At 38.9% G+C, this 288,358-nt stretch overlaps 5 protein-coding genes across 14 annotated transcripts in view; 4 read left to right on the forward strand and 1 right to left on the reverse strand.

Annotated features, from left to right (window-relative positions):
* Nucleotides 1–258: 258 nt before the first annotated feature.
* Nucleotides 259–30,180, forward strand: FAM83F (family with sequence similarity 83 member F). Its single transcript, XM_032220589.1, has 5 exons — nucleotides 259–1,129; nucleotides 11,415–11,582; nucleotides 21,461–21,582; nucleotides 24,273–24,961; nucleotides 29,707–30,180. The coding sequence occupies exons 1-5, from the start codon at nucleotides 674–676 to the stop codon at nucleotides 29,769–29,771; spliced, it is 1,500 nt and encodes a 499-aa protein (XP_032076480.1). The 5' UTR covers nucleotides 259–673; the 3' UTR covers nucleotides 29,772–30,180.
* Nucleotides 30,181–40,164: 9,984 nt separating this feature from the next.
* On the forward strand, nucleotides 40,165–180,070 carry TNRC6B (trinucleotide repeat containing adaptor 6B). 5 transcript variants are annotated; one of them, XM_032221208.1, is made up of 26 exons: nucleotides 40,165–40,453; nucleotides 45,538–45,610; nucleotides 47,106–47,191; nucleotides 59,619–59,686; nucleotides 102,408–102,495; nucleotides 106,127–106,148; nucleotides 109,689–110,033; nucleotides 119,275–121,599; nucleotides 123,273–123,428; nucleotides 128,380–128,558; nucleotides 130,449–130,523; nucleotides 146,260–146,305; nucleotides 146,965–147,113; nucleotides 150,093–150,263; nucleotides 150,906–151,031; nucleotides 154,638–154,769; nucleotides 155,169–155,276; nucleotides 155,879–156,050; nucleotides 157,785–157,922; nucleotides 158,365–158,541; nucleotides 162,798–162,944; nucleotides 163,954–164,049; nucleotides 165,263–165,487; nucleotides 166,493–166,563; nucleotides 167,796–167,935; nucleotides 171,780–180,070. In XM_032221208.1, the coding sequence occupies exons 3-26, from the start codon at nucleotides 47,147–47,149 to the stop codon at nucleotides 172,165–172,167; spliced, it is 5,589 nt and encodes a 1,862-aa protein (XP_032077099.1). In that variant the 5' UTR covers nucleotides 40,165–40,453; nucleotides 45,538–45,610; nucleotides 47,106–47,146; the 3' UTR covers nucleotides 172,168–180,070. The 5 variants fall into 5 exon arrangements, with proteins under 5 accessions (XP_032077099.1, XP_032077100.1, XP_032077103.1 ...); XM_032221209.1 differs by having other exon boundaries at nucleotides 162,798–162,884; XM_032221212.1 differs by lacking the exon at nucleotides 150,093–150,263.
* A 10,091-nt stretch (nucleotides 180,071–190,161) lies between these two features.
* ADSL (adenylosuccinate lyase) lies at nucleotides 190,162–211,814 on the forward strand. The gene is made up of 13 exons (XM_032220873.1): nucleotides 190,162–190,406; nucleotides 197,642–197,845; nucleotides 199,228–199,272; nucleotides 200,722–200,801; nucleotides 202,433–202,604; nucleotides 203,615–203,661; nucleotides 204,159–204,249; nucleotides 204,810–204,879; nucleotides 206,269–206,416; nucleotides 207,688–207,778; nucleotides 209,505–209,594; nucleotides 210,044–210,220; nucleotides 211,669–211,814. Exons 1-13 carry the CDS (start codon nucleotides 190,245–190,247, stop codon nucleotides 211,753–211,755), a joined length of 1,464 nt encoding a protein of 487 aa, XP_032076764.1. The 5' UTR covers nucleotides 190,162–190,244; the 3' UTR covers nucleotides 211,756–211,814.
* A 1,898-nt stretch (nucleotides 211,815–213,712) lies between these two features.
* SGSM3 (small G protein signaling modulator 3) lies at nucleotides 213,713–239,712 on the forward strand. The gene is made up of 22 exons (XM_032220684.1): nucleotides 213,713–213,799; nucleotides 218,570–218,632; nucleotides 220,001–220,086; nucleotides 222,359–222,425; nucleotides 223,112–223,317; nucleotides 223,397–223,504; nucleotides 223,936–224,079; nucleotides 224,955–225,150; nucleotides 225,855–226,000; nucleotides 227,525–227,749; nucleotides 228,052–228,106; nucleotides 228,904–229,031; nucleotides 229,290–229,445; nucleotides 230,374–230,428; nucleotides 230,527–230,576; nucleotides 231,657–231,809; nucleotides 232,278–232,348; nucleotides 233,162–233,210; nucleotides 233,464–233,549; nucleotides 234,800–234,922; nucleotides 237,769–237,829; nucleotides 238,062–239,712. Exons 2-22 carry the CDS (start codon nucleotides 218,626–218,628, stop codon nucleotides 238,143–238,145), a joined length of 2,256 nt encoding a protein of 751 aa, XP_032076575.1. The 5' UTR covers nucleotides 213,713–213,799; nucleotides 218,570–218,625; the 3' UTR covers nucleotides 238,146–239,712.
* The window catches only part of MRTFA (myocardin related transcription factor A), an 80,879-nt gene continuing 21,910 nt past the window's right edge, over nucleotides 229,390–288,358 (reverse strand). For 3 of the 6 annotated variants that reach the window (XM_032220683.1, XM_032220678.1, XM_032220681.1), the window contains exons 3-16: nucleotides 271,486–271,551; nucleotides 263,727–263,782; nucleotides 262,369–262,444; nucleotides 254,136–254,297; nucleotides 253,722–253,897; nucleotides 252,263–252,403; nucleotides 251,021–251,265; nucleotides 250,147–250,315; nucleotides 248,157–249,269; nucleotides 247,673–247,768; nucleotides 247,381–247,545; nucleotides 243,685–243,867; nucleotides 243,378–243,438; nucleotides 239,208–242,619 (exon numbers count right to left, since the gene is read on the reverse strand). In XM_032220683.1, coding sequence (XP_032076574.1) covers nucleotides 242,120–242,619; nucleotides 243,378–243,438; nucleotides 243,685–243,867; nucleotides 247,381–247,545; nucleotides 247,673–247,768; nucleotides 248,157–249,269; nucleotides 250,147–250,315; nucleotides 251,021–251,265; nucleotides 252,263–252,403; nucleotides 253,722–253,897; nucleotides 254,136–254,297; nucleotides 262,369–262,444; nucleotides 263,727–263,782; nucleotides 271,486–271,492 — 3,150 coding nt within the window. In that variant the 5' untranslated portion in view covers nucleotides 271,493–271,551 and the 3' untranslated portion in view covers nucleotides 239,208–242,119. Of the gene's footprint in view, nucleotides 229,476–239,207; nucleotides 242,620–243,377; nucleotides 243,439–243,684; nucleotides 243,868–247,380; nucleotides 247,546–247,672; nucleotides 247,769–248,156; nucleotides 249,270–250,146; nucleotides 250,316–251,020; nucleotides 251,266–252,262; nucleotides 252,404–253,721; nucleotides 253,898–254,135; nucleotides 254,298–262,368; nucleotides 262,445–263,726; nucleotides 263,783–271,485; nucleotides 271,552–288,358 lie in introns of those variants that run through there. The other 3 variants (XM_032220680.1, XM_032220682.1, XM_032220679.1) reach the window with 2 other exon arrangements.

Genomic DNA, 288,358 nt, shown 5'->3' on the forward strand with positions numbered 1-288,358 from the left:
ATCAAGAGGCTTGAATTCTGGTTTATAATGACATTATAGAGCCAGACTACAAAAATCAGTCTTGATTAAAACCTTAAAAGACCAGAAGACTTAAATCTATGTATTAGTATTCAGTGGCATTAGGTGTCGATGAGAATATGTATTCTGAATTTCTGATATGGCTAATGCTCCTCCACACCCCATCCCAAGTTTATTTGGTTTTTTTTTTAAATTGAAACAATACAAATATTTTTTATTAAAAAAACAGATTCATTTTTAAATAAATTATGTGTTCCCTTTTCTTGTCTGTTTCCTTACTTATATTAAGTAAGCTGCAACGTTTTATAGCAGCGTTTTTCAAGAAAAGTTTTGTGACTGGGGGATTCTGGGAGTTGGAAGTTCACCGAAGTTTAAAGTTGCTGAGGTTGAGCAATGCTGACTTAAGAGTAATCTGCCTCCTCAAGTTTTAAATTTATTCTTGGGCAAATACCTTCGCATGAAAGAGGAGAACAGCAGTAACGTGGCAGCCTTTACTGACTTGGCAGATTCGAGAATAAGTTACGTAGGCCGAGTCAGTCTTCACCTTTCAAGGTATGGGGAGGCGGTTCACCAAAGCTCCTCCCGCCCTGCCCGGATCCCGGTACCGTTGGGCAGGCTGCAACTCCACAGTGAGTGAACCGCGCCGACCTGGAGCATGGCGGAGTCGCAGATTCTTTGCCTGGAGGATACTCACGTCAACGAACGGGTCGGTGAACAGAATCCGCGATACTACTACAGCGAGGAGCAACGGCGGGCACTGGAGGTCCTCGCGGGCGACGGAGAGAAAGCGTATAAGTCGCACCTGAAGAAACAGCAGCTGCCTGACTTCCTTTCCAGCAGAGAGTTGGAGGTCTTGCGGGGAGGCTGGCGTGCTTACGATGCCCACCTGGAGACTGGCAAAACGGTCACCGGACCTTCGGGAAAGCCTCTTTCGCTGTCTTACTGGCCCGAATGCTCCGACACCGAGATCCCTCCGCTGGACATGGGGTGGACTCATAACTATTTCTACCGGGGAACCTCGCGTCTAGCTCTGTACACGCACCCGCGCAAGGAAGACAAGGCGCCCCACGTCAAGCAAGTGGTGCGTGAAACGATTCAGCAAGCGAAGAAGGTGGGTAATTCGCCTTTGCGCCTTTCAGATCTGAGGGCAGCTCCCCAACAAGCCAGCCAAAGCCAGCGAAGTCCTCTGCCTTCTGACCTACCTCGACGTAAGAGCTAACTTGCCCCATAATTCCTCCAACTTGAGCGAGGGGTCTCTTCCTTCCCTTCACCGACGCGGACGTTACCTCTCAAAAAGGTAGCGTTTGCACCCTCGCCAGGAATCAAATCTTGTTTAATCAGTTTCAGCGTCTTGTGAAACCTGCTGCTGTAATTGATTCGGTGAATTATATACAGTAGCTGCATAAGCTACGGTGTGTACTGTGCAACAAGCATACTGGAACATCTCTGGAAAGTTTTGTTTAGATTGACAAAATCAGTTGAAGGAATGTTGTCCCAGGCCCTAAACATTTCCTGTCCACTAAAGTCCCTTCTCTAATAAACCAGCTTCTTTTTTCTGCTTACAGCTAACAAAGGTTCGGTTTTAAAGAAAGATTGCTTAATTTGCCTCTGGAAGGAGCTTTAGGATATATAGCTTATAGAATCTTATGAAAAACCAACTCTACAGAACAAGCTGTAACATGTTCTTTGAAGTAATCTGTTTTTTTTTAAATTTTCAACAGCATTTTTTTCATTATTCCATGCAAATTTCTCTGACTCAATATATATAGATCCTAAATTTACCTTTTAAAAAGTTAGGTGAATTATTTTAATTATTACAAAGTGCAACCATTTTCCTTATGCATTCAGCCAAAGTAAAATAAATGGTAATGACATTAAGAATTCATAGATTGTGTCAATATTTTTAAATTATTAAACCACACTTTCATCTCTTCTGAAAGCTCGTGTTTTATATATTGCCCATAATAATTTTACAAGATAGAAAAGATACCTCCCAAGAACATTTGAATGGGATTTATCCTACCAAGGGAGAGTATCTGGTTGATCTTGTCTGGGCTAAGGAAATAATTAGGGTCAGATATTAGTAAATACTTAAGAGACTTCTGGAAGAAAAATAAAAGTTCTCCTTGAATCTAGTACTCCAGTATTTTACCATTATCACTTTTAGGATTTGAGGGCAAGATCTTGGCAATATTTTAGAGCAACAAATGAAAATGTCACAAAATATTAAAACTGCTTTTAAGTTCATTAGGCTGCTTATTAACAAAGCAATGTTTATGTAGGAAATGTAAAGTCTTTAATGAATAGAGCTTCTAAAGGGATTGTGGGTTAGGCAATACCAGGTGTTATAGAAGTAGCAAGGACTGTGTTTGCATATGGCATCCACAAACTAGCCTAATGTATTTTGAGAACCTGGCAGTAAATACACACTCAGAGGTTGGATTACTGGTTATCAGTAGTCAGGAAAAGCAAATTTATGTTGAATGGAGTAACACTTAGAAATGTAAATACTCATATCTTGAATATGTGTTCAGGAAGGCCCAGGAAACCAGTTACCTTTTACAATTCTCACCTTCCTTTACTATTGGCCATGTGAGCTGCTATGAATATAGTCCAGCAACATTTGAAGGATCAAAATATGCCTAATCTTTATTCTAGAGCAGGGGTGTCAAACTCATGTCATTACAGTGGTGTCATGTGATGTAGCGGGACTTTTCCCCCCTTTGCTAAATGGCATGGGCGTGGCCAGCGTGTGACTCATCTGGCCCATGGGCCGGGAGTTTGACAGCCCTGTTCTAGAGGAAAGAGATGTCTTCTTTAAAAGATAGATGACAACTTTAAGAACATTTTGCAGACTAATCCAGCCCCTGCAGGTTTTTTTGTAAGTAGCTGTCCTAGATAATTTGTTCTTCAGAACTATCTAAAACAATATAATACGTAAATCCTAAAATCTTAAGGTAAGTTTTTTTTAAAAAGAATTCAATTTTAATTTTTTTCTACTTGGAAACCGCTTCTGGACTTTGCTTAAGGGTGGGGAAAAAATTGATTTTGGGTTTTACCAATTAGATCAGTGGTTCTCAACCTGTGGGTCGGGACCCCTTTGGGGTCAAACGACCCTTTCACAGGGGTCACCCAAGACCTTAGGAAAACACATATTTTTGAAAAAATACGGAAAACATAAAATAATTTTATGGTTGGGGGTCACCACAACATGAAAAGGTCGCGGCATTAGGAAAGTTGAGACCCACTGGATTAGATAGTCTTGTTATTATAGAAATGGCTAGTTTATATTATTATGTAAAAATAAAAAGTTAAGGTTTGATGCTGCTATTCTACTGCACCAAAAGGAGTCAGAAGTCATTGTCTTTTCTTTCTTTCTTTTTTTGCCCTACACTTTTCCCTTCCCTCCCCCTTCTTATTTTCTTACTATTTTTTTTGTATTTTTGTATTTTAAATTATAAATTAATAAATAAACAAAATATGCAAAAAGAATCTAAATAAGAATTTAGGTTTAATTCTTATGAATTCATTTTAAGTCAGTTGATTGGCATTATATTAATATGTTATAAGGAGATTAGAAGTACTACCGGTATGAGATTAGTAATGATAACAAATGGCTGTGAGGTTTGGGTCCTCTGGCTTTTACATTGGAAGTTTTCTATCTTTGATTCTGAGGAGATTGTGCTCCCCACTTAGAGCTAGTCTGCAATTTGTGCATTCACCTTTTCTGTTTGTGTTACTAACAAATGTGTTTTTATTTTCCATTTTCATTTTTGTACAGTCACATATATACTGTGCACAACCGGGGCCATATAACATTAAACAATAAACACAGCCATTCCTCTTGTCAATAATACCCCCAACATAGAAACCCAATGTACCTCTTCGACCCTCCATACACCCTTTCTTTCGCCCCCCTCCAACTTTCCATCTTCCCTCCATCATTCCCCTCTACCCTACTTCCCCTCCCCCTCTACCACTCCTCTCTCCCGATACACTCCCTCCCTTCCTTCTCACCCTCCCTCCAATCCTCTCTCCCACCCTCTCTACCCCTCTTTCTTCTATCCCTCTACTCCTCCCTTCGGTGTATTTCTACTATCTATTAATATATTCAGCTTGTCCTATTTTTACACTGGAATTAAAGAGCAACAGTATACAAGTGCAATCGCGTTACTTTGAAATCTGACACATACTATATACCCTCCCTCCCCCCCTAAGACCCCACCTCCCTTCCCCCCCCCCCCGACTTCCCAGAGCCCATACACGGTATAGATTTTTAACAAACACAGTCTAAAATATATTAAGACAAAGGAAGTAAAAAAAAAGGAAGTCAATAACACCTGCGTTGAACTCAGCTTCTTCCTGTTACACTAACTTTGAGCAATTTAGATTATTCCTAATCTTAAGAATAGGCTATCTGGAATTTCTTAGTCCTGTATTTGTTTTGTGTATAGTCAATCCATTTTTTCCAGTCTCGTTTATATCTCTCATTTGAATGGTCTTTAAGATATGCCGATATTTTAGCCATCTCGGCTAGGTTTGTAACGTTCAATGTCCATTCTTGAGTTGTAGGCAAGTCTTCCTTCTTCCAGTATTGCGCCACCAACAGTCTTGCTGCCGTTATTAGGTGCAGAACCAAGTTGGTCTCTACCGCTGTAAAGTCAGTACATATACCTAGTAAAAATAACTGAGGAGTAAACTTTATCCTTCTTTTAAAGATATTTTGCATGATCCACCACATTTTTATCCAAAATGCCTTAACCTTTTGACAAGTCCACCATCTATGAAAATATGTAGTATCGAGAGAACCACATCTCCAACATTTAGGCTGTACATTCGGATACATAGAAGCCAGCTTTTTAGGATCTAAATGCCGTCTATAAAACATCTTATAAAAATTTTCTCTCAGGTTTTGTGCTTGTGTAAATTTCACATTTCTTACCCATAATCTTTCCCACGTGTCCAACATTATTGGTTCTTCAATATTCTGAGCCCACTTTATCATACAATCTTTAACCAATTCCGTTTCCGAATCCATCTGTATTAGTACATTATATATCCTCTTTATATGCATTGAACTTTGATCTCTTACTTGTTTAAAAAATTATCCTCAACTTGGATACAACCATTTTTTTGGTCTATTTTCCACCTGGCCTGTAATTGGCCATACTGGAACCATGTTTGAACTACCTTCTCCTCTTTCAATACCTCTAAAGATTTTAGTTGTAGAACCCCCCTTTCCAAAATGAGAAGTTGTCTGTAAGTGGTTCTATCCTGTTTTTGTGCTATATTCATATTTTCAATTGCATGTCTAGGAATTGCCCACATGGGTAACTTATCATTTAATTTGTATTGATATTTTTTCCAGACCCACAGTAAAGCATTTCTTAAGATATGACTTTTAAAATTCTTATCCAATTTTTTGTTAAATAACAAGTAAGCATGCCAACCATATACCAGATCGTGTCCCTCGATATTCAGTATTCTATCGTTGGTTAAATGGGTCCAATCACTAATTGCAGATAGCGCGACTGCATCATAATATAATTTTAGGTTAGGTAATTTCAAGCCTCCTCTCTCGCGTACATCTTGCATTATTTTCATCTTTACCCTCGGCTTTTTTCCGGCCCATACAAATTTGTTGATACCCTTCTGCCATTCTAAAAGATTCGCATCTTTTTTAAGTATAGGTAGCATTTGAAACCTTTTCTGTTTGAAGAGCAGATGGCAGTGGTAGCCAGAAGGGCCTATGTACAGCTTCATCTTATGCACCAGTTGTGCCTGTCCCTGGATCTGCTTGCTATCACTTCTACTATCACTTTCCAATTGCATTACTGTAATGTACTTTATATGGGACTGCCCTAAAGGACAGAAGCCATAATTTCTCCAGAATGCATTGCCATACATAGTTATGCTCACACCCTGGTACAATAGCAACACTGTTTTGTGAGCTATACTGGTTCCCAATAGATTCTCAGGTCAATTCAAAGTGGTGGTTAACATTTTCACAATCCATTCCTCCACCGATAGAAGCAGGATCTGCTGTACCTGATGGCATTTGCCTATCCCACATGCTGTACTAGAATGGGCATGTTTCAGTTCTCTTCCCGAAGGCAATATCATGTGGCAGGACACAGGAAGCATGCCTTTTGTTGCTGTACCTGTCTTCTCTCCTCTCCCTCTCCCCCTCCCTCCCTCTCTCTCTCTCTCTCTCTCATATCTTGGTCATTTTCCTAAGCATTGGAGTGAAATTGATTTTACACTTTGAGGGACATAGGTAGAAATAAGGCTTCCAACCGCCTATTGGATTTTGCTAACGTTTTTAACTGCATTTGGGGCAGGGTTCTTTTTTGATTGTATATTGTCAAGAGTTGCAAGTTGGGTAATGATATAAGGTTACTAAATAAACATTACCTACATTTTGAACCTGATCTTCTTTAAGCTCACATGCACACAACTGCTTTATTGTGCTCTCCAACCACATAGTCAGGAGGGATTTAACTAATTCATTAATTAACGAATGTATACAGCCGCCCACCTCATTGACTAACAGTTAAAAATAATCTCACAACCATTAAAGCAAAAAAGAATAAAAGCAAGATTGCAGAAGAACACTATACTGCCCCATATTTTGCTGTCCCCACAGTGCACTTTCACTGCACATCCAGAAGAGATCCATGCTGTAAGTCTGTTTAGATAGTTTTAGCGTGCAACATTAAAAACGCTGTGATTGGTGATTTCCTCAACTAAAATCTCAGATTTGCCAACCATCCACTATATAAAAAGTTTCCTCTAATTATTATGCACAGTATTCTTACTTCATGCAGTATTTTTTCTTCTTTCCTATCATACCATTCATTGATCAAACATTTTTTAAAAATAATCTTTGGAATTGTGGGTTGATGATTGAGTGTTTCCTGTTAATCACCAGGTTGCATCAAAGTTGTATGTGTTTTTTTTTAATCGCTTGCTGGCATGTGGTAGTAATTTGGCTTTGTGCAGCCAGTGTGCAATTGCTAAATAAGTGTTAATGAAGACCTAAAGTTGGAAAAATATGTTCAATTGCAAGTACTGATAAGATATATAAACTTTTAGTTTTATGGTTTATGGTTGCATAGGTATTGGATTTCATTGTTGTGACGTGCCCTATAATGGAATGTGAGAAATACGTTAGCAAAGAGGGCAAAGAGCCATTGCTAAGGGAAATGTTCAATAAGAGACAGCATAACCCACAGATAGATAGTGCCCAGGGCAAGAGTCTCTTCAGAGCCCCTGCCTAGTTTCTTGGGTGATAAAGGAGATGGGACAGGAGAATTGACTTTCAGACTTGCAAGATTTTATCAGAAGAGCATTACACTAAAGTAGAATTAGCGTATCTGGTCACTAGAAAAGAAATGTGGTGGCATCACTTTCCAATCTGGAGCAGAAATTATGGTTGGGTTTTATAAGCATGCTGATTATACTTTACAGTGTATCAACCATACCCAGGACTTTATGTACATGTTAATAGGAAGCAGGGAGAGTATTGAGCTTTGAAGAACCCTACATAGCTGGGATCTTCGACTTGATCTCTTCCCCCACCCCCCACCCCCATCAACATGGTTGGGAACTGGTTTTGGAGAAAGAAGGAGATTCATTGCAACACTGGGTCTTCCATTTTCAATCCCCTAAAGTGGTCTAGTAGATTCCACGTCTGATAGTTTTAAATGCCAGTGAGAAATTTTGGAGGACACTACTCCTATCTCATAATTACCATCAGTCTAATTGCAAAAGATAATTTGCAATATCATTCTTATCATCCACTAGTGACACAAGACCTTTACATGGTGGTGAGGTTTGTGTGCTCTGAGGAAAATGAGAGCTACGCCAGAGATTCAACCATACCGGACAGGTCTCATCAGAAGGAGTCAGATAAAATTACATAAATCCATACTGGCACAGTTGTTGCCGGGGTTAAGAAGGACCACATAGAAGAGGATATTTGAAACAAGTTTTGGAAAGAACATCATCTAGAATCAGAAATAACAGCTGGAAAGAACATTATCTAGAATCAGAAATAACAGAACGGAGGCTAGCAGATCAACATTGATTTATAATATGAAATGAAGGCAGAGAGAGCCTTTCCAGAAGTAACTCAGACTGCAGAGACAAACCAGGGGAGGTTGGAAGCTGAGGAATTCAGCAGATGTATGGAATAGTTTTCATTTGGAAACCAGGCAACCTCTCCTCTGCCTCAAAAATAACAAAGCCCTCTAGCTAAAGAAATGAAAGAATTGAAACAAAAATTAGCTGATCATATAAAACCACAAACATTTCAGAATAAGGCTGCCTATGTTGAAACTTGTTCCAAATAAATAGCTAGCACAAACATTAAAAGGTGCCACAGTGCAATATCAAATATAAGGACCAGGAAACAAACCAATTAATCTACAGCACAGCTGCAGTTATAACTGAATACCTTGATGCAAAATCAACTAAGAAGAAACAAAGCCGGGCAATACACCACCAAAATGGAAGATAGGATCAGCAACCTGAGATCAGATGCAAAAAAGCTAGAACAGATGAAAGAAAAGAAACTGAAGAACAAGAAGACCAAAGAATACCTAATCAAGAAATACCACTTTGAAACAAAGAAGATCAAGGAAGCACTAGAAATAATAAGCAGCAAATGACAGCTGTAGCCAAGAAGATCAGCAGTTATGAAGCTTGAATTGCAAATTATAGGCAGAACCTCCAATTTTAATCAAATCACAAGTATTTCTACTAATCCATCAATGGAGAAACAGCAGTGAATCAGTTAGTACCTGACAAGGAAGAAACAGTAGATAACCCCAAAAAAATAAAATAAGGAGGTGAATAAGAATAAAAAAGGGCAGCTGTTCTTCAATATGCATATTAATTTCTGGCTGAAAAAGTAGGGAAATGCTTATCACATCTTTGGATGATACAAAACTAGATGTGTTACTTTAGAAGACAAAGTTTAAAACAGTTCTGATAGATTAATAGGCTGAAAATAACAAAATAAAATTTAATAGTTATATAGCTCAGAGGAAAACTAAATAAAATGTACTGATATAATGTGCAATAGTCCTTTTTTATAATATATGTGAAAATGTTTGTATAAATATACTAGATAGTAAACTATATGAGGAGCAGTATGGCATAGCTCCTAAAATAGCAGATGCAAATTTAAGCAGCATTAATAGAATCCTAATTATTAAATCATAGGAAATAATAGTTTTTCAGTATTCCACATTGGTCAAACCCTACATGTATCAGAAAGATCAAGAAGCTGAAACTTGTGCAAAGAAAGGAAACAAGAACAATTGTGTAACTGGAAACAAAGCCTAAGGATTGAATGAGGTAACCAAGTTCAGGATATTCAGCCTTGAGAAAAGACCTAAGAAAAAAAATTCCACACCTAAAAGTGTGGCAGAAAGAAAAACATCAAAATCTGTTTCCTTATTACCCGAGAATGCAAAACACAGAATAATGAACTATGGAACAAATAAACTAGAGAAAGGAATTTGGTTGAACAATAAGAGCCGATTGATAGTGGAGTTAATTACTGAGGAAAATAATGAGAATGTCTTTGTTGACTACATTGAATTAAAGACTGGATAGCCTTCTGACAAGGATGCTTTAATTTGGATTCCTGTAACAAACAGTGAATTGACTTGGTTATTACAATTGCCTCTTTCTTCTTCATAGTGCTAAGACAATGTTGTTACCTAGACATTTTAATATGTTTTTAAGAGGTAGCATAACCATAAACAACAGTTTATATTTCAATCGTTGAGTTCTTAGTTTATATGTGTTAATATGCTATTGTTAATTTTGTGCTGACTCAAATAATAGGAAATTCACCCAACAGTGTCTGAAGTGAGTCATCATCAGATGTCTTAATAATGAAATCCTTGGGCTGTTTATTCCTCAACCTCTTAAGCCACTTCTAGGTAGAATCATAACCAAAATTCAAAAGTAAGCCAAATGTCTATTATCGGTATATATTGAAAGAAAGAGAAAATGAAGAATGTTACATTCTCTGCCTAAAAAACCCATTGCCTTTATTATTATAATCTAATGGCAAGTGTTAGTTAAAATTCTAAGACACAAAGAGCCAGGCTTTTGGCTCCAGTGGTTAAGGTTCTAGGCTAAAAAACACAAGATCCTGAGTTCAAATCCTGTTTCAGTCTTGAAAGCTGGCTGGGTGACTTTGGGTACTCAATGCTTTCTTAGCTCAACCCATATCAAGTTTTTATTGTTGTAAGGAAAATAAGAGGAGAAAGGTGTGTCGAATACATTCACCACCTGGAGTTTTTTGTATAAATAATGAAGACGGGATAAAAATAAAAAGTAATAAAAGCTAATCCTACCATTCAACAGGTCAAGGAAGGAGCTTCCCTAGAAAATAGAACTTAGATAACTGTCTAACTTAAAAACATGTCACTTTTATTAAGTTATTTTTTATTTCACAACTGCTTATATTTCACATCATATCTCTATTGAGAAATATTTAACAAATGTTAACCTTTTGAAAATGAAGTTGATTTCTTGCAGGACTGGTGAAAAGCTATGTATGTTATGAGGAAGATTTCCAGATTTCCTATAGTTTTGTAGTTTACATTTTTTTTCTGGGCCTGTTTCACAAGGGGTGGGAAACCAATATTGTAGTAATGTATTAATCAGTATTCAACTATGGGGGGGGGGGAGATCTGGGAGGTGAAGTCCAGCCAAGGTGGCGCAGTGGTTAAATGCAGCACTGCAGGCTACTGCTAGATCAGCAGTTCAGCGGTTCAAATCTCACTGGCTCAGGGTTGACTCAGCCTTCCATCCTTCCGAGGTGGGTAAAATGAGGACCCAGATTGTTGGGGGCAATATGCTGACTCTCTGTAAACCGCTTAGAGAGGCCTGAAAGGCCTATGAAGCGGTATATAAGTCTACTGCTATTGCTATTGCTATCTAATAATTGCTAAGATTTAGAATCACGATACTAAAGACTGAACCTGCCATCTTCTGCATACAAAACATGTGCTCTACCATTATTAACTAACCTGTACCGTTTTATCTGAGGCCAAATAAGAGCCAAAATGACTATTTTTAAAATATATGCAGTAATTTTTTTAAACAAATATGATTATTATTTAGGTGTTCTTTAGATAGTATTTAACACAGGACAATCCATGCAAGCCCCAGGATGAACATTCTTAACAAGAATAAACTGATTTTTCAGGCAGGAAGACTTACGCTATGAAGTGATGGGTTCTTGAATAAGTTAAAACATTTGTTTCTCATTCACGGAGTGTGGGTATATATGATATGATATGCCTACATCAGTACCTTTTTCAACATTACTTTTTAAAGTAAATATGTGTTTTCTTCTTGTGCATGTTCAGATAATTGCAATAGTCATGGATCAGTTCACTGACAGGGACATCTTCCGAGATATAGTAGATGCAGCATTCAAACGTCGGATCCCAGTCTATATGATCTTAGATGAAGAGGGCTCCATACTCTTCCTGGAGATGTGCAAATGCATGGACCTAAATGATTTCCATATCAGGGTAAGGGTATATTTACTGTGCAATAATTAATATAATTCATAACTGATTAATACTGCAACATATTGTTCATGTTTATCTAGGACAGATTCAAGAACCATGTCCTTGACAGAGGGTTTGAATCTTCCATAAAATTTTGTAGATGGCATGATTACCAAATATGATAGTTTAATACAGATAAATACAACAGACTACAACTAATTTTTAAAATCACAATTCAACCAAATCTTTTATGTAGTTAGTACCTTTTTTTAAAAAAAAATCTCACTTTGACTTTCACATTTCTTCCTTTTGCCATCTCTTTTCTCTTTATTTTTTTTCTCTTATCTTTTTCCTAAAAAGTTTACTAAAAGAAAAAGAAAATTGTGATGGTGATAGTGATGTGAACTATAATATTTCAGTATGTAATGTATTTATAGGTGAACCACAAGGTGAAAGCAAATATAGAGGGAAAATATTAATTTTTTTGAAATCAAAGTTATTTCAAATTTCAGAACAAAGTTCAGGACACTGTTTTATTGGTTTGTGGGAATTCACAGCTGATTACTGTTAATGAAAGATTAGCTGTGATTTTAATTGCAAAAATCATCAGTTTTTCCCCTAAGTTAAATAAAAAGAAAATTAAATACATTTTTAAAATGTCAGTGGGATTTGTAAGCATCCAAATTGTTCTTTCATGTCAACATTTGATATAACTTTCAAGTATCAGTTGTATCAGCTTTCATGTTAACAGCATTTCATATATGGTACAAGTCAAGAAAGTTTCTACAGTTAAGTAATACTTAATCAGTTTGCTTTTTTATCATGTTTCATCAGACAGAAAAAATATTGCCCATGCAAAAGTCCCCAAAAAAAACCATTGATGATAGTCAGAAAGTCTTAAAGCATCTTGTCTCAGGAGAGTTTGAAAGAAATTGCATAAACCTTCTGAAATAATCTGTTTGATCATAAATCACTCTTTCTAAGTTTCTGATTCATCTTGCCCAGTCTCCAATAATTCATAGAATTTTATGCTGCAAAATCCTATAATTTGCTAAAAGGACACAGGTTTAATTTATGATATATTAAGTTAAAGATTTTATTCAGAAGGAAAATTTTGGGTAGAAGTGATGGATAGCTGGTCCCTGTGTGAGCAAACCTACTTGAATTCAGAAAGGGATGGAAATTGTAAACCATCTTGTAGGCAGTTTTGTAATAGATGACAATGATTAAATTGAATTTTAATCCTGATGTAACATAGAATTGTTAGAATTCATAGGAATTTGAGGATCTCACAATCGTAGGATTGTAGCTTGTTTTCACAAAGCAACAAAATAATATGATCTACTAGATTTTTAGAATGGGACAGTATGAGAATATCTTTTACTAATTCCCAGCATTTTTTTCTATAAATACAGCAGAACATAGTGCCATCGTAGTCACAAATAATTATGTACCTGGAATATATTTTATCTACTTTTTATCAAATCACCATGAGACTTGGAGAGAAATAAGAACCTTGGTAGCTCTTTTCTTACCTCCACTGCCTTTCTTAGGCAGAGAACCCCAGGTCAAAATACTTAAGGCTTCCTATGGCCTAAAAGAAGAACAAAATCTCTTCTTCCAGGAAGATGGGAGGAAGAAAGCTAGACTTTAAATCCTAGAGCACAGAACCATATATTTGACTGCAACATGTATGTATGGGGAGTGTATGGTATGACTGTGATTGACTGAATGTCCCACTTTTATTATAATATTGCTGTTTTTGTTTTTAACTTGTATTGTGGGGATTGACCGGTTGTATGCATGGGTGTGTTTGGTGGGCCGGGAGTTTAGCTGGGACCTCCTGCACTGAGTGCTTTGGCAGAAGTGCTAGGGGGCCCCGGGCCTGGTCCCAGCCCTTGGTTGTGTGTGTCGAAGGGCCTGCTGATGAACCCGGTAGCTGGGGGAGAGGGTGAAGGGACCACAGATGCGGGAGTGGGCCGGAACATTGGGGTCATAATGGGGAGGGGCACATATGGTGGGAACTTCAGGGCAAGCCATTACCGGGGAAGGAGGGTTCCCTATATTCAAGGGATCCCCCCTTCCAGCCCTGTGAGTTCCACTCCAAGGCCAGATGGTGTGAGTAATCAGAACCCTGGTCTCAGGTTGCTGTTGCTAAATGCCAGATCTGTGGTTCATAAGGCTCCCCTCGTCCAGGACCTAATTACAGACGAGGGGGCAGATCTGGCATGTATTACTGAAACCTGGCTGGGCCCGGAGGGAGGAGTCCCCCTCACAGAAATGTGCCCAGAGGATTTTCAGGTGCTTCATCAACCGCGACCCCAGGGAAGGGGCGGAGGAGTGGCCATTGTTATCCGACAGTCTTTAGTTCCTCGTAGGATCCCTGCTCCGGAGCTTGTCGGGTGTGAGTCCTTGCTGGTGAAGTTGGACCTTGCGGGTCAAGTGGGCTTGTTGTTGATGTACCTGCCTCCCAACAGCGTGACAACAGCCCTCCCCTTGCTCCTCGAGTCAGTAGCCGAGCTGGCGGTTGAGTTCCCCAGACTTATGATACTGGGGGACTTCAACTTGCCTTCGCTCGGCGAACACTCTGATGGAGCACAGGAGTTCATGGCTTCCATGACAGCCATGGGCTTGACCCAAGTAATCCAGGGTCCAATTCACTCAGCGGGTCACACACTCGACCTCGTATTTCTCTCGGAGCAGTGGAGTTGTGATCTTGATTTGAGGGGTAGTGAGATCTTGCCCCTGTCATGGTCAGACCACTTCCTACTGAGACTTGACTTTCGGAGACCAACCCCCCGCTGTAGGGAGGAGGAACCGATTAGGTGGTTCCACCCCAGGCGTCTTATGGATCCTCAGGGTTTCCAGACGACGCTTGGCGTTATGCCTGATACTCTCATCCGCAGTTCGGTGGAGACCTTAGTTGCTACTTGGAACTCGGTAGCATCTGAGGCTCTCCACAGAATTGTGCCTTTACGGCCGATCCGCAGCAGTGGATCCAGGAGGGCTCCTTGGTTTACCGAGGACCTCCGGGAGATGAAGCGCAAAAAGAGACGCTTAGAGCGCCGCTGGAGGGCCAGTAAATCCGAGTCAGACCGAGCACTTCTGAAAACCTGCATCGGAGCATATCTATCGGCAATACAGACAGCTAAGAACAATCACATTGCCGCTCTGATAGCGTCCGCTGAGTCTCGCCCTGCCGCCTTGTTTAGGGTGACCCGCTCCCTCCTAAATACGAGAGTTGCGGATAACCCTTTACAAGGTAGAGCAGAGGAATATGTCCAGTTCCTCGCGGACAAAGTTGCTCGGCTTCGGATGGACCTGGACTCCAATTGCGCAGAGCCAGCCGGGGTACCGGGGGAAGGTCTTGAACACCACCTCTGGACTGACTTTCAACCTGTTGCTCCTGATGAAGTGGACAAGGCCATGGGAGCGGTGAGTGCTGCCACGTGTGTACTGAACCCGTGCCCCTCCTGGCTGGTCGCGAACAGCAAGGAGGTGACGCGGAGCTGGGTCCAGGCGATGGTGGATGCTTCTCTTCGGGAGGGCTTCTTCTCACCGGCATTGAAGATAGCGGTGGTGGGACCCCTCCTGAAGAAGCCATCGTTGGACCCAGCTAGTTTGAACAACTACCGTCCAGTCTCCAACCTTCCCTTCATTGGGAAGGTTGTTGAGAAAGTGGTAGCCTCTCAACTCCGACGGTCCTTGGATGAAGCCGATTATCTGGACGCCTTTCAGTCTGGATTCAGGCCTGGCTACAGCACGGAAACCGCTTTGGTCGCACTGACCGATGATCTCTGGAGAGCCAGGGATGGAGGTCATTCCTCCATCCTGGTGCTCCTTGACCTCTCAGCGGCCTTCGATACCATCGACCATGGTATCCTTCTGCAACGGTTACGAGATGTGGGAGTGGGTGGCACCGTTTTTCGGTGGTTCTCCTCCTACCTCTCGGACAGGTCGCAGTCGGTGTTAGTTGGGGGAGAGAGGTCGACCCCTAGGCCCCTGAAATATAGGGTTCCTCAGGGTTCGGTCCTATCCCCCCTTCTGTTTAATATCTACATGAAGCCACTGGGTGAGATCATTCGACGGCACGGGATCAAATACCATCAATATGCGGACAATACTCAGCTGTATCTGTCCGCCCCGTGCCAACTCAGTGAGGCGGTTGACATGATGTGCCAGTGCCTGGAGGCTGCCGGGTCTGGATGGGGGTTAACAAGCTTGTACTCAATCCAGACAAGATCGAGTGGCTGTTGTGTTTTCCTCCCAAGAATTTGGTCAGTATTCCATCACTCAGGCTGGGGGGTGAAAATTTACGCCCCCTCAGACAGGGCACGCAACTTGGGAGTCCTCCTGGATCCACAGCTGACTTTAGAACATCACCTGTCGGCTGTGACCAGGGGGACATTTGCCCAGGTTCGTCTGGTGCACCAGTTGCGCCCCTACCTGAACCGGGAGGCACTCGCAACAGTCACTCACGCCCTCGTGACCTCAAGACTGGACTACTGCAATGCGCTCTACATGGGGCAGCCTTTGAAGAGTATTTGGAGACTTCAACTCGTCCAGAATGCAGCCGCGCGAGCGATTGTGAGTGCACCTCGGTACACCCATGTTACACCTATCCTCCGCGAGCTGCACTGGCTACCGATCGGTCTCCGGATACGCTTCAAAGTGCTAGTCGTAACTTATAAAGCCCTTCATGGTATTGGACCTGGGTACTTGAGAGACCGCCTGCTGCCAATTACCTCCCAAAGACCCGTCAGATCTCACAGGGTCGGCCTCCTCCGGGTTCCGTCCACCAGCCAATGCCATCTGGCTACTACCCGGGGGAGGGCCTTCTCTGTAGCAGCTCCGGCCCTTTGGAATGAACTCCCCGCGGAGATCCGGACCCTCACCTCTCTCCAGGCCTTCCAGAAAGCCGTCAAAACCTGGCTGTGCCGGCAGGCCTGGGGTTGATGAGTTCCCCTCCCCTCTCGACTGGTATGGCTGTGTGATTTTCGTGTATTTTAATTATTTGTACTGTTGTTTATGTTCCCTTTCCCCTTTGAGTTGTTCGCCGCCCTGAGTCCCTCCTGGAGAAGGGCGGCATACAAATAAACCAAATACAAATAGAAATACAATACATGCAATGTTTATAATATATGTGTTTTATAATAGTATGCAATAAAGTAATTAACTTTGCTGAGTCATATCTACGAACTTTCTGTTGAGAAACCAGTTCCTGAGTAAGTGGTCAGAGTTTAGAGCAGTGTTTCTCAATCTTGGCAACTCTAAGAAGGGGTTGAGGAATTCTGGGATCTGAAGTCCACACATTTTTAGAATTTAGAATTTCCAGAGCTGAGAAACACTACTCTAGAAAACCAAGATTTCCAACCCTGCCTAGATCTGGTGTTACTGCCATCATTACAGGAGAAGAACTTGCTCTAGTACACCAAGGATATACTGTAGTTATAGATTCTCTTGCAACTCCTGACATCTCTCCAAATTCTCAAGTTGCCAGTAACCAAACCAATAATGATCCAGATGGATTGGTCATTTCAGACAATGAACCAGTTAGCCAAACAAAAAAAACACAATCTAGCACACGGGTGTCAAACTCACCATGTCACGTTGCCTTCACGAGACATTTTGTGACATTTCCCCCATTCGCGAAGCTGGGGTGGGTGTGACGCATCAGGCCCACAGGCCGCCAGTTTGACACTCCTGATCTAGCACGGTTCTAGGCCCCACCCTGACCTAATAATGGAAACCATTACTGGAGCAGCGGCAGCCAAAGCTGCTCTTCAGTATTGCGAACCTGCCTCATATGTATTAGATTTAAAGCAAATTTAATACTTTCCTTGTTCAAAATAAACAACACACCTGTCAGATCTCTATAACAAATGACATTGGAAACAAGTGTAATATGTTCAAGGACATAAAGATGTCTGATAAGTAGATTTGTTGTAGAAAAGCTAATGAAGTCAGAAAAAAGAATTCCTCATTCCTCATACTATGAGGAATTCAAGATACTTCAAGTGTCTCAAAAGTAAGCTCTATTTATAGAGAAAGAAAGTAAGGGTTACCTTCTGTGCCTCTTTTCTTTCATCTGTCTTGCTTTCTTTCCTGGCATGAAGCCACTTTATTGTAAGAAAGCAAATCAACACCTGTCTTTTGTTCTAGTAATGGAATAGGCTGTTTTCTTATGATAATTAATCCCAGTGATCTTAGACCTGGGGGTTTCCACTGGCCAAGCCAATGGAAATCCCAAATAGAGCGTATAATTAATGATGCAGAAGATTCCTGAGAATACTGTAGGCAATCCAGAAAACAAATGGATCATTGAACACATCATCATAGAGTTACCACTAGAGCCACAAATGACCATTAATTTAAAAAAAATCAAATTACGGTATACACAGTTGTAATTCCGCAGAGAAGCCTCTAATGCTTCTCTCGAGGTGAAAGGAAAGGTAAAAGGAAAGAGAACAAGATGACCAGCAGCAAAGTGGATGGTCTCAGTTACAGTAGAAATAAGTGTACTGAAAAACCAGGTAAAGGAAGATCATAATGGAGAAAGTCTTTTTTGATTGCTAGGAATTGGCAACAACTTGATGGCACTTAATCAATCAAAAATGGAAGAAATTGTAAAAGGAGCAATCCCACCTTTTGATGTAGAACATACAACATTGAATCACTAGGTCTCCCTTGGCGCACCAAAGACTATCTTTTATTACCCAGTCAAAAAAGTGATTGCCATCCATTGCTTCTGACAGAATAAGCAATACAAGACTATGCGGCTGATTCCCAACTTTTAGTTCAGGATATGGGCTGACTGAAAATAGTGTCAACTTCAAAACAGATCAGGCCTGTCGCAGTCATCTTTCCTTTCACAGCTTCTCTCCCATACTGTGTGGCAAGCCAAAAAATGGAAAGATGGCTGCAGCAGGCCGGATTTGTTTCAGAGTTGACAGTAAGATCCCCCTAGAAAGTGAGAAGCACCTGGAAAACCTCAAGCACGCACACACGCACATTAATGAAAGCCAGGGTCACCTCTATTCCTAGGAAGGTCCTTTGGTTTCGGGGGGTACTTCTCATGAAACTTCCTGATCAATCGATCTGCCTTCATAACCTGTGCTTTTACCCATCTAGCTTCTGACATGAATATCCCTTTCCACTGGACTAGGTATTGGAGTCTTCCCTTCTACAGCCTGGAATCCAAGATCCTCTTTACCTTGTAATGCTTCTCCCCTTCTACTACGATTGGACCTGGAGCTATCCTTGCTACTGGCCTCAGCTCTGACCCAACCACTGATTTACGTAAACTGTAGTGGAACACCGGGTGCACTTTTCCCACTACCACACAGTATGGGAGTGGGGAAAGGTCTGGAATGTCAGGCTAGTGCCTCATGGTATGTCTCCCCCCACCCCCCATTTCATTGACAGGGACTAGCAGATGAAATATGAGGTGAATTAATTGATCAGAATTAATCCAGATCTACTATATAAATGATAATTTCTGGGGAAAAAATAAGTAAGAAAGACACCACAATTCTATTCTATTTGAGAAAAGTTATGCACAAGTTCTGCACAATTTAAGACACCGGACATTTTCAATATGAATGCTTGGCTTCATGCATCCTCAACCTCAAAGCAGCTACAAAGTTCATTTTGTGGGGGAAAGGGGGATATTTTGCAAACAGATTCCCCAAATGTTGTAAATCTTCTTTAGAAACAAGGCAATCTTGATCCTGAGATGCTCACCCAGTCAGTCTTACTCTACAGATTCAGACTAGCTCTGAAATGTAATCACAGTTCTTAGTAGAGACTGGCATGAGCAGTTAAATAAAAACCTCCCACATGTAGCTATAGTTTGCTACAGAACGATGCATTCTCTCAAACACACTGGGCAATTTTGGGCCCCCTGTAACACCAGTGCTCCACAACCTGCATTGGTTACCAGTCTGCTTTAAGATACAATTGAAGTTATTGGTGATTACCTTCATGGCATGAGTCTAGGTTGCTTGAGGGACCATCTCACCCCACTGGGATTGGCCTTCTCACTCACGCCTGCAGGGGAGGCATGCTGTGGATTCATCAGCCCAATTATTTCAGCTGACAGGGTCCAGCAGGAAGGCCTTCTCTGCTGTTGCTCCTGCCCTCAGGAACATCTTGCCCTTGTGAGTTTGGCTCAACCCTCCTATCTTTTGTAAAGGTCTAAAGATGTGGCTTGGAGTACTAGTGGGGGAACAGTACAATGGAGGTGGTTGATTGAATAATAACAGATCCCACGTCCTCTCATTCAGCCCCCCCTCCCCATGTGTTCTGATTTTAACTTTTTTTATGTTTTAACTGAATATGTAACTCTAAGCCATCCAGAGTTACCCTATGATAAGATGGGCAGCCAATAAATTTTATTTGAAGATAGCATCAACTACTTTTGATTTTGTTCAGAAATGAACCGCTAGCCACTGTGATGCTTTAAGCACAGGCATAATATGCTCTAGTTGATTTTTTTGTCAAAACCAACTTGACTACTGAGTTTTCTATCAACTGAACAACTCAGCCCCATGTAGAATATATTACCACACTTAAACCTGGAGAGTAGTTGCCTGCACCACAGGTTTAGGATCATTATCTTCCAGAAAAGGGTGTCATTGGCATATAAATTATAACTGTTGAAAGGTACTTTGGGCCTTTGCCTCGATCTGGGAAACCAAACAGAGGAATTCAGGTCTAGAAATACCTGAAATTGTAAACCTGCTTTCTATGAGAGGTTGGCATTTATTCAGGACAAGGAAATGTAGTACTTTTCTGCCTAATTGCTCTTCACATCCTTATTTCAGCTGGATTCAGTTTCAGATTATTCTCCCTCATTTACTGAGTGCTTTAGATATTCAGGGAAGCTTTACTGTTTCCTGAAGATATCACAGAAAAAAAGACATAGAGGCAGCAGCATATTGATAGCCCTTGGCTTCAAATCTCCTGATCATCTGGTTCTATGTAGATATTGAAAGACACTGCAAACAGAATGGAACCCTCAGGGACACCATATAATAGCTCCTGTTTTGACGAAGAATAGTTTTTGATACTATCTGAAATGTACCTGAGAGAGAGGAAGGGAAACACTTAGAAACTATGACTCCAGTTATCAAACCTACCTTGTGGAATTATTATAGCTGAAAGATGAATCAGAGCTAAGAGTGACTGTCTGACTCTGTCAGATCCCAGCCCATCCATTAGACTGGCATGACATTCTCCCCCTGTGCCCATCCTTGAGTCAGTTTCAGATGGGTAAAATAATTTAGTTTCTCCAGTACTCCCTGCAGTTGAGAAGCCACTATTCTCAATCATCTTACCAAATCATAGTTACCGTATTTTTTGGAGTATAAGGCGTACCTTTTTCCCTCAAAAAAGAGGCTGAAACTCTGGGTGTGTCTTATACACTGAATACAGCATCTTTTGCCTCCTGAAACCCTGCCCCCTTTACCAAAATGGTTGTGGATAGCCTTTAGGAGGCTTTCAGAGTGCTCCTGAGGGTTAGAGAGGGCAGAAATGAGTGAAAAACAGGCCCTTTTTTGCTAATTTCTGCCCCCCCCCCAAGCCTCCAGGCGCACTTTATAAGCCTCCTAAAGGCTGTGCATCCCCTTTTTTGCAAAAGTTATAACAGCACTGAAAAAAGTGATGTATGATCATTTTTCACTTGCAACCATTGCAGCATTCCAATGTTTATGTGGAGTGATTCCCTTAACAATCATGGCAAGAAAGCAGGATCATAAAATGGGACAAAACTCACTTAGCAACAGAAAATTTGTGCTCAATTGTGGTCATAAGTCGAGGACTAACTGTAAAGAGGAGCCCTTCTCTTAGACATTAACCTCCCTTTGTGCATTATTTAATGTGTCTTTTCTTTTTATCAGAACATTCGTGTACGTTGTGTGACTGGAGTCGGGTTCTACATGCCATCAGGGAAGATCCAAGGCAATTTGGCCAGTCGTTTCTTAATGGTAGATGGTGAAAAAGTCCTCACTGGATCTTATAGGTATACATGGCTTGCCTTCAGGAAACCAGAGCTTAAAACTAGATTTATGTTGAAACGTTCGAAACATGGCATATTCCATTTCCCCCTAAACATTTAGCATTTAAAATCAGACAATTATCCATTTACTGGGGCTCAAAATAATATTTTGTCAGTACTATCCCACCCTACTCTCTCTTTCTGAATTCTCCAGATTGCTTTGGGTTGCAACTATTATTTTTATCATTGGCGTTCTGGCTGATGCTGATTGGAGTTCAAATCCAATAACATTGGTAGGATTCCGGATTGGGTATCCTATGTCCACAACTTTATGAGTCCTTCTATCTGACATCTCTCAAATAGTTTCAGAATGGACATAATCTTTTTGCCTGCTTGTTTGTTTTATGATAGAGCTATTGAAGGCTAAACAGTAAGTTATGATAATTATATATTGTTTCCATTTTCCAAAGTAGAATTCTTCCAGGAACAGTTGTAGGGTGCAAATACATATGTATATGTACTGTTCTTAAGTTCTGACTGTGGGCTTCTTATAGGCTATTAGTGCTTGGAAGGATGTTATGTTTGCAATATTCATTTTACTATTCTACTGAAATATTTCGGGTGACGTTGCTTCTAAAAAACTGAACCTAATTAAAAAAAAACTCCACTATGTAAAAATGTAGGACAACATTTTAAAAAACCCACAAAATGTTAATATACTGTTTTTTTCTAAATTTGTAGATTTCATCATAAACAATAATTCAGCTTTCTTATGAGGAGAAAAGTAAACAGATATGTTTACATATCAGATTTCTCTATATATGTTAAACTGAGCACAATTTTTTCTAGAAAAAATCCTATTATGTACATTTGATATATATCAACCACAACACATAAAATCAAGTAAAATTATATATATATATATATATATATATATATATATATATGTATATGTATATGTATATGTATATGTATATGTATATGTATATGTATATGTATATGTATATGTATCCATTCACATAAATGGAAAAGGCTAAATAGATAGTATCTAGAAGAGCAGCAATCAATATTAAACATGCCCCAGATTACAAAACATAATTGAAAATTTGCAGCCAAATGTTTATTACAGAAGGCTGTAAAGCATTGATTATCTCAGATTTTGGAAGTTGATATTATTTGAACCCAAAAACCAAACTTTAGAGGAGAAAACAAGTTTGTGAATTCAACATCCCTAGATCCCTCCCTCGCTCTAAAACTACTTGGTGCACCATCTAGAGATCCTCTATGGAGATGGGCAGTTTTAACATTTCTTTTAAATTTTGAAAAATCAATAAAAATGTAAAAGAACTAAATAAAAGTTAACGTTAAAGAATTAATAAGTGGTAAAATTTCAGAATATTTTAATATTCTCAGTACATTGAAATCTCACAAAACTTAGCCATGATTTTAAATTTCTAGGTAGCCAAGATCAGCAGGGATGCTGGCTGCCTGAAAAAATGTCAATCCATGTAGAGCAGTTTCTCAACCTTCAACTTTAAGACATGTGGACTTCAATTCCTAGAATTACACAGGCAGAATGTTGCCAAGGTTAAGAAACACTGCTGTAGATAAAAACCTATTATCACACCTAGCATTATACTAAAGCTAATATTGCAAAAGATTAGGGCAGAGGTCCTCAACCCCTGGGCCTCAGCTCATTACTGGGCTGCAGCCTGATCAAAATCAGGCCCCAGGAGAGATAGGTAAGGACGCACATGTGAAGCTCCACTTGCACCAGCGGAGAGCACTTGTACAAGTAGAGCTTCGTGTGTGTGCACAAGCACTCTGCTCAAGTGCCCTCCGCTTGTGCAAGAGCAAGTGCTTGCCAGTAATGCGAGTGGAGCTTCATGCACGAGCGCACGCACCTTCCGCTCGTGTGCAAAGTTCCATTCGCACAAGTGGAGAGTGTGCATGCCACTCACACAAACAGAGCTGTGTGTGCGCGTGCACCTGCCACTCACACCCCAAGCTGGCTGCCAAGCTGGAAAGTTTGGAGACTGTTGGGTTAGGGCATTATCTGTGATGTATATCTTTATCAGCCTTACAGTTAAAAGCACAGAAGATGACATACAGTAAAAATCACAAAAATCTAAAATCACTGTTAAATAGCTGTTTAAAAGTAACAAAAACTAAAACTCAAGCAGGCATCACAAGAAGATACAAAAATGCAGCAAAAATGAATTACTGAAAAATACAGAATAACAGAAATGTAAAGACACCATACCTGTCTTCCTGTTATCATATTCAATATCAACTTTCTTCAGTACAGCCCCTTGTAAGGAACAAGGACTTAATGAGTGTCAAAGAAACAGGGAAGAAGGAAGCAAAGTACACCATAAAGGCATTCTATTTTTGCATTTCCTTCTTATAACAGGATTTGGGAGTGGGTGGGTGGGTGGGTGGGGGGCTTTTTGGTTCATGGATTATTCCTGGTAGCAAAGTTACATACACTAATTTGAATGCCATACATCTAGTCTTAGGAAATATTCCCTGTGATTCTTTTGATAAGAAATAAAAAATTATGTTTTTTCCTAAGTACTTGATTGGGTTAAATCAATTAAAATGTTATGTATTTCTGAATAGCAAGAGGTTAAAGTTTTAGAAAATAGTGATTTCTGATTGCAGGTTTTTTCCCCCTGGCAGCAAAAGTCTGACAGATTTTCCCTGTTTTACAGTTTCACGTGGGCCTCATCTCACATAAACAGAAATATTCTCTTGTGCCTGAGTGGACAGCACGTTGAAATGTTTGACACTGAATTCCGTGAGCTCTATGCCATTTCAGAGGAGGTCAATCTTTACAAGGAGTTGAACATTCCCTGTCCTTTCCGTCATGGTATTGGCAACCTTGGTTTTTCTTCCTCTACTGTAGCCCGGAAAGTTATCAACCCAAAATATGGACTGGTGATAGGTATTACTCCAGGTGAAATGTTGCGCCGTCAGAGGGACCAGTCACAAGAGAAACTTGAAGGAAGAGAAGACCAAAGTGAATCAAGTAAACGACTAGATAGTTTTCTTAATGACCTTATAACAGTCAAGCAGGTGCTGCCAGATATAGAACCTCCACTTGAGAATTTGAGCACACCAGAACCTCAAAAGTTATTTTCCCGATTCCACTTAGACCTCAAATCCAAATCCAAATCCAAAGAGTCTGTCTGTGACCATAGGAAGGATGAATTGGCTGATAGGGAAGTCAATTTCAAACAAGGCAAGAAGTTTAGCAGTGGATTTTTCAGAAAGGCCAAGCGACCTCCACCTTTGAATGTTGATGCCAATTCTGCTACTAGTGAGACTGCTGAAGACTTGATGGGTGTAAAGATACCAAAGGAATGCAACACCAGTTTTCATAGTACTGGAGACAATTCAGGTAAATTTTCCTGGAAAATATTCTCCCTTGTTTTATTTCTGTCAATGCACGTCACACAATCAGGCTTTCATTTTGAAAAGATATGCAATTTCCTTCCTTTCTCCCTCTCTTTTATTCTTTATTTTTCTAAAATTATCTTACTGAACAGTAGGAATTCAAAGGGAAGAGGGTGGCTATATGAAAGTATATTCTGTAAGCCTGGCACCATATGTGTGACCTCATTCAATAACATTGTTTTTAGGTGAGTAGGAGAAGAAGCTAAATACAATAACCATCCTTTTGGTTTTAAGAAGGAAATAGATTGTCATCTAGAGCAGGGGTGTCAAACTCAAGGCCCGCGACCTGCATCCAGCTCGCGGGGTGCTTAGATCTGGCCTGCGGGGCTACCCTGGAAACAGTGAAGGACCGGCCTGCAGTGCTTCTGCCAGCAAAAACAGAGCTCAAAAGGGCCTTGCGCAGCCCTCCCGAGCTCTGTTTTTTGTGGCAGAGTGCTTGGGCCACCACAGGTGCCCCAACATGAGTGACATCAAGCTGGCCAAACCTACCCCATTCCCCTGAGGTCAAACACAACCTGATGTGGCCTCCAATGAAATCGAGTTTGACACCCCTGATCTAGAGTTCTGTGAATAGGGAATCATGTAGTATATAGTATATGTTCTTAAACTGTTGTAAAGAACTTCAGTTAGAATTGCTGATGCAGATTTTGGAGTTATTGACATTCAGGAAGTGCCTTGAGGTACTGCAGCTGAATTTGAAATAGATTCATTTTCTCTTATTTAAGTTTTCTGCTTTTTTACACTCCAAAGTGTGCATAAGGTAATTTTGGCTTCTTTATCCATTATTAATGGTAAAAGGTTACATGGGATTAACAAGATAAACAAGATAAATCACGGCAGGTTCACCCCTGTGGAGACTGTAACTCTCATCCATTTTATCCTATGATGAATAGACTCCACAGAAAACCATTCCCCTTGTTGTTCTATATGTAGAGTATATGTATATTTGTTTGTATAATGGCTTGGGGAAGATAAAAATAATACTGGAAAAGATCCCATTTGTCTTTTTAGTTTTGCACAATCTAATACAAATGAGATAATTTCCTTCCTCACTGCCAAGGAGTTTGTGCGAGGGACTTGGGAGAAAACAAAAAGCAATGAAACCACAAATGAGCTACCTGTAATATCTAGCTAGTAATATATTAGCTTTTGCAAAAAATCTTTGAAGTGACCTATGGAACCCCTCACAACATTTAAATTCTAGAGTTACAAAAGAAGCAATTTAGCTAATCTCATAGCTGTAGTACTCCTTCAGCAAACTATGAGCACATTCTGCTGCTATATTTTAATTATTAATATTCAGAGACATCTGTCTCCACCATGGAAGGCAATAGTTAAAATTATCATGACTTAGCCATGGATATATTATCCTTCATTAAATATTTCTTTTTCCTTCTTAACAATGAGTTGTTAATTTTACAAGGGTGAACTAAAAATATACATTCACAAGGGTTTATGACTTGTAGTCCTTTACAGCAGCAATAAAACCATACATTTTACATAAGAGTTGCCTTAGCCAAAATGTAAATGCAAATATTTGTTTAAGATTCTCAACTCAGTTTAGATATGGTACTGAAGATATGAATGTCTTCAGTCTCATATGAATGAATGTACTTGGTGACATTCTATTTTTTTTCATTCTGAAGAGGGATTTTTGCCTATACAACTTTGTAATAAATACGAAATTAGATCTGATCAGTCTGTAGTGAACATATCTATATAGCCTACTTTGCAAAATATAATTCATGGAAATGCGAAGAATCGTTTTCTGATAATAAAAATTACAATGCTATGTATGGGACACAGCAGATTCAGATCATAAAAAAGCAGCCAAGGGGTTAAAGTTCTCTTTACATTTCACAGCTTATTCTTGTATGGAAAATATTATTAAAACTTCAGGTGCTGTTAAGGCCCCTTTTGGAGACTGACAGTCTACCTTGTTTGATTAGAAATCTTTATAGCACAAAGTGCACAGTTTTTTAAGTAAATGTGTTTTGTTTAATTGACCAGAGGGCAAGTAGCAACCCCTAGTGACAGAATTACAGAATAACAGGGCCTATGTCCCGATGTCTGCCTAGCTTTCCTAATTATTTTCATATTGTTGTCAGATAAAGTATATGGATATGTCCACCAAGTAACCAGTGGTCAGCTTGAATGAGCAATCCATAAACTGGCATTGAGTTTTTTTTCAATGGTGCTGTCTAGTGGCTAAGTTTGTATAATAGCACTGGTGATTAACAAAATATGTTGATATAAAAGTTAAAGATCAACGGTAGTTGCCCAGAATAGCTAAAAATATTGTAGGAGTCTAACAACTGAATACTAACACAGCAAGATATTTTTATTCATCTTTGATTACAATACTCAAAGACAAGGACTTTCTTTTAGAGGTCACAAGGTTGCTTGACCAGTAATTAAATTGGAATCTTAGATGAAAATACCTATACAGGTACTATACAGGTACTACAGTATTTTGTCTACAGGTAGTCCTCGACTTATGATCATTCACTTAGTGACTGTTTGAAGTTACAACAGTACTGAAAAGGAGACTTATGACTGTTTTTCACACTTACTATTATGGTAACATCCCTATGGTCACATAATCAAAATTCAGATGCTTGGCAATTGGCATGTATTTATGACAGTTGCAGTGTCCTATGGTCATGTGATCACCTTCTGCAACCTTCTGACAAGCAACATCAGTGGGGAAACCAGACTCACTTAACAACCATGTTACTAAGTTAACAACTGCCAGGATTCACTTTAACAACTGTGGCATTAAATGGGGTAAAACTCATTTAACAACTGTCTTGTTTAGCAATGGAAATTTTGGTCACAATTGTGATAGTAAGATGAGGATTGTACTGCTAGTTCAAGATTATGAGGGAAGCTGAAATTGCAAACATCTGAATATAATCAAATTAGCAGTGTTCTATTGTAACTGACAGATGCTGTGCAAAGCTCTTCAGCTAAGATATTCTCCATTAACAAATCCTTTTAAGTGGACATCCCAGGGAAGTGATTTAGCCACTCTGCTTGTTTAAACATGATCCTTCCCCATCACTGGAGTTCCAATAAGCCAAAAAAAAACTTAAGTAACTGTATATACTAGTGTGTAACAATATAAATCACAGACCGGATGCAGAATAATTTAAGATTTAGTATTTAGAGTATGAAATGGCAAACAAGGAAAACAGTAAGCATCTGTCTCTTCTCTACTTTTCTCTTTCTGAAATTAATCTTAAATTAATTTGTTTTTAGCATTTACCTAGTTAACCCCCAAAGACACCTCTGAAATGTAAAAAAAAAATGTTATTAAAAGAGCTGGCCCAATTTGCTATCTTTAGTGACCAAGAAAATTAAACTCCTCCTTACACAAACAAAAAACCTATTGGACTGGCAATTTAATCTTAAGTAGTTATAGCAAACCACCATTCTATATTGAGAATATAGACTAATTTGAATGTTACATACAGCTCTGTTCTCTGTTACCTTACAGTATCACTCTACAACTGTAGAGAGAGCCTTCACATAGGTTCACCTGGTGTGACCTTTCCTAGACTGGAAATATTTTATTGTCACAGTCATCTTGCGTATGGACTACTGCAATGGGCTTTTCATAGGGCTGGCCTTGAAGACCACTTGAAAGCTCTAGGTATCTAGAATGCAGCAGCAAAAGCAGTTGTGTGGCACTTTGGTATGGCTATATAGCATTTGCATCTAACAAGCTGCACTGGATATCTGGTACAATTCAAGGTGCTAGTTAAAACTTATAACGCTCCTTATGGCATAGGGCCTGATTATCTCAGTGACCACCTCACTCACATCATTTTTGCCTTTCCCATAAAATCTGAGAGAGGCTGTGCCCTTCATATCCCATCCATTAAGCATTGCACTTGATGGAACCCATGAAGTATGCCTTCTCTGTTGCAGCACCTATCCTCTGCCTCCCCCATATGTTCAAACTGCCCTGACTGGACCATTGTTTAAATGACCTGTGGAAGTCTTTAAAATAAGCCTTGTAAACTTGCCTTTTTCCTCAAGTCAGGGATAGGTTAGGCTCTGTCCACCCAGATCATATGATGACATTTTTATGGTGCATACGTATTTGTTCTTCATGTTGTGTTCATATGGTTTTAGTTTTGGTTGCAGAAATGATGGTTTTACTTATACAGTTCCCAGAGTCGGTGTCGAGTTAAGCAGCCTTACAAATCTACATTGTAAAGAAATAAACAAATCTGTCTTTAGGCTTTTCAAGGAAGTGCTGCAATGCAGCAGTTGTGGCATTAGTGTCACATGAACAGCTTGCTGAATATGTGGCTCAGGCTCTCTCTCTCTTCCTGCTTGCTCAGTTGGGGGCCTTTCCCAGCACCAATGCCTGTGACTTACTTGTAGGGAATAATTAGGCAAAATTGTTGGCAGCAATAAGCAAGCATCACAGTTGCTGGGGCAACAGTTCTAGAGGAAAGGAACAGCCTGGGGGTGATCTTAGGTGGAACTAATGTGGGTGGGCTGCTGCTGTCTTTCCTAGGTTTGTTCAGCTAGCATACCCAGGATGTCCAGCAAGAAACGAAAGGGGTTGTCAGAATCTTGCCTATATGATTTAGGATAGCAAAATATCAGTGTTTTCTTTTTTAAATATATGTATGTCTATTTTTATAAACCTTATTTGTATATTTTCTATTTCAGATAATATAAGTCCAAGTTCCCTCCCAGGGGGAAAAAATAAACAGTCACTCTGTATGGTCTCATGACTGAAGAAAAACTACTGGAAAATTAGAATTCAAAAGGCATCTACTGGAATATACGATAAGTGCATTCTTTCAAACTTTCAGTCTGACATCCTCACAATGCTGCATGTAACCACTGCAGTTTCCAAGACAGAGCTGGTATTGCCAGTTAAAGCACACCAACTGAGTAAAACTATGTTCTGGAAGATCCTTGAATAATGGTAGCAATATTTTTTTTTAAAGCACGACAACTGCATTTTGAATTTAACTCTATCGAAATGTAGCTGAGGAAGAGTTGGGTGGCCTTATAAATGTCTAAATAAATAACATGTCAAGGTGCTTTCCTTCTTTTAGTGATATTTTAGTTTGTCAGGCTTCAGATTTAAAAGAATGTGGTTGCATCATTGATAACTGCACTGAATTTTATTAACTTTCTGGGATAGAAAAAATGAAATTAGTTTGAATAAAATATTTTTTTAATGTATAAACATTTCTATTTCTATTTTCTTAAAATTTTATTAAAACGTCTGCCCTGTTTTTCAAAAATATTAATGTATGGATTGCCAGCCTTCCGAAGAATACCATGCTCAAAGTAGCAGAGTAGCAGATAGTATAGCCTTTATTGTCATTGTACATTATATATACAACGAAATTGATTTTAGCCTCACTGGTACAATCCATGACAACAAATACAAACAACATAAATAGTATAAAGAATAATCCCTATGCAAGTAATTAGGAAAAAGAAAAATTAGTCATATATTTCCGCTTGTGCGTGGAGTGATTGTGGTTGTGTTTAAGAGTCTGACAGCTCAAGGATAGAAACTATTTGTTTGGCTGCTTATGCTTTGATGTCTTCTGCCTGATGGTAGAAGTGCAAAGAGACACTGACCAGGGTGTGAATCATCTCGAGTATCGGGCCCTTGTGACCTCTAGGCTGGAATACTGCAACGTGCTCTACATGGGACTGCCCTTGAAGAGCATCCGGCGACTTCAGCTAGTCCAGAATGCGGCCGCGCGAGTGATTGTGGGCGCACCGCGGTTCGCCCACATAACACCTATCCTCCGCGAGCTGCGCTGGCTACCTGTTGATCTCCGGGTGCGCTTCAAGGTGCTACTTACCACCCATAAAGCCCTCCATGGTAGTGGATCTGAGTACTTGAGAGACCGCCTCCTGCCAATTACCTCCCTACGACCTATTAGATCACACAGATTAGGCCTCCTCCGAGTTCCATCCGCCAGTCAGTGTCGACTGGCAACTACGCGGAGGAGAGCCTTTTCAGTAGTAGCTCCGACCCTTTGGAACGATCTCCCCGTGGAGATTCGCACCCTCACCACCGTCCAGACCTTCTGCACAGCCCTCAAGGCCTGGCTATCCCGTCAGGCCTGGGGATAAAGATTCTAATCCGTCCCCACCCGAATGATGAATGAATGTTGTGTTCTATTTTTACTTATGTATTGTCTCATGTCTTGTCTTGTATTCCCCTCCCCACAAATTGTAAGCCGCCCTGAGTCCCCTCAGGGAAAAGGGCGGCCTATAAATAATAAACAAAAAAAAAACCAAAATCTTCTTTAATCTGCTAAAGCAGGGAGACCTGGCGATGTCATCCAGTGGTGTTAGAGGGCAACCAATGGTTTCTTGTGCCGAATTGATCACTCTCTTCCTGTCCATAGCATTTAAACCAGTGTACCATACTATAATGCAATATGTGAGGACACTTTCTATTATGGACCATAGAAAGAGGTCATCATCCATTGTTCCACCTGATTTTTTTCACAGGACTCTAAGGAAATGAAGTCTCTGTTGGGCCTTTCCAATAACCAGGGACGTGTTGTTTTTCCAGGTGAGATCTTGACTAATAAACACTCCCAAGAATTTAAAAGAGGAAACCCTCTCCACACAGCCCCCCTCGATATTCAGTGGGGCAGGTCCTCTCTGTGCTTCCAGAAATCTAGCACCATTTTCTTTATAGATAGACCTACATTCACAGGTTTGAGGACTATTAATGAGAGTGAAATGCAACAATGAAATTACTGTATAAATTCCTTTTGTTCTATGTAGAACAACTATTAAATGACCCTTAGGAACCAATAGTAATAAACATTACATTGCATTTTCTGCCATATCTCAGTGGTGAATTTTCCTTGAGTGCATCTTCTAACACCTGTGCTAATCAAGCCACAAGATGGATGGATAGATGATGGATGGATGGCTAGACAAGAGAGTCATTTATTGCTTTCTGCAGTAGTTTGATTTCAAATCATCTTTCCTACTCATATGAAAACTTTATATAACATATTGTAGATCTGGGGAGACATCATAGCTGTTCCTAAAGGTGCTTTTCAAATCATGACCTGGATGATTGAAAATCTTCATAGACATTCTACTTCCTAATATAACTGGCTAGGAAGATCTCAGGTTATCTTTTTAAGCAGCTTTTAATTAGAAAACTGTTATTGACAGTTTGTGCTAAGTAGACAAATACTCTGAACAGATATATTCCCACATATATGAATTTATTCTCTACTGTCTCCCTGAGATGTCTCAAAGCATTTATTACTGTATTTTTCAGAGTATAAGACGCACCTTTTTCCCTCAAAAAAGAGGGCGAAAATCGGGGTGCATTTTAGACACGGAATACAGCATTTTTGGCGTACCGAAACCCTGCCCCCTTTGCAAAAATGGACGTGCAGAGGGTTTGGGAGGCTTGCAAAGTGCTCCTGAGGGCTGGGGAGGGCAAAAACGAGCAAAAATTGCCATTTTTGCCCCCCATCCAGCCCCCAGGAGCACTTTTGCACTCTTGCCTACTTAACAGTAATGAAGAGAATTTTAGTAGCATATAAAAGATGTAACAGCTGGCCAATTTATTCTTCAGGCATTGTGAGAGCTATTGTGCTGTTACCTCAGAACATCAGATAACTAGGACTAGGACTGAATAGCATTCAAATCTTCACTCAGATGCCTAGCTCACTTGGTGGCTTTGAGCCAGCCTCTATCTTTCATTTGGATCTATGACTCAGAGTTGTTATGGCGACAGAAATGCACAAGGGAAATTCACATATTGCCTTAAGCTCCCTGGAAGGAAGGAAGGATTTAAATATGACAAATAAACTATATGGTGTTGTAAACTATATAAAAACAATCTGAGTAACCGAGATTAACAAAACAGTTTTCGTACAGAGGAAGGTTTATTTCCTCCTTTCACAGTATTATAAAACTTGGATCCCCAGCCTCTTTTGCTGGTGATGTTTGCGTAATCTATTGCTCTCATCTATTTCAAGATAGGCTAAACCACAAATTATTTGAAAATGTAGTAGTTACTATTCTATAGAACAATAGTGACACACAGTGGTTAAAGAAAAACCAGCATTTTTCCTTCCCATAAGGAAAAGCAATACAACAAATGAATCAAACTTATCGTATTTCAGTGAGAACAATCTTCAAGCTACTGGCAGTATAAAAATTTAAAACTACAAAAAAAAAACTATTCTCAAGGCATAGGCATATTACAATAGTGATATAAAATAAAAACTATTTTCCCAATAAGTTTCATTTAACCTGGAAATCAACTCTTACTAAGTTGATTTCTTCCAATTATAGGGAAGAATTCTAGAATTTTCAGCAGCGTTGTCAATATGTTAATTGGGAATTGTGGAAAAACTGATTAAACATCTCTTCACATAGTAGTCCTAATGAAAATCACACCTATTCTGCATATCCATGATAGCGTCCAATGCATACAATTAATGTAAAACGCAGCTACTGTAGGACCTTAGGTTAATAGTATCTCCTATTCTACAAAAAATCTCAGACAAGTCAACAAATTATTCTAACTGTATTAATAAAAATAGGTTCTATGTTTTGTCAACGCTCTGATTTAGCTTCCAAATTTCTTCAATAATGTCATGTTTATTATTTATCTACAGCAGTGGTTCCTAACCTTTTTGAAAGAATCTCCTCCTTGAGCCATTGAGGAAGTTATCATCGCCCCCCCCCCCCTCCCCTAACATAATCTCTCAATCACAACACAGGGAAATAATTGTTCAATTTATGCAAACACATTTTTTGTGTTCTTTAAAATTGTCATCAGGACATATTGATGCAAATACTTTATTTCAAGTCTTTTTCCCATATCTCAACTGTGTGAAAAATTTTGATGCCACCCATCACTTTACTCCCAAACTTCGTGATACATGTATTTCATTATTATCTTATTTATTCAAGACACTAAAATGCAACGACCACTGAAAACAAAATTCAATTGCAAGAAAATGAAATGCCCGAAAAAAGTAACATTTAATGATTTAATTACAAGTGAATTTTAAGACGCGAAAAGAAATATAAAAAGGGCATAAGAACAAACTGCAATGCAGGAACTAAGAATTTCAAGACAAAAACTCTGAAACTAAATTAAGATTCTAGGAAAATAGAGGGCTTCATTGCTTCATTTAAAAATGTTTTTTTACAAAGAAGACAAAATGGAAGCTGTACGTTGGAAGGAGATGGAATGAATCCCAATTTTAGGTATTCCATTGAATATTGGCGACACTTCCTCTTCTCGGCCATGTTGAAATGAAAGGCACTAACTGCAAATTAAATTTTCAACTGCATTGGAACAATATAAAACAAACGTGGACGTTGATAAACCTAGTTTCAACAGTTACGTTGACATTACAGCTGACATCACAGGAGACAGCCACTCAGCATGCGATGTTTCAAAAGAAGCGCTCACCCCTCCATCACTGTCCATTCTGGCCAATGGCGCGCCACTGTATGGGTAGAGTGATAGAGGCTGCTGTGCAAAGCGCATGAAGATGAGCGATGGGTATTCACATATGTACGGTGTTCTGTACTGAAGCTAGCTGGAGGAACATTTTAAAACACAGTTCAATCCACTAATAGCGAGTGATCTGATGTTTTTGTACAACAGATATACAGCAGTTCACTGTATGAAAAAAGTCTCAAGTGTCCCCAAAACTTCTCACTCCATCGCCCCCATATTGCCCCCCCTTCTGTTCCTTCGCCCCCGTGTCGCCCCTTTTTGCCCCCCCTCCCTGAAAAACGAAATCACCCCTTGGGGGGCGATATCGCCCAGGTTAAGAACCACTGATCTACAGTATTTGCTAATTTGTACTCTTATTCAATGCACTCCTGGTAGTTTTCATAAGGATCACAAGAAAGGAACCTCTAAAATAATAAAAAAATCAAATCAAATTAAAACAATTAAAATTAACATTAATTTTATTATAGTAAAATATTGGATTTTATAATATGCTATATACATTATATTACTATGGTAAATATTTAAAATTACTAAAAGATAATCAGCAAAGACATGATGATAAAGTACTGTTTTTACCAGGGACTGCTGGGCAAGCTATTTTTTAGAACTGGGGAAGCAACAAGAGAATTCCTGCCCCCAGATCTGGTCTTTCTCATCTATCAAAGAATAGGGATCCAAAGCATCCTTTCTGAGCCGCTTGCACATAAAAGATATATTCTGCACAAGAAGACTGTCCAATAGGTAATCTGAATCCAAGCCATACAAGAGTTTATAGGTCATAACCAGCACTTTAAATTGCATTCGTAAGTATAGATGCAGCCAATAGAACATACAATACATGTGTAATGTGATGGTTCTCACCCATAACCGGCTTTCTGCATTCTATACCAATTGAAATCTCCATGTCACCTTTAAAGGTAGCCCTAGAAGAAATGTGTTGTTGTTGCCAAACCTGGAAATAATGACTACTGTTACCAAAGTCATCAGATAAACTTGCCTCTATTGCTGGACCATGTGATTTAACATCACCGTGTTTTACTTATGCTGAAGGGACACTATTCATCTCTTATATTAAATAATAAATAACAATCTGAGCCTTATTGCCTTCTTTGATAAAGTGAATAAATTAGTGCATCAGAGAAATGCTGTGGCCATAATGTACTTGATTTCAGTAAGACATTTGACATGGCGTATGTCTTGGTAAGATAAAACAATGTGAGATAGACAATACCACCACCAGATGGTTCACAATTGTCTGACCAACTGCACTCAACTTGTAGTCCTGAATGGAACTACATCTACATTGAGAGAAGCACACAGGCAGGAGGGTTGGACTAAATCAATGAGCTAAATCATATGATGAACAGTTGAGGGAGCTAGGTATGTCAAGCCTATTGATGAAAAGAATTAGAGGGGACGTGATAACTGTCTTCCAGCACAGAACATGAAATTGACTTATTCTTCAAAGCACCAGAGGGCAGGAAAAGAAGTAATGGGTGGAAGCTTGTTAAAGAGAGATCCAACCTAGAAGTAAGGAGATATTTTCTGACAGTGGGAACAATTAATGGAATAGCTTGCCTCCCAGAGTTGTGGGTGCTCCATCACTGGAGATTAGACTGGACAACAATTTGACTGAGATGGTATAAGGTCTCCTGCCTTGAGCAGAGGGTTGGACTAGAAGACCATGTTCCCTTTCAGTCCTATGATTCTACGTTCTATATCAGTTAAAATCATGGTTAGAGCAGCTCCTTTTAGGAACATAATATCTCCATTTTAGGACTGGTAATCCTATACTAATTTTTTACCTCAGTCTATTGCCTTAGTGTCAAGGAATTTCTTGGTTACTTAAGTAAACTAGTATTGTTATTCTTCCAACCTGAATTCTCATCTTTCAATTTCTGCATCTGTTGTGCTTGCAAATAATTTACCTCTTTTTATGATGGAGTTTAAGAAATACAATTTAAACAATGATTGGCTAGAAAAATGGAATATAAATCAAGAAGATCCCATTGCCTGGAGTTCAGATTGTGCAACTTGTGAAGGAAAACAAATATGTCAACACCATTTCATTGAGAATTGAAAGTTGTAGGCCTTCTTGGTGATATAATGATTAAGGCCCAGGCCTAGGACTTGGGAGATTCAAGTTTAAGTTTATCAATCACCTGAGAAGTTCACTGGTTAATCAAGCCCAACACACCTGAACCAAATCATGAAAGCATGAAGTACAGATTTCAGTAAGCTATCTTTAATACTAATCTCTGATAAATATAGAATCTTGGAAGCTGTAAGAAGAATTTCCAAGCCTCCTTGATAGACAGTTCATTTAGATGGAATCTCTTTGAATGATCTCAAATGCTTTTTTCCACATATATTGCAACCTGGACTGAGTTGCTATTTATGAAATAAGCTGCCAACAGATTTGCCTTATATTATTTTAGTGTTTACTCCTACCTCTGTGCATTTCTACACTTCTCCAATATCTTACTCTCCCAGATCAATCTACTTTATAGGGAAAATATTGCAGGACATCTTCAGCTCCTAAAGGAAAGGTGGGCAATTACATTTTAGTTTTAACAAATAAAAGAAATGAAGCAGGAACTGAAGGAAAAAATATCAGAGATGAGCTCATCATGTCTGATTATGGTTTCTGGATGCAATGTCAGACTCTAGTAATGGGAGCTTCAATGACATTTGCTTAATTGCTTGCAAATAGATGAGATTTTAAGCAAATAATATAGTGTTTCAAATGTTTCACAATTCAATAATTTAAACATATCAGCCTCAATTAAGCCATAATAACAAAATGTAAGAATGTATACATTCAGGCTACAGTAAATAATTAACAGTACATTTAAATTAAATGATTGCCATCAAGAATGAAAAAATATTTTTGCAAGTAATGAAAATGTTCTTTAACAGACTATGTAAATATTTTGACCTACTTGCAAAAATTTAAAAAAAGGATTACAGCGGTAAACTTCACATCTCTTGTTATCTCTTCTGATGTTTGATAAGCATTATCTTATAGCAATATTCAAATCTAAATTGCTAATATTTCAAAGTAAAAGCAAATGTTATATAAACATAAGATTTATATATTTTGTTCCATCCTTAAATAAAAGGCACAAGGATTCTTTTGAGGAGAGGAAACATAAGTGTTAGGAAACTATATTCTTATGTCATGTACATTTTTTGTGCTGGTCTGTGACCATAATAAAGATTAGATATTGAATGAATGCCATGTACACACTTGAAACTTAACAATAAGAAACTATTAATCATGCTTATCATGCTAAAATGGAAACCGGTGCTTTATGTTCAATTTGGCCAGTGACAAATCAGGAGGCTCTATAAAGAATTATGTAGCATAGCCATTGCAACATGATGCCTGCTAGACACAGTACTCAATGGCTGCATCATTTTTATTTTGGTAGTAACAATTTATTTGGATTTCAACATATTGTATATAATAGAATACAACTGAAGCAAATTAAAGTTTAGTTATTAGCTGAAACAGGACTGATTTCAGGGGGTCTACTCTAAACAATTTTTTGGATCTGAGCTAATGGGCATGAATAAAAACATGCTTCAAAGCCTGGTAAAAACCTACCAGATGCATTTACATTGCATATTGAACATTGATCCTATTTATTTTTGAAAGACTAAACAGCACTTGGACAACCTTGGCTAATCCAGAAACATTTAAACAGAAAGCAACTTGACTAATAAATGAGAAACATCAGAAAGCCTAAAATCTATAAACTACAATGACAAAAGCCTTCCTGAAAGAAGGCATTGACAAATCACTTCCAGGCTGGCACCTATGAGAATTCTCACACCATGAAAAATAGACCAAAACTGGCAATTACAAAAACAAGGGACACATGGGAAAAAAAGACCAACTAACTCAAGTGGGGATTAAGCAATAAAACATTAGGGTGGGGAGGGAATATACAGTTCTATTTGAACATTGTTTCTATAAGCAAAAGTAAAAGTTCTTCTCGCACATCTCCGTGCTCATCTCCGTTTCAAAGCCGAAGAGGCTGTCCAAAGACGTCTCTGTGGTCATGTGGCCGGCATGACTAAACGCACGGAACCTATTACCTTCCCACCAAAGGTGGTCTCTATTTTTGCATTCTTACGTGCTTTCGAACATTGGCAGAAGCTGGGACAAGTAGCGGGAGCTCACTCCGTTATGCGGTGCTCACCATCGCCTTAGCCACTGAGCCACCACGTCCAACCGCGTTTCTATATATAAGGCTTATTTTTTTAAATGACAATTGGTAACATTCTTTTGGGTACTGGTTCCATAATTTTCATTTTGCTTAAATTCTTGGGATTTCATGGAACCTTCCTTGAACATAGCAGTTCCAATGCCGTCTCTTTGGGAATAATCACACCTGCCCAAGTCACTAGAAGCAGAGCTCAACTCCAGAAGGGTTTTACCTTTAATGCTACCTGAATGCATCCGCTGGGAGGAGTTTATGGTTTGAGTTGCTATCTCAGAACACGAAGCAGGGGAGACACTTAACTGTCCCTTGGCTTTTTTCCAAAGGAAACAAGCCAGCTTTGCTGCACTTGCGCTCCCCTCCTGTCTGTTCTGCTAACTGCCCCCCGCCCCTCACCTCTGCCCTACAACTTGCCACGGCGGCACCAACAGCCGTTCCCGACCTCACGAACTAAATCCAAACGAGGTGGGGGAACGAGAGGACTCCCGCCACTCAGGCTTACACCGAGAGCAGCGTCGCCCTGAAGGACTCCTGCTGTCATAGTCACGCGGAGGCTGTCCGAGGCCACGTGCCGGATCAGCAACAAACGCCCACGTGGTCCCACAGCTGCGCAGAGCGCTTGGCACTGCGCCTGCGCGAGACAGACTGGAAGGCGAAAGGAAGTATTGGAAGGCATCTTTTTTTTAATTAACAATTTGAGCGAAGAAAACGCGATACGGAATAATTGCCTGTTGCCTTTTACTGTGGATTCAGCGTAATTCCCATTAGGAACCAAGTGATAGCGCTACTGCTTTACGCCTAAAGAACGATGCCGTTCTAACCTTTGAACGCAGGAGCATCATGGTGGCATTTCCATTATCTTAACCATTTCATTATGCTAACCATTTTCAAGCGATTAATAGGTGGACGCATACAAGCCACGATACAAGCTATGATGTCTATGAACGCCATAGGGAATGCCAAAAGCCAAACAGTTCCAAATGTGTAAGCCATAAAAACACACGGCCTAGGCGCGCTTAATGTCCTTTTTCTCATTTTATAGCGGCTTCCATGAGTGCCGTGCATTAGTTGTGGTGACGAAATATATAACCAATCATTTCGGCTTAGGAATCAAATGGGTGGGACAATATGCAGTTTAACTTGACCGGCTGTAGTTTTAGCGAATTAGAGAAAAGCCAGGAGAAAAAAAGAAGAAAGGTTCAAGTTTAAAGCAGTATACGTAGTTGGCTTCGCCAATAAGACACCGGATGGTTTACACACCGTCCAATTATCATCACAAGCTTAGAGGGCGGAGTTAAGGTTGATAGACACAAACTTTTAACCATTGTATCGTGGGATAGTTAGGCAGTCAGCCAATGGAAAAGAGGGAAAGGCGGGAGAAAGGGGAAGGTCGTATTAAAGACAGCCAGAAAACGAAACCAATGGACTCGAGCGTTATTGCAGGGCTACCAATAGGCGGTTCGGAAGGCGGGCCTCTATGTGTTTGGGTTCGTGCTTCTCCAGGGAGTGAGACGGCGGCGACGAGGAAAGTTTATTTTTTGGAGGCGGTGTTTCCCTCCTCCCCCTGCCATTTGTTTGGATCTTAAGATAAGCGGGTAAAGCGGCTCCTGCAGACGCGCCGAGGAGGAGGCGGCGGAGGGCTTCGCGGCTGCACCGCGGCGAACGGAGAGGCGACGATCGTGGCTTCTTGTGGGTGAGTGGCGACGCAGGCCTCGGGGATGCGGGTCCGTGCTCGGTTTCAGTAGCCCGGGGCGTCTTGAGGTAACGCCGTAGAGCCTTCCCACGGCATCCTCGCCATTCCGCCGGGAACGATCATAAATCCTGAAGGGAAACCCAACGGCTGCCTCGCTTTCACCTCCCCTCCCTTCTATTCAGTCGCCAGTCGTATTTTTCAGCAGGGTTTCTCCCCCCCCCCTCATAACAGGAGTGGGGGTTGCCTTATTTAGCGTCTGTAAGCAGCAAAAAAGCTTCCCTCGATCGGAGCTATTTGGCTACTGCGGGGGGGGGGAGGTTAGAGGCGTTTCCGCAGCTGCGCCTGCGCACTGACGGCTGATCCGAGGGTATTCGTTGTAGATCGTCGAATACTTAAAGGAACGGTTCCCCCCCCCCCCCTTTCCTCAGCGACACCTTTTTTTGCGGGCTGAATTGAGTCTCAATCCCTGGAGGGAAAGTTTCCTCCAGAACCCACGAATGCGATGTCGGTAGCACATTGAATGACTTCCCTGCTTGGAGGAGGAGTGAAAGGAGCGAGAGATTTGCAAAATCGTCGGCGACCTACCGGCTCCTTTTCGGGTCTCGTCCGCTTCTTGGAGCCCAACTTTGCACGTATTTGCTCTCGGTGAAGTCCAGGAGCTGCTTCCGAAGCCAGCCGGACTACCCTGAACGTTGGTGTAAAGTCTTATTTATAGCAGCGTTGGTTGTAGCAGCTCCCGGTGCTTTAAATACAGCGTGAAAAACGATCCTAAAAGATATAAATAAGTGTCATCGCCTGGCTGGCTTTCTGTTTCCTACTTTCCCCCTCTTCCATCAACGGGACTCCCGCTGCCTCTAGTGTCGCTAGTTTTTAGAGCATTACCTTGCTCCGGCTAAGAAATATTGGAACTGAAGGGAGCATGTTTCTCTCAGTTATACTAACAAGACACGGAAGAGCCCAAATGAAAGTCATAAATTCATTTAAATATAACGCTGTAGAGTCACGCTGGATCAACATACAGAGAGGATGGGACGGTAAAAAAAAAAGGTGTAACAAACGAGTTCCTTCTGATGGTGTTAAATGTTTACTACCTGCCATGCAAGAAAAGTGCAGCTTTAGGTGCTCCTTTCCCTTTATGATCCATAGAATGGTGCTGCACCTTATCAATGTAATAATCAACTAGTATGAAGGTGTAATTAAGAAATTAGTGGTTGCATTGGCTAGCATTTAAAAAATTAAGGGGAAGATTCACCTCTGGTTGCGTTTGGAAGAACATTTAATATTAGCAAAGTTCCCTGCAAGCCAGAATGCAAACTAGTATTTGTATGCTAGCAAGGATTAAAATTGGTGTGAACTTTTAGGGATAATCATCCCTTAATTATTGCTAAATATGGAGTGAAAGATTGTAGAAATAATACACATTCACTAAATTGGATCCTGCTCTCCTGTGTTGCTTAGATAAGAATTTGTTCTGTAGTTGCATTCATGTTATCTCTTAGAGAAATTGAAAATTGTCTTTTAGTCATATAACAAATAATTTGAACCACTTGGCAGAGAATATCTTTTAAACTATTTCTGGAATGCAAACAATTGTTTTTTAAAAGATGGAAAAGTTTGATTAAAATGAGCAATTTGCTTATGAATCCAAGTAGAAATTAAGAAAGGTGTCTCAAAATACAAATACACTCCTTTGAAACTGTAGTTATTTCTCTTTATTTGGGATCATCTCTGTTCCCCTTGTTTTTAATTGGTTCACATTGAGGTTGCACAATTTTTCCTATATCAACTTGTTCTGTGCAACACTGCCTATCCAAATCCCATTTTTCTTATTCTTTGTGTGTCTGGTTATGTCATGCTGCTTCCGTCTACTGCATGCTTCCCAGCTGTCCCTAGTTGCCCTGATACCATCCCTATTTACCCTTATTCCCAACCAGCAACAAAAGTGTTTTTCTTTTTGTTGGAGGAAAGTGAGATTTTCACCAAAAATTGCTGATCTCCACAGATACCTGTCATTTTACTTTTTCAGCATCTATGTGGCTTTCCTGGATTTGGAGGCATTCTGTGGGGTGACAGGTTTCTGCAAAAAGCTCTTTAATTTGAACTATTATTAAATTACCCAATGATTAAAAACTAAAATGCTCATAAATATCACAATGGATTTCATGTACAAAGGAAACATTAGTTATCCCAGTCCTAAACTTTGTCTTGTAATGTGTAAATTATAAAATGTTTAGAGTAGCCTTCTCTGACTTAGAAAAGCTTATGAATCTGTAGTATAATATACTACAGATATATATATTATTTTGAATGTAAAGCAAAGACAAAAATGTGCTATCTAATATTGAATTTATAGTTAAACTTAAATGCTTTTTCGACTTAAACTGATTATATAAAATTTATAGATAATTAAAGCTGCTGTTGATGAGACCATCAGGATTTTAATGCAGGTAAACAATTTAGTTTAGATGATTGATTGATTCAAATTTGTTTTGCAGGAATATACCAAATTATGAAATTAATAGGGTTTTTTTTGAAAAAAAATCTTAGTTAAATTCCTGTTATACTAATTAAGAAACATATAGGATACATTTATTGTTATCTAATATGATTTTGTCAACATCTATAAGTACATGCATTTCCTATGCTGTGTTTACATATTCTCAGTTAGTTAGGAAAAGGAAATTTTGCAAATGCTTTTGGATAGATTTTAATTGATAGAATTAATCTCTCTAAGGAAAGTTTTACTGTGGCATTACTAGGATATAAGGATTTTTCCACAGAATTACTGGCTCTGTCTACATGTGGTAGCCTCTCAATTTTGCTTAATTCATGCTTGTGTTCCCTTGCTGTGCAAAGGGAGTGTGACTGCATTGGTGGCAAAATAGTTGTCTTTTGATTGATTTGCCAAGGATCTCTCATTCTCTATCCTCACTTCCTCCCCCCTCATACACATCAAATAGACAGTGGAAATTGTATTGGATTCAAATTAAATGTCAGATTAAATGAATGTGTTTAATTTGAACATTTTACTTGTATTAATAATCCTCCATTTCAAACCAAAGCCACAATTTGGCAGCAATGTTTAAAGATCCTTAATAGCTGCTTTTGGAGGGCTTTCTCTGGTTTTTGAATTGACACCTGTGCAGTAGTAAGCTATTGCAATTATATGATGTGTTTTACATTAAACAGTATATTGTAGACATGAAAGTACATACGATTAAATATCACGCTTGTTAAATCACGGTGCCCTCTAGTACAGCTGTGTTTTAACAGTAATGTTAACTATACAACAGTCTATACAACAGGCCTCAGCAAGGTGGGCAGCATAGAAATTAATAATAAAAGGTGTATCTGATTGAAAGAGTGGTCTAAGAAGGTTATTTCTGTATTCTGATTTCTGCTGTAATTGCTGAAATGGATCAGCTTTTTCTTTTATTTGTGGCTGATACTTAATTACTGATTGATTAGATTTTGATTTTGTTTAGATTAGGTTCTGCCCAACTGCAAACAGACTATGAGCAACTCGTAATATTATCAACAGTGAAAATGCAACACAAAAGAGATTGGGGATCTAGTCAAATTCACCCTAACCCGAGATGTGGGAAAACAAGTCTTTAGGGTATTAGGGAATGGCAATCACATGGATTTCAGTGGAGAATCTTGTTTCAAAGCATAAGCACTATGACAGATAAAGCATACTTCCTAGATGGCAATACTTGATCAAGGGTACTCTGAGCATGTCTTCTTCCACTACATTTTTTTTAAGCATATGGTACATGTTAGCCAGGGATCACTAAGGTAGTTGGCTGCCTCTGAAAGGAATTTTTTGGGCGGTGTTATCTCTACCCGCAGGATTCCTGAATGCCGGCAGGCAATCGGGGGAGGCTCATTTTTTGCCCCTACACAGTTTGTTTGCTCACCGGAATCGAGCCACCGACCTCTGCAGTGCGCAGGCCAGCATCTTACCACGTGAGCCACTGTGGCCCCTCTTCCACTACATGTTAACCAGAGACAAACTATGAAAATAGGCAGTCCCTCACATCACCTGGCTATATAATATGTAGGACTTTATAGTCTAGCACCTGGAGTATACTGGTAGTCTTTACTAGCTCGCAAAGTGGAGATGTTTCATGAACATACCCATCAGTTCCCGAGCCATTGTATTCTAGACTCCAAATGGTTTTCAGGGCTACCTTGAATAGTTCTAATCTTTGGAACAGGAACTTCAATTTAATCCTTATTAATGGCATTTTGCCAACTGCCATTCATAGTTAATATCATGGCTTGCTACTTGGCACCTTTACATTGTTTTGCTTATTCTTTCTTTTCTACTATGGGATATAGGTTCTCCAATATATGGAGCCGACTGCTTTTAATAGCCATTCTACCAGACTCTTTATTATTGTACAAGATAGCCCTCAACCTACGACCAGATGTTTCAAGATTATTCAAAGTTACCAGTGACTTAAAAAATGTTAGATATGACTTGCCTCAAAGTTATGACTGCTGTACTACCCAAGCAGTCACATGATTGCATTTCAGGCACTTGGCAACTTGTTTGAATTCACAATCGGTTGCAGTGCACAGCAGTTACGCGGTTGCTTTTTGCACGATTTGTGCCATTTTCTGGAGAAAAAATGCCACTGGATAAGCTGGATTCGCACGTACAGTCACATGATTCACTTAATTACCATCCTGACTCAATAACGGTTGTAAAAACAGTTGTAAAATTAAGTCCAATCAAATGGCGACTTGACTTGTGACCACAATGCCTTATGACCAAATATCTAGGCTCAATTACGGTTATAAGTCAAGGATTATCTGTATGGCAATTTATAAAATAGTAAAATAGTGCATAAATGTCTATGCTTATTTTTCCAAATCAACAATTGTGTTACTGTTACCTTTGAGATAAATGTATAGTATTTATCAAACTAAAAGTAATATGTTGCTTTGTTATTTCTAAGGCTTTTTTAGAGTTGAAGTGACATTATTAATGGTGAAGTGTCATTATAATATAATAATTGTTCCCTTGTTATGAACAATGGAAAAATGCTGGTTTCTTTTTGTTTTTCTTCCTACAGTAATTTGACTTTTGCACTGAATGTAGCCAGGACAGGTCCTAGTGGGCTTCAATAGCCCTAAGAAGCTGTCAAGGTAAATTATATAGAAATATATAACTACATAAACTTGTACATATGGAAAATATGTAGGCAACATTGATTTTTGTGTCATTTCAAATTTGATCTTTTCCTTTTCCTGAATATATTGATTATAATTTAAAAGAATTCCACAGCAAAGTTGTTTGTCAGTATAAAAATACTATTCCTTTAAAATTTGGCTATACTGAGTGAATAAAAAGGTTTTACTTAAGACAGATCTCCAGATCAGTATTAGCATACTAAAATGGCACAATAATTCTCCTAGTTATTTTGCTCAACAGCTGAAATGGTATAGTTAAAGTATGGCACAGTATTAACATATCTGGCATTAGAGAATCAGGTCCTCCTTTTTCTCAAGTAGCTCTTTTGCAACTTAAATATTTCCATATATTTCAGAATTTAATTTTTTCCAATTTTATCCAACACAATAAAAGATAGTGGGGGGGGGGGGACGGGACCAAAATCTAGGTTGGATATGCCTTTTTAGAGCGGTATGATTTCGTGCTGTTACTCTATCTTATAAATACCCCAAATCTGTTACCATATTATGCAGGTATTCCATATAGATTATCCAATGATAGCAATAGCATATAGTTTTTATAGGGTTCATGAGTTAAATTAGACATAATGGTGCTTTGGAGATAATATTGCTTATAATATGAAGGAAAGAGAAAAATATGGGATATACCTTCTTTATTTTGCTATGTTACATTTTCCTCTGCCTTGTTAAGGTCATTATGGTTGTTCAATTTGGCTTCCTTGGCCAACTTTTTTTTGTAAGAATACAGATTTAAAAATCATAGTGATGATTTATTAAATTTATAGTCTGCCTAGCTCCCAGGAACTCTGGGCCATTTACAGTTGTAAACATTTAAGAACAAAAAATACACACACAAAAACAAAAATATATTAAGGTGTATATTATGTCTGTTCACTAATCCATAGTGGAAGATCTGGATGTACTTCATTAGGAATAAAGTAAACGTGAATAAGCTAGATGTTTGTAGAAGGTCTTGAATAAAGGGACAGGATGTTTCTTGAATTTTATAATTTAACGTTCAGTACCTTTCAAGTCTCTTGGGTCTGATAACTTCATTTTTATCTCTAGAAATAGAGTTCAAAGTCCATAATCTATATGACAGAAATTAAAGTTTCCTACAAATTAGTTAAATTAATGACTAAATAAAATAGGTTCATGATTATTGTGACACATTTGTTAAGGAATTAATTTAATTAGAATATTTATAGTGTCCACCCCATTTCCAAATTTCTTGATAATATTTATGTATATGTGCATATTAACACTTTCCCCCTCTGAATGGCCTTTTATTTTGCTGTAAAGTGCTGGTATACACTGATTGTCCAACATATGAAAAGCCACATGTTGTGTGAATTTTTAATGGCATTTATGTCTTATAACATGCAGTACAACTCATAAATATATAATTTATTTTTTAATGTATTTTCCTTCCATTCTTTTTCTTTGGCAGAATTTCATATTTCAGCAGAATTTTGCACATATTCTGTTCCCATGCAAACCGATGAGGGAGAAATTTTGGAAGAAGGCAGTTCCAAGGTCAGTAAAATAGTAGAATGAGCTTGTGGCAACTTCATTATTTACTGTTTTTATATGAATTTGATTTCCAAATTGCAACTTGTTTCCAAATCATATTCCATGCACTGATGCAGATGAAATTTATACAATTGAATCTAACCTAGACTAGCCCAGTTATAGAAGAAGTTAGTATCCCATAATATTCTGATTAAATAATTAGTTATATGTGGACTGGGTTATATGCTTGTACATAACTGACAAATGAACCATCTATCCTCTCTTGCAGTCAATTTTCTCATCTTTAGATGCCAGCAATACATGAATTAAACAGTCATTTGCCTGACAGGTTTTCAGCCCTAGTACTACAAAATAAATGTTACTAAAAATAATCTTGCACTGGAATAGTAAAGACTGGTTTCAGGAGATTACCTATATTCCTTATTTTTGCCTGTATTATCCCTCTCCTCATGTAGTGGATGTTGAAAACTGAAACACAGAGGGAGTATATCTAGAGAAGCTCTATTGTTGAAAAAAACTTTTCTTAAAACATTGTTCCTTCTGGTGTTTATGATTAAGACAGTCAACTTTCTGGTAAGCAATATATATGTCGGGAGGCAATTAGTTTAGATGCAGTAAGTCCTGAGCAGGAACTCAGTTTTAAATTCACTCAGGATTGTTATATCTTCTGTTATAGGATATTTGAAAAGGCAAAAGATTACACAGATCATTGGAAAGGAGGACAGATGGGAGGAAAAGAGGATGCATAAACTTTAATGTTGACTGACAAGGGAAAGAAAGAAGCATATAATTTACAAGGACGCAATACACAATTGTCTGACATGTGATTTTTTTAAAAAAATATTTCAATTATTTTTAAAAATAAGATTTTAAAAGTTGGGCAATATTTGACTTTAAGGCTGTGTAAGGTTGTCAGTGATTCCTCATCACACTGGACCAACATGGGGCTTCATCCAGATATTCTTCAGTATTCTTCATTGTTTGGACAAAGTGATGGAAAAAACATACATCATTTTTTCAATTTACACATGAATTTCAAAATGATATGGGATAGATCAAACTCTAGAAAAGATACAGTTCAAAATGCTCTTGCTTGCAGGAATAGCTTGAAAATAATGAAATTGTATAAGATAAATTGACATTAGTCATGGGGGGGGATCTAATGTCTAGATAAAAAATAGGGCATATCTGACTCAAAGAGTTATGGGGAAAAGATCTTAGAATTATGGTTGATCACATGCTGTATTGTGATGTTGCTGTTAAAAATGCAAATTTAGTTTTAGAACACATTAACAGAAATATATGTTCCAAATACAAAAAAGCAATTCTTCCACTCTGTTTTCATTGATAATACCTGCTTTGACTATTCAGATAGCATAATATGAAAAATAAAAAGGGTAAACTGGAATAGAAGCAAAAAAAGGACAATAGGGAACTAGAAATTAAGTCTTGGGAAGAAAGACAAAAGAAATTAGGAATGTTCAATTTTAGGAATAACGTGAGGGATGTACTTATCAAGTATCTGAAATTGTGTTTTGATAATGAATAACTACTTTAAGGTGTTGCAGAAAAGTGCTGTGTTGAGATTCCAAACTTCGTTTTAGAGATTGAATAAAAAGGATTGCACAGTTCTTTATGGCATTAAGATTGCCTTATCTTAAAGTATAGAATGTTATATTTATGTACTCAATTGTTTATGGTCAATTGCTAATTTAAAGTATTTTATATTTCAGAACATTAATCCAATTGGGTTGATATTGTCTACTTGCATTAGCACAACATTGAAGTGAGATATTTTCCCATACAGGTAGTCCTCAGCTTACGATCACATTTGATCCCAAAATTTCTGTTGCTAAGCAACACAGTTATGAGTGAATTTATCCCATTTTTTCAGTACCATTATACCTTCAAACAGTCACTAAACAAATGGTTGTAAGTCAGTGGTGGGTTTTAAAAAAAATTTAGAACCTATTCTGTAGGTGTGGCCTGTTTTGTGGGAGTGGCTTGGTGATCATGTGACCATGTGGGAGTGGATTGGCGGTCATGTGACCAGGTGGGCGTGGCCAAGTTTGAAAAATGTGGTGAAACTCAACAATGCTCTTGCTTAGCAACCAAAATTTTGGGTTCAATTGTGATCATAAGTTCTCTCCTCCCCCCCCCCTCTCTCTCCCTCCCTTCCTTCTTTCTTGTGTGTTTATCCCCCACTTATTTTCTTTCTTTCCCTTCCTTCTTTCTTGTCTCTTTAACTTTCTTTCTCATTATTTCTCTCTCATTCACACACACACACACATACACCATTTCCCTCATGTCTGCCACTGACAGCTCTCAAAGAGAAGGAAGGACTCCTGCCTTCGGAAGGGGTTGGACTAGTTTACCTCCATGCTCCCTTGCATTCCTCTATGTTCTCTGTCCCATTTAGTCACAAACAGCCCCATTCACTTTAAAGTTTGTCGCAAACTCCACTCACTCTGCGCGCGCCCTGGTCCCACCCAAGGAAGCGAGCTGTGGGGCGTGGGAAAGAGAGGAGTCTGGCTCCACGTCTTTCTATCTTCTTCCCCGCCTCAGTTCTGCAGGCGGGAGGGTCTGCTGCAGAGGTGGCATAGCAGTGGCGTCGGGTCACTGCCCACTACCCACAGTGAGCCCAGGAGCTGTAGCCGCCGCTAGCCATCCCACACGGCCATCACTTGCTCCCCCCTCAGGCCATTGGCCGGGCATGCAGAGGGGGCATGGCAACAGCGGGGGCAGCGCTTTGGTGGGCGAAGAAGAGCCGAGCTGAGGGGGGGAAAGCTCTGCCAGGCGGGGCAGCGGGGTGGGTCGCTCCATGATGGGAGCCTTTTATTATTATTTTCTCTTCCCCTCATGAGAGTCGCGCCGAGAGCGGTGGTGGCAGGAGCAGCAACAGCTTGGTGTGCACTCCCAATCCGACCTGCCTGAAAAATAGGAGGGGATTTTGGCTGTTTAAAAATCCCTATGTGGAATTCCTCTCCTGTTGCTTCTTTTGCTGTTTGAACAGCCACGCGGGATGTGCTGCCTTGTCTTTCACAGCCCCCTCGTTTTCAATTGGGGCAGGGATCCATGGAGAGGGACAGAAAATATGGATTTCTTCTCCCACCCCAATTGGAAACGAGGCGGCCGTCAAAACAAGGGAGTGCACCCCGCGTGGCTTGTTCAAACAGAAGAATTAACAGGAGGGGAGCTTGGCTGTTTAAAAAGCCCCGCGTGGAATTCCTCTCCTGTTCATTCTTTTGCTGCTTAAATAACCACGTGGGGTGCACTGCCTTGCCTTTCACAACCCCCTTGTTTCCAATTGGGGGGGATCCATGAAGAGGGACAGAAAAGATGGATTTCTCCCTCCCCAATGGAAACGAGGCAACTGTCAAAGCAAGGGAGCGGCCCCGCGTGGCATGTTCAAATGAAGAGGGCTGCTTCATGGCACCCCAGCTGCAGGCTCCTCAGTGCGCAGCCCAGTTCCCAGCGCTGCCGGCATCCCGTGCCTGTCCTTGGCAGCGCGGTCCATTCCCCTAAGCACGGGAGGAGGCGGGGACCTGGGCGGAGGAAGGGGGAAACCCTAGTTTGGGTACTTCTGCCGCTCGTGCCATGCTTTGCAGCCGCCAGAGCCCTGCGCGGATCTCTTTGGGGTGCTGTTGGGCAACATAGTTCTGGGGTGGAGGGATTCCCAGAACAAGTCCTCGAACCCGTAGCTCCAGCAGTAGCAGCGCCGCTTCTTGCAGCAGCACATCGCCCTGATCAACCTGCGTTATGGCACCCTGTGCAGCCCTCTCTGCATGGAGTCAAGTTGGTGGCAGGCAGCCCTCTCTAGGGTTTCCCCCTTCCTCCGCCCAGCTCTCTACCTCCTCCTTTGCTTAGGCTCTCCGCTGGGTTTGGGAGCTTCTGCTCCTCGTGCCATGCTTTGCAAGCATGGTGAGGTGTGGAGAGAGAGAGAGAGAGAGAGAGAGATCGAGCAGTGAGCGAGGAGGGAGCATTCCGGTACTGCCGTACTGGTGTGAACCGGGAGAAATCCACCCCTGTTGTAAGTCGAGGACTACCTGTAACAATTTTCTAAATAGAAAGCATTGATCTTTCATTAAAATATTCCTTCCTATAGTCCACCAACTGGAGTAAATTGTATGTCAGATACTAAAGATCAAATTTATACCTAAGCCACAATAGATAGACCTTGCGTTATAACTGTTCATTTCACAATGGTTCAAAGTTATGAAAACCTCAGAAAAGTGATTTATGATCCATCATCGAAGTTACAACTGCAGCAACACACAATCACAATTTGGGTGCTTGACAGTTGCAGTGTCTTGTGGTCCTATGATCACAATTTGTGACCTTTCCAGCTGAAAAGCAAAATCAATTAAAGCTGGATTTGCTTAACAATCTTGTGATTTACTTAAGAAGCACAATAAAATGGTTGTAACATAGGGCCCAGTCATGTGATGACTTGATTGCATTCCTTGGCAACCAAAATTCTGGTCCCAATTGTGATCATAAGCTGAGGACTAGCTATACAGTTGATCTCAAAATGATACAAAATAGCCTTAATGGCAAAGGAAAACACCTTTTGTTGAGTCTGAAAAACTAACCATAGGTATATTTGTCTCAAGGTTCAGAACCTATTTCTTTCTCCTGCCATTTTGTCATAGCAAATTATTTGCAGCTCTTTTTTCAAATTGTCATATAACAGTTTTCTGTTTCCCAAACTCCTTGCTTCTTGACTTGTCCAGCCATCCCACTAAAGGAGTTGAAAGAAGACATGTACATCAGTACATCAAAATCTTTGCAAGTCTTTGGATATCTAAAAATTGATTTGTGTACTGTATTGCTAAGATATAGTTTCCTGTAATGGTTAAAGTGTCAGGCTAGAAACTGGGAGACCATGAGTTCTAATTATACCTTAGGCACAAAACCAGCTGACATTGGGCTATTTGTTTTCTCTCAGACTCTTGGAAGAAGGCAACAACATACCACTTCCAAAAATGTTGCTAAGAAAGCTGGAGGGAGTTGTCCAGGAAGTTCCCAGAAGTCAACATTGATTAGAAGATTCAATTCTCCCCCCTCCCCCATCTCCTAATTGGAGAGTATTACTAGCAACTGTCTGTTAAATAATTGCTATACGCTACACTATATGGGTTGCCATGCTTTGAAGTTCTTGGCAATTAACTGAATATCATTGGAATTAATTTGGTTAACTAAAGTCAGGCTTAAGCTATTAAGATGAACAAGGTAAGCACTTGGCAGACAGAGTAGTGTTATCTACTCTTTCATAAATCTTAGAACACTTCCACATATCTAAAGCCCTGCTGGCATAGTCAGAGTAAGGGAGGAATGATGACAACTAATTTAAAACAAGGCTAAGCAAACTTAAAGTGGAATAAAAGTATTTGAAATAATACTTTTCTCCCTGACATTATCATTTTTTGTGAGGACTGCATTTTGCAGATCCAAAACTTATCTGTTCTGTCTTTTGCAATTGGAGAGCCAATTCAGCAAAGTGGTTAAACTGCTCACCTCTAGAAATCAGGGACCCTTGAGTTCTAAGCACGAAAGCCATCTTGTTGGGCCAGCCTCTTTCTCCCAACCCAGCCTATCTCACAGGGCTGTTGTTGGGGGCAAAATAAGATTCATGTATATTAGGTATGATTGTTGCCTTAAGTTTACCATAGATAGATAGTTGGGGATTAAAACTATAACAGTAATAACAATAACTCTAATGTCGAGGAAGTTACTTTTGCAGCTTTCCTTCCGCCCTGAACCACTGATGAGACTGACCAGAAATGTATCGTTCATCTTGTCTACTTACTGATTGTAGAATTGCAGCAGCTTAAAAGTATAGAAATACTTTTCAAACTACTTTAGACATTCTTCTAGTTTAGAAAATTATGTATACATATATATACATACATACACACACACACACACACACATATATTGTGTTATATTTGTGCTGATAAATAAAGGGACACTAGTATAGATCTATTTCAAGCTATTTAGCTCTCATCAGCTAGCCATACCCTTACTGGGAATCGAGCCTGTGCTGTATTGCCTCTAAGGCAGATGTGTTAACGGGGGTTGTAAAATCTAAATAGATATAGATATAGATATATCTTGACATGCTAGAATTTATTTTCAAACTAGCCAGTTTAGTTTTAGAGCTTAATTTCTCTTGATAATCTGGAATGAATTTATTTATCTATATCTCTCATCTATAGTGCAAATATTATTTGTTTCAGTTAGCCTGGAAAAATAAAAGCAAACTAATTTGCATTGCCTAAATGCCATATTATAGCAGGAAGAGAAAAATAAAGTTCAAAATCTATTTTACCAATCAGTTCATTATATTCTTTAAAAATCTGTACAGAATAACTTGCTTTCTACATACTGCATATGATCCTTTCTCCAATCTATGAAATGTTGCCCTTCATTGCATATTTTTAATATTTTTGAAATATATTAATGGCTTAAAAACAATACTATTTATGTTTGTTGTTGATTTTAGATTACTTTGCTTTAAAAATCTAATACTTATACAAAGAACATTGTGTTAATTTTGTTTAAGGACTTTTCCCCATTTCCAGTAAAACTGGTATAAAAAATTACCTTCCCTCATCCCTATAACTCCTACAATGCCTCATGTTGGGGTTGACCATTTGTATCTCAGATAAAGAAGGGTCTGAAATCATAGTAAAAAAATATCCTCGAAGAAGGCAATAGAATGAATCATGCTGAGAAAAGTACTGAAATGTATCTATGCAAGTTAACAGGAATCCAACTCAACTGGAGAGAAACCAATAACATTTCCAGTTCGGAAGTCCAGATAGTGCAAGTTTTATATTTGATCTCAAAATAGATCAATGTATAATATAAAAATATTTAATAAACAACATTTAGATTCACATTTCATGATATTTAAGGCTAGAAAACCTGGAGAGGAATATTGGTTGGACACTGGATACTTGTATACGACTGTTTACATTTCACTACATATTGCTGTTCTTGACTGTAATAGAGTTAAAAATTCTGAAGGTATAGTTAATTGATCAGAGTTCATTATATTAGCTGAGTACAGTAAAGACTTCGAGTCATATAGCTCATACAATCAAATTGCAAAGGTGAACTTTTTCATTCTCATAAGGTCTTATTAAGGACTAATATACACAAATCTATTCTTTTTATTTCAAAAATAAAATACTATCGTGTTTTGAAATGTAGACATGAATAGATCATTTCTTAACTTGTGATAGGAAAGTCTTGGACATTTATACTAAAGAACAACACAAAGTATTTCCTGAAATGGGGGGGTGGGAAGATAACTAGCAGGGTCATTGAAGCATTTAATTAGCTTTTTAGTATAGGTTTTTTAAAATCATATTGACTAATCAAATTGCAGAGGCTTAATTTTTTGCTTCAGTTATACTTGATCTTATACATATCAAATATCATCATTGTATAGTTTAGTTGGTTTAGTAGTCTCTGTGTACTACGGTAGTTCTTTGTTCAAGTATGAGCTTCAAGAATAAAATTATAAAACCTTTAGCAACTTTAGTTTCCAATACTGTTTTTAATATTGCATTTCTTACACACCTGTCAGCATAACAATCCTCCTAAAACAACTTTAAAACATTGATAAACATTTGGGATTTAAAATATAATAAATATCATTTAAAATCAAACTAACCTAAAGGATATATAACATAGGTCAATTGATATTAATGGCTCTTTGGAGTTGGGAAAGGGAAGCATTTCTAGAGTGATCTTCACTGCATTCCTTCCTCTCCCTTCAGAAAATTGTCTTAAAATATGTATATAGTGACTTAGTATACTTTACTTGCATTTAAGGAGAAAAATATTAAAGGTTATGCTCATAAATATTCAGTTTTTAGAGACAGTTGCCTGAAATTAAATTTTGGATTTTGGATCTGAATAGAATCATACCTATTTTATTAAAGTATTTGTTAAAATGAAAACATTTCTACATTATTGAATTTGCTCTTTTGTGTCCTGTTTTCTTTATATTTCTTACTCTCCCTGAAGCAATTTACTCTGCAGGAGTCAGTCTTCTAATTAAGTTTCTTCTGCCTGTCTGCTCTCTTTCCTTGTGCCTCTCCTTCCTTCTCAAATGCTCTTACATATGATAGTCAGACTGTTTTGTTCTATTTATATTCAAATATTTTAATGCTATCTTCTTATCTTAATTTAATTGAATATTTCCTCTTGTCCTTCCCTTTTAACATTTTTCTTTCTATGTGTTGAATATATTATAAACCCCAGAAGATAAACTGTTGGAGTATATTTTGGTATGATTTATATGTAGTGTCTAGCAGTTTTAGCACTTCTATAATACTTGTCATAATAAGTACCAGACATATTTATGTTTTCTATGCACTTGCATATATACCAATTCCTTAAATTTTGCAATTTACTTTTAAAGTGAATTTAAATAGATTGGGTTTTAGTATTTGTAATCTTGTAACATTTTTAACTATTTTCCTATCTGTTCTGTAAGAGAGAAGTTTAAAATTAGCCATCTTATGTTACACAACCAAATAATGTTTGTCTGCTGGAGATAAAGGCTTATCACTAAGCCCAGTAACAACTTAGACTTCAAAGCATAGCTCTTTATGAGTCTTGAGAATTCTGTCAATACTTGGAGATGAAGAGGTGAGAGAAGTATTAGCCCAATTAACTGTGTGAAATTTTGTAAATGATAGCTAAGAATGGGACTATTTTTAAAGCCATTCATTGTTTAGAAATTGAAGAAATACTGTAATGTGTATTTGCTTTCTGGTTTCTAGTAATTCTCACACTTAATTGCACTTTCTTAAGCAGTCTACAACAGATCTGACTACTCTGACACTTACATGTATTTCTTAATTGTTTTATTTCCATTTATAGATTGTGTGTAATTTAAAAATTACATTGGCAAAATTAACTGGGAATTTATTTACATCATTTGACATTCATGAAAATGGATTGGAAAAACTTTGTGAATTTAGTTCTATATAGCGAGGGTTCAAGCCAGTTTTGTTCTATACAGCAAATGTTCATGGGGTTCCATGAATACCATCTGGATGATCGTATGTCCATCATGCCTGCAAATGCTGTTGGTGCCTGAAAAAAAGAAGATGGAAATTGTTATCATTTTTCCTTTATGCTGTTCCATCTCTTCAGAAATGTGTCAGTAACGACACTACTGCACTTTATTAAGAAACTGTCATAATCCATCTTTAGCATTGCACTTGCGCAATGCTTTGGGTCCATATTAGTTTGATTTAATTAGAAAAGTTCTGTTTCCCTTAAGAACTGTGTTTACATTTTGCTAAGATCTAGTTAAATGTGGAGTGGAGTAGATCTTCATTGAGGCAATTCCAGTTTCTTTGAGCAACATCGTATGGTATGTAAAAATATTTGGGCTTCACCAACAAAATGCTATTAAAAGATATTTCAATTTCTGTTACAAAATTGACTGTAAATGTCCAAGGTATAAGTAGGTTGTCCTCACTTACTATTTGTTCAGCAACTATTCAAAGTTATAATAATGCTGAAAAAATACATTTATGGCCCATTTATAACCACTTAAGTTTTCACAATCTGAAGTCATGATGGTAGTACTTAAGTCAGCCCTGTTGGTGCAACAGTTAGAATACAGTACTGCAGGCTAACTCTGCCCACTGCCTGGAGTTCGATCCTGACAGGGCTCAAGATTGTCTCCCTTCCATCCTTCCAAGGTTGGAAAAATAAGCATCCAGATTTTTGGGCAATTTGCTGACATTGTAAACCTCTCAGAGAGTGCTGTAAAACACTAAAGAGAGGTATATCAGTGTAAGTGGTATTACTATGATCTTCATTATAGTCAGTATATGTTGTCCTATGCCTGACCTATAGGTTTTTCTTCTTTTTTAATCCCTTTCAGGAGAGAGAGATTGGAGAGAAAGGGATTACAAATCAGTTGTTTGCTGTTCTATACATTGAAAGCAGCATGATTGCACCCACAGCTCAGGGCTTGGAAGCCATGGATGCGTTATTTCAACAGTTTTTCTCTTGAAATCTCTCGACTCTGGGGGAAAGGGAGGAAACAAGTGGGCAATTTCTCCTTTGCCTGATTTTTCCCCTCTGCTGATATGATCACATTGTTTTCAATATGTAAAAGAACAGTTTACTTTCTTAAAATGTCTTTTTCTCCAATCCCCACTTTATCAAGGAAAGGGGAAGAGAAAAAAATAATTTCTCTCTGCAGTCTCCTCCTCCTGATACCCTTCCCCTTGCAGAGTATTGTGGAATATTAAGAAAACATGTTTTCATAGTGGAACATCCATTTGGAGATGACTACAATAATCTGGATAAAGTGTATCTCACAAGTATAAGCGGAAGGATCTTTTCTTAGGTATTTTCAACTGTTCTACAGGTAGTCCCCAATTGTGGCTAGCAACTCCACCACTAAGCAAAGCAGTTACTAGGTGTAAATGGCATCAATTTTGCTTTTGGTTGGAAAGAAACAAGACTGACTATTCCCCACTGCTCTTTGGAATACTCAAGTGCCTGCTTGCAAGTAGATCTCAACTTACAACCAGTTGCTTAGCAACTGTGTAAGGTTCTGAATGCCTCCAAAGGTAATTATGACCCAGTTCCAAAGTTCTGACAGAGCCCTCCCCCCCCCCGTCACATGATTGCATTTCAGGCATTCGGCATCCAGCTCACATTTTCAGCCATTTCCAATATCCCACAGTTACAAGACTGCAATTTACAATGTTCTTGTTAAAAACTGTAATTTACTTCCAGGTTTTTTGGCAAAAGCACCCCAGAGCGAAACTGGGTCCATTTAATCACCGTTCCAAAAACAAAAAGACCTAAAAAAAATTTTATAATAAGTTTTTATTTTATTTTATAACTTACAAAAATTCCAATTTCAATCGAACAGTGTGTTGTCTGGGTACAAATCACTTTAGGAAATAATAATGTATTTGCAACAATATTCATTACATTAGTATCAATAATTATAATAATAACACTAACCATAATCTTTGTTTAACTAATTTAACATACCTTCTTTATATCACTAATCCATATATTTTTCCCTGTTTCTAGCTCCTGTTTTGTCAGCTAACCTTTGATAAAATAAGTCCCAAATCAAAAAATATTGTTTAAGTGTTAGCTTAAAATTTAAATAAAAAGTCATAAAATTTATGTCAGTCACATAATGATCTATTTTACAATCAACAACTTATCACTGTAGTGGACAGACTACGTTACGATTGTAAATTGAATCATGTACCTGTACATGTAGGAGCATGTAACAACCACGATTGTAAGGAATATAAATCCTTCCATTACCAGCATTCAGTTAGAACTGCTTCTTGGATGAGAAGCGAAACCTCTTCAAGAAAAAGAAAGAAAGTCCAGTTGCATTTTGAAAAAGCATCTTTGGGACAATCATGATCTGGATGATTGAGAATCTCCATAGATATGTACCTATACTATTTTGATACACATTGAAAGCAATGCAGTCATGTTGGCAATACAGGGCTGGGAGTTGCATGCAAATATCTTACAGTGTTCTCTTGAAAACTCTTCTCCAATCTTTCAGCTTGGGAGGTGGGGGAGAGGGGAAAAAAAGCAAGGATTTCAGTAGGCAATTTTGCTTTTGCCTGATTATTTCTTTCCTTCCTGGAGCAGAGAGTTTGGAGAGAAAGGGATTGCAAGAGAGAAATCTGTTAGCTTTTGTACACATCAAAAGCAATATGATTGCACAATATGAATACACTATAATTCATATTATATTCACTCCTGATGCATATTAATATCAGAGTAAAAGTTTGGTTGCTTCCTTTACATGATATTCCCTATGCCAAAGAATGTTCTATATAGACAATATTCAGAGTAGTCAATATTGGAACAAGTGAAGCTTGATCTACTAGAGTGGAACTTAATCACAGTAAACTTAAGTAGTATTTGCAAAGATTTTTAAAAAAATGTAAAGAAAATGATGGTTGTCACTTGTCACTTCTTTCTATAGCCTAACCCATTTCCATTATTTTTATAAATAGTAGCATCCCATCTTTTTTGTTTTTTTTTACCTTTTTCCAGACTTCTCCACTTAACTAATGGTTTGCCCTTAGTTTGCCCATACTCTTTCTCTACTGGGTATTGCTAAGGGAGGTTAATTGTTGCTGCAACAGCAACAAAAAGAACACCTTCCTTATAATAGAAAAAATAATAATTCTTGTCTTTATCATCTATCAGCATAACTAAAACCATGTATGATATTGGTATAATGACTGTTGGAGTGGATCTTATTAAACTGAATTAACAGTCTTTTGAATGAGATAACATGTATATGTGGTAATTGACTGACAAGAAAGAGGGGCACATAGGACAGCATGTACTTTGTTTCATCCGTGCTGACCTACAATGCTTGCCTTCGCAGATGGAACATGAGGATTTTGTAATGGAAGGGCATGGCAAGACTCCACCTCCTGGTGAAGAAAACAAACAGTGAGTCATGTTTATTTAAGCAGGGCCTTAATAGAATATGATACAAAGCACCCGTGAGTAAACGTGGATGAACTCGTAACTTCCTTTTTAAGGAATTCATTATTTAGTTATTTTAATGTTAAATGCTGGTATATGCAATTTTAAACAGACTACGAAGTAAGTATCATTGAACATGGTGGCTTCTGAGTGAGATTTGGAGCAAACCATTAAAAGGTATTTCGATGGATATAGTATGGTGTACAACACTGCCAACAGCATTGAAAAGCTGCCATCTCTTTGCAAATAGAATTGCAGTAGTATACAAACTAAGTTCTCTCTATTAATGTTCTATATTTATCTCAGGTGCATTTGTTATGAAATATGAGTCTTAGCATTTCAGTCCTCAACAAATCCAAGTAAGTACTATTATATGCACCATGAGCTGTAATTAAACTATAGTGTTACTCTGCAGCAGTATACTATAGTCTAATGAAAGTGCATAAAGATCATAGTAAATTACTTTTGATAATGCAGTTAAATTTAATTGTTTTGGGATGTTTTTCTTTTGACATATTCCGTAATCCAAGTGATATTGATTTATTTAAGAGATTCCCAGTACTGCATTTTGGAACAACTGTTTTTTAAGGTAGTTCACAGTAATTCTTCAGTACTTTTATTATCATTATCTAAAAATCGTAAGACTTGACTGAATGATTTTCAGATCACTGTGAGCTGTGGTGACATTCTCTCCTCAGTAGGCTCTTGCTTACCTCTCACAATCCAAAATCCACTTTCTTATATATTCCTTTTTCATCAATTACATTGGTCTCTTAGTTTCCCATAGGATATGGAGTGTTTTGTTCATTAAATTTATACCTTCTAGGCATCTTTACTACAAACTCTTTTTTTTATCAACCCACAATATTAGTACAGTGTTTCATGTGGACTAATTCACTGAATTAAAAACTGTTACGTGTAGTATGTTAAAATATATATTTGAATTACTGATAACATTACTGGGGAAAGAATTCTGTTACATTGTGACAAGATTATGTAGCATTAATACGAGTGTGTAAAGTTGTATGTACAACTTTAATAATTGCCTACATGTTTACTTCAATTGCTTTCTATTTGAAACAGAAAAATCATAAAACTTCTTGCAGTATATCAAATATAAACTTAATTTGTTTGGTTTATGTATCAAGAATGCAAAACTCATAAAAACAAGATCTGAAGACCATTCTTTGTACTTTGAGAACAAAATTATATTGAAAGAATATATATGTATGTATGTATGTATGCTATATATATATGTATGCTATGTATGTATGTATGTATTTAGTGTCACAACCCCTGGTATGCCCAAATATGGGAGGAAGCTTACTGCTTCCATTCTCTGTCTATTGGCTCGTCACAAGAGACCATCCAGACAGAAACCCAATATTTTTACTGTTGCCTTTATTACATTTGTGTTGTATTTGTGCTGATAAATAAATAAAGGGAGACTGGTATAGATCTACTTCAAGCTATTTAGCTCTCATCAGCTAGCCATACCCTTACTGGGATTTGAACCTGAGCTGCATTAATATTAGGCAGATGTGTTAACCACTAAGCCACAAGGTTCTCCTTCTTTATCAGCTGAGCCAGGGAAATAGGTATGTATTTAGTGTCACAACCCCTGGTATGCCCAAATATACCTATTTCCCTGGCTCAGCTGATAAAGGAGGAGAACCTTGTGGCTTAGTGGTTAACACATCTGGCTAATATGTAATACAGCCCAGATTCAAATCCCAGTAAGGGTATGGCTAGCTGATGAGAGCTAAATAGCTTGAAATAGATCTATACTAGTCTCCCTCTATTTATTTATCAATTCGTTTATCAATAAGGGCAGGCTTCCAAAAGGAGGTATCCCGCCTGCCAGCCATTTGGAAGGCTGCCCTTATTGATAAACGAGTCCCTAACATGAGGAATGATACCAGGCCTCCACCATTAGCCACTTTAAACCCCTCCTATCCTTACATGAAACACAAACCCCCAACCAATCAGAACACACCTCCACCCAATCAGAACACAGCCAAGCTCCCACCCAATCAGCTCAAACCCCCACTGGCAGTTAAAAGGAAGAAACAGCCGAGATCTCACATTGCTCCTGGAAGCACGAAGCCTTAAGATGACGAATGAGACTTCGTCGAAACGTCGCCAAGACACTTCCAATTTTACGCGGGAGAAAACCCGAATAACCAAAGACCTACATACATGTGTGTGTGTATGTATGTATGTAGGTCTTTTTTATTCGGGTTTTCTCCCACGTAAAATTGGAAGTGTCTTGGCGACGTTTCGACGAAGTCATATATACATACATACATACATACATACATACATATATATTTCAAGCTATTTAGCTCTCATCAGCTAGCCATACCCTTACTGGGATTCGAACCTGTGCTATATTACATCTTAGGCAAACGTCTTAGCCATTAAGCCACAAGTTCTCCTCCTTATCAGCTGAAGCCAGGGAAGAAGGTATATATTTAGTGTCACAACCCCTGGTAAGCCCCAATTATGGGAGGAAGCTAACAGCTTTCATTATGTGTCAATTGACTCGTCAGCTGATATATATATTGCATACTTACATTGCAGCCCTCTTACCTCAGGGTAGCAGACTTAAATTAAGTCACTTCCAAATGTGGTTAACAGAGAATAGTAGTCCTATGGTAATGGTCTGAATGGGGAAGATGAACCTTATTCTTTGATCAAAGATTCACATTGTAGACATTACAGAAAACTATTTCTCTGTTTTTCAGCCTAAAAGATCCTCTTTTGCAACAATGATTCATTTAAGCATTATAAGATCATTTCTCCTCCAATAATAATATAAATTATATCTTTTCTATACTTCCTACAAACAATTCTAATTACAAATGGGACAATTTCTGAGTTTTCTTTTTCAATATAATAAGGCTTGTTTTAGAAGCTTCATTGCTTCAAAGCGCATTTCGGAAACGTGTATCTTGCAAAAAATAATATGAAATTCTGAAATTCCATCTTTTTTTGTATTTTACAAAACTTTGTGTAAATATGTGTGCTACCACTCAAGCAAATAATCATTTTTTTCCAAACTCACTAATTAAGAAAAGTTGTCTGGATACTAGCACAACCTTTGATTCATGTCATTCCTGGCATAATTTTTTACTGAAGACATTCTGATTCTCAATATTTATTTTTTGAAAATACTATTTTCTCCTCTTCTCCTTCCAAAATGGCCTTCAAGTGAAGCGCAACTCCTTTTAACTGACATATCTACTCAATTTTTAAATGTAACTTATTAAGTTACTATTACCCTTTTATTGTATACAGCCCAAGGCAGCGTATATAATGTTCCTGTCTATTTTCCTCATAATGACAATCCTATAAATTGGAAGTGGTTTGCCATTAATTTCATAAAATAATCTATCATCTAGACTTTCCAGATAGTTCACCTCCATATACTAACCAGATCTGTTTCTGTTTGAGTTTCTAGATAATCTAAGAACAATTGAATCCTACCACATGCTGATGCTGTCTTCTGTTAATTAAAAGTGGTTGGAAGTTTTATTATGATTACATTATGCTTTCCTTGTTTTCTTTTCCTAAATCTACCAAATTTTGCCCATAGATCCAAATTACCTGCTTCAAGAGTTTGAGCCCCAGAAAATAGGCTACCTCATGTGGATCAAGGAGTCCAACTTAATCCCTAGTCCTAGAGCAGAATTAGATGAATGCTTCATTTTTCTTGTGAGAATTCTTGTAACATTAATCCTATTTATAGCTGTTTCTGTTTTTAATGACAAAAAAATTAGTACCTTGCTGTGCAATGCAACCCCCTACTCCCTTGTTTAAAAAAAATCCTCTCCCCTTTAGGCTTTCTGAAAATAAAGCAGATAGAGATGGGTTCTATGACTACATGTTTACAAGGAGATATATAGTGCCTCAGACTATCTGAAAGGGCAAAAATGATCGTATACTTAGGGAGGCATAGACTTTCCTCTCCTAAAACATCATTTTCACTTTCTTACTGAACATGGTGATGTTGGTATTTCCCAAGTCAAAATACGTATATCTGTCTGTCTTGTCTGTTTCTCCAGATGAAGGCTGTGTACTGGGTATTTTTTATTAGAAGAAAAATGAGTACACTATCTAGAAACAGGAATGTACTTCTCCATGGCTTGGGAGCAACGGGTATAGCCTTGAGGAAAAGTTTTAAGTGATCACTATACAAATCAAATTTTGATCACATATAGGAATCATAACCTAGGGCTCCAGTTTTTTGTAAATCATTTAAGGATATTAAGATTTTGTCTTAGCTCGTTATTGACTTGCTAATTGACTTACATACCTCAGCTTGCCAAAGGTCAGAGATAGCTCTCAGTCCAAGAAAAATGGCACACTCATGGTTTACTTGAAACAATAATTATGGTCAAATTCAAACATCCTTTTGAAATTGGCTGCATTGAATTGGATGGAGTAATGCAAGTTATCTGCTCTAGATATAGATTGTAAGAGTTACAAATAAGGCTAGAAGTCTTTTCAGCTGAAAACTGAAGTGTCCGGCAACAATAGCATCCTTAGGGATATTTTGTGACTCAGTATAATACAATAAAAATGAGAAAGGGGAGAAAAACCCAATGTTAGTTTAAAAATAAAGATATTTTATGTTCACCTGTTAAAAAGTAAGTATTCATTCCTTGTAGCTGCTAAACATTTACAATAGTAATATGTTTTTCATCAGCTTTTTTGATAGGATGGTGAACTGGATTTTTAGTTCAGTCATTTAGATAGAGACTGAATGAGGATTGAATCACAAACAAATATAGAGTGGGAGAATGAGATAAGAAGAAAGGAAGAATACTGTAAAGCTAAAATAGCATAGAGTTGATGAGCTCCTTAGAGACTTTAAAGAAGCAAAAACTGTGTATCAAGCAGGATGTAAATATGTTAGAAACCTAGTTAAATAAAAATGAAGAAGAGCAATATAGAGTATTGGTGTAAAAACTAGGCTGTACATATTTTTCCCTTGTATTTCTTTTGTTTACTATTCTTCTATTCTTTGTATAATATTTTCAATTGATGGGATTAGCCCAATAGTATATGTATCTCATGTGGCTTTTTAATATTTTTACTGCGTATGTTAAAAGGATTATACTGGTGTTTTTAAAAGAAGTTTGATATTACTTCAATATCCAATTGTAGTAGTTTAATCTGACTGCAAAGCTGTTGTTTGCCCTGATTAGCATTATTCAGACATCTATTTTTAGATGAACAAGCATAAATTGAAATAAATGTTTTATCTGCATTTGTAAGCCTCGTTCAAAGCTGCTGTCTTGTGGAAGCAAATGCTGGGGATACAATTTCTTTGGGCTTTGGCTAATGTGAATTATAGCATTTCATAACTGTGTTGCAATTCTAATATAAAATATATCCTTTCCTCCTAAAATGCAAGAGCACATGAGAGCAATCCACAGCACTGTCTTTGACGATACAGGGTGAAACAGATTTAATTTTAAAGGTCTGCATACTTTACTGTTTACGCATAAGCAGCTAGCTTGGCCCAGACAGTTATATTTCAAGCCAAAATCCATGGAAACTGGTTCATAGTGAAGCATACTGTTTTCATATGCTGCCCACACCAGCCAATAACCATTTATTTGCTTGCTTTCGGCTGCATTAAAACTTCCTCTGTTTTCTTCCCTTGGGGGGGAGGGGGGGCAGAAGAGACCAAAGTGAGTCCATTCTTAAATTTATTTTTCTATAATGGTGTTTAGATTATGGTAGATTGCTCAAGCAGAATTGTGCTTATTTTGTTTTATGTAAGGTAAAAACTTATTTTTGGAAGTTTCTCTTGCTTTCTGAAGTTTGTATTTTGTGGAACAAGCATTGTCTGGGGGGGAGACATCTATGTAACTTGAGCATTAATATAAGCTACTATAATTGGTAATTGTAGGTGACAATATTCCATTTGCATCTTTACCTACTGAAGAAACAGATTATGGCATTTATCATATGAATTTTTACATATAAAATACGTTTTATAACCTGATCCTTGAGTAATATATTTTTATATTATTTTGCTGCACATCCAAGTAAGTATCATGCTGCAGTAAATTACGTGTTAGAAGCAGATTAAAATGCTATTTAAAAGACATAGTAAAAGGACCCTAGGTCTTTTGAGAATCCCTTTTGCTCTTTACAAAAAATACAGAAACAAGTTTTCCTTCAAATGAGTGTTCATTATTATTGAGCACTTGCAATATTAGGTGTGATCTACATCAGTATTTTTCACTACTTTACAATGTGTGGATTTCAATCCTCAAAATTCTCTACCCTGTGCACTCACTGGGAAATTGAGTTGCAATCCACTTTAAAGTTGATGATCTACACTATGCCTCCAACTTCTACTCATTTACATTATCACTTTCCCAAACTGTAACTAAACCTTAACAACTAAAGGAAAGAGATACAGCTAGTTTTCAACTTATGACCATCATTGGGACTTTGACCATCATTATGGCCATACTTTTGGTTACTAAGTGATGCAGTCATTAAATGAATCATCACAGGCATTAAGCAAATCACCATTTACAATTCAGTTGCCTCCATTGATTTTGCTTGTTGGAAGCCATATGGAAATGCCACAAATCAGGATCATGTGATCACAAGACACTACAACCATTTTAAGTGTGAGCCAGCTAGCTGTAAGCATCCAAATTGCAATCAAGTGACTGCAGGGGTGGTGCAATTGTTGTAACTTTGAGGACCAGTCAAAAGTCACTTTTTGCACTATTGTAAATTCCAGTTGTTATTGAATAATTGTTAATTGAGAGCTACTGTAGCTTCACCTCCAAAGTCTGCTAAGACTCTTTTGTATTCTATTTCTGGGGGTAGATCTGTTGCCATCTAATGTGTGATATTGCCTCTTTTCCTTCCTTCCCATTAAGTAGTATGGCACACTAGGATAGTTCAGTACCAGGCAGTCAAAAGGACTCTTTCCTAATCCATTATATTTATTAAAGAATCCAGGAAAGAGGAATCAGAGATGATTAGTAACATGAAAGACAGAGTTTACCAAGTTGATTACTGTGTGTGCACCCACAAGGCAGATTTCCAATTCTGTGAAGTTGAGTTGGGGGGGGGGGGGGAGAGTTTGCGTTGGAGTGTGAAGGAATACTGTACACTCAGCATAGTACAAAATATATGTTTCAAACCAGTGATCAGCTTCCAGAAATAGCAACTATTTGTAAGTATTTGAAATGCACAGTATTGCTGAATGGGTGAGAAGAGAATTTTGAAACATAAAAACTATAATAACATTCCATACAGATGCACCCAACAAAAAAGACCAACAAATAGGCCTGAGCATTTCGAATATTAGCTACTATTTCTGTTGACTGAATATAGTTATCATATGTTAAATTTTATTGAGTATAATTGTAAATTTAGAACAAAAATATATCCTGTGAAAATTGATATTTCAAACATATTTATCCTTCCTCCACATTGTTACTGTACAGAATTTATGCAACTGTTTCTGGTAAGTTCCCCCTCCCCCTTTATGAAATGTCTTGGTAAAAGAACAGGTTAGGGACAGATCTTCATAGAGAGCATCCATGTAGTTGGTAATAATTGATAACAACTTGATGGCACATAATCAAAATCAATAAAATGTTTTGTAGTTGAATGCATGCTTTTAACAGTGGCTGGCCCATATTGCACCTCATGATAGATCAGGATCTGTGTTTTAAGGGAACTTGGTTTCAAAATTTTCATTTGCAAATTTTCTTGCAACTTAAGATTTCTTATTTCCCTAATTAAGGGGCACTTGTAATAACTATAAATATAGACACGAATACTTTGAAAATTAGCTGTAAAAGTAAAGTAATGGTGAGTGGGAGGAAAGGAAAGGAGTTGGTTAATTTAGCTGCTCAGTTAAATCTTCCAAAATGCGATTTACTGTAGGAAGATGAGAGTATTCCACTGGCTTGGAACATTGAGTGTGAAGGGAGCTAAACAGTTAATTTGGTTAAATAAATTATTAGGCTATGCTAGTAATGTTTCATCCTGTTTTTATGTATTCAACATGGATTGTGTAATTTCTATAATATTGCATGCTTTATTTTCAAATCGTTATAAGCTATTGTGACTACCAAATAAAACATTGATAGAGTATTACTCTATAAATCTTATTTACTTATTACATAAAATAAATTCTGTTCACTTAAACAGGAATTCATGTTTAAGTATTTCTGTTAAGGAGTTTGTAATTCCAAATTTGCAAATGTGCAGCTGGTTTTTTATCTAAATCAGTAGCACGGTATGCTTAAATTGCTTTTCCTTTTAATGGACAGGATGAGTAAGACTATGGATTGCAACAGTAACAAGTTGTAACTTTTCAGCATGTACAGATTTACATTTTGGCATTAAATGACAGGTAAATATTATTGTGCCTTGCCAGACATTTCTTACCTATTTACCTACATAGCTATAACCTGTATTTATCATCCATTTAAATTAAAAATAAAAATAGAAAAAGTGTGAGTTGATTATTAACTGTAAAATTAAAATAAAAGGTTTGAGTTGAGAGAAAATAATTTCAGCCTGTTGGCAATCTTTATTAAAACGTGGCGCTTTGTAGGGTATATTGCTGAGAAGTAGAAGAAAACGAAAGGTACTAGTTGCACTTTGCCCAAAGGAACGAAAGAAAAGTAAACTGCGTTCTCTTTAAGATTAGAATTTTCCTACCCTCTTCCTGATTGACAGTGTACGCTGGTCACATGATTCGTCTCTATTTGAAGGTCACAAAAAGCAGCAGCTTTACCGGGGGGGTGGGGGGGAGGCGCGAAGTGTGCGCGCAATTGCGCGCCTCTGTATGCGCGCGCGGGAGGACGCGCGCGGTCGCGATTGTGATCGAGTGAGCGAGTTCAACCCAAAATGGCCGACGGAGCTTGTGGTGGCTTTTGAACGTTTCAATTTGAGAAAATAGAAATATAAGAGAATCTTTTCCAGATCTCGTCACTTCCCTTTTTACCCCTGAATGCCTCAACTTGCTGGATTTAAGCACTGTTGCACTTTATGAGGTCAGTAGTTTATATATGATTTTTGTGCAGATTAGCGTGACTGCTTCATTTCATTTTGCAGCACGATGTTTGCTTCGCATAAGTGATTTGATCTTGTTCAAATGCAGTTGCCAGATCTTGGAGAAGATCGCCAAAAAGGTATACGTGGCAAATTTTGGAAAGCTTTTAACAGCCTTTAGAGTATAATTAGCTGAATGTGTTTGGCTATATTAGATCTTCTAAAGAATCTCATCCGAGACTTATCTTTTTCTTTACCTGCAAACATTCGTGCCTTTTGAAGCTTTTAACTGGTGCAAAAATTAGCATAAATTAAATGTGCTCATTCTTTCTTGCTGTTATAATTGGCCAAAGAAGGGGGATGTGCATATTTTTATAATGCTTTATATTCACAGAAAATAAAATAATGCAGCATTGCAGCTTTTAAGAGGGATTTGAAGTAATTAATGAAACAGCTTGTGGGTTTTTCTGGAAGAAGCTTATGTTTCAGAATCTATCAGGCAAAACGTACCTAAATATCTCTTGTGTCTGTGTGTCTCCTCATCCCCCAAAAATAATTATTTTACTTCTCTTAGTTTTGGATTGCAGTGGGAGGCAAATGCTTGTTCCTTATAAACATGACAGAGTTCAGAGGAAACTGTCTTGTTAGTGTGGTTGGTCTCTGCTAGGAAAGGTTAAGTTTAAAAGTAGGAAGGTGAAATACTAATGGAATTTAGACTATTTTAAGATACTATTTTAGGCAATGTTATTGCAAATGAAATTTATGTGAGAAAAATGAGGCTTTCCCCCTCCGAACAGGTGTTCTTTAAAAAGAAGCCTCATGTCTATATCTCTTATCAAAAGGATCAGAATAATAAGCACTATAAAATTTACTTTGTTTGGCATTGAGAGAGTGATACAATGTATCTCTGAGTGGAATTGAATAGAGCAATGTAAATTTTGATTGTCATACATTTCTCCCATTTTTCTGAAGGGTCTTGAATTTAATTTGTATTGTGAATATTGTAAGATATAGGTGGGGCTAATTATAATGATTCCACTGCAATTAATTATCAGATATTGCTTGAAATCTTACAATTTATACTAGTTCATGCAATGATATTAAATAACTATTTCTTATGTCGCAAAACAAGGATCTTACTAAATTTTAAGCTTATTTCATAATTGCTTAGGTTGTATTGTCTTGAGAAAATAAAATCTGGTTTTGAGTCTATTATGTTGAGAAGTGCTCTACATTATATTGAAAATGGATTTATTCTTTGAGATTGATATATTCTAATGTGGTGACATGCACACGTATGAGCGATTTACTCAAGACAAATAACCTTGGTTTGGTTTTGAGGGTTACCATGTTAAGTATGAAATTGCAGTTTGTGTGCTGCTAGTACATGCCATACAATTCTTTATCATTAACTCTAGTGATGAAAATGGAATAAACCATTTGAAAAACAATGTATGGAAACTGAACAAAGATAGAGTACTGTTTGAGCTAAACAATTTAATTGTGTCATTTATTTGGGAGAGATGCAGAAAACCTGATTTGAGCAGTTAAGAATTTAAAAATGATGTTCCTATATAATGATAACTTAAAGAAGACCATTTTGATAACCATGCATTTTGGTTATTTTAATATGTAAAATTGTGAATATTTAGATGCTCAATGAGTCTTTTCCAAATTGTAATCGGTAAATGTGTAGCAAAGTCTTTTAAATAGAGTAGGTCGACAGTCAAAAGACAGAAACAAATATGCATAATAATATTTCATTATAATTAAATAAAAACATTCCTAATGAGTGTGTTGTAAAAAGTGCATAGAGTAAAAAAAAGATTGGTGTCTGCTCTAGTGTCTTGATTATCAGTCATTCAGGGTCCTAAGAGCTTATAATAAAAATAAAATCTACCATAATTAGTTTTCTCTGACATAGTATCTTTGAACATTGAGGTTCCATTTGTTCAATAAATTACTGCTATGCAAAGTGTTACTTCCAAGATTCTAGCATTTGTGGAGACTTGATACCAGAAGTGGTTTGCTGCCAGTTTGGCCTAGATCGGGCGAACTGGTAGTAGTGGCGGTGGGAGGCTCCGCCCAGATGCTTATGTGCATGTGCAGAAGCATCACATGCACGGGAGCACGCCCAAATCAGTAGTAAAAAAATTGGCAACCCACCACTGCTTGATACCTGGGTTTAGCAGAATGCCTACAATAGATGTGTGATTTAGTATCTTTTCATTAATGATTGCATTTCATTTATGTTAATTATCGATAGCCCTCCATTTCAAACATACAATTTTCTCTTTTACAATTAAAAAAATTTTCAAGGAAGTATCAAGGATACTTTTCCATTGTTTTCAACATGGAAAAGTATCCTTGATGGTGGTAAATCAGTGGTGGGCGTACTGGTGCCTCCTGGGAGCAGCAGGCTCTGCACCACAATGGTGCTTTGGAGAGCTGACCTGCTTGCCTGCGTTCCTTACCTGTATTTGAGCCAACCGGGCAATTTGCACACACAGCGTACGGCGCCTGCACAATGCTCTGCTGAGCAGCTGGAGTGTTGCAGGGTGGTGGGTGTGCATGCAAGCGCAGCGCACAAGCACGTGGTGGACGCCCAGCCCTGTCGCAGTGTACCGGTTGCAACAGGATCCAGAACCCACCACTGTGGTAGATAGTAATTCTTTCTGAACAAGATGTGCTGTAAATCAGCAAAATTATTTTAGAACTAGTTGCAGACAAACTATCTAGATTCCCTTTTGTTTCATATTGTGTTAAAATATTTTGGTTTGAGTACATTATTTCTTCTTCATGCATAGATAATTCAAATTCTAATAAAACTAAGAACCTGTTCGTATTTAAAGGAGAATTTAATGTCTACAAAACCCAGAAACATTTCATTCTGGTATGTGAAGGAGCACATGAACAATATTTCATGTTAAGTAAGAATGCTGGTTATCTGAGTCAGTTTCAGTCTGGGTACAGGCCTGGTTTTGAGATGAAAATAATTGCTTACTTCCCACCTGTATCAGGGAACAGACATGGTATCCTTCTAGTTGTTCAAATCATCTCAATGCCATACAATAACCTTCCAAATTGGCTTTGGGTAACAGGATAGACCCTGTCTGACAGTTGAGCCTCAAAAGATGAATGTGGCAAGCTTTCTTTTTATGTTATGATCTTTGGATTGTGGTACTAAAAAATCCATTTTGTCACTTGCATGGCTCATCATATAGATGATGATGAACCATGTTGAAGAAGGGTTATGTGGGTGAGATCAGAGAATTGCACTACAATATTACTTGTAGATGGATTACAAATAGGGATATTTTTCATATAGATTAAAATGATTGACTCTTATGATGATGTGAACACATCCATGCAGTTTTATTGGCAACAAGGTGGAAATAATTATCTAATGTATCAAAATGTATTTAATTTTACCAAGTTCATTTCATAGAAAGGCGATATGGGACATTATAATATATTCTAAATGTGGTTTCATAATACAAACCATTAACTTACTTCTTAATGTTCCATATCTTGGTAGTATGAGCATTATCAAATTATTGCATGCATTTTGTTGACATTTAAAATTGTCCATACTATAACATGGGGCTGTTCTACAGCATTAAGGAGATCACTCTTAAAGTAGAGCTCATGGTTTTTGCAAATATTTTACCTTTGTCCCAACAAGGCTTCCTCGGCACAATGGTTCCAAAGTAGGCATTCATCATACACATAAAATCTATGCAGTGTTACTCAATCTCAGCGTTAAGATGTGTGAACTTCAACTTCCGATGCCAACCTCCACAAAGCCTTTTTTAATGTGGGCAAGGACATGGCTCGGGTGCTGTCGCAGCCCACCATCGACGCACCGGTCACAGCGCTGCATATGCCTACGAACCTGCCTGGAGAACCAGAGGACACACTGAAAGCGGAGGACAAGAAGGCAGAACTCACCTTGCAGAGGAGCCATCAGGCTGCAGCCTGGGCAGTAAAGGCAGCCACCACCGCCTCCTTCCTCAATCGGTCTTCTCTACTGTGGCTACAGGATCTCCAGCAGTGGATCCCGATAGCTGATGTCAGGGCTCACCAAGACATCAACAACTGGTGGCAGCCATCCAATTCTTTTTGGACGCCACCCTAGCAGCAGCCAGATTTGCATCCAGGACGATCGCCTCCTCTGTAGCATCCCACAGCTTGCTTTAGCTTCAGCAGTGGCAAGCGGACGTACGTCACAAGTGGCGCCTGGCGTCAGCACCCTTCACACGGGGTGGCCTCTTTGGCATAGCTGTGGACACTTTCCTGATAGAGAACAAGGACAAGCGGAAGGTGCTTCCCACTGAGCAGAGAAAGAACGGCTCCATAGCGACTTCCTACCCCAGACGAACCACCGGCCGTGGTCAGGACTATGGGTCTTCCTTCCGGGGTCAGTACTCGTTCACGGGGTTGGATTTTGGGTATTCAGGGTTTCGCCAGTACCAGGGAGGCTATCCCCCCAGGCAGAGAGGCAGCAGAGGGGTAGGCAGCAGAAGCGGCCCTCACAAGGGGACGGAGGAGGCGGTGGCGGGTGCTCCTTCCGCAAGAACTAACCCTAGGCCCAGCTCTCCTCCCATCGGGGGGCGCTTGGCGTATTTCGCTGTCTGCTGGGACCTGTCTACCTCCGATGCGTGGATCCAGTCCACCATCCATTCTTCTCTCTCTCTCTCGAGTTCCTCTCCAGCCTCCCGAGTTTCTTCCGGACATGCCCTATTTCAAATAACCTGATCCAGAGGCAACTGATGCAGGAAGCCCTTCAACACATATTGGACATCTGAGCTATCCAGCCGGTGCCTTTAGACCAACAGGGTCGGGGTTATTATTCCATTCTTTTCCCCCAAGGCCTCGGGCGGCTGGAGAGCAATCCTAGACCTGAAGAGGCTAAACCAGTTCATTCGCTACCGGAGGTTCAAAATGCACTCACTGCACTCCATTCTAGAAGGGATTAGACAGGGGGATTTCCTCAATTCCATAGACCTCACGGAGGCCTACTTCCATATACCCATAACCCCAGATCACCATAAATATCTCAGGTTCTGCTACCTAGGGCACCACTTCCAATATTGGGCCTTACCATTTGGGCTGTCTGCCCCCCGAGTTTTCACGAAGATAGTGGTGGCATTGGTGGCATTTCTAAGGTTACAGCCTATTCGTATCCAATGTTATCTAGGTGACCTGTTGTTACAATCATCATCCTTTAAAGGTGCCCTACTAGGTGATTTAGATATCACCATGTTAGCCCTAAGAGCACGGATTCTCGGTGAATCTGTCCAAAAGCCATCGCACCCCTCCACTAGGCTGATTTATTTAGGGGCCCTGATAGACACAGGGTCGGGTATGCTGTCCCTGTCAGCCGATAGGCAACGCAATCTCAAGGAGCTGCCTTCCCAGGTATACAGGGAGTGGAGGGTGTCCCTCGCTACGTTGTCCAGCCATCAGCATTGTCCCTTGGGCACACCTTCACACCAGAGACTTCCAATGGTTCCTTTTGCCATTCTAGCGAAGGCACATGAGCTGCTCCCTGACCAAGGTCCTCCTTCCAGCAGAGGTATCCCACTCCCTGATATGGTGGACGTTCCCAGCATTAACAAAAGGGGAAGTCTTCAGAAGAAGTGACGGTCACTATGGGCGCCAGTCTTTTTGGATGTGGGGCCCATCTGGGGTCCCAGATGGTGCAGGGGCAATGGAGCCGGGCGGAATTGGCTCACAACATAAACTGGTTGGAACTCAGGGCGGTCCGCCTAGCCCTCAGACAATTTCATAGCTCTGTCAAGGGGTGTCACATCCTAATACTCACAGACAATATAACTACCAAGGAAGGCACACATAAACAGACGGGGGACCAGGTCAATGTCCCTCATGCTGGAGGCCAAGAGACTGGGGCTTTGGGCTGAAAGACACCTGATCTCTGTAAGAGGTAGACAATTCAGAGTGGAAGCTGCCACTAGCAATCTTCGAAGCAGTGGTGGAACGTTTCGGCCGCCCGGAGGTCGACCTATTTGCCACCCCCCTCAATGCTCAGCTCCCGGGGTTTTATTCCAGGTACCCAGCTCTGAGAGCAGAGGGGGTGGATGCCCTCTGATGCCCGTGGCCTCGGATACTCCTGTGTGCCTTTTCACTGTTACTGCTGATCCCCAGGGTCATCCAGAAGATCTTGCGGGAGGGGGATGGATGTGGTCCTGATTGCCCCACATTGGCCCCGACAACCTTGGTTTTCTTTTATTTTTACCTTGTTCAAATTGATTTTGCTTCTGCCTTTTGTAACGCCTTTTATGCTGATCCATCTTAAGCTCATTTCCTTATAACTGTATATACTTGGGTATACTGATAGAAGAGAATATTGTAGCTCAGGAATGAACTGTGCTCTCTAAGTCCAGTTGTTTTCTTGCAGACGTTTCATTACCAAACTAGGTAATATCATCATGTTAGTAGGCAGTGTCATTTGTTCTCATTTTATATTGAAATAGCTTGTCTGTCAGTGTTGGTGGGAGTGGTTTTGGTTGTTCCTTGATTAGGCTGTTTATTATTAATTTGTTTGGCAGTTCTTTGATTGGACAATTGTTTGCTCTGTGATTATTTGTCTAGATCTTGGTATTAATCTGCTCATCTGGGTGCTGATTGCCAGTGAACAGAACTTTTTCATGAAGTTGTATGACTATCTATTTTGTTAGAAAATTTTGTGTAGCTGATGTGCTTCCTTTTTCTAATGCTGAAGGTTCCCATGGTGCATTTGTGCTTGTCTAAATAGTCCGTAGAGCTTCTCAGTCATCCAGGTCATGGTTGTCCCAAAGGTGCTTTTTCAGGAGGCAACTGGACTTTCTTGTTTTTTTCTTTTGAAGATATTTCCCTTCTCATCCAAGAAGCTTCTTCAGTTCTGACAGGATAGAGGGGAATGGAAGGATTTATATTCTTTGCACACAGCTTGTAATTAGCATCCTTTTAGGGGGTCCATGAAGCACTTGGAAGTTTATCTGTGTCCTCCGAGTCACTTGAGTAGTGCTCCTGGTTCCTGTGGTCTGCAATTTTTTCTCTGGAAATCCATTCCTACTCCCACACCATTCGAAGGGTGTTCATTCCAAATTGTATAGCTAAAAGTCTGTATAGTGTTCAGTCTAATAGTGTTCTTAAACAGCTTCTATTGTGGGAAGTTGGGCTTGTTACTTTGATGGAGCACCTGGTTGATGTGGGTAGATTTTGCTTTTAATTTGCCATCCTTACCTCTGCTGATAAGGATATCCAGGAAGAGTAGCATGTTATTGCTTTCTTTCCCCATAGTAAATTTTATTCCTTTGAAGATGTTGATGGTTTTCTAGTTGGTCCTTTATTATGACAAAAAGCAACTTCATCAAAAAGTGCCTGACCAACCATTCAACCCTACCATATCTATATAGCAATCAACACAAGCTGTGAAAAGGATAGCACTGCCATAACATCAAAAACATCCCAGAAACCACCAACAGATTATTACAATTATATGGCATAACTGTAACACAGAAACCAACTAAAACCCTACAAAACATTCTAAGTAAATCAAAAGACCTAGAGCTCCAGTAGAAAAAAAATCTATTGTTTATCTGTCAGGTCAATCCACCATCTACTTGCTTAAAAAAGTTAACAGGTAACCTCAAGTACAGAACTAGTCTTCAAAGCTCTGTAAATCGCTTTTTATTGTAGTTAACATTCAGAATGTCCACATACATCTTTTAATCTTATTTGAACTTAAACTAATCCATTGTCTCTAATCAATGCAATTAATTAAGCCATCTTTGCACTTCATTCAATGTTACCAACCATTCTTCAACAGTTGGCATTGTTTTTTCTTTCTAATACTTGGCATAAACAATCCTTGCTGTAGTCGCTGTATAACGAAAAAAGATCCCAACCTATTTCTATTGATTTGTCTATAATACCTAGGAGAAAGGATTCATGTTTCATTAGTATTTGTATTTTCAGTATTTTCTGCATTATTATGTTTATCCAGTATGATTATTCAATATGATATGAGTCACATATCATTAATACATCATTTTATTAAAAACTTTCAAATTGCAATTCAAAATAAATTTTAAACTATTAGTCCATACATTCTCCCATGGATATAACAATATCTTATAATCAAAGTTTAACATTTCAGAGTTTCTTTTGTCAGCGGTAGATGTTTTCACATTTTAAATTGATCATCTTTTAATAGCATAAAAAACCTGAAAACCTGTTTTGTCTTTGGTACATTTGATGGTTACCCTTTATCATAAATCAACACACTTTCTATGGAATTGCTAGCCTTATGCCTGGTGGCTTTCTTTTATATATGTGCAAAATTTTGTAAAGAGAGAGCACCTAAACTATATATAGGAAAATCTTGTCAAATTCAAGCTCATTTATATAATCCTTAGTTTAACGAAACAGAGGAGGATTACTATGGCATTTTCTTTTTAACAGCCATCCCTTTCTCCTCAGTCTCACAGACAAAATGGTGAGACATCCTATCTAAAGTAACTTCCTTTGATATTTTAAATCTTCTGCTATGCACAGATTTCAGAATAGCTAGTTAATTAGTAAAAACCTATAGAAAATTGGTTGCCTGCAATCTAATGACTGGAATTGCCCAGATGTTAATTGTCTCGATGATATTTCTTCCACTGAGTTTGGACTTTAGATCTTCACTCTCTTGTATTTACTTCTAACCCTTTTCTGAATTTTATTGTGCTTGATGTTGTTAGCTTAAAGGATGCCAAAGTATTTATAGTTACCATCTTCATCCAGACTCTTGGTGTTATTTCTGTAGGGCATCTTGATTCCTTCAGTTTTTACTATTTTTCCTGGTTTGATGATGAGCGTGGCACATTTGTCCTGTCTGAACATCATTGCAATATCTTTTGTGTAGATGTATATATGGACAGAGTTGAGCAGCAACTATTTCAGATGTTATTTTTTCGTACCACTTCAAATCAACCAAGTAAAAGTGATGGAATATCCTGGCAAATATTTTTGATGTTTGATAGCCATGAACTAGTTATTTAGTATAGGCGAATCAGTGCAATGACAAATAGTAGTAGTAATAGAGTCTCCTTGAATGATTTCTGTTTTGATACTAACTTGTCCCAATCTATCCTCATTGACCAGCAACTGGGTCCACTGTGCCATTGATCTTTACACAAAGCTTCTGATGTTTCTACTGACTCCTGTTAGTTCTAGGCACTTGATTAGCCATTCATGTGACAGGGAGTTGAATGCCTTCTTGTAATCAATCCATGTTGCATTCAAGTTAGTCTTTCTTCTCTTGCAGTTTTTTAGAAACATCTTCTCAGTTAGGACTTGATCTGTTGTTCTTCTACTGTTTGAGCCGTTTCCACTTTAGTGGAAAGAGCTTGTTTTCAACCAGATGCTTTTGGACTGCATCAGTTACTTTAGCAGTTAGCAGTTTGAAAGTTGTTGGTAAGCAGGTAATTGATCTGTAATTGCTTGGTGCTGCCCTTTTTCTGGATCTTTCATTATCAGATAGATTTTGCCAAATGTTAGCCACTCTTCAGTTTCATTTCCTTGCAGTATGTTGTTAAACTGCTTGGCAATGAGTGGGTGTAGATCAGTCAGATGTTTCAACCAAATAATATGCAGTTCATCTTCATTTGTTGCTGACCAATTCTTGATCATTTTTTTCTTCACCATTTCTGCTGCTCTTTCATTTCAGCTTCTTTTTTCTTCTTATCAACCTCTTTTAACCTAGTTGCATTCTTGTTGTATTTCTTTGAGTTATCTCTGCACCTTGAACTGCACTGTTTCTTCCTTGTTTCTGAGTGATATTTCTTGATTTAAGTATTCTTTGGTCTTGCTCTTCAGCTTTTTTTCTTTAATCTGTTCTAGCTTGCTTGCATCTGATCTTACCTTACTGATCTTACTTTCCTTTTTTTCCCTTTTTTATTTTGCATCCCAAGTATTCAGTTGTGTTCCAGGTCTGCAGCTGTGCTGTACATTAGTTGGTTAGATCTTGCACCGAACTTATATTTGATATGGCAGTATTAACATCTTTTAATGCTTGTGCTAGCTGTTTCTTTGGAACAAGCTTCAATGTGGGCAATTTTATTCAGTTTTTGTGCTGTTCTAGATGCTCAGTTACACTGTTTCAATTATTTTACTTTAAATAAAGGGCTTTGTTGTTTCTGAGGCAGAGGAGACAGTATCTGGTTTCAGAATGAAAACAGTTCAATAGCTGTACTGACCTCCTTTACTGCCAACTTCTCCTGGTTTGCCTCTACAGTCTGATTTACTTCTGGCAAGGCTTTGATTTCTTTGCCCTTAGGTAAATTTTTGCGATTCTTCCAGTTCTGCATCTGTGAATACTATTTTGTATTATAAATTGGCATTGATTTGCAAGTCTTCTTTCTGTTATTTCTGATTCTAGATGTTGTTCTTTCCAGAACTGGTTCATTCATTTCAAATGTCCTCTTCTTATTGGACCCGATCTGTAATAACAGATCATTATTTTTTTGTTTTCAATCTTTGTATATTTATGACAAATAATTTTCTTCTGATAGTTCTGCGGCTATTGGCCCTGGTTGCTCAGCCAACAGTCCTTTGGCCCACTTTTCATCAGATATCCCAGAACTCTAAGCACAGTCTTTGTTGACCTGAGAGACGACCGATCCTGTATGTTCTGTAAATTACATTTCACCATACTTTTTATGGGAGAGACACTGCCTGGCTCTTCCGAGACTATCCAGTTTGGTTGAATCTCTGATATAGCTTTCATCAGAGCATCCATAACCATATCAAGGCAGTGCCTCACCCGGGGGGGGGGGATTATGATGATAATGACTAAATGTATTTGCTGCACATCTTGCACTTCGATGCAACTCTGGTAATGTCCTTACTGAAATTTTCTCTCTCTCTGATGCTGTAGTTAAGCTTCTCCATCTCCTTTCAGCAATAATATCAAATTCATTTCTATATATTCTATCTAGTGATGTTCATGTATGGAGAATGGTTTTAGTTGTTTTCAGACTGTTAGTTATGAGGAAATTATTAATTTGATAAGTCAGTCTCCTGCTTTGTCTTAGTTTCCTAAGTCACCCAACTACATTTTCCTCTTTCATGTTTCCAATGTTTGTTTTCTTTCTCCAGTCACATTTGACTTAATATTCTGTCAATTTCAGATTGAATTTGATCATAACTCTTACTAGCCTCCTCTTCTGCTTTCTGTTGATTGATCATCATATTGAGCCAAGGTGGTGCAGTGGTTAGAATATAGTACTACAGACTACTTCTGCTGATTGCCCGCTGCCAGCAGTTTGGCAGTTCAATTCTCACCAGCTCAAGAATGATTCAGCTTTCCATCCTTCTGAGGTTGTTAAAATGAGGATCCAGATTGTCGGGGGAAACATGCTAACTCTCTAAACTACTTAGGGCTTTTAAAGTTCTATGGAGCAGTATATAAGTCTAAATTCTCTTGCTATTGCTATATTAAGGGTTGTCTACAAAATTTAATCACTATTATTCATTGATTGCATTCTAGCCAAGTTCTATTCTTGCTATAGCTTTCAAAACTACGAAAGCAGCATCATTCCTTGTTTGTTTTTCATGTCCTGAGTGTGGTTGTCTATCTAAAAATGTCTACTCTCAGTCCAACTCAGTTTACTTGTGACCAAGATGTCAATTTTTAATCATTTCCTCATTCAGTGGGTTGAGATTTACCATATTCATACTTCTTAGTGGTCCATGTTCCCCGAGGCTCTTATATTTTGTTTCCTCTCCTCCTCTGGCATGTCTATATGGAAAAGATAGGAAGCAGTCTATTTCTACTTTTATTTAATTTGTTTTTTAAAAATCTGTTTGCTTTGGATTATTCTTAAAACATGGGAGATTAGTAATGGAAATGCAGTCTTTGAAATGTCCTAATTCCTAATTATTTAAGGGTCTTCAGACAGTTGAATTTTCGGAATATTCACTTGATAAAACAATTTTTGAAATCAGTTTTATCACCTTGAATAATTTGGTATCCTGCAAACTTCACCAATTCACCCAAAAATTAAGACCATTATTACTAAATTAAGAGTCTTTGATGAGCAACTTAGTCAAAAGACTAGAATTTGAAAAGCCCCCCCCCCCCATCCATGAGTTCTAAAAATACTAAAAATGTGTTGAAGCAGGATTTACCTTTACAGAATTCATGCTGGTTTTTTCCAGCAATGTTGTTTCTAGGTATCAAGGTTTTTCCCCTTTCAATTGCCATTTCTACCATTTGTCTGGAAAAACATTAGGTTGAATGATTAAATAACTTGACCTTCCCTGGATTTCTGTTTTAAAAAATGGTATTCACATTTGGTATCTTCCAAGCTTTTTGACACTGACAAATTTTAGTGACAGAAGGATGAGCCAAGGTGGCGCAGTGGTTAAATGCAGCACTGCAGGCTACTGCTAGATCAGCAGGTCAGCGGTTCAAATCTCACTGGCTCAGGGTTGACTCAGCCTTCCATCCTTCCGAGGTGGGTAAAATGAGGACCCAGATTGTTGGGGGCAATATGCTGACTCTCTGTAAACCGCTTAGAGGCCTGAAAGGCCTATGAAGCGGTATATAAGTCTACTGCTATTGCTATTGCTATAAATTCAATTTTTTTTCTTTTTGCTACTAGAAGGGGTGGGTTTCAGCAGGTACGCCCCGGTACAGGCGAACCAGTTGGTGAAATTTAGCATGCCTTCCTGTACCTGATCTTCCAGAGGTCCCATACTGGAACGCTCCCTACCCTGGCCTACCCCCCTGCTCGCTCACCCCGCCCATCCACACCATGCTTGCCCTCCCCACCCACTTCCTTTGCCTGCCCAGCCGAGGCTGCAAGTGGCCAGGGAGGTGGGGGGAATTCTGCCCGTCTGCCTGCCCCCTCCAGAAGCAGCCCATGGGATGATCAGCAGCCCATGCACCACTGCCATGTGACTGCTCTGGGGGCACAGCACCTGCTCGACTGACTGCGGCCGGCAACAGGATGCGAAGAAGAGGCTGTCCAGCAGAGTGTTCTGAGGTCAGTGGGTTGGCAGGGAGGTTGTGCGGGGATGGAGGCGGCAGGGAGGCAGGACATAGAGGCCACCCTGGGTGCCTGCAACAGGACACGGCAACTGCTGGGCGACTGCTCCTTTGTGCCCCGTTGCCGGCAGCAGTTGGCTTTCTCCTGCCAATCCTTTCTCTCTGGCCATCCAGGCAGGCCCTGGGTCGGTCAGCAGGCCGCAGGCCGCCGCCATGTGATGCTCTGGGGGTGCAGCCAGGAAGGATCACTAGGAGAATGGCAATTGCATCCGGAAGTGAACCCAGGTTGGTGGGGTGGTGCAGAGATTGTGCTGGGCTGGACTGGAGGTAGCATAAAGGCAGGGGTCGAGGCTACATCCTCATACCGGCGAAAAAAGAATATCCCGCCGGGAGGTAAGGGAAGCAGGTGTTGGGAGAGACCTTACCTCCCCCTTCAGAGAGCCTGTGTGGGAAGAGAGGAGATAGCCTGATTTGAATGTGAGCGGGCAAGCGGCAGTGCCTTGTTCTCTTGATCAGGTGGGTGGAGAAAGAAAGGAGGCAAGCGATAGCTGAGGGTGAAGGTGCTCCTCTTCCCTCTTGGTGGCAGGGGTGCTTTATCACACACCACCTTTCTTTCTCTTCCTGCCCAAAAGAGCGAAGAAGGAGCTGGTCCCAAACTGCCCGCTTGCCCACATTCAAATCAGCCCGCCCCCTCCTCTCTCTCGGCATGGGCTCTCTGGAGGGGGAGGAAAGGTTTCCAAAGACCGGCTTCTTTCCTTCCCTCCTGCAGCTGCCAAAATAGACATTTTCACAGCGGTGGCTGCAGCACAATCCCGGGCAGTCAGTTCCAGCTCTCCCTTCCCTAAGCATGTCACCTTGCTGCTGGAGCCGATTCGCTGAATCCAACGTGGTGGCAATGGCAAGAAGCGGCTGCCAGCAAAGCTCTCAGCGATGGCAAGAGCCGCGTTGTGCCAGACTCTTCAAGACATACTAAAGGGCTCTTCCAGACATACTAAAGGTTGGAGCTTTTTACACAAAAAATCATCAGCTGCCTCTGATAGGGATTCTACCAGATGCTAAAGGCACTGGAAAAGCAATTTGCTAAGGCTCAAAAGGCCTCACTGAGGGAAGCAAGCTCCAGGCCTTTGCAATCTGACACCTCCCTGCAGCCTAGAGAGAGGCAAGATGTGTCCCCGGATGGGTTATCTGAGCCTCCATTATTACAGGTGGTTTGCTTTGAATAGAACTTTGCCCTATTTGATTGTCTTGGCAGACAATGGCAGGGGGAGACCTAACAGATGCCCCTGAAAGGTCAGTTCCCTCCGCAACTTTCACCCCAACAGCAGTGGGGCTTCACCCAGAGGAGAACCCCGGATCCAGCCTAACGCAAGAGGTCTGTGAGTTCATTTCAGAGGCCATTGTCCAAGGTGTAGAAACAGCACTCCAATGTCGTAGCCAGCTTCTCCCACTCATCCTGCCCTGGGGCCCCCATGCAATAGACAAATTCAAGTGGAGGAAGAACAAGGTATCTCTGCACGGGCATCATTCCCCTAGACTGTCGGTTGGCAGCGATGAATCTATATTAGAGGAAGGAGAAGTTGTCAGAGGATGACGGCCTAGCCCCAGACAAAGCGGCCTTCACTGGGTTATTCAGTACATCTCTTTTCAAGTCTCTTCTGTACAAGATCACAGCCACAACCAATTTGGGGGTGGAGAGCAGTTCCACAGACCCGCCCAAAGAACCTCAGGACCCAGGTGAATGACTGTTCACTGAACCTACAGCAGAACAGGATATAGTTTCGTCCCCCCAATTGTTCATTGACGTGATCCAATGTCAATGGGTTCAGCCAGACTCTGTCGCAGCTCCTAGTGGCAGCGATAGATGGCTTTACACAGTAGTTTGAGGAGCTACTCCAATACCCCCAGGTCAATGCTCCTGTAGCTGCTCTGACTTCTTCGGCTCTCATTCCCTCTGATTTCATGGAGGGTATGAAGGTGGAGGGAAGGCAGAGACATCCTTCCACAAAACTCATCAGGCCTTGGCATGGGCTATTAAGGCAGCTACCACTGCCTCTTTCTTTAATAGGGCCTCCCTCCTTTGGCTGTGTCATCTGTTAGCCAGGGTTCCCCCCCCCCCCTGAAGAGACTAGGCTGCGCCATGATATAAATAAATTGGCAGCAGCCACTGAATTTTCTGCAGACGTCATGCTTAATGTGGCCAAGTTCGATTCTAGAATCCAGGCATCGAACGTGACCTCTCATCATCTCTCCTGGCTTCATCATTGGCAGGCCAACATGAGTTCAAAATGGCATCTAGCAGCCCCCTTCAAGGGAGACAACCTTTTCGGGGAGGCTTTAGATCCTATCTTAGAAACAAAGGATAAAAAGATCTTACTTATAGGAGGGTTCACCGCAGATTCTCGCCCTACCCTCGTAGACAGCCATTTCGGACTGCTGACACTGGATTCTCTCTATCCCCCAATTCCAGCAGAATTGCTCCCAGGGAACCAACTGTCCCCAGGACAGACATTCCTTTCGAGACATGGGCAGGCAAACAGCCCTATTCCAGGAGACCTTTCCGAGGGTCAGGCAACAGACCTTTCCGTAAATCCAAAAGACTCACCACGCAATTCTTCTATTGATTGTCGTTTGCAGCTACTCACGACTCAGGGGGAAAACATCACCACAGAGGCATGGGTTCGGCAGACAGTGAGACTGGGTCTCATCCTAGAATTTGTATCCCTTCCTCCTCAATTCTTTATTTGATGCCCTGATCTCAGAAATCCTTCCAAGAAGGAACTCATGGAGACAAGAGATTTGTCACCTATTGGAAATCAGGGCTATTGAACCAATTCCAGGAGGTCACAAGAGTTTAGGATTCTACTCAATCCTCTTCCTTGTCCCAAAGACTTCGGGTGGGGGTCGGAGTGCAGAATGATCCTGAACCTAAAGAAGCTCAATGTACACATAATGTACAAATGCTGCAAAATGCAGTCTCTTCAATCCATCCTCAGTTGCATTCAAGAGGGAGATCTACTAACATTTATAGATCTCAAGGAGGCATACTTACATGTTCCCATGCGCCCATATCACAGAAAGTTTCTGAGGTTCTGTTATGCAGGTCCTCGCTATCAATACCTATCATCGGCTCCCAGAATCTTCACCAAGCTATTGGCAGCAATCGCAGCCCATCTCATATCATTTCCAATATTCATGCAATGTTACCTGGATGATATCCTTATTAAATTGTAGTCTATCCTCCACACACAGAAGGATGTACACATCACAATCCGGACATTGCAGGAACATGGATTTTCCATGAACGTAGAGAAAAGTCATCTGGTACCCAACACCAGGCTTCTTCATTTAGGGGTGGTGATAGACACCACTTCTTGCACTGTGTGTCCCTCTCCCAGGACTGTCTTGCCAGCATAAGAACACCAGGGGACCTAATCAAATCACAGCAGACGTGGCCACTAATTCTACTATCCCGACTGTTAGGGAAAATTATTTCCTGTATCGAAATCATCCCAGGGCACGTTTGCATGCCCGTCCGTTACAATGGCTTCTGCTATCACACCAAAGGTCAGGCACCAGCACCTCCAACTCACGGGTTCGTGTTCTCTAGAGAATACTTCAGTCCCTCCGCTGGTGGACTTCCTCGGCCATGCAGAAGGAGTGCCTCTTCAAAGAACCCAACCATGTGATGATCACCTTGGATGCCAGTCTTTTCATCTGGGGTGCCCATCTCCAGTCCAGATGACTCAGGGGTAGTGGTCGCAGGAAGAGTTGGAGAACAACATCAACTGGCTGGAACTTAGGGCAGCACATCTGGCCCTATGCCTGTTCCAGGAGAAAATATCTGGATGGCATGTTCTGCTGCTGACAGACAACATGGCCACCAAGGCACATGTAAACCATCAGGATGGCACTCATTCCAAGCCCCTGATGCACGAGGTGGAACAACTGGGTCTCTGGGCAGAGAATCCATCCTCTCCATATGGGTGGAACATATGTCCAGAACAGCCAACATTTGAGCGTACTGGCTGAACAGGGCCACAATCGACCACTTGGAATGGTGCCTGCATCCGGATCTGTTCCAGCACATCTTCCAGAGGTTCGGTTCACCGTCAGTGGACCTATTCACCACACTGGAGAATGCTCATCTCCCGAGATTCTTCTCCAGGTTCCAAACACCAGGAGCAGAAGTCACTGGCGCTCTTCACAGCCCTTGGCCGCAGGGCCTCCTCTATACTCCCCCCCTTCTTCCCCTCATCCCTAGGGTAGTCAGGAAGGTGATCACAGAGGGGGCGGAGGTTCTCCTTGTCATTGGTAGAGACGCCACAGGTTCACGGATTTGGTCAGCTTATCCTCGTCACGCCCTTGGAGAATACTCAAAGACAGGATCTCTCTCAGACAGGGAGTAGTGATCCTCAGGCCACCGGTGGTACATCAGTACACTTCATGGGACCTTTCCATCATTCTACAGGTTCTGACTTCTCCATTTGAGCCATTGAAAACAGCAAGTCTCAGGCTTCTGACCTTCAAAGTTACCTTCCTGGTGGCCGTTACCTCGGCCAGGAGGATTTCAGAGCTAGCAGAATTTTTGGTACCTGAGGACCTGTGTATTATTCGACCTGACAGGGTCATTCTGAGATTATACCCATTTATTCCTAAAGTGAACTCCTGGTTTCACAGGTCCCAGGAGGACATTTTACCAGATTTTTGCCCAGGAGCCAGCCATCCTACTAAAAAATGATGGCATAAATTTGACATCAGATGAGCGATTTGTCGATATATTAAAAGGACGGCTTCCTTCCGGAGGGCTGAAGCAGTCTTTGTTTCTTTCCAGCCCACATCTATGGGCAAGAAAGTAACGCCTTCCACAATTGGTTGATGGTTGAAGGCCTGCATAGCTATAGCCTATGAACAGCAAGCCAGGCAGGTACCGGGTCGTATCACGCTTCACTCCACTAGAAGTGCAGCCACAACTGCCATTTGGACTACACAGGAGTCAGTGGAGGAAATCTGCAGAGCTGTGACCTGGGTTTCACCATCGCTTTTTGTCAGGCATAACAAGCTGGACCCATTCGCCTCGGCCAAGGGGTCGTTTGGACGACGGGAGAGGACCCTGGACCAGCGGAGAGGACCCTGGACCAGCTTTTCCCCCGCCCTTAAGACTAAGCCTGTGTATATCTCACTCTTGGATTCTCCAAGCAGCACATAGGAAAAAGACTGTTGGTCTTACCTGAATGGTAATTCTCTGTGCGCTGCAGGAGAATCCAATCCCACCCGAAGGGCCTGGGTCAGGCGTCCACATAGGATAAATCTTCACGACCTCGATAGCACTTATTGTGGGCTATTCCTCCATTGAGAAACTGGAAGCAGTCAGGTCAAGGAAGTGTGTCCAAAGATTTCAAATTCAGTCTTTGGGCAGATAGACAGAAGTTATACCCACGCTTGGATTCTCCTGCAGCGCACAGAGAACTACCGTTCAGGTAATGCCAATTGTCTTTTCATGTTTAATATCTTTAGGAATTCTTGGATGGATGCCATTAGACCCAATTATTTATTACAAGTGTAGTTTCCCAAGATGTCTTAAAATATCGTATTACCTCAGTTTACTTTAGTTGTTCAAATTTCTTTAAGAAAATCAATATGGCTTCATGTTTGTATCTTCTATAGTAAAGATAGATGCAAACAATTACTATAGCCCATTTTCTTGCAATCCTTATATCATCCTCACTCAAATATATCTTTCATTCAGAAACCAATCGTGGAAACAGATTTTCTATAGTATTAAATGAAATATAGATCTGTCCCTTCACTGGTTGGTTTTCTCATTTAAATATTTTTAGAATTATTCATATTCTTCCCTGCCCCTTCTTTTTTGTCATGTATTTATTCTATTTTGTAATTTTTATTTTATACCTTATACTTTTTGCTAGTTTGTATTACTTTATATTCTTGTTAGTGTAGACTTTCTGTTTCCTGAAAGAACTTCTTTCTCTTTTAATACTTCATGTACACTGCTAGAAAGCATATGATTTCTTCCTATCCATTAAAGTACGCATATTGAAAGAAATCTAGAGAAAGGCATTACTATTTATTTTGTTGCCCTCCCTATAGTTATTCCAGTCTAAAAATATAATCAATGAATCAACTAATAAAAAAGAATATCATTTCTAACTTAGTATAGTAAAAAGAATCTCATAAATCTAGTCCTTGTCCTGAAAACAGATGTTCAAAGGATTAAATCTTCTCTACCCATCACCACACTGTTAGATGAGAGAAAGAGCTGTATTAGCATTTTTTTGTGAAGCCATGTACACTGTCAGCCAGTTTAGAACAATAGTAACAGACATTAGTTGATCAATTTTGATCTTCAAAATGCCTGTTACTCTGCACAGTGGTGCAGGTATCAGTAATGATTCCACAGCAATTTTGATCCATTTATAGAGCCTTATCAGCCACAAAAGATTTGTTTGACCATCAACTCTAACATTAAATGGACTAAGGTTTTTGAATATGACCAAATATAATTATAGGTTTCTGTTCTTATTCTATAATGTTAGAAATGCCACGAGATAGGGCAGGACCTATCTCGTGGCACTATGGGCGGCAAAATCTGTGCATTTTGCCGCTCTTATTGCATCCGCTGAATTGCACCCAGCCGCCTTGTTTAGAATAGCCCGCTCCCTCTTGAAAGGGAGGGATGCGGACGACCCTTTACAAGGTAGGGCTGAGGAATTTGTTCAGTTTCTAACGGATAAAGTCGCTCGGATTCAGACAGATCTGGACTCCCAATTGCACGGTACCAGCCGAGGTACCAGGGGAAGGTCTTGAGCAAATTTTATGGAGCGAGTTTCAACTTGTCGCCATGGGAACGGTGAGTGCCTCCACCTGTATACTGGACCCGTGTCCCTCCTGGCTGGTCTCAACCAGCAGGGAGGTGACACGTAGCTGGATCCAGACGATAGTTAACACCTCTCTCCAGGAGGGGTCCTTCCCGCACCTCCTAAAGGATGCGGTGGTGAGACCCCTCCTGAAGAAACCATCTCTGGACCCAGCCATTTTGAGCAACTATCGTCCAGTCTCCAACCTCCCCTTTGTTGGGAAGGTTGTTGAGAAAGTGGTGGCCTTTCAACTCCGACGGTCCTTGGATGAAACCGATTATCTGGATCCCTTTCAGTCTTTTTCAGGCCTGGTTACAGCATGGAAACTGCTTTGGTCACGCTGATCGATAATCTCTGGCGAGCCAAGGATAGGGGTCACTCCTCTATCCTTGTGCTTCTTGACCTCTCAGCGGCCTTCGATACCATCGACCATGGTATCCTTCTGCAATGGTTGCGGGAGTTGGGAGTGGGAGGCACCGTCCTACGGTGGTTCTCCTCCTACCTCTCAGACAGGTCGCAGTCGATGCTGGTTGGAGGGCAGAGGTCGACCCCTAGGCCCCCCAATTATGGGGTGCCTCTGGGTGAGATCATACGCCGGCACGGGATTAAATAGCATCAATATGCGGACGATACACAGTTATATCTGTCCACCCCGTGCCAACTCAGTGAAGTGGTAGAAGTGATGTGCCAGTGCCTGGAGGCTGTCAGGATCTGGATGGGAACGAACAAGCTGGCGCTCAATCCTGACAAGAACGAGTGGCTATTGATGCTCCCTCCCAAAGATCCAGCTATTCCATCTTTCAGCCTGGGGGGTGAAATTATACGCCCCTCAGAGAGGGACCGCAATTTGGGAGTCCTCCTGGATCCGCAGCTGACTTTAGAACATCATCTGTCTGACCAGGGGGACCTTTGGCCAGGTTCGCCTGGTGCACCAATTGCGGCCCTACCTGGACCGGGAGGCCCTTCGGATAGTCACTCATGCTCTCGTCACCTCAAGACTGGACTACTGTAACGCGCTCTACATGGGGCTGCCCTTGAAGAGTGTTCGAAGACTTCAGCTTGTCCAGAACGCAGCCGCGCAAGCGATTGTGGGTGCACCCAGGTACACCCACATCACACCTATCCTCCGCGAGCTGCACTGGCTGCCCATTGGTCTCCGGACACGCTTCAAGGTGCTAGTCGTTACTTTTAAAGCCCTACATGGTATCAGACCTGGGTACTTGAGAGACTGCCTCCTGCCAGTCACCTCCCAAAGACCTATTAGATCCCGCAGACTAGGCCTCCTCCGAATTCCATCTGCCGGCCAATGTCGGCTGGCGACTCCTCGGGGGAGGGCCTTCTCTGTGGCTGCTCCAGCCCTCTGGAACGATCTCCCCGTGGAGATCCGGACCCTGACTACCCTTCCGGCCTTCCGCAAAGCAGTTAAGACCTGGCTGTTCCGGCAGGCCCGGGGCTGTTGAACTATCCAGCCCCATTCGAGGTTACGGCTGTTGTAGAATTTTAAATTGTTGTTTTTTATTTTATTTTATTTTTTGTATTCCCTCCCTTTTTATTGTTAGCCGCCCTGAGTCTCTCGGAAACAGGGCGGCATACAAACTTAATAAAATCAATCTATCAATCAAATCAATCAAAATACTGAAGAAAATTTACTGTTGCCAATGGTTACTTATCGGTGTCATTTAGTCCGAACAGACAGACTTCTATATGCCTCTGGAATCCTCTAAAACATTGGTATTAAATTTTGATGGACCCTATTCTACAGTACCTACTCTTATTTCCTTCCCTCTCCTTTTTCTCATCCTGCCTATCTATTTTCTTACCTGCCAGCTGTACATCTATCCCCTCAGTACTTCCTGTTCTCATCTCTGCTTTGACCATTAGCCCACACAAAACCTGTTCTCTTTTGCTTGCCTGCTTACTTTTCTTCTTGTAAAGGACAAAGCAACCTCACTACTGCTGATTCAGATAACAGGACAAGACTCATATTGCCCCAGGGGTTCCAATGGCCCATGCAATTAGTTAATTAACAAAACATTAGAATTTCAATAGTTTCTTTTTGTGAAGGGAAGAATTTGTCTGAAAGCAAAATCAGGAATTGGCTGTCAGCTAATCTTAAATTAACTAGTAGATCTATGCACATTTTACAGATGGTCCTTGGTTAATGACAATAATTGGGATATGAATTTTTTGCTAAGTAATGCAGTCATAAAGCATGACATTGCATCACTGCATGGCTTAGCAACAGAAATTCTAGCACCTCTTCTTGCTGTTGTTAGGTTGTTAAGCAAATCCCAGGTATCTTACAGGTAGGCAATTAAGGTGCAGTAGGGCCTGAGGTGGCTGGTGCCAGCAGGGGAGAGTGCATCAGTAGCCATTCTGACAGGGGTGGGAGAAAGGTGTGCAGGCAGCCCCAGAGTGTGGTAGAGCTGGTGATGGCTGCTGCTGGGTGGTGGGTGCAAACAACTTACCAAAGAGACTTCCGATCTTTCCTGACTATTCATTGACTCTGCTTGTGGAAAGCTGGCAGCAAAGGTCATAAAAGGTGATCATGTGACTGCAGGAGACTGCAATCATTACAAAGTACAATCTGGTTGCCAAGCACCCAGATCACAATCACATGACCACAGACGAGACTGCTGAAACAGCTGGAACTTCAGTGACCAATTGTGAGTACCATTCATTCAATGCTGTTATAACTTTGGTTGCTGAATGAGTGGTAACTTTGGTTGCTTGATGAGTGGTCATTAAACAGAGACTACCTGTTAAATTAATTGAAATACATTCTTCGGAATTTTCAACTATTACTATAGTAATATACAACACTAGAAGGGGCAATATCACTATGGTTTGCAGCAATAGATCATCAGTTTGTAGAATTTGAACTTGATGTTCTTAATAAAAGAGAGGAATTATACTTTTAAGTAATCAAATTTTTCAGAGTCCTATTTATAGCTATTTTCTAGATGTTTCTGCGTCTCCATTTTTATTATATAAAAGTTGAGTTTGATACAGTTAACTTTGTGTATATGTACACTTTTTCTGGCATATAGCAAATCACATATCACATTTGTAGATGTGGCCATAATATATTTTAAAAACTTTCAGTATTCAAAAACAAGGAAGAGTGTGCCTTTAAATATTTTCCTGGTTTTAAAAGCCAGTTCTCCTAGATTAATCATAACAGCATTTTCTTTGAAATCCTGCAATTTAACTTCGTTCATACCATTTTATAGAAATCATTTTACACAGCAGCAATATATATCCTGTATCTGTTGATTATGCTGCATACAAGAAAGAAATATATGAACACATAGAACTGTTGTTGAAGTACATCCTGTATATCAACTAGAACTTGAAATATCTGTGGAGATCTAAAAGTAGTAGTGGAGGTTGTGGTTCTGGAATGCAGCTTGTATATACCAAGTACTGTTGTTACATATGTGAATGGGATAGCCATGCAAGAGAGTCATGTTAATAAGAAATAGCCACTTTGAAAAAATTGGTTTTAGGACTGAAAAAGTGGCACATTACCTATTGTTGACCCGACAAAGATATGTTTGCCCGTGCTTCACATATACTAGGACTGATGAAAAAGTGTATGTGATGACGAAGGAAGGTGAAGATTTTCATTTTTTGAGATGGATGTTTCCAAGGATAACTAATGCCAGGTTAAGGAAGGCATTTTTGTTGGCCCATCAGGCACAACTTTAATGACAAGCGGATTAAAGATCTGTTAGTGAGACCAGAAAAACTCATCTGGGAAGCATTCAAGGATATCATTGAATTTTCCTGGCAACTAAAATGTACCAAACTACATTTAGCTGGTTGACAAACTTCTTACAGTATACAAGGCCTTGAAGTGCAACATGTCACTAAAGATTCATTTTCTAAATACACACTTGGACTTCTTTCCAAAACTCAGTGATGAACATGCTGAAAGGTTTCACAAGAATATTACCAGAGTGGAAAAAATGGTATCAGGGCAACTGGAACCCCATCAGTGCTGGCTGACTATCATTGGACACTGCAGTGAGATGCATCAAACACTGATACAAACAAAAACCAGCAGCTTAACACTTTTAGCCCTATTGAACTCATGCACCATGTTAGAAACATGCAGTTAAATACATTATTATAACCATATTTATCAATATTATTTTATTTTCAAACATGTACAAGATAAGTATAGGTATAAACAAAGGAAGTAAATACAGATAAATGGGGACAGTAAGAGGGACAGTAGGCACGCAAGTGCGCTCGTATATGCCCCCTTTATGGACCTCTTAAGAATGGGGTGAGATCCATAGTAGACAGTTTGAGATTGAAGCTGTGAGGGTTTGAGGCTGTAACAACCGAGTCAGGTAGAGCATTCCAGGCGTTGACCACTCTGTTGCTGAAGTCATATTTTCTGCAATTGAGTTTGAAGAAGTTTACCTTGAGTGTATCGATTGTTTGCCCGTGTATTATTGTGGTTGAAGCTGAAGAAGTCGTTGAGAGGCAAGACGTTGTAGCAGAAAGACAATTTTGTGTACTATGCTTAGATCGGACTGCAGGCAACGCAGTTCCATATTGTCCAAGCCCAAAATTTCAAGCCTGGCGGCATAGAGAATTCTATTGTGAGTAGAAGAGTGGAGTACTCTTCTCGTGAAAGACCTCTAAACCAACTTAATCGTGTTAATGTCCGATATACAATGTGGGTTCCAGGCAGACGAGCTGTATTGAAAAATTAGTCTGGCAAAGATTTTGTATGCCCTAGTTAGTAATACATTGTTGCTGAAGAAGACGCTTCGCAAAATTAGGTTAACAACTCTTAATGCCTTTTTGGCAATGCTATTACAGTGAGCTCTGGGACTTAGATTATTTGAAATGAGTACTCCTAGGTCTTTGACAGAGTGAGGGTTGTCTAAGACAGTGTTTTTCAACCACGGTGCCACGGCACACTAGTGTGCCGTGACATAGTGTAAGGTGTGCCGTGGGAAAAACACTTTATATATAGTCAATATAGGCACAGAGTTAAAAATTTTTAACATTTTCTAATGGTGGTGTGCCTCGTGATTTTTTTTCATGAAAAAAGTGTGCCTTTGCACAAAAAGGTTGAAAAACACTGGTCTAAGATATTGTTTCCAACCAACTTGTGTTTGGTGTTCTGATTTTTATTTCCATTGTGTAGGACAGAGCATTTATTAGTTGAAATTTGGAGTTGCTAATTGTGCGACTATTCTGACACATAGTCAAGGTTGCTTTGTAGGGCAGCAGCATTGTCTGTGGTGTTAAATAATTTTATGTCATCGGTGAAGAGGATGCAGCTCTTTACTATGCAATACAATCATTCTGAAATTTGTGTTTTGTTTAAAAGGGATCTGCCATAATGGAATACTATAATGTGCTCTACATGGGGGCTACCTTTAAAGGGTAGTCAAGGTGTTATCACTTTTAAAGCCCTTCATGGCACAGATCCAGGCTATCTAAGAAACTGGCTCACCCCATAGGACTATCCCTCCACACCTGTGTTGGCAGACAGGGTATGCTGCAGACCCCATTGGTAAAGGGATTTTGGTTGGCAAGTCCAGAAAAAAAGTCTTTTCTGCCATGGCTCCCACTGTCTGAAGTATTGTGCCTCCTGAAGTGAGATCCACACTCACCCTTTTGGCCTCCCAGAAGGGGTTGAAGACATGACTGTGCCAACTGGCTTGGGATCCCAATCGGGGTGTGGCATTTTGGAAGTGGCTAATGGAATAAATAACATACACACTCTTCCCCTCATGTGCACATTGCTTTCTTCCTTTGCATCCTGGTCAAAACTGAATTTTAAATTTAAGATCCCTTTTATTATTTTAATGCTTTATATTGCATTTTAATTGAATGATTGTAAGTTGCCTGGAGTATCCTCTGGCGAGATGAGTGGCATATAAGCTTAGTAAGAAATAAATGAAAATAACTTTTTCAGGAAGCAAAACATTTGAAAAAAATGTCCAGTGTATTTGGCCCTGTTTATTGAACATGGATATGTGGTGGAACAGTGGTTAGAGTGCAGTACTGCAGGCTTCTTCTGCTGATAACCAGCTGCCAGCAGTTTGGCAAATCGAATCTCCCCAGGCTCAAGGTTGACTCAGCCTTCCATTCTTCCAAGGTGGGTAAAATGAGGAGCCAGATTATTGAGGGCAATATGCTGACTCTGTAAACGGTTTACAGAGGACTGTAAGGATTAAGTAAGCTCAGTGGTTATAGATGCTGATTAGAAATGGAAGAACAGACAACTATATTGAAAACTAAGTAAATGAAATATTATTGATAACAAATACATATAAAGCTTTGTAGTAATAAAGAGAGAAAAGGGTGAAATAACAATTTTTTGCCTCAATATGCAAAAGTTTAAAAAACCATAAAGATATGAGCTAAATTTACAAACAATGTTGGTACATAATTTTGGTCGGGTTGCTATTAATTATCCAATTAAGGTGTGGCTATGGATGAACAAACTGAGTCGAAGTTTCTATTAAAATATAGTAAGTTTAGTGTAAGCAGTATATCTTGTTTTAATTCTTGAAATATTAAGTGATCTTTAATGCTTATAACCATACTTATATTATGAATAAAATAGCAATTTTCCAGGGATTGCATTTAGACCTGTTCAATTTCTATAAAATACCATATCACATTAATGAGAAATTAGATAATGCTAAAATCTTTATTTCTGCACCTATATTTTTACAAGTACCTTGTTTCTATCTTCAGAATAGTTGCAACGATTCAACAGTGTTTATAGTGTGAAATTTACACATACATAAACACATGCCACATTGGTATAGTGCACTAGAATGTTTTGCTTTATTCCATTAGCTCAGATAATTTTTACAGTTTGTAAAGACATAAAAGGTTATTTGGTAAAACTATAGCTGTGACTAATTTAAAAAATACACAAATGTTAACTGGTTCAGAGAAATGATGAGTCTTCACTGACCTTATTGTGAACTGAAAATAAGTGAAATTCATTGTATGAATTATTGTGAGGAACTTGAGTGGGAACTGAAATATATTTCTATTCAGCTTGCTATGTTTGGAAAGATCTATGACAGAGACTTATAAGGAGGGATTAAGGAGAATTGAATTCAAGGATTGAAGAATTGAATTCATGACCACTACAGAATGAAAAGCTAGATTACAAGTATGGAATGAAGCAAAATATTTTTACATTTAATATTTTAAATAATTGAAGGATATTTTTGAACAGTAGATGAAGAAATTAATTTTAAAAGTGTCTTCCTCTATGGATAGAACAATTCTACCCAACAAGATTGATATTGATTTGAAAGTGAATTTAAAAAGACAGACTACAAAACTGACATGGAAAAATATACTGCACTGGATATGCAAAAAGAAAAGAAACTCCAGGTAGATGTCAATAATTAAAAAAGATATGCAAATAACAAGCCAAGAAAATGATCTGGATAATTTTTCAATTTTGGATTTACAAAAGAGGCTTGTTAAAGCTTTGAAGAATTTTGTGAGATGGGACAAAGAAAAATCAAAAATCAAAAACTAGGACATTATTGGAAGGCAATAAAGATAGAGATTGTTCAATAAAAGTAAGGGTACATAAAGTTGATTTATCTGATCAAGGTTAAAAGATGTGTTTTGTTTCCTCTAGTAACCCTTAATGGACTTTTTGTTTGCATCAGAACTGAAATGACAAGGTTTTATGAATTTGTTTATTTTGCTCTTTTTTTTTCTTTTTCAATTTTTAGTTTGCATTAGTTTTTACTGTAATTGTAATTTTTAATAAATTTATTATTAAGAAAAGAAAGATCTGTGATGGCGGATTTTAAAATACCCTATGGGAAAGATCAATACATAGTAATAAGCTGACAAATGTTGCTTCGTGTATTTCTGTCTCGCTAGTTGCAGCAAGCTTTGTAAATTTACGCTATTCCAATATGCTGTGGCTTCATCAAACTGGAACCTTCTTCATTTTAAGTGATTTCTTTACAAGTTGTGTTTGTGTACATTGTCTTTTCAACATGCCAGGTCTGTGAAATCCTTACTATATTCCTCAAGGATTCAGTAGACTCTGAATATTGAAATTTTCCTTTATTTCTAGCAGATTTTAAAGACAGTTTGTCACCTTTGTTAAACCTAGGGAAGAGACTTAAAGACATAATGATTTTGATTTTTTTTTTAAAAAACAATCATTTATTTTATCAGCACTTGTTAACTATTGTTAAAGAGGAATAGTTTTAATGCTTCTAAATTGCATTTACAATTAAGTTGTAAACAAATTGTACTGAAGAATTATAATGTAAATATGAACATCTACTGGACATGTGTATGAAAATTCTCAGTCATCCAAGTCATTGTTGTCCCAAAGGTGCTTTTTCAACTGTTTTGCAACTGGACTTTCGGGGGTGGGGGGGTGTTGAAGACTTTTTGCTTCTCATCCATTCTTGGAACCAGAAAGTCCAGTTGTCTCTTGAAAAAACACCTTTGGAACGTCCACTGGACATATGGCCATTCATTCAGTGACTGATTGAAGCTAGAACAGTACTGAACAAAGGAACCTACAACCCATGCCTGAAGTTACAGCTATTGCAGTGTCCTGTGATCACATGATCAAAAGTCAGGCCCACCTGCATGACTATGGAGACACCTCAACTCCCATTATCTGCCTACCATTCCTCATCTCTGCCATGCACTCTACCATATACCCCTGCTGTCCACCACCACTGCCCCTCATTGACCACATCTGACCTTTGTTGTCTTCTTCCTCCTCCTGGTGGCCTGGGATCCAAGCCCTTGGTGAGGGTGCATCCTTGGGATAAGGTGATGGCAGCAGTGCAACAAAGCCTTGCTTGTTGAAGGGAATTTGCCAGACCTAGCTAGGAAGGAGCAGTGGCATGGCAAGGTATGGTATGGTGCCCTCCATCAACGGCCAAGGCAGGAGAGTCAGCATTGGCTGTCTTGATGAAGGTGAAGCATTTATGAAAGGCATTGGGGTGGACAAAACGGGGGGAAGGGGTGGGACACAGAATTCTGGGAGACACTTTATGCACTTTGCAGCTTGTGTGGCAAGCACTCCTGGAAAACAGGCATTGGGTTGTAAAATCGGCACACCATACAACACGTCCCAAGGTGGCTCAACCTTCACCTGGGGAACCACTGCTGCCTTATCTGGTGACAGAGGGGGCAGCAGGAATATATGTAGATTGAGGGCACTCAAAAGGATAAAAATGGGAAAGATAAGCAAGTGGGAGGAGTTGAAGCGAAGACAAATGTGGTAGGACATGAGACGCCTGAGGTCCTCGCCTAACAACAGCAGTTTCTTAGGTTAGGTAGGGACAGACGTTCCAGTTCCAATTATAATCATAAGTTGAAGACTGCCCAATTTAAATTATGTTTAAATTTAAACTTAAAAATGAAAAATGGATATTTATAAACATGTGTTTAAAAGATAAGTAAAAGAGCCCATCTTTATATTGATTATTCCAAATATATTACTTAAAGATGAGATTAGGAGGATCCTTTGGATTTCTGCTAGGAAGCAACAACTGCAATATTATTAACTTTACAATACAATACAATACAATACAATAGCAGAGTTGGAAGGGACCTTGGAGGTCTTCTAGCCCAACCCAGGGCCTAGGCTTGGGGGTTGGACTAGAAGACCTTGACTGAGATCTACTTGTATAAGGTTTCCCTTCCCTTCTATATACTTTGTTTGTTTGTTTTTTCTAAAGAAAAAAGTAACTGCCTGACTCTCAGATGTGGAGCAGAATTCTAGGAAAAGATAGGGAATTTGTAGATAGAGAATAAGTATTGTTACTCTCAGGAATTTCTAATTCTGTATCACTCTCCTGCATAATTCCTTCCTTCCTTTCTCTCTTTCTGTTTAAATTAATGATAATATCAACATAGCACAGCACAGCAAGATAAAATAAATAACAGTAAAAATATTTTTCATGGATATACAGTATATATGTTTGTGTACATACATACACACACACACACACACACTCACACACACGGAATCCACTGAGCTATAATATATAGTACAAAGCTGCAGTTGCCCCAGGAGGAAGCCTCAGCCACCCTAACCAGGTCCAGCAGTACAGTGCAAGTCTCAGGAAGTCCCAGCCACACAATTTCAGGTACCCTCAACTCTGAGATCACTACCACCCTGCACTCTACATACCCCAGCTAACCTCTGTCTTCCTGCTCTCACTGCTGACAAGGCATGCCTGCACAGGGCCCTTTGCAAGGCAGCTGCTGGCCAAGTGAAACTCTGTTCTCCAGTTCCAGCAAAGAAACTGACCTTTGGAAGAAAGCCTTTTGCAATCAGCAACTACCTTGCAAGAGACCAGAGTGTGCGTGCTTGTCAATAACCAGAGTGAGAAGACAGCAAAGGTTAGCTAGGGTGACAGGGATCTTCAAATGCAGGTGACCAAAAAGGCATTGTTGGGAGGAGATAAGTGGGGGAGAGTTGAATCATCCCTGTAATTGTAAATGCAGGTCGACTGTCAAGCATTCAAATAGTTGACAATCGATAACATGACCAGAGGGTTTGCAAAGGCTGTAACTTTGGGGAGTGATTATAAATCCCTTCACTTAGCACCACCATAACCCAAACAATTGTTGAACAAATGATTGTAAATCAAGGATTACCGTGTCACCCTTTGGTCTCCACAATGTTCAAGGGAGCATCTGCTGTTTGAGCAACATATTGCAAAGTCCACATCAGTTCGAATAAGGAAAATCTCTAAGTATAGGATAAACATTCCCTAGCAGCCCTTTTTCTCTGGTATGCCTCTATAATATTGTCTTCATCTCAATCTCGGCCCATATTGGTGTTAACTTCCATAAGATAAGAACACTATCAATTTTAAGATGTGCAGACGCTGTTATGAGTTGCTATTTGTAACAGAACAAGGTGATAGTATGCAGTGGCATCAATTTTCTTGCATTCTGTTTTAAGAAAAGGGGGAGTTTTCACACTGAGCTCTTCCACTGTGCACCCTACCTACTGGACTCTGCAGATTAGATGTCTCTAGTTTCTGGAAGAGTAAGAACAGTAAACCCATACTAAAGGAAACTCACATGACAGACAATCAATCCATGGCGTGGAAGATCATTAAAGGAGGAAATGGGATTTTTTTCATTACTGGGGAGCTCCAAAGATCATCTGCTGGTTGAGCTTCTTTTGACTTAGTCTGTGCTAAATCAGCATATCCTTGAGAGAAATGTTGCCCAGTAAAATGATAGATAACATTCCACTTTACTCTTTGACCCCACCTCAGTTGGCTGTCTTGACGGGTGGAGTCACAGTGGATTTAGCTTGAAAAAAAGTCTGCCAGGAGCTGATTTTCCAAGAGGCTCACTAAGAAGTGATGATATTGGCAGACTGTTTCCACTGGTATTCAGAAAGGAGGATTGCATGCATCTCACACTTGAAATTAGAACTCAAGTCACTTGCTAATAACAAAAATAGAAGTAGGATATGAATTGACAGGAAATGTTATGCCTGCCAGCTCAAGGGTGGGTGAGTAGCACTTTAACTGATCCATAGAGAAGTGACAACATGAGGTAAATTTTCTCTGTGGAGATGCATACTTTAAAAAAGAGCTTCTCTTTTCTGTGTTATGTCATATTCGGTGCAGGCATATTTTTGTGGCTTCTCTACCACCAGCTGCTGCTATTTTGCTTTACTGACTTGTTCAGTTGTTTCATATCATTATATACAGTACTGTGCAAATGTTTTAGGCAGGTGTGAAAAAATGCTGTAAACAGAATGCTTTCAGAAATATAAAGATTGTTTATTTTTGTCCATTTTCAAAATGCAAAGTGAGCAAACAAAAGAAAAATCTAAATCAAATCAATATTTGGTGTGACCACCCTTTGCCTTCAAAACAGCAGCAATTCTTCTAGGTACACTTGCACACAGTTTTTGAAGGAACTTGGCTGGTAGATTGTTCCAAACATCTTGGAGAACTATCCACAGATCTTCTGTAGATGTTGGCTTTCTCGCATCCTTCTGCCTCTTCATGTAATCCCAGACACACTCGATGATGCTCTGTGGGGGGGGGCATGCCATCACTTCCAGTACTTCTTGTTCTTCTTTACGCTGAAGATAGTTCTTAATGACTTTGGCCATATGTTTGGGGTCATTGTCCTGCAGAATAAATTTGGGGCCAATTATATGTCTCCCTGATGGTATTGCATGATGGATAAATATCTGCCTGAATTTCTCACCATTGAGAACATTAATCCTGACCAAATTTCCAACTCCATTTGCAGAAATGCAACCCCAAAAGTTCAAGGAAACTCCACCATGCTTCACTGTTGCCTACAGACACTCATTATTGTACCGCTCTCCAGCCCTTCGACGAACAAACTGCCTTCTGCTACAGCCAAATATTTCAAATTTTGACTCATCAGTCCAGAGCACCTGCTGCCATTTTTCTGCACCCCAGTTCCTATGTTTTCGTGCATACTTTAGTTGCTTGGCCTTGTTCCCACGTCGGAGGTATGGCTTTTTGGCTGCAACTCTTCCATGAAGACCACTTCTGGCCAGATATCTCGGGACGGTAGATGAGTGTGCACCAACCACTGCGTCTATGATCCTCAATGTTGCCCGTTTCTTTGCTTCTTCAAAAGAGCTTGAACAGCACATCTTGAAACCCCAGTCTGCTTTGAAATCTTTGTCTGGGAGAGACCTTGTTGATGCAGTATAACTACCTTGTGTCGTGTTGCTGTGCTCAATCTTGCCATGACGTGAAACTGTCTTTCACAATCTCACCTTGGTAGCAGAGTTTGGCTGTTCCTCACCCAGTTTTAAGCTTCCTACACAGGTGTTTCTGTTTCAGTTCATGACTGGGATTCAACCTATGTGTGACATTGATGATCATTAGCACCTGTTTGGTATAATCGGTTGAGCATATACCTATATCATATAATCCTACAAAATCCCTGACTTCGTGCAAGTGTACCTATGGGAATTGATGCTGGTTTGAAGGCAAAGGGTGGTCACACCAAATATTGATTTGATTTAGATTTTTCTTTTGTTCGCTCACTTTACATTGGGAAACTTGACAAAAATAAACAATCATTATTTATATATCTGAAAGCATTCTTTGTTTACAGTATTTTTTCACACCTGCCTAACACTTTTATCACAGATTGTGTCTGTGTGTGTGTGTGTGTGTGTATACTACTATATATATATAGTAGGATATAGCAAAATTGAAGCAATATATACATAATTAAAAATAAATCACTTTATTTTTAGTGATGCCATTTAGACATTAGAGGAGAATCCTGGTGACATTCTGAGACCAAAAGTCATGTTAGGAGCATATTTCCTATTGGAGTATATTTGCCTGATGGTAGTAATATACATTGATGGAGAAGTGTCTCACAAAAATAAGTAGTAATTATGTTTCCAGTGTGAACTTCTGCCAATTGTAAAAATCAGTTTGAAATTAAAAAAATACAAACTGCATAAGTTATATTTTCTTCATGATTCTAATATACATGGAATGTAGGACAGGGTGCTGTAGAAATGAAGGGAATTAAGTAATTCTATCAAAGTTTTATTTTAGAGCAACTAACGTTATAATTGATTAAAACATTTCTATTTAAGTAATATAGAGTCAGTATTGCAATATATTAGATTCTTTTGGGGAATAGAGTACACACAGGAATAAGTTCTAATTTTAAACTTTAACAGAGAGAAGGAGCAAGAAAAGGAAGAACAGTTAATGGAAGACAAGAAAAGAAAAAAAGAGGATAAGAAAAAGAAGGAATCTACTCAGAAGGTAAGGGTATCTTTGTCATTCAGTATTCATTTTTTATAATAGGCAGTTCATTTAAAATAACTGCTTCTATGTCCTCTACCATGTTCTACTTTGTCCTGCCTTCATTCAGTTTTGTGCTCATAATAAAAACTCTTTGTACACAAGATACCTATTGAATTTTGCATACAGCCAGGTGATGGTTTGCTATGTATATTTTTCTGCTTGTGTGTTTATCTAAAAACATCTATTACTTATTCTTGTGAGTAGGTAAGTTGAAAAGGGAAGAATATTCCTTTAAGAAAACCAATCTAGAGAATTTGTTTTGGCTTTAAATACTTGAAGGGGGAGCCCTTTATATCTGTAAATTATATATTTTAATTAGTTATATAATAATTATAAAATATTAGTTATTATTTTCTTACTTTTCTTAGCGAAAGGTTATGAACTAATGCAGGTAGTCCTTAACTTAAAGCAGTTCATTTAGAGACTATTCAAAGTTACAACAACACTGAAAAGTTACTTAGGACCATTGCAATGTCCCCACGGTCAAAATCAAAATTCAGATGATTGACAACTAACTCATAGTTACGACAGTTGCAGTGTCCCATTCCAAGGTCATGTTATCTCCCTTTGTGACCTTCTGACTCTGGAAGTCAGAGTCACTTAACAAACAAATTACAAACTTAACTACTGCAGTGATTCACTTAACCACCATGGCAAGAAATGTCGTAAAATAGGGCAAAACTCACTTAACAAGTGTTAGTAGCAGAAATTTTGGGATCAATTGTGGTCATAAGTCAAGGACTACCTGTAATCCATCCTGAAATAACTATAAAAATGATTTATTAGCAGAAATATCCCCCCTTTTTAGTAATATTTCCAGAGCCCCAGAATGGGATTTTTTAAGAGGTAGTCTTATCAGTGTGTGATAACATTGATTTCAAAATATTACTTTAATATGTAATAATTGTTTCACAGACTGAGAACGATTCAAGAGTTGTTTTTGTAAACAAACACATACAGGCTTCTTTGTTTTTAGTAGAAAGAACCACATTTTCATTGGCTGATAGCTTTTATAGCTATCAATTGCTCTATCTATCTTAGCTACTTTGCATTTATAACAACTACTCACTGCATTCTTCTAATTTTTCAACTGTACCTGCATCAGCATTTGTATAAAATAGCTCCTACATGCTATCTAATCTGACACCTTCTGAGTCTAACCCTAGTTGTTATTTTCAGGCATTTTCCAACGTTTACTGTAACTCCTTATGTTATAAACCAAAGGTGTCAAACTCAAGGCCTGCAGGCCGCATCTGGCCCACAGGTGCTTAGGACCGGTTCGCGGTGCCTCTGCCAGCGAAAATGAAGCTCAGAACAGCTGTGCGCAGCAGCCCTACCCCCAGCTCTATTTTCGCTGGCAGAAGACTAGCAAAACACACTAAAAACAAAACAAAAGGACAAATGTGTCCCCATTTGAGCATGCAAAAGGGGACAGGAAAGGAGAAAGGGAAAGAGGAAAGAAAAAGAAAGGAAAAAGATGGGAAGGAAGAAGAAAGGAGAATGAAGAGGGAAGGAAAAAAGAAAAGAAGGGGGGAGGGAGAAAGGAAGGAGATTATAATGAGAGTAAGAGGGTCTGAGGGAAGTCCTACCTTAGCACATTTTCCATCTTTTTGCTTTAAGTCATCGTATAGAAGTTGAAAATGATTTAATAATTTGAGTATTTGTTTTATAGTTTTAGTTTTATCCCAAATGTATGTAGTCCTGGATTCAATGAACAGAAAAGGTGGATATCAATCAAATCAATTGCACAACCTTTGCCCCCACAGGATGAAAACATACAGCTTAGTTGTGAACAAATGTTGATTTCCTGGCCATTTCTTCAACAGAAACAAGTCAATAAACCTAATATAGATAGCCCTTGACATATGACCACAATTGAGCCCAAATTTCTCTTGCTAAGTTTGAAATTTTTAAAATGACCTTTGCCCCATTTTACGAGTTTTCTCACAACCTTCGTTAAGTGAATTACTGGGGTTATTAAGTTGGGAACACGGTTGTTATGTGAATTTGTCTTCCCCATTGACTTTGCTTGTCAGATGGTTGCAAAGGGGAATCACATGATCCTGGGACACTGCTACCATCATAAATACGAGTGTCTGAATTTTGATCATAGGGATGCTGCAATGGTCCTAACATTTTTCAATGTTGTCATAACTTTGAACAGCCATCAAATGAACTGTTGTAAGTCAAGTACTGCCTGTACAAAATTGAGGGATGGACTCATTGTTTTCTTTGGTTCTTTTACTTTTTTGTTCTTGGAAAAAACAGAGTTCTCAAGTCTTTAATTTGTATGATACATTAAACAAATCAAAAAATCCACTGTAAGTTCTCCCTGTACCCACTTATGGGAAGAGTAACATACTATGTGGTTAAATCATAATGAGATATGGTATAAATGACACTATCAGTGACTCAGTTTCTTGCCTTTTTCCCCAGTTTAATTACTACTACTCTCCAACCATAATTGGTAAACATACTATATCACAATTTTGAGGTTAATTATAGTTATAATTTTTCAATTGGGATTTTATGGCAAGTTATGGTAATTCAGAAATGAATGAAAAAGCAGACATCTGAACTAACAGTGCAGCCTGGCCTTTTTTTATTATGGTTTGGAAGAAAAGCAAGGATTAATAGTGTCTGCAAATAGTGGCTTATTTCAGTGAAATCTTTACAACAATTTGTATTAATTTACGGTAATGGAGTTAGAATTATAATGTTTCTGGTTAGCAGTTAAATTTGAAAATTAGTGTTTAGTTTAAGAGACAATCAATTGGCTTGTGATAAGATATGTACTACACTAGGAGGTGGATTGTGATTCAAGATACCGTATTGGGGATAGAGAGAAAGTAGCTATGGGTATACTGTGCTGGTAAATGTCTAAGTCAATAATTGTGACTTAGAACCTGTAGTCTGTGGACCCCTGGGCGACCATGATGTCATCATAGGGGGTTCATAAAGGCTTGAAGAAATGTTGTGATTCAAATATTGAGTTAAGTCTTGGTGGTCCATGGCACAAAAGGTATTTAAAGAGGGTCATGGTGAAGAAAAGGTTGAGAACCACTGCTCTAAGTGATTTATATAGCCTGTATATTTAACAATAGCAGTAACTAGATTGCATTTATATCTCCGCCCCCTCCTATTATTAAAATGAACAAAGTTTGGGATAAGCAAGATTGGATTTTTATATGGATGGTTTATGAACAGATTTCTCTTTTGGTATTAGTTCATATACATACATACACACACATATAATCACCACAACACCTCTGTGAGGTGGTTTGAGCTGAGATTAACTGGCCCAAAGTAACTAAATGAGTATTCATGGCTGATAGAATTGAATGTGGGATTCCCCAGTCCTAGCCCAGCATCATAATGGCTACATCACATTATTAAAAGATGAAAGTTTTTTAAAATGCATATATAGTACCAGTATCTCTACTGATAGAAATAATGAGTTGCCTGGTTGAAATTTTAATATTGGCAGGTACCACTGTATGTTTTAGTATTCCACATTTAGGTAATGATATTTAAAAACTATGATAACTTATGAAAACTGAATGACTTTTGTTTTTATTCTTTCCTATAGGTCACAGATCAAAAAACCAAAGGTAAGAAGCTTTAATTTTTCTAAAGCTATAGCTTTTCTTGCTATTTTGAGAAATCATTTATTTCTTACAAAAAATTCATATCCCACATTTATTATTTTTATATATATCTCAAAGCAATGAATATACCTAATACAACTTCCACCATCTATTTTACCTGCAAAAGCAACAGTGGGTTGAATTGAAAGAGGGTAACTGGCCCAAGGTCACCCAGTCAGGTTTATCCTTACAATAAAGCCCTTATTTTTATCTAAAGTACTATTGTATTAACTGAACGTAGAACATTTTTTTTTTCTACAATATAAAGGAGAAATGTTTTGTTCTTTCAGTCTTTGAAGAGTGCTACTTTATTTTCATTTGTTTTTCCATTCAGTCATGTTCAATTCTTGGGAGACTGCCTAGATAAGTCCTTGCAGTTTTTTTGGCAAGCTTTTTCAGAATAGTTTGTTATTGCTTCCTTCCTAATGCTGAGACAAAATGATTGGCCCAAGCTAGCTAGTTTTGTGTCTAAGGTGAGACTAGAACTCACAATCTCTCAATTTCTGGACCACAGTGCCTAAAAATAATTGTTTTTAATTGAATAATATAGTTGTAACTTAGAAAAGAGAGATTTAACTCTATTTTTTCTCAGGTTTAATAGCTCTTTAATTAACTGGAAATTAAGAATAGCTCTTTAATTTATTGGGAATCATTGCTGAATGGCTTGAAGAAAAATTCTAAATTAACCAAACTGAAAACTAGCTGATACTATATTCCACAGGGTAAGCACTGCCTATCTTTTGAAACATAAGTCCTATGGGAGTCATAGTTCCCATAAATATATTGACACATGGTGTTGGAGTGACTTAAATTAAAAAACTAAAATGTGATGGTCTTATTCAGACAAAACAATAATAAAGCAAAAGAGATGTTATTCAATAGAACAAGCCCAGAAATAAGACTCTAACCAATGCTGGAAAGAAAATAAATTCTTATAATTAAGCATAGTTCTATGTTCTAGAACAGTTTTTAACACCTGCCATGATGAAATGAAAATCATTTCAGTCTTGATTAAGACAAACTTGATTAAGTTTGTTTATTTGGTAGGTAGATCTTGAATTTGGTAACACCTGCCTTAGTTACAAAATGATTGAACTTCAAAGAGCTTTATGTGGGATTATCTGAAAAAATTCCAGATTGTTCATGGTGTGACAGTTAAGGATTTTACAGAATCAGATATCAAATTATAGAGGCTGTATAACAAGTCTACACACTTCTGTTAAAATGCCAGGTTTTTGAGATGTAAAAAAAGATAACTTCAGAATGTTTTCCACCTTCAATATAATATATAAGCTATACAATTTAATTGAAAAATAAGATCAAACATTTTAGGGTGGAAATAACAATAGGAAACATACAATAATGTGGTTTCATTAATGTGCACACCCTTAAACTAATACTGTGATAAAGCACCTTTTGATTTTATGACAGAATTCTGTCTTTTGGGGTAGGAGCCAATCGGTATCAATAATATTTTATCTGAGAAATCTTTTTTGATCCATCCATGAGTCAATTTCATAAATATATCATGAAGAACAACCAAATTAATTTCAGAAGCCATCCCTTCAAATATCAAAAGAAGTCCTTTCATGTTATCTAACAGACGTTGGCACTTTTTCTTAATGAAATCCAATTTGCTGTTTGATCCTGTGCTAGGATATTAAACTCAAGAGGTGCTTTTCATGAGAACTTGATGCTTCTTTTCCAACGTAATCATTTTAGCTCTCCTGCTTACAATCCATTTTTAACATTAAACCATTTAAAGCAGAAATAAATGCTTTAAATAACTAATTTATAACATGTAATTTGCATTTATTATAACTATTATTACAGTATAATGAATTATTAGAAATGTAAAAATAGCCTCTAGACAAGTTTCAGTTGCTAAGAGGTGGGTTAGAAACTATTACCTGCTGAGATATAATCATACCCAATGTGACTTAAAATGCTTCATACTTATACTGAAAAGAAATATATCCTATGTAAAAGCTGTACCTATAAGATACATCAATTTGCCTCTTTAAGCTCATTTATCACTTCATTTTTTATTTTACGAGACTGAAGAGATTCTCTGAGGCTTCTTCATGACTTGTCTAAATAATAATGTCATCTGACCATTTATGACCCGATCATTTCTAAACATGTTTTGTACTAATAATTAAAACTGTACAATTCTGTTTTCTCTGAATACTAACCTTCCCATTTTATTAAAAGCTATGTCTACTTAAATAGTATACCTTGGAAGATTTTGATAAAAGATTATCAAAGTTACTTCACGTTTTTGTATTTTTAAGATTGTGTCAAGATGTGTAAGCTTTTTTTTTTTAAAAAGTAAAGGTATGCATTTCTTATGTCTACTTTTTAGGCTTACTTCAGAAAAGGACATTTAGTCTTTCATTTAGTCTTTCACCACTTTAGCATATTAATTCATAAATCAGTGTCATAATTTTGTTTATTTAGATTCTGCTGCTGAATTAGGTATCCTAATTCTTTTCTAAATTTTCCTTAATTGAGGAATCCCCAAACCCATATCCAATTAATGAAGTTCCATGTGGATTTGGTTTCCTTACTATGCTCTAAGAGCCAAGGTGGCGCAGTGGTTAAATGCAGCACTGCAGGCTACTGCTAGATCAGCAGGTCAGCGGTTCAAATCTCACCGGCTCAGGGTTGACTCAGCCTTCCATCCTTCCGAGGTGGGTAAAATGAGGACCCAGATTGTTGGGGGCAATATGCTGACTCTCTGTAAACCGCTTAGAGAGGCCTGAAAGGCCTATGAAGCGGTATATAAGTCTACTGCTATTGCTATTGCTATTGCTAAGGCTTTGAAACTTGGATTTAGGTTCACATTCATATATGCACATGCACATACTAACATGTAGTCTGCTCTTAACTTAGTTACTTTAACACAAAAACTTACTTATTCATTGATGCTGAATACTCAGTGATATTCCTAAATTTGTTTTCTTTCTTTCATTCAATCTTCTCCAATAATGGAATACTGTGAATTAATACTCTAGTACTTGACCAGAAGGTTGAAAGTCTGAGATGGGGAGAGCTCCCATTCTTGCTCTAGTTTCTGCCAAGCTAACAGTTCAAAAGCATGCAAATCCAACTAGATAAATAGGTACCACTTTGGTAGGAAGGTAATGGCATTCTGTGTACTTTGTTGTATAGTCATGTTGGCTGCATGACCACGGAAGCCTCTTTGGACAATGCTGTCTCCCTTGGCTGAGTACTGCCCTCTAGAGTCAGACATGACAGGGGAAACCTTTACTTCCCCCCTCCCCCTTTGATAACCATAACTATAGCTGATGGACTGAAAAGCATTTAATGGATTCTTGGCAAACTTCTCTAATTTTGTTTTCCTTTGTGAATTCATGGTGATTCCTAATTTTCTTAGTGCTTAAAGTTAGCAATATTTTAATAGCTCTTATTTATTGTGATTTTATGACACCATTAAATTTGTAAACAATACTAAATACCACCCAATATTTTTCCTTATAGTGCCCGAAGCGACAAAAACAAGTTTAAGCCAACCAGTGACCGCCAGCCCAATTGGCAGCTCTCCATCGCCACCTATAAATGGTGGCAATAATGCCAAAAGGGTGGCAGTGCCGAATGGTCAACCGCCAAGCGCTGCCCGCTACATGCCTCGGGAGGTGCCGCCGCGATTTCGTTGCCAGCAGGACCACAAAGTGTTATTGAAACGTGGGCAGCCCCCTCCGCCATCTTGTATGCTCCTTGGAAGTGGAGTAGGGCCTACTTCCTCTCCAGCACCTGGAGTAAATCCAAACAACGCACAACCAGTAACAGGAGTGCTACTGCCATGTGACAGTGGGACTGCAACCGGTATGAAACCATTAGCATTCTGCTTATTATTTTGCTATCTATACTATGTCATATATTTGTGTATTTTGAATTTGGAAATTGATTTTTTATTTACTCATTTATGTTCTGAAATCTCTGTGGCAACCTTTAAAGAGAATCACAGTGATTGGGAATAAGGCAGAATACAAATTAAATAAATATTGCAATAAACATTTTTTAGAAAGTTTTTAATTATTCACATAAAACTAGATAAGTAGTTTTTTTATAAAAGCAGATTACATTTTTCCCCAGCATATTTCCTTAAGAGGGAAGTGAAAAAAACATTCTAATTTCAAACTATTCTGATTTCAGGTCTTGAAAATGTGAATATTAATTAATATGAATTCAAAAACAACCTGATACAGATAAGATTGTTACTAGAAACAATAAACATATTAAAGTTATCACATGCCCAGAAGAGATTTGTTTTGAACAGGAGAAAGAACCATAATGAAATTGCACATTCTATAATGAAATAAACTTGCATGTTGATACAGCGCAGTCACTAGAATTTGTAATGCTGTCATAGTTTTTAAGTCAAAACAAAGGAACATTTTTCTTTCCAGCATGAAACAAAATGTTTTTTTTTCAACATGTCTCACACAGTGCCTGAGGCATTGTATTTAAGTTGTTTTGCAACATGCTATTGGAAATAAAATAAGTAAATAAAATAAATCAGGTCAGACTTTTTTTCATCCAAATCTTTCCAGCCTAGCCAGAACAGCAGTGAGGTCCAATCTTCATTGCTGACGGCTAGGCCAGATGAGATGATGTGAATATTGAGAAGATACAAGCACTGAACATATCCAGATGGAATTTGATAGGTTGAAGTTGCATTAGCCTGCCTCCGAAATTATAGCTGTTTGTTGGTTTTTAATTATTGCTGTGAAGTTAAGATAGGTAAGTTTTATATACTATGTACCTGCTTCATTTTGCACGTAAGTCTTTGAAAGTGTGTGAGTTACTTTGGTCACATAACAGTATTAACTGTGTAAATATAAAGACCTTGAGACCCAACTTGTGAGACCTAAAAAACATATTTTTTCTGTGAGAAACTGCTTTAAATTCTTATAAATTTCTGGTTGTGCTATCAGTGATAGCATCTAATTACTTTATCTTTTGTCAGCCTTTACCATTAATTGCCTTTGATTTATTTTTAAGCAACAGTATCTTCTCCAATGACTCTTGCTTTCTCATGTGTCCAAACTAAATTTTAGCTGCACTATTAGGACTATTATGAGATCCAGTTTTACTTCATCTAGCATTGAATTATTTGCTTTTTTATGGTTCATGGGGCTCGCATCAATTTTCTTCCAACATTGAAATTCAAAGGCATCAGTTTTCTTGTTCAACCATTCTTATGGTCTCATTTTCATAGTTATATATTACGACTAAGATGTAACTAGTAACATTTGCCTCTATTTTATAGCTTCAGTCATGAATTTTGGAAGCTAGGAAAATAATCTACTACACTTATGTGTATTTGTTTGGATTGGCATTGCCTATTGTTTTAACCTTAGTTTCTGTTAATATTGAGCAATAGTATACTACTATTGTAATATCTTTTTCACCTTCCACAAGGGATTACTTAGATTTTCCTTGATTTCAGCTACCAAGGTGATATATTCTGCATATAAATCAACCTTGGCAACACCTGTCCCAATTTTGAACCATTGAATTATTCCATATTCTGTTCTAACTGTTGTTTACCTAGCCATCATACAACAGATACCTGAGTAATCTGGCATTTCCTTGTTTTAAAAGGGTAGGTCATGCAATAGTTAAAGGGCAGGTCATAGTCCACATAATCAGTAATTCTAGTATAATCAAGAAAAAAATAATTGCTATCTTTTGAAAGTAGGTGATACTTGTTCTTGTTTCTTGCTTTTAAAATTATAAAAACTCCTTTGTCCTTTCCATTATGCATCAGATGCTAGCAACGTAACCTTGGATACCATGCTTCTTCTGAGTCAGATTGTATATGTGTCAGTTCTTGTTCATTGTATTATTCAATTTTGGATTACATGGTTTTACTAGCATATGAGATACAATATATAATTCTATGTGTAGAAACATTGGAAAGTGATCATGTTAAACTGGGGAATGACCTCAAAACAGTATGTAAAATGAAATATATGTCCAGTGAAAATTATTTAATCTTCACTCATTCTGGCCAGCCTAAAAGATGAATTCAGAAGGGTGATGGGAGGAAGGGGACTTTAGAATATAGACTTAAGTCTGTTAGCTGTTTGAGCCAAACATAGTCCTGCGTAGTTTGGTTTACTATAAAGGCTTGCAAGAGGGAATGTGTCTTCTTTAGTTTGGTGGCAATAGTGATAGCATATGAAAATTATAAAACCTTTGGTATTTGGTATTAAAATAATAAGTTATTAACAGCATGAACATTGGAGAAGGTAGTTGGAAGTCCAAATATAAAGCTTTTCAGTTCATACCATAGTTTTATGACCTGAAATTTATATCGTGACGGAGTAGGCAGCTACTAATAGCATGTATGCTGCAATTTCTAAAACAGTCTGTCATAGCTATAGCAATTGCATAAAGGTGTAAAGGCTTCCTGGCATTAAACACAAACTGGTAGCAACTAAGGCATCCAGTACAACTTTGGGTCTACTACTTTTGGCATCAACATCTTGTACCCAGAGAATATGAGCTGAAGCCACTGATTATTAAAACTTTGGGTATCCAAACTTCTTAAAGCATTATGACATCTATAATGAGTTCTGCAAAAGGCTGATTTTACTATATACCGACCATTGGAATGTTACCGTATTTATCGGCGTATAACACGCAGTTTTAAAACTAAAATTGCAAGCTTAAACCCTGCCTGCGTGTTATACGCCGATACTGCGTGTTATACGCCGGGTCCACTGTTCCCTCTAAGGTGCGCGGCCGCGCGGCCGCGCACATGGCAAGAAACCCCCGCGCAGAGGTTTCTAACTCCCGCGCAGAGGTTTCTTTCAAAGCAAACGTGGGGAAGTCCTTTGCAGGCAGCTAGAACTGGCTGCCTGCAAAGGACCTCCCCAAACTTGTTTCAGCGGCAGCTCTCAGCCTGGCGGCAGCGTCACACAGACTGTGGAAGGAGGGGGAGGAGGAGGGAACCAAAGAGAGCTTTTACCGAGTCTGCGCCCCACAGCCAGGACCGTCCTGGCGCCTCCAGCCGCGTTTCTTCCTGCAAAGCCCTTCGGGCAACCCGAGAGTTCCGCTTGACGCCAGAAGGGCTTTGCAGGAAGAAACGCGGCGTTTCTTCCTGCAAAGCCCTTCTGGCGCCAAAAGGAACTCTCGGGTTGCCCGAAGGGCTTTGCGGGGAAGAAACGCGGCTTGAGGCGCAAGGACGGTCCTGGCTGTGGGGCGCAGACTCGGTAAAAGCCTCTCTTTGGTTCCCTCCTCCTCCTCCTCCTCCTTCTTTCTGGAGCCCCTTCCTCAAAGATTTGGTACCAAAGCAATGGCGGTGAGGAAGTTGTGTCTTTTGGATTTTGCACTGTTGTCTTTTCAATGGTTCTCAGACTGGTTGAACCTTTAGCAGCTGGGGTGATATTCTTTACTGTTAAGGTTACAATTGGATGTGTTGGACAAATCTTAAAAGATGAAACTTTTATTAAAACGTTTGACTTAACTAAAAACGTCTTCCTTTTTCTTCTTCTTCTTAAATATGATTTATTTATTTATTTTTACTTCAGAAGTTTGATGACCGTTGTACAAACTAATCCAACCTAAATGTAGAGGAGGAGAAGAAGGGGGGGGGATTTAAAAAGAGCAGAGGAAAAAGAAAAGAAAGCATGAAGAAAACATAAAGAAAGGGATGGGTGGGAGGGAAGGAAGGAAGGCACTTTATGTTGAGGAGTTAATGTTATAATTCATGTTCTAATGTTATAAATTTTAATCCAACATTAAGTTCCGAGCTTCCAAGTCATTTATTTTTAATGAAAAAAAATTTTACTCAAATTTTTGTGTTAAAATGGGGGATGCGTGTTATACGCCGGTGCGTGTTATACGCCGATAAATACGGTAATTTGTGTTTTATTAACAGGGTGATATAGTGGTTCCCAATGGTGTATTTTGAGTGATTGCTGCCACAGAATTAAGAGTACCCATCCTACATGCACACTGTTTATTTCCCCACATGAGTTATTTAGTATGCTAAGAATTATGTTTGGCTATCTGTATTCTTAATGAACAAATGATAAAAACATACTGAATACATATATGCTCTTCATGCTCTGATTTATATTAATGGATTATATAACAATATTTATATATTTCTTAGATTTATCTGCTGCCTGTCTCGCCATGAGGCTACTCTAGGCAGTTTACAACAGTGGTTCCCAACCTTTCTAGCTTTGCAAACCGATGGGGGGAGGGGATGGTTCTGTGCAAGCATTGTGTGAGCCGTTAGCTGTGTACACTGTTCCACCACTTGCGCATCCCAGGATTGGGGACCCCAGCTTACAATAAGAAAAATGAAAGAAGTTTAAACAGAACAGAAGTAAAATAATAAAACAATAATATAAACAAATGACAAAGCAACACAATGAGAATAATACATCAAAATGGTAACCAAAAAGATGGGGGAGGAGCTGGAGAGCAATAAGCAATATAATACAATGATCAAGAATTCTACATGTTTGGTAATAATCCTTATATCTAAAAATGTCCTAGAAGAGGATAGTACTCCATCAATCTCCTTTGTTCTCTTCTGTGTGCCGAAGCTTATTTTTTCTCAAAATTTCTCTATTGGTGTTTCATTTTTATAGGTGTGAGATCTGAGTAAACTAACCACAGCTAAACAACACTACTTTGCTGCCTTTTTTACTCATATTGCCTACATTGTCAGGTGTTCATAAGTCAAGTTTAGCACAAAAAAGATTTTTGTACCTCCAATAATTTATTTGACAATAGATCTTTTGTACTTCATATAAAGCAGCCCCAAGGAATCCAGAAAGCCATGATTTAGTCTGCTGCTCTTGAGTACTAACTTGAAGCCTACTGTGACTGTAAATTTAAAATCCTGCTATCTTCAATATTTCTAGTATAGAGCTTGAAATCTTAGGATTGTCTGATCAGCCACTAACTGGATGCCATGCTTATAAATATGAAAAGTCTTCAAAACACTCTGACCATGCCTGAGGAGAAGCAGTTCTGCAGTGACACTGGTAACTCAACATTGTCAGTTTTATCAGAACTAATAGCAGACTATTTTGCAGTATCACACTATATCTGCCTCAGTATAAAATATGTATTTTAAGGCTCCATTCCACACTCCTCTTCTTTGCTCACCAATTTCAACAAACCGTAGTGAGTCTTTTTAACACATGGAAGTACAACTGGGAATCCATTTCTGAAGCAGTTTAACATTCTCTACAATGTCATCCATCTCTTTCCCAGTTATTAGTATCATGACCTTGTCTTAAGAATCTTCGGTGGATGAAGAAGAGAAGCAGGAAGAAGGTTTATTAAAATGCCAATTCTTTGCTGCCAGGTTTCAGCAAAGTGTATGTGATACCAAGATTTAGCAGTGGCATTGAGACAACAGCTTTATCATTCCCATCTAAGGAACAAAAAAGTGAATTCTATGCCTGGCAGTAGTAATCTCTGAAAAAAAGCCAAATCGGATCATGAACATCCATATTCCAGCAAGTGCAGAAGCTCCCTGGACCCAATAGTAATGCCATTTATGAAGGTCTTATGACAATTTCTACTAAGAGTTTCTTTGCTGCTAGATAGCTTCTTAGACTTGGTTCATATTTGGGTTAGCTTTTGCTGATTGTTCTTATATGGCATCTGCCAAGTAAGAAAGCCTTAAATATATACAAAATAAAATTTTATTTATAACCTAGGGTTAGGCCTGATGTTATCGTTTTTTAAACTGTTTGAATTAAGATGAAGCCATTTGTAAGGCTTGGGCATTTAGTAACAGGTGCTATTCTGGTCCAGGTATTCTGAAACTGCCTTTTCAAATGCATCCCAGCAGAGAGATTTCGTGAGTACTATACAGACAACACCCATTGGTATCATTGCCAATAAAAAGTCAGTATTTATCTATGTAAACAGATAAACAGAATGGCCACAGACAGACAAAAAAAAAAAAAAAACAACCGAGAGGGTGCAGGAGTGCCTTCTGACTTCCTGCCAGCTGTCCCATTTACTTGGCTTGTGGGAAGCTGGCAGGGAACATCAGAAATCACAATCACATAACTGTAGGGACACTGGAGCCACAACTTTGGAAATAAAAGTGGTCTGAAGATCTTTGAAATTCCAATTCCACAGAAGTAATGGGTCCCAGATTTTTCACACGTCTTTAAGTTAGAGGATTTAAGACACCTTGATTCAAAAATTGATGTGCTCTGATGCACTGCTTGGAGTAATTAAAGGTACAGACAGACCATGAGAGTTTTAGTACATAGATATTATGGTCTTACATTCACCTGTTCGCTTTCATAGATTTAAACCAATAAAAATAAAATAGAAATTTTCTTCCTTATAGATACATTGTATTCTGGATTGCTTTTCTCCAGTGAAATGATTGAGTTCCTTCTTAGCACGTTGATCATTTCCAGGCCAAGTATCATTTCAGAATCAAACATGAAAATATTAGTAGCCAATTCTCATGCTGTAAGTGATCTACTTTTTCAGAAAAAGACACATAAGCAGTATGGTTCTATCATCAAGCTTAGACTTTACAGCTGTTATAAGGGCTGAAGCTGACATGGCAAGAGTCAACCATTCTTGGGCCACTCAGAACTGTTAAATAAGCATTGAACGGATCTTTTTCTAGGTATTTTCGAAACAGGACTTGGGAATATCTCTTGTTTAATCATTTTAAACACTTTATTCTTGTTGCATTAAACTTATGTTTCTCTTCACATAATACTGATTTTCAGATTAGATAATGAACAGAAGCATGTATTTTTTATTCATTTTTATTTTATTTATTTGTGTCCTGCCTTTAATAATTTTACAAATAACTCAAGGCAGTGAACATACCCAACACACCATTCTCCTATTTTTTTTCCCTCCTAGCAAAAAACCCATGTGGGCTGAGAAAAAGTGACTGGCCCAAAGTCATCCAACCAGCTTTCTTGGCTAAGGCGGGATGTGAACTCCTCCCACTTTCTAGCCTGATACCTTACTTTTTCCTTTTGGTTGTAGGTTATACATCCTACATGCATAAGAAGGCCATAGGCATATTTCAGAATTTTGAACAGTTAACATCTTCAGCCTTATTATTTTCAACATTCTCACAAGTGGAATTATTTCCTTTTCATCACATTATTCTTGGACACTTAATATTTACAGGTAGTTTTCAATTTATAACCATAATGAAGCCTTCCCATTATGGTTATAAGTTTGATGTCAAAAGTGGATCATCCTTGTAACTGACTTGATTTTATTACCTTTTTGAAGCTGCGGTTCAGCAAATCATCATGGTCCTTAAACATATCCACGATCACCAAGCAAACTCATTGTTTTCTATGGGGCATTTTGTCGGAAAATGGAAGTAAATATCGAGATTGGGCAAAAGGGCCGTAAATCAAGGTCATGTGACCAGTTATAACTGAAGGATTATCTGTATAGCATTCTTCCATTCCCTCACTTCAGCTCCCTTTCTAATAAGTTCATGTGTTTTATTTTTTATGCAGTTCATTTTGTTAGAGGTTATTTTTTTAGCTTTGTTTTCCAAACATTTTTTTAATTTCCGTAAACATTGTTCTGCAGTCTTCTGATTTTTCCTTGTTCTCTTTATTCCTTGCAACAGTCTTTTTCTTTGTCTAAATCTTACACAATTACTTTCTCTCAGGTATTGCAGCAATGATTGTTTTATCTACATTTTCCTCATCTAAGCCTCTTTCACCTTCCTCATTCCACTAAGCATTCTTTTTCATTAATCATATTAATGTTGCATCTCACATTTCTGTGGCATTCTGTACTTTACTGTTTCAAGCAGCTTCTACATCTTCTTTCCTTATATCTCCTTTTCATTCTGCTAGAATATTAATTTGTCTTCTAATTCTCATAGAAGATTCATATATAGTTTTTGTGCCTTTTTTAAACTTTTATTACTGTTTTTCTCCCACTTTTCCTCCATCTCAATTTTGTTCCCAAATCCATTCTTGACATTATCAAATAACCCTGCCCCATATTCAGAACTTCTCATCACTATTTTATGCTTCACTAATTCTATTTTTTCAGCATAACAGTTTAAATCAATTGTAATTTTAAATTTACATTCATAAGTATGTATAGATGTATGGTTAATTTTTATACTCAAACTAAGATATTTTTTTTAAACAGACCATTCTCATTCTTAACAGTAACTTTTTCTTCAATCTTAGCTCATCCATTTAAATTTTCTAGCAGAATTTTGTTTCTCCTTGAGTCATGTTCCCATAATTTTGCACAATTTTACCCCAAACCTGGTTCTTTTGTTATCATAATTCATTGGAATATAACATACACTTATTTCATATGTATATGTATATTCATTCATAAACCCCTACAATGTAGCACTGTTTCATACTTTATGAAAAACACTTTACACTGTTTATTTATAATTAATCTGCATCTTTATTTCTCTTCAGATGTTCATGTCCACACCATTCCAATCACTGGTTCACTTTCTTTACCATTTTCTTTTTATAATACCATTTGCAATCTTTCATATTTTATTTATTTAGATGTCATATTTCTAAACCACCTGTCTCCCTCAGAGAGGGACTCTGTGTGCTATATACAATATAATATGATTGATAAATAAAACAACCTAATGTGCCATGTGAGTCAAAGATATTGCCCTTCACCGCACTCATTGTACATTTAGTTAATTTGGGCTTTCAAATAACACTTTCTAGCAATATAGAGAAGCGTAGACTAGATTACTAGTTGTAGCAGTGCCTATACTAGATTCAGAATACTTTTACATTACCCAATCGTTTTGGCATATTGTGAGCAATATAATACAAGCACAACCAATACTAATTTTACTCCAACACTTTCAAACTATTCTATGCAAGTTAGGACCTCTCTTAACTGGAGAGTTTAACTTGCAAGCCCATGTACCATAGTCGGCATCCAACCAACTAGGAAGTGTATGCAGTGAAGAATGTATTTCACAGGATTGTGAAACATTTAATATTTCAGCAAACTTGTATATGTTACCTAAGCTCTTACGTGGATTTATGAATAATTTGGTCTGTTGCCTTTTTAGATTCAACAACTGGAGGTGCTGCTGCTTCAAATTATGCAAATTCCACTTGGGGTCCTGGAGTGTCCTCCAACAGCACCAATGTCAACCCTACTCACGTCTGGGACAAGGTGATTGTAGACGGGTCTGACATGGAAGAGTGGCCTTGTATTGCTAGCAAAGATACTGAGTCTTCTTCCGAAAACTCCACAGACAACAACAGTGCCTCAAACTCCGGCTCAGAGAAGAGCACTCTGCTGGGAAGCACCAGTAGCAACAAAGGAAAAGGAAACCAGTGCCAGTCTGGAAGCTCTGGTAATGAATGTAATCTTGGGGCTTGGAAATCCGACTCCAAGGCTAAACCTGTTCAATCTTCCAGTCCTTCAGTAGAGAATAATGGTAGTCTAGCAAGCTGGAGAAACTTGAGTGGGCAGGATAGAATTGGCCCCAATCCTGGCTTCAGCAACTTTAACCCAAATAGCAACCCATCTGCTTGGCCAGCACTAATTCAGGAGGGCAATTCAAGGAAAGGGACTTCAGAAACTGATAATGGTGGTTCAAATGCACAGATTACTACAACAGGTCAGACTTCTAGGGAACAGCAGTCAAAGATGGAAAATGCGGGTGTTAATTTTGTCTCTGGCAGAGAACATGCTCAAATCCACAACACTGATGGACCAAAAAACGGAAATGCTATATCCTTGAACTTAAGTTCACCAAACCCAGTAGAGAATAAGGGAATGTCCTTTGAAATGGGCTTTGGGAACCCCTCCAGGAGCACTGATACCCCTTCACAAAGCACTGGAGAGAGAAAAACTGGGAACGTTGGGTCTTGGGGTACAGCTAGGGGGCCTTCTGGAATGGACAGTGCTTCTAATCAAGGTAATTCTGGAAATCATGGGAACAATGGGAAGGATAGGGAAGACTTGTGGAAGGGAGCTTCTGTTCAAAAATCGAATGGGTCAAGAAATGAATCTTGGGATAATAATAATAGATCTACGGGTGATGGGTCTTGGACCGTTGGCCCTCAACACTCTGGTGAAAGTAAATGGAATGAAGGGAACAAAATGACATCAGGGATGTCTCAGGGAGAATGGAAACAGCCGACTGGGCCTGATGAACTGAAGATTGGTGAATGGAATGGTCCAAACCAACCAAATTCTAGCACTGGAGCATGGGACAATCAAAGGGGCCACCCGCTTCCTGAAAACCAAGGTAATTCCCAGGCTCCCTGTTGGGGACGATCTTCTAGTTCCGCAGGAAGTGAGATTGGAGGTCAAAGCACTGGAAGCAACCATAAAGCAGGAAGCAGTGATAGTCACAATTCTGGACGCCGATCATACAGGCCTACACATCCTGATTGTCAGGCAGTTTTGCAAACTTTATTAAGCAGGACTGATTTAGATCCCCGAGTGCTTTCAAATACCGGTTGGGGTCAAACTCAAATCAAGCAAGATACTATTTGGGACATAGAAGAGATGCCAAGAGCTGAAGGAAAGTCTGATAAAGGTACTGAGGGGTGGGAGAGTTCTACCATACAGACAAAGAACTCAGGGGGCTGGGGAGATGCACCCAGCCAAAGCAATCCAATCAAGTCTGGATGGGGTGAGCTTTCAACTCCAACAGAATGGAAAGAGCCCAAAAACACTGGAGGATGGAATGATTACAAGAGCAATTGTTCTAACTGGGGAGGGGGAAGACCAGATGAAAAAGTCACAACATCTTGGAATGAGAATTCCAACAAAGACCCAGGATGGAATGGGCGGCCACCTAATCAGGGATGGTCTTCTGGGAAGAATGGCTGGGGAGAAGAAGTTGACCAGCCAAAAAATGGCAATTGGGAAACTTCAGGAAATAAATCAGGTTGGAATGAAGCTGGCCAGAATGAGATTGGCACTTGGGGTAATAATGCAAATTCAAACTCTTCTTCTAAAGCAGGGTGGGATAATAATAAAAGAACTCCAGCATGGAATGATACTGGTAGACAACCCAGTTCCTGGAATAATCCACAGCAGCACCATCAGCAGTCAGAGGCACCCAGTTCCTGGGACCCACCACCACCTCCACCACCACAGCAGCCTCCAGGTAATGGAAGGCTACCCAATTCTAACTGGAACAGTGGGCCACAGTCAACTATCTCAAAGGATGAAGAACCAAGTGGCTGGGAAGAACCATCTCCCCAGTCAATTAATCGTAAAATGGATATTGATGATGGCACCTCAGCCTGGGGAGACCCCAATAGTTACAACTATAAGAATGTGAACTTGTGGGACAAGAACTCACAAAGTGGACAAGCTTCACGAGAACAGAACCACCCTCCTCCAAGGCCAAGCAAAGTAACAGCCTCAGGTAATTTTTTTTAATGATCTTCATGATGATACAAACAGTTTATCTTCTTACTAAATTATTGTAGATTTACAATAATTTTCAAATCCGTTCTGTAGCTTGCCATATATCTAATATGTCCTTGAAAGAACAGACCGTAAACCTTGAATACAGTAGTGTTACATAACATATTATGAAATGCTTACTGTTTATAGACAATTTTATTCTTGTGTCTGATTTGTCAGGAAGGAGAATTCTAGACTGTCTTTTAACTTTTAAAAAAAGAATAGAATGACCCAGATTGTGCCAGAACCTCGTTCGCATTAGACAAAGAATCAGATTCCTTGATGTTCCACACTAAGACATGCATAATGTATAGTTAATGAAAATAAAATTCATAAAGCATTTACATCCAGAAATTATGAGCTCCTTGTTACAATTTCTGTCAAGGAGAATATAGGAACAGCAGAAGATAGATTCTCCGCTAGATCAGAATTGGTTGGATCCTTGGAACCTATTATCTCCAGGATTGCACATCTTTTTATTGTTACATGGGTTTTTTAATACAATATTCTACAAATTATTGGATATTTAATTTTTTCTGATTCTCGTTTAGAAGAAGGGAGCATGAACATAAACGAACAGATTTCTAATGCTCTATCCAACAGATTGGTCCTTTTAAGGCTAACTGTTCTATTAACATGTACAATTTACCACTATACTATAGATTGGGTGCTTGTAAATGTTCATAACAGTAATAGTAATTATTTTGTTACAGAGTCTGATATTAATAATTTTATCTGTGGAGAACCTTTGAGCAACGTTTGTGATTCCAATTAGTTATTTTGCATTTCCAGACGTCAGAAGGGGAAGTTAAAAAGGATATGACATTCCACTTAGATGCACCCAAGCTCTCTTAAGTGCTTCTCCTGCCTTGTATTGTACTGTTATATGAACAGTTTGTGTCAAAAAGGCAATGGAGGAAAATATATTTTTGCCAATATACAGATTTGTGCTATTATAATCATATTTTTCTGAGCAAATTGTGGATAACATGGATTATATATAGTCATGGTATAATATATTCCATATATATTATATTAACATTTTTCTGATCTCATTCAGAGAATTCTTATCTGAAGTCCTCTCTCTTACACTCATTTTGTGATTATATTGAATTCTATTGACTGTAAAATCAAACTCTACTTTTAATGTAATACTGTAATGGTGATACTGTTACTTGATTTAGCATAATGATGTAGGGTTTAGAATAGATATATATGATAATATTTATCATGTAGATATGATAAAATAGTATCAGCTGTGTAGAAAGAGAAAGTTTTATAGATAATCCTCAATTTATGACCACAATTGAGGCCCAGATTTTCGTTACTAAACAAGGTAATTGTTAAGTGAGTTTTCCCCATTTTATGAGCTTTCTTGCCACAGTTGTTAAGTGAATAACTGCAGTTTTCAAGTTAGTAACACAGTTGTTAAGTGAATTTGCTTGACAGAACATCACAAAAGGGGATCACATGAAGCCAGATGCTGCAATGGTCATAAGTTTGAAACACATTCATAAGTCACTTTTTTCAGTGCTGTTTTAACTTTGAACAGTCATTAAACGAGGCTTCCTGTATTTTGTGATTATGTTGTTGGTGAATAAATAGCCTAGAATTAAAACTTTCTGTATTTAGTCTGGAACAAAAGTACACCTCCTGCACCAGATAATGGTACCGCTGCTTGGGGTGAACCAAATGAAGCCAGTCCTGGTTGGGGTGAAGTCGAGGAAGCAGGAACTTCTACCACATGGGGAAATGGATCCTCCAGTACATCAAATGCCATAAAACCTAGTAAGTACTTCCTAGTTTCCTCTTTTAAAACAACAATAATGTATATTTTGAATTTTTTATTAAAATTAATTGTTGAAAACTCAAAAAATTAGTTCCTAGAAAATATAGTTTTATAAACAGAAACAGAATTTAATTCATCAGAAATCCACTAGAGAATACTTGGTAAGTCAATCTCTCATTACTACTCCAAACCCAGAATCACACCTCAGGAGAACTTCTGCAAAACAATACTTCAGTTCCCTAACTCTGAACCAAAAGGATTCAATTACTGAACATCACTGAGATCAAATAGGACTAGGAGTTGTACCCACCTTTATCCACTTCTTGGCATCCACCAGGGTATCATTGCCATTGCAGCAATAATCCCAGGCATGAACTCTGACTGAAAAGGATCCAGACAAATCATCTTTCTCTAGGGTCCTCTGCAGTTAAATCAACATTCACCTTCTTTAGTTGTTTAAAGAAGCCGAATTTAGGGAAGGCTCTTCAATAAAGATAAACTAATGCTTCCTTAAAGGTGGCATCCAGTTCAATCCTCCCTCTGAAGAAATAATCAGTTCCTGAACCCAGGAATTTACTGCTATCCCCCCCCCCCCAAAATAGACCACCAAAAAGAACCAAAAGGTGCATGGATCTAAACTATCCCAAGTAACTAGTGCTCTATCAGAGTCCACAAGCCAAAATGATTTCTAGATGTCAATACAAGGTGCAGCTTCATCACTTTTCCTGCATATAAGAAACCAATCCTTTGCTCAGTTTGAGTGACCATTAGTAAAATATTATCCAAAAGTGTCACTGTTCTGGTGTTAATTGTACTTGCTCACCTGAGGTGTGATCTTAAACGGGGCTGCAGGACAATTAACCACCGTAATTGCCATGAAGTAGCAGACACCATGCTTGATCAAGATTACTTTTCATCTTTTCTCTAGGTGCATGGACTTCCAACTTTCAGAATTGTCTTGACTTAGAACAGGGCTGTCAAACTCGCGGCCTGCAGGCCAGATGCATCACATGCTGGCCATGCCCACACTCGGTTTAGCAAAAGGGAAAGTCCCAATACATCACATAACTACACCGTGATGATGCAACTTTGACACCCCTGATTTAGAAATTCTGGAGGTTGGAATCCATACATTTGAGAATATGCAAGTTGCAAAAGGCTGGCTGATGGAGCCTCTGTCTTGGATCCATACATATTAATATGAAGTACGGTGTGGAACTAAATTATACGCTTAAACATGCTTATACAAACTTAACTACATGGCAGGTGAAGTTCTTGTGAGATTGACAGGGACATTCCTCTAAATAGAACAATCTTGAGTATTTATATAGGCAACTAGGAATTTAATTTTAGAGCAGATTTTAGAGTTACAGTATTTAGTCTTTGATGTGAATGTGCAGATGAACAGTGGAAAGGGGGGGGGAGGAGAATGAGCCTTCTAACAATCAAGGACATTGAACTATCAGATACAGCTGGAGTCAGTGTTGCTAAATGTATGTGCTAATATTTGCTAATAGTATTCTTAGGCATGTAGTATCCAGAGTAAACACATAGATACAGTATGTGTAAATGACTTTTTTTAATTCAAGGATATGCCACACAAGCTGCTGCTGTTTCTATAAGAAAAATTAGGAATCTAAACTCATAAATAAATATATAGGAAACAAATTAAATTATCTCGCTTTTTCCAGCCATGGGATGGGGGGAAATCGATTTTGGATAAATAGGGATTTATGGACTCAAGATGTGAGAAGAGGTCCTTGGATTACTAGTTTGACTGGATTTAAATAAGTGCTTGGGGACATTTTTTTTAGCCTTTTCCTGAATAAATTTAAAGAATAAACTTGTACAAGACCAGGTCTTGAGGGGAGGGTGGTTTTTTTTTTTGTGTGTGTGTGTGTGATTTGTTGTTGAATTTTGGCAGTATAATCTCAGAAAGGAACCTCTAAAGAATTCATTAAAAAGTGGCTTCTTGGGGGACTCAAAGTGTGCTGTTTTGCATTTCAAATGAATGAAAACAATTCTTGCTTATTTCCATGGTATTCTTTCTACCAAGACATAGACTGGAACTGATTTTAATCTCAAAAACAACTCATTGCCATAGTTTCTCTGTAACCAAACAATACTGTAGCAAATGTTTTTTAAATTGTTTTTTTTAACTTGCTATTTTTATGTAGGTTAAATAATTACTGTATTTTTCGGACTATAAGACTCTCCAGACTATAAGATGCACCTAGCTTTTGGAGAGGAAAACAAGAAGAAAAAAATCTGCCTCTGCCTTCCAACAATTCGCCTCCTTGCAGCAAACAGAAAAAACCATGTCAGCTTCTGCACAGCCTGATTTAGCACGAGCAGCTGATAGGCCGCAGCGGTGATTTCCACCACCTGGAACTGGCTGAAATGGGGTGTGGAGACCGAAAATGGAGCACGCGGAGGCAGCGATAGGTGGTGGCACCAGTGTATGGTGGCGATGCCCGCAGCCTGGAACAGCTGATCAGAGGTATTCCAAGATGCTGATCCAACCATCAATCAGCTGCTCGTGCCAAATCAGGCTGTGCTGAAGCTGGCCAGGCTGTTTGCTATTTGCTGCAAGGAGGCAAATTGCTGGGAGGCAGAGACCAAAGGGTGAGGGTCAGCAGGTGGGCAGGGCTTCAGCAACATTCACTATAAGACACACAGACATTTCCACCCACTCTTTTGGGGGGGGGGCATCTTATAATTCAAAAAATATGGTAATCGTTTATGATCAGTATTATTCTAATATGTATTGTTTATTTTGTATTAATACCTGTATCTTTTTCATCATTTTTACAAAAATATCACAGTAAACTGAGGAGTTCTTAAAACAGAAATTTAGCAAAGTTATAATTAAAATGTGTGTGTCTGTGTGTGGTCCCCAATGGAACTAGCCCACCCCATTATGCCAGCAGAAGAGGCCTGTTACAGATCCTCTCTGCTAAGGAATTCCCACAGGCAGGGTCAAAAAAAAGAGCCTTGTCCACCATCGCCCCATCTATGTGGAACCCTCTATCATCAGAAGTGGGAATTGCTCCCACCCTTTTGGCCTATTAAAAGCATATTAAAACTTCATTTTGCCAAATGGCTTGAAGTCCTGAGGGGAATGCTTATCACTGGAGGTGGTTGACAGGATAAGAAGACCTTGTCTCTTAGTTTTGATTTTTGTAACGTTTCAAAATTTTCAGTTTGCATAGTTTTAATATTTTAATTATTAGAAAAATAATTAGAACAAATATAAATTTTATAACACATAATCTTCCTTGAATTGCCTTCTAGGGGAGATAGGCAGCATAAAAATTTAATGAATTTTAAAAATAATATCTTTAGCTTAAAATGACAATTTTGAATGAGTAACCATCTTATTAGCATTAGTAGTTAATTAGAATTATTTAATTCCAGCAGAAAGGATTGACTGCATTTATATTTAATGCTTAATTATACACTGCTTTGCTTTTTGCAGAATTGATTTTGCAGAATTAATTATCAGTTAGCCATTCTATCTAATCACTGTAAAAGAAACACGATGTGAATTGGATTATGATTAGCTTCAGAAATGCTATTCAGCTTGTTCTCAGATTTGGAAGTAGTGGAATAATTCACCAGAAAAAAAGCTTGGGGTTATTATAAACGAATGGATTGTCTTTTGAAATGGAATGATATATGATACAAACTATAGCAATAGCACTTAGACTTATATACAGCTTCATAGTGCTTTACAGCCCTTTCTAAGATTATTGCCATATTTCCCCCAACAATCTGGGTCCTCATTTTATCAACCTCGGAAGGATGGAGGACTGTGTCAACCTTGAACTGGTGAGACTCAAACTGGCAAATTGCTGGCAATAAGCAGTCAGCAGAATTAGCCTGCAATACTGCATTCTATTTACTGCTCCATCACGTCTCTTATAAGAAACTATGGTTACAAAATGGAAGTCATGACATTTTATTCATAACCCATTTTTAAAATTAAAACACACAGACAACATAGAGAAACAAAGAATAATTGCAAAGCCAGACATTAATATTATTTTAATATTCCTTCCACATATACTTGACTGTGAAAGGATAACCATTAGTCATGAATTATATAACTATAATGATTATAAACTATAATAAGTATAAGTTAAAAGAATTTTCTGACTTCAACCTGAACTGAGCAAAACGCCTTTGCTATGCTAGTTTGCCAGGCATCTAGAATTATACTGTAGTTCTCCTTTTTTTCCGATGTTAGCTATGGATAGTCTAGCACAGTCATAAAATACTGCTAAACCTTTTGACAAAATATATTGATTTCTAGAAATACATTCAGAATGTAATATCTCAACCCAAATTGGTTTATGAGTTACCAATCTCTGAAAAAAAATTAGAACCACAAAGAGCCCCAATGACTAAATATCATTTTAGCAGAATAAACAATTTGATTTGTTCATATATGCTAATTTAGCATGCTCATATACCATCTATGAAACAATCTAATAAATATTTCCTTATTGGGCCAGGAAGGATAGCACTGGTTTCCATTTTTCTGTTTTATTTCTATTTTGGTCGTTGATCTGTTAAAACCCATTTTGTAGGACATTTTAAAACTAATTAAATATATAAATATTTATTCTATACTAATAATATAAAATGAAAAAATGAGGCCTTTGTATAGATCTGATACTAGTGATTCTAAAATTATATATACTAGTAATTCAAAATTAGTCAAGAGATATATGTTTGTTTGAACCTTTATTTTTGGATTAAAGATCTACAACTGCAAATGATAATCTCCAGGAAAAACTTTCAAAACCTGTCAATTACCAGATCCAAGTTAACAGGTTTACTGAAGGTTAAAATCGATTTGATCCTAGGTTGTAAAATAAAACAATAGACGTGGGAAATTTAGGGTGACTGTTGGATCTTTTTTCTGACATTTATTTTCCATTAAAGATTCCAAATCACCTCAAGATGGCTGGGGCGATAATGATGGGCCAGTATCGGGAACCCGGCATTCCAGCTGGGAAGAGGAAGAGGAAGGAGGAGTCTGGAACACAGCAGGCTCTCAGGGAAGTAATTCCTCCCATAATTCAACCAGCTGGGGACAAGGAGGAAAGAAACCACAAATCAAGGTAGGAAAAATCTTTTGCGATGCAGTCTTTCATGGATAAGCAAATATCATTTTCTAAAACTGCTAGTACAAAGAATGTTAACTATGTAGATCTGTGTTAAAATGAAGTGGTTTTTAAAAAAATAAATGGCTTGATAGTTTAATGTATTGAAGGTGCATAATTAACAATGATTTTGCGGTGATGTGAATAGATGGGTAGGATTGAGAAGGAAGTAGGAAACCATTTATTGGGCCATTAAGAGACTAAATGAAAATAGTGAATGATGGGTATCTCCTTAAACAGATATTGATTTCAAATGCATGGTTTAAACATGTTTGCATTCATATACATGTGGCAAAGGACTGAAAAGAATTCAAAAACATGATTGTTTTATTGCTTATTACTTATTTTCTGTGATTTGTACAGAATTAAAACTGCATATATTTTTTTGAAAACTAAAGGCATAAAACCACATCAAGATACAATACTGAAACAGACAGCAAACAAACTGCAGATATTACTTTCCAAATTTTGTCAGAACAGCCTTATAATAGTTCTGAAGACAATATAGTAAAAAAGAGTACTATATGAAAGAATATTAGGAAATACTTTGCAATAGAATGAAAGTAAAGAAGATGTAAGAAAAGAAGATACTGAAAATTAATTGAAAGAGAGTAACAAGAATTATGTATTGGAGTGCCATAGAAGTATGTGGAGGTATGACAAAAGATGCTTGGATAGAATAACAGTTGAAGAATAGAATGGAAACAAATGCTATAAATGTTTAGCTTCCAAAAAAAAAAAAGTCACACATTTTTAGTACTGTGAGAATGTTGAAAAATGGTAAGGCTGCATGTATAAGAGTTGCAACTGAGAAAAATGTTAAAATATGGAAGTGGTCTGTTGATAAGAGACACTGTGACCTGCCTAATGTGTGAGGTTTGCTTATAGCAACTCTGCGTGACCTGCTTTTTTTTTTGAATGCTGTAAATAGGCATAACAATTGGAAAAATGCTGCTATGGTTCCTCTAAAACACAAGTGTCAAACTCATAGTGTCACGTTGCCATCACGTGATATATCCCAACTTTTTTCCCCTTCACGGAGCTGGTATGGGCGTGGCCTTTGCGTGATGCATCCAACCCATGCGTCGCCAGTTTGACACCCCTACTCTAAAAGGGGGCAAGAATGAATGCAAAAATAGCAGTTCCTGATTGAAATACTGATGAAGAGGGTATGAGAGGTCCCCGTCAGAAAAATTTAGGAAGTACAATGGAGCTTTATGGTGGAGAGGGATGTTCTAGTTGGAACACCCCTCTTCACCATAAAAACTTTATTCTTCAGCAAATAATTCAGAAATAGAATTTTTTTTATTCAAGAGAAAGTATATATGATGAAGCATAACAATAGACTTTAGCTATGGAATATTTTTCATGAATAGAGATACTGAATGCAGTAAAACCACTAACTGAAGCATCTTGAGAATAAAGGGAATGCTCAGCAAAAAGATCAGCATTGTAAATGAAATAAAACAAGAATGTATGACATTTCCATATTTGTTCAGTGTATTTAAGAATAAAGGCATGTGTCCTAGTTGGAAATATCAAAGTATAGGTATGTTTGTGTGCAGATCATATTGTGTTATTCCCTGAGAAGCCAAAAGATTTGCAGCGAATCTTAGATAGATTTGATAGTAGTAACTGCAGTTAGTAATGCTATAGTAATGTTTTCCTCTAAATAAATCAGTAAGCAATAAATCTACATGAATTTAATATTAAACTTGATTGCTTTTTGTTTAACAGTTAAAATTAGGAACAGCCAATTTCAGTTTTGAAATGAGTATACAGTGTATTATTTAATTTGAATATTTTGCAGTGTAGAATGAAATTTAAACTAATTATCTCTGTTTTCAGTGTTCATTAAAAGGAGGAAGTAGTGATTCATGGATGAATACCTTATCTGATCAGATTTCAAATATGGGATTGTTGGTAAGACATTCTATCTACTTCTTGTTGCAAAAATTATTTAGTAATATTTGACAGGCAAAAAATAGCTAGCCATCTAGGCGAGGGGTGGGTTGCTGCTGGTTCCCTTCATCCGTGTGCGCAGTTGACTACAAATTGTTCTGCGCATGTGCAGAACATGAAAAATGACTTAAAAACGGCAGCAAGGACTGGGGAACCAGTTCAGGGGGGTGGGTAGCCTGCCATCCCTACCGGTTCGGCGACCCTCTGTTCGGCGACCCTCTTTCCACTACCGGTTCACCCAAACCGGTAGCAACCCACCTTTGATCTAGGCGCAATTATAAGAGACTGCTTTTTTTTAAGACACTATATGGTACAAGACTGATTATAATTATTTGCAAAATTTTATTACTTGTTTGTATAACATCATATATACATGTTTATGTATACATATGTGTACACACACACACACACACTCACTAGATATCTTCTACTAATTTCACCCTACACATGTATAGTATTTTACAGATCAATACCTAGGAGGTTTACAATTTAAACATAGACACAGAAAGCAGCACTAGAAGGGAAGGCAGAGGTATAAATGAGGAAGAGAATGTAGAATTATTTCAATTACACATAAATTAACTTAATTACAATAAGGCCAGATATTATGGCAGATAGGACAATCAACAGAACCAAACACCAGCTATTTAAAAATACTTGATTTCTGTATTAGTTGAATATTACTCAGTAAGCTTTAAAAAAAGTTTAGAATTTTTATTTTTGTAAACTATAGGTATTTGGATTCATGTATGGATTGTATAAAGATTATAGTTAGTCAGAATGCCAGATTGTTTATTTAAATGCTATTTAGTAACACCAAATAATTTCTGTTTTGTTTTGAAAGTAATACTATCCTTTTTGTGTGCTACTATAAAAGTGCAGGTGAAATGAGTTTCTGTTTTACAAGAGTAGGCTGTGAGAAACCATGGCAATCTAAGCACTGTTGACCATAGTGTTGTCTTTATTAATGTGGGAATGGTGCTGCTATTTATGTGCATATGTAGTTGCTTTCTTGGCAAAGGAGCTATTATGATCATATGTTGCATATACATGTTTCTACTTGCTTTCTTCTCTGCATTAGCTTTGGATTGAAAGGCATCCTGCATGCAGTTCCACATCAGAACACTTTTTCCCCAGGCTTTGTGCTTGTCCCCTTACTGCAGAATAGGAAGCAGGCTTTTATAAGGCCTCTGGGATTGTCCCACTTGCCAAGATATTCTCTCTGCCTATCTGTCCCAATTCTTCTGAAGCCAAATCACTGAATTGAATTAAAGCAGTACATTCAAATAATATAGAGCACGGCAGTATAAAAATGGAAAATTTGGAAGATTTTTATTTTAGTTGTTTTTAAATCAATTTAAATTTTAAATAAATTGTTTTAACTTTAAAAACATTATGTTGACATGGCACAATGCCCTAACCTATAGTATTTTTTCCAATAATGCATCAGAGCCTTGTCTGTTGTCTTCTGGGAATAGCTCCCTATGATATCTATTTTTTTAAAAAAATATAAAAATACCAAAATTCTGAACATTCACATTGATTTAAAAAAGAAACCCTGAGAGATCCTCTTCTGAATATGGTAACTATGGCTATCAGGAACCAAACTGGCCTGCCATGTTTATCTGCAGAAAGAACAGGGACAGGCCCTGTTTTCCAAGTACCTTTGTCATTGAAGAAAATATTTGGTTTGGATTCAAGGTTGCCCTTCTGTGAATATAAGGATTTGTTTCACTTATAGAAGGCTTCTAAGCAGTGCAGAACAGTGGAGAAATCTCTTTTGATTTTCCATTTCCTTACAACTTCTTGTAAACCTCTCTTTCAGCCTCCCCGAGGCAAGGGGGAGGTAGGAAGAAGAGAAGAATGGGCAAAGATTGATTGATTGATTGATAATGTGCTATCAAATTTATAATCCCTTACAAGGGATTCTTCACTTCTGACTGCCATTAGGGCCAGAATTCCCATTGCAAAGAATGAGATCATAAAAAGATCTCATAAAAAGAGATGCTGCAGTGGGTTGGAGGATGCCCTGGGAGGCCTTTGCAGGCTGCGTGTAATTTGGGAGGAGAGGGTTGATGCAGTGTTCTTTGAGCACAAGGAGGCCAGAGAAAGAATACTCTGTATTTTCCAGAGTGAGTTTGCAGGATGGTCCAGATATGGTATTATCACAGCCAATTGGCCTTGAGACTAGGTTGAAGCTGAAGCCATGCCTCTGGGCTCCTCTCCTCTGACTCCAGTTTCAATCCAGTCTGGCCAAAGAGAAGTTGTAAATTCTTGACTCCTGATCTGATTCAACTTTTCTGGACCATCCTCGACTCAACTTGCTTCCTTCTCACAAGGAGACCCTTCCTTCGCTTCCCAGTAAGCTATTAGCTGCGGTTTTTCCAGCTACTCGAGGGTTAAATCTCAAGGCTTGGAGGCTCCGGTGGCTGGGTCGCTGTCCCAGCGGCCATTTTGGCCGGCGACAACGTGGAACCCTGAGAAGGCAGATCAGCGCCGGTGGGGGCTAAAGGGCTCTGGTTTCCAGCCCGACAGCCCAGAAGCCTAAAAGGAGAGTGCACTACAGCAGCATTAAAAGAGGGCGCAGAAGAGCGTGTGGGCCGCGGAAGCCCCAGGAGCAGCAGAGGCGTCTGGGAAGCAGCGTGACAGCAGCAGACTCCCTGAGAAGCCGCAGCAAACCCGAAATGCGCCCCGGCGGTGTTTTAAAATTCGGGGTGCACGACGAAAGGAGTGAGGACCTTGCCATTTTAGCTGCGGAGGTGGGGGTGAGGAGCGAATTGCAGGAAGCACGAGGAGTGGTCGTAATTAGTTGCGTGATGGCGGGTAGACCCCCTTCCCACCCCCCATGCCTCCTGGGGAGGGGACTTCCACCAGGCAGCGTCCCACTGCCTCTTCCAGGAGGCTTAAAGCCTCGGCTGACACTTGCCCTTCCTGTGCCAGCCAAAGAGACGAAGCTAGGAGGCACAGGGCCTTGGTGAGAACTTTCTCCAGGGCAGAGAGGTTGAGGGCTCTGTAGGGCAGGATCAATCCCTCCTCCTCCAGGTCCATGTCACCCCTAGGGGGCCCTTCCAGGCAGGATTCTCCCCCTAGGTCACCAGATTCCTTGGGGGAGTGCAGTGTGGGGGGGTTGCCCATTCCCCTCCTGTTTCCATGGAAGATTTTGACCAGGTAGATAACCAGCCTGGGTTTCTATCCCTAGAGACTCAGCTGGGAGGTAGAGATCCATCCAAGCCAACCCTGGCACCTACCTCCAGCCATAGTCAGGTGCCTGGGGCATCCAGCTGGGACTGCTTGGATATGGAGGACCTGCCTGTCGGTCTTCAGAACCTCATTGAACAAGCCATTGCATCTTGTGTGGCTGCAAGCATGCAGCACCAGAGGCCTCGCTCTGCCTCTCAGGGCGAGATCACGGTCCCCAGCTCTTCATCAGCCCGGCCACGAGGCCCTTCCCAGCCAGTCCGCCTCCCTGGGTCCCTGTCCTTGGGAAGTGAGGGGTCTGTCCTGTGGGACAAGGCGCAGCGTGACCCAGATCTCTCTGAGGACAAGGAGGAACTGGAGCCTGAACCTCCAGCCTTCACAGGATTGTTCCCTCCTAACTTGTTCCAGTCCCTCCTACGCAAGGCACATGCCACTGTTCAGCTGGGAGGGGGCATGGGGCCAAGGAAGGTGAGCCCGTAAGGAAGCCCCAGGGCACAGTCTATTCCGAGCCGAAAGAGGTTAAGGAGGAGATTCCTGCTCCCGACCTATTCCTGGAAGTCGTTAAGAAACAGTGGGAGACCCCTGGGGCCTTCCCCACCCCAGGCAGCAATGACAGACGGTTCTATAACATCGAACCAGATTTCTCCAAGCATTGCAGATGCCCTCTGTGGATCCGCCGGTGGTGGCCTTGGCTGCCCCAGCATCACTGGTACCCAAGGATGTGGCAGACAACCTGAAGGCAGAGGACAGGAAGCTGGAGATGATCCCCAGGAAGACCTTCCAGTCGTCGGCTTGGGCCATTAAGGCGGCGGCCTCCGCCTTGTTTTTCAACCGTACGGCCATCCTTTGGATGGAGTAGATTCAGGTGTGCATTCCACCGGAGAACGTACATCTACACCAGGACATCAACAAGTTAGTGGCGGTTGCTCAGTTCTCAGCTGACGCTACCTTAAATGCCATGAAGTTTGCTTCCAGGGCTATGACATCATCCGTCAGGTCGCGCCGCCTCCTGTGGCTCCGTGGCTGGCAGGCGGACAACAAAGCAAAGTGGCAACTAGCGACAGCTGCCTACCCGGGGGTTCCCTCTTCGAGACTTCCCTTGACCCCATCTTGGTGGAGGATAAGAACAAGAAGGCGCTTCCAACATCAACCAAGAAGGCAGAGCAGAGGTCCACGCCCTATTATTGCAGGTCAGCACAGCAACCATAGGAACAAGACACCCACCAGAGCAGGTACCCAGAGGGCAGGGCGGATAGCCATCCGACAGGGGATTCAATAGGGACAGACCCCGCTTCCAGCCTCAGGGCAAGTGGCCCTTTCGAGGAGGGGGTAGTCGCCCCTTCCGCTGGGGCAAGTAGGTTGCCCGTGACCCCACACATTGGTGGCTGCCTAGCTCTGTTCACAGACGCCTGGGCGGAGATATTTACAGATGCCTGGGTCCTCAGTATGGTGACCCATGGTCTCCGCCTGGAATTCCTTTCCCTTTCCCCCAATTGTTTCCAGGTGTTCCCCCCGGCCAAGAACGTTGACAAGCGCCAGCAGATGCAGCAGGCCATACAGCACTTGCTCCACATTGTGGTCATAGAGAGAGTCCCTGACGACTAGGTGGGCAAGGGGTTTTATTCAAACCTGTTCCTAGTGCCAAAATCATTGGGGGGATGGAGAGCCATTTTAGACCTAAAGCTCCTAAATCAATTCTTAGTGTATAGATGTTTTAAGATGGCTTCCCTTAAGTCCATTCTGGCAGGGATCCGGGAGGGGGACTACATGGCATCCATTGATTTCTCGGAGGCCTACCTGCACATCTCCATTCACCTGAGCATAGGCGTTTTCTCCGTTTCTCCTTAGGGCTTCACTACCAGTACAGGTCTCTACCGTTTGGGTTGGCTTCAGCCCCCAGGACTTTTATCAACGTGTTAGCGGTAGCGGCCGCCCATCTGAAGAAGATTCCCATCAGGCTTTTCTCCTGTGTGCTGCTCCGGGAATCCAATCATGGGTTAACTTAGCCTTCTAGCCTTGAGACTGAGTATGCAAATATCAAAGTTACGCCTCCTCTGACTGGACTTCCGTTTCCTTTTCAGTTCTATTACTCAGTCAAGCCTACGAGACTTATTTTCAACGCTCTCTTGATTATTTGCTAATTTTTCAAGGTTAAGGATGAATTTACTTGGTTTTCACTGTGGATTTCTTGCTGGATTGGAGGTAAAGCGGCAGATTGCTGCCAGCCGATTCCTCCCTCGCTATTTCCCTTTAAGGGATATCGGATCGCTACAGCTGGAGTGGGGCGTTCTCCGCCTGACCTCCCTTAACTTCAGCGCGCAAGGAAGCTGAGTCTCCCAGCGCTGCCGCCACGCCGGATAGCACCCGCCCGCGAGCGCGGTCAGATCCGAGGCTGTGGCTTGTCGGAGCGGGTCTCCCCCTCCTCCCCGCCTCCCTCCCTTGTGCCCTCGCTGGAGCGGCTGCCGGAGGATTACATGAATCGGCTATTGGGAATTTTCCCCTGCGGTTTCTTTGAATTTCGCGCCTTTGATGCCGGTGGCCTTATTTGGAAGCGCTTTTCACACATGCGCAGTAATGCCTGGGATGAGAAGGCAGATTTTGCCCGCGCGCTTGAGTTTGCGCACTGCCTCCGCCCCTCCCTTTTCCCTCACTCGAGTTTTGCTGACTCAGGGAGGAGGTCGCTTCTCTTGGTCTCTGCTTCCACGTGGCGTTCTTGGCGTGTGCTTTCAATTGCATTCCTTTGTTTCGCTGATTGAGCTCTTTCAGATTCAAATCATGGCTGATCAATCGGTATTGCAAGGTACTGTCCGGCCAGTTTCTGAGCCCCGCTCCCCTGGCGAGGGAGGGGCCAGCCCTGGGCCTAGTAGGGCCGCGACCAGGGCCTCTACTAGCAGGCCTCGAGCCTCATCTACTGTTCGGGATAAGTCGCACAAGCGCAAAGACAAGGCCAAGGTTCCCCCCAAGACATCTGGGGCTCCCATTTCTTCCCCTCCGGTTCTGATTCAGCAACCTGTATCTCCGGTGAGGGTCGTTGAGCAGGGTTGGTCCCCTGATATTCAGCTTCCCCAGGGCCCTATTCCTGAGGTGGGGGCTTTCGGACCTAGTTCCCCCCCAATTATTTCGGAGGCTAGTGGGGCTTCTCTTCGTTCACCTCCACGCGCTGGGCCCTCTGCCACGTTCACCCCCACAGCTGCAGGCCTCTGGAGGGCCAGGATTTGGGCCTTTCTGCTGATTTTTACAGCATGATCTCAGAGGCTATTTCCAGAGGGGTGGATGCGGAATTAGCGCGTAGATCCCAGGTCTCCAGGCCTACTCTGGCCTACTCAGGCCTGGCTCCCCAAGCAGTACAAGGGGATTCTTCCATTCTGCAAACTGATCCTCCTTCCCCTTTACACTCTGTGTTTAGCGCACAATCTCCCTTAGTGGAGGAAGGTGAAATCCAGGATAGGGAACTCTCTGGTGACGAGGGCTTTCCTGTGGACCAGCCTCCGGCCCCTGGGCTTTTCAGGCACACTCTTTTCAAATCCCTGCTGTATAAGGCCAAGACTACCGCCCACATGGGGGAGGCAATTTCTGCAGAAAGTGCTGCTGTGGGCCTGGATGCCACCGAGCGGCTCTTTGCTGAGCAGGTGGCTCTGCAAGATTTTATTCCATCTCCCAAGCTTTTTCTTGATTTAATCCAAAAGCAGTGGGATGAGCCGACCGCGGTTAAGCCCCCTGGGTCTGGTGATAGGAAGCTTTTCACATCTTCTCCAGAGTTGGAGGCCCTCCTGCAGTTTCCCACAGTGGATGCTCCCATCGCTGCTCTTGCTTCACCGGCGTTAATTCCTTCTGAAATTTCGGAAGGATTGAAGGCCGAGGACCGCAAGGCCGAATCGGTCATTCGCAAAACTCATCAGGCAGCGGCGTGGGCCTTGCGCTCAGCTACTGCAGCTTCCTTCTTTAATAGGACTTCTTTAGTTTGGCTGAGACAACTACAGGAAAGGCTGGATCCGGAGGAACTGCGCCTCCATCAGGATGTCACCAAGCTGATAGCAGCCCTAGAGTTTTCTGCTGATGCCACCCTTAGTGCGGCAAAATTTGCATCCCGAGCCGTAGTTTCCAATGTGGCTTCTCGCCGTTTGCTCTGGCTTCGCCACTGGCAAGCTGATATCAAATCTAAGTGGCGTCTAGCATCCACGCCCTTTAAGGGCGGGGCCTTATTTGGTTCAGTGCTGGATCCCATTCTCATTGAGACTCGGGACAAACGTAAGGTGCTTCCCTCCACAAGTGCCCGTGTGACCAGAAGACCACAGCCTTATGGTAGACGGCAGCCCTTTCGGTCTGGGGACTCGGGGTTTACCTCCGCTCCCTATGTCCCCAACTATACCAGGGGGTTCTCCCAGGCACAGGACCGTGGCCAGGACCGAGCTGGGGCCAGAGACAGGGGGCGCCAGCAGAGTCAGGCGCAGAGTAGACGGTCATTCCGAGGAGCGGGCAACCGTTCCTTTCGCAGATACCGCTGACTCGCAGGAGGTAGGGCCCATAGGAGGACGTCTCTTGGCCTTCGCCCACCGATGGGCGGAGCTCACGTCAGACGCCTGGGCCCTTCAAGTAGTGAGTTTGGGTCTCACGCTAGAATTTCTATCCATCCCCCCGAGAAGGTTCATCAGGTGCCCTGTGCCCAGGTGCCCATCAAAGCGGCGCCTTATGGACACCGAGATATCTCATCTTCTCACCATCAGGGCCATAGAGCAAGTTCCCAAAGGGCAGGGAGGCCTAGGGTTTTATTCCATCTTGTTCCTAGTACCAAAGAACTCCGGGGGATGGAGGGCAATCCTAGATTTGAAACAGCTCAATCAGTATATCAAATACCAAAAATTCAAAATGCACTCTCTAAAGAGCATATTGGCTTCCATCCGCCAAGGCGACATGATGACTTCCATAGACATCAAAGAAGCGTACCTCCATGTGCCCATTCATCCGGCACATCGGAAGTTCCTGCGGTTTCACTTCAACGGCCGTCATTATCAATACCGGGCTTTGCCATTCGGCCTCTCCTCGGCCCCGCGCACGTTCACCAAACTTCTGGCAGTATTGGCAGCCTCCCTTCGTTCAATTCCAATACGCATCAATTGCTATTTGGACGACGTGTTGGTGCTGTCGTCCTCTCGAGATCAGGCCCTCCGAGACCTACAGGTCACGATGGACGCATTGCGAAACCATGGATTTGTCCTCAATCTGCCCAAGAGCCACCTGCGCCCAACCACGTCCCTCCTTCATCTGGGAACCACCATCAACTCGATGTCGTGCAAGGTTTTCCTGTCCCCGGAAAGGAGGCAGAGCATATACCACCTGGCGCATCATGCGCTATCCCATCGGCGAGTACCGCTGCTATCGCTGTCCAAACTGCTAGGGAAGATGATCTCCTGCATCAGCGTGGTGCCCTGGGCCAGGTTCCATGCGCGTCCTCTCCAGTGGTTCCTGCTGCCCTTCCAAAGAGCGCATACCAGTCACTCCCACATCAAGGTGCAGCTCCCGGGCAAGGCCAGGCGGTCCCTGCATTGGTGGATGTCGTCCAGGCTCCTCCGGGGATGTCCATTCAAGGAGCCGGACCGCGTTCAAGTTACAACGGACGCCAGCTTATTCGGATGGGGGGCCCATGCCCTGGACAAGGTGGCCCAAGGTCGATGGTCGGATCAGGAGCTGGCGAACAGCATAAACTGGCTGGAGTTGCGGGCCATCCGTCTGGCTCTCCTGGAGTTTCGGGACATTGTATCTCATCACCATGTGCTAATCTTGACCGACAATGTGGCCTCCAAGGCTCACATCAACCGCCAAGGGGGAACGCAGTCCAGAGCTCTGATGCTGGAGGCGGAAAGGTTGTTCCATTGGGCGGAGCCCAGACTCTCATCGATTCGGGCGGAGCACATCTCGGGCGAAGCCAACACTCAGGCGGACTGGCTGAGCAGAGCGACTGTGGATCAGGGGGAGTGGCAGCTCCACCCCATTCTCTTCCAGGAACTCTCTCGCCGCTTCGGCCTGCCCGAGGTGAATCTGTTCGCTCACCCGCACAACGCACAACTTCCCCGGTTTTACTCCCGATACCAGACTCCGGGGGCGGAGGGAGTAGACGCTCTACGCAGCCATGGGCCGGCCGGCCTTCTTTATGCCTTTCCTCCTCTCCCGATCCTTCCGTCGGTCATTCAGAAGATCTTGACAGAACAGGCGGAAGTGCTGCTGGTCGCTCCAATGTGGCCCAGACGTCCCTGGTACGCAGACCTCGTCCATCTGTCCGTTTCGCGTCCTTGGAGGATTCCGGACGACAAGATTCAGCTCCACCAAGGGGCTCTCCGGCACCCGGGCCCTCAGCTGTTGCAGTTAGCCGTGTGGCACGTGAGCGGGAGATGCTAGCGGCCCTCCACTATTCCGACGAAGTCATTTCTACAATTCAAGCGGCCCGTCGCCCGTCGACTACCCGTATTTACGAGGCTACCTGGCAGGCCTTCTGCCGCTGGTGCCGGCGCACCGGGGTCGATCCCATCAAGGCCTCGGTGCCCCAAGTTCTGGATTTCTTGCAGTCCGGCCTCAACAAGGGGTTGGCACCAAACACGCTTCGCCGTCAGGTCACAGCCTTGTCGACGGTGGTCGGGGGTGGCCAAGGCCGCTCCTTATCCCAGCACTCGCGAGTTCGAACCTTCCTTAAGGGTGCTTCCAACTTACGACCGCCGACGGTACATCGTTATCCCACGTGGGATTTGACCTTGGTTCTCAGGGCCCTAACAGCTGCCCCCTTTGAGCCTCTGCATTCCATCAGCCTCCGCTTGTTGACACTCAAGACGACCTTCCTGGTGGCCATAACATCGGCCAGGAGGGTGTCGGAGCTAGCAGCCCTTTCTGTTCGTGCGGATCTTTGCATCTTCCACCCGAACAAGGTAGTGCTTCGTTTGGATCCGACCTTTCTTCCAAAGATAAACTCATTGTTTCACAGAACTCAAGAACTTGTCCTGCCGGACTTTTGTCCTCACCCGTCTCATCCGCGGGAACGTCAGTGGCACCATCTGGACGTTCGCAGAGCTCTTCGCCGCTATGTGAAGCGCACGGCGTCGTTCCGAAGATCGGAGGCTCTGTTCGTCTCCTTCCAGCCATCTTCAATGGGACAGAAGGTGTCCTCCCACACCATCGGCCGATGGTTGAAAGCTTGCATTGCGTTGGCGTATGACACCCACTCCAGACCGGTTCCAAGGCGAATCACTCCTCACTCCACCAGGAGTGCGGCCACCACAGCGGCCTGGGCGACGCAAGCATCTGTGGAAGAGATTTGCAGGGCGGCCACTTGGGCATCCCCCTCGCCTTTTATTCGCCACTACAAGATTGATGTCTTCGCCTCGGCTGAGGCGTCCTTTGGGCGGAGAGTGTTGCAAAGGGTCCTTCCGCCTGCGGAGGAGCCTGACCAGCCTAGCTCCCGCCCTGGGAGTTCATTGCTTTGATATATCCCATGATTGGATTCCCGGAGCAGCACACAGGAGAATGACCGTTGTCTTACCTGAACGGTCCTTCTATGGGTGCTGCGAAGGGAATCCAAACCCGCCCGCAGCTTCAGCTGGTCAGGGCTCCGTTTCGATATTGACTCTCTGACTTGTTACTGACTGGACTTGACTCTGTAGTGCCGGATGACTTGCGGCTTGTTTGAGGATTGACATAATGCTCCTTCGGTGGACTTCGTAAAGAACTGAAAAGGAAACGGAAGTCCAGTCAGAGGAGGCGTAACTTTGATATTTGCATACTCAGTCTCAAGGCTAGAAGGCTAAGTTAACCCATGATTGGATTCCCTTCGCAGCACCCATAGAAGGACCGTTCAGGTAAGACAACGGTCATTCTGTTACCTGAATGACATCCTTGTCCAGAGGGCATCTCCTGCTCAGCAGGTCATTGACACCCTCCAGGGCTTAGGGTTCTCGATTAATTTTGAGACGAGTACTCTCTCCCCATCCACCCAAATCCTACACCTGGGGGCAGTGATTGATTCCTGGTTGGGTCAAGTGTTTCTTTCCCCGGACCACAGGTCCAGCTTGTTAATTAACCAGATCCGGAAGGATCGTTGCGTTCCCGTAGCCCTTCTTTCCAGCTTGCTGGGTAAGTTCATCTCATGCATCGAAGTGGTCCTGTGGGCACGACTACGTGCCAGGACGCTCCAATGGAGGCTGTTCCCATATCAGAGGGACGATTCCAGCAACTCGACACTCAAGGTACCAGGACACCGCAGGTGCTGATGTCTTTCAAGTGGTGGATGTCCCCAGCTTTGCTCAAAGGATGCGAATTCAGGGAACAAGAACGCCTCATACTGACAACGGACGCCAGCGTGTTCGGTTGGAGGGCGACCCTAGGCTCCCAGCTAGCACAGGGCCAGTCATCAAAGAACTACCTTCAACACAACAAATTGGCTGGAGCTTCGGGCAGTCCACCTTGCCCTATGATAGTTCCAAACCTCAGTAGAAGGTCATAACGTCCTCGTCTTAACAGACAATGTTGCAGCAAAGGCGCACATCAATCGACGGGGGGGCACACGATCCTGGGCGTTTCACACCGAGGCGATGTCACTGGGATACTGGGCGGAGAAACAACTGCGCTCCATCCAAGCGAAACACATCACTGGCGTCGACAACCATCAGGCGGACTGGCTGAGCCGGGAGACGGTAGACAACGGAGAGTGGAGTCTGTTCAAGGAGCTCTTCCAGAGGATCTGCCAAAGGTTTGGGAGATCAGTGGTGGACCTGTTCGCCACTCCGTCCAACGCTCAGCTGCCATGGTTCTTCTCTCGGTTCCCAGCTTGGGGAACGGAGGGGGTCAATGCCCTTCGCTCCAAGTGGCCGGTTGGGCTGCTGTACGCTTCCCCCCCCCTACCTTCTTTCCCGGGGTCATCCAGAAGGTAGTCAGAGGGCAGGCCAAAGTAATCCTAGTAGCTCCCTACTGGCCCAGGAGGGCTTGGTTCGCGGACCTGCTGAGTCTGTCGGCAGGGAGACCGTGGAGGATTCCCTGGGGGGAGATGAGATTGCTACAGGGGAAGTTGGTCCATCCAGATCCACAGTGGCTCCAACTGGCTGTGTGGAGATTGAGCGGGAGCACCTGACAGGCACCCTCCTGTCCCAAAAGGTGATCAGAACCATCAAGGCCTCCCGTAGATAGTCAACCAACAGGATTTACGATTCCACTTGGGAGACGTTTGTCTCCTGGTGCCAGGCCGCCCACGTGACCCCCTCCAGGGCCACGGTCCCTCAAGTCTTGGATTTCCTCCAGGAGGGTCTGGACAAGGGCCTTTCCCTAGCCACGGTTAGGAGACAGTTGGCGGCACTGGCCACGGTGCTACCTGGAGAGGGGCCCACTCTGCTCCCTCGTTTGCCCTTAGTTAAGAGGTTCCTCAAAGGGGAAGGCCACCTTCGTCCCCCACCAGTCCACATGTTTCCTACGTGGCACCTTCCCACGGTGCTACGGGGCCGTATGGCTGAGCCTTTTGAACCACTCCAGACGGTTAGGCGGAAGCTCCTCACTTGTAATGTTGTGTTCCTGGTGGCTATCGCCTCGGCTAGGCGAGTCTCGGAGCTGGGGGCTCTCCTCCAGGGAGGATTTATGCACATTTCACAATAACAGGGTAGTGGTACGCCTGGACCCGGCTTTCCTGCCAAAGGTAAACACGGTCTTCCACCGATTGCAGGAGGTGGTTCTTCTGGACTTCTGCCCAGATCCGACCAGGAGCGGGAGCACAGTTGGAACCGTTTAGATGTAAGAAGGGCCTTACGGATTTACCTAAGGCGGACAGCGGAATTTCGTAGGTCTGCGGCTCTGTTTGTGTCATTCCAACCCTCGGGAAGAGGGTCTCCCCATCCACCATTAGCCAGTAGATCCATCTGGCCATTGCCCTCGCCTACGAGGCGCAGAACTTGCCGGTTCCGGCCAGCATCATGGCCCATTCGACTAGGAGTGTGGCCACCTTGGTGGCCTGGGACTCCCAGGCCCCTATAGAAGACGTCTGCAGGGCAGCGACATGGGCATCCCCGTCGTCCTTCATCTGGCACTACAGTCTGTAGTCAATTCAGGGGTTTCTTGGCATGTCACAGCTTTCAAACTACAAGAAACCCTGAATTATAACACAGGACAAAGTTGCAACCCTCCCTGGAATCCTCTGCTGACCCAGCAGCACAGTGGAACATGCCCCAGCCCAGCCTTTCTATGATCCATAGGCCCTATTGTGCTTAGTTGACCTTCACTGTTTTCCTACTGCTGCTGATGAAGCATAACTGGCCTCACTCTACTTTTTGTAAGGCAACTGCTACCCACTGAGGGCTTTCTTCTGGAGGCCACATGTGCCATTCTCCAAGTTGCTCATGCTGTTTATTCTTTGAACCATGTGCCCCATTTTCACAATCTTTTGGAAAGTTTCTGGGTATGGGTGTACTATTTGGAAAATGGCAGGTAACCCATTTTAATGATGCTTCAGAACTCAGAAGTTTTCTGATGATCACAAGTATGGGACGTTCTATTTGGAAAATGAATGACATGAGGGGCTTGAAGAATGCATTGGGAAGACGGTCAGACATAGCCTGCAACCAGCTTACATACAGTGCAATCAGGTGGTGCATGCCTTGTCAGCAACACCAGGAAAACTGCAAAGGTCAGCTGGACACAATAGGGCTTATGGATCACAGGTGGTAGGGGTAATTGCGGCTTTGCACAGTGATTCTGTGATGATTGACTGCAGTGTGGGGTTTGAAGTGGCATTTCTTAGTGATAGAGGCAGCACTGCAGCTGAGGTAGGTGCCTGGGGGCAGTGATAGCAGGCTGAGACTGCTAAAGTCACTTTCCATTTCAGTTCCAGTCCTGGCACTACCACTGACACATGCCACTTTGCAGGTTGGCCATAAGGGCAGAGATGCAGGGGGAAAATAGGTAGGCGATTTACGTTATGGATTGCCCAAATTTTGATCAAGTGACTTGGGTGTGTTGTAACAGCCATAATTTCAGGCATGGGTAGTAGATTTATTTTAGTGCTGTCAAAATTTTGAACAGTTATTGAACCAATGGGAGCTGTCTTCAGTCAGCCTCTTCTTTTTTATTCCATATTTCCAAGCATTATAGACTTCTCCAGAGAGCCAGTTCTTAACATTATGTCTCATTATGATTTGAACCTGTTCATTGATACCATGAGTAGGAACTCTGGTTTAATTTGTTTTATGATCCACTTGTTTATTTTGTTGGCTATTTATGGTGTTATCAGAAGTCTTCAACACCAGAGTCCAAAGCATTTTTTCCTATCCTCCTTCTTTATTTTATTTCCATAAAATGTAACCAGGAATGCCTGCCCAATTGTCATCTTTTTAGGTATAGAATATATCTTCTGCATACAGAGTGAATAAATGAACAAGCGGGCAGACTTGTTTCACTCCTTTGTTGATATGAAGTTAATTTGTTCATCTTTAGTCTGTATTGTGGCTTCTTGACCTGGTACAGGTTTCATATGTTGTGGAATTCCCATTGCTGTAAGTACATAAATGAACATAATCAAAGGCTTTTCTATAATCCATGAAGTACATATTTATTTATTGTCTTCTTTGGCATTATCTAGCATATATCAATAGTTGTTCCTCAGTCTTTTTTTTAAGCCAGTTTGGCATCTCCCTTTCCATATAGAGTGCTAATCTTTATTAGGTTATCACAAGCATTATTTTGCTAGATTATCTTTCCCTTTGGTTCTCTGTTTCTCTCCCCCCCCCCTTTTTTTTTTTTTTTTCTTTCTGACTTTTGTGTTGGGCGTGCCATTTGGAGCATTTTAAATAAAGTATTTGAAGATCTTCCCACTGGCTGATTAATCATATTAATCATTCTGGACCTAATCCTTTGTGGCATAAATCTCAAATGGGAGAATTAGATATTATGGTGCTTTAATATAATAATATATATTTTATATTTATATATATATATATTCCTGCTCCTGAGACTTTGCCATTCAAAATTAAGGTGTAGATAGCCCATTGATTTTAGTTGGAACTCAAATAATAATTACTGCAGCTCTATAGATTTGTGTCTTTTAAAAATTAAAAAAACATTTAGTCCCAAATTGCCAAACAAAGGCTGTACTTGGCAGTACATATTAAATCTAGATTTTTCTTTAAAATGATATAACATTCTAACCCATATAATATCTTAACAACAGGGGTTTGTTTCTGAAGAGGCTGGCCAATTAGTTTTCCGATTAGCTTTGTGATTTTTTTAGACACTTGCAATATTTTGGACACATTTTCAGTAGTAAAAATAAACTGCACAGAAAGATACATTGTTTTTCATAAATGAAGATGAATGTATGTGTCCCAGGATAATGTTGCAGGATCCAGTCTGGGTCAATCACCAGGATCACAGATTTTGTCTTCTGAGATTTTGGACTCATGCTGGAGCCCATCTTCAGGGAACGTCTCTTTTCAAGTATGCCAAGCTAGAGTTTTCTGAGAACTGTTCTTTTCTTTTCCAGAATCAAACTGAAGATACTTCAGGCAATAAGATGGACTTATCAGTAGGTATGTATCTAATAGCACAAGGAAGCAGTTTCACTTTATGTACATAACATTTTAAAAAATATAACTGAGCAATATTGCAAGCTTAATGCCAATATGGCTAGACTTTTTGAATAACTGTACATCGTTAATGTAATTTCCACATAATGATGGACAAAAAGAAAAAAAAAGAAAGAGCTGAGTTGAAGTGGAAACACATATAGCTGATGGAGTATGAATAGTAATAATTATTTATTTTTGTACTGAATTTTGGGGAAGCAATAATTTGGTTTCATTCTGCTAAAAATTTGAGAATTCTTGAAATTTTGTTGATATTCTAATATAAAACCTCTGTTATTAGCTATAGATATTTTTCACTTACATGTAATGAGAGAGAAAAAATTAGTTTATTATCCATGCAAAATCAGGAAAAGTCAGGGCTTTAATGGCTAGTCAATGCCAAATCCCATTACCTACACATTCATTTCAACTGTGTATTTTTCTGTGGAAAAAGTATAGGATATTTTTTATTCATAACAAATTTGTGGACATTTCAGGATATTGTTTCATGATTTTAGGGAAACTTTGTATAAGTTTTAAATCATTTAATTTAGTAGCATTTTATCAATTAACAATAATGCATAATGGTAATTGGCAAGAATACATGTTTCGTACTTCTTCAGGTGGTCTACAAGATAAGAAGTTTGATGTAGACAAACGAGGAATGAATCTTGGAGACTTTCATGACATAATGAGAAAGAATCGATCTGGTTTTCGTCCTCCTAGCTCCAAAGATATGGGAAACCCAGATAGTGGGCCTTATTTTGAAAAGGTAAGACATACTTTTTTATGATAATCTAAAATAAAAGCTGTTCCTCTTGTTTTAACTTTCATAGGTAAAAAGTCATGTTTAAATACAAGAATTACAGGGGAAATAATGTTTAAAAGGTGTAAATAGAAGATAGTGTTTACATTAGTTATTTGGAAAAAGGGTTCTTTTTATGAAGGCTCAGTATGTTTATGTGTGTGGTTGTAAATAAGTTCATTTATTATCTTAAAATCTTACTGTAGAGTCACATCTAAGCAAGATGGGGTTATAAAAAAGTTTAATAAATAGTTTGAGAATATATCCACTGATATATACCAACCAATTTATACTTTCTGTCATATATTTCAGCCCTCATTTATTCATGATTAAAACAACATCTTTACTTCTATAAATAAATCTACTGTACAAGATCAGATCACCTATATTTAGATCTATTTACTATTTGTTCTTACATTTCAAATCCAAACGCCAGGGTTGTCAACTATGTTTTCCATTCCGTAACTTTTCATATAAAGTTTTATAATAAGGGGAGGATTAAACTAGTTATCAGTATTAATCTTGCCCATGATATATGCAGCATTTTCCTACAGCAGAGCTAGGAATGTCACCCAGTGGTATATCTTCCTTACACTAGCTCCAGAATCAGAGTTAGAAACTTCCAAGGGTTTTTTTTCCCCTGTGAGTGACATACTTGCATTCTTAGTTAGGTCCCTACCTTTCTGTGGAAAACATGCATATCTACTAGCCACCTATATGGTAGGATCAGCCAAATATCCAATCTTTCTTTTCTGTATTTGTTTTTTTTTCCCCATGTGGTCTGCTGCAATTAGTACATTCAACAAAATCTCAGACAAGTATTCATTATCCATAGTCACAATCTCTGACATTTGACCCAAGTGAGAAGTCTGGCATCTTATGGCATACCTTTATTCCCTCTCACAGCCCTACCCTTCCCAGAAGATTTAAACACACTCTGCTCTCAATACATATGACTCTATTGCTAGGCACCCATCCTTATCCTCTCTTTACTGAGGGGTTGTAGATTTGTTTTTACAAAATTTATTTTTTAATCTGGCTTTTATATTTATGTATTTATACTCCTTGTTTTTATATTTGATTGTTGAACTCTGCCCAGAATCGCATTTGTATAGGTGGCTATACAAATTTGACAAATAAATAAAGGATTAATTCACTAAGCTGAATTCAATATATTTGCAATATTGAGAAATATGTTATATCTCATTGGTGATACATTTCTGTAATTTTGGCTGTGTTTTTTTCTATTCTAGTATTGAGAGTAATTAATAGTTGTATAAGATCAATTGGTTTTGATCTTATGCTACTCACAAAATTTTACAATTACAAATTAATTATAGGTGATATTGAAATTGACAGAGTTACAGATACTAGCACAGAGATTAATCTGTATTACCAGATGTTATTAACATGATTAGGCAGACAAACAGACATACATATTTTTCAGAGTATAAAATGCTCTTTCTCTCCCCCCCCCCAAAAAAAAGTGGGTGGAAATGTCTGTGCGTCTTATACAGCGAGGCAGATTTTTTTTCTTGTTTTCCTCCTCTAGAGCTAATGTACATCTTATAGTCCAAAAATACAGTAATACCCAAGGCCAGAAGACTACAGTCTAAGTTCCACCTGAGCTTTTATATTCTGCCTGGCTCTGACTGCATTTTGCAAGATCATTTTTGGCTGAAGAATAGACTAAGTTTTTATATTGGTTCATCTGCTTCTTTGTGTACCTGTTTTGGCATGCATGAATAAGGGAGTAGGTTCTCTGATGAGGACAGAGCTAAGATCTTTTGGAAAACTCTTACTAGCGATGTGGTTTCTGAAATGTGATTCAAATTATCTCCTTCCTGGGTTTTTAGTCCAGTATATGAACAGTCAATGAGACTGCCTGGGTTTTATGATCTGAAACAGATGGTAGTGATGTTTCTTCTCTTCATTTTGGAACCTTCTACGTTCAGCATATGGCTTTTCCTTCAGGAAAAACTCTTGAAGCAGTTTTTCAGTTCTGTTCTGCTCTCTGATAGTGTTGTAGGTAATCTTCAAAGATCTCATTTGTGTGTGTGTCTAAAGCATCTTCCCCCACCTGTGGGAGCCACCCCACACCCTCTCCCACCTGGCAGCAGTCACACTCACACCACATCTCAACAGCCATACATGCACCCAGTAGCCACCATGCCATATTCGCCCTACTCTGATCATATGTGCACCCGGCTTCACTGCATCCTGATAGCCACCTATACACACTCCATCACCCAGCAGGAGCCACCCCCAGGCCAACCTCATACTCAGCAGCAGCCTCTTATCTGTCTCCCAGCTTATTTGAGAGCTGCCTGGAACTTGCAACTTTCTAATGGCTTCCCCACTGACTTGTTAGAAGTTGACAGGAAGTTGCAAGCAACTTCCATAACAACCATAATGGGGAGTGCAGGGATTACTGTAGCTAAGCATTGCAGTCAACTGACATCGTACTTTACAACTCTATCACTTAGCAACAGAAATTCTTGTCCCAATTAAGATGGTAATCCAAGGACTTTCTGTATTTGTGTCAGCTGCTCTAAGTGTTACTTAATTGTATATATGCCAAAAAGGAACATTTGTTCTTATAATCTGTATATGATCCATGGGAATTGAGGCAGTGGGTAAATTGTTCAAAAATATAAATGGAATTTTCCAGAAATCAGAGATATTTATATCTTTCATTGAATTTTTTTTTCTATGACTTTGGCATTAACCATGAAAAAAAAGTTAATAATGTGGTGGTTTGTTTTGATTGTCTCCTTTTAGACCACATCTTCAAAATAAGTAGCATAATCTAGTAGAAACTGTCCTTTTAATGCTAAGCAAGTACATTTTATATATTTTTGATCATTCACTGTTGCTGTTTCTCTTCTTGCATTCTGTTGCTTCACTAACCTTCAACTGCTACTGATTGGCTAACAACTGCTTCAGCTGACTTTGCCTTTCTCCAATCAAGATGGGTGCCTTGGGGATGAGGCTCCCTGCTCTCCCTTCTCCCCTTCTCCCAACTACAAGCTATCTCCCTCTGGTTCCACATTACCAAACGTCTGCCTTGGGGCAATCGGCTCAGGGCTCAACCCCCAAAACTTCGCTGCTAGACAAGTAAGAAAATCACATTGTTAGTTATATTACTGCTTGGCTATATCCTATATTCATTTTGGAGAGTGGTTTTTTTTCCTCCTGACACATTTTTAATTAAAATGTGTTTTGTTTATGAGAATATACTAAAATAAATCAATACCTATTCAAGAGCCTAATGTTTAATCACTCTTTTTCTCTCTCTTCACCTTAACCCCATTTTCTAATAATTCTGTACATTGCTCTTGTTCCCTTGACTTCTTACTAACACCTTACGGCAAACCTTTATTTAGAGTCAGTAAACAGACTATTGGGAAACACTACGAGAAAAGCTTATTTTCCTCTTGTTCTGAAAATGTAACTTGAAACTAAAAAGTCAGACTAAATTTGTGCAGGGAAGTCTTTCTAGATTCCAAATGAAGAGGGCTATTATGTTTTTGTTTCTACTTTTAAAGAAATGAGTGTGATATGAAATCAGCTTCTCGGAAGGGGATAAAGTTGGAAAAGGCTAGTCAGAGCAGAATGAATTTAAGGTAATCAGCATTCATATGCCCCAAATAATGTAGCACATAACTGCACATTGAAATATTCCACGAATAATAATAATTAGTGACTACATATAAAGTATTTATACAGTTGAACTCATAGTTATTGTTCTGTTTTTAGGGTGGCAATCAAGGTCTGTTTGGAAATAGCACAGCACAATCGAGAGGGATGCACCCACCAGTGCAGCCGCTAAACCCTTCCCCCAATATTCGGGCACAAGTGCCTCCTCAGTTTCTTTCCCCCCAGGTAAGTAGCATAAAAACTTGATCGTAAATAATTTTACAACTGGTCTCTGCAGATTGATATAAGAGGTTACAATTAAACAAATGTAAAAGTAGAATTTTGTTCAGTCTGCCTTTTCTCTATATGATTTTATTAAAAGCCAAGTAATAGTTGCACTCACTTTCTCATTAATTCTAAGCAGCAAAGTTGCTTTATTGCAGGGGAGTCAAGCTCAATTTCATTGAGGGCCACATCAGGGTTGCGTTTGACCTTGGGGGCTGGGTGGGTGTGGCTGGGGTGAGTGTTGCCAGCTCATCATGACTCGTGTCGGGAGCACCTGTGGTGGTCCGGGCAGGGCTGGGGGGATCCATTGTCTCCAGCGGAGGAAGGTCTTCCTTCCTTCTTTTTTTTCCATCTTCATTCTTTTTTCTTCTTCCTTGCTCTCTTTCCTTCTTTTTATTTGTCTTTCCCTTTTTCCTTTCCTATCCCTTCTTGGATGCTCAAATGGAAAAAGGGAAACATTTATCGTTTTGTTTTGCTTCCAGGGCCCATTTTTGGCCTGGATGGCGTCCTGTAGCCCTCTGCCAGTGAAAACCAAGCCACCACTGGTTGGTCCTTCGCTGTTTCAAGGGCAGCCCACGGGCCAAGTCTTCGCTGTTTCAAGGACAGCCCTCTGGGCCAGATACGGTGCCCAGGTCTTGAGTTTGACACCCCTGCTCTATTGCAGTTCTGAACTCAAGATGTTGAATGTGTTTATTCTCCTAGGAGCTGCTTGGAGAGTCCAAGCATGGTTAACTTCAGCTTGCTGCCCAAGGACTGAGTTTAAAGATTGTGTAGCCACGCCTGCTGCTCCCTTTAGAGGCCAGTTTAAAAAACTCAGTCGCCTAAAAGGATGCAGTTGAGGAGCTCCAGTCCTTAAGCATCAGGTTGGACTCTCCAAACAGTGAGATTAGTGTAGTCTTTTCTTATTTTTGTTGTAGAGGTAGAGCTTAGTAGCAGTTAAAGTCTGCAATAGTCCACTGCATTCACTTCCCTGACAATAAGTGCCTGTTCGGTGCAATAGCTATAGTTACTTCCAATTGACAGGCTGCTAGAGGTCTGTTGTGATACTTGAAGTATACTGAGCAGTAAAGTAATGGCCCTGTATTTTAGTTTATACTAACATTTTAAGTTAACTTTGAATAATCTCCACAGTTGAAACAACTATTTTCTTATTCATAAAATGTTTTCTTTGGTTTAATTATCTATGTATTTGTCTACAATTCAAATCCAAATTTTTATCAACTTGCATTATCGGTGCATTATCAGCATTATCATTCTAGCTGCTATTTTTTTCTATCTAGAAATTTCCTTGACAAAGATAGATTTGTCTACCATAATGTTTCAACATGCTGTCAAAAAGTCCTTAATTATCCGTACTAATTATAATTCAGCTTTCTCATTAAAACATTGATTTTAAATACCCAAACTGTTTGTGTATATTTAAATTTTAAAACAAAAAAAATTGAAATACCAAATGAGGGCATATTTAAATCCCCAGAGGCAGGTTATTCCATAATTGGGATATAACTAGAAAAGCATTATATTGTAGGAGACAACTAGTTATTCTGAGCATCCTCCTTTGGGATGAGCAAACTAAATGGATCAGTTCTACCTGAAGTTAGATCTTTAGGTACCAAGCCTTTAAGGATTCTGTAGGTTAAAAGCAAACTATTCCAGGTACCGGAGAATAATCAGGTGCTGTCTGAAATCCAACTAGATGTATGTAATGCCTAGAGTGACCATCATAGTCTGACTTCCCATCAATTGAAGACTCTTGTAAGCAGTGACTCTCTTAATAACCAAGAGGCAACATAACAAAGATTGCTGAGAAGTAAACACTAAATTTAACATCTGGACATTGTGTGTATCATGCCCAAGATTATCTGTGACATGTTCATGGTGGCTATAGACTCCTAAGACCTCCCAGAATCCATCCACCCACAGTAATTGAAGTACCTTATAGTAAAAATTGAGGGATTCCACCAATAGCCCCAAGAGGAGATCCAAGAAATTACGAAGAGACTTGTAGCAAATTGTGTAATATAGACCAAAATTTAACCCAATGGCCCAGTGTCACGGCTTTACAGTCCATCACCTTTAAAACTGGGCCCCTATAATAAGCTGTAGGAATATACTCTAGCAATATACTCCTTGTTTAGTGACTACCTAAGTTATCTTAACGATAATAAAAGGTAATTAGAAAATCATTTTCCAATGCTTGCACACATTTACAACCAAATTTTATGCATTTAATATCAATGTATGCTAGAATGAGATAACTTTATCTGAATGAAATGGTGGCATTTCACTTAAAGACCTGGTCATTGGAACAGTTGCTTAACAGGGTAGGTGTAACATTGAGAAAGGAAGAAGACCTGCATCCAAGACGATGATCAGACGAAAAAAATACAATTTCTTGTAATTGCATTTCAGACTTGATCCTCTCTAGTTCTCTTGAAGATGAAGAGAGTGTCAAGCCTGAGATTCTTTCTCAAGTTACATTTCTGCTTCAGTTTCAAATTTCTTTTGTCTGACTTGTCTTGGTTGTAGTTCTTCTTTCTGCTGTTCAAAATTATCCCTATATTACACTATAACCCCTGACCACTGCCAGAATATCCTGAACAATTATTACTATGTTACATCCCTTGGTTTGAAGATGGAGGCAGTACCAAAACCTGGAGGGACAAATTTTAGAGAGGCAACATCATCGCTTTTTCCTAACCAGGACTGAGTAATACATGCCACGTGTGTTCACTCCAGCAAGTTGTGGACAAATGTGATCCTGAGATTTATCTATGATGCTGAGACCACCAGCAATCCAGTTGCCTAGGCACTGGATTGGGTTGAAGTTGCTGGGCCAGAAGAGATCTGTATACCTTCCCCTGGAACAATTTTTCCAATACATCTTCTCATTCAAGGGTAGCTCTTCTTCTGAGCCTAGAGCTGATCAGATACAATCCACTGTCCAGCTTTTCTCCTGTGTACTGCTTGGAGAGTCCAAGCATGGGTTAAATTCTGTTACACTGCCCAAGGACTGGATTGAAATTCTTGACCACGCCTCCTTGTGTCTTTCATTTACCCAATCTTTGCAGATCAAAATTCAAAACTCATGAGTGACTTAGATCCCATAATAAAAAAAATAGTTCAATTTTATGTTACGTTTTCAAATATATTTACCTTAATATAGTGGATGTGGAATCATTAATCCACAACCTCTCCTCAGCCCAGTTAACTATTCCTGCCAGGTTTCAATAATTCAGTGGTGAGCTGCCTTCCAGCAATTCCTCCTAGGAAGAAAAGTGGTCTTACATTTTAGAAAGTGAAAACGGGTATACTATAAATGATAGTGACTGAGTATTAGGAAACCAACCCTGTATGCTGGCATAAACCTCAATAAATCCCCAAAACAATACCTAATGGGGGGGGGGGGAATGAGCTCTTACCACTTTAGTTTGGCTAAATTTGGTGTATCATTTTTTTAAAAGTACTAAAGTAATTTGGATTTATAAGTGTTTCTAAATAAATGATTTTGTTGTTCTATTACTTTATTGGAAATTTGGGTGTGTGTTTTTTCCTCTTTTCATATAGGTTTCTGCATCCATGCTTAAGCAATTTCCTAACAGTGGTCTGAATCCAGGCCTTTTCAATATGGGGCCCCAACTTTCTCCTCAACAAATTGCTATGTTGAGCCAACTTCCACAGTTTCCTCAGTTTCAGCTTGTAAGTAGCTGTTCTCATATGATGTCTGACTAAATTTTCTTATTCCCCCATTCCTATTCCTGTACATGGGGTGTACTTGAGATAATTTTATTGTGGTTGTGTTTTAAATATATGTTGTAGGAAATACATATATAGACATAGACCTATGCATATGGACAAATCCTTAGTAATAAGTGGATAACAATAGTTTTCCAAACATTAAATTTGAAACTGTAGATATCATTAAAAAAGAATAACTCTATTATGTAAAGCCTTTGATAAATTGGTATTAAACATCAGGCTCTTCTATGATAATGTTTTTAATTGTTTTTGTTTATTTTTGTTATACAAATGTACACTGTCCAATTTAAGCTTGTGCAAAGTAAATTAGTTTCTTTCCTTCATTCATTTGCATTGAAGGCCTGTCAACTGCTCCTCCAGCAGCAGCAGCAGCAGCAGCAACAACAACAACTATTACAAAATCAGAGAAAGATTTCTCAAGCTGTACGACAACAACAGGAACAACAGGTAATGTGTGACCTGTGAAATCTGTCAAGTTAATCAGGAAAGATAATTATTAAGTTTTATTTTATCTAGTATTTCCTCCATGGAACATAATTGAAGGCCACACTACCTTTCATTTAAATATTTTTAAATATTGTCAATACTTTTTCAATACTCAGTAAAACCAAGATCTAATATTGAAATAAATTGAACGTTGCACTGGTTTTAAGAATTTCTTTAAGTAACTGAGAAGCATATAGTAATGATAATTACCATCATGCTCAAGCTAAGACATTCTATTAAGATTATACAATAATGGATGTATTACTTGAAAGAGAAAATAAATACTTAATCTTAATACTCTTTCCCTTTCCTCCCTGTTTTTTTTAGGTATTCATTTTTTTAAACAAAATGGCCTAGAATCTCATGAACTTGGAAAGTTTAAAAACAATGTTTTGAACCATAATCCTTTGTTTGTATTAATATACGAATAGGGATTTTTGATTTAAAAAATCATACAAACATTTGCTTTTAGGTTTGATACAAAATAGTCCAAAAATACCTTTGCAACACCAGATTGCCTATGTCTGAGGTCAACCAATTTTTGTTTGTTTCCTTAACTGCAGCTTGCCCGTATGGTAAATGCCCTTCAACAACAGCAAAGACAGCCAGGCATGAAACATTCTCCATCCCATCCAGTTGGACCTAAGCCTCATTTAGACAATATTGTATCTAGTGGTCTAAATGTGGGTCTCTCAGATATGTCAACCAAAGGGCAGATTCCTGGATATAATTCAGGTAAACATTGTAAATATACATAATTTATTATTTCTTTTCATTGTTACATAATAATATTACAACATCAAGTATATACATGCTTGATTTGCTCAAGTTGCTTCTTTACTGAAATTTGCCATATCACATGAAACTCTAGCTTTGGTATCTTTTTCTACTTAGCATTACCTAGCATTATATTTGCTTTATTTTAAAATTATCTTGCTTAATTTGGACTTTTTAATAAATAGTTTATTTGTACAAAGATGTAAACAGGTGATTTAGGACATGTATCATTATAGTCATTCATATGGTTCAAAAATCTAATTAGGAAACACTTTGGAATTAAATTTCAATTAATTATTGAATCCTGTGCAAGTTCTTAAATATTACAGTGGCTTTTTATATTGATATATTTATGGATATGACCTTTTATAAATATTTAATTTTATGTGTTTTCTCATGAAAATAATGGTATGTCTAAGATAATAGAAACAAAAAAAGTCAGTAACGGTCAAGAAAGTATACTCTGATGTCTAGTTAATGGATGTATACACTATAAATTTCTATGCATGATGTACTGTTATGATTTTTCCACAATATAAATACACTCATATTTTCATTAAATTCTACCTGTTTGTGATACAGGTTATTCTATATATGAGATGTTTTGTGTTCAAGCCCTGAGCAATACAAAATAAAAAGGAAAGGTTCTGTGTTTTGGTTCCAAAGAATGTTCAATAAGTAAATGCTCCTAGTGAGGAATGAAACCTGACATCTTCTTAATCCATTGTGAGCTCTTCAAAGGGAGATTAGAGAAAATATAGGAACCTAATCTAGTCACAATTTAGAATTGAAATCCCTAGAAATTCTCAGGATTTAATTCCAGTTTTCCTTTTCTCATCATCTGACTGGGATATAAGTTATATATGTAGATACCGTGTTTCCCTGAAAATAAGACACGCCCCCTTCCTGCTATAGCCACTATTGAAAATACTAGATGGGACAGTACTTTTACTATTCATGTAATTGAGCTACCCCACTAACATGGGAACACCTGGGTTGCGTAGTTGTGTTTGCAGGAAGAAGAAAGTTTGATACTCCGTGACTTACAACAGTTCATTTAGTGAACTGTTCAGTTATAACATCACTGAAAAAACTGACTTATGACCATTGCAACATCTCCATGGTCATGTGATCAAACTTTGGGTGCTTGGCAACTGATTCATATTTATGATGGTTGCAGCGTCCCCTGGGTCATTTGATGACCTTTTGCAATTTTCTGACAAGCATAGTCAATGGGGAAGCCAGATTCATTTAGCAACCCCGTTACTAACTTAACAACTGCAATGATTCACGTAAGAACTGTGACAAGAAAAGGCTGTAAAACGAGGCAAAATTCACTTAACAGCTTAGCAAAAGAAATTTTGGGCTCAATTGTGGTCGTGAGTCAAGAACTGCTTATATTTTTAATGAATATTGGAACATAATTTTACTATTTCAGTTTTTGTATTGTGTTCCTGAATTATCATAGGGTACTAAGTCTTTATGTGATCATTAGGCTGGTATACAGCATGTCCTTTTTTAATGTCAGAATTGCTTACATTATATTAAGGTGCAGCTTAGAGGAAAGAATGAACAATGTTGTTTATACAGATTTATTTCAAATGAGCAGATGTATCTAGGTTTTCCTCATTAGCACTATACCTGTCATCATAGTTGCTCATATATGCATTTAAATACATTGCTGTTTTAAAGGTTTTGGTTCAAATAGCATGGATTATGGCATGGTAGGAGGAAAAGAAACTGGAACAGAATCTCGCTTTAAACAGTGGACTTCTATGATGGATGGCTTGCCACCTGTAGCTTCCCAAGATGCCAGTATGCACAAAAATGGTGAGAAATTAGATTGTGAGAAATCCTTAGTGATACATTCAGAATGAAACTTCTTTTTGCCAGTGAAATACCTGTTAGAATAACCTGAACATACCATGATAATGTGCTTTGAGTCCAGTAGCTTTTGTTTAAACTAGATCTGATTTTTAATAGACCAAACTTCCGATAAATTTATTTATTAATTTATTAAATGTATATTCCACCAATTTTGCCATCGAGCAACTCTAGACAGTAATAAAATATACTTGTAGCATTCAATTCTACTTTCTACTTGTACGGCCTGCTGTGAATGAATTTATTCCAGCTTTCATATGTATCCATGGCACGTCAGCTACATTTCAATGCACTGAATTACATAATAGCACTGGTAACAATATGATGATAGCCTCTGCTACCAGCCTGATCATCTGCTATCAGAACATATTTTTCTTCTGTTTTCCAGGGACAATTGTGCCCCCTGGAAAAGCCCGAGGGGGATCTCCCTATAACCAATTTGATATAGTTCCTGGCGACCCACTGGGCAGCCATACAGGTCCTGCTGGTGATAGTTGGCTACCAGCCAAATCCCCACCAACCAGTAAAATTGGAAGCAAATCCAGCAATGCCAGCTGGCCACCAGGTAATTTCAGTGTGCTCTATGAATGAGTAGATGGAAAAGGAATGGTATCCTTGTTTATATGTTAACTTATTTGTACAGTTTTGACTGTTGAGCAAACACTGTTTTTTGATTCCAAGTCTTCCACTAATTGACCATCTGAGTTTGTATAAAATTGTTTAAAGTTATGAATAAGCTTTTGTATATTCAAGTTCAAAGAATTGTTTACTACAGTTTACCAAATTATTTAGTATTATCCCATGATACTTAGTTACAAGTTAGCTGAAGCTGCTGATTTGAATACAAAAAATAAGCTGACATAAATCTTGAGGCCAGACAAGTCGTCATATAGGAGAACAAAGTTTACTAATCTTAATTGCAAAGGAACCAATTGTTTCTTAATGGGGCTAAAATTGTCTTCCTGTATCAAGAGTTTAGTTTTTCTTTTCATCTGCATCATCTTTTCTATGATATACTCCTTGATTTATATCTCTGTTACTGATTTCTTCCCACTAGGTAATTGTGCAGTTTATCAGATATACCATAATATATGTTAACTACTCTCTTTTGGAGTGAGCAATGTTATATACAAAACACAGAAAGAAATGTGAGGCCTAATATATCAAAAATTGAGAGCCTTAAAAGCCAATTTGGTACAGTACTGAAGGTGTTGGCCTAGACCGGCGATGGCGAATCTTTTTGGGCTCCTGTGCCAAAAGCGGGGAGAGCGCAATGGGGTCGTACACAGGCATGCCATACCCATAATGCTATGCACACGATCCCCCTTGCGCATGTGCACGTGACCCCCTCCTTTGGCCCACGATAGACCTGTTTTCCCCCTTCCCCAGGCTCCAGGAGCTTTCAAGGAGCTTGGGGAGGGCGAAAACAGCCTCCCCCACCCTCCCGAGGCTCTTTGCTGTCTCCCGGACTGCACTGGGCGCAACTGAATAGCCTGCTCTTGGAAATGGAGGCTGTGGTCGATGGGCTTGGCCCTGGTTTCTTGCTCCGCCTGTCTGGGAAACGGAGGCCAGAGAGGAATATAAAGGCCATTTTGGACCCAGCACCTTCCACTTAACAGCCACAGCAGCAGCACCTGCTGCTCCCCACTGACTTCGGGGGCAACAGAAGAAAGTGCTCCTCTTGCTGGGGTGGCCGAGCTGGTCCATGCCGGGCCCAAAGCCTCGCGATCACCCCGCCCAGCGCACAGACTTTGTCTCTATTGCGGCCTGCGAAGGCCTGCGCTTTGGCCAGCTGATGCCCTGGGGGACCCACTTCATGGCTCCATGTTCCTGACCTGGGTTATGGGGAAACCCCTGGGCATTATCCTCCGCCACCTACAATGCTGTTGCCACCGCTGCCTCTGCTGGGCTTGTTGCCTACATCCATGCTGCCGCCTCAAATCCCAGAAGTCATTCCGCCTGTTCCATCAGATGCACCAGAAGCATTTGCAATCAGTGTCTGCCCCGCCCACCTCCCCCACGACGGCTTCTTCTTCTGGCTGCTCCAGCATCCCAACCAGAAGCAGCACTGTGACAGCTGCCGACGGCGAGGAGGCGGCAATGGCAAGGACGGGCAAGGGCTTTCCTTCCTCCCCACTCAAGTGGGCTACTTGAACAGCTCCAGCCCATGGCTCCGCAATCCAGAGCGCTGCTGTTTCCATGGCTCCATGGGCTGGAGCTGTGCAAGAAGCCTGCTCGGGAGGGAGGGAAGCCCAGGCCCGACCATCCTTGCCACCACCACCCCTTCGCCCCTGGTACCGGGACGTCGCCAAGGGCCTAGCAGGCCCTCTGCGGCGTTTTTATGCGGGTAGCTCACCTCCCCGTCAGCAGCTCCTCTGCCAGCATTCTGGCTGGAAGCGGAAGCGCAACAACCGCTGTTAGGGAAGGGGCGAAGGGGTGGCGGTCACCTGTTCTCGCCACCGCCTCCCTTTCTCCCCTGGTAACGGCGATTGTTGCACTGCTGCTTCCAGCTGGGATGCTGGCAGAGGAGCTGTTGGCAGGGAGGCAAGCTACCCTCATAAAGACGCCACAGAGGGCCTGGCTTGCTGACGGAGCAGCTGCGGTGGCTGCCCGGTTGCTCCTGCCCTTCCCCTTGTGGCTGCAGCTGCTGCTCTTCTGGGGTGCCCAAGCCAGCCAGGCACTCCAGACTGTGATCCTCATCAGAGCTGCGGGTTGGACCTGTGCAAGTAGCCCGCTCAGGTGGGGATGGAGGAAAGCCCGTCCTTGCTGCTGCTGCCCCCTCGCCCCCAGCAGCTGTCACAGTGTGTCATAGTCTGGCTAGTGTGGGAGTGGCTGCAGGGGCCGACTGGCCCCTCCTGCCCTTCCCTTTGTGGTTGCCGCTGCTTTTCTGGGGTGCCCAAGCCAGCCAGGCACTTGGGACCGCAAATGAGCCATGGGCTGGATGGCTGGGGCCAAGCAAGAAGCCCGCTCAGCCGGGGAGAGAGGGAATCCCCAACCACAGCTCTGTTCCACTAAGAAGCGATGGCCAGGAACCCTCTCCGCGTCTTTTGGCACGTGCAGCCGTTGCTCTTCCTGTTGCTGGTTTTTGCGTGTGCATGCGCACCAGGAACCAGATCACCAAATGGCCGACACGCAGGTGCACCCTGGAAACAAAAAGATCATTTTCCTGATGTGCGCATGCGCACCAAGAGGCTCCATTTCTGCTTTCTGGCACGCCAGTGCGCATGAAGACCAGCTGGCTGCTGCGCATGAACCCGGAAGAGCAACAGGTGATGGCTCCGCGTGCCAGGAGAAATGGTTCTGTGTGCCACTTCCGCCACGCGTGCCATAGGTTCGCCATCACGTGTCTAGACTGAGTTTTAGTTGCACCTTGGGCATGAAAGCTGACTGGGTGATTTTGTACCAGTCACACTTTCTCTTCCAACTCACCTCACAAGGTGATTATTCTGGGAAAAATAGGAGAATGAAAGAGTATTGATTGGTTCTCTGTCTTGAGTTGTATATGAAAAAAAAGCAGGATAAAAATATTTTTTGTAAAAAGGTCAGACATAAGAAAACAGGGAGATAACTGAACTAGTTTATATCTATACTGTTAGGTAAGCTCCCTGTTGGGAGAGTAAGCGCATTCAGAGAAGCCTTGTGAGAATTGTGTTGGAGAACACACAAACCAGCTTACAAAGACACTGCAGTTTAAAAAGGCTTTTACTTTCGTGGAAATAGAGGTATCAGAGTCCATCAAATAGTCCAAGTCATACACAGATAAGACAGTCATTCATCAATGTCTTTCAGTTAAGGGATAATCCAAATAACATAATCCATAATCATACAATCAGTTCAGTACTCAAAGTTTGCTACCAATTGCAAAACTTACAATAGCTCACGGCACTTTCTAACAGCCAGCTTCCACAAAACTCAGATCAGATCAGCCCAGCATCTAATGAAACAGAGAGCTAACAGTCATTCTGGCTCCCTCTTATGGCCGATTGAGGAAAACAGCAACCAATCACATTTTACAGTATGATTTAAAGAAACAGGTATAGCATTGTTGCATGGTTTATATATTGCCAACCCAACCGTTAGATTATATTCCTAACAGATACCCTACATTTGTAACCTTACAAACCATCCTTGATTCCATCATGTTCATACACAACTGCAGACATTCTCTTTTGATCTTTTAGAGTTTATCAAACTACTCATTCAAAATAGTTGAATAAATCATGTTATAAAGGAGATAAAACAGACCAATGTCACTGTCTCTTAGCTCTAGGAAGAAGGAAATATTAAACTATTTCCAAAAATGTTTCCCAAACTACAAGAAGATGTCCTTCTCATCACCAGGAGTCAAAGGTGATTTGATGGATCATAATATAGCAAAATTGGAGTATCATCACCAACAGTCGGCTCCATATATTCCTATGGGGTTAATTTATTCCTAAGGCTTTTCGAGTCATAAATAACATGTAATTTTGGGGATACCTGATTGAATTAAATAGTGGTGTTAACTACATCGTATTATGCATATACACAAACCCCTCTTGAATAATGCAATATTTATTTAGGATGTTCAGTTCAGTAATTCTGGAAGGAAGGGAGAAAATACCTTGGTGAGATTTTGTGGCATAATTGTGTCATCACATTTGCAATCAATTTTTTTTAAAAAATTAATATATTTTATCTGTACTAATACAGGTTTTTTTTTCAAACTTATAGTATTTTGAGATAGATACATAATTCTGCTTATTGCAGAATACAGAGTCTTATTGAAACAACATCATAAACACATTATTTTAAACAGTAGTATTTATTGTTTTGTTTCAGAATTTCAGCCAGGAGTGCCGTGGAAAGGTATTCCAAACATTGATCCTGAATCTGACCCTTATGTGACCCCAGGAAGTGTGCTGGGAGGTACAGTCACAGCCCCCATTGTAGATACCGATCACCAACTTCTGCGGGATAACAGCACAGGTTTGCAGGATTGTAATAGCTATTTTATAGTTGCCAGGATTGGAGCCATGCGCAATACAGATAGTCCTCGACTTACAACAGTTCATTTAGTGACCGTTCAAAGTTAACAGTACTGAAAAAGGTGATTTATGACTGTTTTCACACTTATGGCCTTTGTAGCATCACCATGTTCATGTGATTAAAATTCAGATGCTTGGCAATTAACTCATCATTATGCCCATTGCTGTGTCCCAAGGTCATGTGATCACCTTTTGACAAGCAAAATCAGTGGGGAAGCCAGATTCACTTAGCATCCGTGTTACTAACTTATCAACTGTGGTGATTCACTTAACAATTGTGACGAGAAAGGTTGAGAAATGGGGCAAAACGCACTTAACAAATGTCTTACTTAATAACAGAAATTTTGGGGTCGATTGTGATCGTAAGTCGAGGACAACCTGTACAAGTAATAGCCTATTTGTTAATTGGCTAATTATGGGAAGAAGAGATTTATTTACTGAGAAGAAAGGTTTATTTGATTTATATTCTCCCTTTACTTATGCCAATTCAAGGTGGTATATATAGTGCTCGTTTCTCCTATTTTTCCCACAGTAAGAATCCTATAAGATAGGTTGGTCTGAATGAGTGGGCCAAAGATTTCTGATGCTTTAACTTTTTTCCAAGTGCTGATTCTTCACTGCAGCTCCCCCCTCCCCCGGGTGTCTTATGTGACTCATTTTAAAACATGTTGCAATGGGGAGGAAAGGGGGGGTGGAGGCTTGTCTGGGAGTGTGGCATGTTGGCATAAGTGAAAAATTGAGCATTGCCGTGCAAGATAATACAAACTGGAAATTTTGTTTTATCTCTTAACTTACAAAATATAAATTCTTAGATTTGAAAGCTGCTATGATTCTAATTAGTAAGGCATATACACACATGCAAACAATTTTGACATGTTATATTCAGTGTCATTTATAGAAAGGTTTTTTTTTCAAATTTGAAGATCATTGAGTTTCCTTTCCTTCCATAGGGTCTAATTCTTCCCTCAACACCTCGCTGCCTTCACCTGGTGCCTGGCCCTACAGTGCCTCTGACAATTCTTTCACAAATGTTCATAGCACTTCAGGTATGTGTCTTTATATTTTCGACCCAAGTAAGGGAATAAAAGATAAGTGAATATCTATCTATCTTATCACAATAAAAATACAAAATTACAATTAAAAGATGGGAGGGGAGGGAACAAAATATCCAAGGGGGAAGCTGACATCTACTATTAGTCCATCATTTGCCTCCAACATGATTTAATGGGCTCTCCTATAAAACAAAAGAATAATTGTTTGCTTAAGGGTAATGTATAGAATGTAATAATGAAGCTAGTAACAAAATAAAGACCAACAATGAATATCTTGTACTTAACTGAAGCAGAAACTTCATCACATCCCTTTAGCAAATTTTCGAAGTTGGAAAGAAATATAGCCTGGAATAATGTACATGTTGGAGGATTAGTGTTCTTTTGTGTGGGAAATTCTGTCAAGTAAAAAGAAATACCGCATATATAATGTCTATTTTCTTCAAATCTTCGACCACTCCCTCCAAAAAGCATGAAGTAGTTGTCGAAGAGTCAGGGACCATCTTGTTATGGAAGAAAATCATGAAGTAGCCAGAGACTTGCCTTTATTTTTTTTCTTAGCCAAATGTAGAGTGAGGAAATATGACCTAGATGTGTTGCTTCAGATTTTTTTAAAAAAACAAGCATTTTAAATAGTCTGACAAAAACAAAACTTAGTTTGTGATGTATTTATTAATGACTTACCGTATTTTTCAGAGTATAATACGCATCTTTTTCCCTCAAAAAAGAGATTGAAAATCTGGGTGTGTCTTATACACTGAATACAGCATTTTCGGCCTCCCGAAACCCCGCCCCTTCACCAAAATGGCCGTGCAAAGCCTGTAGAAGGCTTTCAGAGAGCTCCTGAGGGCTGGAGAAGGTAGAAATGAGTGAAAAATGGGCCATTTTTTGCTCAATTTTGCCCTCCCCCAGGAGTACACTACAAGCCTCCTAAAGGCTATGCATGCACTTTTTTTGACAAAAAAGAGCCTGTTTTGGTAAAAAAAAAAAATGGACATTTTTTGCTTGTTTGGGGGGGGGGGCATTCCCCAGGAGCACTCTGCAAGCCCCCTAAAGGCTATTCATGCCCTTTTGGGGGGGGGGGTGTTTTTGGGAGGGTTGCAGAGTGCAAAAACTTTTTTTTTTTTTAATTTGCCTCTTCAAAACCTTGGTGCGTCTTATACTCTGAAAAAATACGGTACTTATCACCTTTTCCTTTTGTCCGTTTCAGCAAAATTCAATGATTACAAATCAACATGGTCCCCAGATCCCATAGGACCTAATCCCGCTCACCTCTCTACCAAGTTATGGAAAAACCATATTTCCTCAAGAAACACTACAGGGCTGCCACGCCCACCTCCTGGTCTGAGTAATCCGAAAACATCCTCTCCTTGGAGCAGCACAGTGCCCCGCTCACTCAGGGGGTGGGGTGCGCAGGATTCAAGGCTTGCCTCTGGTGAATACTTTTTTTAGAATTATTGTAACCCAAAGAAGGGTGTATTAATAGATCAGTAAAGAAATTTTTAAGTTGGTTCAATGAAAAACTATCTAATCTATAAAACAATTGAAACTTTATTGAGAAAATAGAATGAGAAAAAAATCATGACAATTCTAGAAATATTGATGATGTAAGAAATAAGTAAATATGTGTGTTTTTGAAGTAATCTGTGCAATCATGCATATGAGGTTTGAAAGCGTGCAAACAAAGTTATTTTGAATACACACAGGTGCAAATAAAAATGTTTGGTGGAAGCTCACCATCAACATTTAGTATTTTTATTTAGAAAAATGCTGACATGAACTTTTCCTTATCTTCTGTAATAATGGAAGCAAATGGATAATACCCAATGCACAGGAAACCCATTCCCACCCCCGGGTCAGAGCCCAGCCTTTGCTTGAGCCACTAGAAATTGTACACTACTTTCTGATATTGGATGTTAATATTTATTTTAGTTTAATCTAATTACAGCCCTACTCTTTTTGGGAATGATTAAATGTTCTTATTCTTTTGCAGTAAGATAGACGCACAGAAAGTAAAGAAAACTTGTTTCCATACCTTTTGTGTAATGCTCATGTGTGTCTAATGAAGCTTCCACTTTCCTTTCCACTGCAGACATTGTGCATTACTCTTGGCTTTAGCATCAATAGCTGCTGCAGTGATTTGTTAAGAACAGGTCAGCAAGAAAGGATTGGGGAGCCTTAGTTCTTTAACTATTGGGTCTTTGAGGTGGGCTTGTCACGAAAGAAAGAAAAACCCTTTCAGCTAGTAATAAAATGTTGTTAATATTGATCTGGTTGCTAAATTCCCTGCAGGTGATCACTTGGAACAGTTGCAGATAAACAACCAGTCTTTCTAGTTTAACTATGTTGGCAAGTTAAATAGTTCCTATAAATATGTATTTTGTTTCCAAATTATAAATTAAGATGAATACAAATGCTTGCTGTTTTAATAATTTTGCAGCCTCTACTTGGAGTGATGGTGGTTCTGTACGTCCCAGCTACTGGCTGGTTCTTCACAATCTCACTCCGCAGGTATTTCTACTTTCATCTCCCTTTTTCTTACTAAATCTGGTACAATATTGTATTGTGTTTTTTTAAAAGGCCATAGCCCTGTACTATATGACAATGCTTAAAAACCGAAGAAATTGTTCTTAAGTTCAGATTTATCACTGTTATTTCCATTTCTGTAGCCAGTCATAACTGCCAGTTTCTTCCCTCTTTTTTCCTTAGTGAGATTATAGAATATTTCTAGTACAGCTGCCAAAATGTTTTTGAACTTCTGTTAGAATAACTGCCTGAATATGCCTGATTTTAATTCTTTATTATAACTTTATCTTAGGTAATTCCAACCAATCACAATTATGCAGATTCCTTCCTTGTATGCATTTAAAAGTCCATGAACTGCCACTCAGTGTGAAAGATTGCTTAAGACTGGCTTAAATTAGGTCTTGTCACATGATAACAATGCAGGCACTTGATGCCTGGCTTGCAATTACGATGGCACAGTGAGCCATATTCGCACAATTTCCAACATTTCCTGCCATCTTCCCACAAGCAAAGTCAATGAGGAAGCTGGCAGGAAACCACTCCTTTTCTGCTCCTTTTTTGCCCACCCACATCATAGTGCCTATCCATGGTACCGACCACCATGGTTTAGCACCCACCTGCACACCATAGTATCTGCCTAGAGCACATGCACTCCTGCCCACCTGAAGCTCTTATCTGTTAGCTTACTTGCCTGGTACTCCTGCCTCTTTGTGCTTAATAACCCACACAATCCTGCGACACTGAAAGCAACGAGGACTGCCCTTGCTAAGCAATAGCAGTAGACTTAGCAGTAGACTTATATACCGCTTCATAGGCCTTTCAGGCCTCTCTAAGCAGTTTACAGAGAGTCAGCATATTGCCCCCAACAATCTGGGTCCTCATTTTACCCACCTCGGAAGGATGGAAGGCTGAGTCAACCCTGAGCCGGTGAGATTTGAACCGCTGACCTGCTGATCTAGCAGTAGCCTGCAGTGCTGCATTTAACCACTGCGCCACCTTGGCTCTTATGTCACATGACTACATCTACAATGTAGTCATGTGACATTGTGCATTATAACCACTTTGCTTAATGACAGAAATCCAGGTCCTAGTTGCTGTTGTAACTCAAGGACTACCTGTACAATATGCTGACTGATTGTTCTTTGTTCTATATATTACTTCTAGTATGTTTAAAGAGGAAAAAACCTCAATCTCTTTATTTTGCTATTCTTTTTAAGATTGATGGGTCAACTTTAAGGACCATCTGCATGCAGCATGGTCCATTGCTGACATTCCATCTCAACCTGACCCAAGGCACCGCCCTTATCCGGTACAGCACCAAGCAGGAAGCAGCTAAGGCCCAGACTGCACTGCACATGTGAGTTTTGCAACAATCTACAAACATTCATTGATTTTCTTTGTCACTATATAACATTCCTGGCTCATTTGTTTCATCTATGCAGTCTTCAGTTACGACTGACAATTGCAGAAGAGTTTCTTGGAATAGAGATGGCCCTAGTATGCTGTGCTTTTAGAACTTGCTTTTAACAGTGTGTGTAGACCAGAGAGATGGGTGAAAACCATATTTAGCTTCCTTCTTGATAAAGTTTATCATTGTACAAATGCATTCATCCTTAAGATAACCAATTTAAAATTTGGGAAATTAGCAACGCTGAGATTTTAATTGCCATTCCTATAGATGTTTTACTTGAATTAATTGCAAATCAAAATTAATATTCGAAGTTTTCCCAGATAGGATGATATATTGCTCTTCTCACTACAATTGCAGTTGTAGAAATGCCATAGAATATTCAAAAGTCACTTAGAATTATGAATTGGGATTTGTAATATTACTTTTGTGTCATAAGTGGTTAGTATTATAGAATCAAAACAGCCTTACTTTTTATAGAATAAAAATAGCCTTACTTTTAAATGGTTGTCATAAAGCTGTCAAGAGGAACAAGTACCCATGATTTTACCAATCTTCTTAATGCACTATAGTTGAAACATTTGGAACTTTCTCTATGATTGAAAATTGTTTATCTGGGAAGCGATAAACCCTTATTTAAGAAAAATTATGGCATGGAAAATTGGTTGGAAATTTTCCTTCCTCATTAATATAATGAAACATTGTTTGGCAGTAGATTCAAAACAACTAAAGGAGGTATATCACATTTTCTAATTAAGTTATAACTTTGCAATTGCACAATTTAGTGATAGTCACTGGCTTAGATGGTGTAAGTAGAGAATTATGTAATTTAATGAGCAGAAACATACTTTTTCTGAATAAGGTACTGCCCCTAGTTGAACAAGGAATATTGTATCTTGCTTATGGACTTTTCAAAGGAATCTTACAAGTTACTTTAGAAAAAAGATATTGAACTAGATATAGTTTGGTGTAGTTAAGTAAACTATTTTAATACAATATTTTGAAAAGAAGTAGGGGGCTACTTTGTCCTCTGACGGAACTACTCTAAACTGTACACAAAGTCCATTTAATGACCTTCTAGTAGTTGATAATTACTGAAAAAGCAAACAAATCTTTCTGTTAATGATGTAAGTCTTTTGAAAGGCTGAAATAGCATTCTCTATACTAGTTTTGAAATATTTTAGTCACATTTTAATTATATTAACTGGTTTGAAATTAACAGAAATCCCCAAAGATTTTAAATGATTTGTATAAGATAGTCACTTGCTTATTTCTAATTATATTTCCACAGGTGTATAGTATAAATAAACACCGGTGGGTGGGTGGGTGGGTGGGTGGGTGGGTGGGTAGGTAGGTAGATAGGTAGGTAGGTAGATAGATGATAGATAGATGATAGATAGATAGATAGATAGATAGATAGATAGATAGATAGATAGATAGATAGATAGATAGATAGATAGATAGATAGATAGATAGATAGATAGATAGATGATAGATAGATAGATGATAGAGGGATTCTTGCTTGGTTGTTTTCTTGCAGGTGTTTCATTACCCAAACTAGGTAACATCATCAGTGCAAGTAAAGAGTGGGGTTTGCCTCCCTCAGTTTATATTCTAGTGGCTTGTCCTGTCATTGTTGGTGGGGTAGTCTTAGAGATTCTTTGGTTGGGCTGCTTATTGTCAAGTTATAGAAAAGACTGAAGATCAAAACACCTCCCCACCAGCAATCAGCACTCAAATGAGCATAGATTAACTGCAAGAATAATATCAGACCAACAATCAAGTAACCAATACCTCAACAAGGAAATGGCAATCAAGCCAACAGTAAACAGCCCAGCCAAAGAACCTTTAAGACCTCTCTCACCAACACTGTCATTCCAACCTTGAGCTACAAATAATTCTCCTTTATTGGAGCCATAATACACATGCGGAGATTGACTATCCCACTTCTTCTTTACTTCCTCTTTTACCATTTCGGATGTCAAGTGAAACTATTCCATTGACATCCCAACTAAAATCCCTAGTAGTGTATCACTTTCCAGAGGACACCTTTATCTGCTGAAGTATCATTTTCTGGATGTAAGACCTGAAATAAAAAGCAAGGTAGAAGAGCTTTTTTTACAGAAGCATAATGGTCTGTGTCAGAGGTTCCCCAACCTTCTCACCTCTAAATAGCTTAAGGTTTCAGTATGTTTTTTTTGCAACACTTAATGGTTCCCAAATAATGTGCTGGGTTACCTGGGACACTGCAGTGCAGTGTAGAGCAAAACATTTAACAGAAACATCAAATTAAACTAATAGATATTAGGCTTAGTAGTAGCATGGTATCCAACTGATGTTGAATATTATGTTTTCAATGAATATTTAACATATCCTATTTCCTCTTCTAAGTCGATCAGTTTTCATTATGGTCACAGACCAGTATTACTTATAAAAGCATTAAAAACAATAATAATAATAATAAAAATCAAAAACAGACAAAATAATATATTACTAGGAATGGTGGATTATCAGTGGGAAGTTAGAATCTGCCTAATTTTGCCTACAGTAGAACACAATTTATCCACATTCAAAGAAGCTACTTCATATTGATGTGATAATAGCAGTTGTACATAAAAGAGATCAGTATATTTCCTGGGTATTTTATTAAGTGAGTTCATTACAGTGTCCCAAGATATACCATATTTTTCAGAGTATAAGACGCACCGGAGTATAAGGCACACCAAGGTTTTGAAGAGGTAAATTTTAAAAAAGTAGGTAGGTAGATAGAGGGATAGAGAGGGAGAGAAAGAGAGAGAAATACAGTAGGTAGGTAGGGAGAAAGAAGATAGATAGGTAGGTAGATAAAGGGATAGAGAGGGCGAGAAATACAGAAGATAGGGAGAGAGAAAGTAGGTAGGTAGGTAGGTAGGTAGGTAGGTAGGTAGGTAGAGGGATAGAGAGAAAGAGAAATACAGTAGATAGGTAGGGAGAGATAGAGTTGGTAGGTAGGTAGAGGGGGAGTGAGAGAGAGAAATACAGTAGGTAGGTAGGGAGAGAGAGAGAATAGATAGGTAGATGTTTCCAAGTGTATTTATCCATGTTCTGGAGAAGGAAATCGCTGACAATCTGCAGCACCTAACTTTGTTTCTGCTGGCACAGAACTTGATCAATGTAATTCTCATCAATCAGTTAAAGAGCTTTCCAAAAGGGGAAAAAAGTTTTTGCACTCTGCAAACCTCCCAAAAATGGCCCGTTTTTCACGAAAATTGGCCCGCTTTTTATCAAATAAATTGCATGTATAGCCTTATGAAAGCTTATAGAGTGCTGCTGGAGGCTGGGGAGGCGAAAAACGCCCAATTTTTTGCTCATTTCTTCCCTCCCAGCCCCCAGGAGCTCTCTGAAAGCCTCCATAAGGCTATGCATGGCCATTTTGGTGAAGGGGGCGGGGCTTCGGGAGGCCAAAAATGCTGTATTTGATGTATAAGACGCACCCAGATTTTCAGCCTCATTTTTGAGGAAGAAAGGTGTGTCTTATACGCCGAAAAATACGGTACATTGGCATGAAGTTTGGAAACTGCAGGTCTGTGTAATTATTTTTCTTCTTTCTTTTTTAAAGAAAGGTTTTGAGAAAGGGATTAAAACAAAAATAAATAATGGAACTCCAGCCATTCATATTGTTTATCACTATTTACTTAAATGGGAGTAAGTGCGTTATTTTGTTTTGTTTCAAGCAGTGTTCAACATTTTTAGACATTTGAACTCTTGTTTGTTTGTTACTCTTCACTCTACCATTCTGGCTTTTTTTTTATAGGTGTGTTTTGGGAAACACTACCATCCTGGCTGAATTTGCAACAGACGAGGAAGTTAGTCGCTTTCTGGCACAAGCTCAGCCTCCTACTCCTGCAGCAAACCCCAGTGCACCCACAGCAGGCTGGCAGTCTCTTGAGGCAGGACAGAATCAGACAGATCCAGTTGGACCTGCTTTGAATCTTTTTGGTGGGTCAACAGGGCTTGGGCAGTGGAGCAACAGTGGTGGTGGCAGCAGTGGGGGTGACCTTGCTGGTGCTTCATTATGGGGCCCTCCAAATTATTCTTCAAGTTTATGGGGGGTTCAAAGTGTAGAAGATCCCCACAGAATGGGAAGCCCTGCTCCCTTACTACCTGGAGACCTTCTAGGCGGAGGGTCGGATTCAATCTGAACTTAAAACTTTCAACTCTGACCTCGTGACCTTTTTGGAACAGCAGCAGCACTAACGTGACCTTTTCTTTTTTTTCAACTTGCAATAAATACATTTTAAAAGGAAAAAAGAAAATGGAGAGAGAAAAAAGGTGGGTCATTGACAGGACCATCTGAGCACATAGTTGCCTCCCTTACAACTTCAGTTTTTTCGTTTGGAATATGAATCCAAAAAGAGAACATATCACTCTTGAAATACTTGAATCATGAACGCCAACTTAGAAAGACAATGTGAAGCAAGTACACATACCATTTAAAACTAAACACAAAAAATTTAAAAAAAAAATTAGTTTCTAGTTTTTCACTTTTTCATGTTATACGGAAGTTGTTGCTAAGAAACATATATACTGAAAAATAGCTTTTTAACTTTGTTTGCACTGGGTGTGTTTCCGTCCTTAGGTCTACTATGTTGGGGGTGGGGTTCAGAAGAATTGGGGTGGGTTGGGAGGGAAAGACTTGACGGAGCCTCACTTTAAAAAACAAAAAAGGAAAAAAAACACTTTGTGATTGGCTGGTTGATATATACCAGTATGTTCTGGCACATGTAACTGCCTGTGTGTGTGTGTGTGTGTGTGTGTGTGTGTCTGTGTGAGAATGTATGTCTGCATGGTTGTGTGTGTGCGCGCGCACATTTCTGTCTTGAAAAGCTGCATTGTTGGTCAGCAACCTATCTGACTAGATTCTTAAACTGAATAATGATGGTGCCTGTTGCAAAAATCAAATTGATCTGTGTTTCAAATCTTATTAGTTGGTGGTATTTTAGCAGGGTATTAAGTGCACTACAACTTGTGTTCTGACCCTGTTATAAAGCAAAACACTGCCATATCCTAAGGATTTGGTGAGAGGGATGCCAATGTGTAATTTTAGGGTTTCTGGGAAGGGAGAGGGAAAGAGAGAATGTAGAATTTTGTTTTGCCTAGAAGTATATTTTTCTTTAATAAGAGTTATTGACAGAACCCAAGGTTATTTCTTATGAAAAGGCTTTTCTTCTTCTGGGGACTTTCCAGAAGAAAGAAAGCATCATATTTGTTTGTGACAAACACCTATACAATGGTTGAAGCTTCTGCAATCTTAAAGAATTCACTCCTGAAGCCTGTATGAAGATTCTTATCCATTCATGGAAAACCCACTAATAATTCAGGCCAAAGTATATTTTCTTGATCTACTGTTATGACAGAGTTACAATGTCAGTAGTTTGCTGGCCTGTCACCTATTGAAAGCACATGCAGCAACTTTTGTTCTCTCTCTCCCCCATTGTGTTACCTGTGCCAGGCCTAGGTGTATTACAGCACCAGATCATCACTGACAGAAACGTTTACTTAAGAATGTTCTTAAACCAGTGTGTACTTTGAGCATTTTTTTCTCTGTATTTTTCCATGTATGTCATGCTTAGGGTTTGCTTAGGCAGACATATAACTGGCAAAGACTTCCTTTGTTTATAAAGTATTGCACCTTTATTATTTTTACTTTTCCCTGTACTGTTGCTTTTTATTGTCTGTATTTAAAGAAAGGTTGTTGTTGTTGTTTCTTTGTTTTAAAAAACAACCATTATAATAGTACTCCAGGCATGATAGGGGAGACCTATCATTTATTCAAAAGATAGCCAGTGTCTACACTGGGAACGGAATTGCTTATTGTGAAGACAGCTGTAGCAAACATTGCCTTTATAACAAAGGAGTTTTCAGAATGGATAGATTGGATAAAAACAAGTAGGGAACTCATTGCAAATATTCTTTAAAGTATTAGAACTTGGCTCTGGCTTTTCCCTAGGTCTGCATTATACTGAATTTTAAAAAAAAGAAGTGCTGCAATATTCTGTACCAGCATATACATTCATACTCCAGCACTTGGAAGTAGCAGATAATATTGTACAGTTTAGAAACAGAAGAATCTTTCTCCTTCAACAGTTTCATTGAACTATACGGTGGTGTCTGGTATATAAATAGAAGTGTGGATAAGCAAGTTTAAAACAAACTTTCTTGCATTTATATCAAAAGGGAGATTTGCAAATTAATTTGGAATGTGAATTCTTTGACACAGAAAAGACGAAGGGAGTGCCCACGTTTATATTTGCCTGTTTCAGTATCATAATAAGTAGGTAAACATAAGCAGGTGTTATGCATTTAACTTTAAAATCTGCATATGTGGATTTCAGGATTTTCCCTTATTTTGCTTTTATTCTACCTTGTTTGTGTAAGCAAGATGATTTTTTGAATCCTGCCAGTTATGTTTCCATTATAGCCCATAAACATGCCTGTTCCTAAAGCAACAATGTTTGTTGCTAGACATTAGCTGTTAAAATCATGCAGGATAAATTAAAAGAAAAAGTTAGAAAAACATCAAGGTGCAGCAACTCATGGCCCCCAAGCATTTTCCATTTGTGATATGACACACAAGCTGGCTTACTACTGTGTTGTCATTCTTTCCCAACCTGCCTTTTGTTCCCTTTATCTGCACTTTGGATTTGTTGAATTCATTACAATATTATGGTGAAAGCCAGGTGCTAGAGCCCCTCTTGTTTACAAGACATAATGAGGGAACTGAAAAAAAAATTTAACAAATGAAAAGCTAAAATGTTCTTCCATCACAAGCTTAAAGGGAAAAAAATTAAACATAAAAAGACCAAAAAGTGTGTGTGTGTGTGTGTGTGCATGCGCACATATGTGTCTATCTCATATAAATATACACACACACGCACACATATACACACACACACACTCATGTATGTATGTATGTATATCTCAATGAAGATTAACTCTGGGAGCATTTAACAGTGTTTTGAGTTTAACATTTATTTTCCTGCTTTATCTTTGCAAGCATTCTCAGGAATTCTAGGGTAGGAAGCCAGTTTTTGAAGATGATTTATTTAATCTTTACTTCTCCTAGATAGATGGCTGTTTCTTAAAATTTTGCAAGTTCCTGGTCACACAGAAAATGCAAGGGTTTTTTTCTTTAAGGAAAGCAAAAAATTGAAAAAGAAAAACATGACAAGGACAAATTCCAGTCTTCAAAACTGTCGATCAATTTTTAAGCTACAACTCAATTAGGATACAATTCTGACATGTAGCAACAAAAATTCATTGTATTCTTAAAAGTTCAGTTTGTGAGAAGATTTATACTTGTAGAGCTTAATCTCAAGTGGGACGGTATATGCCATTGAATAGAAGAGAGGATTGTGTATGAATGGATTATAATCATCTAGTTATTTCTCAAAGAACATAATCTCTCTCCAAGCACCTTTTTTTAAAGAAAAAAGAAAAAAATAAAAATAAAAAAATGAAAATGTTACTTGATTATGTAAGTAAGCCACAGATAACAGGAGATGCTGGGAATAAGGGTTAATGCTTCCTGAAATCTGTTTTCAGATTGACAGAATGCTTCAGAAATGCTGCATCTATATTATGTCCCAGCAGTGAAGCAATTTTAGCATGTGTGTGTTTTAAAAGAGGAGTGAGTGACTGTAAGAGAATTCAGTGAAATGTGCATTGTAAAAGATTTGGCTTGCATGATTTTAATACTAATTTTGATGTTTGGTTTTTAATTTCTCTGCCAGATTTGTGTAAATGATAGAAGTTTGGAATTTTGAAAGAGATAAATTAGCTGTTGTTGCCAGATACTGATATTCCCATGATTTAGAATAAGTCTATTGCTGCCATGCTTAGAATGATTAGATTTTAGCTTCCAGTACAAACAGGAAGGGCTTAATTGGCTTGATGCTTTTAGATGGAATAAAATTACGAACCATTTTAGTGCCTTTGTAAAAACATCCATATATCCTACAAAAGGACAAATGCAGTCTAGTCACTCCCAAGGATATAAGTGACCCATTTTCTAAATTGAAATAATTGTTCTGGGCATGCAGAGAAGAAACCTCAAAGGCCTATCATTATTGATTAAGGCAATTTCATCTTTAAAAACTTCTTGTTTTGCAGTATTCATCATATTCAAAAACCTTCTAGAATGTTTAATGAGAGTTCCTCCCCATTATTATTATTCAATCTCATATGATTTTTAGAGGCAAATAATAAATGATTACAATGATGGTTTCTCAATGTAGGGAAAAATAGTAACGTGTACAGTAGTGTTTGGTAACATCAGTTGTTTTCTATAGCTATTGACCTGTTTCCCTCAAGTTCATATGTAAATGATGTATCGACTGGAAAACAGTATGATGAGGCCTGTTGGGCAGTGTGTATGTATGTGTGCATGTATTAATAAGCTATCTGAATACTTAATCAAGTTTTGATTTATTGTTGACGAATTCTTGACAATTAGTGGACAAATCTAAATTTTTTAGGATATCTTACAGAAATATTGAGTGATCATTACTCAATAAATTCTAAGAGTATACAAACAATTACATTACACAAAATATTTTACCTCCAAGCTGTGCATATGAAAGCTGTCAAAATTTTAAAGGTTGATAAAAAATATTAAAACCTTAGCAGACTTCTACCTTTTAATATATAAAGTATTTCATTTCTGTTGTGGGGGAGTGGAAAGATGACAATAAATTAGTACTGAAAGCTGCATGCTCTGTCTGACCAGTGGAAGTGATCTATTTGGACACCAGACACACTTAACCATACTCAAAAGAGATTTTTGTAGGCAAAAAGGAAATTGTGCCAGACAGGAAAAGACAGACAGTGAACAAACAAGATTTTCAATTAATAGTTTAATATAATTTTTGCTACTTTTAAGGACTATGGAAACAACAATAATCAGGTAAAGTATTTTAAACTGTTTTGTGGGCCATGTTATTTTCATATCATTTGACAAAAAGGAGTCCAAGAGCTACAAAAGATTCTGACAGAATTGCTGGTCTTTACTTCACATTTTAAAGCAAAGTATCACATTATTTTGATTTGCATAAAAATACCCTTTTACCAAGAAAGGGAAAAAGCTCATGCCACTTCTGTTTAATTTTGGGGCCATATAAACTAATAAATTAATCTACAAAGCTCACTTAAAGCAGATTTTAAATTGTTATAAGTCCTGATATTTTTCCTTACTTTCTTTAAAATGTGCTTTTAAGTATGACTTATTTAGAATCTGGCTTGGATGATTTAGATAGGGTTTTTTTGTCTTGTCCTAACGAGATTTTTTATGATCCAGGATGTTTATTTTTAGAACTTTCCTCAATATAGCATCAGAGGAAAATATACCATAACTTAGAAGAAGAAGCAGGCTTTCCCAATGCATCTGTACAGAATTGCTCCTGATTTTTTTTAAATTGTTGATTCCTTTTGTCAAGAGATATCTGAAAGCAGGTTTATCCTCTACCACATATCCTCAATATATCTACTAATCTTCTTTATAGACCCTTAACAGAAATTAGTAACCCATTTATTGTTGTACGATTGGACACTTTCTTCAAATTTTATTTTTGAAGATTTTTTTAAAAAAAAAGGTAGATCTGCATATATAACCAGTTGATTCCTATTCAAGATTACATTCGTTTTTATTGCTACAATGGAAAGTGAAATGATGTAATTCTGTCTTGCATATTTTAAACAGTGAACATCCAAATAATTATACGCTAGTATATTTTTATAATAAGGGCTGACAGAACCCCAGATAAGGTTCTATTTAGTTTAGTTATATTACTTGTTTATAAATATACAACAACAAAAACATTCTATTCTTAGCATAAATTTACTCAAAATTAAGTTTAAATGATACATTCTCAATTTAATGCACTCTCTCAGGAGCATGCATTGATTTTAATCATACTTAATAAAGAAATTCCAAAAAGTCTTTGGAAAAGTCTTTGTCAAAAAGTCTAGTTTGTGACATTCTTCATACTAATATCAGCCATTGTGTGGCTTGATAGTATGCTAAAATCTTGCTACGGACCTAATGTACAGAAGGAATTGGATCTGACTTTAAAGTTGTGAATCTTATTACATTAGTTTCAGTGTGATTTTATTGTAGGTATGGTTAAATTTGTATTCAACTTTGTTTTACATCCTAACACTCTTGCATTAATTTATGTATTCCAGGACTATATTGCAGAATTTCCTACTGTACTATTTCATCTCAAAGCTTTAAACCTTCTCAAAATGCAATAGCATTAAGTCTGATCCCCATAATAGGGCTGTGCAGAGATCATGATGTATTTAGGCATAAACGTAGCATCTTCTAGGAACAATTCAAATCAAGCATGATTTTTCCCTGAATCGTGCCAGCTCTAGAAAACTGCTCAATGAGCACAGGAAAAGACTGCACTGCTTTAAAGTCTTTCTGAGTATGTGTGCATCTGCCCTTCAAATCTGAATCTGCAGCTTTAATAATTGTTCATTTGTTTTGATCATAAATAGATCTAAAGAAAAAATGCAACCTTGCTACAAATAAACCCGTATAAATGGGCTGAAGTGAACTTTGTGCTGAAGATGAGAACATTTCTAAAAAATACTGTTAAATACATACAAATAGTAACCAAATTAAATTCTTTCCCTTCTATGTATTAAAACCAAAACATTTTTAGCTATATCTTATGATTGGCAGGCCTCCTAAAATGCTGGCAGTTACCAGACCAACATAAGTGTCCTTTTCAATGTTCTCATTAGGGGTGCTACATTCAAGGAAGAAGCTCATTTGATTTGCTTGGGTTTACCCAGTACTGTGGATTTACCTATACGCGATCCCTAGCTATAGCAATATGAAATTCTTAATAAGTCAAAATAGCTGGAAAATGTTTAATAGGCACCATAACATAAGTAATCATAAATGCAAAAATGTCAAAATATTGGCATTGAATTTGTGCAGTATAAGAGGTTTTTGCAAACAAAATGGGCCATAGAAGGATCAAAGGAATCAACCTCAATTAAGAGCCAATTTTGTTTCATATAATTGATAATGATGACAGCGAGAGATACATATATGTGTATTATTTTTAGCCATAGAGTTGGAATGTTTTTACTTGACTCTCACAGCCATTTATATTAACATAAACCCATGCACTTCAAGCTATTGAAGCTAAAGCATTGTCTTAGGTGGTGTGTGTGTGTGTGTGTGTATGTTTGTGGGTGTGTTTGGGTTTTTTAGATATATGGCTCTTGTGTGGAACAGAAGAAAGTAAAGGAAATGGAAAGATGTTCCATGGATATAGAACAGGTGGACAGTGTTGAGGGAAAGCAGTTTTTAATTGCTTAGTGCCTCATTTTAGGTATTAGTATACCAATCAATGCATTCAAAAACTGAATTGCTTATTTCTTACAATGTTTTGACCATAAAGAATAAATGGATTTTTCTGTATTTAAAGAAAAATACAATTTTTAGCCGAGTCCTCCTTATAGATTGCTTAGCTTGTCGAATGCTTTTTTCTTTTAATGTGGTTGTGAATATCAAGTGCTTTTCTTATCCCATCCAGATTTACTCACCCTCCCTTTTTATAAACATGCAGAGTGTTCCGTGGTTTGGGCCAGAGGGGACAGGGGAGAGAAAGGTAATAAAAAACGAATCAAGATAGAGCAGCCTTACTTTAGGGACTAGCCTTACAACAGAGCTTTATAGTGAGAGTGTGCTGTATTCCAAATTGTGTAAGCCAAAAAATATTTTGTAAAATATGCAAAAAGAGGTGTTAACTTCTTAAAGAAATATGAACCTTCTGAAGGTAGAATAGACTTTCACGAAATGATATATTGTGATGCTTCTTGCTGGGTCAGTAGGTTTGGGATCTGGGATATAAGCGCTTAACATTCCCTTGTGGGTTCTTCAGTTGTTTTTGTCTTTATTTTATTTTATTTTTAAAAAGCAGTAAGTTAAATGTGGTATCATTGAATGTGCCTTTTTGAAGATGTGACTGTCAGCTCAAGATGAACTCTTGAACGTGACAGGGATTGGTGGTCAGTTTGTTCTCTTTAAAGGTCAAATGAAAGATTCCAACCTGCGGGTACCTTTTAATGGAAAGTGTCTTTTGTTGCTGCATCATCCGCAGTGGAATATTGCAGATGTTTCCAGGTGCAGATGGGTTATAATTCACATAAATTGACATTATTTAGGCTAGCTCTCAGTTGGTGGTTGCATTTGTATTTGTATTATATAACATTACATTTGTGTATGTGGCTTGCTTTAATTTTTCTTTTAAAGCACTGGAATATTGAAACGCAGTGAAGTTTGAGATACATTTATGCATGTGGAGAAGAAGGTATTTTGTAGCTTTTTGCCAGTTACTTTGTAGGCACATTTTTGCCCTCTCTGTCAGTGTCTTGATGATGGAAAATAAAATCTACCCTATAATTTCTAGCACACTTAAATGTTGCCATTTAAAGGAACAGGGTATTACACAAGAAAAGATGTTTTTGAAATGGTGAGAAAGAAGTGTTGTGTGTTTTCTTTTTTTAAATAATTGTTTTCCTTGAAGCTGTTCTTAGTTAAACATGGGAATCTGCAGTGTCTCTTTTCATTTCATATATATTCCACCTCTTCTCTCCAGCTTAAAAGCATGGTGTAAAAATCACGAGCTGCTGTAGGCTCCGTTCCCCAGTGAAAGCTCCAGCAGGCTCTCTTCAGCTTCATTCAGGAAGACAAGGGGAGGAGAGATGCTGCAGCTTCCTTTGCTTCGCTCTCATTCCTCTCTAATGGCCTTGAAATGTATTATTATGCAAATGTGAATTTTGATACTAAACTTTAAGAAGAGGTTGTTTCTTTTTCAAACAAAAAGGTCCCATATGTGGTCAGCATTGCTTCTTTATCTTGTAAGTGAATTGTAAACTATGCATTCAATAAGAGATGGTTTGGGGGGAGAAAGAGAGCCCTGCTAAACTGTTGAAACAGTTTCTGTGTCCATGGAATTCCCACTTACGTATAGGAGAAAAAAGGCTGAGTTCACGGAAGACTACTTTGATTGACAGGCAAATATTTTTTGTGTATTTAAAAACTATTCAGAAATAAATGATTTATGCCTGGTACACAGGACTATGCATTCTTGCCATGCAGTGTTACACCAGAGACAACAGCATGACATGAAAAGTCCCCTAACTTTCCTCCCACCCACCCCTTCCAAAATTTTTGACCATCTTCTTCTCCATCTTCCTTTCAACCTCAGGAAATCATGAATCAAGCACTATCTTTAGGGGTTTGTTGTTTGCTTTCCTTTAAATATTGTCTTGGTTTTGAAGTTGCTATATATATATATATATATATATATATATATATATATATATATATATATATATATATATATATATATATATATATATATATATATATATATATATATATATATTCCTTATGGGTTTCCATAACTTTTGCCCTTAAATTTTCCACCAGTTCCAATCACAGATGCAATTTTGAGTAGCAATGCCCATCAGGAATTGCTGTAGTGTAGAATATATACTGTACTGGCATTATTTAATGGCTTGTAGTGATCTTTAAAATTGGGCTAATGGCCATCTGTAGATTAATAATACCACTGATAAATGGAAGACAATAATTGTAGTGATAAGTGGGAAATTTATATAGAAGTCATTTTATATTTAACTATTACTTTTACTGTCAAGTTACTTTAGAAAACAAGCATTTCACATGTTTACCTCCAAAATACAGAGGCTGCTTCCTGTGTTAATCGAGGTATGTTGCCTTGGGTTTGTGAACTTTGGTCTGCCTTGGTTCACTTGGCATTATCTTGGATGCAGTATCATAGCCAAGAGATTCTCCTAAAATTCAGTGTTTTTTCATGCAGATTCTTTTTGTTGGATTTCATAGTACTGTAATGAATAATAGACTTGATCACACATTTTCTTGTGCATACTTGCCTTGCAGACGTCATCTGATCAGGATTTTACTCTGATAGATGCCTTTTTTTAAAAGAAAAAAGGAGAAAAGGTTTCAGCTCTTTGTTGCAAAATACCTCGTGGTGCTTATTCTCCTTTAGTGTAACCAGCCTTTTGAAAAATCTTATCTTTAATACTGAGGTTATATCTTCCTGTAGTGATTTGAAGACCAGATTGAAAGAATAAAAGCCCTAAACCTGGCCTGGATTCTTCCTTCTTTTTGCCTTATGCAAAAGTCACTTAACTTTGCCTCTGTTTCCTCATCTGTAAAATGAGGATAGTAATACTTCTGTCACATAGATTTTGTGAGGATTGGGTTTTTATGAAGTGCTTCAAAGAGGAAGTACTTTTTATAAGTATTATTATATGGAGGTGTAATTAACAAAGTTATCTCTTTTCCCATACTGTTCCTGAGAAAATGGGACACTGTGATCCTTTACATTTTAAGTTGTCACATATTTGAATTATTTTTCCAGTTAAAGCAAAATTAAAATGCTGAACTTTTCATATTGCTTTATTATCTCTGTCTTATGTTAGAGCCTCCCATTTGTGACGTGTGTGTGTGTGTGTATATATATATATATATATATATATATATATATATATATATATATATATATATATATATATATATATATATATGTCTGTGTGTGTGTGTATATATATATATATATGTCTGTGTGTGTATGTATATATATATATATATATATATATATATATATATATATATATATATATAAAACATATAAAAATGCCAATCTTTAATAGGTACATTTTTAAAAAATACATTCTTTCTTGAGTTTAACTATGTATAATTTGCCATCTTTTATGTATTCTATTTACTTTTGCTTTTATTAGATTGGGCTTTTTGCTATATTGACCATTCAATGGAATAGCATTTGTCCCTTCTGTTGGGAGGGGAAACATCTCTTGCAGTTTGCAAGAGGGTCACAAAATGACAATACTTGTTTGAATAATCTTAAGGATGGGGATGCTATCTGACTTTCTTCCCTGCTTGTGTGGCTAAACATAATGCTGCCTCCAACACATACAAGCCATTCTATTCCAATAGAACATGGAAACACAGTAAATTTCATTAATAGAAGCTGCTTGTGAAATGCCTTACAGACTTCTCAAAATCTTTGAGACAGAAAGAGAAGAGTTCTGGGGTAAATTCTGTAATTGTCAGGGAGCTTTTGCTTCTTTTTTTTCCTCTTCTGATCATATTATTCAACTGTAGGCATGCATCTCAGGAATGCACATATTGATCCCAGGTGTTTGGATTTGAATTTGGTTCTGTTTGGTTCCATTATATATTTGTTCCATTGTATATTCTTCTAATTGTACAAATTCTTCTAATTATTCAGTCATCTGAATTTTTCCATCTTTTATTCTTCAAGAAGGAGCTCTGGCCGAAGCTGTTGTGATCAACCAATCTATAAAACCAGACTCCACGTGATGTGGATATGGATTATCCCACCCCCACCAAAAAAAACCCAATTGCTTCTCTGTTCAGTGTAGATTTCAGTTTCCTAGTGCAAATTCTTAGTTTAACGTAGCAGCTTTATTTCATCAATAACTACACATTTGGAGGGGGAGAGAGATGCAACATTTAAAATAAAAAAGCAAGATTGGGTGAGACAGGACAAAGAAAGAAGTAGGATAAAGAAGATAAAAGAAAAAACTATTACAGCTTCCACTATTTAGAGAGTTGCTGCTTTAATTTTAGCCCTCCATTGGGGCTGTGTTTACAGAAATGATTGGGAAACTGTTGGTGTCCAACTTAGTAAATTTTGCTTTGTTTCCATTGAACATACCCTCCAGTGGAAAATATTTTATCAGAAAATGGAAGAAGTTAACTCCATCTAGCCTTATTGTAAAGCAAATTACCTTTATGTCCAAACTATCTGGAATAAAATGGCAGCTTTTCTGCTTTGCACATAAATATCTAACTTGAAGGTACAGTTGAAATGCTATTGCCTAAAACACTGTCCCTTCATGAAGCAGGCATAATAGTGGATACATGTATTGAGGCTCTTTGCAAAGATACCTATTAGTATTTTTCCTTATACTTGAAATAACGTACCCTTCTTTTGTCTGTTGGCCATTTAAACAGTGTAGGACAATGGGAATTAGGAAAAGGCACACTATATTATCGTATTAGGGTTTATTCTTAATTTCCTCCAGTTTCACCTTCATTTCAGTTTACTTTTTATCCCTGGGATTCATGTGGACACAGAAACTTGGGCACTTTGTGCTGTTGCATGGCATGCTGCCCTCCCCCTCTCCCTCTCTTCTTTATTTTTAGTATAGTGGTACTTAAAATCACTGGTTCACTTAAAGACAATAAAATGTTTAAACTCTACTAATGTACAAATAAGCTGAAATGTTGCATTTATATGTATTTTGCCATAGCAGGGTACTGTATTTCTCATGCTGGATTTCAAACCAACAAAAGGGTGGTTTTATTGGAGTGTAACAAGTTGAGGGTAATAAGGAATCGAGTCGTCGTCATTTCATTGAAATTGAGAGATGGTAATAAAACATATATTATGTTTTCTGAAGGTTGTTTTGCTTTTAAACAGCTTTTGTTTTTATTTTGTTTTATTTTATTTTTTTTAAGATATGATTGTATTATGTGCAACTCAGTTGCTTACATTATAACTACAAAATATTTTTGGGTTCCTGGAAAAAGAAAGACTAATAAATGTGTTTGGCTGCTAAGCATTTAAACTGGTGATTCCCTGTCTGTCTTTATTACATTATTAATTATAGCTACATAACAGTCTTACAGAATATACATCTTCTGGATTTTGTATCACTTCTACAAGACATCACACCTTTAAGGTTTTATTTATTAGTTTGCATTGTCCTATTAATTACTGGCTTTCCCTTCTTTCTCAATCATGCAGATAAGATACATTTCCAATACAGCTACAGGTAATTATCTACAGTGGATCATTTGAAAAAGAAAAGACATATTCTTATAGTGGTGTTTTAAAGTTTGAGAATCCTTTGAATTTTCAATGCGTTTCAGCGAGGTCATATATATATATGTTGTCACCCAGCAGGAGCCATTGGAATATTTTCAGAATCTGTCACATACTTGAACTCTGAGCCAATACAGTTTTAAATAATTAGCACAGCTATTGTCTGTATATAGTGATACCTGAGGATCACCAAGTACTTCCTGACAAAGGACTGTCCTTTCAGAGGAAGTGCAGTCCCATCCAAGAATTCTGCAACTAATGATTGCTTCAAAAGCTGCTTTAGTGAGTTTTGAGCAATGATTATTTTATGAATTACATTTCGGTGTCTAAACTCTTCTAAATTCTACAAACTGACAGAAGTGTCCTGAATGTGGTACTCAGAAATACCAAATCTACTTCACATCTTTGCCAGCCCTCAGTGAACATTGTAAACTTTCAAAGCATTATTTGGTGTAAAGTTAGCTGTCCCTATGCAAGAGAGAAGGGAATTTTATTCCCATGTTAAAGCAAGTGGATGTACAGCAAATTTCCACCCAAACTAACAGAATTTCTTTGCTTTGTATGATTTATTCAATGCCCTTAGAAATGTCCACATTAATGTAATGTCAGTCCTTCAAGTTAGATCAGACTAGGAAACGAATATAATTTTGTCTTGGTAGTGGCTCTTCCTCCTCTTATGATTAAGTTCATTTTCTTTTTCCTCAATAGGAAATCACCACATTTTATTTTTTTGTGTCATACACGGAACTGTGGATTTTATATAAGTAATAGTATACTGAAATATTGGTATCAAATCCTGCTCTACAAGAACATGAATAAGAGTATTCAATATCCAGAAACCATAATTGGCTACATGATTTGGAATAGTTAACAACCATACAACATCTAAAAAGCCATAATTTCCCCATTATAGACTTTAATTAAAAGAGGAAAGACTATAACCTAGAATGGTACAGGTACTGATAAAAACAAGCATTGTATAATGAAGTTCATTAGGTGTTCTTGAATTGCTACTGCTATTTTCAAACTGATGGGTAAAACTAAAATTATTGGTCCAGGCTGCTTGATGAAGAGAGTTGTGACTACTCCATGATTTTGCTGCTTGTAATCTCTTGATCATACATCAGTACTTTGGCTTATTGCACTGCTGACTCTGATGAAAGATAAGTTGAACATGACCTGTGAAGACCTCTTACAGAATGAAAAGGCTCCTGAAAGTACCACTAACGGTCCTAAGTTAGGAAAGAAATTTCAGCATATTATTGAAGTTCCAGCCAAAAAAAATCACGTCAAGAATTTCAACTATCTATTGTGCAAGAAAGAAATGAAGCAAGAGGGGAAATGGCAGATAAACCTAATTGATAAGTCCTGAGAAATAGAACTTGCCATCTGCTGAACAGAATTCGAAAATAACCTCTATGCTAACAAAGTGCTCTAAGATTGCTTTATTGATTGGGAAACTTTTCTGATCTACTTCCCTGGCTGCTGAAAACTCACCACTTTGGTTCCAAGATGGCTTGATTATTTTTTTCATCCTGTGTTCCAAGCATGGCCCTAGAATTCAATCAGATGGATCCTAAAAAAACTATAGAAAATGGCCCAATTACGGGCACCAATCAGTATTTTCTCAATATATCTCATATATATTCTCATATCACAACTGCATTTTTTTTAAAAAACTAAAAACGAATTCACAACGTTGTAACCCTATAAATGCAATACTATAAGGAAACAATGCTAATTAACAGCAATATAATTTATCTTGTGAATAAACTAAAAGGTTTATATTTTATTTATTTCATTAATTATGGCTTCCCACTCCAGAAAATTCTTGGCAGCTTACAATATATAGGTCATTCTGGACTTACAACCACAATTGAGCCCAGAATTTATGTCGCTAAGTGAAAAATTTGTTAAGTGAGTTTTCCCCCATTTTACAACATTTCTTGCTCCATTTGTTAAGTGAATCACTGCAATTGTTAAATTAGTAACATGATTGTTAAGTGAATCTGGTTTCCCCATTGACTTTGCTTGTCAGACCATCATAAAAGACCCAGGGACACCGGAACTGCCATAAATGTGAATCAGTTGTCAAGCATCTGAATGTAAATCACATGACCATGGGGATACTGCCATGGTCGTAAGTATGAAAAATGGTCAGTCACTTTTTTCAATACTGTTGTAACTTCAAACTAAATGAACGGTTGTAAGTTGAGGACTACCTGTATAATATTAAACAATGTGAGAATGGTTCAGTGACTGGTAATACAACAGGACTAATACATAAAATAACAAGACATTTCAGAAGAGGAAAAAATGAAATATATTAGTGGGGTTCTGTAAGGCAAAATAGTTTTCTATGTAAGGCAGGGGTAGCTGAAAGAAATGTTGCAACTCTCCAAGAGACATTAGTATTCTTCTCTGCCCATTAGAAGGAAGTGAAATTGTTCATATAACTAATGAAACTACAGAATGATAAAAGTAGGACACAAGATGCTCTAGAACAGTGGTTCTTAACCTTCCTAATGCCACTACCCTTTAATACAGTTTCTCGTGTTGTGGTCACCCCCAACCATAAAATTGATGTCTCTGTTCCTAAGATCATCGAAAATACATGTTTTCCGATGGATTTAGGCGACCCCTGTGAAAGGGTTGTTCGACCCCCAAAGGGGTCCCAATCAATTGGTTGAGAACCATTGCTCTAGAAACTGTCTCTAAGAATTATACGGGCTAAGAAATTTAGCAATAGCAATAGCAGTTAGACTTATATACCGCTTCATAGGGCTTTCAGCCCTCTCTAAGCAGTTTACAGAGTCAGCATATTGCCCCCCAACAATCCGGGTCCTCACTTTACCCACCTCAGAAGGATGGAAGGCTGAGTCAACCTTGAGCCAGTGAGATTTGAACTGCAGAACTGCAGTCAGCTGAAGTAGCCTTGAGTGTTGCGCCACCTTGGTTTCTCTAAGTCACAGACAGGTTTGCGTTGCAAAAGGTTTATTAGATAACCTCCCCAAAGCATCCACGGACAGACAGTGACTTTAGCTTAATAACCCTATACTTGAAGGCTGAATTTAAAAAGACATACACTGGCATAAATTATTCTGGTTTTTGCTTTCTAGGAGGAGGAAAAATATCTAAAACAATCATGGCAGTCAGGGAGTCCCTAGAAAAGTGGAGCCTGAGCCACAAATAAAACTGGCATATGCAAACCTTTGATTTTAGCAGAATTATCTCAGTTTCTGTTTGAAATGGTGCATTTGAGACTCAGGAAGTGTAGAATAACACTCCTAGAAATCTGGATTCAATTATATCTAAAGGCTTTTAAGTTATTGTGCACACGTATCTGACATAAGTTTAGTACTAAATAATTGTATGGCCACAGTTATGTTCTTAGCTCTTTAGGTGTACAGAAGAATGAATTCTAGTCTATGACATTGCCTCCCATCATCAGAAGATTTAGGTTTTATACACTAAAACAGAGCTGGCTGGAGAATTCTGGGAATTGAAGTCCACCAGTCTTAAAGTTGCCAAGTTTGGGGATCCCTGCACTAAAAGGATAGCGGATAATGGACTTAACAGGGAGTACACAATCCATTACATTCAACTGTGATTTATTCTAATGCAATCTCTCTTGTCTGGTAGCATCAGCCCTTTGAGAAAGATTATACTGTTTGGTTTATAATTTTTTAGATCTTGAGATTTCACTCAGAACCTCACTAATCTTCCTCCACTAAATTTTATGCACTTATTCTAGGTTTTGAGTACAATATTTTTGAGTTCTATGAGTAGTACAAGTACTAGAAGTGATATTCATACGTGGTCTAGGACATATATACACTTTGGATACTCCTGTACTACACTCATACCAAGAGACTTCTAAACAGCTTAAGGAACCCCTAGACTTGCAAATTGTTAAACCTCAACTGCGGGATATATAATTCCCTGTTGCTATGACCTTCACATTTGTATTCTAGAAAAGCAGTGGCCAATCACTTTCTTTCCTATGCACAGTTCTTTTTGGTCTTGGTTTTTCTTCAACACACACATATACAAAATTGCTAAGTGTATGTTTTGATGTTAAAACATCAAAATGCAGAAACACATGACCACAGGGATGCTGCAATGGTTGTAAGTGTGAAAAAATGGTCGTAAGCCATTGTAACTTTGAACGATCACTAAATGAACTTGTCCAGGACTACCTGTATTTCTAATCGGTTAAAGATGAGAGGAAGGAAACTTCAATGCGATGTTGCCTGGGTACCCTCATATGGTATTCAAAGTGAGGGAAAAGAAACCGCACTCAAATGAAAACGTATTATCCAAAGACAATTCTATCATCTGCCTTACGTGATAGTTGATGTTTGAGGACAAAGAGAAGCATCTCTCTTCAGCAAACAGGGATAGAAATTCAGCGGATTCTGAATTTACCCTTATTTCAGGGAACATTGGGGTGTGTGTTGGACTAGATGACCTATAACCATAATGGTGAATCTATGGCACGTGCCACAGATGGCACACTGGCCCCTCTCTGCGGGCACAGAAGCCGTCGCCCCAACTCAGGTCAACCGCGCACACACGTGGGCCTTCTGCTGGCCAGATGATTTTTGGGTCTCTGCCACATGGGTGGGAAGCATGCAGGAGATGCACACACATGGGGGGGGGGGTGTCTGCGCACACCCCAGTTTTGGTCCCAGGGGACTTTAGGGAGGCCTGCTAGGCCCAAAATGGGCTGCAGAGTGGTGGGGTGGTGGGTGGTCACATGTGCATGCACAGTGGGGGGGTGGGAGGGCCACGCATGCACAGGGGGACAGGGCACGCAGGGGACGTGTTGTGCACCATTGTATTATGGGTGTGCTTTTCCCACGTGACAACAAAAAGGTTAGCCATCACTGACCTATAAGGTCCCTTCCAACTCTCTTAATCTGTTAATTTGGCAACTTTAAGATGTGTGGACTTCAAATCCCAGAATGCTGGCTGGGAAATTCTGAGAATTGAACTCCACACATCTTAAGAGTTGTCGAATTTATAACAACCACCACTTTATCCGTCCGGGAGCAGCAATACCGATCGCGGCGTCGCCCAAGCACCAGAGGTCGCTGCGGCGATCGCTCGTTCCGGGCCAATCTGTCGCCATGTGGAAGGGGGGCAAAAGGTAGGAGGCTGGGCCAAGCGGAGGCCGGACTTTGTCGCACTTCTTATTCCGGTCTTTGGCGGACTTCAGCCTTCCCGCTGAGCTTGCGACCGACGAGACTTCTCTGCTGCAGCCCGTCCCCATGGCTTCTCTAAATCCCGCCGGCGAGGAAGACGTCTTCAGCCGCTACCGCTCCCCTCTCGTCTCCCGCTATGCCAGCCCCGACATGGCCTATAACTTCAGCGAGAGGAAGAAGTTCAGCACCTGGCGGAGACTCTGGCTTTACCTAGCCCAGGCTGAGAAGGTGCGGGGCCGGCATGGTTGGCTGATTAGGATAATCTAGACTCGTGCTTAGAGGTTTCGGGGTCGCGGTCCTCCGGATCACGGCAGCTCGGGAGAAACAGCCCCAATGCTGCACGCCAGTGTTTAAATGGAGAGGCAGACAATCGCTTGGGTGACGGGAAGCGTAGGCTTTGGACTGGCGTCGCTGGGCCGAACAACGCTGCTTCTTCCGCCCCTTTTTGCTCCATTCATGCTTATTTCCCGCTTGAAACCCTCGGAAGCTAATACCGCAGTCACACTTTTTACAATCCGGTAACTCCTAGCTTCGGGCCAGAATCCCTTGCCCGCGGGGTAGAGGCTACAGAACTTCAGGTCAGCACGTTTTGCTGGGGATTGTAGAAATTGGCTTGGAAAGGAACGAGGTGTGGGAGAAAGCAGCCTTATCTTAGACACAAGGGATTCCATAATTTTTGTACACCTTCTCATCAATTTCGTTCTGCCCCATCCCACCCCACCCACCCCGGTATATAAATATAATTTTTTTATTGATTACTGTCTTGACCATATCAATGCAATGGACATCAGACACAATAAGGCATGATTAAATGAGGTAAGGTGAAGATACAATAAGATAAAATAAGATAAAATAAAGGTGTGAGATGAAATAATGTACAATTGAATAGAATACAAAGGCATACAATGAGTTCCAAAATACATAATCGTGAGCTGGGTGCTGACTTCCCAGATCACAATCATATGACTGGGGACAGCCAGAACTCTGAGAATCAGTCATAGCTACCACTCATTCAGCCTTGTCGTAAGCTTAAACAGTTGTTGAACAAATAGTTATTTAAAAGAACCACCTGTGTAAAACAACCTTTATTGGAATAAGAGAATATATCTCTGACAAGAGCATATTGTTTAAGCAATAAACCTTATGTAACCCAAAAATCCCTGAGCTGAGAAGGCTTGTAGGAATTCAAAGGCATATAGTTAGGAAATACTAACTGCTTTTATTTGTTCTTTTATTTGTTATTTGTTGTTGTTATTATTATTATTATTATTTAATAAATTTATAGGCCGCCCAATCCCGAAGGACTCCAGGCGGCTTACAGAAAACACATTTTAAAAAGAATTAAAAAATTAAAAGCAGAGAAAAACAGATTAAAACCACATCATGCACTCAGTCTGGTTGGGGCTGGACCACAGTCATGAGGTCAACAGCCCCAGGCCTGCCAGAATAGCCAGGTTTTGATAGCCTTTCGGAAGGCCATGAGAGTGAGCAAGGTCCGGATCTCTGGGGGTAGTTCATTCCATAGGATCGGAGCAGCTACAGAGAAGGCCCTCCCCCGGGGAGCCACCAGCCCACATTGTCTGGCTGACGGCACCTGGAGAAGGCCCACCCTGTGCGATCTTATCGGCCGTTGGGAGGTATGCGGCAGAAGACGGTCTCGCAGATATCCGGGTCCTAGGCCATGTAGGGCTTTAAAGGTAATAACCAGCACCTTGAATCGCGTTCGGAGACCGATAGGAAGCCAGTGCAGCTTGCGGAGGATAGGTATAACATGGGTGTATCTTGGTACACCCAAATCGCTCGCGCGGCTGCATTCTGGACCAGTTGTAGTCTCCGAACACTTTTCAGGGGCAGCCCCATGTAGAGCGTGTTACAGTAGTCAAGTCTTGAGGTGATGAGGGCGTGAGTGACCGTTTGAAGTGCCTCCCGATCCAAATAGGGCCGCAACTGGTGCACCAGGCGAACCTGGGCAAAGGCCCCCCTGGTCACAGCCGACAAGTGATGTTCTAATGTCAGCTGCGGATCCAGGAGGACCCCCAAGTTGCGGACCCTCTTTGAGGGGTGTAAATTTTCACCCCCCAGACTATCTGGGCTGTCCTTGGGGGGCAACATCCACAGCCACTTGGTCTTGTTATTCTTCATTTTCATTCTAGTAACAAATAAAACTTAAGTTAGTTTTGAGTAAGTACTGTATATTGTCATTAAAGAAACATTTTTCCTACCCTCTTTCTGAAACTTCTAAACAAGTTTCAAAATCTTGATTATGTTTTTTACCATCATTACTGTAGCTGGAGAACAGTTTTGATGTAGCTACACTTTCTAAATACATAAAAACTGATGTAAGCAAACAGATTTCACATATAGTTGTGAGATAACTTGACAATCGTAAGTCAACCCTGAAAGTTGCAGTTTGTGAATTGCATCACCTGTAGCAGTTTCTGTTTTCCCAGCCTGTATTCAGATTAATCATTACATTATCATATTGTACATGTGGTATTAATCATTACATTGTCACATTGCACATGTGGTATGAAGCAAATGTATTTCAAAATAGTTCACTTTTTTGCCAAGAGGAGAGTAGCAAAAATCTGAACATAATTTCTCAACTGTTTATAATATTAGGCTGTTTCTTTTTTGTGTATCACATATAACATGCTCTATTTTTTTATTCAACTTAGAAGGAATTATAATTTTATTAAGCTATAATAATGTTTTAATATATACTTCATTTCAGATACATTTGTTGTGAGACATGAGTTAACAAAGTTGACTTTATCTTCTCTTCCAAATGTTAAATCTGCTGCCACTATTACGTTCTTTTGCCTGAAATCTTCATGAATATTATTCTTAATTTGTTGGAGATGAGCAAGTTTGGAGGAGTCTTGGCATCCTTTGCAACCTAAATTTCCCCTCCCTCCTTTAGGGCGAGCTACAGATGCATTAAACTTTCAGATTGATCCATTGTTTACTTTCTCATCCCGAAATGTCCTAAAGTTATAGTAAGAATGTAATGCTGGAAAGGATTCTGCAAAAATAAAGAACTCTACCAGCAGTTTTAGGGAAAGGACTACCGGTATATATTGTGTTAGGTAAGCTCCCCGTTGGGAGAGCGAGTGCGTTCAGAGAAGCGTTGTGAGAGTTGTGTTGGAGAACACACAAACCAGCATACAGAGACACTGCAGTTTAAATAGGCTTTTACTTTCGTGGAAATAGAGGTATCAGAGTCCATCAAACAGTCCAAGTCATACACGGATAAGACAGTCAGTCATCAATGTCTTTCAGTTAAGGGATAATCCAAATAACATAGTCCATAATTATACAAACAATCTGGTACTCAAAGTTTGCCAGCAGTTGCAAAACTTACAATAGCTCACGGCACTTTCTAACAGCCAGCTTCCAAAACACTCAGATCAGATCAGCCCAGCATCTAACAAACAGATAACTAACAGTCGTTCTGGCTTCCTCTTATGGCCGATTGGGGAAACAGCAGCTATTCACATTTTACAGCATGATTTAAAGAAACAGGTGCAGCATTGCCAACCCAAACATTAGATTATATTCCTAACATAGTGTAACAAAGCAAATGAGAGTTCATTCAGCTAGACAAAATGCCTCTCATGCTATTCTATCCTTCCATAATACAATTTTTTGCTTGTATTATAGTGCTTATACTTCTCAGTCAACCACTGAGTTGTAAATCGATACATTTAGGGGGCACCAGGTTTGGGAAGATTATACCAGACTCCAACAGTTTCTGTTTAGCAAATACTGAATGCATTAGAATGTAAGAATTCTTTTATTTCTTCCACACCCTAAGCTAGAAACCCTTAGAGAGCCTGTTTCATTTCAGTTTTATGTTGCCTATTTTATTAGTCCTAAAGAGCCATTGCTATGTGTAACCATGCAAATGGTATAAATGAAGTGTATGTATGTGGATGGTAAGTTTCTGCAGTATGTAATTTTAACTCACTGATAGTAGATTGCTGAACATTATGATAGAGGAGCCAGGCAAGTCAAATTAAGAGAGCTAAATAAACATTTATTAAAAGTCCATAGCTGTGTGTGTGTTCTTCATACTGGGAGAATCTTTTAATTTATAATATTATTTGAAGCTTTGGAGTTTTTTTTTTAAAAAAAATAGTTATGGAACAGAAAAGCAGATGCAGTTAGGCAGGGCTATCCAATACAGCTTAGACCTTATACAGTATTCATTATAGAGTTGGCTGTCTCATCAGATTAAAGCTTGGTATCAAACCAAGCTTTAAGGAAACAACTTGTATTCTAATATACATATATATGCAATACCATATTTTGGAGTATAAGACGCACCTTTTTCCCTCAAAAAAGAGGGTGAAAATCTGGGTGTGTCTTATACACTGAATACAGCATTTTTGATCTACCAAAACCTTTGCAAGCCCCCTTTGCAAAATGGATTTGTAGAGGATTTGGGAGGCTTGCAAAGTGCTCCTGAGGGCTGGGGGAGGGCAAAAAAAGAGCAAAAATCAGGTCATTTTTTGCTCATTTCCCCCCCAACCCCCAGGAGCTCTCTACAAGCCTCCCAAAGCTCTGAATGCCCCCCTTTTTTTTGCAAAAAACAAGGCGTGCAGAGTGCAAAAACTTTTTTAAAAATTTACCTCTTCAGAATCATGGTGCATCTTATACTCCCAAAAATACGGTATATATGTGTTCTAATTTGAAAAGATAATCTGTTATTTTTAACTATCTGCATTCCTAAGAAGTCACAACTCTGATCTTGATCTTCAGATTCATATTCAAACAGAGAGGAAACACTCTGTGCACCTGTTTGTTCCATCAAGGCTCTGCCAAATTGTTAGTAAGATGCCCCCTTCAGTTGTCATGGGAGAATGTGATTTCAGTTAAGGGGCGGGGGATTGGTTTCTTGTTATTCAGTTTACTGCCGGGAAATGTGCCCTTCAGTTGGAATATAGAATAAATGCCAGACAGAAAGAAAACTAAACTAAACTAAGTTAAAGTTCTTATCCAGGAACAGTATTTATGTTGCTAGGTCAGAAATTGACTTCTGATCTTAAATGCAGCACAATAGAATTGGCCACTGCTAAGGATGTACAATTCTATTAGCAGCACTTGAATATAAAAGCAATTTGTGCATCCTAGAATGTCAAATAAAAAATGTCAGTAATTTCTACTCTTTATAAAAGAGGCACTATAATAAAATATGATTAGGATTAAACTGCATTGTGAATACATTGTCATCTTATGGGACCAAGGAAGACTGCTTTCTCTGTCATTGCTCTGCTGTCCAAAACAACTTCCCCTGCCCCTAAGAAATATATATGGCACCCTCTTAAGATCTGATTCTATTCCCAGGCATGGAGTTGGTGTGTCTGGAACCCCTGTCATTTTTTTAAATTGCTTTTTAGTCCAGAATGGTCACATTATGGTTTTTGCATATACAATTTGCATAAAAATTGTATATTTGGCTATTATAGGTTACCCAGAATTTTCTGGACTATGTGGCCATAATATATTTAATAAATAAATACAACCTGCGAGGGCATAGTCACTTGTTACAAGTTAGTTTTTACTTCCTGGACAGCAAGAGGCAAGATATCAACAGCAAGACACAATGAGTTATGATTAATTAAATATAGAAGAAAAATGTTATCTTGTTATCAAGACATCAAGGAATATCGTGTTTACTTTTACATATGAGAAACATTCCAACTTATGCAAAGACATTTTGGGTGCATCAAGTCTGAATGATAGCATCAACTATTTTAAGAGAAAATGCTAAGTTACTAAAATTGTTTATACTTGTGATGGTAAAAGGAAATTTATTCATACATTTCCTTTTCTTCATTATTTTCTTTGTTCTTTTCTCTTTTTCTTTTCTGCACTTTCTATTTTTCTTTTAATTATTTGACTTTTTACTTTTACTTTTATAATTGCAATCTTTAATAAAATTACTATATAAAAAAATCCTGGGACATTTATATGGTAACAGGTCGTATTGATTTTAGATAACTAGAATCTTTTCTGCCATGCCTCCTGCCCTCCGGAACATCATGCCTCCGCCCCTCCCAAGGTGAGATCCGTGCCTATCCTTTTGGCCTTCCAAAAGGGCCTGAAGATCTGGCTCTGCCAACTGGCCAATGAGAGCATATCATTCTTTCAAATTCACCATTCTTTAGTTTCTCTCCTTCCTTTATGTGTATTAAACAATTCTCATTTTTACTAGTTTTACCCACACTGTAATGCTCTTTTTCTTCCAGTAGATGGCTCCCCTGCTCCAAATTCCCACCTTGAACAGGGTTCATCAAAAAGATTGTCAGATAAATCCAGGGGGTTTAAAAATAAAAATAAGAAAGGCCGTTTCTCCTAATAACCACCTTTCCAATTATTTTTAGCTCATTTCCAGGCTTTCTATATTTTAAAGCTTCCATTGGGCATTTCTTTCGCCTCTTAATCTTTAGTCTTTAGTCTGTCTCCATGTATCTAATTGCCACTTTCTTAACTCTTGGAGATTATTTTTGAAATTCTTTTACTTGGGTTACTTGACTCCTGTTCCCCCCGCATGCACCCCTCCTCCTGTGCATGCATGCACCCCCCCGCATGCACAGCACCCCGCATGCACCCCGCATGCACAGCAGAGACCTGACGACCAGCTGGCTGGCGAGAGGCATGCGCGGCAGAACTGAACTGGGGCGACAGCTCATGTGCCCAAAAAGAGGGTGCTGCGTGCCACAGGTTCGCCATCACAGCTCTAGGCAAAATGGGCAGCATATAAGTTTAATAAATAAATGCTCTTCTGTGTCTGATTATTAGGAACAGGTAGTTCTTAACTTACAACCACAATTGGGACCAGAATGTTAATGACTAAGCAATGCAGTCACTAAGTGAATCATCATATGGCCAGATTTGTTGACCATTTTACCACAATTGTTAAGGAAATCACCATACTCATTAAGTGAATCATATGGCTATTAAGTGAACCATTCATCTTTAAGTGTACCTGACTTCTTCAATAGACTTTGCTTGTCGGAAGCTGGCTGGGAAGGTCATAAAATGTGATCATGTCTCCTTAAGACACTGCAACTGTTGTAAATATGAGTCCTATGCCAAGCATCTGAATTTTGATCATGTGACCAAAGGGGGTGGTTTGATGGTCATAACTTCAAAAATGAGTTGTAATTCACTTTTTCTGAAGCCAGCGTAACTTTGAACCATTGTTAAATGAATGATCATTAGAGGCTTACCTGTATTAGATTCAATCGTACAAGCAGAAATAATTCTCAAATTGTAAAGTAGGAGGGCTGTTTTCTGCTGCTTGGAAATTTGCAGCTTAACAATGCTTTCTTAGTTAATTGTGAAAGAGTTATGTCTGCCAAAAGTTAAAATCCCAAAGTAACTACTTATTCTCTGTTGGCTGCCTTAAATTGAGGATCATGCACCTTCTAATTTAAGAAACTTTCCCTCCTTAGTCATTGGGCCTGCCCATCACAGATGAACAAATAAAGGAAATGGAAGACAATCTGGACAACATAGACTTCAAAATGGCAGCAGAGGAAGAGAAACGATTGCGTCATGATGTAATGGCTCATGTACATACATTTGCCCATTGTTGTCCAAAAGCTGCAGGAATCATTCACCTTGGAGCAACTTCTTGTTATGTGGGAGATAATACGGTAAAATAACACCCCAAAATAAATAAATTTATTGAATCAACCTGTTTGCTGATGTTCCAGACATTCCTTAAGACTTGGTTATGACAGCATGCCTGGAGATCCCAAGGAGTCAGAGACTTATTTAGATGGCTTTGAGATGGGTGTACTTACCACTCCTTCTGCTTGGAGTTGTATTTAATTTAGTTTCAATTCTCAAATTTTAAGGTTGATTGTTATTTTTAAATGCCTATTTTTATGTATGTATAAATAGCCTTTAGAGTTCTTGGGATACAACCAGAGTTGGGACCCGAACTTCCATTGCTAAGTAAATGAAAGTGGTGTTAAGTGAGTCACACCCAATTTTATAACCTCTTTCACTGCAGTCATTAAACATTTTGCCTAGTAATTGTTAACTGAATCTTATGGTTATTAAACAAACCTGACTTTCCCCATTGACTTTGTTTGTTGAAAGCCAGCTAGGAAAATCCCATATGGGAATCACATGAACTCAGGGTGTTACAATCATCATAAATACATACTAATTGTCAAATGACTGGATTTTAATCACATGACCAAAAGGAGAGAAGTTAGAAGAAATCTGATTTGGCTTTTTATAATTCAACTTTGGGGACCGTCTAATTTACACAGTTTAATGTTCTCAGGGTGCCCAGGAACCCTCACTTGGGGTACCCTGGCCAGAGAGAGAAGCAAAACTGTGAAGCTACAATGGACAGCTAAGCCAGCTATCCTGCTAGAAGTGTGGGAGGTCCAATTCCTGTTGTACGTCAAGCTAGTTTCATCATCCTGCTGTTACTTTCTACCTGTGCTTTTATTAGATAAGTTCACATATCTTCAGGCAGAGTAGTCATTTTTTGCTAGTTGGTCAATACATTTGCCTTTATTTGTCTCAGTTCATCTGCTCCTGCTCCTGAAGAATCTAGCTCAGATAGAAGCATCTGCCTACATTCTCAGAAATAAAATTAAGTTCTTTAGGGTTCCCATTTTCTCTTCTAGCACAATTTTATCATCTGTTTAAAAAAATCCCATTAATTCTAATTTAACTTTAGACACTTTGCAATTTGTTAGGTATTTATACTGCAATCTTATTCACACTGGACTTATCAATATTTATCGGAGCGTTTAGATTCATTGAAATTTTAGATTTTGTAAAGGTATTTATTGTTAGAGTAATTATACAGTTGCAATCCACACTGAAAAATAAATATCAGCAAACACATTGTATAGAATTGTATCTGTTATGTATGTGTGTGTGTGTATATGTAATTTATTTTGAGAAATTATAGGAAACAGAATTTTACTTTTAATGTGTGACAGTGTGCTCAACAGTAAAACATAATAATAAAAGTTATTTTATCTGACTTTACAATTTTTCTTTCTATTAGGACTTGATAGTTCTTCGAGATGGATTCAACCTGCTTCTTCCCAAGGTAACATGCATTTTTTCATAAGACAGGGACTTTATTAATTGACAAATGGCTGTTTGTTGAAGTTAACTACAGAAATAGAAATGGAAACAGATTCCGAGGCAATGGCAAAACATTCAGGAGAAAAGAGTAGATTCAGGGCATTTCTTGATTTTCTGTGAAGTACATATGGGGAATGGAACCCTTCTTTCTGACTTGGGCCTTTACTAAGTAGTACTAACAATTCTAAGAGTAGACTTAAATATGTTATGCCCTTTTGTATTTGTCATACCTTTTTCCTCAAGAGTTTAATGCATTTGATACCTACCTGTGCAGCAGCTACTCCCAATTGGGGACCCTGCACATTTATGTTCTGCCTAGTTGTAAGAGAAAATATAAAGTTGAAGTTGTGAGCCATAAATTCATCCTGAAAGCACACTAGCTCCAAGGAGTTATTCAAGACAATCTGTGCATTCAAAACCACAATATTATACCAGATGCAAGAGGGATCAGATTATTGATTTACTATTTTATTTGTTAAATTTATTTGCTGCCTCTCACTCTAGATGGCTTACAACAATAAAAAGGAAGCAATGAAAAGAGTGGGAACAGAACAGAAGATAATAGAGTAATAAAATAAACAACGAAAAAGACAAGGAATACAACTAGGCAGATGTTACCTTAGAGAGTAAGATCTATAACAGTGGTTCCCAAACTTGGCAACTTTAAGACTTGTGGACTTCAAGCTCTGCTGGCTGGAGAATTCTGGGAGTTGAAGTCCACAAGTCTTAAAGTTGCCAAGTTTGGGAACCACTGATCTATAAGAATGTTTGATCCATGCTGGCATTGAAATTTCCAAGAAAACAAATGACAGTTGAAATTCCAAAATGGGATACAAGTCCAATTAACTTCAATGTCTCCAGCAACCTTTCAAACTTCTGACAAAGGTTCTAGTAGCCATGCCTGTCCAAGGTGAGCCAGTATTCATTATAATTTTGATTCTGTAGGATGCTTTTTCTCTCAGGAAGTCTGACTTGCAGCTGGTAACCCTCTACCATTCAGTCTTCCACTCGGCAGTGATAGTGCTGTTTAGGGCTCAAAAAATGGAGCTATACAAAGTTGTTGTAGCGACTGTTGTACATCAGCCTCTACTTTCTGACCCGAGCGCTTGATCAAAACATTCTTATTCTCATGCTCTGACATCTCTTCTTCTTCCAAGCAAAAACTTGGTTGAGCATGACAATGTTGGATTATTCTTTTCATTTGCAGTCAGCGAACAAGGCTTAAAGTTGGGGGCAACGGTTGTACAAAATTATTTAAATGGTTTTTCCTCATTGTCCATATACATAATGAAGATGACCATGTAGGCTGCCACAAATGAAACAACAACGACGATGATGATGATGATGATGATGATGATGATGATGCTTCTCTTATTTTCATGTATGTTATTCTTCTTCTCTTTCATTATAGCTTGCCACAATAATCAGTCGTCTGGCAGATTTTGCTAAAAAGTATGCCAACTTGCCCACCCTAGGCTTCACTCACTACCAGTAAGTAATTCCCCTAAGATGTTATTATTTAGTAACATGGCTGCTACCTTTTCTGATTTATGCATTACCGTATTTTTCGGAGTATAAGACACACCTTTTTTTCCTCAAAAAAGAGGCTGAAAATCTGGGTCTTATACACCGAACACAGCATTTTTTGCCTCCTGAAGCCCCACCCTTTCACCAAAATGGCTGTGCATACCCTTATGGAGGCTTTCAGGGAACTCCTAGGAGCTGGGGAGGGCAGAAATGAGCAAAAAATGGGCTGTCCCCCCCCCCCCAGCCCCCAGCAGCACTCTATAAGCCTCCATAAGGCTATGCATGCAATTTTTTTTGACAAAAAAGGGCCCGTTCTCACAAAAAACAGGCCATTTTTTTGCTCATTTTTGCCTCCCACCCCACTCCCCGAGGAGCACTCTGCAAGCCCCCCCTCCCAAGCCTATTCATGACTTTTGGGGGGGGGAAACGGGCCCATTTTTTGTGAAAAACGGGCCGTTTTTGGGAGGTTTGCAGAATGCAAAAACTTTTTTTTCCTTTTGGAAAGCTCTTTAACTGATTGATGAGAATTACATTGATCAAATGCTGTGCCAGCAGATACACCTACCTATCTACTGTATTTTTCTATATATTTCTCTATCCCTCTACCTACCTACTGTATTTCTCTATCTCTCTATTTCTCTCTCTCTATCCCTCTACCTACCTACGCACTCTCTCTCCCCCTACCTACCTACTGTATTTCTTTTTCTCTCTCTCTCTCTCTCTCTCTCTTTCTCTCTCTCTCTCTCTCTCTTTCCCTTTATCTACCTACCTACCTAACTACTCTCTATCCCTCTACCTACCAACCTACCTATCTACTGTATTTCTCTCTCTCTCTATCTCTTTCTATTTCTCTCTCTCTATCCCTCTATCTACCTACCGATACTCTCTTTCTATCTCTCTCCTTCTCTCCCTCTCTCTCCCTCCATCTACCTATCTACTTTTTTAAAATTTGCCTCTTCAAAACCTTGGTGCGTCTTATACTCCGACAAATACGGTAGTAGCTTTTCTGTGGAGCATGGTTAAGGACAATAAAATTTACATACACTAATTTATTGAATTCCAAGCACCAAGATTCAGTTTCATCTTGGCAAAAACATGCTATGGGGGGAAGGCCTTTCAGCATACATATTTTATCTGTTTTCAAAAATGTTATAAATCATAGTTAGTCCTGTTAAAATATTTGTAGCAAGAACATAACTCATGAGAACACTATAATCATAGTTTTATTTCCTTCGTTAAATGCCAGTTAAGAAATCTGTTATGAATTGCCATGTTTCCTATAACATAGTCTTTTGCTGCACATATTCTATAATTCTGTCCTGTGTTTTTTTCCCAACATGTTTAAACCAATGGAATATAAAATATGCTACTATCCGATTAGCAATCATGTAAAATATTTGATATCCCTTCCCTGAGCCTTCAAATCTAGAGGTTCTTATTTAATTTAAGAGATAGCTATTATTAAGCTTAAGAGTCATGGTTTGTTTTTACCAGTTTCTATAACTAAGATGGAACTAAAAGCAAATATAGTCATTTTGTAATAACATTAAATTTCATGCACTTGTCCTTAAAAAATAGTCTTTGTGATGTTTTAGGCCTGCCCAGCTAACCACTGTAGGTAAACGTTGTTGCATATGGATTCAAGATCTCTGCACAGACCTTCACAATTTTGAAAGAGCACGAGATGAATTGAGATTTCGCGGGGTGAAAGGCACAACTGGCACCCAGGCCAGCTTCTTGCAGCTTTTTGAAGGGGATCATAGTAAAGTAAGTAAGGATGCACGGGACTTCACTTAAATGTGTTCTAGTTAAGTATTTATTTGTTAAGAATTGTATATTGCCTTACAAATATTGAGAAAGGCAATATATAAACTCATTTACAGGCATGGAAAAAAATCATTGAAAAACAATGTCAGAAGTACCAAAAAGAATACTATCAAGATTATAAAATAAAATAAAAAGATCAGAATGTATTCACAGAGGAGTACCGAGCCATGGAGTTGGTTAGTGCCCTGAAAGCCTCCTCCCCATGTTTTAATTTTTAAGGTTGACTTTTAACTATTTTTGCCTCTTACGTATTTTTACATACATTTCCGTTTTTAATATTTTGTACACCTACCAGAGTCTCTATGAGGGAGATGAACAGTTTCTAAACTTGATAAATGAAAAGTAAATCAATAAAAACTAGAACTTTATGTTAGGATAACTTTTTCTGGACCTGGAAACGCTATGTTAACTAGAAGTGCAGGCGGTAAAGGAGTTGCTTACAAGATAGAACAGAAAGTTCTCGACCTCAATTGAGCCCCAAATTTCTGTTGCTAAGACAGACATTTGTTAAGTGAGTTTTGCCCATTTTATGACTTTTGTTGCCACCTTTGTTAAGTGAATCACTGGAGTTTTTGAAGTTAGTAAGAGGCTTGTTAAGAGAATCTGGCTTCTCCATTGATTTTGCTTATCAGAAGGTCACAACAGGGGACCACATAACTGGGGCCCTGCAACAGTCGTAAATATGACTCAGTTGAATTTTGATCACAGGACCATGGGGATGCTGCAATGGTTGTAAATGCAAAAATCTGTCATAAGTCACTTTTTCACTGCCGTTGTAATTTCAAACAGTCATTAAACAAACTGTTATAAGTCAAGGATTACCTGTGCTGTCACCCATAAAATATGCTGACTTTAGAATGGTGTTCAAAGGGAAACTATCTAGGCAGCACAATCGTGATCTTCTTTTCAGTCACTGGATTCTGAGGTTCCTGTCTGTTTTTTTCCCTAAGGTGGAGGAGCTGGACAGACTTGTGACATCAATGGCAGGATTTAAGCGGTATATTTAAAAAAAACACCCTCCCTTTAATACTAAGGAAGTGCTTAAGCCTAACCTTCTAAGGTGTATATAGGAAACTTTCTTAACTAGAATCAGAGCGGTACATTGCCTAGAGGCTTTTTGCTAGAAATTTTTGAAACTTTTTGAAATTTCAGAAAAGATCTTTTCCTTTTTAAGAGATACTAAGACCTGCATCTGGGATTATTCATATATATTTTATTATTTAGCCAGGACTTTTGCTTTCTAAAAATTATCAACTCTGCAATGATACCGGTAGTTGTCGCTCAAAGCATTCTCATTGTGTGTTTAGCTGCTGCCTTACCGCATGCAAATTTGAGTTATGCAACCACATGATTTTTCTATGTCATTTCATGCTTATTCAAGTCTAATACAATTTAAGAATCAAATAATCAATGGATCTGGCATAATATTCAAGCATTTTTGCATGTTCATTCCTCCACAGGAGGAACTTCATATTACTTTGTGTTTGGTTTTAGGGCTTATATCATCACAGGACAGACATATAGTCGCAAAGTAGATATTGAAGTTCTCTCTGTTCTATCAAGTCTTGGGGCAACTGTACATAAGGTAAGTACTGGTTTACATGTACAAGTATTGAAGAGAGAAGCTCTAATGTATGGATAGCAATAGAAGCTTTGTGATTTTGCTGAATTACAATTCATAGCCAAGGTGATCAGTAGTGAAAGACATTGGAACAAATTACGGATCAAGTAGTTCCATTTGACCACAAAATACTAAATTTGGTAGCATGGTTTTGTTTGCTTGTTTACAAGCCTCCAGAAAAGTTTATTGAGTTTTGCACCAATTTTAGTAAACCTCCCCTATTCTCTCCAAAATTGGACTAATCGCCGTAGTATTATCCACATTGCAGATATCACTGGGTCACCTCTACATTTGCCATGGCCCCTGAAGACGATGATAAAGAACAAACTTTGAGCTTTAAATAATTTAAATCTTATAAGTCCAATAAATAAATAAGCTACAGTTTAAGATTATTTGCTTGACTCTTGACTTTAAAAACGCAAATATCAATCAGTCGAAATGGCGCTCCTTTCAAGATTACTATTTTGCTAATTCTATTAGAGATTTTATTTACATGTGAATTTATATTAATTATTATTCTCTAGATATGTACTGATATCCGCCTTCTGGCCAACCTCAAAGAAATAGAGGAACCTTTTGAGAAAGAACAAATTGGTAAGCACTGAGTTAAAATAGAATTTCATTCTACTTATTTTATTTGTAATTTGCTCAGCACTTTTTAAATTGGTCTATAATATCTTTATTTAACATAAATCAAAGGTTAAAAATAAATTATTATAGCACTTAGCAAATATTAAAAATGATTTCCTGATAAATTAATTTTATACTTTTTATGTAAAAACATTGCAGAGAATAATATAAATATGATTTCTACTGAAATTTAATGGAATTTACAATTGCCATTTAATACATATCTAAAGTTACTAAAGATAACTTTATATTTACTAAAGATAACTTTATTAGCAAGTTATCAAAGGACAAATTACCGTATTTTTTGGAGTGTAAGATAAACCTTTTTTCCCTCAAAAAAGAAGTGAAAATCTGGGTGCATCTTATACACTGAATACAGAACTTTTGGTCTACCAAAACCCCGCCCCCTTTGCAAAAATGGACATGCAGAGGGTTTGGGAGGCTTGCAAAGTGCTCCTGAAGGTTGGGGAGGGCAAAAATCAGCAAGAAACAGGCCGTTTTTGCTCATTTCCCCGCCCCCCAACCCCTAGGAGCACTCTACAAGCCTCCCAAACCCTCTGCATGCCTTTTTTTTTTTCCCAAAAAAACAAGGCATGCAGATGGTTTGGGACACATGCAGAGTGCAAAAACTTTTTTTAAAAAAATTATCTCTTCAAAATCATGGTGCGTCTTATATCCAGTACATCTTATAGTCTGAAAAATACGGTATATTTCCCCTGAAAATCTGAAGCTTATTGATGTATAGCTTTGAAGCCATAAGTATCCACCTTTAAAGAATCTTGTACAGGTAGTCCTCAACTTGTGCCGAGAATTTATGTTGTTAAGTGAGAGATTTATTAAGTGAATTTTGTCCCATTTTATGACTTTTCTTGCCATAGTTGTTAAGTGAATCACTGTAGTAGTTAAATTAATATCACGATTGTTAAGTGAATCTGGTTTCCCCATTGACTTCGCTTGCCAGATCACAAAGGGGAATCACATGAGCCTGAGGCACTACAACCGTCATAAGTGTGAGTTAGTTGTCAAGCATCCGAATGTAAATCACGTGACCATGGGGATGCCACAACGGTCTTTAAGTGTGAAAAATAGTCCTAAGTTGCTTTTTTCAGGGCTGTTGTAACTTCAAATGGTCACCAATTGAACTGTTATAAGTCAAGGACTACCTGTATGCTCCTTCCATCCTTTGAACCCAAGGATTCCTTACATTCTTTCCTCAGTTAAAGCAAAGTTTGTTCTATATTTGCACTGCAAGCTAGGACAGATTACAGTCAATTGTGGTTTGGGGTTTTTGCAGCATTTTATATTTTTACTATTCTGTCTTGGGATGAGCAATTATTTAAAACTGTTTTAAAGGTTCAAGTGCCATGGCTTATAAACGGAATCCCATGCGTTCAGAACGCTGTTGCAGTCTAGCTCGCCACCTTATGATTCTTGTCCTGGATCCCCTTCAGACAGCCTCTGTGCAATGGTTTGAGCGCACCTTGGATGACAGTGCAAACAGGTATGTACTTGCATGACGTGGAGATACTCTTGATGTATTTGGAAGTTATGGGAGGAAATTAATTACAAGAAAAATATGGTTGACTGTAACAGGCTCTGTGCCATCCAGGCCCCAAGTAAACTTCTAGTTTCAGTGAAGCATCCTTCCAAATAGACTACTTTTTCTATAGCACTGACTGCCTATTAATATATTATAGTAATCAATAAGGCAATAGAATTTAGCATTTACCACCCCGTCGCACTTTATAGTATCCTCTGAGCAGTTTATAAGTAAAAGCATTGTTTGCATATTGTTCCCAACAATCGGTGTCCTCCTTTTCCTGACTTCAGAAGGATGGAGGGCTGAGTCAACCTTGAGCCCTGCTATGATCAAATTCCAGGCTGTGGATTGATTTTGACTGCAATACCACCGTTTAACAACTGCATCACCAGGGTTCCTACAATATGCAGGGAGTTAGGCAAATTAATACAGACTCTTGACTTACAACCATGATTGGTACCAGAATTTTGGTTGCAAGTCAAGGCACCCACATGACCGGAAGCAATTTTATAACCATTTTTATAGTGGTCATTAACCATACAAATCATGCAGTCAGAAGTCCAAATCACATAATCGCAAATCACAGACTCATGAACGCAAACTCCTTCTCCTGAGTGGCTGGTTTTGTTTTTTTTAACCAGAAATCAAAAACATCACAAATTGCAGTCATTTGATCGCAGGATGCTACAACGAGTCTTAAATGTGAGCCAATTGCCAAGTGTCCGAAATGCAGTCATGTTACTACCGGGGAAAGGAGCCAGTACAATATTTTATGATAATCAGAAGTGCTTACAAAAGGGCCATAAAGCACCTTTTATATTTTATTTATTAGCTCGCTATTGAAGCACTAGTTCGGAAAAATTAACACGGCTAAAATATTTTTTACATCTCTGCATCCTGAGGAATATATGAGTGACAATCAGATTAACAAACACTGAGCTACCGTGTTTCCCCAAAAATAAAATAGCGTCTTATTTTCTTCTGACTCCTGAAATAAGCACTTGGCTTTATATTTGGGGAGGTCTTATTATTTTTGTGGTGCAGGAGGTCACCTCGTGGCTGCTGCTGTGTTGCAATATTTTCTTGAAGGGATTATTTTGGGGGGAGGGATTATTTTAACCCAAGTGCTCAAAAGCCCGATTGGACTTATTATCCGGGGAGGTCTTATATTTGGGGAAACAGGGTATTAAAACAGTTGCTTTTTTTTATCCTTGTACTGTTTTTTTCTACAGGCGTGTATGTTTAGCTGAAGCTTTCCTTACTGCTGATATTATACTCACTACCCTGCAAAATATCTCGGAAGGTCTTGTAGTATACCCTAAGGTAAGAAATAAAAGCAGAGGGACAGTGAACACTCACTCTTCCACTAAATGAAATATAGGTATGTGTACAATTTAATCTTCCATGCAATTTGTGGTGTTAATTGTAATCCAGCTGCAAAACAGGCCTATCCATCAAGAACACTACAAACCATTTCTCTTTTGGAGCACAGAAGCCCCTAGAACCGTGATGGCAAATCTAGGGTACACGGGCCAGAACTGGAACACGGAGCCATGTCGCCTGGCATGTGTGGCATCTCCAGTTCCTCTTCCGGGTTCCTGGCACGCAAGAGCGTGCAATGATCACCTAGCCTTTGTGCATGCAAGCAGTGCCAGAAAGTGGAAGAGCTGGTCTTCCATTTTCCAGCATGGGCATGCATGCTGGCTAGCTGATCGTCACGGGTGCATGCGCGCCAGTTCATTTTACAGTGCACACATGCCCCCTGGGCAGCCCAGAGGAGCGTGCATGCTCCCTTTTTGGCACTTAGTGCCAAAAAGGTTCTCTATCACTGCCCTAGAACACCCCTGAAACAGCAAGATCAGTATGCTCCAGAGGAAGAACTGATATGGAAAGAATTTCCTAAAATAAAGTTGCATACCATCATCCCATTAACAGCATTAGGCTATAAGAGATCTTTAAAAGCAATCCTACCAAATTCTTTTACTGTTTTATTTGACAACCTTAATTAGAGTTGCAGCAATTATTTTGTGTGGTACAAAGTAACCACACAATATAATGATTAATATTAGGCAGAGTCCAGATAGGGTATCTCACCAAATCTTCCAAATGATCACATTTACTAAACTGATTTTTTATTTAAATGTGAAAATAAATACAAGTATATGATTTTAAAAGGTCATGCAATTCAGTTCTAAGAATGAAAGTGTAGCTCCTGGGACAAGAATAATACTGAAACAGTATCTGATTTAATAATTACTGTATTTATCATGTACATTTCAAATGGAGTGAAAGCTGACTTGTTGCATAAAAACAATATGTTACAATTTCTTGCTTTGAAGAAACTATCTGCACCTATTTTTGTTTATTTTCTAAGCATAAAATTGAGGAACATATCTAGAAATATAATCCTTATCTAACATTCTAGAATTGAGTGGCAGGATAGCCTAGAGATGAAGGCGCTGTCTTCCCACTCAGAAAGTTGAAAGTTCAATCCTAGGCAGCGGCAGATTTTTCTTTTATCAGGGCGCAAAGAACTCTGCTATGAACTCTACATGGGTGTCAGGAAGGGCATCTGGCGAGTAAACACTCAACTCCACTCAGTTGCAGGACTCAACTCTGAAACAAAGAGTTTAAAGCAGTGGTAGTCAACCTGGTCCCTACCGCCCACTAGTGGGCGTTCCAGCTTTCATGGTGGGCAGTAGGGGTTTGCTGTAACTCTGCTTTATAAATTTTATATAGTAAAGTTACTTCCCTACTTTATAAATCACCATTACTGTGGAATCAGTGGGCGGTTAAAAAATGTTACTACTAACAGAGATACAAAAGTGGGTGGTAGGTATAAAAAGGTTGACTACCCCTGGTTTAAAGGATCGTAAAAAGAAAAATATATATAAGCTTCTGCAGCTTCCTTCATACCCACTGAGATCCTCTGCATAACAAAAAAAATATATTTTATCATGGGGATATGTTCCATCTGCTGAATAAATAAATAAGAATAAGAGACCATATTAACAATCCACCCTATAAAGATTTATATCACTTTTTTTAGGTAATTGCAAGGCATATAGAACAAGAGTTGCCTTTCATGTCCACAGAAAATATCATCATGGCTATGGTAAAAGCTGGGGGAAATCGCCAGGTAAGTAGTTGATTACATGCTTAGTTATCAGCCCCTAAGAAACATACATGCAAGAAACAGGAGTTACACAAAGTTTATGGAAAATCTATTCTGTTGGTTTTTTTTATAATATTTGTCTACTGATGAGGTCTGGAAAAAAACCTTGCGCACTGTAAGCTTTTGACTGGTTTTTAACTTAAATTCTTCTATAAAGCAATGAAGAGTTTTAGAAGTATCTTTGTTGTCTCATTGCAGATTGTAAATTAAAAAGAAAAATATATTAAATCCGATAATCATTTGGGATACCAGTGGAGAGAGAATATTGCAATAGCTTTCTCATACGCTCAAATCCTGTTTGCAAGATGGGCTATCTAGGATGAGCTTCCTAAACTCTGTATTCAATATTAATGGTTGGATGTAGCATTTTCCTGGTTTACGAGTTAACACTTTGTCCATTTTTTACCTTATAGGAATGTCATGAGAAAATACGGGTTCTGTCCCAGCAGGCAGCTGCTGTTGTGAAGCAAGAAGGAGGTGATAATGACCTCATTGCACGAATTCGTGCTGATCCTTATTTTAGCCCTATCCATGGGCAATTGGAAACTCTCTTGGAGCCTATATCCTTCACTGGCCGGGCTTCCCAACAGGTAAGAAAAAGCAGAAAAAGGTAGTGTCTTTACTACTGTGTTTCCTCAAAAATAAGACAGGGAGGGTTTTATTTTCTTTTGACCCCCAAAATAAGCACTTGGTCTTATTTTCGGGGAGGTCTTATTATTTTTGAGGTTCAGGAGGCAGCAAGCGTGGTCATATCATAGCTACTGCTGTATTGCAATATTTTTGGGGAGGGCTTATTTTGGGGGGAGGGCTTATTTTAGCGCATGCGCTCAAAAACCCGATTGGGCTTATTATCCAGGGAGGTCTTATTTTGGGGGAAACGGGGGAGGTTGCTCTTAATTTTAGCTTTCCTGAAGAAAGCTTTTTTTATCCATAACTGTTATGTCCCAATTCAGATTTACTCTTATTAAAATTGATATGCTAATCTGTTGGGTTTTTTAGCCCAATCACCTCCATTCTCTTAAATTCTTGGGTAATCCATTGGTGTTTCATTTTATTCTAATGTATTATGGACTAAATGACTTGTTATACTGTTTTAATATAGATTGCTAGACCAAAAACTGCCCATTCTTTCTATATGAAGTAATATTTAATAACAATGAGCAAAATTGTTGGCACTTTTTTATTTATACAATTTTATATATTGAAATCATTTCTCAGTTTTCAGCAAAAATAGTAGATAAGAAAGGGACTAAGAATAAAAAAATAATTAAAAGTTGAAAAAGTGTTACTTTCAAAAACAATTAATCTATAATTAGAACTCATTTGTTAAGTGGAAGAAGACACTGATCCAACCAGTTAAAATCTAAATCAGCAGCCAAAGTAGTTTATAATAGGAAACCTATCTGAATAAAATTGTCTTTGTCTAATGATAGAAAAACAATACAAATTAATTTTCCAAGTTCTGAAACGTCTCCAAAGTAGTTGCAATGTATATTTCTCCATATATGTCTCCAATGATACTCAAATTCAAGAGAAGGATCTTTCACAAATGCCTTAAATCTTAAGATATCTTTGTATCTTTCAAATACCTTGCTTCCAAGTACTATTAAAGCTTAGTTCTATAGAGATTTATTTTATAACTAGGAGTTTGAATTGTATCTGTATAAATAAGCCAGCAGCCAGTGAAGTTGCTCTATCAGAGTTGTTCAGCTGTTGTGTGACTACAAAATTCTGGACCACCTGAACTTCCAGGGCTCTTTAAAACAAACTTGCCACGTCATGTTGCCGTCCCGTGATGTTTTACGATGTTTTTTCCCATTCACAGCTGGGGTAGGCGTGGCCTGCACATGACGCATCCAGCCCACGGGCCGTCAGTTTGAAACCTTTAAAACATGCTCATATAGAATATATAAAACATAAGTCATCCATTAGGGTGGTGACGGCTAGATAGTTTTCATATGGTGATTTTAAAAATGGCAAATTGTAAAGGATTATAATTTATTGGATCTCAAACTAAATTGTTGTTTCTTCACAACAGGTGGCAAGTTTCCTGAATGAAGAAGTCAAACCAGCACTGATCTCTTATCAGAGCAAAATGGGTGTGAAAATAGAACTGTCTCTTTGAATCAGTGTTTTATGGCGGCCTTGTGTTGAAAGAGTAATAAAATACTTTTAAGAATTAAATCAGTTTAACATGATTTTTTTGATGGTTCTGCTATAGGAAAATTGAAAATTATGATGTTGCAGACTTCTGGAGACATAGGAAGATGAATTAACACTCACATTATAAACTTTCAGAGGTTTACAAACTGGTTAGGCCAAAATAACACAGCTATTTCTGCATTTGCAGTTATCAGGCAAAGTAAGAAGCCTGTCAAGTATTTATTGATACATAATCTAGTCAGCCTGCCAGCCACAAAATGGGAATGGCTGACGTATACACTAAGACAGTTCCAGCAAAGAAATGGAAAGATAAAATTACAATTCTTGGTCTTTGGAAAAGCATAGATTCAACTCTTCAATTTCTCCTACTTGCTGTTGGAGAAGCTTCTGACTGCTTTGGAAGATTGATAGTTGATCAGCACACTTCAGGTAGACTCTGTAATAGAACCCTCCCCTCCAAATTTTTCAAGACATCTTCAGAACTATGGAAAAACTATGGTAGCCTGGAACTTTGCATTCCCGCTTCAGCTGCCAAATTGGTGTGCAAATACACACTTCTGTTTGTTGAAATGAGTCTGAATGTCTGAATGTATACTCTACCCTTTGTTAAATTTTAGGTTATAAAAACTCTGTCAGAGATTTGATCTCATGTATTCTGAAAAACATTGAATGTGAAGGATGGTAAATAATACGCTGGAAGTTGGTGACGGAGAATGAATGAGGATCAAATCACAAAGCAAATACATAAAAGAAAAGTAAATACAGGAAGAGGAAGAGCAAAAAAAAGTTATAGCTAAAGATCTTAAAAATATAGATCTAAGCAATAAGACAATGGTTAAAGTGGTAAATGGATGGAACCAAAATAGTTTCAAGGAGACCAGAAAAGGAAAATAGTACTGAATGGTGTTTGTATCACCTAGTTTTAGCTATCATCAACCTATTTATTTCCTATTTTCTGTACGCTGTAACGTTTCTCACACAGAAAGACATAGTGTGATGGGCATGGGTATGTATCAAATGATTCAACAGTGAGGCAGAAAAACCTGCTTTATTTTCCAGAGGTAAAAAATAAGAACATACAAGAGCTGGGAAACATGTTAGTCTCAATTAGACGGTCTTCATAAGATGTTTTAAAAGAGAGATAATAAAGTTGAAAGTGAAATTGGATTAATTTCATTTAAGATTTTTATAGGGAATCAAAAAAGCACTATATGTATACACTGAAATCTAGTGTCATTTATTTCCCATTATACAATGCAGGAATATCAGATTTTTTTGCAGGCTCGTGTAAAGAAGTATTAACAGCGGGCTATTTGTGCCAGGTTGTCTTAAGCGCTGCCAGATATAAAGTGCCTTGTCGGGACCTAATAAATCATAATTACCTGTAGACCCTTTCCTCCCTAAATCGTAGGATAATATCCTTGAGATCTATTAGAATTACCTCCCATATTTCCCAACAAACACTACTACCACTTTGGCAATGGAAATCAAGTTACAATTTATTTGTCAAGCATATACATAGGATAACAGATAAGTGTATAAACATGATTTTGAATACGTGAAAAGGATACCAATAAAAAGGGACATTAGGACAGGGACGGTAGGCACGTTGGTATACTTATGCATGCCCTTTACAGACCTCTTAGGAATGGGGTGTGGTCAACAGTAGACAGTCTAAAGTTAAAGTTGTGGGGGTTAGGGGAAGAAACCACAGAATCAGGCTGGGCAAGATTCTGATGAGCATCGACCGCTTTAATCTCCGACAGAAAAGAGAATAATGACGTCGAAAGGGAAATCTTGAAACGCTCCCCCACTATTAAGGCGAAGCTGTTAGCGATAGCGCCTACCTTCCTACCTACCTGCCTACGCTTCCCGTCATGCTCTCTGCTGGCCGCTCCTTCCTCCAGCCTCCGATTCCGCGCATGCGTAGTGCTTTAGCTAGTGCTGACGAGACGAACGTGGGGGGGTCTGGCTGGGCTGCCAAGTTCGCCCAGGCGTCCTCTGAGGTAAAGGGGGGTCCGCTGGAAGCGGGGCGGGTGCGCGGGGAAGGCTCTCGAGCGGCGCCGTTTAGCAGCAGCGGCAGCACCGAGGGAGGCTGGGAGGCAGCGAGGGCAGGGAAATGGAGCCCACGGAGGCAGAGCCACGGGGCAGGTTAGTGGGCAGCATCACCGAGGGCCACGCATCTCCCTCCTTATGACAGGCGGAGAGGTAAACCGAAGAAACGGCCATCCAGGTCGGTGGGGAAGCTATGAGGGAATCCCTACGGGGGACGGGTTTTGCGAAGCAAGCAGGGGTTGGGAAGTCCGTCGGGCTGGTCCCAAGATTTCATGAATGATCTGAAGTGATCCACTCATTCCTCCCTCTCTGTCTCCATCAGCAGTTAAGATCTGCTCGCAGGGAAAAGTAGGGAAGGGAGCAGCATTTTTATAAAGGTCGGGAGGGAAAGAGGGATGCTCTGACCTGAAGCAAAACTAATACAGGAAGCATCTGCTCTTGCTTACAGACTGTCCTGAGGGGGTGGACGGGACTTTTCACCCACCTTATGGAGAAGAGTATAACAGAGTTGGAAGGGACCTGGCAGGTCTTCTGGTCCAGCAAGCAGGAGACCCTACACCAGGGGTCTCCAACCTTGGCCACTTTAAGACTCGTGGACTTCAACTCCCAGAGTTCCTCAGCCAGCTCAGCTGGCTGAGGAACTCTGGGAGTTGAAGTCCACGAGTCTTAAAGTGGCCAAGGTTGGAGACCCCTACCCTACACCAATTCAGATACATGCTTGTCCAGCCTCTTCTTAAATACTTTCCTTGATGAAGCACCCACCACTTTGGAAGGCAAGCAGTTCCAGCTGATGAATGGTTCTATCAGGAAGTGTCTGCTTTATTTCTAGGTTGGTTCTTTCCTTGATTAGTTCCCATCCTTTGCTTCTTCTCCGCTAAACAAACAATTCCCTCACCCTCATTCACTAAGGCTGCATTACTATTACTATTAGTCTTCTCATCCTATCACCTATCTCCTCCCACTTATGACTGTATGGCTATAACTTTGTTGCTTATATCCTTACAATTTATATTGATATTGTTTCCTGATTGCTTATTTGTACCCTATGACTATCATTAAGTGTTGTACTTTATGGTTCTTGACAAATGTATCTTGTCTTTTTATGTAGACTGAGAGCATATGCACCAAAGACAAATTCCTTGTGTGTCCAATCACACTTGGCCGATAAAGAATTCTATTCTATTCTATTCTATTCTATTCTATTCTATTCTATTGAATTGCTTTCAGGTGCTTTGGAGAATAGGTTGATTCCCTTTTCTTTGCGGCAGCCCCTTAGATATTGGGACACTGCTATCATGTCACCCCTAGTCCTTCTTTTGATTAAGTTAAATTAGACATAACCAATTCCTCCAACCATTCTTTATATGTTTTAGGTTCCGGTTCCCTAATCATCTTTGTTGCTGTTTTCTGCATTTTTGCTAGAGTCTCAACATCTTCTTAATATCGTGGTGGTCAAAACTGGATGCAATATTCCAAGTGTGCTTTATAAAGTGGTTTATAAAGTGGTTTAACCATTTTCACATGGTCTTGATTTTACTCCTCTGTTAATGCAGGCTAGAGCTGTTTTGGCTTTTTATAGTTACTTTGAACAAAATTAGAAACAGCTCAATCTTTTACTTTTAAAGTTTGTGCATCTGGTAATGCCTTATTCAATCCAATAAAATATTAGAAAGTTGTAAGCAGTTTTTTTAGTTCTTCATTATTCATTCTGGCTCTGGATGCTAAGCTAAGCCATAGGGAGAGAAAGAGAGGTAACAAGTTTCTGTTTGTAACTAATGAAATGTTGGTCATGCTATCCAATGTTAATTGCTTACATTTTCCCAACAGCCATAATTCAATCAAATTAACTCTTAGCAGTTCTGAATGTTTTCTGATCACAATACTGCTATTTAATAGTTTTGTACATATTGTACATAGAAATGAGTTAAACAGTCGTGCATTTTTCTGTTATGGCTAGTTTTCTACTGTTGTACTCTCTGAAAAACGCAAGTTTGTATTACCTTGGGTATTAGGTTGTTATATTGTCTAAGAAAAGTTCCTATGAAAGCAAATAATTGAGGTTTTTGAGGACAGGGATAAGGGAATAGTAGTTGCAAAATCCCCTCTCCTTCATAATGTAGAACCAATATTATTATAGTCATAGTTCATGTAATGATACTATTCTCAAATGCAATATTCTCTTCAGAATTGTTCCCCTCTCCTTATTGCTTGAGGCTTGAGGTTCAGAATTTGCCAGAATTATACCTACTTAAGTAGGAATCCCAATTTTATTTTATTTTTAAATCAAAGCTATTATTTCACCCAAGATGGGTTCTCCTAAAATAATCTTTTTATTGCAGAGAAAAACTGAGAAAAAGAAAAGTAGCACCACGTTACAATATGTTAGCACTGGGACTTTTATATTGTGAAAAATATTGATTTCTCTTTAAACAAATAAGAATTTGTGTTTACAGAAGATTTTTACTTTTTGTTCCATTTAGTGACTCATAGACCTCACTGCAATTTTCTGACTCAGTTGTTTAAAACATTCAGTGCTGGTTGCATACAGGCACTCCCCGACTTACAACCATTCATTTAAATACTGTTCAAAGTTACATTGAAAAAAGTGACTTATGACTGTTTTTCACACGACTGTGGCAACATCACAATGATCACATGATCAAAATTCAAGTGCTTGGCAACTGGCTCATATTTATGACAGTTGCAGTGTCCTGGACTGACATGATCCCATTTTGCAATCTTCTGACAAGCAAAAGCACCTTTCTTCACTTTCTTTCTATTTCACATTATCTACTCTCACTTCCTAAAAGGCCATCTGTTCTTCATTGTGAAGTTGTTGGTGACTTTTCACTTTCATTTCTAAAGTTATATTTTTGGTGTGTTACTAATATGGGAAAATATAGATTCAGAGAAAATATTTTTAAATAACTTTTTAAATGAAAATATTTGTGCCTAATATTGCCACAGATTTTTTTTAATTATGTAAAGAAGATTTTCAATGAGTAATACCTTTGTTTTACTAGCAACAACTTTTAACTTTTGATGATGACTGCTTTCCAATCATATTTTAATGATTTCCGCTTTTGAACATCAAAATATACAATTTGGAAATGAGTTTCAGAGGTTTCCTGGAATTATATTCTTAACTTTGGAGGTTGCATATTTCATAGTCCAAAATATATAGAATCTTTGTTTGTTGCTATAATTAAAATATCCTTTTTAAGCTGCACATACATTTTGATTTGCCAAGTCAAGTGTCAACATATATTTTCCTGAGCCTTACTTTTGTGTCTCCTATTGTTTATTACATTGGGATATTGTACGTTTTTCCATAAATTTCATTAATTCCTCAAGTTAATATTTGCTCAAGAGTGGTTCTCTTCCTAGCTTTACTTTTACAGATGGATTAAATATAGACACCAGGCATGACCTTAACATTTCCTTCATTTAACAAAATTTGACTAGGGTATAATCCAATCTTTTCCAATTTCATATATAAATTTCATATATCAGATTACATTGTTTTTGCTGGCCTCACATTTTTTCTTGAACTAGTATCAGCTGCTTTAATTCTCTAATGCTAAATAAACGTTTCGCCTGTCCAGTTGTTTCCATGCCTATGCGTGTGTGTTGATCTACATTTCTTAGCGCAGGAAACCAGTGTCCTCCAAAGACATTTCTGTGGTCATATGGCCAGCATGACTATAGACCAAGGTGCACGGAACACTATTACCTTCCAACAGAAGTGGCACCTAATTATCTACTTTCATTTGCATTCTTTCAAACTGCTTGTTGGGCAGACCTTTCTAATGTACATATGTTTAATTAGATTTAAGAGCCTTTCTAAGAGCCGAGGTGGCGCAGTGGTTAAATGCAGCACTGCAGGCTACTGCTAGATCAGCAGTTCAGCGGTTCAAATCTCACCGGCTCAGGGTTGACTCAGCCTTCCATCCTTCCGAGGTGGGTAAAATGAGGACCCGGATTGTTGGGGGCAATATGCTGACTCTCTGTAAACCGCTTAGAGAGGGCTGAAAGCCCTATGAAGCGGTATATAAGTCTACTGCTATTTATTTTTAAAAAAATAGATTAGAATTACTTTGATGACATTAATAAAACAAGTTTTATTTAACTTCTTTGCTGTTTAGGTTTTTTTTAATTTTAATTATTTAACTGGTTAATGTTAACCAGTTGCATAAATAAGGATATTTTAAAGAAATATCTTACTATGTTAATCTAACTCTCGGAATTGAAACTTCTATTCAATCATGTCCGATTCTTGGAGACTGCCTGGACAAATCTCTGCAGTTTTCATGAAAATATTTTTCAGAAGAGATGTGACATTGCCTCTTTTCCAAGAGAAAGTGACTAGCAGTAGCCATCCAACTGTGCTTGTGCTTGAGGTGGGACTAGAACTCACAGTTTCTGGGCTTCTAGCTTGATGCCTTAATCACTAGCTGCAATTATTATTTTTAATGTATTAATTTGACTATGATTAGAACTACTTGGGCTTATTGGCAAGTTTTGTACAAGAGTCAGGATATGAATTCAACGTTTGCCAGATAAAAATAATATTTGGTCTTGTAGCATATGAACAAGTAAGTGTTGTAATTAGAAATTTAATGTGATTTTAGCAGTGCCTCTAGAAAGTAACTGACAGTTATGATTGCTTGGTTTTAGGAATTAATTTGCTCTTTCCATATTATCACTCTATTTTGCAACAGAGTAATGGTTTTCTGCAGAATCTAAGAATCCTCATTGACTATATTCCTCCATAATAATGTCAGGTAAGCTCTTTATGAACATTGAGCATTTGTGATTATTTAAATCAGAGCATTGAGACTATTATAAAAAGATTGACATTTTAGCACTGCCTTTTAATATACTCCTTCCTAATATTTGTTCCTTCAGAGTGTAATTTTTGCTATCTTTGCTATTATATTTTGTTTATAACATTGGATACATATGATTGCAATGAACCACAGATCTGTTTTTCACTTGCCTTCACTTTACTCTGAAGCACATCATTCAACAAAACTAAATAATTAATAAATAAACAAAAAATAAATTTATCTTTTCAAAGCTTGATAAGAAGCTTTGTTGGCATGATATTTATTGGAGTAATTTGCTATATCTCTTTCCTAAATCAGTTTCTGGAATAATAACTATCATCTTCCAGGTTAAACTGACTTCACATGTTATTTCAGCCATTTTATATAAATCAGTTGAGATCCCTGTAATATTTTATGTTTCCATTCTCAAACCACAATTGCCGAAACTGTCCATTGGCTCTGAAAACAAAAGATAGCTTGCAAAATTAAATTCTCAATAATGAAGAACACCATGTCAGCTTTTTAATTTTGAATTTATTTTTATAATTTATAATTCATGTCAACTTGATAGGAGTTGTGGTGCTTCATTTAGTGTGTTTTCACTGCTGCTTTTACCTTGTTTGGGTTCAGAAACTAAACAGCCTCAGGCTTGGGAGACTTCCAAGGAATACCAAGGTTGCAGGTTGGCCTAGAAATTTGTAAAACATCCTGGGAGAGAATTGAAACAAACCATTTCCATATTATTTCTAAGAGAGCTGTGTGGATATATCCATGAAATAATCAGGTGTAAAGCTTGGGTTGAATAGTCTTTACCATTATCTATCTTGGCAATACATTAGTACAGGGGTAGTCAACCTTTTTATACCTACCGCCCACTTTTGTATTTCTGTTAGTAGTAAAATTTTCTAATCGCCCATCGGTTCCACGGTAATGGTGATTTATAAAGTAGGGAAGTAACTTTACTTTATAAAATTTATAAAGCAGAGTTACAGCAAACACCTACTGCCCACCACGAAAGCTGGAATGCCCACTAATGGGCGGTAGGTATCAGGTTGACTACCACTGCATTAGTATGTTAACTACAGTTTGATTCTAATACATAAAATATTTATTATATTTAAGGGCAGCAAGGAGAGAATTTTTCTTTTTCAAAGTTTAGATAGATCCTCATCTGATCTATCTTTCCAATATTTTTTTTCTTTTCTGAAATGTATTGAAATAATTGAACCTGAATTGAAATATCTTTATCTTAATATTGGTCCTTATACTGTTTGTGGTCATTTCTGTAATATTCCTGTGTACGCTTACTCTTTTTGCATATAGGAAGCTATACTCCCCCCACCGGTGGGCCCTTTTCTGCTCTTACTCCCAGCATCTGGCCTCAAGAAATTTTGGCAAAATATGCTCAGGTACATAGATCGCAAAGTAAAAAAATCTGTTTTGTCTTTATTTTTCTTTTGCAAGAATAATTAATATGAAGTAATGATTATGAAGGAGTACAAGGCTGGTATAAGAATGCTTAGTAGACTTGGAAATCAACTCACACTGTTATTAACATTTTTGCAGTAAAGCAAGAACTCTTTTGCTCCTGCAGCACCATTCTGCCTTCCTATGCTGAATGCCAAAGCTCAGCCTGACTCTTCTCTTTATCGTCTGGTTTTTCACCCTTAGCACAAAGGAGGCACCATTCTGTTCACTATCCTGTACAGAGTTCAGGGCAGCTACCTACATACAAATTCCTTGTTTATAGATATCAGGGGAGTGCTTACATACAAGGCTCGTTTAAAGCATCTTCACATTTAATTGCTGGCATAGTCACATTATTATGAACTCATACTTGTACAAAAAGATTTCTAAACAGACAACAGGTAATTTATAATGGAGGAAAAAAATGCATACATTTTACTTAAAGCTAAAAAAAGAAAAAAGTAAAAGTTCAATAACGCATTAATTGCCTTTTAAAATCATGTTTTACATATGACTACATCGGGGATACCATGTTTCCCCGAAAATAAAATAGAGTCTTATTTTCTTTTGACCCCCGAAATAAGCACTTGGCCTTATTTTCAGGGAGGTCTTATTATTTTTTAGGTGCAGTAGGCGGCACGCGTGGTCACCTCATGGCTGCTGCTGTGTTGCAATATTTCCAGAGAGGGCTTATTTTGGGGGGAGGGCTTATTTTAGCGCATGCACTCAAAATCCCGATTGGGCTTATTATCCGGGAAGGTCTTATTTTCAGGGAAACGGTAGAAAGTATAAAATATAGACTTTCCTTATATTTAAAATATGCATAGATTCTTTTAAAAATGCTTTGTGGATGGGTGGCAATGATAACTTATTCCAATTGGCTTATACTTAGCTATGTGTCATGCCCCTGTTGGAGCCTGAATCTGAGGAGGAGGATGAGCCAGAGCTAGAACTGGCAGGAAACTGAGGGGGGCGCTTCATTCTCTTCGGAGGAATGTGGGGAAGAGCAGCCCAGGGCCCCTCAGGATTGGGACGGCTTGTTTGCAGGGAAGAACAAAGGCAAGCAGATCTCCTCCTCGCATGAGGAGCGACAGAGCTCGGGCAATGAGCAAGGACCGCCCTTCCTCATCCTCAAGCAAGGAGAGTGGAGAGAAAGCAGGAACAGGGCAGGCCAACCTGACAACTCGGGAGGAGAGCACCCCAATCCTCTTCACAAAGCACACCTAGGGACTGAGATTTAAGGAGATGCTGTGGGGAGGAGCATTTGTCAGGAACAAACGCTGAATTGGTAGAGTTTGGTGTGCTGATACAGACATTTGGAGTTTGCAGGACTGCTTGCTTCTTCCTTACTTGTGGACTCAGTACCCTGTTCCTGACTTACTTGTGGGCTCATTGTTTGTTCCTTGGTTTGTGGACTCATTGTTTGTTCCTTGTTTCATGGACTCATTTCCCTGTTCCTTTGTTTTGCTGGATCAGAGGCTGTGCGTGTGCATTGCTCTGGTACTTGCCAAGAACATGAGAGCATTTGAGGGGACATTTGGAGCACTAAAGGGGAGTTTGAATTCTCAGCTGGCTGTGTGACTTTCATGCCTTGTTCCGGGTCATCATAGTTACACATATATATGTCTAAAGGATGTGCTGGGTCCATTTGTATTAAGTCAGGAAATTAATCTATTTTACATTAAATATGATTCAACAGTCGGTTTTTTTTCCTCTTAATGAAATTGGGATGATTGTAATATAATGCAATAGTAATAGCTCCCACTACGGCCTTATTGCTTTCATGAATGAATTAGTATATAAATCAAATAAATGATGATTGCTAGGTTAGAAGAACAGTGATAAACAACCATAAAGATAAACAACCATAAAAACACTAGCAACATTTTTGATATGCAATATGTGCATGCAGAATTGATATCTAAAGAAGTTGGACAAGGAAAAGATGTTAGGTTTGGACCAGTGGAAGAACATTTTGAAATTTCCTTCAAATTCTTGATTTATCTATCTTAGAGAAAAAGATGGAATGTGGCGGAATACCCTTTGTACTCTTTGTACTTGTATGCTGGCTGGTGATTAAGAAAGAGAAAACCAGGTTGGAGAAGAGATCTGGAAGCAGTCACTGTTCATTTTGGATAACAGCAAGGCGTAAAAATATTGCATTTGACCATTGCGTTAAGTGATAAATAGCATTTCTGTTCTTTTATTTTCCAGAAAGACGAATCTCTTGAAGAGCCAGAGATCCGATATGATGAATTTGGTTTCCGAGTTGGCAAAGAAGGCAAGTTCTTCATTTCTGAAAGGCTTGACTTGTGATCAGATCCCTCTCAGTTTCTCATTTAGAAGATTTTAATTCCCACTAACAGTATTTCACTTCTTTAAATGTATTCATTTTATTTGAAAGAATATCAATGAAAACCATATGTCAGACATTGATATAAAATAGATAAGTCCTATGTCATTTCTTGTTTAGGACTATACTTTAAAATGACTTTGAGTTTGAAGAAGAAAAATGCCATCTTTATGAAAATTACGAATTTGAGATCTTGTTAGTTATGAGAGGATACATATGTATGCATGAATTTTGTTTGAAATGCACATAAGTGAGAGCTAAAAAAGTATCAGAGATGCAACTTCTTCAAGCATATATCAGGATTTGTCCTACAAATGGGGTTTTTTTTTCGGAGGGGTCAGATTAATTTGATTCAGTATCTACATTTCCAAGAAAACTTTTTCCTTTTCCTTTCAGTTGAATTCATGGATGTACGTAAGCTTTATTAGAGACAGCTCACAGTTTTTTGCTTTTGAATTCCTACATCCTTGAATCATGCAACTGTGAATTAGGAATTCACTCTGTGCCAAAGTTCAGTAACTTGTTCTCCAATTATCTTTTGGAATATCCAAATATTTAGAGGCTTGTTTATTTTTCTAGTGTTATTTTTCCCCCACTGTTTGGATATACTACAGATAGTGTAGATCCACCCAGCAAACTTTTGGGGATCTCGCTGATTGAAGAGCCACAGCAGAGACTGAAATGGCAAGCCCATCTGGAGTTCACACACAATCATGATGTGGGAGACCTCACGTGGGATAAGATTGAAGTCACACTTCCGCATTCAGACAAGCTACGTTCTCTGGTTTTGGCCGGCATTCCTCACAGTATGAGGCCCCAGGTAAGACTACTCAAGAAAGAAAGCTTGTCTGTAAGAATCTCTGACTACATTCAACTCTTTTCCAACAATTTCCCCCCAGTTGTGGATGAGACTATCGGGTGCTCTACTGAAAAAGAGAAATTCAGAAATGTCTTACCGAGAAATTGTGAAAAACAGCTCCAATGATGAAACAATTGCTGCTAAACAGGTGAGTACTTTTCAGTGTTAATGCTTTGGGGAATTAAATCGGTGACAATTCTGTTCTTACACAGAGCAAGGACTTAAACCATGTTGATCCCCGAGCTTCCTTTGATTAGTTCTTAGAGCTTTTCTGAGATTGCTGAAAATTGCCAGTATAGTTTAAATTGGCATACAATTAAAAATACAATTAAAAACAAATCAATGAAACTTCTCCAAACTACCCCCCCTCCCAATACCTCACCATATTGATGCTTTATCTAGTTCACAGTCCTCAGCACTAAAAATGTTAAATATGTTACTGATTTCAGGCTTCAAGAAGTCAGCTCAATCACCTTTCTGGAAATGAGTGGGAAATGTTTGCCAGCAGATTTACCTTTATAGAGAAAAGCTCAACTGTCACTGACTAAGTGCTTATCTTTGATTCTTGATATTCCTCAGATTGAAAAGGATTTACTCCGCACCATGCCCAGCAATGCCTGTTTCTCCAACATGAATAGCATCGGGGTACCACGGTTACGCAGAATATTACGTGGATTGGCTTGGTTATATCCTGAAATTGGGTACTGTCAAGGCACTGGCATGGTAAAATATTCTTTTTCATTATGAAATGTATTTGCTTTATGGCCATTTTCTTGTAAGGATCTGTTCACAGAAAGGTGAGAAGCAAATTCACTCTCAATATTGTTCTTGAACTAATTGTAGAGAATAGAATAGAATAGAATTCTTTATTGGCCAAGTATGATTGGACACACAAGGAATTTGTCTCCAGTGCATAAACTCACAGTATCCATATAAACAACAAATAATAGATCATAAAACATAGTCATAATCATTAATTATAAGTTACAAACAACAATGGATAAATCATAAGTAATCAATAGGAGAAGATAGTAGGGAAGATGAGAAAAGATGAAAAATGACACAGTCCTGTGGGAATTAAGTGTTCAACAGAGTGATGGTCCAGGGGAAAAACTACCTTTATGTCTAGTTTTTTGGCATGCAGTCCTCAATAGTGACATCCTGAGGGGAAAAGTTGAAATTGATCATGTCCAGAATATAAAAAATCCCAGAGAATCAAACTTTTACTCAATTTTTCTTAAATCCACTATATACCTAATTAGATTTTAAATTTGCTATTTAGATAATATGTGGGCTTCCATTTAGTGATACCTGTCAACTTAATCACATTGAGATTGTGGTGCAGAGTTGTGGGACTATACTTATGAAAATAAGTCTCTCCCTCTCCATCCATATCCCAGGTTTGGGAATCCTAACCTAATGCCACAACTTAGCTGTTCAAGCCTCCAAGATAGAGGAGGCAAAATTATTAGAATTCTAATTTTCAAACACTTCCTTTCTATTCTGTCATTGAACATATAGTTAAGCAGAAATAATTCCTTTTTGTGATAACAAGTGCTTTAATGCTTACTTTTAGATCTTCTCTTCCTTTATGCTAGGTAGTGGCTTCCTTGCTTCTTTTCTTAGAAGAGGAAGATGCCTTCTGGATGATGTGTGCTATTATTGAAGATATGGTGCCAGCCTCCTACTTCAGTACCACCTTGATGGGGGTCCAGACTGATCAACGTGTCCTACGCCATCTCATTGTGCAATACCTGCCCCAGCTGGACAAACTTCTTCAGGAACATGACATTGGTATGGACCTTTTTGTCTGATAATTTCTTTTAGTTTGATGAGATGGATACATGCCGAATAAAACCGGATTTTGAGAGTTTAAAGTGGGGCAGTTGTAATAAACTCAGTGGCAGTTTAATGGTGGAATAATCACTTGTTAATGGGAGTGCATCCAAATTCAACCTTTAGCATGGCACATTATCGGTTTTTAAAAACGTATCTGGAAAGATTCTGCCCAAGATCTTGGAGACCCATTATCAGTCAAAGCACAAATACCTGATTTTTTTAAACCAATTCCTATATACTGTATTTCATTTATATAGAGTTCATTTGTTATTTTAATTCTTCCTATAAGCAGGTAATTTAGTTTTTAAAGAGGCCTTTAGTTCAATTTAAGACTTTAATGTTCACTTCTGTGAATAACAGCATACTGAACATTGATAACAGTGCTAATAATATAGGCCAGAAATTATTTCCATACAACTGTGAATCTCTGCATTGCTGCATCTGTGAATTCAAGAACATTTATGATTTTAAACATTCATCTATGGAAAAAAACTATGTGTTTAGTTGTTCCCAATGATACAAAATGAATTAAGAACAGTGTATTTTCTTCTACATTGCTTAAAGAAATAATGTTAATGCTCTTTTTTATGTTGGAAATGAACAGAACAAGCATACAGTTGACAGATAAACTGATGTTGTATGTTTATTTCTATCCACAGAGCTCTCCCTCATTACCCTACATTGGTTTCTTACATCATTTGCTAGTGTGGTGCATATCAAGCTGTTGCTGCGTATCTGGGACTATTTCTTCTACCAAGGCTCCATTGTTCTCTTTCAGGTTACACTGGGTATGCTCAGTTTGAAGGTAACTAATGTTTTGTAAAATTTCTTAACTTCCGCTTTTTCTTTTTCTCTCATGGATGGAATGGGCATACTATGTGGGGTGGCTAGAACTCAAGACTTCTTAGCACACTGAGGATCTTGGGGAAAAGTTTCAGGAAAGAATAAAAATAATCATATTTTGCTCACTTAAAACTTAGGTAATTTTTGTATCCTCAACATCTCCATGGCCTTAATTTCTCTTTTCAGCCTTCTGTAATAATGCTACTAGCCTAGTTTATAAATAAGATATTAAATACTACCATATTTATATTTAAAAAATATGTCTTTCTGGATAGAGCTAGAAAAAACAGTAAATGCACATTTCTAACACCAGAATTACAGAAGTATCTTGGTTTATTTATCTTGAATGCATTGACAGTGCAGACAGGTAAATACATGCCTATTCAACATTAATGGATTAGTGAAACCCATCATTTTTATGTTATTTTGTAACCTTGAGTTATTCTGATAAAGATATTATCCAAATGAGGTTTTATATTTTTCTTCCCTTGATCAACACGACTACTTTTGCTTTTTTGTGCATTCATGAGAATCTGTTGACTGCAACATGGCTTATTTCAATTTAGGTGCAGGCAGACTTCAGACAGAAAGAGCCTGTATTTTGTTTTGTATAAACTATTCATTTTTGAGGTAGTCCTTGAATTACAACCATTTGTTTAGTGGCCATTCAAAGTTACATTAGCAATGAAAAAGTGACTTGCAACCAGTTTTAACGCTTAGGACCGTTGCAGCCATTTCCATGGCCATGTGGTTAAAATTGAAGTGCTTGGCAACTAGCATGTATTTATGACAGTTTCATTGTCCTGGGGTCATGTGATCATCATTTGTAACCTTCCCGACTGGCTTCCAACAAGCCAAGTCAATTAGGAAAGCTGGATTCACTTAATGACCATGTGATTTACTTAACTCTGGCAAAAAGGTTGCAAAATGGGGCAAAGCTCACTTAACAACTGCCTTGCTTAGTAATGGGAATTTGGGGCTTAATTGTGATAATGAATGAAGGACTACCTGTAACTTGTTCGGTGTGGCTGTTGTATATCACTTGTACAGAAGTGGCTGAAAATCTGGTTATTAGTGATAAGTTATTTTCCATAAACTTTCATCTAAAATCAGTTGCCTGGAAATACAAGCTCTTAAAATCTAGTTAAAACAATAGTTTATTTGTTCATGAAGATAAGCTTAGCCAGATTTTACTAGAAGTCATTCCCAAATTCTGGAGAGTAACAGCATTAATAAGGCAATATTACTACTTCCAAGGTTTTAATGTTTGCCACCCAGACTAATATATCTTTATCAATATGTGCTCTAGACATCATTGATTAGCCAATATGGAATGAACAAGGAAAGCCATGACTGATTTTATCTTGCTTTGAACTGCCTAACCGTTCCGCACTAGATTAGGATTAAGTACAACAAATGGGAGCAAAACTATTCTGCAGGATGATTCACCTGTATCATGCAAAATAACTTGTCCATATTAACACAGGAAGATGAACTCACCCAGTCTGAGAACTCTGCATCTATCTTCAACACCCTCTCGGATATCCCATCTCAGATTGAAGATCCTGATGTGCTCCTACAGGAAGCCGTACGTGTGTCTGGCTCACTGACAGATATAGTAGTAGAAACTCAGCGTTGCAAGCACCTTGCTTACCTCATTGCGGACCAAGGGCAGCTACTGAGTCCTGGTGCTGCAGTAAACTTATCAAAGGTAAGTTTTTAAAGCCTTATGTCCTTCATAAATTCAAAATATCCTTGACTTCTGCTTCCATTGTCTTCTATAGTAATGATGGTGGGTTTTATATACTCTGTGAAGAAATGCTGCCAGGCTCCTCAAATCTGCTATTTCAACTCTGTATCTCTCTTGTCACTTGCATTTCCTTCCCCACATCCATTTATTGAACATAATTTTCAAAATATACCTTACAATTCTAAACAAAGTGCAATTGCTCAGTAAAGGCTTTTTAAAATACTTTTCTCCCTTTTTATGCATTGCTTTTCCATTTCACTCAGATTGTGCGACGCAGAACACAGCGTAGGAAGTCTGGAATCACATCACTCCTTTTTGGTAATAAAACATTACATAATAAAATATTTAATTCCCTAGAAAGAACAGTTGAAAGTTGCTAGTGTCTTTGTACATTTTTTGCCAAACCATGTATTTGCTTTTAGCTAGGTTAAGCAGAATACTGCTTGTCTGTGAGTCCATCCTTAAAGGCAGCTCAGAAGTTGCAGCTAATGCAGAACATGGGAACTTTTAGAGCCTCAATAATATGTTTGCGGTCCTAAATGGTTAAGACTTTGATACTTGAAGAAACGCCTCCCCCAATAGGTACCTTCTCAAATACAAAGCTCTGCAGGAAGATCTCTTTTCAGCATCCCAGAATTGAAGAGATCATCTACAAAGAAAGAACTCTTTCCTGTTGTGGCATCTCAGCTTTGGAATTATAGATAGTTATCAGAATTGTTTCCTTTTCAGTGCAAGATAAAGGCCCTAAGTTTTTACTTCTGCATTTGACATTTAACAGCTGCAGCAACGTGGCCATACCATATTTTCCCTTATAAAAATCTCTCCCTCTGTTGTTGTATTGAGGCTATGACTTGTTCAATTAATCTAAAATTGTGTTTATTTTTGCCTCATTTTATTGTTTTATCGTACATATTATATGGATGGTAACTCACCTGGGATTGTTAGAATTTTGGGCAAGCTAGATATATTTTAATACATAAAAAGTCAATCTAACACTGTACAACCTAGCAGTTGTTCTTGATTTACAGTAAATGAAATCATGTTCATTTGAACTTTTGTCAGTACTTGCAGTAAACCAAGTTTGCAGCTTCAGAGAAATTGTTTTTTACTTCTAGGAGAAGATGATGTGGAGGCACTGAAAGCCAAAAATATTAAGCAAACAGAGCTAGTTGAAGACTTACGTGAGGCCATCCTACAAGTGGCTCAGCATTTCCAGTGTGTGGATCCCAAGAGTTGCAGCATAGTGAGTGTGAAGTTATCGTCGTAGACACACCTATATATTCTGTTGATAACATAGCTACATTTATGTTTCCATTTTAACAGGTTTGTATGATTGTTATGGAGAAAATTAATCCTATGAGGTCACTAAGAGATAACACCAACTTGATAGCACATCAATACATTTATTATACATACAATACATTTATAAATCTATATAAATAGATTTGTATAGTATCAGAGTGGAAGACTATCGCTTATTGCTGTCCATCCTGCTTTCCAGGACTTGACTCCAGATTATACCATGGAAAGCCACCAGCGAGACCATGAAAGCTATGTTGCGTGTTCCCGTAACCAGCGGCGACGTGCCAAGGCTTTGCTGGATTTTGAGCGTCATGATGATGATGAACTAGGCTTCCGCAAGAATGATATCATCACGGTATGGTGGTCAGGAACAACACAATATGACCTTAGAGAGAAGGAAATTGAGGGGAAATATTACTATAATATTGTGTGAATAAGGAACAACAAATGTACTGAATTTATTTGTTTTATTTGTCCTAGACAAACAATAACCAAAAAAACACCCAAAATCATAATTACATATTTACATAAATGAGGGGTCCTTAGTAACTGTCTGAGCATGGCTTTTTTCTTGCAGACATTTCATTACCCAAACTAGGTATTAGTGCTAGTAAGGAGTGGGGTTTCCTCTCAGTTTCTATTCTAGTAGTTTACCCAGTCAGTGTTGGTGGGAGTGGTCTCGGAGGTTCTTTGGTTGGGCTGTTTACTATTAGCTTGTTTGACAGTTCTTTGTTTGGGCTATAGTTTACTTCTTGACTGTTGGTCTGATATTAATTTTGGAGTTAATCTATTCTCATCTGGGCATTGATTCCTGATGGGGATGTATTTTGATCTTTTTGCTCCCTTTTTGGCTTGTTGATTGTCTCTTTTGCACAGTATGTAGATATTGTTTATGTTTATGTGTCTATTGATGGCTAATTTGTGAGAGTGACAGCTTCTAGAAATAAAAATAGCATTTTTGGACTTGGTTTGGTTTGGAATGGTCCAATTTCCCAGTTGAAACAAATTAGGAATTAATAGACACATAGACATGAATCTCAGAATCTGCCATTTTCATTTTTCCTGAAACTCTTTGTTCTAGAGTATTATGGAGAATTTAAAAAGAAATAGGTAGCTGAATCTAAATTAGCCATTCTCCTCTTTATGGTCTTTTACAATTAAATACCAAAGTTGTGCCCAATTCATGACACTTGAATTCTCTTCACCTCTCATTTCCTGTTCTTATTTGCCATTTATTCTGTCTTTCTCTGTGTAATTATTATTTTTCCTTTCCATTTCTGTAGATTATATCCCAGAAAGATGAACACTGTTGGGTGGGTGAGCTAAATGGCTTGAGAGGTGAGTGAAAATGGGACTTGTAAAGTATTTAAAAAAAAAAAAATACAAGTTTTTAACTGGCTGAAGTTTTATCTTTTTACTGTTTTTTTAAAAAACAGGTTGGTTTCCTGCAAAATTTGTAGAGATCCTGGATGAACGGAGCAAAGAGGTAATTTTACTAACATACCTTATGGCTGAATCTTGGTCAGTCTCTAGGGTCAACACATTCTATTATATTTTGGCCCAAATGTATCTGATGCAAATCAATAGTATTCAAAAAGTAAGAAAGCCAGAGAATTAATTAAAAATAATATAAGAACTAATTCAAAATTGGTAAGAAATATTTTAAGAATAACAAGTAAAAAGGCAAATAGTAAGAAATTATTTAGAAATACTGTAGCAGCCTCATTCATACACTTTACAAAATAACAGAGTTGAAGGGACTTTGGAGTCTTCTAGTCCAACTTCATGCTCAAGTATGAGACCCTATGCCAATGGTATAAGTATACCATTCCACACATGTGGCTCTCGAGTCTTTTCTTAAAAGCGTCCAGTAATGGACCACCCAGAACATCTGAAGGAAAGCTTAGCCAGGTGATAGAACTTGCTGACAATGCATTTGATCTCACTGCATTATCACAAGTGGTTAAAGTGTTGTATTGCAGACTACCTCTGCTGCCTGCCAGCTACATGCAATTTAGCAGTTCAAATCCCACCAGGCTAAAGGTTGACTCAGCCTTCCATCTTTTTGAGGTGGGTAAAATGAGGACCCAGATTGTTGGGGCCAATATGCTGACTCTGTAAACCACTTAGAGAGGGCTGGAAAACACTATATAAGTGGTATATAAGTCTAAGTGCTATTACTATTGCTGATGCATGGGAACCCATCCACAAATCACCAGAACAGAAATGGCATATTGATTATTTGTCGTGAAGTTGTTTTCGTTTCCCAAGTGACCACATAGACAGATTTCTTCATGACAACCTAGCCCTAACTTGGTCTTTCAGGTTTTCCAATGACGCAGTCATCGCTGCCACTGCTGCTTGTCTTCTTCTCTTTCATTCCACCTTTCTGAGCATTAGAGGCTTTTTCAGAGAGTTAGGTCGTCATATAATATATCCCAAGAATGATAATTTGAGCTTTGTTATTTTTGCCTCAAATGAGAACTAAAGAAATCTGTCATGAATGTCCCTTTCTTGGCTGGGTTGCCGTCAGGTGATTCAAAGGCTAAAATTTCATTCCTTTCAGTATTCTGTTGCTGGAGATGATTCAGTTACAGAAGCTATCACAGATTTGGTTCGAGGGACTCTCTGCCCAGCCCTCAAGGCTATATTTGAACAGGGACTGAAGAAACCATCTCTGCTGGGTGGGGCTTGTCATCCCTGGCTCTTCATTGAAGAGGTAAGGAAAGCAATTGCTATTTGCAGGATCTTTGAAAATACTGCTAATCTGACCTCGTACAGTGACCATTTGCAAGTGCAACATTGAGGGAAAATAACTTTGTGACCAATCCTCACATTTATGATCGTAGATTTGTAAAGAAAAGGAAAGCTGAAGTAAGATCATAAGCACAGTTCTGGTTTCATTTAGCAACCACGTTGCTTAACAACCAAGTTGCCATTCCCAATTGTGATCACTAAACAATCTCTTCCTGTAAGCTGGCAAGTACATAAGAGAGTATTGTGTACCAGAGTACATCATCTTTGTATATCTGGACTGCAAGGAGGTACTGGAATAAACTTGGGGGCCAGTTGTAGCTAATTTGGCAGGGTGGCTATAGATCTAAATTATTGGTCACTTGTAGGAGAAATAAAACCAACCAGATTTAAAATAGTTAACGTATGTGTGTGTATGGGTTCTTGTCTCTAGGCTGCTGGGCGTGAGGTAGAGCGAGATTTTGACTCTGTGTATTCTCGTCTTGTACTTTGCAAAACCTACAGGTAAAGTTTCTCTATATTTATCCAGCTTTTTCTTGTAATATTTCTCATAAGAATCTGGCCTAATAAATGGTGGAATAGAATATTGCAGTATAAATGCCTTAAACAGACAATTTTCTTAATTATCTATTTTTGGGCAATGCAATTAAGTTTCAGGAAAAAGAAAGTAGTATCTCCATTACCATCGCCATCTTTGAAAACATAAAGGCCTGTTGTGTCATCTGCTATAAGCCAAACTCGGAAGCAGAATTAAAAGAACACTGGTCCTTATATTAGCAAAGCCAGAAAGTAATTTTAGATGTATCACTAGGTAAAAATTTAATTCAATAAACCACTGCCATCTTGTCTTTTAAACATACCTAAGATTTTTATTAGTTGCCCTATAAAATTTTCTTTTTTTTTTACATCTTGTATTTTGTTAATGCTATTTTAGAGTGTTGGGCATTGCCTATAAATTGCCAGTGAATGGGACTGTCCTTGATTTATGAAATCCCTTTTTAGATCGTAGAAAATCATCCTTATCTGGGAGCAGACTTCACCCTTGGACATCTAAATGCATTATTTTTGAAAACATAGAAAATTATCATAGTCCCAGTCATGGATTTCAGGTTTTTTAATGGAAAAAATGGCTATGCTTTTTAATTCTCTATTTTATCTCTACCCACATCAAAATATAATCACTTCTAGAATGTCTGGAGCAGAGTCATGTATGATGGAAATTGCAAGGACTATTGAGACTCTATTTAATAAGAAGTACTGTTGGGCCTCTTGCTTTGGCATAACTAATACATAACACAAATTACTTTACTGTTTTAGGTTAGATGAAGATGGAAAAGTGCTTACTCCAGAAGAACTTCTTTATCGAGTGAGTGTACAGTTTGATCCCTAAAATAGACATGGAGAAAATCCTAAACAGGCTTATATGAGTGACAAAAATCTTTTTTCCTATTAGACTGTGAAAAGCCATCGGTATTGTCAGTGTCAGTGGATTATTTTTTAAGATTTAATCATTTCAATTGCCATCAGAGGCCCAAAATTGAGAATGTGAAGTTTTGATAGTTTGTTATCAAAGGGAGGAGGGTTATCGACTTATCTTCTTTTTTCTTTCTTTCTGGAAGGCGGTACAGTCTGTGAATATGTCACATGATGTCGCACATGCTCAGATGGATGTAAAACTTCGGTCTCTCATCTGTATTGGACTGAAGTGAGTCATATAATTCTGTTTCAAGCTTTATTGAAAAAGCCATAGAATAGCAGTTCAGGGTGTAATTATCAACCCTTCAAGGCAGGTCAGACTTGGAAACCAATGCCATCATGTAGATTAGTTCCGCTTTTATTATAAAGCTATATTAAGATAGTATTTCAGGTCTGAATGTGCTTTCAAGGGAGTGTGTGAACCAAGGTAGGGCTTGCCTGAGACATTTTCGTCATGTTACTCTCTAGTCCCAGATACAGGCTGTTCTTATTGGGTAGCAACTGGGTAGCAATTCCTCCTCTTCCTCCTCTCTTTCAAGGTAATTCTTTCTGCCTTCTACAGAAATTTACCAGTTTATGTCTGTAAGCATGTCGAATGAACTCAGGCTGCTTCTGTAGAATGCTATTCTGTTTGCCCTGCCCCTCCATAAAGTGATAGAGGGATGAGAAAGCAGACCCGCAATCTATCATCAAGACTTGGCTAGGTGAGGTTGGGAGGTTGCTTATATCTGAAATCCTCTGGCTGGATTTTATATGGAATATAGTCATAAAGACAGAGGAGGAAGTGCTATTGATATTCCCACGTCTCTTGTAATAGCTAGATGCCGTTTTCCACATGGCTAGGTTTGAAGTTCTTTATGAAAAGAAGGGTACCAGTGACAGGCTGAGAGTCACTGATAGAGAGTCCTTAAACCCACCCCCACCCCTTAGCTCCTTCCTGGGCTCCTGAATCTCATAGCTGGGCTGGTGATAGATATTCCCAAGCTCTGTTTGCTAGAAGATTTCAAGATTTCAATTTCAAGTAGGGCCAGGGAAATCAAGTAGGGCTAGGACTTCATGGATACCATGTGTCAAAGCACCTTCTCAATGGGAGGAGGGACTACACTGAATCTGGGTTTCACCTCAAAAGCAATTAATATGTAACTTGACAGTGGAGGAGATTCACATCAGTCTGTTTTCATGGTCAAGGATGTTACTCAGAGTAAATTCTTTAGCTTAGAATTCACAAATTCTAACATTAGGCTGGAATGAGTTAAAATAGATTCCACACACTGAAGTTATATGAATAGCTAATCTAAAAATCTGGCACTTGGTTCTTATTATTTCAGGACTCTGTTATTTTAAGTTGCATAGAATTGCAAAAAAAATAAACTAATTAAAGGAACAAGATTTATTTTCCAACTGCTATTTACTCAGGCTTGCCTAATATGATGAAACACATCTGTGGCTTTGTAACTCAATTTATAACTTGATTTTCAGTGAGCAGGTGCTGCACCTGTGGCTTGAGGTACTTTGCTCGAGTTTGCAGACAGTGGAGAAATGGTTCCATCCCTGGTCATTTCTGCGAAGTCCTGGCTGGGTACAGATCAAGTGTGAGCTCAGGTAAGTGGTTTTTTTCTGCCTTCCATATTATTGTACTACCAGATTGTGTTTTCTGGAAATTACATTCTTATCTAAATAAATTCATGCCAATTTGATGCATTGGTGGTAAGTATATTGTTTAAATATCTCTCTGATCTCAAGGTCCTGAGATTCTCATATGCTGCTCTTCTCTCTAGGGAGGCCAGACCCATTTGAACCGTACAGTCCCAAGGACTGATGACCTGAGTGGGATTTAGAGGGAACCAGGGGATATCTGGAGGGTTGCTGCACAGGACTGCTGAAACTCGGGTTACATCTGGAACCAAAGGGCACCTGAGGCTTTGGGTTGGATTATTCCTGTGCTGCCTCTCTTGACCTTTCACTCCTAACACTCCCCATGGCTCACAGAGGAGCCACATGTTTCAAAAAGGGCTAAGAGACACCTAGAGTGCTGCTGGAGGAAAATGTGAGATGAATCTGATTGGACATGACTTTCTGCTGCTATTAAGGCCTACCTTGTGGCAGCAATAGTGGCAAAACACCTTTATTTCTCTGTTCTTACTGCATCTGTAAAGTGTCCCCCGACAACCTCGTTCAAGATCATCCACTCCTTCCTGGGACAGGAGGGCTCATGTGATCATCTTCAGGGCCATGCAGAGGAATTAGTAGAACACCTGACAAAGTTGCTTGGATTCCTTCCCCATTAGAATTCATACATGGTGATGGTCCATTAGAGATGGCTAGATAAAGGTCTTGCCCAGTTATCTGGAAACAGTTCCATCTTGTTGGACCAATGCTGTCAGTGCAAACACCTGTCAATTAGTTCCTTGTCCCTGCTGGCTGGTGAAAGCATCCAGGATGGTGACAGGCAGGTGGGTTCAAGCAGAAATCGATTCCTCACTGCAAGGAAGGGATGTTTCTGGAATCTTTCAAGGAGGCCCTGGCTCACCTCTTCCTCAAAAAAACCCTCTCTTGATCCTATCTAGACCATTTCTAGACTAGTCTTCCACCTTTTCTTTTTAGGGAATATGGTAGAGAATGTGGTTGCATGGCAGCTTCATGGATGAAATGGGTGATCTGAACCCCTTCACGTCAGGATTCAGGTCCAGTTATGGGAGAGAAGAAACATTAATCATACTTGTCAATGATTTCTGATGAGTTGAGATGGATGAGGTGCATCCATCAACTCAATTCAAGGTTAGAGTTATTATTGGTTATTGCCTATAGTCCTCCATAGCATGGCTCCAGGTTATCTGAGGGACTGGCTCATCCCAATGGGATAGGCCTGCCCCATCCATACCAGCAGAAGCATGCTACAGGCCCTGTGAGTCAAAGAATTTTGGTTGTGAGGGGTCAGAAGAGCTTTTTCTGCTGTGGTGCCCACCCTTTGAAGCATCTCCCCACCCCAAGGTAAGATTTGACCTTCTGAAAGGGCTTGAAGATTTGGCTCTGCCAGCTGGCCTGGGGTCCCAATGGGGGAATAACATTTTGGAAGTGATTAATGGATTAGCCAGACCCCACTCCTCCCCATGTGCAGTTTTCTCCCTTCCTTTCCATTGTCATTAATTAAACTTTATCTAAATTTAAACCTATGTTTTTGAACATTTTAATGTTTTACATGGTATTTTCTTTGTATTGACTGTTAAGTCACCTAGAGTTGCCTCAGCATGACGGAAGGTAATGTAGGGCAGGGGTCTCCAACCTTGGCAACTTTAAGACTTGTAGACGTCAACTCTGACTGAGGAACTCTGGGAGTTGGTCTGCAAATCTTAAAATTGCCAAGGTTGGAGACCCCTGATGTGGGGCACTGTTATGTCACCAAGACCACTTTCCCAAGGGACTAGGGTTCATTGAACTACTGGTCATCAAATACCAAGGGAAGAAATGGAACTAACCCATTACCATTCTATTGATAAGGTTAGTCAGTCAAACTAGTCAATGGAAAGCCAAAGTTAAAAAGGAACTGCTGAGCATTTCCCATGAATGACAGAGGTTGAATGATGAGTAATTTTGATTAGTGGCTCAAGGTTACATATTGACTATAGATATAGGAAATCTGGCAAGAAACTCACTGCACATGTATAGGAAAAATAGAATAAAATACATTGACTTTCAGAGTGCTGAGTGCTCCAGTTTACCTTTTCCTTTGTTCTTTTCACAATTAAAGCCATTTATATGAATAACTCCAGAGCAGAAGCTTATTGTGAAGCTTTTTGTTCCATGGTGGTGCAGTGATTAGAATGCAGTACTGCAGGCTAACTCTCCTCACTGCCAGGAGTTTGATCCTGACTGGATTAAGGTTGACTCAACCTTCCATCCTTCCGAAACCCAGAATTTTGGTGGCAGTATGCCAATTCTGTAAACCACTTAGAGAGGGCTGTAGGGCACTATGAAGCAGTATATAAGTCTCAAGTGCTTTTGCTGTCTTTAATTGTCCTGATTTAATAAAACACGTAAATATTACTGACTCAAATATATTTTCTTTTGCATAAATCGTGTATTTCTTCTCTGTATAATATTTACTTGCTTATATTTGTGCATATTTTTCCAATCTTGAGCAGAGGTGGGTAACCTAAACCTGGATTTTCTGTAGATACGTTATTTGCAACAGACTAAGCAATTGTTTAATAACCATAAATTAATCATGCTTGCTTGGTTTGTGCAATATAGTAATATGGAAAATTATGTTAGCTGATTTGTGGGCAATTAACACAAATTGCTTTTAAGTTTCTTTTCCTGTATTGTATTGCTATGCAGTCTGAATTTGTAGCAGAACTATTTGAGGTTGGGGCTTCTAGCAATGTTATCTAATTTCATTGTCTATAGACAAATCTTAAATCCTAACTGCTGGGTGTATTCTGTCACAGGGTCCTCAGTAAATTTGCATTCAGCCTTTCTCAGGACTGGGAACTCCCAACAAAAAGAGAGGTGAGTATGTCACCCTGAAAATGTACCTGGATTCCTTAGCCCAAATCAGAAATTTCTTCGTATCCTTTGCCTCGCATAGGAGTGGGAGGCGGACGTGACCGTGTCTTCCTGTCCTAGCCCTCAAACCCTTCCTTTCTTAGGGGCCATCCGTCTGAAGGCCCCGAATCATACATTAAAAAGAATTTTACTAAGATTGTACACTCTTCATAATCTCTTTGCTTGCTTTCCACAGGAGAAGGAGAAGAAACCGCTGAAGGAAGGTGTTCAGGACATGCTTGTGAAACATCATCTCTTCAGCTGGGACATAGATGGGTGATTCCTTTAGGAGTCCCTGTTTGGACTTCTTGAATGGCAAATGAATGTTTGGCATATATCCTCTCTTCTCCCAGGCAGTCTGCTGGCCCTTTGTGTATTATATCTCTTTCTGTAACCTCCCTCCCTCCAGTAAACTACTAATTACTATTAATATTTGGCGGCAATTTGCTATAGAACAGGATTGAGGCCCCTGTTGTTTCTGCATAGTGCCGACTATAATCCAAGCACTACCTAATGTCCTTCTAAAGAGCCACATATTTCCCGTTCAATGGCAAGTAAGAGGAGCATTTCAAGTGAACCAGGTTGTATAGTAGTGTTACTTCATAACCTATGGCTACAAAGAAATATGACTTTATATCACTTGGGCCCTGTATTTGTGCAAAACAAATACTTTTCCTGACTCGTAAGTGTATTAAAAACAATGGCATAACTAGAAAGTGAAGGATCCCCTAAGATAACCATCTAGCCACTACATTTCTTGTGTCCAGGAAAGCAAAGCGATGGTGCAAAAGTTCTGTTGAAATTTGCCTCCTTTGTGGAAAAGGCTTGATTTTGCAATGCAGAGTGCAAGCTCACTTTGCTAAGAGCCTGATAGGGTGGAACTGGTTTTTTTTTTTTTTTTGGTGCTAAGACGCACAAGTGGCTTTGGTACTGCCCTAAAGTGCCTAAAAAGACTGTCCGGTGACTGAGGCTGCCATGGGTATTATAAAAAACGATTGCAAGAGCAGTCTGTCCTTTCATTCTGTTCGGCTGTGATCCAGGCTTAATTATTTTACCTAGATCATTTTTTTTAATTATTACAAGAGAGCTATATTATATTCAGAAATTTATGTATATTTTGACATATCCCTAGAATGGGAAATGGATTCAGGCTTTGAGCTGGCTCAGGGGATAACTGCGGCTTCTATCGGAGGGTGTGAGCAGGGAGTGCAGGGCAGAAGCACACTCTTTGCTTCATGGTATCTGTATTAGTCCAAATACAAGAAATGGAGAGCACTAGTGGAGAGCACAATCAAACCATTAAATGAAGATTAATCAAGATTGTGTCATTTTGGCTTATAAATTAATGGCTCATCTTGTAACTGTCTTAAGACAGGCTAAATGGGAGTGAACTTTTATATACATTAGCCTGTTGTTCTTGTTCTTCATATGAACTGCAAAGTATTAGTCTGAGTGGGTCTGACACTTTTGTACTGATATCTCTAGACACTGTATATCATGTAAGGGATGAATATATATCTAGATGCAGTGTTTCTAATTCCATAAATAGTACTTTTACAATCACAGCTTTTCCACCCTTTCTCTTCCTACTTGTGGGAACAGAGGCAAACTATTGAAAAGTAAGATAAAACACAGGTATAATTAATGCTGGTAGTGGAGAAAACTTGCCACTTAAATTTTGTGTCAATAGCAATACCGTGAAGTAGTTCTGTGTTATTCTTGTGCTAAATGCCTTTGTCTGTATTTTCACCATGGCAAATACATGTTATTGATAATGCCATGACCAAAGATAAGATGAACAAAAATGCTAGAACACAATTTTTTTAATAAATTGGGTTTTTCAAATATCTGTAAATGAAAAAATAATTTGATTTATCCATTCTTTACCCTTCCCCAATTTCTCATTACATATTCTTTTCCAGTTGCATGTTCATTCCATGTCAAATCCATAAGCCCTACTTAAGACTCCTCCCTGTGTTGCTAATTACTTTTTTTGATGATACAGGAAGAAAATGTGCATGCTGATCTAATACATGTCATACAACTATGATTATCAGCAGAAAAATGCATATGTTCAGACTAGAGGCAGATTCTTATTTACTGTATGGGGTAAAAGGAGAATTTAGAGAAGATAAATGACAGATACTACTTTACACACTGGAGGAAAAACGGACTCCAATGTAAATCCCAATTCCCCCTTCTGTGACAAGTAATATCTCAAAAGCCTTTTAAGTATTAGTAGTGTTCTGTCAAAGCTTTTCATTTTGTTTTTGTAATTTGCTTATGGTGAATAGTTCCTTCTTTCAGAGACAAATAGTTGCTGTCATAGCACCTTTTGAGATAAAGTCCTCTTGTTTGATAGCTTGTTTACTGTTCCCAGATTGAGGGGAGATGCAAAATGCTCATATTGATCTAACTGCTCCCTCCCACTGATATGGTCCTAATGTATGTTATACAAGTTTTATTATCCAAACTATCCAAAAACTATCTTTGCAAACTAGCCACTAATCTATGTGATTGGTTGCATGTCCTGCAGAATATAAAAGATGAATACATTCAGTAATTCTAACAATCTGATTTCTGCAAAATGATTTTTACAGAAATCAGCTTCACTTGCAGTTAGCTACTCTAGGACTCTGGCTAGTCACATAACTGAAACTGACTTTTCAAGATGAGGCTCTTCATCATGAAGGAGTATTAGGATGATATAAACTCTACAAACTGTTAAGAGAATCGGAAGTAAAGGAGTTTTTGGAATTCCATGAAACTAGAGTTCTTCCTTAGTGGGGAAGAAGCTTATGCCAACAGATCCATGAGTTTTTCTCTACGGAAAGGGAGGGAATAATATTTAACAGCATATGCAAAAAAGTTAAACTGGTAATCCAAGGGCAAGGTATGTATTCCCCCATTTTACAAAAAGGAGAAGCTAAAGGGAAGCATCACCTTATAATGAGTGGATTAATTTCATTAGCTTTCTAGAACAGTTTTATAGAGATATGTACAAGGTTACTAGGTAAAAAATAAAGCCAAGTTTCAAGAGGAAAGACAGGGATTTACAACCACATTTCACAGTAGCAGGGGTTATGGCTACGCAAGTTTCCTCTGTGTAATAGCACATGCATCTCCACACCAAATGATCTCCTTTTTGGAAGAAAGTTAATGTGTATGCTACTTGAGGTTCTTATTTTGATTGAAAGGCCAAGCTACCTAAGGAGAGGTACAACCACAACTGCTTTAAATGCAGCAATGTAATGCAGAGATGATTTTCCTATGAACCCAGTTGCCAATACAGAGGAAGCTATATTTTCTGTGCAAAAAACAGGGAGGACAGCTAAATCTGTGAATAGTACATTCTCTCTAAAAAGAGCAGGGCATTGCAGCTCAAATGCTGCAGATGTTAGACTGCTAACCAGTCAGTTCAGAACTCCATTTCTTTAAAACAGCACTAGGTTCCATAGCTGGAATCATTAGAATAATTTCTAAAAGAATTGCAGAAAGCTGAAAATACTGTACTTTGTACAACTGTCTTGATTCATGGCTAATCCTGCCTGGTAAGATACCAGAAACAGAATAATTGTCCCTTTATTTTACATTGGGGCAATCCAGAACAATGTTAAAGAGCAAGAATTGTTCTCTAAGTTATAATATAATGTGGATTTAACTTTCTTAATAGACAGGAAGCGCATATACTACAGCATTATCAAGAAAAGGTTTTTTTTAACTAGACGGTAACCCTCCAAACTGACTGTAAACTTCATCAGTATGAATTCATCCTAATCTCCCACTTCCTTTCCCAGATGAGTCATACTCGGAGTGAAAATCTTTACAATGTGGACAAGTTAACTGTTTCCAATGTTTTTAATGCTTTCTAACTAGGTAGATTCAACTCCAGCAAGGAGAACTGTGTTTGCCAATGAATTATTTCTGAATCCTTTGTCTAGAACTGTTCCAACTTCTGCCAAGCTGCTTATGTTGAAATATTTGCAGTTACTCATACAACTCTGATGCAATTGCTAAATGTTTGAGGAAAGAGCCACATTTCACAAACCACTGGAAAAAGTGGAAGCTTTCCTGAGATTGAATTTTCATTCATGGGTACTTGCTCTTGGCTCTAGCTTTACAAAAACTGGTCAAAACTGGGAAGGGGGGGGGGGGGGGAGGAGGAAAGAAGGTTCATTAGATGCAATTTTTACTTAAATTCTTGCTCATCTCCTACACCCACCTGTACTCCCTTCAGTTTACTTGGTCAAAAAGTTATAAGCAAGAATCCCAGTGCAGCTGCAAATCATGTCCATCAAGGAAATCTGTGGAGAAGAGGCTAGGAGTTGCAGTACTGAGGGGTGTAAGGCTCATCACTGGCCCTCCGGACAACTCCAACCAATCCATGCTGTCCAAATTGGGTTCTGCCAAGTCCAAACCTGATCCCCCAACAGACTCGGGGGCAAAGTGCAATTCTGATGTGTCCATAGGTGATGGTGGATGGTCCAGGATAGCTGAACTGCTGAGCATCTCACTATAGAGATCAATTAGGGTCTCGGTTCCATCAGTGACTGCTGTCAACAAAGAGAGACCAGTGCTGCTCTCTAAGAAGTCTTCCAGCCTGCCTGGTGGATGAACAGAGCTCGGGTGACTCACAGGCCCCTGCAGACAAAGCTCTGAGGAATGATGATTGCTGGGTGGAGAGGGGCATCTCGGGGTAACAGTGGGATCTTTCTTTGCTGGGGAAGACTTCTCTTTGAATTGAGCTGAAATCTCTGTTGGAAAAAAAAGACATGTAAATTAGGTATTACGTTCACTCTAACACTGGTGATATAGCCATTAACTCCTTACTACTATTGCAGCCCTTCAGGAATTACACACATCCTTGCTACTTTCAGAAGACTGTGGTGATTTCATACCAGTGACAGGTGAGGCTTTCTCTCATGCACCCAACCACCATTTCCTCATTCCACTCATTCACCCTTTCATCCTGTTATGCTTGTTCAAGGCACCATGACTTACCTCAAAAGTCCAGCTTTCCACCTTTTGGGAAAAAAACTTCAAGCTTCTATTAATTGCCTCTAATCATCAGCTATCTATTCCCCCCCCCCCCCCCGTTCCCACACATGATTTGGAAACCAAAGATCAAAATGTGAACCCAGTATGGTCTTAACAGCTTCTACAGACTCTCTACATTTTATGTTCATGTTACCTTACAACCTTTCTTCCCTGGCAGGCCTTTTACTCCCATTTGTACCAGTATTGTGTGGGAAGTCTAAATTTCATAACAACTGGAGCACTTGCAATCTGCTTCATTCTGCCCCAGCACACTTCTTCCTCCAGCAGAGGAATGGAATACTTGGGAGTGGGGCACTCAAAAGGATTTGAAGGATAATTTATGGCCTTTCCCCTGGTGCTATAGGGAAGAATGGCCCTTCCTCTGTGAATTGATACATAAAGCTGATAGGCTCACTCTAAACAATTGGGCTAAATGCAGTAGAACCCATACAATCCATCGTTCCTCTCTTCATACCTCCATGTTCAATTAAAATATCAAACAAATCATCCATTTGCTGACTTGAGCAGCCATTCTCCTAAAAAAGAAAGAAGGGAATAAGTTTGTTAACATTCCATAGCAATGCAGCAATTTATACATTATAATCATCACCCTGTGGCCAAATAATATTATATAGAGCAGGATATGCTAAGTTTTACCCACATCGTCTTTTCTGCTATGAAGACTACATAGGAAATATGGCAGGACGTAACCTTCAGTGCAAAAAGGATCGATCCACACCAAGTGCTTCCCTAGTTTGTCCCGGCAAAGCAATTCTTCTCACCTCAGAGGACTTTGGTTGCTGTTTCACAGCCTCCTCATAGCCGGGTGGTTCTTTCATCCCCACTGAAGTGGCCGGGAGAAGCAGGGGTGACAAAACGCCAAAGAAAGACGGGCTCTGCTTCTGCTGCTCAAGGTCCATCTGGGGTGGAGAAGGAGGAGCTGGAGAGCTTGGCTGTGAGAGAAGCTGGGAAGGAAAAACAAGTAAGGAAAAATAAGCAGCAAGCGGTTGCAATTCTTTGAAACCAACGAGAAAGTAAATGTTCAGCAAAGTATTTGATGATGGAGTCTGTCTGCTCCAGTTTTTACTTTTTTCATCTTCTGGACAAGATGGACCATTGTATCACTCAGGGCCCTCAGAACTATCATTTAGATAATGAAATCTATGCTTCATCCGATTTATGATGGAATTCTTTATCCCAGGAACCTCTGTATTCTCTTACATATTAAAATAATATTCTCTTATCTAAATAAAGTTTATATGATAAACTTCCTATTAAAGGGCTAGGTAGAATTTGTAAAAAAAACTCTTAATAGGACTGTTACGTCTACATCATAATAGTAACATCTATTTGTGTCGCATTATGCACAACTCATCAGAAATATATAAGATTAAACCTATTCCTTAAGTAGATAATATTCCTAATGGCACAACTGAATACGCCCAACTTCAAGACAGCAGGCTTGTTTCTGCATACTTAACGGGATGCCTATTCAAAAAAGGTGAAATAAAGGAGAATGTAAAGACCAAAGGAATAAAAAAAATACTGCCGTATGCCGATATTTGTATCTGAAAGCTAAAAGCTCGTAGGCCAAAGTGGGTAAACGAATGCCTTAAAAATGGTACAGGTAGTCCTTGAATTACAACTGCAATTAGGCCAGGAACTGCCATTGCTAAACAACATGATCTGCAATAATAAAGCGAACCATCGCATGACCGCATAGTATAACAACAGTAATCTAGGCAGTCTTGGTTGTCCTAATTCCACATGTGCGGGTCGTTAAGTGGGAAGTGGAGAAGTCCCAGAAAAAAAGGGATGGGGTGCTGCAAAGGTGTTGGGGAGGCCTTGGGTGTCCAAGCATAGGCCATGTGGAAGTTGGGGGGAAGGGGGTGTAGCAGTGCAGTGCAAGCACAGGAAAGCTGGGGAAAGAGAGCATTGTAGGGAGGCCATGATGGGTGCAAGCGAAGGGGAGGGAGAAGGGCATCATGTGTGCAAGTACAGAAAGGCTAGGCCGAAGGGAGACTTGCCTGAGTTACTTTCCCTATTGACTTTGCTTGTGGAAAGCTGGCCGGGAAGGATGCAAATGGTGATCATATGACCGCAGGGTATTACAACTGGTTGTAAATGTCAGAGGGTTGTCAAAGGCCTAAATTTTGATCACATGAGCCTCAATAGCAACAGTGAGAACCTGGCAAACTAGCTGTAAATTGCTTCATTCAGCACAGTCATAAATTCAAATGATTGCTGAACAAATGGTCATAACTCAAAGACTACCTGCACAGATATAGGCATAACTACAACCTGGTGACTGAGGGTAAATCGGGGAGACACAATTATTATTGGTTACAACCCTATAGGAAAGTTAGGGATAGGTGGGGTGGAGGATATGTTGCCTTGCATTTAAAAAAGACCATTGAATCAAATTAACTTCACATGCCTAATAAGAGCCCTCATTTCATGACTGAAAGCGTCAGGTCATAAAGGCAAATTAATACCACCTAACCAAAATGCTCAGAGAGATCTGAAAATGAACAGGGATATTAAAAAGCAACCTGAAAAATTAAGCCATGTATTTATGGAAGATTTCAAATAATCTCAATTTCAATCCAAGCACTGACTGGAAAGTTGGTGTTTCAACCACGGCAGAGAGAGAACATTTTTTGATTCAATGAGTAAACTATAAACTGGAACAGCTGGTTTTGGAACTAGTGTGTGTGTGTGTGGGGAGAATACTAGACCTGCTCTTAAATGACACTTAGGCTTTTGAAAAATAGATGTAATTGAATCAAATGAGAACAATTCAACATTCAAAGAGGCAATAATGTATAGCACATAACAATTCCAACGCAGTCATGGTTGACTTCAAAAAGGAAACATCTCAAAATTGAGAAAATGGGTGAAAAAGAAAACCAGGCATGGCTGAAGGTGCAAACTTCCTCTAGAAATATTTAAGAATATACAAATACAAAATACAGCTATTCTGTTAAATACTTTCCATTAATCCAGATGGAATGTCAACCAGGAAAGTTAAGCTTTTTTTTTCCCCTAGAAAGGCATCACGATTTCAAAAACAACTAAATTTTCATTTCAGTATGAAACTACCCGTTTCTTGAGAACTGATCTATAGTCTCTATTCAATCCTGTTCCACACTATTATTTTTGCATCCAGCCATCCACCACCCCACCACCTGCTCATTTGACTCCCCCTTCTCCACTGATTCTGGGCAGCTTACAAGGTAAGCAACCCCTCTCCCCCCAAAAAACAAGTTAAAAATGCAATAGGAAACAATAAGCAATTTGGAGCATCTGCCCATCTGTCATGGAAAACATACACAAAGCCTCCCAAATATATCCAGCAAGCAAGTCCATTCACCCTAAACGAAGACATGGGAAAACAGCAAGATCTTTAGCCTTCCTGAATGCCATCAGGATGGAAGCCACCTACAGTTGAGGAGCATCCCTTTCCAGAGAACAGACATGGTGACGTAGAAGATATGCCTCTTAGATCCCAACAGATGGTATTATTAAATCAAGGGGACCAAGAATGTGCTCACTGTTGGCCCTTGCCAGCTGAACATGGCAATAAGACAGTTCTTCAAATAAATAGCTTCATGCCAAATAGTGCTCTACAGGTGATAACCAACACATCGAATCACCCAGAAGCATATTGACAACTAGTGCAGCTTGCAAAGCAGGGGTGTTGTGTGGACACTGGGCATCTCCATACTGGGCATTCAGGCCCAGTTGAAGCTTTTGAGTGGTCTTCAGGGGAGGCCTCAAGTAGAACAGTAAGAGGTGGTTAGGCATGAGTGACTGTCTGAAGGGCCCCTTGATCCAGAAAGAGGCACCACTGGCATCACCAGATAGAACTGTGCAAAGACCTTCTTGGTAACCTGACAACTACTCTTCAACTAGGAAGTCTGAATTCAAAAAGATCCTCATACGCACTGCTCTCAAATGGGGAAGTACAACTCCACCAAATGCAGACTAAGATCTAAATGTCTATGGAGAGTCTCAGTCATCAAGGTCATGGTTGTTCCAAAGATGCTTTTTCAAAAGGGAACTGGACTTGTTTTTCACTGAAGCTGTTTCGCTTCTCATCCAAGAAGCTTCTTTGGTTTGGAACAGAAGAAGCTTCTTGGATGAGAAGTGAAATGCCTTCAAGGAAAAACAAAGTCGAGTTGCCTTTTGAAAAAGCACCTTTGGGACATCCTAAGATCTAGGTGGTCCTAGCACCCACAGCCACTCAGTCTTGGTAGGAATGGATCAGAGAGAGTTCCTCCCATCCAGCCTACAGGTATCAGGACTAGATCTAGTAGCCTCAATTGGAGGGCCTGGGATCAAAAGGTATAATTAAGTATCATTAGTTTATGGGATTATGCGGGATCCCCAAACTGGTCAGATGATCTAATTCAGTGTTTTCATGTAGATATTGAACAAGAGACTCATCTTATGGTATTGGGACCTGCTGAGAATACCTTTTTTGTCTCACTAGACTGGCCAGTTTTATCAGGAACTCTGGCATTCGGCGGTCCTTTGTGGAAACCATTGAGGAAGAACGGCTGCAAATTGGGAGGTGCAGAAAAAGATAAGATTGTTTGTGGCAGCTGTCCAGTGGCCATTTGCAGACCTGACTTCTGACACTATATAAGAGATAAGAAAAAGAATTAAAGGTCAGATTCTGATTGGTCCATTGGTTTTAAAAAGGAAGATGTATGCACATCAGTATGCAAATCAGGGCTACGGTTAGGGATACAGGTGGTTAGCTACCTTCTGGGTGGACTCCTTTGGTGATGGTTCAGGAGATGACGGAGAGTTCTGTATAAGTGGCTTGTTGGGTGCTATTGCAGATGGAGATGACATTCTCTGAAAAAATAATACAGGATTGAATGTTGTTTCAGATGCCTGGGCAAAAGTTAAAGTAGTAGTGCAGCAGAGGGGATTTACTGCACAGGGAAAACAAAAATTGGGCTTGCAAAACCAATGAACTATTTAGAAAATGTAGATAAGGAGGAGCCAATCTAGTTTAAAAAGAACAGACAATTTATGGTTGCTATTACAACAGCATGATTTCATTCTGATAAACTGCTTTCAGCAAGAAACACATGAAGTTTTGTTCAAAACTTTTTTGTGTTAAACTAAATTATTAAACCAACCCTGTTGTTCCAACATTACCTTTACATTAGTATCTTCAACTAATTGTGTGATGGGGGGGAGAGGGAGAGAATGCACAAGAGTTTGCACATTTACTTACTTTCAATGGCAATGAACTGCTTCCCACTTTCTCCTGAGGTGAGAGGCTCTGCCTTTCAGCATTCTGATTGGTCACAGTGAGGACGATGTGAGTGCCTGTGGAATCTGTGATGAGGGTAGGGGGGGAAGCTCCCTTGAGGAAATCACTGAAGCCCCCACCTTGCTGTCCAAGGAAAAAACATGAGGTCTGACATGGTGGCTCAGTTTCAGCAGCTAGCACCTCCTGCTTCACCATCACTGCTTTCTTTGGCACTAAATTTGTATCTGATGTCTCCATTTGGCTGGTGGTCTGTGTGGGTCTTAGTTGGTCAATTTGGCAGTTCAGCTGCTCCACAGATTGGCAACTCAGAAAACCCTTTTCATTCTTGATGGAGGTACCAAAAATAGAAGGCTCACAGACTGTCACTCTTTCTTCTCCGACAGTTGTAGCTGACAGCGGTTGTTGAGACCTCTTTTCTTTTTCCAGCTGCAGCTTTAGCATCTCCACCAACTGCTGTTTCTGTTTTAACATCCGGGTGAGTTCCTCAATCTGCTTATCTTTCTCCTGCAGCATCTGGTCTTTATCCTGGACCTCCATGTCTTTGTTGTTGTTGCTACTGATTATGCTAGACTCCACCCTTGGCATTGCATTTATGCTACTGCAAGTGTTACTTTTGGAACTCTCTTCTTTTACCAAAAATTGGACTGGTGATGCTTGTAGAGTAAGCTGAGTCAGGGGAGAAGTCACCATCTCCCCAAAGGTATCGCCACTGATTGAATTCTCATCTCCAGCACTTATCAGAGAACGTTCAGAGGGAGTGGGTGACACAGGAGGAGTTGAGCCTGTGCTCCCAAACTTCATGACACCATTGCCTGTGACAGTGGCTACAACCACCTCTGCTGAAGTAAGGCCCGTATTGACCAGTGCAGGACCTGTACTCAGCCGAGCAGCTGGGAAAGCTACCACCACTTCAGTAGTCTTCGGGAGAATTGAGGTGTTAGGCTTCGGAGCAGCAAGTACTCGGCTGGTTACATCGTTCTGCTCTTGATAAGCTTTGAGCCGCTCAATTAAATCTGTCTTGGTACCCGACACGGGCAATGCCCTTAACTTCAATTCTTGCTTTAGCTCTGCCACCTATCAAACAGTTAGAATTCTATCAGACGTTATATTAGCTAAGACACCCTTAGTTACTAGGACTACATCAAATCACAGCTGGAAGGTAAACCTGGTGGATACATCCTTTCAATTCTTTTTTTTTTTAAAGAAAGGTTGCCAAATATTATAAGGCATAAAACAATGAGCACAAAAGTTTCATTTTCAAAGGCCAATCCACCAATAAATAAAATGTATGGTCAGTATCAAACTCATCAATTTCACTGATAGTATCACCATCCACAAACAATGCAATACATAACTTATACCACATTTTTATTAGTGTGGTTAACAAATTTTGAAGGCAAAGGCAACATATTATTTAAATGAAATGAACTATACCATACTATACCTGTACTATAATTTATAATATTGAATGAACACTGAGACAAGTAATTACATTCTATATTTAGATAAAAGAAAGCAGATGTAAACATACAATTTAGGAATTATATTATCTTAAATCTCATCCAAAATTACCAGAGTTAGTAGTAGTGCTATATGCAAGTAATTACAGCCTAAATGATGCTTCTGTTATTGCAGTGTAATGACAACCCACCCAACAATAATACAACTACAAGATGACTCCTAGATGTACAAACTGGAGATCTTAGTGCTATAGTGCCTCAACCTTAAGGAGAACATTAGGCATTATACACTTACAACATTTATCTATTTTCTAATATTTTATCCTTGTTTTATAGCTGCTGTATTAGTTACCGCATCAGAAGATGGAATCTGAAATACCTTCCCTCACATTTTAAATATCTGCTTTGCTGCATATTCACAATACTGTTTATTTTGCTTGTGTTTTATCTCTAATATTTCTTCTCAAAGCAGCTTAAAAATGCTTGGTTACCTTCATGTCATCAAGGTTAGCAGGGAGAGCCCCAGGTTTGCCTACTGGAGAATTGCTATTTTGTCGCAAGATCCCATTGGAACCAGAAGAAAGAGAAGATGCGTTGTTGGCAGCGGTGGAAAGACTGCGCATGGCTGGGCTGCTGTTGCCATTCTGTTCTCCTAGAGGCCTGGAGGGGAAAGAAAGAGTGAATTGATAGCCAGCTGCAAGAAAGTAGCAACAGAAACTCCAGGCTTTGCTTCCACACTTCCCAGAGACGACTGAATATTCCCGGGGGGGGAGGGGGGGGGATGGAGGGGGACAGGACCCTTGATGTGATCTAATAATTCAATGATTATAAACTGTACAGGCAAGGTGCCAAGCCCTTAGGTTAAAGCACAATGCAAATAATTGCTGCGGGTTCGGTGTTTGCTTTCAGCTGTACTTTACGATAAATCATTAAAACTTTAGATATTTTTTTCATTATTTATGTTTAAATGCAGAAGAAACACAAAAATAAATTGTAAAATGAAGAGATCATTATATACCAAATCCGGGTTGGTTTGTTTTTTCCTTTCCATATATTTAATCACCGCTTACTTAAGCTTGGAAGTTCTCTTTTAAAATTTTTGTACTTAAATCAGGTCTTTAGAGTAAAAGTTGGTAATTATTTCATCTAGTTTCAATGCTCTGTCCACGAACCACTCCAGCACAAATCTTACAGTCGCAGTTGTCCTAGGAGGAGGAGGAGGAGGAGGAGGAGGAGGAGGAGGAGGAGGAGGAGGAGGAGGAGAAGAAGAAGAAGAAGAAGAAGAAGAAGAAGAAGAAGAAGAAGAAGAAGAAGAAGAAGAAGAAGAAGAAGAAAGAAGAAGAAGAAGAAGAAGAAGAATCTTACTTTGGTGGAGCTGGGAGGATGGTTTGATAGTTGTAGTGCTGTTGATTAAGGATCTGGAGCTGCAAAAAGAGCTGTTGTTGCTGCAGGATTTTGGCATAAGATGAATCCATGGGGGGAGCTCCTTTATCCTGTTTTTGGTCCGGTGGAATATACTGGTGATATTTCAGCTTCTTGACTTTTGGTTTCGGCTCCTTGGATTTTTTGCTACGCTGGGACTTCTCACATGAAGATTTTGGCTGGCTTTGCTATTTGAAAGAAAAAAAAATAGGTGGTTCAGGATAGGATGGTGGCATAATAAATATAAAGAGTTACATTTTGAGAAATGATTGGGTAGTTTAATATCTTCCATACAATTTCTTCATTCTACTTATCTGCCATAATAAATATAAACCTATTAAACAAGTATAACAACTGCTAGCTTTTAACAAGTCCAGGAGTCTCCAAACGTGGCAGCTTGAAGACTTGTGAACTTCTGGGAGTTGAAGTCCACAAGTCTTAACGTTGCCAAATTTGGAGACTCCTGGACTAGTATAATGCTACTCTTAATACATACCAATTATATTATCTACATTAATGCAGTGAACCTGCATGAACAATCCTTAGACCAATTAATAGAACATCAACCCTCCATAAATTAGACTACCCCCCACTCTAACAATCTTTAGGGAAGGTCCTGCCAGTGGGCCTGGGGAGCCCATTAAATGGCTGGCATAAATGTGTGTGGTTGTTAATAATTATTTATTTCTTTTATATTGTACTTGTATGTGGTGTAAGCTGTCTTGAGTTGCCATGTGCAAGTAGGAGACAATAAATAAAAGTCTAATGCAATTTCATATTAATTACATTTGTATTTTATACATGTATAAAATCCAGGGCATTTATCTGTCAATATTCCATAGACTTCATCATATTCCAAACTGACAGAAAAAAGAGAATGATACAGCAAAGGAAACACATGTCATCGAACTGGATACGTAAGTGGGGGAAAAAACCATGCTGTTACTAAACTATATTATTTAATGAGCCGCATGATACTAATCTACTAGCAAAAAAAAAAGGATCCTAATGTATCACTATCTTAACTCTTTACTTAATAAGGAATTGAAAACGGCACTGAAAGGTTGATTCATGATCCTGATCAAGGCCAAGTTACTCAGTATCTCACCTAATTGTTAAAAGGAAACCCTTGGCATCACAGACTTCTTGGCTGATTGTAGTACTTAGCCCTAACACAAAAGGTACCTTTATAAGAGTTGGAAGAGGTTTGGCAGCAGGAGGAGCAATTCCATTAGTGAGATTCAGAGGCACTGGAGGTGGCGGCTGTGGCAAGGGGGTTGGAGGCTGTTCAGTGCAGTCTGTGCTGATTTTTAACTGGCACACAATCTGTAAAGTAGAGGAATATGAATATGCCCAGATGAATTTTCAGAAGACAGAATAAGCCGTTAGCAGGTGACTTCTACAGTAACATGAAAAGGCAGACAACTGCTCGGTTACATTTGTGTATTGCAAAATATAGATATGTGGAAAGCCAATTTGCAGAATCAATCCCGCCATATAGCAAGAGAGTTTGCTTCTTTCCATGGTCAAATCTGAAGAAAATAGGAATTTATTTTTCCACAAAGTAAAACAACATAAAGGATGTTATTAATATTATTTCAAGATCCAGTTTGAGAACCACTTTGGTGCAGTGGTGAAATCTAAAAAAATTGCCACCATTTCTGTGGGTGTGGCTTGGGGGGGTGTTATGTGACAGGGTGAGCGTGACCAACAGGTAGGGAAAAAATGCTTTAAAAAGTGAGGGGAAATGGTTCCGACGATTGCGCGGATCAGCTGTGAACCCCGCGATCGTTGGACCCTCTTTATTTCACTTTTTAAAGTATTTTGTTTCCTGCTGGTTCAGGCAAATAGGTAGGAAAAAAATCCTTTGCAAAGTGACATAAAGAGGGCCCGACAATCACGGGGCTCACAGCTGATCTGTGTGATCATCAGAACCATTTTTTTCACTTTTTAAAGCATTTTTCATTACCACTTCCAGCAAATAGGTAGTAAAAAATGCTTTAAAAGGTGAAAAAAAGGTTCCATGACAATCAGCTATGCCTGAACCTTCCTCCCCTCCCCCCCCCACAGTTTTTAAAGCATTTTTACTACCTATTCACTGGAACCGGTAGTAAAAAAAAATGCTTTAAAAAGTGGGGGGAAAGGTTAAGATGATCACGTGGCACAGCTGAGTGTCATGGAATCTTTTTATTCCACTTTTTAAAGTTTTTTTTTAACTACTGGTGGGTGAACCTTAGATTTTTTGCTACCAGTTCTAGAGAACCAGTCAGAATCGGTAGCATTTCACCCCTGCTTTGATGTAGTGGTGAACATGCTGGCCTAGAAACCAGGAGACTGGAAGTTCTAGTCCCTTCTTAGGTATAAAAGCCAGCTGGGTGACTTTGGGCCACTCTCTCACAGTCCAACCAACTTCACAGGGTTATTGTTGTAGGGAAAACAGAAGGAAGGAGGAGTATTGTGGTTGTTCTCCCCCTAATAAAGGTAGGATTTTAAAAAAAATAAAAAAAGATTCAGGTATCAAGTGTTTTACTGCTAATAAGCACAAATTCCCATAAGGATCTTTTCTTCCAAGGAAAATACCTTACGTGCCTGAGCTCCTATAATCAAACAGTGCAACATGAAGCAACACCTAAGGTGTCCTCACCTGAGTAGGGGATGCCACTGTGGGAGTAGGAACTAAATCACTCATCAGAGCTTCCATTGGGGATGGCACAGATGCCTGGGATTCATGACTAGCCGGCTGTTCTGGAGACAGAGCATCACTGCTGTCCTCATCGAAGGAGGAATTATCTGCTATATTAGGATAGTTCACTTGACCTACTAAAAACAACAGATGCCAAGTTAATTAATTAAAAACAGAGAGTATGGATCACAGATAACAAGCAGGACATTTCTGGGCCACTATAAAATTCAAAGATGGTGAAAACTTTATGTAACTGGGTTTCACATATATTATTAGCTTCACCAATTTACCAAGTACATTCTGCTTTCTTTAGTTTAAAAAAGGAATAAAAAAAGAAGTTGCCATTTTATCTACTCCCCTTATCAGCAGGCTTACCAATGAGAGCTTCCTTCAAGCTCGATTCCACAGGCAGAATGTTTTTCTCTACCAATTCCATGGGGCCCGGTCTCTGGGCAATCTTCTCATTGAGATCATCAGCCAATCTAGCCCGCTTCAACTTCAACTGCTTGGCCTGAAGGGAAGGTTCAGCAGAGGTCTCTGCTCAGCAGAAACAACAAAAACATGATTATTTCTTAACTAGGAAACCCATTACAGAAATCAATTCCGTACTTTCTTTTTGGAGAATCTCAAGCAGTACATAAAAAATCAGCCCTAGCTATACTGGTCCTATCATTTCTACCATATTTTTCAGAGTATAAGACGCACCTTTTTCCCTCAAAAAAGAGGGTGAAAATCTGGTTGCGTCTTATACACTGAACACAGCATTTTTGGCCTCCTGAAACCCCATCCCTTTGCAAAATGGCCGTGCATAACCTTTAGGAGGCTTCCAGTGTGCTCCTGGGGGCTGAGGAGGGCAAAAATGAGTGAAAAATGGGTCATTTTTTGCTCTTTTTTGCCCCCTCCCCCCAATCCCCAGGAGCACTCTCTAAGCCTCTTAAAGGCTATGCATGCCCTTTCTTGACAAAAATGGTCCTGTTTTCACAAAAATGGGCCATTTTTGCTCATTTTGTGCACCCCCCCAGCCCCCAGGAGCACTCTACAAGCCTTCTAAAGGCTACTCATGCCCTTTTTTAAATAAAAAACAGGCCCGTTTTCACAAAAAATGGGCCGTTTTTGGGAGGTCTGCAGAGTGCAAAAACTTTTTTTTTAAATTTGCCTATTCAAAATCTTGGTGCGTCTTATATTCCGATGCATTTTATACTACAAAAAATATGGTAAACAATTTTTAAGGCTAACCGAACTGTCCTTCTGACTTGCACCAAAGGCCTGTGTATTCTACTACCTAACCTTGGGAGAAGCCCCAAAGGAGGACACACACAATCAATTTCATTTGTAATAATATCAACTGATAAATGGGAATATAAAATATTGTCATTATCAGTTTAGCCTGATGTCATCTATCAGGACCCCCAAACTGTGCCGTCTCTGCAGCAAGATCAACCTTCTGGAGCAAGGTCCAGTTTTAAACCACTCTGTTATGGTTTAGAAGAGCTGTAAAGACCTGACTCTTCAACCAGGTCTTTTAATCAGGAAGAGTAAGACCCCCTGCTTCATCACACTTGCCATCTTTTATTATAATTTCTTTGTTTGATTGTTAGCCGCCCAGAGTTGTTAAGAATTGAGTGGCATACAATATTAATACATTATTGTTGTTGTTTCTTTTATTCATTAAACATGAAACTCAGTCAAGTGAACATTTAAAGATGTGTCACAAATACCACTGACTGGTGCCAATGGTTGATATAGGTTGCTGCCAACGTTATAGATATCAACCTTCTTAAAATATATGATGTTCCGAGTAGCCAGTTTTTTGTAGTTCCACTGGTGTTATTGCAGGAAGCTGCAATTTCTTTATGTGTTTTGTAAAAATTCTTGCATATGGTACCAAGTGTGTTGTTCTTGTTGTTGCTGTTATCTCTTTTATTCATTAAACATGAAACTCAGTCAGCTGAACATATAAAAAATTGTCACAAATACCATTGACTGGTGCTAATAGCTGATACGGGTTGCTGCCAGCGTCCTAGGTATCAACCAAGTATCTTCTTAAAATATATGATGTTCCGAGTAGCAGTTTTTTGCAGTTCCTCTGCTGTTATTGCAGGAAGCTACAATTTCTTGATGTGTTTTGTAAATTTTTGGACATGGTACCAAGTGCCCCAATGACAATGGGTATCACTGTTACATGTTTCCTACATAACCGTGTAGTTTCAATGGCCAGGTCACAATATTTCATGATTTTTTTCCAGTTCTTTTTGTTCGACTCTGGCATCTCCTGGTACAGCAATATTAATAAGCTGTACGCTTCGGCTCTCGACAACCTTGATATCTGTCGTATTTCAAATGACGATCCGTCTGTATTCAAAAGTCCCGCAAGATTTCTCATTTTCGGTAACTTTTCCACTTTGTGCTCCCATGACTTTTCAGATACAGGTTGGGTATATTTTCTACATAATGACCAGTGGATTAATTTTATCAACTTGGTCATGTCTCCATTATTGTTGTTGTTGCTGTTGTTGTTATTCACAAACATATGAAATCACAATTGCCAGTTCTTTAGTTGGTGTTGGCTAAGGTCAACACAATGAGTACTTCTCAAGAACCTAGAATGTTATAATGAATTGACATAGCATAGGTGCCGATCTGAGGTGTGTGGCTTATGTAATTGACAAGATACACATTTTGTCAATTTTCTAAGTGCCCTCAATATTTTTGGGTACTGCACCCAATGTGTCAATAACCACCACAGCTGGTTATGCCACAATCTTCAATTTTCATATGTTGATACTTTGTAATCTCCAATTCTTTGTCTTCTATTCTACCATCCCCTGGTATTGCCACAACAATTATCCATGATTCTTTCTCCTTTTCCTCCTCCTTCACTGATAATCTTATTTTAATTTCATTAATCTCCATTTAATACTATCAAAATTGGAGCTATCACTAATTGTGGAAACAAATTCAAAAGTTTAACTCTTCCTTTTTTTATCCTGAAAATTCCATCATTTTGATTTATTAGATATCCCAGGTTTTCATAAATACTAGAAAGGAAAACATTTTAATGATAAAACATACATAATTTTATATAATTAAAATGCTTTCTTGCTCAATATTTTCTAAATTAAAGCATTCCACCCACTACCAGTAAGATTTAATTTTCTATGCAGGTAATGTATTGTTTTCATTTGTATTTAATCTTCTGTCAATCTACTAGGAACTGATATTACAACAACTAGTCTTTAATTTCCTGTAATTCTTATAGTTACTTACAGTATCACAGAATACAAAGGTTGCAAAGAATGCTGGTGATTACCTAATCCAACTTCCTGCCAATTCAAAACCCACAAATATATATACATCATCCTTGACAGATCTGGCTCCTCTAAGCACCACCACCAAAGAATTTTTTTTCCTTTCCCAGGCAATCTTTTCCACGGTTGAACAGCTCTTAAACATTTTTCAAACTGAAATCTACATTCTTGTAATTAATTTATTTTCTTTCCTATTTTCCAGAATAACTTTAACAATGTTGCACTTGCTCCTAGCTGACAAACCTTCAGGTCCTTAAAAACAACTATCATGTCTCCTTAGAAATCTTCTCTGGGTTAAAGGATCCCAATGCCTCCAGCCATTTCTCATTTTTTTCCTTCCAGGCCCCTTATCCTCTTGGTTGTTCTTCTCTGGATACTAGCAATAGCACTTTTATACCACTCCATAGCGCTTTATAGCACTGTGGGTACATTGCCCCCATCAATCTGGGTACTCATTTTCCCAACCTTGGAAGGATGGAAGGCTGAGTCAACTTTGAGCTGATCAGGATCGAACTCCTGGCCGTGGGCCGAGTTTGCCTGCAATACTGCATGCTAGCCACTGCACCACCAGGGCTCTTTCCACAATCGTTACTAAATGTCCCTCCTAAAATGCTATTTCCAGAACTGCATGTAATATGCTAGGTGCAGTCTAACTAACTTAGAAAAGGAGGAAACAATGACATCACCCTCCTGGCACTATACTTCGACTGATGCAGCCTAGGACTGCATTTGCTTTCCTCTTCTTTTTCCCCCCAACTGTTATTGGCTCCTCTATTGCTTATGATTAATCAAGGGAACATGACCCACCACATCCTATACTCATGGTCTCTGATTTTTTCCCCAGACAAAATATATGAATTTGTATTTGTCCTTGTTGAATTGTTTGGGGCCTTTCTTACAGGTTAATTAACTTCTCTTTAAATTTTGATATTGTCCCTTAAGGTGTTTGTTATCTCCCCTGTCTTTGTGTTATCGGGTAACTCGATAACCACATATTTTAACTTTTTACCTAAGTCATTTACCAATATATTGTTAATATATTTATATTAATACAGCACAGGGACCAGGACAGATACCTGCAATATATCACTCAACATCTCTTTCCAGCTTGATGAAGAGGCACCAATGTACATTTGGTGGATAAAATTGTTCAACCAACTCACTATTTATTTAATGCTTTACCACCTTTATACTATATTTCTTTACCAAAATCTCATGATTCTGTTGAATATTTTGTTGACAATAAATACAATAAGTCCCCCTCATTTCCACAGTCAACTAAACTGGTCATTCTATCAAAAAAAGGAAATCAAGTTGCTTCATCATGACTTGCTCTTCATAAACCCATGCTGCATTCTGCCAAGCAATATATTTTAATAATAATAGTTTTTAATAGCAGTAGACTTATATACCGCTTCATAGGGCTTTCAGCCCTCTCTAAGCGGTTTACAGAGTCAGCATATTGCCCCCAACAACAATCCGGGTCCTCATTTTACCCACCTCGGAAGGATGGAAGGCTGAGTCAACCCTGAGCCGGTGAGATTTGAACCGCTGAACTGCTGATCTAGCAGTCAGCTGAAGTAGCCTGCAGTGCTGCATTTAACCACCGCGCCACCTCGGCTATTCTTTTCTAAATTCCAAGAAAACTGTTTAATAGTCAGCTGGGCTATGATGGGATATGCACCTGCAGGAGCAGTGGGAGAAAGGTTTTGACAACACAAAAATTTCCAAAAAAAAAAAGAGTCCAGATTAAGAGACTAAACAGTTCTGAGCTGGATGGGGGTGGAGAAGTTCATGGTAGCCACATCCCCATCTCATTTCATTTTTCTTTTCATCAACATTGTCCCTGTTAGTTAACATCAGATCTCACTGTCTCTTCTTCTTGAAAAATGAAATTCAACAAGGTCACTGAGGAATTTGAGACAATGTGATGTCTTTCTCAATATTTTTTTTAAAAAAACAGATATTGAAATACTCCCATGATTATATCTCGCTGCCCTGATAGCTCTATAAAAGTTAGTAAGAGCATTATGCAGATCTTCTATCTGTCTTGGGACACAATAACCCTTGCATTCTTACTCAAATGCTATTGACTTACTCAAATGTTCTTCACTCCATGGTCAAATTCCTTATGTGTGCACTTCACATATAAAGACTTTATTTTTGCCTATTCCTTTTGGGTAAGTGATACCTTCCGATTCTCAGTTGTTGCTTTCATATCCTGATTTCAGTCTGGTTCCCACTACTTCACATAATACTGTTTCCCAGAACTCTTCTTCCTTCCACACAGAATTCATTGGAGAGCTGGCAAGATCAAACTTACAAGACACTTTTCAGTCAGATTTGGGGGAGAAGCTAAACATCTTAGTAATCTTCCACTTTTCAAAGAATCCAATTGGCAGCACTGCTCAACTATGACTCCCAGTATTTTCCCTTTTCTTGGATCAAACAGAAAGCTGTGAAGAAACCACTACCTGTGACCCTCCACTCTCCTTCACTCTCCTGCCCAGTTCACTGCCTTGCAATTTCTCCAACAGTTGCATTTCCAGTGCCATTTGTTCTCACAAACACTAGCAGACAGAGTAGGATTAAAGAACCTTGAATATCTTTTAGTTTTATTCCAAATTCATGCCCTGGGAAAGCAACACAGCTTCTTTTGATAAATGGTCCAGCCAAGATTGCTGCTTCAGTCCCTCTCAGTAGAGAGGATCTGATCACCTTACGTTCCTTACATCATGCATAGGCAGACATTACTCCCATTGCAAAGTCTGTACAGTCGCCTTTGCTGCTCTGAGGCTTCGCAGGTGGTTTTCATCCAAGCGTTCATAAAGATCATCAATAATGAGATTCTGGAAATTATTCTGAGGCTCTAAAATATAAGATCTCATTTGACAGATTTGGACTTTTGTCTCAGATTCCTCTAATTCTTCACAGTTTGGCATGTTTTAATCTGGGATGCTTTCTAGTGTTTATAACTCTCTGCAAGTATCCAATTCAATCTTGTATCCAATATCTTGTATCCAATTCAAAAATTCCCCATCTTCATTGATCAGCTGAGAACTGGATTTTGTCTTTAGAACTTTCAGCTTCTCCTCAAACAACATTTAGATTATACTTGTAGCATACGTAGTTTTCGTCATCTTGCAGGAAAAAAACAAAGAAAGCATCTTCCCTTCAGTACTGGAGAGCAGAACCCCCTATTTCCATGTCTTCCTGACAAATGAAAACAATTTTTAAGAAGGGCCTTCCCCCTGGACTTTCTTAAACTTCTGTTCATTTTTATTTGCTTGATCATTGTGCTACTTCTTAGAGCTATTAAAAAACTGTGTTACATTGGCCATTTTATACTCTGTTCCCCCCAAAAATCTTAGGAATACATGATATAATTTTTGCTACATTATATGTAATCATTTCAGAATTCAGTGTAAAAATGATTTAGTTTCTTGTTCTCATTCTTTTCATCATTCCCTTAAATGTCTTTTCATCAGCAATAACAATCCAACCTTCATACCAATTTCATCTCTTGTTAGCATACTATTATTAGCAATGAGTACTTTGAAATCCTTTTTGCATCTCTTGAGCATCTCTTCACAGAAAACAGTGTGCGTTTTGTTCTCATTTGGCCATAGTCCAAATTCTAGAGGAAGCCATTTTTCTAATAGCTTCCTTGACATAGTTAATCATGCAGATGACCTCTTGTATTTGATAGTACATTTCCTGATCTGCTTATATTTTAGGCGAGCCTATATTACTAACTTTCTTTTTCAACTTCCTTTTTCTGAAAAATTTGAGACACTTCTTCTTTTGAAGAAAAAGATGCTTCTTCTTTTGTAAAGTGATACGGCTGTGGTAGAATCTCCAACTACAATGGAGGGAGGTCTTAAGACTAGCTTAAAGTTCTGGCACTGCAAAAAGTGGCATAAGCCTGCCTTTCCCCAGAATTCCTGAAGCCTTATCTGACTATTCTCATGGCAAGATTCTTGTAACATAGATAAAGGTAAAGGTTCCCCTTGCACACATGTGCTAGTCGTTCCCAATTCTAGAGGGCAGTGCTCATCTTAGTTTCGAAGCCGAAGAGCCAGCGCTGTCCGAAGACGTCTCTGTGGTCATCTGCCTGGCATGACTAAATGCCGAAGGCGCACGGAACGCTGTTACATTCCCACCAAAGGTGGTTCATATTTTTATATTTGCATTTTTACGTGCTTTCAAACTGCTAGGTTTGCAGAAGCTGGGACAAGTAATGGGAGCTCACTCAGTTATGCGGCACTAGGGATTAGAACGGCCGAACTGCCAACCTTTCTGCTCAACAAGCTCAGCGTTTTAACCACTGAGTCACCGCTGAACCACCAAAGGTGGTTCCTATTTTTCTATTTGCATTTTTACATGTTTTCAAACTGCTAGGTTAGCAGAAGCTGGGACAAGTAATGGGAGGTCATTCCATTACACGATGCTAGGGATTTGAACCACCAAACCTTTCTGATCAACAAGCTCAGCGTCTTAGCCACTAAGCCACTGCGTCCCTGTGTAACATAGGTAACTAGCAATAAAGTTATTTATTTAAACCTATTTAAAGATCTCTGAGTAACATAAATAACTAATAATAAAGCTTCTGCTTGTGTCTATTCACAACTGGTTCTTTTTGCTTACACCTGACAGCCCTTCTGGACAATTTTCAGATCTGCTAACCTTGTAAAACAAAATGCTTTAAAACTTCACAAAAAGTTCTAAAAAATGTTTAATACAGAATAAATTGCTAATTCAAACTAACAGTTAAGAAACTTTTTAAAGATGTATAACAAGGTAAGAGTTATGCCAGAGTTTTAGCATAGATTTCTGTTCTTACAATGACCTAAACACATGCTGATGGAAAGCCCACCAGCGGCATATAAACCCAGCATCTTCCCCTTCATATACTTCAGCAATACGTGTAACTATTATATCAACAGGCAGAATCTGGTAGCATGTTACAACTGGCAGTTTATTACAAATATTACAATAATGGGGATTTTTCTCTATTATAAAAATAGAACTATTGCTTTTATTCTTTAACAATAATTACATTCTTCACAGCCAACCAGTTTTCCAAGACCAACAGCAATGTATCTAGAAAACTACCTTAAAATATTATCCCAAAAGTTGCAATACTGATATTGCAAGAGTTATTTAGGCAAGCAGTACTTCGCTCTCACTTTATTAGCCTATCCATTTCTAAATGAACAGAAGTGATTCATGAAAACAATGAATGTCCAGTTTGTATCTTTTCAAAAACTTACTAAGCAACCATACACCAGGGACTGTACCTTCTAGAATGTGCATCCTCACCAACTCTGACCTCTCTGGCCGGGACCGGATCTTCCGTTTCAAGTAATCCTCTGTCTGCAAAACACAGAAAAATGCATTCTAAACCTCAATGAAGTCACAAGGCTAAATATGGAGCATGCAAGATTTTCCTGTTAAAATTCATCATGAGATTCTTAAGTAGAAGAAATAACCCTGCCTCACATCTTCAGCAGCTATGCTGCTAAAGAATGGAAGAAGCAAATGGTCCATCATATCACTTCACTTACATTGCATGAGTGCACAGCATTTAATCAGAGACTGAAAACCGTGAGGGAAATGAAGCACAGAGTTTCCAACACTGCTGTTTGAAATGCATAGGATATATTAATTGTCTATGTTCACATTCTACGGACAAGGACACTTAAATCAGCCTTCATTCCAGATTACATAGTGTATTTTCGGAGTATAAGACGCACCCCCCGCCAAAAAAAGAGGATGTGAATACAGCACTTTTGGCCTCGGAAACACCATCCCATTCGCAAAAATGGACATGCAGAGGGTTTGGGAGGCCTGCAAAGTGCTGCTGAGAGCTGAGGAGGGCAAAAATAAGCAGAAAACATGACATTTTTGCTCCTTTTCCCCCCCAGCCCCCAGGAGCACTCTACAAGCCTCCCAAAGGCTATGCATGCTCTGTTTTTTTGGGGGGGGGTGTTTTTTTTTGGCAAAAAGCAGGCCTGTTTTCGCAAAAAAAAAAAGCTGTTTTTTGCTCATTTTTGCCCCCAGCCAACAGGAGCATTTTGCAGGCCTCTCTAACTCTCTGCATGCCCCATTTTTCATGAAAATGAGGCATGCAGAGGGTTTGGGAGGCCTGCAGAGTGCAAAAACTTTTTTTTAAATTTACTTCTTCAAAATCTTGGTGCGTCTTATACTCCGAAAAATGCGGTACATATCACTATATAACAAATGTAAAGGTTTTGACTGAAATTATAATTTCCCACACATTTTAGTTTTAAAACAAGCCAAGCCAACAGTCACTGAAGATCTTTATGATTGTAGCCCAAGTTATGGTATTTTTACTAAGTTTATTTCTCAGGAACCAGAAATTGTTCCACTTACATTTATATTAGCAGACAGTTAATAACACAGAAGCAGTCAGTTGGATCAAATTAGATGCAGGATTACCGAAGGGGTTCTACCTCTCTGCCACAGGCATCCTAGACTCTAATTCTATTAATAATGTTACCATTTCAATCGCATTGCATATAATGTATAAGATAAAATAATCCAAAAGAATGGAGGCCTCTATTTGGAAAAATCAGAGATCAAATCTGAAAAAGATGCTACAGATGCTAAGCATTAAAAGTTCAGTTGTACTTACCCTGGCCCGCTCCAAACTTCTTCTTTGTTCATGAAATGCAGCTGGACTTTTCAGAGCTGTTGAAAGACAACAACTCAATTACACAGCTTAATTTCTCACATATATAAATATTTATTATTAACAATCATTAAAATCATTTGGACAAGATACTGAAGACAGCTATTTTGACCTATGCTCAACTGTATCCTGCTCTGATTTAATCTACATTGTTGTATTTTGCCAACCTAAACCAATGATGACGTTTACTGTCTGATCACTAAAATACTGGACCTAAATGTAGGCCGATTAGCAAAGTACACATCAAGGGAAGGAGCTAGTGAAGTATTTCAGCAAGAAAATATTTGTTTACCTGAGAAATTTATATATACCATATTTTTTCAGAGTATAAGATACACTGGAGTATAAGATGCACCAAGATTTTGAAGAGGCAAATTAAAAAAAAAGTTTTTGCACTCTGCAAACCTCCCCAAAACAGCTCATTTTTTTGCAAAAACGGGCCCATTTTTTGTCCAAAAAAAAGGGCATGCATAGCCTTTAGGAGGCTTGTAGAATGCTCCTGGGGGCGACCCCCCAAAAAACAAGCAAAAAATGTCTGTTTTTTTGCAAAAACACACCAATTTTTGTCAAAAAAGGGGCATGCATAGCCGTTGGGGGGGGGGGGGGCAAAAACAAGCAAAAAACCCAGCCAGTTTTTCACTCATTTTTGCGCTTCCCCGCCCTCAGGAGCACTCTGGAAGCCTCCTAAAGGCCATTTTTCCAACGGGGGCAGGATTTCGGGAGGCCAAAAACGCTGTATTCAGTGTATAATTTACACCCAGATTTTGACCCTCTTTTTTGAGGGAAAAAGGTGGTCTTATAATCTGAAAAATACGGTAATCATATATAAAGATATATAAAGTCTTCTAAAAATATCTGATGACAATATAATCCCATGTATTTGGATTTAATCATTTACAGAAAGAAAATACAAATAAGTGAGGAATACACTTTAAGCATGTTTAATTAGCAAGATAAAGGTGGCAGAAAATTTAAGAATTAAGTTCAAAAATGAATATATTTCTTTTCACAGTGGGCAATTGCCAAAATAACTCCTATTTTAAACTACTGAGCCCCCCTACTTAGCAGTATGCAAGTTTCGGAAGAATCCCCTGGCATGGCTTACTCTGCCAGAATAAATTCACATTGGTTGGGGGGGGGAAATGGTTGGCAATAATTTTTTCTCAGTACATTATCATCGGAGGCAGAATAAAATTCAGCTCTCTGCTTTTACCACTCCAAGCAGAAAAGAATGTAGAAGAATACACCACAGAGCTGTTTATTTTGCTGAATAAACTGGTGATGGGAATTTTTATATCAGTAAACTGAGCAGCTCATATTGTTTCATTATACATAGTGAAAAAATCTGACATTTACTTAGTAGACTAATAGGCATTTATTCATTAACCATTTGGGGGGAAATCTGACTGGATCTACCTTGAGTAAAAAGCAAAAAGGAAGAGAAAACTATAACTTATATCCATTTAGAACAGAGATATTCTCGTATTATCTTCTGAAACAATAATATAAACTAATTTTATTTAGGTGAAACCAATTTCTGGTTTAGAAAGGCTTGCTAATGAACATAGTTGATGTGCTATGAATGAACCAACAGTTAAGATAAAATTAAGTATTCTATTGTAACCAATGGGAGAAATGTTTATAGTGAAATAAAAATATAGAATGAATTTTTGGGGGAGGTGAATATTCTAGGAGGGAACCTTAACTGAATGCTATAATTCAGCTCATAAAAATACCATCTATTGCAAGTATGCATTCCAAAATGCTTCCAATGTAGAAGGAAGATGTTGCAATGGCATGTGAGAACAACCTTGGGAAACAAAGTGAAGATCTGCACCCAGGCCAATAGTCAGATAAGAAGCAGCTTAGCTAATAGAAGTAATATGAGTGTGACAAACTAGTTTCTTGTGCCATAAAGATGACAGAGGATAAATATACTTTTCAGACATGGATGATTCTGTTGATAAAACTTTACAATAAAATATAGTTGGTTCACCTGAGTCTGCTTCTTGTATGGAGTATTGCCCAAGACTAATAAGGCAAATCAAGTGGCTTGTATGATTGTCCTTGTTGCTGAGGCTTTTGAGTTTTATATACAGGTAGTCCTCAACTTACGACCACAATTGAGCCCAAAATTTCCATTGCTAAGCAAGTTAAGTGAATTTTGCCCCATTTTATGACTTTTCTTGTCACAATTGTTCAGTAAATTAGTGCAGTTAGTAAGACAGTTGTCCAATAAAACTGGCTTCCCCATTGACTTTGCTTGTCGGAAGTTGCAAAAGATGGTTACATGACTGTGGAACACTGCAACCATCATAAATACATGCTAGTTGCCAAGCGTCCAAATTTTGATTGCATGTCCATGACTTATGACCGCAACGGTCATAAGTGTCACTTTTTCCGGTGCTGTAGTAACTTTGGTCATTAAACAAATGGCTATGAATCAAAGACTACCTGTAGTTGATTTGTAATGCTGCATACTGCTTGGAGTCACTGTATGCCATATATATCTATTTAGAAAATAAATAGACAGACACATTCTGAAGTAAGAGGTGAGAAATGATGGATGCTAATACTGCAGATGGCTTCCTTGCTACTGAAGGCCCAACATTCCTGTAGTTTCTGAAATACATGAGCACAGCCAATTTGATTCCACTACAGAATACATTTCCTACCTACTGGGAAACCTTTTGTTACATTCAAATTGTATTCAATTTGTGGGGTTATGGCTAAAGCAAGCTAAGGAATGATGCATTGGGCACAGAAACATATCATAAAACAGGCAATCAGGATGTCCCCATTTTTCCCTGGTTTGTTTTTTGGGGGGAGGAGAGGTGGGATAGAAAAAGACTTCTGTCATAGTTTTGCCATGATTCTCATTCCAACACTTCCAATTTTCAATAACAGCACCACTGAAATTTGGCAACATGTTCTGACATGATTCCAGAGGTTACAGAAAAAAGGAGATTCAAAGGCCGTATGTAGTCATGGAGCTGTGGTCCCATATTTTATAAACAAATGGATTTCAGCAATGTGGCCTGTTCACTTTTCCAAATCATCCAGAAGATAATTAACTAGCAAACCACCATTTAGCAAACACCCCAAAGGGAAATGCTTTCATACCCTCATGAGAATTTCTTTGGCAAAACACTCTGGTTTATAATTCTTTCTAGTGCTGGCCCTGTGACAAAGAAAATTTCGTACTTGACTTTTAAAAATACCAAAAATGAACAAGTTTCTCTCTATTTTTCCCAAAACATTTTCACAAACGAAGACAGAATCTGAAAAGAATCAGTGAATATGTATTATCAGTTTCCATCCATTTTTCTTGGCTGCATAAAAAGGACATAATAAATGGCCCAGAAATGTAAAAACAACTTTATACCATGTCAGTTATAAAGCTGAAAGGCTTTTTAAAAGCATGACCTTAATATACTTTTTAGTTATAAGTAGGAAGTTATGAACTGCAGTAACCCATGTTTGGCTATTCTAGTTTAACTTTTGTTTAACTTTTTCAAGTTTAGTTTTTTAAGTATGCTTCTTTAGGATTGAGAATAAGATTAAAGCAACCTATTGAATGTTGCTAAACAACATAGAAAAATAATTAAGTATAGATTTTACTGGCTAATAAGCAGATAGTCTTAAATTCTACTCGATTCTGATTTCATGCCATGTTTTCTAGGGAATTAGAGAAAAATACAACACATAAATGTTTTAACTTAAAAATTGAAATGTAATTTAAAAACCAGACACAGCAGCATGATGATTCTTAATCAAGGAAAATGAGTCCTGTGGCATATGCAGTACAGCTGAATTAACATCTCCCAACATTTCTCATTACAGATAATCCTTCAATTACAACAGTTCATTCAAAGTTACAACAGCAGTGAAAAAAGTGATTTATGGCTGTTTTTCACACTTACAACCGTTGCAGAATTCCCATGGTCATGTGACCAGTATTTAGATGCTTGGCGATATTTAGGTTGGTTGCAGTGTCCCTGGGCCATGTGATCACCTTTTGCGACCTTTTCACAAGCAAAGTCAACGGGCTAGCTAGATTCAATTAAAAACTATGAGAAATGCAGGGATTCATTGAACAAGTGTGGCAAGAAAGGTCGTAAAATGAGGAAAAACTCACTTAACATTTGTCCCAATTTTGGGCTCAATTGTGGTTGTAAGTCGAGAACTACTACTATGTATTATTTAGTTCCGCCAAAATGTCTCATTCTTGATTCACTGAATTTTGCATAACCTTTCACATCCCCATTAAAGATGTAGACTTCCAACAAAATATTGGAGCATGAACTATTCTTCTTCTGGTTCTTAGGCAGCAATATCTAACTATGGTTTTTTGTTATATAAATAAGAAAAATATATATTTTTAAATATAAATCTTTCAAACACTAAAGTTCTTCGATTTCCCAAACTTGCTTCCATTTAATTTTATCTTTATCATAAAAGACATGATGAAATATAAAAGGTTTATTTACACATTCTATCATTAACCAAAAGGTTTGTTATTCTAACTTTAATAAGTTAAGAGTGTTACCACAATAAAATTTAATATTTAAAATTCCCAAGGCTTCTTTCACTGGGATTTTGAAGGAGGGTCTTTAAATATTTTTTTGCTTTTTTGCCATTATGTATAAGTTTATTAATCATTTTCCACTTCTTTTCAAAAAAATATTGTTGATTACACATGTAAAGAACAAACGTCAATATGCACTGCAAACAGAAAAATACAGAAAGGGGGCGGGGCACTGTGTGATGAATGTAGACATATGAAAAAGGGAAAGGAAAACAGAAAGAAAAAAGATGTAACGTTCTCCTTCATTCCAGCAGGTAAAGGCAATTTTAATTGCTTATTGTCATCTTAAAATGAAATATCTCTCTTCTCCCTGCAGCTCTTTTATTATAAATCTTCCCTGATTTTTAAAAAATATATTTGACACCTTCAAACAAAATCTCAGAGGTAATTTACTGCACATCTAAGTTTCAAAGCAAAAAAAATTCAAAATTCAATAGATTTATTTTTTGTGGATAAGTAAAATTTATCATTTTGTCAACTTTTTAAAAAGTCCTTTCAAATCTTAGCAGAGTTCATTTGCATATCGAAAAGAAAAAAATGATCCAAATCAGTTTCCTGATTTAATAGCTGTTCATCTCCTTTAGGGAATAAGTCATCGACCAGATCCATTTGCATTACATTTACATCCTCTTTCAAATTAATTCCAAAAAAAAAACATTGCAGCTCATTTTTTTACAACTTTATTAGAATATGCTCTGTCAATTTTATCAAGTATCTGATCCATTCTGCCCCAAAGCAGAAGCTAAAAAGAATTCAAAAGTTTGCACTAAGAATATCTGCTCTATTTTCTTAATCATCTGGCTGTAGTAGCCAGCCTTCAAAGTCTTCTTATCATTTAAAAAAAGAAAACTATCTTCCTTTTCCCATGAGAAAGTATCTTCTAAATAATACAAAGCTATAATTCCAAATTCCTTTAGATCTTTAGGATCTTAATCTCTCCAATTTGCAAATAATTTTAAAAAATACCAAAAAGTAATTAAATATGAGGTTCCATCAAGTTTAGTGTCCATAAAGGCTGCTGCTTGATGTAAATCCCAACTCTCAGTTATTCCACTCATAAACTATAAGTAAAAATGTCCTTTTTTTGCAGTCTACTCATGAGGAGCAGCTGTTCAGAGCCACATGGGTGATCTCATGGATGATCTCAACAATCTCTCCATTCTGGAGCAATTCTGCTTAGAAAGCTATCTTGCTAGCAAACCCAGCAAGGTGTCTATTCACCATAGCACTTAGAGGAGCTACCCATTTTCTACCATTTTTTGAGAGAATGTTCATATATGTGTATAAAGGGAGATGGTAATACCTCTCTCTTTGAAAGAATCAGTGGTACACCTCTCCTAAAGACCCAATGGTTTTAGATAACTATTGTCATGTCTTCAAACTTCCATTTTTAAGAACATGGAAGTAGTGAATTATCTAAACCTCTTTCAGTCAAGTATAGGACCAGAGTTTCATACAGAAACAGTCTTGTTTCATGTTTGTAATTGACCTGTGTTGGAACTGGAATGGAAGTGGTACATCCACCCTTGTGCATCTTGAACTCTAAGTGGCTTTTGATAGCGTTGACCACACGTCGGCAAATCAGAGCCTCTAAGAGCCCTCAATGACACATGATTGACAATACCTACACACCCTCCCAAGGTCTTGGCTACTGTCAAATCTGAAATCCAAGCGGTCATATTCACGAGCAGGGAAACCTCTCTCCCAGAGCACACTCAGGTCTTAGTTATGCACGCCTGACTGGTAACCTTATCCACAATTACATTCGGATAAGGGAAGATTATTTACACACCAACCTTGCATTCAAAAGCAGCAGCTGGAGCCTACTTTGCTTCAAGCAATTTAACCATAATATGATTCCTCGGAGGTTTATGAAAGCCTATTATTAAAAAGGAGACAAGGTCCTTGCACACACAATCAATATGTAATTCATCCCTCCAAATTCTGATGAAGTGGAAAGCATATATCAATGCAATTTACAATTATAGCCCAGAACCATAAAACAATATTTTAAAATGTGACAATTGCTATACTGTACATAAGTACATTCTTTTAAAAAATTATGTGCCTATACCGAAGAAAAAGTAAACCTAGATAAAGTAACGCATCATAAATCTAAACTTAATAATTACTTATTAATATCAAATTTATATGCCACCAATCTCACTATCAAAGCAACTCAATAAAAGCAAAGATACAAAACATTAACAGGGATGAATAAACTTTAAATTCCCCTTTTTATTCTTTAATATTCACAGATATGAGACCTATTCTAAATACATCTTTGTAACAAATCAATAAACAAAAATATACATATTTACACAATAGTTAGAACTTACAAAACAAAAATGTGTGTAGTTAAATCTGAAAGAAGGAAATCCTTTCTAAACTGCAAATGAGAAGTGTGTAGTTCCTTCTGTAAAGTGCAACAAAGTAAGGATGTGTTGTGCACCTGATTGCTCAACAGCTTTTAACACCCTTTCTGCAGGCTTCACACCAAATACCAAAACAACAGCAGAAATGTCTGCTTTCCTACTTGCTAAAAAAATATTACTGTATTTAATACCTAAAATTCTTGCTTTAGCATTCTGTAGTATTTTTTCACGTGTGACAGTAATTTTAATTCTGCTTGTATTCATGTCATCGTTCTCTTTCCCTGTATCTGATGAACCGCTCTAACACGTCTCTTCACAAAACCTCTGTTATCTAGTGGCTCTGATGTACACTAGTTCTTCAGTGTGACAGTGTTGCAAATGCAGAAAAATTAACATAATTTTCCTATCAACATACTACTAAGCAAACATGTGCAGCCATGATCAAAGTTCAAGCAAGACAGTAATGTATTAAACAGGAAATCTGCTAAGGAAATGATAACATGAATGCAATATTTAAAATGTTTGAGGATGGCAATGTCTTTGCAGAAGATGTTTTTGTATAGTACTACTTTTTACATTGTGCAAATGCTCAGAAAGCAGTTGCTGGTGTGTTGAGTATCAGAAATTAAAAACAGCCTTTCCCCCCCAAGCTCACACATTCTTCACAGAGAACAAACCCTTTCTCTCATCTGTGTAGTAATGTCTCAAAGAGGAATAACAAATTTTAAGTTGTACTTACGAGGCATGATCCCTTGACTAACCAGCTCTTCACGTGTCCGCCGCTGCTGGAGCTTCAACTGTAGCACTGCATGAGGCAGACAAAGAAGTAAGTAAGGAGCAAGTTACTGTAAGATATACTGTGCAGAGCACATTTTGCTGTTCATTTTTATTTTCTTCTATCTCAAGAACATTAGCAAGGAGCACAGGAGCTGCAATCCCCACCCAACACTTGCAAATTGCAGAAGTGGCCTCAGCAACAAGGTTTCCGTATTCTGCAGCGGACGCCGGGAGAGGAAGTTACAAAGCATTTTAGTAAGTTGATTTAAAAAATCCACAAAGTATGAAAATAGGCCATTACTCAATAATTCCTATAGCAACAATTAGGGTTGCAAATCATGAAAGTAGAAAACAAGAAGAGACTACACAAACTGATACTGTACCAGTAGGATGTTATCAAAACAATGGTTGCTGAAGTATCACTTTATATAAGCCTAGTTCAGAAACCCCCTGGAACATACCAATTTGGGATAATTCACACAATCTTCCCATCTCGGCACCTGGATAAAGCTGATCGATGATGAAACTTAAGTCTGGAAGTTAACAAGGTTACCTACTTCTGACATACACTAACACTTATCATGAGTCGATATCCATGAGGCTTATTTCAACCACATCTACAAATCACACTACTGTTGCTCGCTCGCTCCTTCCTTCCTTCCTTCCTTCCTTCCTTCCTTCCTTCCTTCCTTCCTTCCTTCCTTTCTTCCGTATGTATTTGCATGCATGCATGTTCATTCCAGTTTTTTTTTTCATTTCAAGAGTTGAGAAACGTTTTTGGTCTTCCTGATTAGGAACAAATAGCGCAGAAAACATTTTTTGAACTTAAAGTGTTGTTTCAATCCTACTATTCACTGTTAAAGTACAGAAAAAGCACAATCTAAAATATTCCCTATATATTCCTAGATAGGTTTATTTGACCGTTGAAATTTTAACCAAAATGCAATGAAAAATGTGCTATCTGTGGATAAGCTAACTCTCAAAATTTTCATGATTTAATTTTCATAATTGGCTTTTGAATGGTGACATATTTTTCATGCTAACTTTGAGGGTTGCTTTATCAGTGGATGACTTTATCTGCAAGTATTCATGGACACTTTTAAAAACTATTACCATACAAAGGTCCATGAGTATACTGATAGTCCTTGCTTACTGATTGCCTGTTCAGTGATCATTCAAAATTACAACTATGCTGAAAAGGGAGATTTATGATCAATCCTCAAAGTTACAGCCATTGCAGTGTTCTGCAGTTATATGCTTGCTGTTTGCGAGCTTCACTGTTGCCTTCCAACAAGCAAATTCAGTGGCAAGCGAGAAGGAAGTGACAGCGTAACTTACATCATTAAGTCAGCATAGTCACTTTACAATCACACTGCTTAGCAACAGAATTACTGGTCCCAATTGCAGGTAGTAATTGAGGACTACCTGGTTACTCATGCATAAGCAATGGATAAGCCAAGGCTATACTGTATATCTGGTACCAGTATTTCTAGGAAAAAAACTAGAAAACAATTTTTCCTACATAGTTTCATAGACATTGAAACTGTAATATTTCAGTTGTGAAGTTGTGATATTCGCAATGTAAGTATGAACTGCAAGGAAATCAGAATTTTTGACTGATCTGGTTTAATAACTCCTCTCCTGGCATGAACAAAACAAAGCAGAAGTGTGTCTATCTTGATAAGCAGACCATAATATTTTCCCTTATGAGTCTAACTTATTCAGGAGCAGTAAGCTTTGATATGGACATCACAGTATGGAACATACAACATTTACCAAGCCAGGGATCATCCTCGTATATAAAGGAAGGATCAAGTCAAATACAATATTGTGATTGGATAAGGAAATTAAATCTAATAATTAAATTAACAAAATACATTTAATGATTATGCCTGTGTATTTCTCTTCTGAGACATTAAAAAAATACAAACTAGCAATTTCTGAAGAGATGCTTGCAGGGATACACGCTAAAAATTCTCACTAACACTGTACCGTTAATATTTATTATGCGGCTATTCACAATTTCTAAAATTTCTTCTTCTAAGATTTACAAAATTCATTCTCAGATACATTTACACTCTAAGCATATTCTTGTTCACTGAACATACTTAGAAAAATAATTAGAGATGAATAGGTGTGATACTTTCCCAGCAAAAATAGAATCATATAGCAGTGCAAACATTTAAATCTACTAACGTATATTGTTTCTTTATATTTACTCTGAAATGATTTTTAAAAGCACACTAATTCTATATGTGCAATTGTGAAATTACTGATAGCGGCTGCACTTGATTGCTACATTATACTGAGAGAGTGGATCAAAACTGTAATGACAAGCAGTTTGCATAGGAAGTGAAAACACCCATACTAACTAGATGAAAATATAGAAGACCTACAAAAATGCTGAAAGTAATTATGTTAGCTATAATAAAAATTAAAATGATTGTGCTTTTATAAGTGCCACAAGGCTGCTGCTTTTCCCACATTCTTATTTTAGAGTACAAAATTCTGTTACTTGTGATGTTTGCAAAAGCAGTTTCTTGGTTTAAACTAAACCAATGTTGGCTACTATTGGTATTATTTTTGCTTTTCACTCTCTGGACAAACCAACATCCTGCCTTAGATTCCATACCCTAGTCTTCTAATCAACAGATTGTTCATTGATTACACACACCTGCCATTAGATAGCATGAAGCATTTTTTTACTGAATGATTATGAACAGTCACTAGCCCTTCAGTTTTTGCACCAATCAACTGCAACAACCCAAAATCTATTACAGCACCTTATTTGGGATGTACTGTATAGGATTTGTTCAAGCAGGCAGGAGCATGGTTTTAAGAACCTCTCAGTGTGAATTTCCAGAATAGTGGGCAATGCCTGATCCTATTCCTATCTTCCTATTTTTGGCAGAATGCAAATAGGATAGATCTCTTTCTGCAACCATCAGCAAGTCCTGTACAAGAAGCTTGAGAGTAAATTAGTCAAGACACAAAATTATAGTGCTGTTATACAGTCCAAAATTCCTATCTGATTAGAAGCTGAAGAACCGAGAGAAGAGACAAATCTATATCTGATGCAATCACTACAGAACTAATAGGATGCGGTCTATGCAGTTGTGAAAAATCTTGCATAATAAAGAGGTATGGAACCTACGATTTCAGCTACATAGAAAGTATCTCCCAATAATCTGGAACTGAGTTTTCCTCTACTGAAGCAATTGTGCTGGCAGCAGGCATTAGAATGAGTGACCGAAGTATTCATATTTAGACTCTCTCTTTCATACTTTCAATCACCACTATAGAAGAGGAAAGCAAGGACTTCCACTTAAGTTCTCACTTGAGTTGAATTGATGGTATCTGACTGAGTGCATCTACCTTTCTCTATATCTTGGATGACACCCACAAGACAGGCAGAAATGAACTCTTGGTGACAGCCAAAGGCTATTAGGGACAAAAAATCCTCAACAACTATTGTTAAAGAGTCCCATTTGAGGAGGAACAGTTTATACAAGAACATATCAAAATTAAAGCTGCATCTGCAACCCTGGGCTGATCAACAATCCAGTAGAATCTTATAGCCACTGGAAAGACTAGATTGTATGCTAAAACAAGATGGATGTGAAATATTTTTGTCCTACTGCAGGAAGTTGTTGCTGGATCTGTTTCTGAATAATACCTTATTCTTTCTTTCATTTCTGTAGGAAATCCAAATGTGCTCTTCATGAAGAGTGTGTGTGTGTGTATGTTTGTGTGTGTTGTGTGGTATGTGTGTGTTGTGTGGTATGTGCATGTGTGCATGGTTGACGTCTTTCTATCTGTCTATTTTGATAAGACTAACCATATATTGGAGAGATATCATTCCAAGGGCGTGTGCTACATCAAAAAAGAAACTTTCTAAGTTTCATCACATGATATTGCTTCAGATAATGAAGCTGAAGCATCCTCACCCTATTGGACCATGTGGGACAGGCAGATGTAGATGAAAATGTCAGCTCAGGAAGACGTTTTTTAGAAAAGAAATGATGGTGAGGTCAGATTGGTCGACCAATGGTCAAATAATATACTTTAATCAAACTGAATCTACCCTCAAGTACAAAGGAGAGTTAAAGTCAGGAGGACACACCTATCATTGGTTTACATATTTACACTGAGAGGTTTAAATTAAGTCAAAAGTGTTACAGGTTTGACTTCGTAAAAAAATGAATTTGAAACTGTACTGTAATAATGAACATGTTATTGCCAAGATTTATAAACTGTTACTGAAATTGAATTTAGAAATTGAGTATCTGTGGGGTCTTTGGTGCTCTTTGAGCTTGGTGATTTTCTTGCAGAATTTCATTACCAAACTAGATAACATCAAGAGAGAACCACCACCCCTCCCAGTTCAATCCTGAGCTGCAATGGTCATGTGAAAAATGGCCATAAGTCACATTTTTCAGTGCCACTGTAACTCAAACAGTAACTAAATGAATAGTTGTTAAGTTGAGGACTACCTGTACTTTCATTTCCATTTTTATTTTATACTTTGATAAGTTGAATAAAATTATCATTAAAAAAGAAACAGTACACTGCAATTATCAATCAACTAATTTTTATTTGTTTTTAAACACATAGGTTGACTGAAAAATCAACCTCCCATAATTTTAAACCGATATATTTTAACAAACAAAGCAAGTAATCTTTGAAATAAGCTCTTGTTATTTGTATTTACTTCTCCAAATAGTTATTATCATTTGCCATACTCTTCTGCCAATGATGGATAATGGATAAAAGAACCATGCATTTTTTCTTTTCACCTTCTTTTTCATTTGAGTCCATGTAGGCACGTTCTTCCTTCAATTTGGGGAAAAGGGAAAATAGTATGGTACCAAATCTGGACTGTTTGTCATATGGGCTAAAACATCGAGATCTTACTTTGCAATTGCTTCTTGAGCAGCTCGTGAAGTTGCATCATAGTAAAAAGCTTGTTTTTTTAACACACACACACAGAGAGCCAGGTGAAGTTTTCTGGTTATATTCTATGGACTGATGTCTCAGCATTCTTTTGTCAGCATTCATGACGCTGTGAAAAAACTCTCCATCTTCATTCTCATAGTGTGACAGGAATTGATAGCAAATTTTAACTCTTGAAGCTCTCATTGTTGCCACCTGCATATTGCACAAATCTTCCAATACTGAAGAACATCAATATATACGATTTTCATGTTCCTATGAAATGTCAAGCTTGATAGCATTTTATCTCTGTGTTTTCTCTCTGCACTTGTCCTTAGTCAGATCATCAAACTTTCTCAAACAAAACCCACTGGTTGCTGTCACAGGACAGTCATTCATTTCTGACTGCCCAATCAGATCTTTCCAGGCCACCATTTTTACATTTTTTTGACCCAATGTATAAGCATTCCCGTTGCCATGGCTATTACCACAATCTGTATTCTAGTGGTAATACTTTTAACTGAAGAAACTCCTATGGCAATCAAAAATTCAATCATGGTGTGTTACTTAAAGCACACTGAGTTTTCCACTTTATGAACAATTGTAATATAATCTTTTCATTCAGCAACTTTCGGTCAATTGAAGTGAAAGCAGAAGTGCTAAAGAATACAGCCATGTCAGTACTGCAATCTGTTGCCAATTTATAACATTGTGGGCATTACTTTTCATTCAACCATTGCAATTTGTTTACAAACCATATTAATTAGTAATAGTATTTCTGAACTCCAGATACCTGAGATTAAAAAGAAGTTAAATTAAGGGGATCATAACAAAACCCCTTAACTGTGTGTCACCTACTACTTTTCAAGAAAAGCCAGTACTCTTTTATAAGAAATAAAACATGATGCCATTTTAGAACAGTAGAGATCATTATGGATGAAACAGTTTATTATTCATTTTATTTAGTCAAGAATAATTATTTCTATAATGGTATTCCTTTACTATGGAAGAGAGAACTAGTTCTGATTTTACTTCCCACTATATTTCAAACCTAGAAGGCAAAATCACAAAACTGCATCTCACTTACTTTGGTCATGTTATGCGGGAAAATTCACTGGAAAAAGCATTTATGTTTGGAAGAGTTGGTGATAGAAGGAAACCAAGCCGTCAAAGAATACAGTTGCTTGACATTATCAAAGCTGACACTAGCCAGAACATAGAAAAAGTCAAATAGTGCAAGATTGGAAGATGTGAAGAGACCTGGCCCCTAGAATGGCCAAGAGTCGGACTTTGACTGAATGGATAACATCATTATCATATTTCAAATTGTTTTGTGTTATATATGAATCAAAGGTTCATTAGGCTTATATTTATAACAGAAAGTTACATTTTTTGCAGAAAGTAATTGGTTCTGCTATAACAAATTACCACTTACATTCCAGTCTTACATTAATTTAATATAGAAACAGTTTAGTGAAATAACCCATTGCTTGGACTCTCCAAGTGGTGTGCAGGAGAATGAAAAATTATGTCTAGTTTCCTTAAAAATTTGTTCGGGCTTTTCATAAAGAGGAGGAGATTTGGTTTAGTTCAGGGGTAGGAATCTAATGTCAGCCTGTTATTTTAACTTTATTTATCAACTTTAACCTCCATAAGCCCTGTTCATAATGGTAAATAGCAAATTGAGTTACAGAACATAATATTTCCTATCACAGAATGTTGGTATAATACAAAAAAGGATCATTTTCCATTTGAACCAAACACAAAAACATATATAAAATAAAATAATAAATAATTCTGTAATCAGAATCATGACAATCAACTCATCCCAGGATTTATATACCAACCATTGTGTGTTCAATATTTTTCTAGAAAATCACTTACAATAACACTGGGGACCTCCTTTGGCAAGGCTTGTTAATTCTTGCTCATTTCATTCCCTTAGTATGAAATAGCCATCACTCTATGCTTTAACCAACTTCTAAGTACCTGCCTTGGCCTGAAGGCTATGCAGGATTACAACGTATCTTTGGCTAAGAATTCTGTACTTTGCGAAGTCAATTCTTCAAAATGATTTTTGAATGATTTTGACATGATGTTTACTCCTGTTGTGTGTGGCATTTTGTTTTTTTCTAACTAATTCCCAAAAATTACATTACATTAATCCCTCTGCTTTAAAGAAAATCCCTCTGCTGTAGATGTGGAAATATATGAACACTCACATATATTACAGATCAATTTTCCAACAGCGTCTTCATTTTGAAATGTTGTTCTTCCATTTTTGCTGGCTATATAAAACAACTGATCAAGCCTCAACAAAGCTGCAGTTTCCCCTACAAAGGACAGCAATGCTGCTTTGAGGAATAAAGTTTAATCAGGAGTTACTTAGTAGCAGCTCACAGATGATAGTTCCCATTTGGAACTTTGTTTTATGACTTTCTATAAACCACCATTTCTCAACTTGGTTCCGGTGGAGCACTTCAGCTCTGCAAGGACTTCTGTGAGAAATTATAACTGAAGAAGTTTGTACGTGTTTTCTGATTTTTATGCTAAAACCAGGAAATTATCTTACAAATTCCTCCAGGGTAAAAAAAGTTGGGAAAAACTAATTTCAGTTAACGGTTAATTTGTGGATACCCAATTTTCTTATATTTATTTATTTTAAACTTTCTAAAATAATATTTAAAAAGTATTTGTGAATAAAAGACATAAATGGCACATTTATTGAAATAATTCACTTTTTTTCTTCTTTCCTTTTATCTCTAAAGAAGTAAGTGGCATAAAGTTATTTGATATTAACTAAATTGCTGATGCCAGGATTAAAAACCAGTATCTTATAAACTGATTCCAGGGAAATACAATGCCAAATTTTCTTTAAAATATATAAGTCCCCAACTAAGTCATATGCGGGGACTAGGATTTACTGAGTTGTAGATACATTTGGCAATAGCCAAACTAAAAGGATATAATCTGGTTATAATCTGCTATTTTATCCATAAAACATACAATGAAGATTGCATAGCGATTTGAATTTTTGGATAACTTCCATTGAAACACAATCAAATATATGCATGCATCATGCATCATATTTGTTAAATGACAAATCTCCAGGCATATTATTATCTGTGGATAACTTCATTTTAATTGTTCCAAATTAAGCTGAGTTCAAAAATACGGTTGTTTCCCCTAAATAATATTCAAAAGCAATTGCTACTATTTAAATCTCCTATCCAATGGAGTAATGGGCACTTTTTGAAAAAGTTGGGCAATATTTGCATTTTTATAGAGGACATATAGCATATGCCTTATAGCAATAAAATCTGCCTGAAATGTTAACCTATTTTTACCTAGTAACACTTAATAATGACAAACTGGTTAATCTTTTAAAAAGAACATATGTAACTATTTGAATCATAAATATTTAAGATCAAGTTACTATTTTATTTCACCCTGCCTGAATCCGGACCACAGTATTTAGACATAATGAGTTAGATTTGGTGAAGCTCACCCTCAGGCCTGGGACTGCTTCAAAGCCCTGTCTAGGGTATTTTTATTCCATCAAATTCCCCATGTCATTCCAATGGATTTATTTTTAGCTAACACATATGACAGCAGCCTGGATTTCTTATATAGCTATTCCAACTATTTCTCCCAGTGTAGGCTTTTGGGTTGCTCTCATGAAGTTCTATCATTCATTCCCTTATCCATATCTGCCATGAAATATCCACTGCACTATTCTCCATTAGATTAGATTAATGTTCATTATCTTTTACCATTAACTATTTTTGTTTCTTCCTCTTATCAATATCCAAACATCTTGTATCACTTCTGTCCCTTACTACTGAAACAGAAAAACTTGTAAAGACTAAAGTTTAAAACCTAATTTATATTCTCACATATACCAGCTAAGAGATCGTTACTAAACTGAACAAACAGCATCTTCTAACAGAAATAAAAAGACATCTAAGCACTATCAATATGAATGAATTCACTGTACAGTATTATAACCAATATACAACAAGACCTTCAATAGATACAAATGGCAAGTTTTAAGAGTCCTCTTAATATAAGACAGAGGTCACTAACCTTCCCTCAAACAGTGGTAGGAGTCCTGACTCAAACCTGCATTCTTTACATCCTTTAATACAATCTCTTCAAATGGCACAATTCCACCATAAGTAGATTGGAGCGTTTTTATTTTGTCCAACATGTTGAAGAAAATCCCAGGATCTGAATATTCCCTCAGGGTTGTGCAGGGTTGTTAAACTTAAGTAAAGGCCAATATATATGGCTCTAAATGTCCCGTTGAACCTTCACTCTTGAATGCCAGTTTATAGCTTGAAGCTGAGCTCACACTGGGGTTAAGCAGATACAAGAGACAGATACATCTAAAAAGCAGACATCTGACGATCAGAATCAGTAAGCATCTGGCCAAACTCTTGTCGGCAGCAAGTTCAGGCACAGAAATGTCTTTCTTTCATTATGGAATGCATATCCATGCATGCAGTAATGAGACTGAGCCTCAATCTTCACAATCAACACAATGACTGACGGAACGTTTCATGAAGCTGTATGCACTAACAGCTAACCTCATTCACCCAAAATAGTATGCAGTTGGTTTCTCTACTCAGAGCTCAAACATTTGCCAAGCCAGCAACACGATGTGATACAGTTCCTGCCCTCTTTGTTTCCAAATCTAAAACTTCAATGTCCACAAAGATGACATGGAAACTTTGCGTCAACAAACATCAAAACACCTATCTTATCCAAACTTAATTAACATTAAATTATAGCATCTGGAGTAAAGCAACTAAACTAAATTAAATAAAAAATGTAACTTACTAAATTCTTTGCACAACTATTGTGCATAACTATTGTGCAAAGAAGAATTTATTCTTGAATATTACAATACAACTGAGGCATTTTATCACTAAGACATTAATCTACAACAGTGTTTCTTAATGTGTGGTGCTAGGACCCTGGTGGGAGAAACTCTCTCGGGGGTCACAAAATCAAAATTATTTGCCAGCCTATATTAAAAACAGTATTAACATTTCATCAAACGGTCATGAGAAGGAGAAGCAGCAGCCAATGTATCTATGTCAACTTTTAATATGGTAAACATTGATAACTCAAACAAAAGCTCTTCTGGAGTCCTCCATAATTTTTAAAAGTGGGAATGATCTTGTGAGAAAAAAATTAAAGAAACTCTAATCTTAAATAACAGAAGGAGTTCTAGATTTTATTTCAGACTTATTAAGGTTTACTGATTGAGTGATCCTGGACATGAAAAACAGAACTGAAGCAGCTTTATATCTTTCAAGAATTCACCTTTAATAATTTCATGAAAAAATACTATACTCCTCTCCTTCAAGTCAATCTGTAAAATAAAATAAAGAAATAAAAGCTCTATATTATCATTAGCCTAAAAGAAAATAATCATATATCCAGAGCATTTTTAAACATTTACAACCTTTTTTGAAAATTTCCAAAAAACCTATCTGGTACATCCTACTTTGACAAAGGCTTTCATTAAATCTTTGTACAAATATATACAGGTTTTTGGTTTGCTAGGTTTGGGTTACAACATTTAGCAGCATTTCACTTAGAAAGAAAGAAATAATTACTACAAATATAACACTCTAGCAAAATCATTTCTTACACAACTGCCTCTACAAAGAATGGAGCAATTTCATCCTTGGGAAACTTCAGTCTGTCTCTGGAGACAAAGAGATGTTATTGCTGATCAAAAACAAAGTATTCACCCCATTTAAATTTCAGATTTAAAACCCCAAATATATACGGCTTCTCCAAATAATTACACTCTGCTGTGAAAACAAGAGGGAACACAGGTAGTCCTCACTGAACAAGCAGAATTGGGACAGGCAACTCAATCATTAAATGGTCATTAAGTTAAACCGGGACTGTGCTTATGAACTTACTTCAGCATTCCTTTCCTTTATAGACCTAAGAAGACCATAAATTTTAGGACTCATTATAAAGTTTTTCATCTCTGTTGTAACTCTGGTCCAGTGGTGGGTTCTGGATCCCATTGCAACTGGTACAGTGCAACAAGGCCCAGCGTCCACCACATGAATGCGTCCTTACCTCCTGCGACACCTCCGCGAAGCTACAGCTGCTCGGTGGAGCATCACGCAGGTGCCGTACGCTCTGTGGGCATCCACAGAAGCGCCAAAGAGCACAAATACCGATAAGGAGGGCAGGCGGGCTGGCCCTCCGGAGCACCGTATCGGAACGGTACCCAGTGCTCCTGGCAGGCACCGGTACGCCCGTACCGCGGCGTACCACCTGCAACCCACCACTGTTCTAGTCACTGAAAGAGACAGCTATTAAGCAAGGGCTACCTGTAAAAGTTTAAAAGTTTTCACTGTATCTTCAAAGGAATTATTTCAGCTATCAGAAATTATTTCAACTTGGAGTTTTCTGACAAGTCATTTGACTTTTAAAATATTTTTTAAATATAACATTAACTGTACATGCCTGCACAGAGTATGCATTTTATCCTTCCAGACAACTGGCTGCAGCTGCTCAAGCAGTTCAGGAGTGTCCTAGCAATGGTGGACAGGTGGCTGAAAAGAAATTTCTCTCAAAGCAGAAGAGGCAATCTAACTTAGGAATCTGCAATTCTGCTTAAATCTGCTTCTCTGCAGCAGTCCCTACTCTCCTAACAGACCTGCCTGTACATAGGATATATTTTTGGCATGTCTGTTTCTTCTGCATAAACTTTGCTTTAAATATCATGAAGTAAAAATGCAGGAATAACAAATGAAGGCTGGAGAAGGGGAGGGGGAGGGAGAGGGAGAGAAGAGAATTATGTTCTGGAAACAAATGGTTTCCCTGTCTCATCCCAGCACTGTACTTGTGATTTACTAAAAATATATCTAATAATTAATAAGTTGTTTGAGCAATCTAATAAATTGTCAAAAATATAATCCAATGTTCAAGTACACTATGTCCAATGAAGATGACAATCAATTAAGAAGTCACTCTGTATTACTGTTCCAGATTCTGCCAAGAACATTTGGATATATAAATGCTTATTAAGTCTCAGAGATACACACAATTATATGTGAAAGGGCAGTTAAGATCAATCGGCGTGAATCCAAGAAGCTGTATTTGAGGACATATCTCCCCCTCTCTTGAGAATTTAACAGAGTTTTGCTTTCAGAATGTACCATTTTTTTCCTACACGATAATAGAGAACTTAAAAACAAGCAGTCAAAACCACATTGTTAAAATATAAACATGGTGTTAACCAGTGATGAAATTCAATTTTTTTTTTTGGTACTGGTTCTGTGAGTGTGACTTGGTAGACATGGCAGGGGAAGGATACTGCAAAATCCCCATTCCCTCTCCACTCCTGGGGGAAAGATATTGCAAAAGCTCCATTCCCACCGCACTCTGGGGCCAGCCAGAGGTGATATTTGCCGGTTCTCTGAACTACTCAAAATTTCCACTACCAGTTCTCCAGAATCTGTCAGAAGTTGCTGAATTTCACCCTTGGTATTAACTATTCTTAACCAATCCATTTCCTTTATTTCTTTTCCCTACTCTTCTGAGTCACCTAAATAGAAAAAAAAATAGCATTTTCTAACTTCACATGATACCTGGAAGAATTCATCCCTTCTTCTCTGGCATGATACTTACAATACAATACAATACAATACAATACAATACAATACAATACAATACAATACAATACAATACAATACAATACAATACAAGAGTTGAAAGGAACCTTGGAGGTCTTCTAGTCCAACCCCCTGCCTAGGAGGAAACCCTATACTGTTTCAGACAAATAGCTATCCAACATCTTCTTAAAGACTCCCAGTGTTGGGGTATTCACAACTTCTGGAGGCAAGCTGTTCCACTAATTAATTGTTCTAGCTGTCAGGAAATTTCTCCTCAGTTCTAAGTTGCTTCTCTCCTTGATTAGTTTCCACCCATTGCTTCTTGTTCTACCCTCAGGTGCCTTAGAGAATAGCTTGACTCCCTCTTCTTTGTGGCAACCCCTGAGATATTTGAACATGGCTATCATGTCTCCCCTAGTCCTTCTTTTCATTAAACTAAACATACTCAGTTCCTGCAACCGTTCTGCATATGTTTTAGTCTCCCTAATCATCTTTGCTGGTCTTCTCTGCACTCTTTCTAGAGTCTCCACATCTTTTCTACATCATGGCAACCAGAACTGAATGCAGTATTCCAAGTGTGGCCTTACCAAGGCATTATAAAGTGGTATTAACACTTCACGTGATCTTGATTCTATCCCTCTGTTTATGCAGCCTAGAACTGTGTTGGCTTTTTTGGCAGCTGCTGCACACTGCTGGCTCATATTTAAATGGTTGTCCACTAGGACTCCACGATCCCTCTCACAGTTACTTTATTCAAGGAGGCCACCAGTAAAGCTTAGCTTGCCAGCATTAAAATCCTATGGTGGGGAGGGGGTTGAATGTCAGTCAGCCAGCTTTCAGAGGCTCTTGATTTCTAAGTCAGCACCTTCACTATTACAGTAAATTGGTAGGAAAAGACACTTTTCATTAAAGGAGCTTCAAACAGATTTTGTAGATTTTGTAGATTTTATTAATATTTGTAGGCCGCCCTTTTCCCTGAGGGGACTCAGGGCGGCTCACATAAAATCGGGGAAGGGGAATACAGACATTAAGATAAGACATATAATAAAATAGTAAACAACATACATTCATCATTCGGGAGGGGAACTATCCTTGTCCCCAGGCCTGACGGGCGAGCCAGTTCTTCAAGGCTGTGCGGAAGGCCTGGACGGTGGCGAGGGTGCGAATCTCTACGGGGAGCTCGTTCCAAAGGGTCGGGGCTACTACTGAGAAGGCCCTCCTCCTTGTAGTTGCCAGCCGACACTGGCTGGCCGATGGTATACGGAGGAGGCCTAATCTATGTTTGTACCTCTGGACACTTCAAAATATCTTTTTCAAATTCAAACAATGCACTACACTAATTTCTTATATACAGGCCTCCATAACCTACTACAGAATAAATACATCTGTTTTCTGTATGCTATAAACACATATTTAAAAAAAATACATATATACAAATTAATTACTGGGGATCCATTACCTACACTCTCTATTATCAGACTATTAATTTCATTTCTCCTAACAATTTCTGTTATTAAGAGTCAATTCTATTAAGAGGTTCAGGAATATTTTCCAAAGGTGGATTATGCTCTATTTCTTGATTCTTCTTTTTCTTTACTTCCTTTTTTACTATTTTGGGTGTTTAGGGAGATACAAAATTCTTGCTCTTCTGGTAGTTTCAATCATTGTTAATTGAAGTTGTTGTAGTATGTCTTTGATGTTGTTCTCCATCTTCTTCTGAGTCTGCCTCTTGTTCTTTGACCTTGTCCTCTTTTTGTATATGCCTTGTATGATATGAAATCCCACAACATCCTCTCCAAGTGAGCAAATCACTTTATTTGCTGTTTTTGTATGTAATTTAAGATTGGTTCTACGCCAATTCTTTCTCTTACGGTCTCATTTCTGATTTTATCTCTTCTGGTCACTCCAGCAAATTTTCTCAAGTATCTCTTTCTGTGGTGACTAACTTTAATGTTTTGTTGTAAGTGTTCACATCTGATATTAGCAACATAGGATGGGGATGAATATGCTATATGAAATGCTTCTTATATTGCCATATATTGTACGAGTGGAGCAAGGGATCTTAATACTATCATCATATGTTAATCTCTTCGTCCATTTTACCATCTTTGGTAAATGTTGTTCCTAGATACTTGAACTTTGATACTTTTTTATGGTTGTTCCTTCTAATTACTATGTTTAGAGTATGCTTTTTTTTCTTCTAATTGCCATTACTTCCATTTTCTCTTTGTCAATTCTCATATTATACTCTGACATTCTCGCACTGCGAACTTCACTGGCTACTAGTCTGCTTCCGAGTGCAGTTCAAGATACTAGTTATGAACTTTAAAACTCTTAATGGCATAATCCAGGCTATCTGATGGACCACCTCATCCCACTAGGACAAGCCCACTGTATTCATACCAGTAGAGAGGGTCTACTACAGATCCCATTGATCAAAGGACTCTTGACTACTGAGATCCAAAAGAGCATCTGTTAAGATCTGCTCCCACTCTCCTATCCTTCCACAGAAGCCTGAAGACCTGGCTCTGCTGGGTGGCCTGGGGATCAAATGGGGTACTTCCTGTCACTGGACTTGTGACAGCCTCCCCCTCCGTCTTTTTCTCTACAACCATTTACCCATTTTTTTGTTATATTGTTTTATTCTTTTTGTTTTTTCTTTCATTGTTTATTTTATTGTTCTATTATTTTACCTTTGTTTTGTTTACAGCTTTTTCTTTTCTTCCCCTCAGTGGGCTAGACAGCAAATAAATTTAACAACAAGAACAATAATGTTACCACCAACAGCAAATGTCACTTCTGTAATGAGAAAGATGAGACAGTCGACCACTTGATCAGTGGGTGCAGCAAAATTTCACAAACTGACTACCTACAACGCCATGACCACGTCGCTAAGATCATTCACTGGATATTGTGCCAAAAGTTTGGATTTGAGTACAGCAAAAGCCACTGGGACCATCAAGTTGAGAAGGTTTTAGAGAATGAGAAAGTCAAGATCTTGTGGGACTTCAGAATTCAAACTGACAGGCATTTGGCTCACAACACACCTGACATAACAATAGTTAAAAAGAAAAAAGTATGGTTCATTGACATTGCAATACCTGGAGATGCACGAATTGAATATAAATAGCAAGAAAAAATCACAAAAATCACCGGGACTTGCAAATTGAAGTTGAGCGACTGTGGAAAAAGAAATTGTGTGTTGTCCCAATTGTAATTGGAGCCCTTGGAGCAATACCCAAAGGGCTACCTCGCTATTTGGAAATTTTAAATTTATCAAATTTGAACATTCTGATTCTACAAAAAACCACCCTACTTGGAACAGCTTATATCCTCCGATGTTACCTTAACAGTCCCTAGGCCCTTGGTTAGGACTCAAGCTGTTGAGCTATCAACCAGCCCCAAAGGCTGTGAATCTCACCAAAGATTACCCATGCAATAATATATCATTAATCAAAATACAGTTCTTCAAATCATGGTTCAGACTGTAATATTTTGCTTATACAGGTAGTCCTCAATTTACAACCACAATTGAGCCCGAAATTTATGTTATTAAGACATTTGCTGAGATTTACCCCATTTTATGACCTTTTTGCCACAGTTGTTAAGTGAATCAATGCAGTTGGTAAGTTAGTAACCTGGTTGTTAAGTGAATCTGGCTTCCCCATTGACTTTACTTATCAGAAGGTCAGAATGACCCTGGGACACTGCAACCGTCATAAATATGAACCAGTTGCCAAGGATTTGTATTTTGATCACATGATCATGGGGTACTGCGAAGGTAATAATTGTGAAAAATAGTCATGTCACATTTTTCAGTGCCACTGTAATTTTTTATGGTCATTAAATGAACTGCTATAGGTCAAGGACTACCTGTAGACACATGCTCATTTTTATTTTTAAAGTGGTAGTGGCTTTATAAATTATTATCAAGGACAGATCACATATGTTGAATAAGCATCTTTGTTCTATTTCAGAAATACTACAAAAATTCTTCCAAGCTGGTGCCAGAAAAACAGGTTTGTAGCTGTAGTTAAACAGGGTTTGGAGGGAGTCATACTATTCTGGAAATCAGTATACTTTCAAAATCACAGATTTATCAAATGCACTGGGAATATTTTGAATGAAAACATGGCTTTTTTAATCTGTAGAGGGAGCTAAATTACTTTAAAGTTCTGCCTCATATGTGTAATTCTCTAATAGAATCACACATATGTGATTTTTCACAAATGCATGAAGAACTATTCTAGG

This window comes from Thamnophis elegans, chromosome 7 (genome assembly GCF_009769535.1).
Source record: "Thamnophis elegans isolate rThaEle1 chromosome 7, rThaEle1.pri, whole genome shotgun sequence".
Lineage (NCBI taxonomy): Eukaryota > Metazoa > Chordata > Lepidosauria > Squamata > Colubridae > Thamnophis > Thamnophis elegans.

Coding starts and splice junctions, on each gene's coding strand:
- FAM83F (XM_032220589.1), top strand. CDS start 674: ATGGCGGAGTCGCAGATTCTTTGCCTGGAGGATACTCACGTCAACGAA. Junction 1,130..11,414: donor CGATTCAGCAAGCGAAGAAG/GTGGGTAATTCG, acceptor GTGCATGTTCAG/ATAATTGCAATAGTCATGGA. Junction 11,583..21,460: donor TAAATGATTTCCATATCAGG/GTAAGGGTATAT, acceptor TCTTTTTATCAG/AACATTCGTGTACGTTGTGT.
- TNRC6B (XM_032221208.1), top strand. CDS start 47,147: ATGCAAACCGATGAGGGAGAAATTTTGGAAGAAGGCAGTTCCAAG. Junction 102,496..106,126: donor AGAAGGAATCTACTCAGAAG/GTAAGGGTATCT, acceptor TCTTTCCTATAG/GTCACAGATCAAAAAACCAA. Junction 167,936..171,779: donor GCCCAGACTGCACTGCACAT/GTGAGTTTTGCA, acceptor TTTTTTTTATAG/GTGTGTTTTGGGAAACACTA.
- ADSL (XM_032220873.1), top strand. CDS start 190,245: ATGGCTTCTCTAAATCCCGCCGGCGAGGAAGACGTCTTCAGCCGCTAC. Junction 190,407..197,641: donor ACCTAGCCCAGGCTGAGAAG/GTGCGGGGCCGG, acceptor TTCCCTCCTTAG/TCATTGGGCCTGCCCATCAC. Junction 197,846..199,227: donor GTTATGTGGGAGATAATACG/GTAAAATAACAC, acceptor TCTTTCTATTAG/GACTTGATAGTTCTTCGAGA.
- SGSM3 (XM_032220684.1), top strand. Junction 223,505..223,935: donor AAACAATTGCTGCTAAACAG/GTGAGTACTTTT, acceptor GATATTCCTCAG/ATTGAAAAGGATTTACTCCG. Junction 226,001..227,524: donor TGGGTATGCTCAGTTTGAAG/GTAACTAATGTT, acceptor ATATTAACACAG/GAAGATGAACTCACCCAGTC.